Below are 288,358 nucleotides of genomic sequence, written 5' to 3' on the forward strand. Positions count from 1 at the left end.
AAAACAAACGGCTAAAAAGTAAAATGCATTACAGCCCATTCCTCACACCTGGGTGACTTTCAGCACACCAGAATCAGGGATCTGTGAATCTAGGGATGCAAAGTGCTTGTTAAGGCAAATCATTTTCTGCCTGCTACCTGTTTAGAGGGTTTTGTTTATTCTGGCTTGCAGCCCAGAAGTTGGACCTGATGGTCTTTTCGCCGTTTCCATCTCATATGATTCTACAAGGCTGTTCCCAATTTGTTCATCCATGCTTAATAATGGGTTCTGAGCTCCTCTGCCCAAGCCACTTCAAATGGGCCCTTGTTAATTTAGTTATCTGAGAAGGACTTGTGGATCAATTTGCAAAGCTGCTACAGGAGTTTTCTGTCTGGCTAGATGTGCTGCTTTTTGCTAAAATTCTTGCACAATGGATCTTTCCCTTCCTCTGTTCCCTCTGACTGTCAGGGGATGGCAGAGGTGGAAGAGTGGTGCTGACCGCCTCCCCAGCCTGACCCTTCCAGGGAGGAGGAAGAAGAAGAAAACAGTATAGATTTACAACAGTGGTTTGTGGGAAGTCACAGCTCAGAGGCAGATGAGGCGGAAAGCTGGGAAATAATGGGAGAGGAGGAGCAGAGACAGAGCAGAAGCTGGCTGACAAGTTGTCACTAGAAAGCATTCCAGACCCACCATCTCCAAGAACCCGGCAGGCCTTAAAAGTAGGAGAGCAAAGAGCTCAAAGACAGAGGGCACTTACTGGCACCCATAGAGGAGATGATGAGGATGACGAATGAGGAAGTGGGAGAGAAGGGGGAATGGAGATTCACTCAGGACAATGCCATTATCTAAGGGGCTGGGTTCTATAGCCTCTCTCTGTAAAGTCTGAAATAAAAAGGACTGTAAGAAACTTTTCCTTCTCTTTATACATCCCTGGGCAACCAGCCAGGAGCTGCTGACAGCACCCTGACACTGACCCCCTGTACGTTCACACACACACACACACACACACACAGAGGAAAACTTTACCCAGAGGATTGAAAGGAAGCTACCAAATACTATGTCTTATGAGGTTGCATTGGGAGGGAGAAACTAATCAAAATAGGGTAGCAGGAATTCGCTTTTCAATACATTATATGAATAATACTTTAAGAAGGGGGGAGGATTCTTAACCTGGCCACTTTTCTGTTGGAAAGATGCAGCTGGAAGACTCCAATTTGGAATGCATTTCTGATATGGGTTGGGGGCCCAGCTCTTATTTGTTGACAAATGTGCTTTTAACTTCCAAGAAGTTGCAATGAAGAGGGCCTACTCCACTGCTTCTCATGTATCCTTGAAAAATCACCCTGTAGGTCACTGTGTTCTGCAAAGGAGTTTCTTCTGAAAGTCCTCAAAATATGAGAAGCCCACTCCACAATAATTCAGGGCAGGGATTTCAGTATGACTACCCCTTTTGTGTGGAACAGCATCCCTGTCAAGATAAGACAGGTGTCCACTATCTGACTTTGAATTTTTTGTTCATCCATCTTTTCTATCCGATTGAAAAGGTCTCAGTCTTTGGTGTTTGTTTTGTTTTGTTTTGTTTTGTTTTGTTTAAAAAACAACACCGTCTTGGGGGAGGAGGTTGTACTGTTTATAAAACTATTTTTAGCTGGTTTTATTATATGTTAGTAAATCGTCTTGAGACCAATATAAAAGGAGATTCATAAATTAATGTGATGATGACGAATCTCCCCCCTGCAGCCTGCTGTCGCAGATACACTGTCCCTGAACATCTAAGTTTTCAGATGTTACCCTGTGCTGATGAAAGGCATCCCTCAGCCGAAGAAGGATGAAGACTATTTTTCGTGTTCTACCCTGCACCCCAGTCCCCTGAAAATCTACTCCGGAGGATTGGGGATTCCTCCTGGCAGAGTTTCAGGGGTTGCAGAGGGCTGCAGTTGGAGCAGGAATTTCTCAACTATCCCACCCGCTCAGTTCCACTAACATATGCCTTCTGTCAGTGGGGTGGACTGTCATGTGACAAAGGTATATGAGAGCAGAAGCAGTAAAGGAAGCAGTAAAGGAGTCTAGAAATGTTGTGAAATGCTGAAAAGCTGCAGAATCATTTAGCATGCTGAATCACTGACTCATCTTGGGGATGACTCATTCTCTGCATAAGTATTGTATCTGCTTGCAGGTAGACTCAGTGCCTCACTCAGTGTCTGTGTGTGGCTCTGTGGCTCAGTCTCAGTGCATGGTGGAGCCTGGGCTCAGTGGAAACTCTGTGTATGCTCTGAAGCTAGTTTAATCTTCTGTTCACTATGCTGTTGTTTGCAAACAAGTTTATTTTAACTCAGTAAAGCTTTTATTCTTTTACTGAAGAAGACTCTGCATTATGAATTTACGCTGCGCATCAGGGACATCCAATGGATGCCACCTTCTGTTCTTAGATGTCAAGGTTATACCTACATATATTGCTATAGATGTATCTTCTGTGAATTAATCCTAATCCCTTTTAAGATCCATCTAAATTAATGCATGTTATCACATCGGTGATAGTGAATTGCAGAAGTTAATTAACTATACAATCTGTCTTGTCCTTAAACTACTACCTATCAACTTCCTTATGTACCCAAGTTCTCGTATTATGACAGAGGGATTAAAATGTCTCAGCTATTCCCTCTCTTCTCACTCCATAGTTTTATAGATCTCCATAGTATCAGTCATCTTGTTTTCCAAACTAAAAAGCACTTGGACATCTTAACTTTTCATGCAAGGGAAGATGGTCTAGCCTTGTGATCATTTCAGTTGACCTTTTCTGTATCTTCCCCAGCTTTCCAACAGTTTTTGAGATAGGGAAGCCAAAGTGTACTATTAAAAAGTCTAAATGCACCCATTCTATAAAATGTGTATAATTTTATTATGTTGCAAATAGCACAATCTTATTATGCATGTCTACTCAAAGGTTAGTCTCGCTGAGTTCAATGATGCACTACTATATATAATTATAGCCTTACCATTTTATTTTCGTACTATTTACTGATTGCCCAGTGTCTCATATACAATCCAATTTCTACTACGGGTTGTAGTCAGCCTGAACCAAAACACATTGGTCTCTATGTACGCCTCTGATCATGCACATTGGTTACTAAAACAAAAAGAAAATACGGACACAGCCATCTGCAATAGGATATATCCATTACAGAAAATTAAAGGGAAAGAGAGCACTCACTTCCAATGTCTGGCCGCAGCTTTTTATCATATTCTCTCAGCAACTTGTTTAACAACAGTGTCACGTCAGTGTCATGCGTTTTTGGAGACATTACCCATTTTTGGTTTGTCGTGAAATCTTCAAAGTCATCCTCTTCAACCTTTCTTGAGCTGCAATTCAAAACATAAACCATAGGACAGTGTCACATGAGGAAGGGCAGTGCAATGCCTCTATTTCCTTCATAATTCAGTCATTTCATGGGGGAGCATTCAGAGTTATTTGTTTTTCCCATTAAAAGAAGGGGGGGAAATCAAAGAAAGTCTAAGTAGGACACTCTAATGGAAAATAATTGAATAGTCTTCTATCATTACTTCTCAATAGATGGTGAATCTAGGGACAAATGCCACTTTTCTTCTATATCAGTGTGATGAGCTATTTTGTGTAGTTTTTAACTTGCAGTAGCAGCCTGAGGTGGTGGAAGAACACCCTGCAGAACTTCAAATCTAGCTTCTTTAACACATGCTTCTTCATCTCTTGCCCAGGAAGAAAGTGAAGGAGGGAGGATTAGTTATTTTCATATTTCCTGATTATGTCACCCTGTTAAAAAGTCATTATATATCCTCAGCATTTCGGAGTTCAGGTATTTAATGTAGCATGTTTGAAAATAAGATAAAAGTATCCTGGACACATTGGCTTCAATCCAAAGATAAATTAACTGAAGGAGCCTCATGGAAGGAATGTTTCCAGTCACCCAAGTCTTCTTGCAGCCACACAGGCCCTCTCTGGATTCTTGGGTGGGGGTCCTCCTGGGCAACATGGAATGGGGCAGAGGGCATGAACCTCCCCACCATGAACCTCATTCAGTTAACTCATATTAGGATCCATATCTGAACTGGAATGCTTTCCCCTGCTGCTCCAGCAGCTCCTCATCCCACATCCCACATTATTCTGGAGTTTTCCCTCTACCACTGCCCCCCAGTACTCCAAAGAGTGTTTTTTGGGGTCAGAATCAGCACTAGGTGAACAAATACAGTGATACCTCGGGTTACAGACACTTCAGGTTACAGATGCTTCAGGTTACAGACTATGCTAACCCAGAAATAGTTCCTCGGGTTAAGAACTTTGCTTCAGGATGAGAACAGAAATAATGTTCCGGCAGCGCGGCGGCAGCAGGAGGCCCCATTAGCTAAAGTGGTGCTTCAGGTTAAAAACAGTTTCAGGTTAAGAACGGACCTCCAGAATGAATTAAGTTCTGTAGTCTGACTACATATAACACAACTTCTTGTGTTCTTTGCTAAAAGCATGGTGAATCTTGTTTCCATTTGAGGCATATTAAAAGTATACATTTCAAAGTAGAAATAGATGAACGTATTCCCAGGGACCAACTTAAATGCATAGTGTATACCCCTCACAATAGTAGTGCTAGTACTAATAATAATAATAATAATAATAATAATAATAATTGTACCCCACCCATCTGACTGGGTTCCCCCAGCCACTCTTGACGGCTTCAAGAATATACAGAAGCATCATTAAACATTAAAAACTTCCCTATACGGGGTTGCCTTTAGATGTCTTCTAAAGGTTGTATTGTTACTTATCTCACTGGCATCTGATTGGAGGGCCATTCCACAGGGTGGGTGCCACCACTGAGAAGGCCCTCTGCCTGGTTCCCTGTAACCTCACAGTGAGGGGATGGAAAGCCATGCTTTGCGTGTGTGGTTTCTCTCCTCTGTGTTCCATGTCACTTTGCATGATAGGGCAGCCAGTGATGGCTGGTGGCCGTTAGGTCTGGTAGGGTAGATGATGTGGAGGCCCACAGGAAGCAAAGCCAGATCTGGGTGCTAGAAGCTTGCTCTGCTCACAGTGTAAACTGAGATGGATCTTGGTGGATAAACCTGTGGTGGGTCCAGTAAAGTGGATGCCATTTCTGAGTCCCTGTTTAGGTGTTTGCTTGAAAGTCCCAGAACTCCCTCCTGTCTGGGGGCTGGAAGAGTTAAGAGGAGGAGGTTGGTTGCAGCAATTACCAGATAGTTTGGGTCGTGATTGGCCTATTTCTCAAGGCAGTTGTGGGAGAAGCAGGCTTTCCTAGCCCTCCTCTTTCTTTACATGCACAATGTTACAAAATTTTGATCTTGCTCATTTCCTTTCCTTCCAGCTTGTTCACCTCTCCCTCTCTTTGTAACTCTCCTGGGGTGTTGGGTTATGGTAGATTTCCATATTTGTTAACCTGCTCATTATGTCAGGGAGTTTGCTGCAGCATCCTTTCATTTATACGATGCACCAGCAAGCAATTGGACATGAGTACAGCCTAAGTTAAATTACAGTTTAATACGTCTGGGATATATGAACTATTTATATATATATATACAAAAAAACCAAAAATGTGGAAGGAAGCTGTGTTTCATTGCTCATGGCACTTATTTCTAAGCCTTATTGTAGTTTCTCCCTCCCTCCCTCCCTCTCTCTCTCCGGTGATGACACTCATGATTTGTCAAGGTACATTAAATGAATTATTTTCTTTTGGAGGTGAGTTATTAAAGGCTACAAGGCAAATTCCATCTGTATTCAGCTGCAGTCAGTGCAACTCCATTGCATGCAGAGTAGTTCTGGGTTGAGTTGCACCTTGAGTACATATCAACTCCTGGATTCCCGTTTTCTTTTGGGCAGGTTTCCCCACAGTGAAATCACAACCCAACCTGAGTCCCATTCTGCTCCTAGAAGTGGATTTAGGGCAGTGTGACTAGTTCCACCACACTGGGCGCCGAGCCTAGGGGGTGCTGTGGGGTGTCACAGCTATGACATGGTGAATTTAAAGAGCAACGAGAGGGGTTGTTGAAGAGGAATTAACTTGATTTGGAGCAGGAGCTGATGGAAAAAATTAATAGAGGGTAAATGAATGAATGAAGAACTGATCTGGGGTGACTTGTTGTGGGGTGCAAATTAATCAAAGAATTTATTTGCAGTGATTTGGATAAGGAAATGGTTGCCCTGCCTTCTGTGGCATTTAAATTATAAAAATCTGCATCTATACACATACGTCTTCATATGAAAATTGGTTTCTATGGGACCAAGCCTCAAATCTTTTATGTTCCTACTGGTGCCCCTGAGGAACTGATCGCAAACTAACAATGAATATGTTTGCTGCCAAATAATACGTTGAAGGGGGGGGGGAGTGAAGCTTGGCTATATCTACATTCATGTCAAACATTTCAACTTTTTTAAAATGGCTATGTACAGTAACCAGATTACATGTGGGTGGGTGAGACTAGAATATGAATTAACTCGGCATGCATATATGTTATTGGTGAGAGGGGAGATTTCATTTTGTAACTTTTTTTCCTGTAAAAAGGAGAAGCGTCTGATTGTATTGGCATTATTTTCATAGCAAATTGAATGGCTTGAAAGAAATTGCCCAATGGGAAATGTAAGGACAGGTGTTTGATTTGAAATCTCAAAGCATTTGTTATGCAGACTGCACGATGGCCCTGTACTGAGAATGGTGTTCCTTCTATAGCTTCCCCAGAGTCCTTATTTCAAGGAACAAAAACCTTGCACAGCTCATCTGATCCCCAGGTCATCTGCCCACATTGCAGGCTACAGAGAATGTGGGCCACCCTCAATTTATCTTACTAGCAATATGCTCTTTGTAGCAACTAGGGCTGAGCCAAAATGCTGGGTAGGGTGCTATCTTTGTAACTACCCCAACAAAGTTCTTCACCATACACCCTTGAGTAACAGTGTGAGAGAATGGATCATGTTATGGATTGTAAATAGCTAAATAAGGAAGAAGAGGTGAATTGTATGAGTAAATGGATAACTTTGATTGTAAGCAATAGAATCCCCCCCCCATTCTGTATGGAGGAGGAGCCAGTTTTGCTTAATGTACAGTTGTACCTCGGTTTACAAACTTAATCCGTTCCAGAAGTCTGTTCTTAAACCAAAACCATTCTTAAACTGAGGTACGCTTTCCCTAATGAGGCCTCCTGCCGCCAGTGCCCTTCCACCATTTGGTTTCCGTTCTTATACTGAGGTACAGTTCGCAAACCGGGACACTACTTCTGGTTTTGCGGAGTTCGTAAACTGAATAGATTGTAAACAGAGCTGTTCTTAAACTGAGGTACCACTGTATTCATAAATGATCTGGAGTCAGATAAAAGCAGTGAGAGGTGATGAATTTGTGGATTATACCAAATTACTCAATATATTGAACCCCCAGGCAGACTGGGAATAACTCTAAAATACCACCGCAGGCTGGGTGAGTGAAAAAGAAAATGGCAAATGATATTCAATGTGTGGTATGCAACTAAATTTCACTCAGAGTATACCCACTAAAATGAATGAACATGACTAAGCTAAGTCTTTCAATGGGTCATGTCTGGGTAAAACTTCCCAATGTTAAGTGGGAAGTGAGCCTTGCTTAGGCAAGAAAATCAGTCATGCCTATGCATTAAAATGGCAGCAAAAAATAAAATTTTAAAAAATCCAATTAAGAGATATCAGGAATGTGATGAGTACAGAGTTAAATGAAATCATTGACTCAGTATGCCGCAGTGGTGAAAAGGCAATTATTGAGAAAGGAGTATAAAAGAAACAGGCTGGTGCCATAGTGTCTTGGTATACATGAATGGTGTGACCATGCTTGGAATATTGTGTATGGTTCTGCCCATCCCATCTCAAAAGGAGTATCACAGCTGGAAATGGACAGACAAAATGGGATCAAGGAGATGGAGTGTCACCAGGATCCCATGAGCTTCATTCAGGTGTCTACGGATTTGCCGTTGAAGACAGCAGACGGTACATTGCATACTTATTTTGTTGCTTCTTTTATTTCTTGTATGTCTATAGCATTCAAACAGAAATACAGTGGTACCTCAGGTTACATACGCTTCAGGTAACATACACTTCAGGTTACAGACTCCGCTAACCCAGAAATAGTACCTTGGGTTAAGAACTTTGCTTCAGGATGAGAACAGAAATCATGCTCCGGCGGCACGGCGGCAGCAGGAGGCCCCATTAGCTAAAGTGGTGCTTCAGGTTAAGAACAGTTTCAGGTTAAGAATGGACCTCTGGAACGAATTAAGTTCTTAACCCAAGGTACCACTGTACAGTGGAATTCTAAGGAATAAAAGAAGCAATAAAATGCAATTATAATTATTCTGACATCTTGCACAGCACAGTACAATGGCTACACCTGGCAGAAAAAGTCACCGAGCCCCTCAGCAAGTGGTCCATGGGAGGAAAAGTTTAAGAACCACTGACCTATATACTGTTGACTGGCCAAAGTCACTGTTGAGAACAGACCAAAGAGAGTCTTTTCCACGCAATGAACAATGAATTTGTAGAATTCACTTGTACAAAAAAAATTTAAAATGATGATGTCTGCTTACTTAGGAGGTAGACAAATTCATTAGGATGTCAAATTAGCAATGGAACCTCTGTGTTCAAAGGCAATAGAACTCTGAATTTAGTTGCTGGGGAGAGTTGTCTTCATATGGGCTTCCAGGAAGCAGGATGTTTGACTGGTCTCAGCAGGGCACTTAGGTTATGAATGAGTTGGGGCCTGGGGGTGTTATTTATTTTTTAAAAATCCAAGCTGACATCAGTTGTGCAGGGTGTGTGATCTGGTAGAATTTAGACCCAGAAAGATTTTGCAGGATCCAACTAAGGGTGGAGTGAGGAGATGGAACAGAGACTGGAGGGGAAGAATCCTGAATTGTTTGCATGCTTCCACTTCTGAGCTAGAGTACCAAATCAAGTGGGGTGGGGTGTCTTGTAGATCTCTATCATTATTCTTAGCAACAGTCTCAGCCTCTTGTTTACAAAGTAGCAGAAGGTAAGTGCTATACCGCAGCTGACTTGGGATATCCTTAATCAGAATTTTGTGTGTGTGTTTTCTTTAATTAAACCAGTTGCATGGGGTTTCCAATCTGATTAAGAAAGTGGTGCTGTGAGGTGGGGTGTTTAACCCTTTCTCACCTGCTGATCTGAATCACCCTTCTGAAGCTGCTATTTGCCCAGTCAAGTCAAATGTAGCAATATAGTGTCTGTATGATTTCCTCTTGATGGGCAAATGGGATGGGAGTATGACTGAACACCTCTTCCCTCAGGACGAATTTCCCCAGTCACAGTCCCACATGACTGCTGCTTTGAAGGAAAATAAAAGAAAAACAAAAAGCATGTGTCTAATTTAGTTGAGCCTGAAGCAATACACAACTATGATCAAGTTAATTTAGGTGGCAAGTTCCTTATGTCAGGGAGTTTATTGCTTAAAAAAAAAAAATACAGAATGGCAGAGAAGACACACTTTGCATGCAAATGGTTCAATCCCTGGGAGCTTCAGTTTAGTAGGGATGGGGGACCCTGTAGCCCTTCAGAGGCTGCTGGACTTCAAGTCCCATTAGCTGCTGCCAGCATGGCCAAAGGTCAGGGGTGATGGAAATTGGAGTCTAGCAGCATATGAAGGTCATGGGTTCCCCATCCCCAAATTAAACGGATGAGTGAAATGCCCATCTCTACCCAAAGCTCTAGAAGAGCTGCAACCAGTTGAAATAGATAGTCCTGTGATAAGATGGACCAACAGTCTGTATCAAGAGAGCTTCATGTGTTCCTTGAGGATGATATATAGAAGCATTCCCTTTTGGCAATTGTATGGAATGCACAGAACCATTTGTACAGGGCTGATCAGGCAACATCCACCATGCCATCATGGTCACTTGAATGGTACGACCATTGCAGATGGGTTGTTTCCTTTCCGTGCAATAATATTGAATTAAAGTGGAGCAATATTCACTCATCGAACTAGCACATCTGCTGCAGGACACAGTAGGGTTTCCATCTCACCAGTGGCTCTTGGGTCTTGCTAAGAAGGGGAGAGCCCTAGCTCAGTAGGCAATGGTGCGTGTAGAAGGTCCTATTGTCAAGTAGGATAGGGAAAGTCCCCACCTGAAACCCCCCAGAGTCACTGCCTATCAGTGAGGGCAATAGTGAGTCAAGATGGGGCCAATGATCTGACTCAGTATAAGGCAGCTTCAGAGGTTCCTAAATCAAAGCTAGGAAGCTCTGAGAGCCAGTCAACATTGTAAGCATCCCAGGAGACATTGTACACTGTGGAAGGATCTGGGACTAAGTAACTGCTCCAGACACTGATCTTTGGCTGAAGCTTTTTCAGATGCACCACCGTCTAATTTCTCCCCTAAAAGGGAACATCATCAGCATTTCCCCCAACCCCAAAGCAATTCAATAAAGCCAGGGTGATTTTATCACTGCATATTAGAGGATGGGAAGGGTTAGAAAGGGCAAAATGACAGAATAAAATGTGTACAGTTGTCACCTGATTAAAGCAACTTTAGTCAACGATGTGAAATAAATAAATCTGCATTGTGTGTGTGTGTGTGTGTGAGAGAGAGAGAGAGAGAGAGAGAGAGAGAGAGAGAGACTGGATGAGCAACTGGGTCTTGTGGAACCTTCAATACAACAAATTGCACCATAACCTTTCCTTGACTAGAGCCAAGCATAATCACTTCCTCATTAGTCTTCGAGTGGGTAGGGACTCTCTGGCCCCCCAATATCTTTTGGGACTCTTAAGTTTTCTCTGCCCCAGGCACAATGGCCAATGGTCAGGGATGATGGGAACTGCAATGCAACGCTAGCTGAAGGTCCCCAGGTCCCCCTCCAGGTCCCCCTCCTCAAGACACTTGGTCCTTCTTCCTGTAATGGATCAAGAGGCCTCCATCTTTGGACGTTGCTCTCTTGGAGGAGGCATCCCCTCCTGGATGGCAGTGAAGGGGGAAGCTGGGGCTTGCCATTTGCAGTATCTGTAAACACTAGATTAAACTTTTTTAAAAAAAGTGTTGTCCAGTTATTCTGGGATGCCTTTCTAGATGAATGAAAAAGGCTTTCCACCTTATTTTGTATTCAGAGGTTGCAGGCATCCCTGGGGTGTCTTATTTGGGGACAGTTTAGAGGGGGAACAGAACTTCTCTACCATGATAGGTGTGTGGATACCACAGGAATGATGAAACCATAGATTCATACTGTAAAGTTACTAGTAAGGGAAAGCAGAAGGTGTATTGTGGGTTTCCCCAATAACGTGGTGCAACTGCAAAGGAGTTAACTTTGATTGACATCCTGCCCGTTAGCTGAAGTTTAGCAGAATTATTTCTGCGAGGAGAGGGATGGCAAAGACGCGGCAAAAGGGATCCCAATAAAACCACCCCCAGCAGGGCAAGCAGATCGCTCTCTGAATGACCGTGCCGGCATTTTCCAGAAGGGATTGTGACACGATTATTACCGAGGCATTATCGTAACCCGGTATAATATGATTATCAAAGGAAACCATCTCTCTGGATAATCCCGGACAAGATATTTAGGCAATCGCTTTGATCCGTCTAACGAAATGAGCCTCGCAAGACATTCCCCAGATCAGCTGCGGAGAAACAAAAGCGGGCTAATCAGGCTAATTGCCTTGATCAATTTCTCCCTGTCTTGGTCCTCGACTCGCATGTTTAAAGATCAGCCGTCGTTCGCCCCCCAATCTTGACCCGGGTGAGTGAACGTCAAACCTTGGATCTCACCGCGGCGCCACCCAAATCGCTCGCAAGTGGATCTTCTTTTAAAATAAGAGGGTGCCACTTAAGATACAAACCACTTGGGGAATCTCGTCCCCTGCAGACAGAGCCTTCTTTGGGCTGGCTTTGCGAGGAAGGCTCGCTTTAGATTCCCTTACAAAGTGCAAAGCAAACTTCTTCCTTTTTTTTTCAATGGGTGGGGGCGAACGAAGGGGCTTGGGACTGAGAGGGACTCCAGAGGACGACCACCAGCGATTTCTGGAGCCCTGGGAAGGGGAAAGAGGATGCGTGGATGGAAGGAGCAGCATCTGGGCTTACAAAGTGACAGTGTGTGTCTATGAGTTGCTCGCAGCTGATCCATTTCACGGCTCCTCTTCCCAGCTGGGGAGAAAATCACGGCTGTGGAGGAGAGCGACCCACCCCCCTATCCCGCAAAAATTGTTGTCATCATAACGCTATTTTGGGCAGCTGGAGATGGTTGTTTTTTCGGACACGGACATTCCAAGAAAGAGGGAGGGGGAGAGACAGAGAGAGAGAGAGAGAGAGAGAGAGAGAGAGAGAGAGAGAGAGAGAGAGAAGCAGGCTAGGAGAAGCGCGCCAGATGAAACTTACCAGGCTTGGAAAACGGACAGGAGGAAGAAGCCCACCAGAAGCTTAGCGGACATGATCCGAGCAGCGCAGCCAAGCGAGGGGAGAAAGTGCAGCAGACCCAGAGGAGGAGGAGGAGGAGGAAGAAGAAGAGGTTGCAGGAGATGTTCAGGCAAAGGGGAGGAGGAGGAGGTGGTATCTGAGGTGAGGGAGAGCAAACCACGGATATTCTCTTCTTTTCCCCTCTGTTGGCTGTTCCTTATTCCCAGTTCCGCGCGCTGCAAGGCATATTCCGCTTTTCCTCCACGTCTCCCATAAGGCAACCCCCACGACCCCCCAAGTGCAAAGCGAGCTTTCCCTCGATCCCAGAGGGAGTCCGGATCCGAGGAGGGACTGACAGGTGGTCCGAGGTGCTCCACAGCCCTCCTCCTTACCCCCTTCCCCTCCCCCACTTCCCCCCCAATTGTCTAAGCTGGTCAAGCAAGCTGCTGGTCCACGGGAGGGTCGCGTCAGCCAGCCATGCCCCTCGGCTGGTGGAGACACGTCCGAGGAGGAGGAGGAGAAGCGCCTGCAGAAAGCACATCAGGCGTTGGGCAGGAGGAAAGCTCCGATCCCCGACGTGGGACGCTTCCTCCGACCTGGATCACCGAGGCTGCGTGGGGTCCCTCACCACCTGAGAAGCGCCCGGTGGGTCTCCCCACTCCCTCCCTCCCCGGACGGCCAAGAGGTCCCTGGCTTGTTCCGGGGCAGCTGGAGCCACTAGGAGCTTAGACGGTGCCTCTCCATCCTTGAGGGTCAAGGTTCTCCAGAAGAAATGGAAGGGGGCAGTTGGAGGAGCGGGATGGGGGGTCTAGTTTCTCCCCAGCTTGACTAGGCGACGGCAACAGCAGCAGCAGCAACAGCAGCACCTCCCGGCGCCGCCCGCGCCTCGCGAGGAGGCTGCTGTGTTTGGCTGACTCCTTGCCAGGCGACCCACGCTGACAGTTATTGAGGAGCTTGCCGAGCTGAGCCTCGTCAACATTGCCTCGGATGTCCTTGCGAGAGCGGGGAGGTCCCTGCCAGCTGCAGGGATGGCCAGGCGAGCGCGAAAGAGGGCGGTCACATCCCCCCCCCCCCGCAACCCACCGCAGCTTTTGGCAAGACTTGGCAGCCAGGGATGGGCGACGAGGAGGAGGACCCTGAGACGAGTAAACACGAGCGCCGCTGCTGCCATCCGCCCACTGCTTGATCCGAAATAGAACTCGCGAGCGCAGGAATATCCAGGCAGGGAATGAGGTGGGCTAGTAGCTCGCGCTCAGGAAGGTTTGCGCAGGTTTCTAGTCCGCATGAAAACAAGTATTTCGAAAGGGAACGGGCATTTCCCTCTCCCCCGCGCATTTAAAAAACAACAAACCCGCAGCAATAACGATTCTTTACTCCCCGAGGAAGGGAAGACGAAAAGTTGACCCAAATCCCCTTGGCTACAAACAATGGCACCGCGCCCCCCAAGTCACAATACGAAGAGAATGCCAATAGCTGAAACGATTCTCTGGAGCAACTGTGCTGAGCTTGCTGTTGCGGTGGACTTTGAGAGGACTAACCCCGTCCTCGACAGCCTTGGAGAAATCATTTAGGTTCCTTTGGCTGAAAGAGATGGGTAGCCACCAGCTCCAAAGAGATTCTAAAAGCATCACCAACCTGTTTGCCTGTGTTGCTCTTGTAACGTCTGAACCCTGCTATAAGGGTAAGTAAGAAAAGGACCCTGATCTCCTTAAAGCTACTCAGCTATATTATAAGGACTGTACATCAATGGAACCTACAGTTAACTCACATGGAAATCAACGCATATTCCTACCTTTTTTATTGCATCTATATCCCATCCTTTTCTCCATGGAGTTTGAGGCTGCATACATGGCTTTCTCCCTCCTCATATCATCCCCACCACAACCCTGTGAGGAATGTTAGGCTGAGAGGCAGTGACGGGCCCAAGGTCACCCAGGGAGCTTCTTGGCCAAGTGGGGATCTGAACCCTGGTCTCGCAGGTCCTGGTCTGACACTCAAACAACTAGGCCACGATGGCTTTGATTATTTGTCGATAACTTGTCTCAGGGACTTCCATGGCATTTAACCCAGACTCCCAAGGCCTAGTGACCATACAGGGTGACGAGGTTCTACCATGCAGAAGTGATAGAGCAAACAATGTCACTTCAGAGTCTGCAGACTGAATATTGGTTGGAACACTCCCATGTGTTGTAATCCCATGCAAATAGAAATCTACCACACTAGAGAGAAAGATTCAGTTCTTTGCCTGCTGTGCTGGGTTTCTATTTGCAAGGAGGTGGGTTTTTTTTTAATGCAGGGAAAGCTTTCCTAAATGTGAGGACATTTTCAGGGGCTCAGCCTTCCACCTCTTCCTGATTCATTTGTAGATCTGAATAGCTTTAGTTGAGTCAGGACAATCTAAGCACTTTGAAGGTTCACATCACTGAGACGTACTCTGCATCCTCATTTTAAAATGGTTTTGTCTGCCATTGTCATAAACCATCACAAATATATGAAAAGGGGGGAATGCTATTTTTCTAAAAGGGTATTTGCCCCCCCCCCCCCCCGTTGGATTCCTGGGGAAAATAAGGTGTTTATCATTCTATTTCATTCATATTGCAGTTACTAGATCAGAGAGAAATGTGAGTTGCAAGGGGGAGAAAGTACAGTACAGTGTTAAAACTAAGGAGATAAAAAGCCCTATCATTTAAATACTAACAAACAGATAAAAAGTTATGTGCACAAGTAAACTTAAATGGGATATAATGGAATAAAAACACAACACACCATAACTTTATTAGAAGCAACTCACAATCGTAAATCAGAGTTTTAGAGTTCTGCAAAACACTTCATTAGGCTCCATTTTAAAAAAGAAAACAATTCCCCCAACAGGAATATGTGGTGTCAGAGCGCTGGGGGTGGAATGTTCAGGATGCTCATAAGATCACAGATTTCTCCGGGCTGTACAGAGACCAATAAAGCCACACTTGCACGCACTCCTCTCTTAGGGGATATAAAAGCTTTCTCAAAGAAATAGGCATTGCTTCTTTGTTTCATTCTGCTTTTGGTGCCATCTTTTTCACTGGTTATAAAACCAAGCTCATTATTCTGTAATAATGAAGGCATTCTTCCATGCCCTCTAACATCATCTTTTCAGGTGTGGAACATCAGCTCCCCCTCCCCCCCCCCCCGGGTGGGGTAAGGGCAAATTATAGACCTCTGGGCCTCTCTATCTGACCTGCTGAACTCTCTTCTGGGCCACACCCCTCTGACATTTCTTCATCCCCTCCCCCACATTTTTTATTATTGTTGTTATTTTGGCCTAGCTGAAATGTGTACTTGAACTCTACATCTTGCTTGTCTGGATGGAAGGGTGTGTGCACAAACCAGCCTACTGAACAAATGTAAAAGTTACCTTAGTTGCTCCGACTACACGCACTGCTTGCACTGTATGTTGGAAATATTTCCCCATCCCTATAATGTGTAGGATATGATCCATGAGAGGCAGTCAAGTACAACATTCCTTGTAATGCTAGAGCAAACATGCGAGGGAATGTTTAGTTCAGCCAGTGGAAACTTCCTGTTCCTCCTGGCTGGAGCATCCTTCCTTTTGCATGTTATAGAAGGTGGGTGTGTCCTAACCTGTCCAGGTAACAAAAGGATGTAACGCAGCACACTCCCCTCCTTTTTGACTTCTTCGTTTGACCAGCTTTTAGCTAGGACTGTTCTGCTAGCTCTCATTATTATTAACTGGGGAAATTATTAACTGGGGAAACCCCCATACTACTGAATGGGAGATCTGTCATTGATGTCCACAGATCAAACTTTTGTTGCTGTTAATTAATCTCTACTTATTTAGGAGTAAGGGCTCCTCCACACTTCCTCTTGTCTCACCAATTTCCCCTGGAGAAACCAATCTTTCCCACTGAATTGGAGCAACACCAATCAAGTTTTCCTCAGATTGATGCTTGCTTTGATTCAGTGGTAAAGAGTGTGTTTTCCAGGAGAAAGCAATGGAGCAAACAGAAAACCACTCTGACTCATGCCTAGAAAGTATGGGACCAGTGGATAACCACTCGGACAAGTGCCTTCCAAGCACAGGAGAAGCAGAAATGTGGGTGAGCTCTAAGTCCCACTGAGATCAATAGGATTGCACCCTAAACTCTGTTGGTTTTAATAGGGGAAAATTAAGTAGTAATATATGAGCTCAAATTTGATGGCTCATGCCTTCCTCCCTTTTAACTGGATGCCAGTAGGTTGTTCTTCCATACAGAACCACAGAACTAGCCCCAGATCCATTGAGAAGTGAAAGGTAAGGGAACTCAAATGCATGTCTTTGAAAATGAGTTGCTTTTTTTAACAACAGCTTTTCTTAATTAAAGTTGTCTGTTTTTATATTGATTGATTGATTTCATTTGATGCACGACTCTTCATAAGAATCCTGGAGCAGTTTATATAATAAAACCACAAGCAAGCAAGCAAGCAAGTTCACAAATACAGTTAAGCCACAGCCTTCAAAATACAGCAGTGCATCAAAGCCAATTGTACTACCATGTAGCAACAGAAGCAGCTCTGCTTGGTCTACACTATCATAGAGTTCACAGGGAGCAGCCGCCAAGATGTCCTTCACTTGAGTCCCCACCAACTGTGCTGCAGATATTGGTAGGACAGAGAGAAAAGGCCTCATTCAGTAAGTACAACCTGCATTTTTTTAAACATCAGAAGTAGACCGTCATTCTAAAAGTAGAATGAAATGCAAAATAATTTCTGTTTATTCATTTATCATAGGCTGCAATCCTACAGTCGGTGGGAGGACTTATGGGTTTGGGCAGGTTCATAGGATGTTTTGGATCTCCGTTTCTGAGAGAGAGAGAGAGAGAGAGAGAGAGAATGTTCACCCTTGTGAAGTGAGATCCAACTATGTGCAGTCTAGCCTAAAGGTAAAGGTAAAGGACCCCTGACAGCTAAGTCCAGTTGCAGACAACTCTGGGGTTGCTGTGCTCATCTCGCTTTACAGGCCAAGGGAGCCAGCGTTTGTCTGCTCCACAGACAGTTTTCCTGGATCATGTGGTCAGCATGACTAAGCCGCTTCTGGCACAACGGAACACTGAAACCAGAGCAGTGCACGGAAAGGCCGTTTACCTTCCCACTGGAGCGGTACTTGTTTATCTACTTGCACTTTTGGGGGCGTGCTTTTGAACTGCTAGGTTGGCAAGAGCTGGGACCAAGCAACGGGAGCTCACCCCATCATGGGATTCAAACAGCCGACCTTATGATCGTCAAGCCCCAAAGGCTCAGTGGTTTAGACCAGTGTTTCCCAACCTTGGGTCTCCAGCTGTTTGAGGACTACAATTCCCATCATTCCTGACCACTGGTGTTGCTAGCTAGGGATGATGGGAGTTGTAGTTCAAAAACAGCTGGAGGCACAAGGTTGGGAAACACTGGTTTAGACCACAGTGCCACCCACGTCCCTGCAGTCTAGCCTACTGCAGCAGAAATCTGAGTAGCCCTTGCCAACTTCAGTAAAGGCAAAATCTATGCCTTAGGTAAAGGGGGGAAAGGGGAAGGTTTTCTGGGGTTAATCGGGGCATTGGGAGAAAACATGGCTCCGTAGCCTGCCCTCCAATGACATGTCCCCAAAATAGGGGAAGACATATTACTGGAAGGAGCTGGCAGATCTGTTTTCACTGCCTCTAGAAATTAAAAAGCATGGAACAAATGCAAACCCCACCACATTCACCTTTCCCAGCTGTTGTCCTGCATTGAGCCTTGAACAATTCAGATTGTCTGATGACATCATTGATCCCAATGCATTGGCAGTATCTTTCTGTCTGCCCATGAACTGTTCTCCTGGGTGGCATGGATTTTCTAAAGCTTGCTGCCTCTTTGGAAATGGTGTCTTTAAACCTCTACTTCCACGTAGGAGGCTATTCCCATGGTTACATTACCTCATTACAGTTCATGCAAATTAATAATTACCTGCTGTAAAAGCTACATTTGGCTGTTGCCAGAAGGGCAAATCTAGTTCAAACACAGAAGTTCCTACAATTGGAGGGTTCTTATTCCTGCTTGTTTTCAGTGCTGCGACCAATATGCTTCATGCTAATTTGCTACTTGGAATGTTTGTTTAAATGCAGCGTGGGCTTCTGCATTGGCCAGATAAGCTGCTTGGACAGTAAGTGCCTTGTTCTGTATCAATAACTATTTGTGAGGTGCAGGAGTGAGGTAGCAGAGGAGATGGCATGATTCACAGATCTGTTGCAGAAGGAAGGCATTTGGTCGCTTTGCCTGATGTGTTGCTTTTCAGGAGGATGTGTTCAAAGGGGAGCTTCCTCTGTGGTGGGTGGTGGGCTGCTAAATCAGAAATGAGGTGGGAAGCATAAGGAAGAGGAACTGGCTAGATAAGGTGTAGGGGACAAAGGGCTTTCTTCCCTTACATAACCAGTAACCATCCTCTTTCAGCACTTGAACTCCGGACAGCTCCAAAGAGCCATCAATGTGCCTAGTACACCAGTTTAGTTAGAGCTTGCACAATACCCACAACCAGCACAGAATGAACAGCCAGGGAAACTTTGTAGTTGAGGCACTTCTCCCCTTCCTCTATAGACTACCCTGTGAGGTGGGGAAGCTGTCCTCCCTTCAATTGCCAGCTATGCCACAAGTTACTGTGCTGTGCCTCTTTCTTTCTTTCTTTCTTTCTTTTTTTTTTTTTTTTTGGAGCTGCAGGATCCTCTTGCAGCTGATCCAAGAAATGCTGCTCAGAAAGCCTTTTGTTGCTGCTGTGCTGTTTCCAGCTGAGCCCATTCCTCCCCACCCATAGATTAAGCTAGGAGCAAGCCACAGGAAGTTCTATTTATGGGAGAATTGCCATCGATCTTAAGACAGCAGCTATTGCTTTGGGCTGCTGTTTGGACCATTGTGCTTTAATAGAAATTCCGAAATGCCTGTCAGGTAGGTTTAGGAATGATCGGCTTCTTTTAAATATGTTGTTGCAGAGAGAAGTTTGAAACCTATCCCATTAAGTGAGGCAGTCAGAGTACTGCTATCTGCAAGCAGGCACACCGCTCACTGCTCCCGCCAAAAAACCTATGTCCCCACTGTGTAAGGACGTGTGGATCCAGAATTGGCCTCCATAGTCACTTACAGACACACCATTAAGACTGTGTTCATGGAAGACAATCTTGCTCGGCCACAAGTGATCACCAAAGAAGAAGACCTACTTGATTGCTCAGTGCTCCATCACTGTGGCTGAACATGCAACGTCCTTCACTGCAGTATTAAATTATTATGATGATGATAACTCTAATTATTATCAAATTGCCTTTTACGTGTGTCTGAAAGGGATTAACAAACATACCGTGAAAAGTGTTTTAAGCAGCTTTTAAAAAATAGAACAAAAAAGATAGGTTTAAAGACAATGAACACCCAAGGCAGAGACCTTTTCAGCCATCTGGGAAAGGTTGTCAAAACAAAAATGTCTTCAGTTGTTTATGAAAGGAAAAGATAGTGAGTGCCTGTTGTATCTCAGAAGAAAGGCTGTTCCACAGAACAGGGGAAGCCCTACTGAAAGCCCTGCTCTGAGTTACTATGGACTTCTGATATTTGGGGGACTTGAAAGAGAAGCTCTGCTGCATAGAGGTCTTCATATTTTTAGAACCAAAACTTGCCCAGGTAGCAGATTGGCAGCTGGTGCAAATCCCACAACCAAGGTGTTCTCTGCTGGTGGTAGTTTGCCACCACAAGTAACCTAGCCACTGCATTCTTTGCTAGATGGCACCTAATCTCCTAGTGGCTGCTCCCAATAGCCACTCCCAATGGTGTGTCAATCTGGTGCACCTTAGCGACCCATGGGCCCAAGGAGCAGTGGTATAGCATGGGTTGCCAGTGCCCGGGGCCATATGGAGGGGTGGGAGGAAAACAGATGGAGTATACATACACATTCAATATGCCTAATGGTGTCCACATCACCCAGGAGATTGCAGCCACAGAGATAAGAAAAGAATAATAATTCCATCGTCTGGAGAGGTCACTTCCTGGTTTGCATGGGGAAGCCATTTTCAATGGAGCCCAGCGACAGAAGCACACAACTGTCTTGAGGCAGCACCAGGTGTTGAAATTTTGCACCCCTAACAATTTTGTGCCTGAGGCAACTGCCCCTATAGCCCCCAAACACTATGCTCTGCCAGGGAGTAAAACATAACCAAAGATAAGGGCCACAGACACCAGATTGTTACTGAAACAAATTGAAACACAATTCAGTAAATAATGCTGTTTTCATATAGAAAATAACATTGGGTTGCTCAACAGAACTTCCCCTTCCTCTCCTCTTCTCAAATGTCCCCATCTACTTAGCAGGATTGAGGCAACCCAAAAACAGATCTGGAGGAGGGGGACATACAGGGAGGAGAGGGAAGGGAAATTCCACCTCTTGAGTTCAAATGGAAGTACTTTGTTGGATTCAGCCCATTATTTCATTTGAAGAAAGACATAAGAACGTCAAGGAAAATCAGCAGTATAATAGAAAATAATGTGGATTAAGAATGGCATGAGAATATCGTTATAACTGCCTTGATAAAGTGATCAGAGTAATTTGAATAAGAATCGTAGGCTTGCTTTTTCCTAGCCTTACTGAAGGTTTGGCCTCCTCGCAGATTCCTCAGTTCCCCCGCTCTGTCCCCCTAGTTTTCAAAAAGAATATCTGAGTTTCCAAGCATGACCTTTCATCTACCTTTCCTGACATTTTGGAATAAAGTTCGTACTTACCCAGCCAGTGCTGTAGGTTAAGATTGTGTTCTTTTCAGATAGGTGAGAGCATGTGAAAGAGAGTTGCATAGGGAGAATCGGGGGGTGGGGGGTGGGAGAGAGTATTTGAGCATCTTTTATATTGATCAGCAACTTGGTGGTACCACAGCCATCAGTTTTCCATCTTGCACCTACCTGGAAGAGGTCATAGGAAAAAGAGAGAGAGATGTCTTTATGTCAGTGTGCACAACAAACCAAAAGAATACCCATTGAAGGAAGCAGCAGTAATTTATAGTTTACCTCAGAAAGCAATTGAGCTAGTACAGTGGTACCTTGGGTTAAGTACTTAATTCATTCTGGAGGACCGTTCTTAACCTGAAACAGTTCTTAACCTGAAGCACCACTTTAGCTAATGGGGCCACCGGAGCCCGATTTCTGTTCTTATCCTGAAGCAAAGTTCTTAACCTGAAGGACTATTTCTGGGTTAGCGGAGTGTGTAACCTGAAGCGTATGTAACCCGTGGTACCACTGTATTGTGGCTCCTCTCAAACAATGCAGATATTTTTTTCAGATTGCTCAGCAGGAAGTTGTTAAGGGCAACGGAAAGTGAAAGGAGATGTTTGATTTTTCTGGATACAACATTTTGACCTCTGTGATGCCAATAGGCACCCCAACCATGTAGGCATACATTGATGGCATAGTGATCCTATGGGAAATTGCAGTCAAATATAACTAGCAAGCTTAAGGCTAGTTAATGCATGATGGGGTTAAGACCACAGTTCTGTATTCCTAGACTCAGCTAGGTCACATCCCTCTCCTGGAAGGATGAAAGTTAAGATTCCTCCTTTGTTCTTCTTTCACCACATGAACTCACCTAGATAGGACATGCCTCAGCTTGCTTGCTACAAGCTCAAACCGCGTAATTATATTCCACTATTTTGCTATGTTTTATATCCCAGGAATTCTTGTGTTTACTTGCTGTTGCATGGATAAATGCATGAATCTGACCTTTGGAAGTTTTGTAAGTAAAGCCATTTTAAACTTATAAAACTGTATGGACTTTTCACTGTGAGAGGGGTAGAAACGGGGAAGCTCTGGTAGCAACTAGAATGAGATATTTAAAAAGTCTAACAACCTATTATTCTCTTGCTACACTACTTTTGTGACTTTAAAGCTCTGCAGGGGCTTCCCTCTTACTTAGCCCCGTGTTTGAATGTAGGCCTTCAGCAAATTCTGTTTTTATTTAACCAAATATCGACAGATCGTTGATTCTCCATTGTGTAGCCCAAGAGGCAGCCGCCCACTCTAGTTAGATACAGATTTGCCAACAAGTACTTTAGAGGATTAACAATTTTTAATCTATTAGAACAAACAACTAAAAAGACTTTATACAAATTATAGTGGTACGTCTAGTTACGAACTTAATTCATTCTGGAGGTCCGTTCTTAACCTGAAACTGTTCTTAACTAGAGCCGTGCTTTCGCTAATGGGGCCTCTTGCTGCTGCTGCACTGCCAGCACACAATTTCCGTTCTCATCCTGGGGCAAAGTTCTCAGCTCGAGGTAATTCTTCCAGGTTAGTGGAGTTTGTAACCTGAAGAGTTTGTAACCTGAGGCGTTTGTAACTCGAGGTACCACTGTAATGTCAATTTAGTGGAAAACAAAGTTGCAAAAAAGTGTGATTTGAATAGTTCAAAATACTTAGGATTTGAAAAATGGTTCACTAGGGCGAATTTCTGAAACCAATTCCTAATTTTAAGAACAACCACAACAGAGAAGATCTTCAGTTCAAGTCACATTTCATTTCAATACCAAAGCTAATTGCAGGTGAGGAAATGAAAACCCAAGAGTTACAGGCCATTGATGTGGAAAGTCACAGAGAACTCACAAGTCCTTTCTTTCCCTGCTTTCTTTGTTGAAGATGGTGACATCAATGATGATAAAGTGATATGCTGAGGAACTTTCCCCTTCATCTCTGACCTTTTAATATAACTGGAGTAAGAAGACAGCACTAGCCATTCTGGAGAGCAGAACACAAGACAACACATAAGTAGCAGTAACAGATGGAGATCCTTATAAGCAAACCTTTGAAAAGAATAATCATCCTTTGAGCATTTCTGTTTATTCAGTAATCTTCCTTAGGATATGTATGGGAACATATGGATTTTAATTATTTTTGTCAACAGATCACCTGACTCAGTTATCAGATCATTCCTGAGCAGGAACAAGAAAACTCTTTTTTTTTCCCCTTCCTCCTCCTCATCCTTCATAGATTTTATTAGAATAAGAAAAAGGTATACAGAAATTTTTATCAAATATCTTTTTTGTCAAAGTAAAAAGTTACGTAATCTAGATAAAAGCACAAACCACAACAAAAGAAAAAGAAAGAAAGAACTTCCTGTTCCTCATCTATCAGCTATTTGTAAATGTTATTCAATTCATCCATTCCAGTGTTACACCTAATAAAACCACTTTCTATAAACCAACATTACCTTCAGTCTTCAAACCCAAATGTCATTAGTTCATTTTCTTTTTCACACACAGAGTCTATAAGAGATTCCCAATCTTTAGTCAATGTTTCCCTGATTAAACATGTAAATTTCACCATCTCAGCTACGTCTAATAATTTTAACAACCGTTCTTCCATTGTTGGGAAACATGAGTTTTTCCATCTTTTTGTGTATAAAAGTCTCACTGCCAGAATCATGTCTTGGAATAAAGTCCTTTTTCTAATTGTTTGTCCATAAGTTCCAGCAGGAAGAGTTTTGGTTTCAATTGGAAGTTAAACTTCAAGATTCTCCGTATCATTGTTTGAATTTGTATCCATTTTTAATAGCTTTTTTACATCCCCCCCCCAAGCATGATAGAATGTCCCTTCATGTTCTTTAAAGGTAAAGGTAAAAGGTAAAGGGACCCCTGACCGTTAAGTCCAGTTGCAAACAACTCTGAGGTTGCAGTGCTCATCTCGCTTTACAGGCCGAGGGAGCTGGCGTTTGTCTGCTCCACAGACAGTTTTTCTGGGTCATGTGGCCAGCATGACTAAGCCGCTTCTGGCGCAATGGAACACCAACAACAGAGCAGCACACGGAAATGCCGTTTACCTTCCCGATGGAGCAGTACCTATAAATCTACTTGCACTTTTTGGCATGCTTTCAAACTGCTAGGTTGGCAGGAGCTGGGACTGAGCAACAGGAGCTCACCCCATCATGGGGATTCGAACCGCGACCTTTTGATCTGCAAGCCCAAGGCTCAGTGGTTTAGACCACAGTGTCACCCTTTAAACTTCCATCTTTAAACTTCCAGCAAGTATTTGGAATATTTTTATACATTCTAAATAACATCTGAGGAGTTAAATACCAATGGTACACCATTTTATTAAAATTTTCCTTTCAATCATATTTTAACCCTATAATCCCATATGCTCCCATTGTTCCATCTGTATATTATACCCAAAGTTATTTTGCCAATTTAATTAAACATTATTTAACTTGTTCTTTTTTGTATTTCAAATTTAAAGAGTAATTTGTACATTTTCACAATGACATGTTCATCATCTGTACACAACTATATTTCAAAGTCTATCTTTTTTTGTTCTGATACTGAAAGTCTTTTTATCTAACTTAAATCTCTCTGTAAGCTGTAAATAGCAAAAACTTTGGAGAATGCGACCTTCCCTTGCTAAGTAAGTGCACAAGAAAATTCTTCTGTCAGCAGTCAATAATTAGCTAGAAACTAAGTGGGAATTTTGATTATCTGTATTAAACAACTACCGTAGAGCTATAAAAGGTAGTTGTTAAACCATCTAGCTTTTATGGACTCCTCCTGTGGTATTTCAAGCAAATTACTGCATTTAGCAGTAAAATGACACAAAGTGCTATAAAGTTAACTACAATTTCATCAGATTCTATTATGATTTACTGATTTAAAAAATAAAAACCAAAATAAAATAAAATAAAATAAGGAAGACTTGTAGAAAACATCACTGAAATTTATGCACATTCTCCCTGTTGCTTTTCATTGATCTTAGATCAAGCCTGCAAATACAGACACAGAAAGAACTATGAAAATGCCATTACAAACAAAAGCAAACCATCTAGTGGATGACTGTAGCTAAAGCAGGGATTAGTCAATGCCATGGCAAATGCAAACAGTGCACCTTTCTTGAACAAAGTAAGAAATCTGGCAAAGCAACGTGGAGATCACAGACTGTGCACAATCCAATGATAGAAAACAAGGTCTAGATGACCTGGGAAGGATAACATCCTGCAATATCATCACTGGTTTTTATTATTATCATTATTGTGCCGAGAGTAAATCATTATTAGGATAAAAACAAAGTTGGAAGGATTTGCTGGAATATCTAATTGAATTAGAATACAAAAATGGGAGGCGTGAGGAAGTCAAGGAAATAAGTGAATGTAAGTGAGTTAAAGGCTTGACTTGTTTTTTTACTTCTTTTTTCTGTTTTTTGATGATTTTTTTATATGTACTGTTTTTTCTGTTTTTTCTTCAATTGTTTTCTTTTAAATTTTTTTCTGTAACCTTTAAAATCTTAATAAAAATTCATTTAAAAAAGAGAGAGAGAGAGTAAATCATGAGTCACAATCAAAACAAATGCAAGGTACGTCAGGGTTTGCACCAGTGACTAGGCTTGACTGAAAGGATAGGACAAGCTATTTGAAATCCAGGTTCCAGTTGACAGACACAGACTAAGGGCAAAGAGTGGACTTAGGCAGAAACATAAGAGGCTGCAGAAAAAGTGTGGGAATCCATGTGGCATGGATGGAGATGGGACTACAAGTGTTGCTCAGTAGGATGTTGGAGAGATCTCAACAGGGAACAGAGAAAAGGCATTTGTTACAACTCAAGGGCCAAACCATTCAACTTGGTTGGACAGACAGAAAGCCAAAGGTCTTAAAGCAGTCAGTTTTTGGAACATACGCGAAAGGTTGGTTTCTCATGCAATGCATTGGACAGAACTCCAGAAGAACACATGCTGATACCCCTGAAAAGCAACTGTCACTACTGCATAGATCAGATGCCCATTTCACTTCCCAGGAATATGTCTTTCTGAAAGTGCATTTCTGTTTTATAGATAGTATACAGATCATATCACAGCAGTGGGAAACCACAGATCCATGTACCAAATTCGGACCATCAGGCCTCCCCACGTGAGCCATGAAGTCATTTTGATCAAGCCATGGGAATAGAGGTATTCCGTTAAAGGGATCCATGAGGAGTTCTTCTGTCTGGATGCCCATGCTAGGTCCATACCACTCCTTGAGATGGCACTCCACTGAGAGGTGGTGCCTATTTGATGTATACCATAGGTCAACCTACATAGCATCAAAAGGTCGGTCTTTTATATTCTGCTGCCAACGTTAGTGGGCTTTACTGTTTTGTGCGCTTGTTGGCATCGTAGTTAATGGATAGTTCCCCCCCCAAAAAAAAAAGCTCAACAACTTTTGCCTCTCTCCCTTAAAAAAAAGCTCCTCCCCGCTCCAATGACAATGGGTAGATCACTGCAGTCTTTTGGGAGTTGGATCATCCCACAGTCAGGCTGCTTGATATCTGTTGTAACCCAATGCCTTTGCCAAACAACTTGCATTTGTAATCGATTAAGGTGTGGCCTAATTTGAACCATATCATGTTGTCACATGTGGTCTTTGGTCAGCAGTAGCTTGTGAGGTGGAGAGCAACATGGCACCTGGACTTGCAAAAGATTGGCCAAGAGCCCGGGGAAAATTAAAGCAGGCTGGAACTCTATACATATGTACTAGGCAGTTCCCTGGAAATGAGCACATATTGGTCTCTTGAGCCAAGCATCACCTACTACAGCAACTCTCCAGCAAGGTATTTGCTAGCCCTGCTTACCCAAGATCTTTGAATCAGGAGATACTGTGAACTGAAAATGGGGCCTCCTGTATCCAAAGCATGTGCTCAACTACTAGCTATGTTTCCTCAACACCACCCCAAATTCTGGTGCAGAACTCATGTGCAGTGATGAAAAGAATGCTGTGTTGGGATAAGCTGGAGTGAATAAACTTCTCTCTTAGCTCATGACTATCTACAAAATATTCACAGTGTGTTTAGTCAGGTGTTCAGACCCACTATGATCATAGAACTGCTTCCTGGTCAGTGTGCATAGGCTCAGCTTACAAACGATTTCTTTAAGGCTCCGGAGACTGCACAAGTGTGCAGAAGTGCAAAGAAATAACAAACCTTAATTGCAATGGCCTTGATGCTGATTAGCTTTATTCAAATGATGTGCAATGGAAATAAGTGAATGAGATTGAGCCCTGCAGCACATGTTCCGCTGAGCTGAAGAAAGTAAACTTTTTTTTCAAGTTTCAAGCATACCCCTCCCATTCAGTGCTTTCCACCAGGAGCAGTCCTTGTCTTCTAGCTTCTTTGGGTATGTACCAAGACATTATCACCATCTAATTCCCACAGAAGTTCAGAAGCGAAAGCATTTGCACAGTTCACACACCAGCTTAATCATACAGAAAGGATAGCATTTGCCTAGCTCATGCTGGTCCAAAGGACCATGTTACTCTAGGTGATGCTCTAAGCCATTTTAACTCACTGTTGTATACTCAGTAAGGTGAATAGTCCTAGGAATAGTGCTACTTGAGTTTGGGCGTCCTTTAGAGTGGGGGCAGAAGGAGGATTCTTCAGCCCAAGTGCCACATTCCCTCATCATCAGTTTTTCCAGGAGCTACACATGTCTTCATCAGTAGAGCATGAGACTTTTAATCTCAAGATTGTGGGTTTGAGCCCCATGTTGGGCAAAAGATTCCTGCATTGCAGGGGGTTGAACCAGATGACCCTTATGGTCCCTTCCAGCTCCACAATTTTAAGATTCTACGATTCCAGGGTTAAAAGCAGGTGGTGCCAGGAGTAAAAGTTGACAACAGAACAGATGTGACTCCTATCTCTGTATAGTAGGTGACATCACTGCCACCTAAAAGCCAGTTTTCTACTCCCCAGCACTGTTACATATCTTGCCATCCTCCACCCAGGCAAGTGAGAGGCATTATCACAGTTCAAGGTTACCGTATTTTTCACTCTATAAGACGTACCAGACCACAAGACGCACCTAGTTTTTGGAGGAGGAAAACAAGGGAAAAAATATTCTGAATCTCAGAAGCCAGAACAGCAAGAGGGATCGCTGTGCAGTGAAAGCAGCAATCCCTCTTGCTGTTCTGGCTTCTGTGATAGCTGCGCAGCCTGCATTCGCTCCATAAGACGCACACATGTTTCCCCTTACTTTTTAGGAGGGAAAAAGTGAGTCTTATAGAGCAAAAATTACGGTACATTCCATCTGAACAAATGCACTTGAGGAGACTCCTAGTTCTGATGGCTGACACTCAAGAGAGATCTCTACATAACCCCCAGCCATCAGTCAGTCACTGGGTTATTCAGAAGAGATACACCTAACAAAGGAAGGTTGCCTGACCATCTTAAGGTCACTCTTAAGTTTTGGATGGAAGGGCCAAAGCAGAATGAAGCCTGCAGCTACAGGAGTTCCTTGCAACAGTTGCCTTAAATTGTGTTTGAAGGTAAATGGTCCTTCTAAGATACAGTTACACTGCAGAAAGCTTAGGGAGAATTGTTCTGTTCTTGTGTGAATTAATATTCTCTCAGTGTCTGCCTCTGGACACTGTAAATATGAGTGTCCCTGAGAAGGAGCCTAACTGCTTCAGCCCCTAGGTAGTTTCTCTTCACAGAATAAGTACTATGTCCCTGGGGTTTGCCAGCTGAGTCCTTCTGTGTCCTTTGCCAACTCCCATTTTCCCAAGTAGGTTATGATGAATGATGCCCTGAGGTACGCCATACGTTTGAGGGAGCCTTTAGAAGCAGATTTTCTGTTCAAAGATGGAGCAATAAACTGCAATGATCTGGCACCTTGCACTTAGTGCATGCCAATTCAGATGCACAACTGACCCCACTAGAAAATACTCCCAAGTAGCTGTGTATATAGGACCTAGGCTGTGACCCAAAACACATTTATAGGAGAGTGTGTCCTACTGAAGAAAGAGTGATATGCTCTTGAATAAATATGTATAAGAATAAGGTGCTCTAAAGTCTCTCCACATTTACTTAAGAATGAGCCCCAACTGTACATAGTGAGGTCTACTACAGAGTAAATGTGAGCCAGAAAGCAGGCTTCATGTCAGCTTGCAGTGGCCCTGCAGCAACCATCACCTTTCCCCAAGAATGTTGTACAGGAAAATTAGGAAGTTCCATAGCAAAAGTGTGATCAGTGATTCCACCCAATCAATAATACACCACCCATCTGGCTGGGTTGCCCCAGCCGCTCTGGGGAACTTCCAATAGAATGTAAAAAACCAATATAATATCAAACATTTAAAATTTCCTGATAAAGGGCTGGCTTCAGATGTCTTTTAAAAGTTGTGTAGTTCTTATCACCTCAACATCTGACGGGAGGGTGTTCCACAGGTTGGGCACCACTACCGAGAAGGCCCTCTGCCTGGTTCCCTGTAACCTCACTTCTTGCAGTGAGGGAACCACCAGAAGGCCCTTGGTGCTGGACCTCAGTGTCTGGGCTGAACAATGGGGGTGGAGACGCTCCTTCAGGTACAAGGACCGAGGCTGCTTAGAGCTTTAAAGGTCAGCATCAACATTTTGAATTGTGCTCAGAAATGTACTGGGAACCAATGTAGATCCTTTAGGACTGGTGTTATATGGTTCCGGCAGCGGCTCCCAGCCACCAGTCTAGGTGCTGCATTCTTGATTAGTTTTAGTTAGTTACATCCTCACACATCCAAGAAGCATAGCAATTGCAATCCCCCCCCCCCCACACACAAACATACTGTACCAAGATACCCTGCCTCCCCACAATGGTTAATAAGTTTGATGCACAGATCCCTCCCCTCCCCCGCTCCTTCCTTTTCGAATGCTGTTCCCATCATCTGCTCTCCAATAACCATAACAATGCAAGTACTGTTATTGATGGTGCATTGTGCCATGTTTGTGTACGGCAGCATTATGCTCCAGTACAATACATTCTCTTGGCTTTAACCTGAAATAGAAACCATTAATTGTGTCCACAGTATTTTGCTGTGTACAACAACTTTTGTAAGGAAGCAAACGCTTTCATAGAAAACTTAAATTCCTCCTGTAGGGCACAAAATGAGATAGAAGGTAATAGAGAACAGACCATTATGGCAATATTTTAGCAATACCATCAAGGGAGGAAGGAAGGGAAGGAGAAGAGCAGCACTGGAAACTCAGTTTTACAATGTTGCCCTTTTGATGGCAGAAGGGACAGGCTAAACTGAATCAGAACTGCAGAGAGGTGTTTGCAGCAAGGAAGTTTGGGTCTTAAATGTCTTAGGATGCTCTCTGCACAGTTACTCTTCAATGGCACAAACCTTGATAGCAATTTCTCATTTAACCAGATTTTTTTTTTATGGAAGATATTGATGATTAGTAGTTGTGATTTATGGAACAACCCCCAAATGTTGAGTGGAAATCAGAATTCACAGGCACAGGAGGGCAGGGCCTGTTTGGTACTGGCCCCATGCTTGTTGAATTCTCTCCCTAGGGAAATTATAGAGAACTGGCTTTCAAGTAGACCCTGAAAACGTTTTTCACTCACAACTTCTTCTTAATATGTAGCACTCTTGCATTGTTTTACTGCTGCTGTTTTAATGTGGGACTTATTCCCCATAAGAGGGTTTAAAATTGCAGCCACACAAAACCCCAAACTCTCATTAGATATGGTGGAATGGCTATCATGTCTAATAGTTGCCTAATCTGGGAGGTTGGTTACCACAGCATAGACAACAGTTAGACTATCCCTGACCAGATAGGGGCACAGCTGGGCCACCAGCCAAACTGGTAGAAGACACTCTACACCATTGAGGCCACCTGAGCCTCAAGTGAGAGTGAAGGATCCCAAAGTAACCCTAAGCAACATACCTGCTCCTTCAGAGGGAGTGTAACTCCACCAAGATTAAGCCACCTCTCATCCACCCAGTCTAGGTAACCAACCCTCCCTAACTGTCCCTTAGTCTTATTGGGACTGAGTGTCACTTTATTTAGTAACATCTAGTCCATTACCAAGGCAAGACATCAGCCCAATACATCACCACCACACCTGCAGATATAAATGAGAAGAGTCGTAAAATGAGGGCTAGCAGCTGGGACTTCCTAGAGGCTGGGGGACTCTCTTGCTGTTCTTAAGTCTCTCCTGGATGAAAGATGATGGTAGTCTGCTGCGGATCATTTAGCCTGCAGAGAAGACCTCGCCCTCTCTGAACTGTATTTAGGTTATGCTGCAGAGTGTGGGAATGTTCAGGGAGGCAGGAGAGGATATGTTGTTGCGCTAGCAACTTGCACTAGCAAGTTCTTTTACTTAGCAGAGTTTACATTCCTCTTTTGACGCACAGCAGATAGCTGGTTGCAGGCTTGTGTAAGCCTCTCACTGTCATACAATTCAGTATTGAATTGTATGTTCCTGGTAAGTTCTCTTTTATCCCTCTTAAAAGAATAAAGACACGACAAACATATTTAAAGTAAAAAAAAGAAGTTTACTTACATTCAGTTCACAGTTGGATCCCTGAAGGCAGACTTAGTTACAAATGTGTACATTTAGATCTACCCCATATGGGGGAATAATCCCAGTGCTTCTGCTAGCTGGGAAGCTAGCAGAACATTTCTAGCTAAAAAGCTGGTCCAACAAAGAAGGATGTTCCAGCCAAGGAGGAAACAGGAAGTTTCGACTGACTGGACCAAACATCCCCTTGCATGTCCACTCTAGGAAAACAAGGAATGTTGGGTTTGACTACTCTCAGTGGATTACATCCCACACAGAGGCTCCTTGGTGTGCAGTAAGGCCAACAGCAGCAGCTGGGACTTAATTGTCTGTTAACTTTTTCTCCTTTTTGCTCTGTACTTATGTCTAAATCTAGATTATTTCTTTTGCAGTATTGAACTTCTTTCATTTGCTAAGTTGTTGGCCTTTTCCCTTGTCTCACTTCGTTGACATGCTTTGCAAACACTTTTTCTCTCCTCTTCCTCCACACACGCCTCTCAGTGTTTTGTGGATGGGTGTTGTAAGCTGCTTTGGTGTCCAGCTCACAGTGGAAATGCAACATACAAAGAAACTCAACCAATTAATCAACACATTTGGCTGTTCCAGCTGTGTGGGGGCAGTGGGAGTGGAATTTCAATGGCGTCTCTTTCTTGCCAGTGGCGCATCTCATCTCCTGGGCTCCTGCCAAATCCTGTAGCTCCTCAGCAAGTGGCAGTGATAGAGTGGGAAAGTTCTCAGTGCTCTGTTTTTGTGCAGAACATTTTCCATTTCATATGTCCCTTGGTAACAATGAGTGCATGCCAAGTGCAAAATCAATTATTAGGCAACCTTGGCAGTTTTCAAGCTTTGTTTACTAAATACAAGTAAATTAAAGATGATAAATTAGATCACTCTCTGGGACATTAAAAAAAATATCCAGTGCAAATGGAACTTTTACCTTACTTTGCATAAGATTTTTTTTTTGGGGGGGAGGGGGAATCTAACTGACATTTTTGCTCTAGAAAACTCACATCTAAATGTCAACATGAGGGTGAACTGAGACTGTATGCCAAGGACCCTAGAGGAGCTGAAGCAGTATACCAGGAATAGGGAATCTGTGGTCCACTAGATATTGGTGGACTCCAACTTCCACCAGTCATGTTTTAGACATTGCTCTCTGTAGGGGGGAACCTGTGAATATATTGGCATCAAGTCATGAGAACAAAGAACATGTCACAAGGGGAGGGCACACACTTGAAAAGACCTTCCATTAAGTTGCTCACATGCAAGCTTGGTCTGCAACCCACAGATGTGAATGGAATCCCACTGAGCCATGGTGAGTCGCACTTGGTAGACTTCTGACCACTCTAATGGGCAGGTGGAATTAATATGTAAAGGATGGGGAAACTAGCTCTCTACAAGAACACAGGAGTAGCCTGTTGGATCAAGCCAATGACCCATTTAGTCCAACCTCCTGTTCTCACAGTGGCTAACCAGATGCCTGTGGAAAACCAGCAAGCAGGATTTGATCACAAGTGCACTCATCTCTCCTGTGGTTTCCAGCAACTGGTATTCAGAAGCATTGGTGAATCTGTTGTTGGACTACGAATCCCATCATCCCTGACTACTGGCCATGCTGCCAGGGGCTAATGGGAATTGGTCTCCATGAACGCCAGGAGGGCCATACTTTCTCCAGCTTTGAATAAGGTAAACCCCAAGAAATGTAGTGTTTTTGCAATTAGAATGCCTTTCTGAGGATGCTGTGACCCTACAGTCATGGAAGTTTGTACCAAGGGCATGATAAGTCACCCTTTTTATCCTTCCCAACCACTGCTGTGTGCATTGTGTATTTGTGAGTTTCACTGGTAGTAGCAGTCATGGAACACAAAGCTGAGCTCTGAGGAGTCATGAATGTTGAATGGCACAGGTAGGTGGCCAACTGGATCAAGCCTCAAATACACATCGGGAAATGGAGCCTTGTTTCCTTGGCAAATTCCACAAACCTGTATGTTTCTAGCATCTGTTCCTACTGGTGGCAATCACAATTCAAGCTTTTGGCTGGTTTTTTTTAAAAAAAACAAAAACTGGAACATTAATTCTCTCTATTAACCGTAAGTTTGGAAAAGATGACATTTTGCAACTGACTATCAAATGTATTCTTTTATTTAAACATTAAGATAAAATTACAAAAGCTACTGAAGCAATGGGTCTATGCAGGGAAAAGTAAAAATAACTCAAATTACGCATGCAATCCTGAGCCTAGGCATGGTAATGCAGGAGTAGGTCCTGTTTAAATTCCATGGCACCTACTCCCAAGGAAGTGTGCAAAGGACTGCAGCCTGATGGTGTAAATCCTAGACATGTCTACTCAGAAGGAAGCCCCATGGACTTCAGTGGGACTTTCTCCCAGATCAGTGTGTACAGGATTGCAGCCTTGATCATTCACCAATGAAGCAAAACATACTGGAAGCAATAGAAGTTTCTGAAAGGCATGATCCCCAACAAAATACTGATATAGCTATTGGAAACAGCTGGCTTTTTAAAAAAACAAACATAATTTCTCTCTCTCTCCCTCTCTGTCTTTTATTTATCAGAACATGACATCATTATACAATGCATTCTTTTTTCTCTCGAGAAGACATTCTAAATATGTTCGAATCACCCTAATGGAAATGAATACTAAGCGAATGAACAGTACGTTATATCTGGCGTAGTTGGTTCTATTCTACTTTTAAAAATAAAAAAAAGTAATTTCATGCAATCCATGTTTTGATTCTTCAACAATGATAATTAAGTGGTGTGGGGGGGGATGTAGCTTGAATTTGAACAAAAGTATTTATTTCCCTGAAAGGCAAAATTCCTGTCACTTCTAATGAGCACGTAGGTAGTGGCTTTATTGTTCAAGTAATCAGTGAACCAGACTCTCAGCAAGCGCATATTAAAACTGGTCCGTGGGTTTCAAAATTCCTATGAGAATCTGAGTCAGTGGCATCAACTGTGCAGTGAGAGATCTTCCACCAGGATCTTGCTCCTGCATAGGTACCACTGGAATGGGATAATGGGAATGGCTCTTGCACAACTCCTGTTTGTCAAGTTGCAGGTCCATGTGAAAAAGTCCCTGGAGTGACCAGTGTGAGTATATATGGCAAAATCATTGCTCAATGCCCAATTTGTTGTCAGCATGCTACTAGACTGGAAAACGGGTGGAATTTTGGGGGCTCAGCATTTCTGTCTACCTATAGGGAGTATGTTTTTGTGTGTGTGCATGATAAAAGCCAGAGTTCATCTATAATTTTAAATAGCCTTTAGGAAGCTGGAATATTGGTAAACCATACTTTTTTTCTGCCCCAAAGCCTTAAGACTAAGTACAAACAGGGGCTGGATCTACACTGACCAGTATAACGTTATTAGAACGATTAGATATATCGTTCTAAAATGTCACAGGGCATATTTGTAAAATGAAGCACTTCTTACCTTTGTTTTTTGTTTTGCCGAAATGCTGCCCCTCCACTGCTGGTTGTTCTCTTGTCACATTGTAATGACACTTTATGAATGTTAAAAGTTGGACACCATGTGTCCATATGGTTATCGAAACCATTCCTTACCCCTTTCTTAACATTAAAAAATGTGAGTGTAAATCCGCCCAGGGTCTTGAGTTTCATTCAGTTGCTGACTATAGTTACATCTGTTCTTATGTTCTGTGCTACTATAATGGTCTTTAAATATAATACCAGTTTCAAAGTTGTCGAACTGGTTATGGATTGTGGGTTGTTGTGGGGAGGCATATCAGTTTGAGCATTTGCAAGGAAGGGGAGGAGAAAACAAATTTATAAACAGTACAAATAAACAGCACAATAAATAGATTGTGGTCCCCAATAGTGCTGGGATCAAAAGTCGAACGAGATATACATTAAGGTAGCTAGCTAATTGAATTAGATTAGGGTTTACTTCCCTGATAAGGGCACTGCTTAATCTTGTTGCAGAATCTGGAATTTCTTGGAATGGTGGCAGGACAGTTCTGGACACACTGTAGGAGTGAGAAAAGGTGAATCTTACAAGTGGGGGAACCACATTAGAAACTAGACCAGAGATGAGAAACCAATGTTTCTCCAGGGCTTGTTGGATTTCAACTCCCAGCATGGCCTGTGGTCATGGACTAGACATTTGGAAAAGGTAATAAGCACAACTCAAAGTTCCTTCTGCCAGGTAGTGATAGGTGAATCTGTCAGTTCCAGTTTTTCTGTTTCTTGCTTCCCCCCAGCCTTAAGTTCCATTCTCCCCCATTTCCACAACAGTTTGAATCAAAATCACCAGCGTTTCAGTGCTTATTTTTCTTAATATACACGTTTTGGAATGCAATTTTGCCTAACATATACATCCTTTGCAAAGCAATTTTCCTAATACAACAATAATAGTAGTAATACTTTTATTTTTTTATACCCCACCTGGGTATAAACACGATTAATTTAGGTCCCTTAATTTCACTGTGCCCACTCTGAGCAGAACAACCCTCATTTTCACTAATATGTGCATTTATATGCACGTTTTACTATAGTATATGCATTTTGGTACACTTTACTTGACTGGAGAACTGCATTGCAAAATTTAGAGAAGTGTGGATTTGAAAGCTGGCTGTGTTCTTATTGTGTTTCTGAAAGTGTGAATTAGGTAAATTTGCCTTTAAACATGAACTGAATCAAATTCTTCCCCATCCCTCCTGCAGGTGCCTGTTTACCATGAAAGCGGTGGGAAGCCATCTGCTTTAGGTGACACATTCCTGATGGGCACAACTTTCCTGCTTTCAATGAAGAATTAGCTGGTGGCCTTATTTTCACTGAAAAAGTGTATTAAGGCTACCAAGTCTTCTAAGTACCAGCCTTTGAAGCTGCCTAAGTCTTCTGAAGCTAGGAGGCAGCCACTAGATCATGGGTAGGCAAGCTAAGGACCGGGGGCTGGATCTGGCCCAATCGCCTTCTAAATCTGGCCCACGGACAGTCCAGGAATCAGCGTGTTTTTACATGAGTAGAATGTGTCCTTTTATTTAAAATGCATCTCTGGGTTATTTGTGGGACATAGGAATTCGTTCATTCCCCACCCCCTCAAAACATAGTCCAGCCCCCCACAAGGTCTGAGGGACAGTGGGCCAGCCCCCTGCTGAAAAAGTTTGCTGACACCTGTACTAGATATTTAGTGTGGCTTCATTCTTCCAGATAAATAGTTTGAAGTCATGGTCATAGGCTATAATCAAGAGGCTATTACCTATGTATGAAAAGAATCTAGACCTGGGTCTCTAAAACCTGCACAGCTCCACTATGTGAGAAAAATGAAGGCCGATCCAAGATGCATTCACTCTTCTCAATAACTAATCATTTCATACAGTGTTTCTCAAACTTGAGTCTCCAGCTGTTGCTGGACTACAACTCCCATCATCCCTGACCGCTTTTTCTGCTAGCTAGTCATGATGGGAGTTGTAGTCCAATGACAACTAGAGACCCAAGTATGAGAAACACCGATTTAATGACATAATCTAGAAATGGGCTATGGATTGTGCTCACTGCAGGGATCAATATTCCCATGGTTAGTTTTCCAGAGGCACCAATAATATTTGGCACTGCTAACCATGAGGTCCAGGCATGGGGAACCTGTGGTTCCTCAGATGTTATTGGTGGACACCAACTCCCATCATCTTGACCACTGGTCATGCTGGCTGGGGCTGATGGAGGTTGGAGGATGACAACATCTGCTCTGCTGTTGTTCCCCATCCCTGAGGTAGGTAGAGCAATCATGTTGTGAGCTTCACTCAAAAAGTACTGTGCTGTATGTCAGGAGTGTTACCTATTATGGCTGGGGTAAGGAGAAACTTGCCACTGGGATGCCAGTCGCCGCAGCACTCATAATCAAATGCCCGGCCCGTTTCTCAGATTTGCAGCTGAACGTGTTTACTGCTTTTGCTGAAAAGGTCTGCCTTACCATGAAGCGATGTGAGGCAAGATGAAGCCTGTGGTCTCCGATCTGTGATAGGTGTCCTACTCAACCATGCGCACGCAACCCAAGTGTACATATGTGGATCACCACTAATCCAAAAACCTGCCAGGAGGAGCACAACACAAGAGATGGTGAACATCCACTTACATGTGCACAGCCAAGCTATGGGCCTGCAGGGTTCTGGATCCTAGTCAGAATACTCCAGAACTGACAAACTCCGAAATAACTTGTATGAACTTTTCTGCAACGGCAGAATCCACAGTTGCCACCGATATTTACATTCAAAGTATAAAAAACTGCAGATATGCAATATGCCCAAACAGTTTAAAAAATAGACCCTATTTCATTTGTAAACTATCAATGCAAGTTACTCAGCAGCATAGAAGCCATGTCTCATGTCTTCTGTTGTCCTAGAAAGATTTGTGTCTGCTGCCGTTAATGTAATTGCCAGAAATATCTGAGGTTACATGTAGAAACAATCGAGGCAATAGTATTTTTTTTCTTTTTTCTTTTTGTACATATTGTTAAACATGCAAAAACTTCCTGAAGAATATTGCCCAAAGGTAGAAAGTCTTTTGGAACTCGAATTCTCCTTGGTAGAGTTTGTTTTTGCAAGTATGGCTAACACTTGATTCGAAAAGGTCCTTCCATTTATTTTGAAGAAGCATCTTTGATCACAGGCTCCCTGTTCAAATATGTAGCCCAATAGACTAAGTTAAAAGTTCCAAACAGGACCGGAAATACTATCCGGGACATCTTGTCAATCTTACTGATGCTGTTGTAGGTCTTTTTGTTTTCGGCTGGTTTTTCGGCGGGCTTGACTGGAATGGGAGCGGCGTTGGAGATTACTGCAGGGGCAGAGTCCTTTGGTAAGTTTAAGGTGGGGGTCATCCGTCCGGCAGGGTAAGTGTTCATGGCTCTGCTTGCCAACAATTCACGCTCTTTTTTCTGCAAAACAACAGAAAAACAGAACACTGGTGAAAAAAACAGAAATGCACACTTAGGACATGAAGAAAGATGAGGGCTGTATGCAGAGATTATGTATGCCTTAACACTGATAAAAGCAATTGAAGTGATTTAAAGAGGACTAAGCAGGTGTCTGTTTTGCATTCTTCTAGTGGATTCTTATCCTCGCTAAAACTGTAAGGGCACTTCAGATTCATAAACCAAGCAAAATAAACACAGATTCTAAGAATGCTTTCACAAATACATATTTGAAAACATGTAAGTGGGGAGGTAGTGTTTCACCACATCAATCTGATTGTACGGCAAGCAAATATTTTAAAGCACAACTAATTAAGCTTAATTCAGTTTGAGAATGCATCCTCTGGTTGGGTGTGTACAGAATTTATCTTAGCAAGAAGATACAGAGAGAATAAAAAAGGATTTTCTCCTTTACCATGCCTTAGGCTTGGAAATGGTCTCTTTCTTTCTTTTTTCAAAAAAAGGAGAAAGAAACCCCACCCAGATATTTTTGGTCCAGGCCAAAAAAAGTATAGCAAAAAGCAGTCTTGATCTCAGATATTTAGGGCCTGAGGTAGAGCAGCAAATCTGTCCCCCAGCCCCAATCCACTTGGCTATCTCATGCCTGTATAAGCATGCAAGGAAGGTCATGTTATTTTGGTAGAAATTCCCATGAGTTCCTTTCCCTCTCTAGCTATAACATACAATAAGAGTAAATTACACCAGTAACCATTTCCTGCCCTTTACTGATGCTCAGAATCACCTGGTTGAGGCAGTTAGCTTACTCTATCAAATGGTAAAACTGGCCCGATGACATCCATTGTCTCACTGAAGACAAAGGGATAGTTCCTTTGCTTAAGTATCATTGTGAAATGTTAGGAGGGCAATCCAGTGGAATGGCACTGTGGAAGATCACAGCAACAAGGACACTTCCTTTAGATTATGTTCGCACGATTTTTAACCTGAAGCTCCCACCTTCCTATTCAGGGTAACTATTCTATCTCTTCAAAGAAATGCATGTCATAGAATTGATATTGTTGGAAGTCCCTTGAAGATCATATAGTCCAATGCCCTCCAATACAGGAATATGCAACTGTCCCATACGGGGATCAAACCTGCAACCTTGGCGTTATCAGCACCATGCTCTAACCAACCGAGCAATCCAGGTTACCTTCTTTTTTGCAGCCTCTAATGCCTTCTTGCCATCCCAGGCCCAGCTTCTTTTTGTGAAATAGTTGACTGTGGCGAATTCAATCAGTGCAGAAAACACAAAGGCGTAGCACACGGCTATGAACCAGTCCATCGCGGTAGCGTAGGCCACTTTTGGTAGAGAGTTGCGGGCGCTGATGCTTAAAGTTGTCATGGTAAGGACCGTAGTGACCCCTTGAAAAGAAAAGAAGGAGCAACTTTTAGAATTACCTGTAAGCTGTGCATGCCTTAGGTCAGCCTTCTCCAGATGGGTGCCTTCCATATGTTTCAGACTCCCATCAACCCCAGCCAGCATGGTCAACAATCAGGAACGATGGGAGCTGCAATCAGGGGTGGACCTTGGTAATATGGCGCCCTGTGCAAGGCCAAAATTTGATGCCCTCTCCAGCCCTCACAAGGGACGCGGGTGACGCTGTGAGTTAAACCACAGAGCCTTGGGCTTGCCGATCAGAAGGTCAGCGGTTCGAATCCCCGCAATGGGGTGAGCTGTTGCTCAGTCCCTGCTCCTGCCAACCTAGCAGTTCAAAAGTATGTCAAAGTGCAAGTAGATAAATAGATACTGCTCCAGCGGGAAGGTAAACGGTGTTTCTGTGTGCTGCTGTGGTTCGCCAGAAGCGGCTTAGTCATGCTGGCCACATGACCCGGAAGCTGTACGCCGGCTCCCTCGGCCAATAAAGCGAGATGAGTGCCGCAACCCCAGAGTCGTCCACGACTGGACCTAATGGTCAGGGGTCCCTTTACCTTTACCAGCCCTCACCCCACTTTCCCAAAGCTGGGTAAAAGGAACTGAGTTTTGGGAAGGAGGCAGAAGGGCTCTGGCAGGGTCCTAGAGCCCTCCTTCCTCCTCCTCAAAGCCTGGGAAGTTCTTGCCCCACTTTGGGAAGGTGGCAGGAGGACTCTGGGACTTGGCCCCTTGCCCCAGTGCTCCTACTCAAGGGAGTCAGGTTGAGGAAGGTTTGATTAGATGAACAGTGTTGGTTTTGAGCCTGGGACCCTGATACGAAGGAGGAACAGCTTTTCCCAAATATGTCCTCAGATCATCTTGGCAGGTCCTACTCCAAGTGTCCTCTCATCATAAAGTAGGGAGAGTGGCTCCAAGGAAAAGGACCTTCTCATCAGTAGCTTCCCATCTGCAGAATGCTCTCTGTAAAGAGGTTTTCCTGGTACAGTGGTACCTCGGGTTACATACGCTTCAGGTTACACACGCTTCAGGTTACACACTCCGCTAACCTAGAAATAGTGCTTCAGGTTAAGAACTTTGCTTCAGGATAAGAACAGAAATCGTGCTCCGGCAGCGCGGCAGCAGCAGGAGGCCCCATTAGCTAAAGTGGTGCTTCAGGTTAAGAACAGTTTCAGGTTAAGAACGGACCTCCGGAACAAATTAAGTACTTAACCCGAGGTACCACTGTACCTACACTTTAGATTTTCCATCTTCTCCCAAACCTTTCAACATCTTAAATACTGCACATCTTTTAGCATCTACCGACCTCACCAGCATTTCATATAAACACACCACTGGTTTTAGTTACTGTGGGTTGATAGCAACTGATGAGTTTTTGCCTTGGAGGGGTGTTCTGCTGAAAAGCAAATTGTTGAATTGCAGGAATTGCAGTTTGATTTTGTTTTATCTTCCTTTGTATGCCCAATCCAATAAATATTTATTGCTTGTAGCCGCAGGCAATGGCAAATGCAGTAAAATGCCTATTAGCACAGGCCTAAAAACATGGATAAATGTACACCCTGACTTTGTATGTCACCTAGAGCCACATTTGCAATTAGGGGACGAAGAAATAAAATGAATAATTAATACTTCTAAAGATGGTGCTTGCTATTAAGCATTGATCGGCTCCTTGGAAATTGCAAAGCCTGATGCAGTGCGAGCGCCCCAATATATCAAATCTAGAGATGTGCAATTAGAAGTCATAATGTGGAATGAAGACCTAAAACTGGATACTAACAGCATGTGGATCAGCGGCAGACATATGCCTGCAGAGACCTTCCAGGGTATCCCCAGGGTGCCCTCCCCATGCTGAAAGCAGGATTGAAGGACGCATTCAATTGCAGCCTGTAGAACAGGTTGTGATGTGTGCTTGGCAGCAGGGTGTGTGTGTGTGTGTGTGGTGTTAACAAGAGGTTCTCCATTTTGCATATATGCCTACAAGTCCAAAGCGGTTGATGATCATTGGCCTACATGATCTGGGTGGTTCTGGCAGTGAGGTTCCCCTGGCATGGTCAAAATCCATGCAAAGTGAGTGGCCACTACTTCAATCAGGCAGGCTGCTATGATAAATGGGACACATGGTGTTTGGCTTCAGGAATAACTGTGCCCCCTGCCCAAATCAGGCTGCAAGCTGGCTGAGATGTAGGAATGCAGCTTCCTGTCCAATGGCGGACTCTAATGTTACATTTCCTTGCTTCTGTGATTGAAGCTGCATGTAGGGCTGTGGCCCCCACTTCCTTCAGACCCTGATGGTGGGGCTGAGGGGGTGGAGAGAAAAGGCAAGGAACTGCCTGAGACAGAGGCATGCACAGGGGGAAACTGGTTGGCAGGGGAAGAGTTAAGCATTGCCTCCTACCCAATGATGGTTAGGTCACCAGGACACCTGGTTAGGGTTCTCCTTCCCCTGCCTTAGAGTAAAGGTCACTTAAAAAGAAACACCAGAGAGAAGTGAAATACTTGCCAAAGACTGTTCTAGCAGGAACAGATTCTCTGTTTAACCAAAATGATACTTGGGATAAGATCACCGTCATAATACAAGGAAGGTACGTCTGGATGACAAAATAGCCAATCTTCCTTTTCAGGTGAAAGTGTGCTCTCATTATTGTATATTCACCTAAGGTGGCAGAAGAGGAGAAAACGACACACATAAGTTATCAACAAAAGCCAGAGCACCGGTTCGCAAACAGCTGTCTTCTGTCTAGCAGTTCTTCCATATGACAATACTGGATGGTTCAAACAAAAGAAATGAACTGAGGACTTCTTTTTGTACTCATAAGCCACTGGCTGGGAACAAAAGCATACACACATTTAAAATGCTCCACTCCAAAGAATCCTCAGAAATTTTTACCCCTAGGAGAGTTACAATCCCCAGCACCCTTAACTACAGTCCCCAGGTCTTTGTGGTGGTGGGGGGCAGTCTGTGCTATAAAATAAGGTGAGGACAGAGTTAGAGCCAAGGAAGACCCATCTGCTTGAAGCTTATTTCTAAGCTGAGATGCTCCCTGGTACCCAAGCTTCATAGACTTTGTTCATGATGTTTCAACTTGTGCTAGTACCCTGCCTACCTACCCAGTTGTTGGTGAAGAAGAGTGACCTTCCACGGTCCCGCTCAATCCATGTTGTGGCCCCACGTGGATGCTGCTGGAAAATGCTTCCCCATAAGTGTTTATTTATTTATTATGTGGAGCATTTATTCTGGAGCACTGCACAACTTATGGAGGAATCCTCATGCCTCTGCCACACATTTTCAGTGACAATTAGCACTGACAAGGATTCTCTCCCATTGTTGTGGAGGATCAATTAGTCTTTGTCCATCTAGTGCCCTCAAGAAGTTTTGGATTACAATGCCCATTGGAGGTGCCAATCACAGGATGTGCCGCACGCACACAATTTGAATGGCAAATTGTGGGGTGGAGTGGGCTCGACCCCCTCAAATATTTTATTGGGGCTGCTGAAGGGACCTAGGAGTTGGCTCCTATGATTGTGATCCGAAACATCTGGAGGGCACCAGGTTGGCAAAGGCTGCAGCATAGTTATTGTCACATGGAATCATTTCTGTGGCTTCCACTGGAGGACCTGGTCTCAAGGTCTGTATCATTTCCACGGATAGTTCCTACCCCTTACAATTGTATAGCATGATGATCTACAGACTGAAGGCAATTACTGTGTCCCGAATTACTGTCTCCTTGTAGGTTTAGTGATGACATCACCAGGGCTGAACTCTATGCAAATTTACTTTATGCAATCCACTACACACCTTAACACAGAATTTTCCTTTGATTCCAATAATCCATAAATATGTGGATCTATGCGCACCAGTAGAAAGGAGATGCCATAGTTTGCATAAAGGACTAATATGCTACCAATTTTTGCACCTGCTGAATACATGAAATGTTGTTCAGCTCTTAAAGAACATAGTAATTCCTACCAAGCACACTTAAGGATCTCCAGACTGTAGAGAGATTGTATCTTGCAACAGGATTAACTCAAGGTGAGATGTATATTTGCTGTGAGGAAAAACCTAGGTTAAAAGCTGAATATGCTGGCTGTAGTCTGGTTTAAAATAAATAAATCAAGTCACTCCCTAAAACTTAGGGTCTCATTTAGGGGTAAGCAGGCACCAAATGAGAGCAAGAAATATATATATGAAAGTGTCGTCCCTTTTCTCAAAAAATACATCTGGCTTCCCAAAACTGGCAAGGCCTTAAAGTTCTGCATCCTTTGAGTCCAGGTCTTTCCATCCGAGATCCACTGCAGAATCTCTTCTTGAGATTGGTGCTTCCTAGCAAAGACCTGCAGTGGCTGTCCCAAAGGCTGGTTCCATGGAGCTTGGTACCCTATCCCAAGTAAGGTGACCCACATGCAGAAGCAGCCCTCTGCATCCTGCTCAGCCCACTGAAAGCAACACATTATTTCTTTATTGTCTTTCCTCCAAGGAGGCCAAGGTGGCATGCATAGTTCTCCCCACCCCCATATTATCCTCACAACCACCCTGCAATGTAGGTTAAACTGAGAGTGAGCAATCGGCTTAAGATCACCCAACGAACTTCATGGCTATGTGGGGATTCGAATCCCTGTCTCCCGGGTCTTAATCCAACACTCTGACCACCACACCACACTGGCTCCTTTGATTTCCAACAAACATATTGCAGGCAGTATCCATGCATGATGGTGGTTTTGGATTTTGGACCAATCTGATTTCAGTCCCCAGTGAAGAGCAGAAGCAGCCCTCGCTGTGAGCACATCTGCTTCATATCACCCTGAACCTTCCACCTTCTCACCAATTGTTGCAGGTCTAAAATTAAAATGGCATATTATTTATAGGTTGTGTGGTGCTGTGTGTGGGGGGGGGGTGTTGTTTTTTCTTTTAAAGAAGCAATTGCAAAGGGGGGAAATGAGGCAGGAGCAAAATACGCAAACTGTGAAATTCTTTCACGGGTCTATGCTTGTTATTTTCAGATCCCACAGCTCTGTGGAAGGACAGAACATCTTGGAAATCCGTTCACAAGTAACCCCGATTACAGGCCTCCTGCGAGCTTGATGAAGCCCAGAAAATCCATAGCTGACTGATGCTTCCCCTGTGTAAAATCGGATTTTTGTATTTTGCTAATCCCTGGTTACAATCTGTGTCCTGCTCTTTGTGATCCACCCTGCAATCACAACCCAGCCCGCACAGATGTAACCTGGGACGTTAGCAAGGGGGGAAAGAAAGCAGAAGACGGGGAGGGGGAGAAAGAAAGGGAAAAAAGCAAACCTATTGATGTTGAAAACCAACATTTTATTTGCTTAAACCTTTGCAAACCTTAAGGGAGGCGGTGCCCCCGGGGCACTAACATTTTGATTTCTGCTACGAATCTTGCTGCTTCCTTGAGGCTGCAGCTGTTTGCCCCCCTTCGCAAGTGCCCTGCAGAGTAGTGGCCGAGTTGAGTCCCCTGGCACCCTGGAGCGCCCACCGCTCGCTTGGGATTGTGGTTTTGCTCCGAGGAGCCGCGCACGACCCTAGGAGATGCCTCGGCACGCGCTCTGGATCTTCCTCCTGGCGATTCTGAAGGCGAGAGGGGAGCTGCCTTTCATCGCAGAGAACAATGCCGCGATGATGGTGAACTGGTAAGAAACTCGGCCGCCTGCTGCTGCTGCTGCTACCTGCCCGCACCTGGTTTCATCGTACAGGTGCTCCTCTAACTTCCACCATCCCTCCTCCCCTGCCCCAAACAAAACGAAAGCTTTTTGACTTGTGGATCGGTGCGCGCTTGCTTTGTGGAGCTCTGGATGTGAGGTTTGGGGGGAATCGGTGCGAGCTTAGCTTTGATCAGACAATTGCCAGGTTTGTGGCGCTCCGTGCGAAGTTCCGTTCCGCTGCCGCCCCTTCCTCCTCGCCCACCCACCCCTTACTGTCGCCCTTTGGATTTCAAAAGCAGCCCGCTGGGCTCTCGACGGGTCGCCGCTTGGGAAGAGCTGCGGGCGCCTTTGCTGATGCGAACGAGGCAGCTTGGAGCTGCTGTGCCATCGCTTCTCCTTCCCATTAGCCCCGTGTCTGCCTTTGTCTCCATGAAGGGATCCCTTAAAAATAGCCCTTCCCCTGATCGAACAGGCAGCTCCTCCGCCCCACCCCGGATCAGCCCCGGGAGACCCTGCTGGTTTTCCTCCGGAGGTCTGCGCCACCACCCCGGGGACAAAGGAGCCCCGCGTTTCCTTCGGCGGCGTCTCCCCCGAGGGGCGCAGCGTGCGGCCCCCTCGCTCCCCCCGCCCCGGGCGAGGTGCTTAGTTTCTAATTACCGCACAACGCCGTCCCCGCCTCGTTCCCAGCAGCGAAGGCGAGGCCGTTATGTAACCTGTTGCAGCCCCTCTGTCTGCCGCCCCCATGTGACTCCCGGGCCTCGGTCCGGGGCCGCGGCCCTCCCTCCTCCACCCCCTCCGAACGCGCTGCAGCCAATCGCCGGCCAGGATTGCCCTGACATAGAACCCCGAGCCAGGCCGGGAGCGGGGGAGGGGGGTCTCACGTGGGTGGCTGGGCGCGGGATTAAAGCTTCTTTAGTTCCCTAATGCTGCCACATCTGGCGCCTCCACTTCCAGTTAGGGAGGAAATGGGAGAATCCTTCGGGTTAGCGCCTCCTTTGCAGCCACGTGGTCCTTCGGACACGCTGCAAAGCCAGGCAACAGCTGCCACTCCCCCCCCCCTCTCTCTACCCCGCCCGCCTCCAAATGCGTTTCATCAAACAAATCATTTTAAAGCTCGAGAGAGAGAGGGGGGGGGAGAGATCAAAACGCGTAGGCGGTTGTTCGCCTCCTGCAGGAGGGGAATAAGCCGGCACGAGCGAAAGCAGCCTCTGCAAAACGCGGGGGAAGCTGCGGGCGCCTCGTCCCCGGTTCCCCTCAAGGGCCTTCCTTTCCTTAGCGCCCAAGTGTCGGACTATGCTGCTGCTGCTGCTGTTGCCGCAGAAGATTTGGCCTTGGTGGAGCAGCTGCACGAAGGCAGCCATCCAACAGGCGCAGCTTTTCCCGGGTTGTAGAGATGCGCCTCTTGGATTTGTGCTCATGCAGCTGTTAGAGACAGGGTGGAAAATATGGCAAGTTCAAGAGGTATTCGAGAATTGATTTATGCTGCTTGCTAGGTGTGTCCTGTATTCAGGACATGGACAAAGAATAGCATTTCCTTTGGATTGCTAGGTTGCTGTCACTTTTAGAGCAGGAGTGGGGTGGGGTCCTTCGGATGTTGCTGAACCCCAACTATCATCAGCTTCAGCTGATAGGGCCCCTGGGAACTGTAGTTCAACAGTATCTGGCAGGCCACAGGTGTTTCCCCCCACTGTGTTTCCCCCCACTGAACATAGTCCCATAGACTAAGCTCCTTTATCACCACAATACCTATAGCTGCCTTTGCGTACACACCCAAGCTTTTCATACCTTTTCACTCTGTATTAATTAAATGAGAATCACTACGGTCTCATGCACATGTGTAGCCAGGCACGGACTGTAGATTGGAATCCTCCTCCACACACCTAAAAGAGTGTGTGGTGTAGGCTAAGCGGCACATTCATCAGCCTAGATGTGTGATGGCCCAAATCGAACACAAGAAAAAGCATGCAAAATCAGGGAGTCTTTGCATGACACACTTGTGTCACACCTATATGGTAGAGAAAGGCTGAAAATGCATGTGGCATTTTGGATCCTGGACGCTGTCCGAGCATGAATTGGGCATACCACAACCTGACTGCATGCTCACAGTCATTAAAGCCACTGAATTGGTGGTGCACACATGCAGTGTTCTCACTTGAGCACTGCAGTATCCAGTGGTGACTTGCATGGGGGAACGAGGCATCACAGGTCAAGCGTTTCTGTATCAGCTTCTCCTCCTGCAGGGATGGGGAACATGTAGTTCTCTCTAGAGGCTGTTGAACTCTTGACTCTCATCAGCCCCAGACAACATGAGGCTGGGAGTCTGGGATGATGGAAGCTGTTGTCCACCAAAATGGGAAGAGCTGCAGTTCCCTATTCCTGTCACTAGGCTTTTCAGTGGGTTCTGCTCAAGCAAATGGTATATATGCATGCTTGAGCGAGTATTGCCTCCTTTTCCAACCCACACCCAAACAAGGCAGCAGTGTGCAGTGGTTAGAATGCTGGGTTCTAATGCCCAGTTAGCCATGAAGCTTGCTGAGTGACCTTGGGGGCCCGTCACATCCTCTCAGCCTAACCCACCTCACGGGGTTGTTGTGAAAAATTAATGGCGAGGGGGAGAATGCTTGAGCTCCTTGGAGCAACGCTGGAATACAGATGCAATGATACATAAATATCACGGGCAAGGGAGCACCAATTATTTAATCCACACTCACTGTGAGAACAAAAGAGGGACCTTAAAAATGTGCCTGAAATTTCCAGAAGTAAGCTTCTCATTTTCCACATTGACTAAAACATCGGAGGTCCAGGTGGCTTCAGTGCTAGGAGTGCTTTCTACCAGCTTTGGCTGAGGTGCCACCCATAGCCATTCATATAATTTAGGTACAGTGGTTCATGCCTTGGTATCCTCAATACTTGATTATTTCAATGCACTTCAGTCTGCCCTTGAAGTTGATCCTGAAGCTGCAGCTGGTGCTGAATGCAGCTGCTAGATTGCTATGTGGAAAAGACTACTATTATCATGCAACACCTTTGTTCAGGGAATTGCAGTGGCTGCCAATATGCTACCAGGCCAAGCTCAATGTTTTATTTTTGGTATATGCAGTAACATCCTCTGCATCTCAAGACCAGGTAACCTGAGAGACCAGCTCTCACTCCACACCACTGTTAGACCACAACAGTCCACAACTGCTGACAGTATCCCATGGCTAAGTGGGTCAGTTGGCTTTCAGTGTCATTGCACCGTGTGTTTTTTTAATGGTGCAATACCAAGATAGGAAAAAAACCTGATTTTTTTCTAGCTTGGTATTGTTTTTGAATTTGTCCACAACCAGCATTTTGAATCTGCCTGACTCTTGTTTCATTCTGATATTCTAATGCTTCTGTGATGTGTTACTTAGATGTTTTGATGTTCAGGAATCTAAACTGTTTGCAAAAATAAACACATGAGTTGCCAAAAACAGCATCCCTTCTCCCTCCTCACCTGTACTGGTAGTGATGTTCTCAGAATCGACAGTTTGCCCCATCAAGTGATACTGGTTGAGCCTTGAACCATCTTCTGCTACTACCACAGATGCAGCTGGGCTGTGAGTCCACACATAGATCACTTCGGAATTGGGATAAGCATCTGGCAAAAAGAGCATGTGAGAAATTGAATCTGGAGATTAATATTCATAGACTTGAAATCTTACTCGATAAGCAGGGCTTAATTCCAAAGCTCAGCTCCAGAATCTCTTGCTAGTGTCAGGATTCAGTCCTGCACACATTTTATTCTGACATCAATGGAGACTGAGAGCTTGGTATTTCCCCCCTCCCCACCTAGTCCTCACACATTCTAGATCTGTTGCATATTTTTGCTCTGAAAAACACTTTTTGAGCAACTGGTTTCTTTCTGAAAATAAAAGCTTATTATAGGTTTATTCTAGACAGCCCCATAGTGTGTCCATTCGAAAATGGGTGAAAACAGATGTAGGCAGTCCCAGCAATGGGGGCAGTATCCGCACCTGCCCAGTGACACTGTGGGTGGGTATATACCCATATTGCAAGCACCACCATTCACCTGGAACATGTGCAGGGAGGAAAATGTGTGGATATCCTAATTGGGGAGGGTTTCTAAATGCATACCAAGTAACTGCCCCCACCTTTGCGGACAGCAGAATTTAGAATCAATCAAATGAAAGCAGCTTATTAAAGACAAACATGGAAGATTCCAGGCTGAGGAAAACTACATATTTGTGCTACAAATGGGTTAGTGTGATACATCCAAAGACTGAGGATATGCATGGTGACCAAAAGGGGATCTTGTATAGTGGCAGATAGAGAGAGGAGGTTTTTGGGCAGAGTGTTTAGACACAAATCTCTCCCTTTATGGAAATTCAGCACCAGTTTTCAACTGTAATGGAAAATGCTCTTGTAAATGTATACCCTTTCTTATTCCTAGGCCTCGGGAACTATCATAATGTTTCCATATTTCATTACTCATTTAGCCTGCAAGGTAGTGACTACTATATCTTACAGATGGGAAGCGGGAGACTGGGAAACAGTCAATTTCACAGAGCCATTCATCAGCGAATGGCTGTGATGAGCCTCCAAGCATTTCAAAATTCCTGCGCAGAAGGCAATTCCATTAACATTCAAATGGTGAGCAGATCAGCACATGTCTTCTCCAAATTGCACAACAGGCTGCGACTTCTGAGCTTGTGCGCACCCTATTTATATGACAAAACAGCGGCGCGTGCGGTTGTCATGTGAGGTTGCCTATATGAATGAGACTTGCACGCCTGTAACAAAATTGATTGTAATTTTTCTTTTGCTCTGAAACAGTCAATCAGTATAAGGATTCACTAAACAGGAGTGGGGGTTTCTAAAATCCGTGTAGCTTTCAATATAGCATAGGGAAATATATATGTCAAGCCTCCATGGATTGTGACCAGAGCTGGCTCAGTTTTTTGTAGGTCCCAGGCAGTGGCTCAGCCACAGAGTATTTGCTTTGAATGCAGAAGGTCTCAGGCACCTCCAGGTAGGACTAGAAGGGACTCCTGTCTACAATCTTGGGAAGCTGCTGAGAAGGAGTAGGCACTGTTATCCCTGACCATTGACCAGGATGGCTGGTTCTCATGAGGGTTGGAGTCCAACAATATCTGCAGGGCCACAAGTTTGGATTCTACTGTACACAGTACTGACCTTGATGGACCAATGGTTTGACTCAGTATCAGGTAGCTCAAGGAGTTCTATCTCCTGTAGGTTCCTACTCTGCCATATAATGACACAAGCAAATGAGCAGGGTGGCCTCTGAAGAAAGGGACCAGGTTCCCCCTGCCCGCTGTATGCTATTGACATGCCAACTTGAGATCAGCAGCAGATGAGCTGCAACTAGCTTTCTGTGGGGGGAGAGCAGCTGTGGAGGGCAGGACTTCGAGCCTGGTGCTGATGGGTGACTACTGTTGCTTCAGAACCAGCCAGGTTGGTTGGCCTGGGGATTCTTCTTCTTTCTTCTTCTTCTTCGTCTTCTTCTTCATTTTCTCCTCCTCTTCCTTCCATCACTCTGGTCATGGCACCACTGCTGTGCCCACCTGAGAGCGACTGCGTGACTTTCATAGCTTTATTTGAGCCTGTGCACAAGAAAGACCAAAGATGGCAAGTAGTTCCCTACAAGCAATGGTGGCCTTATTGTGCCAACCTCACTGTTGATAAGATGCCAGGCTAGCTGCTGCTACCCACCAGTCATATTCAGTAGTCCACCCACAGCCGGTACGCCTCTTGGGTTTTCTGTCCGCCTGGGGTTGCGAAGGCATAGGCATTGTCAGAATATATGGCTGGGGGCTATATTTGGCTTAGGACAGGGTGGGAGCAAACATTGTACAGGCCTGATTTAAATGCTGGAAGGAGGATATATATCAAGAAGAGCCTTATTGAGCAAATTAGGAGAATTAATTGCTACAAGAGCTGTATAAAACTTCAAGCTGTAGGAAGGTAATTGCATCACTCCTAAATAAGCAGCGCAGAATCTCTAAGGGAAAAAAATGATGCTGCTTTCAGCCTAGGAGTTAGTGTTTCATTATGTGATTTTGAAGTATTTTAACAATGCAGCCTGTGTTATCTTGCACAATGTAAGGAAAAGAGAGAGGATGTTAAAACTTCATCATACTCTCTTAGCTTCCTTATGATTTTACGTCCATATAACTAATAATAGTACAACTGTAATTCAGGAAAACAAGTTTTTGGTACTAATTTGATATTTCTCGAAAGAGTTATTCGTACCAGCTGCAATTTTTATTTTATTTTAAAGGATATTCAAGGGACATAAAGAGGGGGTGCAATGTGTAATAGCCACAATATATAACAGCCAGATCCCTTGGTTTTTGCATTCATGGTATTCTTCCCCTCCCCCCACCCCACAATAATAAATAAGTGAAGTGAGCACCTTAAGGTGAAAGGATTATGGCTATGAGGCAAAACGAGGCTATAACAATGTTCCCAAATGTCTAATTTATTAACAAATTAATGATTCCTGTTTTAAACCATTACAGTATAGGGAAACAAACATTGGGGAAGAAGAATACATAATTCCTACTCTTGTAACATGGAACACTTATTGGATGGATATGAAGTTGCCTGCAGAGAGTGGGGGAATAAGCATTTCAAATGGTAATAACATTGCCAAATTGGAACAGTATTCCAATTTGACATATTTTGGCCTGAGTACCACTACTGGTGCAATTCGCACATCCAATGTGACTTTTACAATGCAGACTTGGCTTGCAAGAGTAGCCCCCTCCTCAGTTTTCCTGGATCTCCAGTACTTTCTGTCCCCCTTCCTTCCTTCCTCTTGCTCATTGATGTTAATATTTATAGTGGAATATTTATTTTTGGATGCAAAATTTGATCTGGAATGAATCTGAAAATTGATTCTGAACTGCGCGTTGACAGTGGCTGCATAATTATCTCTCTAGGGGAAGCAGCCAGAATCAGTTATTTTGGCTGCTATTGTTTTTTTTCCTTTGTGCGCTCTCCTGCTACACTTGCCGACTTATTGTCACTATAAATCTCGCTTTTTAAAAAGGCCCTAATGGCTGAGCATTGAAAGAGGGTGATTTTGAAGCCGTATCTTTAGAAACTGAAACTATACAGGGCAGTTTTAAATAGACTGGAGCTCTTGTAAGCATGACAACAGGGCAGTGACTTCCAAAGAACAATAAAGTATGGGAGCCCAATTGGGTGGAGTCCAGCATCCAAAATCATGCTACTTTGTTGCAGGTTTAACCACAAGTGTTGGTTCTAAATAAGGTTGCTCTTAAGTTGTGGGTGAACATATCAGACGACACAGCGATTCTTCAAACAGCTCTTGTTGATTCACAGGCCAGAACAGAACTGAACTGAAGGGTTCAGCCAGCCTGCTTATATAGAGCTCCACTACAACACAACTGTAACACTTTCTGTAACTATCCAATCACTGAACGTCACTTTCAATTCCTTCTTTGCATATGCGGACCTGAGTGAAAACTATCTACAGTATCCCCCTGCTGGCCCAGGGTGAGAACTTCAGTACATAATAGTTGCCACCTTTGGTCAGGCAAAATATGGGACAGGTCGGGGGTAGGGATTGGGGGGCCCACCAAATCCTGCCCCCTTGTAGAGACGAGTTTCCCAAATTTGGCCTCCCAACTCCCTCACCACCCTGGCCCCACTCTTCCCCTTAACTCACATAGACAGGCAGGGGCCAGCTCCCATGGGAAACTTGAGCTGCAGCTCTAGCCTCTTGCCCATGCTGGTGTCAGAAGAGGCTCGAGCATGGAGGAGGGAGGAGGAGAGGTCAGATCAGCGTAGCACAGGGAGTCAAGTGAGAGAGGACTTGCACAGTGTTAAATCAGCAGCTGGCAGCTGAGGAGGTCTCTCCTTTCCCCTTCTTTCTATTGTCGCTCACGCCAGGCTGGGCTCCTTGTCAGCTGCACCAACAGTGATGCAACCACCATTTTTGGCTGGCTGAACTCAAATACGGGAAGGAAAGGCATCCTGTTTGAAGTCCAAAGGGGACAGGAGACATTTTTGTCTCAAAACAGGGCAATCCCATTTTTTAGGGGCTGGTGGCAACCCTCGTTCTAAAAAAGCTGCAATCAGGGCTGGGGAGAACTAAAGGTTGCATACACTTTCTAACAAATATGTAAATCCAAGTATCAAATTAAAATACAAGAGATTTATAAAAATAAATGTTATCAAGTTATTTTGTATAGTACTATGCATAATGGCTGCCACTGTTTTTGTGGAACAGCATCCATGCTGAAATATGACAGGCACGCACTATGAATCCTATTCAAAGCTGGAGTTTCCAGCGGTGATAGTAAACCCCCATAAACCAGTTTGGCACAGTCAGTCACTGGGGATGAAGAAGAGAAAGCATAGCATAGCAGACAGCTTCTGATAGTTCAGCTGCATGACCAAACTCCAGCTTCTAGAAGAAGGCAAAATAAGCAAATCAGTCTTATGATCTCCAGCCAAATGCGGGCTGAAGGAAAATGGTGTCGTTACCCAATTATTGTATGCAGTTGGAGCCGTGAAATCAAAGCCATCTCCAAACACTGCCAGTAGAGCATTTCATCTGTGTTATGTGGGGGATAGCCACCCCACCAGCCATTCTGATGTAGATCAATGCTTTTCACTTTCCCCCCATTGTGTGCCTTAGGAGGTTTTACATTGAAAGGCACAATATAATTCTCAAATAAATAAATAAGAAATGAAGATTGCTCTCACACGTGCTTACGATGGTGGCATAAGGCCTTGTATGTGCAAGGATCGTACGGTAAAATAATGTCTATAGTTCTTGACTGTTTTCTTTGTTTACAAATTATTGGTTTGCTATTCACGTACGAAGGGGTTCAGTTTCCCTTTCTAGAAGACAATATCTTCTGCTAGGGACAAAGTGGTGTTTGGAAAACAAATGATTGATCAGTGGAGGCTGATTCATTTAGGGTTTAGTGGGGCAGCAACCTACTTGCCCTTTCTGCCCTCAGCTAACTCTCTCTTGGCTGCCTTCTTTCTTACAGCTACAGTGGTACCTCGGGTTACATACGCTTCAGGTTTCAGACTCCACTAACCCAGAAATAGTGCTTCAGGTTAAGAACTTTGCTTCAGGATGAGAACAGAAATCGTGCTCCGGCGGCGCAGCAGCCGCAGGAGGCCCCATTAGCTAAAGTGGTGCTTCAGGTTAAGAACAGTTTCAGGTTAAGAACGGACCTCTGGAACAAATTAAGTACTTAACTGGAGGTACCACTGTACTCGGGAGATGCTTCTGCCTATCAGTGGCTCTGGCTCCACTTACTTGTTTGTTTGTTTGTTTGTCATCCTAGCAGTCCCAATGGGCACATCGCCCCCTGTTTCTTTCAAGGGCAGCACAGTTTATGCTACTGCGGCTTTCACACTGCTAACGCAACAGTGTTCCTCATATCAAATACATCAAGTGTGAACAATGTACCTGCATCTTTGAACACCCATGTATGTGTATCCAGTTCAGGTCACGTTCCCACTACACAGGTGTGTATGCAATGCATACTTTATATTTTTGTTGTTGTGGGAAACACTGGTTTACCTGCAGCGGTTGTACCTAAAAGCTGAGCTGAAACTGGGAGGGGAGAGACACATCATTATTTTTCTCATCCAATGGAAAAAGTGCCTCCCCCTTTACCCAATCATTCAGGTCCCTCAACAGTGACTGAAAACATCTGCATCTCTGTTGTCAAGGCCCATGCTCTCTGTTTTGCCAAGGCAGCATGGTTCCCTTGGCATGTGTGAGTTTCTTCCCCACACTAATTCATACCAGGGGCAAAGCGCCAGCTTCAATTGTCCATAGTGTTGTTAACACGTAGCCAGATCTGATGTTGTCATCACATTCCTTGTGTGATCCCTGATTGTCTAGGATCACTCAGGCACGAAGAGACCCCAGAGGAAGGGGGAAAGCACTAAGTAGAACCAGAAAAGGAAACCAATGAACGCACACCTCTGAAAAGCAGAGGGAAAAGGTACTGTTTGAGGGGAGCATTCTACAAACCCAATTGCCTCACATTCCCCACTGTATGCTTGTGGCAAAAAAATGGCACATCTCTTATCAACCATGCTAAAGATATTCTGGGTAGAGTTGACAGCAGTTCTGTTGTTCTTGCAAGAGTGTTTGACTTCTGCCCCCACTCCTGAAATTCCACAGCAGGATGCTCAACGTTGTGGGCTTTGGAAGTGGCAGATGCTGTGCCATGTCACGCTAACACATCTTGAGAGCTTACTTAATTTGATTTAAAAGCTTTATCTCTGCCCCAAGGCTGAGGGTCAGTAGCTTTCTCCTCTCTGACTATGGTCCTGCACAACACCAAAGAGGCACTAAGGCATTCGAGAAGACAAGGTTTTAAATGGCCTCAATTCTTGACTGGGTGGAAGTAAAAGCTACTCATTATAGAATGTGGATGACTGCTAAGTAACCAGTAATGCAGCAGCAATAGCTTCTTAACGTATACTGCAGTAGTAGAAGGAAATCGTTTTGAGTCTGCAGGCAAAATGCTGGGGTCACTGTTATCTCAGCATGGAGTATTTGGAATGCATGATACTATAAAATGCTTTTCAGACAGAGGGCTAATGTAATGTTTGGAGTTTGTAAATTCCAAACACTTTGTCGTTAATAATGGAAATATTTTCAATGTAACAAAATGATACTTTTTTAAGAGGAGTGAAAGATGAGAAATGGTATAAAACAATACAGTGCACTGTACTTTAAACTGAGAACAATGCACATATGCAAAGTCAAATATTCAAGTTTTGATTTGCAGTTTTTCCCACTGTTAGTTACATTATAATCACCGTCATTTTACTTCCTGCATCCCTCTGACCTCACTGCTAGCTGTCACTCCAAAGCCACACCTATCTCTTTAACTCAGAATTAACACTTCATGCATCTGATGATCACAGACTTTTATGCCTTAATAACACAGATAGTTTTTAAGCTGACACAATACACTTTTTTGTCCTTGCTGCAACAGATCAACTAGGGCTGCCATACATCTGGAATTTTCCAGACATTGCTGGGATTCTTCAAAAATGACATCTGGGTGGAATTTTCAGAATTCGGTTTAAATGTCTGGGAAAAGTCGGGCGTATGGCAGCCCATTTTGATTTTTTTGGCAAATTTCCTATAAAAAGTTCAACAACTTTGGCAAAAAAAACTCCATGACTTTTTGTCCAAATTTTCTCTTGTGAAATATAACAAACCTAGTTCTGATCTTGCAAATGATTAACTCGGTTCAAATAAGCTCTCTGCAGATACATGTAAATAAGATGAACAGGCCTTATTACAGCAACTACTGAACAATACCAACACTATGTATTTTTTAAAAACAGTTTACCGTGGTCCTAAACACATCATTCTGCAAAGGATCCAAATATTTTTTCCGTTAAAACAGCCCTCACCGTTTTCAGTTATTTCTTAGCATGCAAGCGAGACTACATGAGATACAAAACAGAGATATAGAATATAATCAAAGTGACGTAGATGTGCACATTTTAACACCAAAACATGCAAGCTACAGAACCTTGTTTTGATAGGGTAGTTTCCTAGGAGAGTTACATATACGACATTAAAGAAAATAAGGCAAAAGGCTTGCTGAATGTTGTCATTAACTTCTTGGAGCTGCTTCAGAGCCTTCCCATCCCCTGCCAGGCCCTCCTGGGCATGCAGAACTATGGCCAAACCAATGATTTGAATACATGTCCCATTACTATCCTTATGGCAGCATCAATAAAGACTTGCGTTTCAAATTCTAATTTCAGCGCATTTTTTATTTCACCCATGGAGATATTCAAGTGGAATGAAATATCCATGAGGGTTTTGCGAGAAAGATTCATAAGCAGGAGACAAAACTCCTGTGCAAGGACGTTTCCCTCAAGGCCCATCATGTATTCTCATGGAAACAAAGCTTTACAAGAGAGCTTTGTGACAGTTTCTTGCTTCGGTGGGCAAGACTTTTACGTGTTCCACATTTTGGGAGTGGATCATTATAGCATGCTTTGTGTAGGCCTGGCTTCCAGATGGAAGCTTTATACCTGTCTCAGCACTTGTTTTCAGGAGGCTGACAACAGCTTATAGCTTTCTGTGCCCTGTATTGCTTCTTTTCTTCAGTAAGTGTAATTGCAAGTTTATACTAACAGCACGTAAAGCCATGTCTTCTATTGTGTCTCCTACTAAAGCAAAGGCATACAGGTCTGTTTCTTGGAAATTTCTGTCATTCCTGTAACTCTAATAGTCATCTCTCAACTAAGATGATGGGCTTTTGATTAAAGGGGAAGTCTACCATCAATGTGAGCGCATTCAAACTGGAACCCAATACAAACATTTCTGTTGGCTTTTCATTGGCATGAGATTAAAGAAGTATATTTTTTGAATCTGAGGCTATTCAGTGAAGCAAACAAGCAGATGAGAAGAGCCACGGAGACAGGATGGGAGATAATACGATAAAACAGATTCATTGTTTAGAATTTCAGAGGATACAAGTACAAGAACAAGCAGGTACCTGATATCCGTTAACAACACAAACAGAAAGTTCCTCTTCAGGAGTTCAGTCTGAAGATGCAGAGGCAAAAATTGTAGAAGAAGGTCCTTGGACAGAAGCAAGCCTTGCCCCCACAGCTATGCCAGCTTGACATCAGACTATGATGGTTTGAAGGGAACTTCTAAGCACATTTGGCTGGATACACTCAGAAGTTTCCTCATGACTGGGAACCCAGCCACTATCAGGCTTCCTGATTCCAAGAAAGCTTTTACATATGTTCAGCTAAATTTGTTCACAAGCCCTTTTCAGACCTTCCCTCTCCGTGCTGGAAGACTAAAGCAGGAGGGTGTATGCTCAGTACATGTGGGGAGGTGGGGGGGCTGCACAAGTGCCCCTGCCCCAGTTTTTGTCCTCCCCATATTTATGCCAAAAGAGGGCTCTTGTCATTTTGTTCTGAATCTAACTGATGATATCATAGGGGAACCTTGGGCCAGTCACCATTTCTCAGCCTAATTTACCTCACAGAGTTGTTGCAAGGATCCAATAGGGAAGGGGAGAACCATAGAAGCAACCTTGAGCTTTTTGGATAAAAGACAGGAAATAAATATAACAACAAGAAAAACAGTAATTGTTCCTTATGCCCTTTGAAAGTCCTTCCTGCTTCTTCCTTGCTGCATTTTCTTTGTGGCTTTCAGCCCAGAAATATAACATTCCCCCTGACTAGTCTTAGGTCGAATCTACACATATATAAAAAATGTGAAAATACTTAAGAAAAAACTTTTTGAAAAATATATTGAATTTGCAGTTCAGTCTGGAAAAGGGTTTCAAGTAAATTATAATGACCATTATTAGTTCTTCCTGTCAAGGTTCATATTTCCATTTAAAAAATTACTTTCTTTTCTGGTTGTTGTTGTTTTTTTTTTTTAGATTTATATAGTAACTATAGGAAAGAATGGGAGAAATTCAATGTTACACTAAGTTCTTCAGCAGTTTACCAGTTGTGTTGCTGGAGTGACTTGTGCAAGAAGCCAGCATGGTTCTCATAGCTGGTTGCACAACAAATTGCTGTAGCACCGACACTTCCAGTTGCACAAACAGCTTCTCCTAGCACAACTTTTGCACTGGATTTTGTACTGCACAACCTTTATCTCACCCTTATGCCAGCACAACAGCCCCTTGCATTGGCGGTCAGGGAATGCAAAATCCAGGCCAACAATCCTGTTTTCTTCTGGCTAGATAGTTGAACTCTACACACACACACACACACACACACACACACCAATTCTTGAAGCATTTTCAAAAAGTTATCAGGAAAAGTTCAAGCTTCTTCCAAAAGTTCTCTAAGAATAAAGGTAAGGTAAAAAGTTAAAGGACCCCTGGATGGTTAAATCCACTCAAAGGTGACTATGGGGTTGTCTTGCTTTCAGGCCAAGGGAGTCAGCATTTGTCCACAGCTTTCCAGGTCATGTGGTCAGCATGACTAAACTGCTTCTGGTGCAACGGGACACCGTGAGGGAAACCAGAGCGCATGGAAACACCATTTAGCTTCCCACCACAGTGGTACCTATTTATCTACTTGCATGCTTTTGAACTGCTAGGTGGGCAGGAGCTGGGACAGAGCAACAGGAGCTCACCCTGTCATGGGGATTCGAACCACCGACCTTCCGATTGGCAAGCCTAAGAGGCTCAGTGCTTTAGACCACAGCACCACCTGCGCCCCTCTTCTAAGAATAAACATCTGCCTCCTTCCAAACACTTCCCTGCCAACACTTTTGTTCCCACTCCTCTTTACAGCTGGTTTCCCTCCATGTGAGGCTCAAATGATAGTTGGAGAAGGATACAAAATGGCAGCTGTCCCTTCTAAAATAGCAGAAAATGCAGCTTTAAAAGGGAGGAAAGAATGGATGCCATACTCAGGAGGCGTTTGAAGCACAACACATCTCCTTATAAGCCATGATCATGGAAACCTGGAAGGATGGAATGGCAGCCCTGGAAGCAAAGGCAAATGTAATAGCAGAAAAGCTGGATGGAGCCACTGAAACTCCTTCAGTAACCATGGATTTAGGTTTGCAGCCAGAACAAGAAAAATAAAAGGCTGCTTCAGGAAAATAAAGGCATTGTCTAAACCTGAGGAAGTTGAAAACATTTAACAAAATGTTAATTTACAAGAGCCTGGATAGCTCAGTTGGTTAGAGCATGGTGCTGATAACACCAAGGTTGCAGGTTTGATCCCCATATGGGACAGCTGTATATTCCTGCATTGTAGGGGGTTGGACTAGATGATCCTCAGGGTCCCTTCCAAATCTATGTTCCTATGATCCTATGATCTTCCTATGTGTGCAGGTTTAAAGAAGGGGCAGAATGAGATAATATTACAAAATTTCCCTGGAATTATCCCCAGAAGATATGAAGAGAGTACATAGAGTACTGTCAGCATACCTGTGTGATGCAGGCCCCCCACAAACAATATTGTTCTGTGCTTCCACAGTTTTAAAAAGAAAGACAAGATCTGTACAGTTTTGAGAAATGTTGAAGGAATAATACACTGCAACAATCCAGTCATGATCTTGCAGGATTTATTCTCAGATACTTGAAAAAAAGGAAGCACAGAATTGCGCTCCACAAGACTCGATAACTGCAAGATGCAGGGAAAAGATACTATTGGGCTTTTCACTTTTGTTTACTTAGTCCCTAAAGGAAACGCCAAACTCTCAACCACCAACCACAAGGAAGCCACAGAGCTATTAACAACGCTAGAACTGGACTCTCCCACTTGAGCAGCAGGATAGTGAACCCATTGGTAAAAATGACCCTGTTCAAGAGCCCAGGTGGGAGAGCTACAGCAAAGCCAAAAAACCATCAAAGAGAAAACTGGGACAAGGAAGAGGTGGCATTGCACATATTTCAGAAAGGTTACAAATGTCTAGAAAATAAGCTGGAACTAAGGCAGAACTATTGCAAGGCGAGAATGCAGTTTCAAAGGGGGGCGGAAAATGTTTTTTATAGAAGCTGAAGCAATCAGACTGGAATGATCTGAAAACATAAACATCTTAAAAGTACCAGGGTGTTGGGACATGAGATTTAAAAGAAAATGCAGGCTTAAAACATCCTATCATTTACCTGATTAAAATCTTTGTTTTTTATGCTTGTGGTTTATTCTATACCCTTAGTGGTACTTGAGAATGTTGGGAATTTTATGCAGCCGATGCTGCTAGTGTGATTCGTATAAATCACCTGAGATGTCTGAGAAGAGTGTGGGAACGGAAGACTGTCTTATCTCTTCCATCTGAGCGTGTTATTGTACTGTACTTTTACTTTTGCAGGACGCAACAGTTGTTCTGCCAGAGCTTGGAGAACAAAGACGTGATTACGGATTGTCTGTACAGAATGTAAATCAAATGTAGTTTAGATCTACGGATGTTTCTTTCTTCTTGCTGTATGCTGCTAGAAGACTTGTGTGCACTTTTCGTATGAAAAGTGTCGCAGAAAGGCACTCTGGAGATGAAGGAACTTGCCATTCCAGAGACATGCCCACCGGGAGACGCTCAGAGGTCCTGAGGGGTCGCCGTTTCCCCAAGAGTGTTTTTCCAACAGAACCCTTTAATATTGAAAGAGGACCCATACCATGCTCTATGTTTTAAAGGTTTTTAAGGTAGTAATTCAATTTTTTTTTTAATATTTCTCAGGGCAACCATGTTGAACAGTTTAAGGACGAAAAGGAATAAAAACTATGTTAGAAATAAAGAGAGAAAGATATAAGGGTGAATTTCATTCTTGAGCTGAACACCAACCCAAAGTTGGTGCACTAACTTAATTAAGACCTACTTAAACTTTCAAGCTCTGATCTATTAGAGGACTTAGTACACACACCTTTGTCCTAAGCTTCCTGCCTGTACATAGGTCAATATCAACTGAAAAGGTAGGTTAATCACCTAGGATCACTACACTTAAGGCTAATTAGTGTCACTAAGAAAGCAACAGATTTTTTAATTGATTCACAAAATACTGTTGTCAGATTTAGAAGGCCTTTATGAACAATGGCAGATCTAACATTTATTTATTTGAAAGATTTCCATATAGGAAAATGTCCTCTGGATGGCTTACAAACTTTTTTAAACAATTCAAACCCAGATTTCAACTACTTATTCCTTCTGGCTGACGTAGCAACATGCGTTTCTGCTTCAAAAATTTTTCTTTATCCAGAAAATTTGTCCAGATTATATACACTTTTGAATGAGAATTTTATAGCACAATTATTATTATTATTTTAAAAATGCCCTACTAGAGATTTTCGGTACTCAATCAAGAGTATAGAAAACTGGAAAACTTTACAGTAACAACTTTACCACAGCAAGTGTAGAATTATCACACTGTCAAAAGAGCGGCACACATTAGCAAATTCATCTTTGAGTGAGGTGAATGCAATATCATTAACACTATGTGCAAAATGTGATTTAGGAGCTAAGTCAATTGTCTGGGCAGGGGGGCTCCTTTGTCTGGATTAGACATTTGCTCAGTAGACCAAAGAACTGCGGTGAAATTCTCATTCTGACATTGCTTTGCTGGCATGACCTTGAAGGAAAGTCAATTAACCTCTTTCTGCTCCAAATATCTTGTTTGTACAAAATCATAATCATATTTACCTGCTTCTATTGAGCTGCTGGGAAGCCTCATTCAATAACTGCAGAATACCTATTGGGCCAGCGAAGGAGCTGAAGATTGCTACAGCAGACTGAAAGATAATCTTGTTGGAATTTCACCAGACTGGCAAAAAAGTATGGCCAAATATTATACGTAGAGGAGACCAGCCCAACTTCTGTTGGTGTAAGGCAGGGATGGGAAACTAGATCCTTATTAGGGCTGGGGAATATATTGCTAGATCACCCAAAACCGGTTTGAAGTCCATATTGTGAATCAGTTTCATAATTTTTGACTTGGCAATCCATGCAAAAATCACAATTTGGAGGAAAATGTGAAGCCAGCCTCTATGTAGCTCCATAAAATGTTGTATTTTATTTTTGTTTTTAAGTTGTAATCATTCATCTTGTTTTTATTATTGCTTGTAAGCCGCTCTGAGCCCGGCCTTGGCTGGGGAGGGCGGGGTATAAATAAAATATTATTATTATTATTATTATTATTATTATTATTATTATTATCCTTATTTCAGAAATCCTGATACATCGGTATATTGCAATGTTTAGCTGATGATTTATTGCAATGTTGAAAACCAGATATTGCCCAGCCCTAAATCTACCCCAATTCCTGTGGACAAGGTTTGACAGGTGTGCATGGCTGACCACTTGTCAGTCACTTGATATCACAATGACATCAGACCACCAGTTTATGGCCACGCCGCAATGTCTTTACCGTTCCACATTTGATGTCATATGTGACAGGATGTGTAGGGCAGGTGGGCATGGCTGGGCCAAAAGGGTCTTGCAGGCCAAATGGGGATGACTTATGAGCATAATTTGGCCCATGGTGCGGAGGTTCCCCACTTATGCTGTAGTGAGTATACAAACTTGCAAGTTGCATATAATTCCTCATGGGGATGGATAGGAAGACAGCTAAATCTGGAATGAGTCTTCTAAATCTTTGGTAGGCAATATGCAAAGATTATGAAGATGAACCAAGAAAAGATACCATCTTCTTTCTTTTTGCATTGCTTGCTTGCTAACATCAACTTAGTAAAAAAGAAAAGAAAAAGAAAAGTAAAGTTAAAGGACCCCTGGATGGTTAAGTCCAGTCAAAGGCGACTATGGGGTTGCAGCGCTCATTTCACTTCAGGCCTAGGGAGCCGGCCTTTGTCCACAGACAGCTTTCCGGGTCATGTGGCCAGCATGACTAAACCACTTCTGGCACAATGGAACATTGTGACGGAAACCAGAGCATATGGAAATGCTGTTTACCTTCCCGCCACAGCAGTACCTATTTATCTACTTGCACTGGGGTGCTTTCGAACTGCTAGGTTAGCAGAAGCTGGGACAGAGCAACAGGAGCTCACTCCACTGTGGGGATTCAAACTGCCAAACCTCTGATCGGCAAGCCCAAGAGGCTCAGTGGTTTAGACCTGTTCTATCAACTTAGTAGTATCTGCTTGTCCTTGTACTGCTTGTCTGCTATCTAGGACATATGTGTAACTTCAGGGAAAGGTATCCTCAAAAGAGGCGGGTGGTAGTGTTTGTTTCCCTATCCCTGCCCCAGATATTCTAATATGAAAGGCAACATTTGTGGCTATCAAGAGTACACTTTCTAAAGAATACTATGTTCATGGTGACCCACTGGTCTGATGCTGTACACCATGTTTCCATCTAGTCTTCCTTACATACTTTGGGTTATATGCAGTGTTGTTCCTCTTCAGAGCAGACCCATTGAAACTGATGAATATAAATAATTTAGGGTTCTTAATTTCAATAGGTCTACTCTGAGTAAAATTGAGATAGATACAACCCATTACCTTGCATTGTCCTCCTGCTATTTGCCTGCCAATGGACTTTCTAGACTCTATCTCCCCACAAACTACTCTGCTGTTTAACCTGACTTCTGCAACATGTCCCTCTGGCACGCACACACACACACACGGTAAAGAGACTTTCACTAGGAAAGTCATTGTGAAGAAAATGAAGGTGGGGGAGAAAAAGGGGCCAAAGAGCAAAGCCTCTGTTTTAGCAAGCTCCGATAAAATATTTTATATGAGAGCATCATACTCTTGAATTGGCTAATTAAATCCAAGTGTATCATGCTGTGGTTGTTTTTGTTTTCAAGCTGCCTGATTAACAAAGCAAAGGTTAAACATTTGCCGGTCCCTTCACGTCAGCATGCAGAGATCCCACTTCTGCTGTTGCACTTTATATTTGATCAACCCAGAAATCTGCAAGGCAGTGGGAGTTTCTGCCATCTGCATTTTTTAGAGCCAAGGTCGCCCAAAGGAAAACAGTCCTACATACAAAGTTGCTTAGTCAGAGCCTAGACGTGTTGGATTTTTGGAACATTTTTTTTGAAAGATGGCCCGCACTAGTTGAAAAGGAAACAAATTATATGTCTAAGGCTGAATTCATCAGCAGCTTAGAGTTGGAGGATCACTGAGCACATGAGTAATTTTATTGTCACCTTTGATTTTGTTTGACAAACTGAAAGCTCCTTATGAGCTCTAACCCACACCATTTGATGCTTTCAAAACACGATCCTGCATCCGAATAGGTTCTAAGAAACAGCACTTAGAGTTTATATTGGCTTTCTAAAACTCTTTACTGCAGGGTTATCCAAGGGCACCTCCAGAATGTTAGTGTTTTGTGGAAGGGATGCTGGGAAATTTAGGTTTGTGCAATTAAGGTGGATCCAAGTGCTGTGTCTCCCTAATGCAACAAAGCCACTATGTATATAAAAAAAGGACTTGTGGGGGTTAAAGAAAGAGTTGGTGAAACACACTGAAAAGTGTGGCATGAACAAATGACTAACGGAAAGATGTATAAACACTACACAAGCCAATCAGGATAGATGTCTGATGTAGGTTCACTGCTGTATAAGCTCTTTGAACATAAATCAAAACAGATGCTCAATAAATACTGGATATAATCAAACCTTCCTGTATGCTATGCACAAACAAATTAGGACGGAAGTTCAATAAATAGTACAGTGGTGCCCCGCAAGACAAATGCCTCGCAAGACGGAAAACCCGCTAGACGAAAGGGTTTTCCATTTTGGAGGCGCTTCGCAAAACGAATTTCCCTATGGGCTTGCTTCGCAAGACGAAAATGTCTTGCGCGTTCCTGCGGGGTTTCCCCCCCCTTTTTTCTAAGCCGCTAAGCTGCTTATCAGCTGATCCGCTAAGCCGCTAATAGCACTAATCCGCTAAGCCGTCAATGGGCTTGCTTCGCAAGACGAAAAAACCGCTAGACGAAGAGACTCGCGGAACGGATTAATTTCGTCTTGCGAGGCACCACTGTACCATACATCTGGAGGACCCCCAAGTATGAGATAGTCTACCAAAAAGAATAAGGCTGCTGCACTGGAGTTGAGCCTCTGGCTTTCAAAAGCAAAGCCATACCCTGCAAGTGTCCACATATTCCAGAGACATCCCCAGAATTATGAAAGCCATCCCGGCTTTTGTGTTGTATTTGAATGTCCCTATTTCCCCACTAGTGCCACTCCCACCAAGTTCGGGGATGAGGATGAGCTGGCCTGCTTGCTGTGCTGTGTCCCATTGGTGAAGTGGGGGGAGGGGCTGGGGGTTTCAGTTGGTGGGAAGTGATAAATGTTCCTATTTTCCTCTGAGGCATGTTGGAGCATATGCACAGCTCCTCCACTGTTGTAAAAGTACACTTTGAACTGTTCCTCTGATTTCTCTCTGTGGCAGCCAAGCATAGGAGCCAACTCCTAGGAGCCGAGGTCCCTTCAGCCCACCCAATGTGTGTGTGTGTGTGTGTGTGTGTGTGTGTGTGTGTGTGTGTGTGTATTTGAGGGGGCATCCAAGTTGATGGGGATTGTCATTCAAATGATGTGCGTATAACACATCCTGTGATTATGTGGGGAAGGGCTTACCTGCCCCCCACAATATTTTATTCAAGTTTTCACCCCTGCAACCAAGACAGAGGGTTTCTGAAGAAGGGAGGCAATAGATCCCAAGTCTTGCTTTTTGAGCCCCAGTCCCCTGCAGAAGTATTTAGTGGCCTGCTGAAATGTAAACAGGTGATATTTGTGCAGTAGACATTTCCATAGTTAGCTTTTAAAGGAAGGAGCCCTTGCTGCAGTTGCGAGATAAGGCCCTAATTTCTACCTGGATCCACCCCAAACCAAATTTGTCTTGGTTTCTACTGGAATAAGAGGCGAAATTCAGGCCTGCCCCACAATCAAGAGCAGAACAAATGGGTGCGGATCTTCCGCTTCGTTGCACTGACAAAAGGGCTGTGATTATGTTCACACTGCCACCTTTCTGGGTAAAGTATGCCAAGCAGGCAATGGCTGCTGTTGCCTCAAAGTACTTTGCCAAGATGGCTGTCAATCTGAATGGGGGGCTGCCATTTCCAACTGATGAGAAGGACATGCCTTGGTACTGCAATGTGGAAAGCATCATCAAAAGCAGCCCTTTGTGATGGCCAAAAATCAGTATGTGCTTGGGTAGTTTGCCAAATAATAATCAGTTAAAAGCAGCCTTGTATTTTACCTGGTGGCAGTGAAGTTCTAAAGGGGAAGACCTAGGAAGCATCATGGCACAGGACCCAGGGAATATGGGGTGCTATGACATTAGTTTTTCCTGCTCTTATCCTTATCTGGTCATTTTACTCTCTCTCTATTCTTTCTCCCTGCTTTAGCGAGCAAACCTCTTGTTTTGCTGTTCAACTGGCAGGCAGTGAGAGTGGGTGTAAAGTCTAGGGGAGGAGCAGGTCAGGATAATCTTCAAATATGTCACCTTCTATTGCTGCTATGGAATTGTTCAAGGGCTATGCATTTTCTTCCCATTCTCTCTCTCTCTCCCTCTCTCTCTCGTTTTATTTGTCTGTGGCATCATTCTGGATGCTGTCAAATGAGAACGTATAGACCATATGCCCAAAATATAGTGTTCTGGAACATAATGCAGCATAGATTCTCCTTAATCCCAGTCCTCTCTTTCTGGACCTGTGCATACCATATTGGATGGAAAAGGCGCATTATGGTTTTCCGCAGAGATAATTCTTTGAATGTTTTGTGTCTCTGCTGGAAAAACTGTACACAGCATTCCATAATAGTGCACATGTAAATACTAACACAATTTGAGACTTAATGGAATGATCATTTCCACATAAATATAAAATCCCCAGGCACCTGCCGCACAGTGACTAGCTGCTCTGCTTGCAGCTCCTAATGAATAACTGTGCCACATGGCTGTTCTCTCATTTATGAAATAAAATGCAGGTCCCCTTTCTTACACTCATAACATGCAGGGAGTCGCAAGCCAAAGCACAGATATCGTGGCAATGTGTGACACACTTACCAAAGGCAGTCTATTAACCTATTTTTATAGCACCTATAAAAATTTCCAAATGATGGTTGCTATTTTTAAAATAATTATTTTTATTCACTTTTAGTGGCTATGACCCTCAGCCGACTTTGCTTGTGGCTCATAGCACAACTACTGTTGACTGTGATCACTTTCTGTGAGATAAATTCGCCCCCCTGACTGCAAACGCCAAAGTTATCACAGTATATAAAGTGAATGTGGTTTGCCATTGGGATGATTGCCTCTGGGGATTATTGGGAGTTAACTATGGAAGCTGGATTGAGCCAGAAAAAAGTCCTTGCTAGATCCAGTGCTTTTCCCCCCTGGGAGTACTCAAGGGTACCATCACCTTTAAAAAAAATGTTTAAAATGTGGAATAACTTCATGGTGAGTACTAGCACCTTTTAAAAAAAACCCCACACACTCAGTGCTGAGTAGATCAAATGTACAATTATAAAGAACAGATGTAGGAAACCAAAGACAGTGTCAGATCCTTCACATTTAGCTAAGTTACCCTCATGGCACACAGAAACCCCATTAAAATAGGCTCCCTTGATCTCGCTCAAGAGACACTGAGGTCCACCTCCAGGAGTCTTCTGGCGGTTCCCTCACTGCATGAAGTTACATGGAACCAGGCAGAGGGCCTTCTTGGCAGTGGCGTCCTCCCTGTGGAACACCCTCCCAGCAGATGTCAAGGAGATAAATAACTGCCCAACTTTTAGAAGACATCTAAAGACAGCCCTGTATCAGGAAGTTTTCAACGTTTGACATTTTATCCTGTTTATATATTTTTTCTGGAAGCAGCCCCAAGATGGGTGGGGTATAAATTATTATTATTATTATTATTATTATTATTATTATTATTATTAAACACTTACAACTTCCAAATTTTAATGGGCAAGCATGTGCATCCATGGGGAAGTCTTCCAGTTGCATGGGGCATTCAGCAGAGATGGTCAATCTGATAGAGAGAGAGAAAGAGAGACAATTAAGAGTTTGTTGGTTTGATTCACAGAGAAATATAGTTATGCCGGATAAACATGGATCCACATGGACCATTACACATTTAATAGATCATGCAGGAGGATTGCCAGGGCCATGTCACCCAACCTCACTCACTGCCATGCTCCTCCAATGTCCATTCATTCATTTGTATGTGGGGAGACCTCCATCTGGTGACCGTTCCATGTGCAGAAGTCAGGGGAGCATGATGTGCTGGCATGGGGCAGCACTAGACCGCATGGCCCCTTGACTGCCTCCAGTCATTCTTTCGACACATGGTTTGTATGAAGCCCTTACAAATGTTGTGTGTGAGAGGTGGTGAAAGCACAGCCATATTTTCCACACCTTCTCATGGGAATCAAATGATTTCTAAGTCACATACAGAAGCTTTAATAATGTATTGATGATGCAATAATTGTTTCCTTACTACCTTAAATTTTAACCAGTTTCTTAAAAACTTGGGGAAATAAAGTGTCCGCCACCCACCAACGCTTTTGCTAAAGGCTTTTCTTTTGGCAAAGCAGCTGTTCTGCTAATCCGTAAGACTCCCTCCATATTTATAGTGGCTGCACCATTTCCAAGTACAGTAGAGGTAATGTTGATAATGACAATGTCAAATGAACACTTGAAGGTATGGAATTGTGAATGCTGCTAAGAGACTTTCAAAATCATAGCTGGGAAGCTATCAGGTAATGGGACTCTGAGAGACAGCCATGCTTGTGGAAGTCCGTGATAACTAGAGAAATATACCCTAAGGAGGATTTCCTAGTGCCACGTGGGGTGTTGCAATAAAATTTCAAGCTGAATCAGTGTTGGTTGATCGGAAACTCTGTTGGTACTTTAACTAATGGGGAGGGAGAGAAGATATTTTTCATATCATAACAACAGGATGGCTTGTTACTTTTAGACTGATTTATGTGTGTTCAGTTGATATGTGGCCATGTACACATGCATTGTGGTGACCCAGAAGTGGGCAGAAAAGGGGGCGGAATGGGGGAGAACAGGAGGAGGCAGAGGTGGAACAAGCTTATGTGCATGATGACCCAGAATGCAACTCCCATGCAAATCTGGGGTTGCCTGTACATCCAGGTACAAGTGTGAGCAAACCAAAAAAGCCAACAAGTTTAATGTTTCACTGTCACACTAAGACTATTCTCTCTGTTGTTCCCTGTGCTGGTCTAAACCGCACCATAATGACAGCATCTGAACTATAGTCTCGGGTTATTTCCCCCCAAATCTATTATTTGAAGAATTGACTTTCTGATCCAGGCCTGGTTAACAGCTATCCACTACAATCAAAAGAACACATTCTTGTGGGGCCTATATTAATTAGGTCCCATCATCTCATGGTAGTTCCAAAACAATCAATCGGATTTCAAGTTGACTGTGAGTCTGTAAAGCAGCCATAGGCAAACTCTGGCCGTCCAGATGTTTGGGACTACAATTCCCATCATCCCTGGCTAACATGACCAGTGGCCAGGGATGATGGGAAACATCTGGAGGGCCAGAGTTTGCCTATGCCTGCTGTAAAGGGTGGAAATAACATTTCTGAAGCCCACTTGCCATTCTACAACCATTTCCTTGCACCCTCTCCCCTCCCTCTTATTCAGTAGCCCATCCATCTATAGAGTTGTCCTCATCTCTGTTCCCTCCATCCATCTATTCGGAGACAGCCCAAGGCATGTTACTTCCTGAGGCATAGCAGCAAATCGCCCAGCCCTCAAGTCAACCTACATAGCACCCAAGGCCACACCCAAGCCCCTCTCCTCCTCCCTGGCAGTGAACAATATACTGGTAATAGATTAGATAATTAGCCATTTGCTGCTCTTTCATGGAGCCCAAAATCAGCTTCCTAATGCATCCCCCTCACTCTGCATACTGGTACATAATCTATCTATTCTAGGTGAACTGGTAGCTTTATCTCACAACTAGTCAATATACCATTGGCAGAAACGCCTATTTCTGAAAAGTTATAAAAGCATAGCCTTGTAAAACAGCATTAATCTGCAGAAAGGAACAGTCGTCCCCTGAGCTTTCACCCAAAACATTGTATGCGGCATGAAAACTTTAAAAAAAAAAGAATAAAAAAAGAAATCCATGGAAGAATTCTATATTCCCTAATCCAATCACTTTTCTCCAAATGTGTATAGTACTCTTAAAAAGATGTACGGCTGTAAAATATCTCTGTTAAAAAGAAACATAAACTAGAGAGTAACCAAGAATGTGTTAAAAAGGAGTTCAATGATCAGATTCCCAAAGCACTCAACTAATAAACCTGCATTCTTCTTTCCTCATCAACCCTAAATAGGAATTTAAAGAATACACAGGAGAGTAAAGTTTAGAGGACATAGGAGCCAGCTCCTACAGGCCAGGGTCCCTTCGCCCCCCAATCAAATATTTGAGGGGGCCACCAGCCCCAAGCTGATGGACCTTGCCATTCAAATAGTTTGTATGTGCTGTGTCTTGTGATCAATTATGTTAGGTGGGGCTTACCTGCCCCCCAATATTTTATTCAAGTTGGCATCCGTGGTAGAGGAGCTGTATCTGGTGCCTTCACCTCTGACCTTCCTGTGGTGAGCTGTCAGATCTGAAGAAACCTCGATTGTGTGGTGATCTTGTAGAGTATTCCCAGCGTGTTCAGATGACCATGCAAAGAATCCATTGTTGGATCTTTGACCTCATTGCACAAAGCTCAAGTAGGGCATAGGGGCAGCAGAAACAGGGACTTTGGGGACATGGACTAGTGAATGTACTCCCTGCACACTTTATTCCCTCACCTGTTCTGTGAACACCTAAATAGGACTTCTTCCACCTTAACTTCATGTCACTCGGTCATTATCATGACTTAGTATCAAGGTGCAACCACTACTATACAAGGGAGCTTTCATTTGTGTATATGATGATGGATGATACTTGTTTCTGCTTGATGTTTTCTAAATTGCTTGAGATGCATATGAACCAGCCATGGAGAAGTGCCAGTCACATCCTTTTCACAGAGTCTCAGCTGATGTTACACACCCACAGCATGTGAGTGAATGAGGTGTTTCTAGCCTTTGGGAAAATTTCATGACCAAGTTTAGTGGTACCTTTTTTTTGTAAGGGTATGTAGTAGGTTATACACTAAAGCCTCGTTCATTTATTTCCTATTCATTTATGCACAATCTAGAGAAACTGTACAGTGGTACCTCTAGTTGTGGACACGATCTGTTCAGGGTGCCTTTTGCACCCTGAAAAGTCTGCAACTATAGCGGTGCTTCTGCACAAGCATGGAGTGTGATAGAGCACTTCTGCACATATGCAAAGCACGCAGAATGCTTCTGTGCATGCACGAAGTGTGCAGAACTCTTCTGTGTGTGCGCGCACGGCGAAACCCAGAAGTGTAAGTTTGCCGTGTTCGCAAGCTGAAAAGACGTAACATGAACCTAATGCAACATGACGTATGACGCAACATGAACCTAACGCAACACGAGGTATAACACAACACGAGGTATGACATAGAAAAGAAATGCAACAGAATAAACTATGCTCTGTGGCTGTATTATGAGAAACCACGGTTTAGTGAAACATGCATAAGTTACAACAAGCCTCTCATCTCCTCCTTCTGCACAGCATAAAGAAATTGGGAAGCGTTCGTTTCTGTTTTTAGTCTACCATGGCTTCCCATGTCATCAAAACTGAACCATGGTTAACACAAACGACAGTTGATTTCAACCCAGCTTCAGAAACCATGGTTTGGTGTTATCTAAAGTTTGTTGGGCCAGGCAACATGTCTGTTGCTAAAGAGAAAGCAGAAGTTTCTGAACTCCTCTTCCCAACCAGGCAAGAAGTTTAGAGGGAGGAAACAAGCGAGCCCAGGACTTAACACAGCTTGTGAAAGTTATGCAAACCATAGTGCCCCATACTGCAAGCAAGGGATTGTTGCATAATTTTTGCTGCCTTTCTGTAGGTCAGGGATTTTCATCACACCTTATCTATCCACGCAAAGGACAGCAAATGATTTAGTACAACAAAGAAGTCTTAAGATGTGACTAAAGATTTGGCTGCTGTACAACTATGTCAAAGAGAAGAAAACCCAAAAGTTGGCAATTGGCCAACAAAGTTGTAGACAATGAAGTTCAGAAACAAATGAGGCTGGGATATTTTAAAAACAACAGCAACATTTAACTTTTTAAAAAAAATAAAAATAAAGAGAAAACCATGCACTTTTTTTTAAAGGCAAACAAAAGATTGAACCATCAGTATATAGCTAAACTGATTGTCATTTATTTTCTTTTTGTTCACTGTTCAGTTATTTTGGGTGTACCTGAAGTGATTCACTTTCCTCTAATCTTGTTTTTTAAAAAATCCCCCTGGCTTGATCTCTCTCAGTGTTAAGTCCTTCTTAAACCTTAGGGGACTTCAGCTGTGCAAACCTTGCAGAGGCCATCTATAAGGAAATGCCTGCCACCCACTGGACTATATTTATCCACCCACCCTGTCTGTCTTCTAGCTTTCTGTTTCTCATACTCTGCAGCTCCTTTCTATGCCTTCTGTTGGTGGGCAGGCACAATCGCCGCCCACCAGTGAATTTGTGATTCAGAAAATCTGGAGCCCCTGTTCATTTCCTACTCACGGTCACAGTCTGTGCCAATTTCCATGCTTGGGGGGGGGGTACCCGATCGTTACTATTTTGCTGTTGCAGAGCGGTGATGAAGCTTAATTACTATTTGTATGTTTTTTGTGTGAAGTGCTTTCAAAACTTCAAATGGCAAGGGCTGTGGAAGGGCACAAGTCTTGTCCTTATTATTGCTGGCAGGTGCCTTCTTCAGCACAGTGGGTAATTTAAGTCTTGGCGTTACAGAGAAACTTTATCACTGGCTTTACCTAATCAATGCAGAAGGGGAGCAGAGGCCCCTGCAGGCCTTATCTAAACAACAACAACTGAATGAAAGAAAAGAAATGTAGAGATCATACTGGATCGCTCACTGTAGATCATAGAATCATAGAATCATAGAGCTGGAAGAGACCACAAGGGCCATCGAGTCCAACCCCCTGCCAAGCAGGAAACATAAATGTTGACCCAGTGTGTGACAGCTGTGAAAAAGGTGAATCCCATGTTAGGGATCATTAGGAAAGGGGTTACAAATAAAATGGCCAATATCCAAATGCTGTTACAGTGGTACCTCGGGTTACAGATGCTTCAGGTTACAGACGCTTCAGGTTACAGACTCCGCTAACCCAGAAATAGTACCTTGGGCTAAGAACTTTGCTTCAGGATGAGAACAGAAATCGGGTGGCGGTGGCGTAGCGGCAGTGGGAGGCCCCATTAGTTAAAGTGATGCTTCAAGTTAAGAACAGTTTCAGTTTAAGAATGGACCTCCGGAACGAATTAAGTTCTTAACCCGAGGTACCACTGTACCATTCATGGTATTCTTCTGGTCTGTTGAAAACAATTTTGTTGATCTGGAAACGGTTCAGAAAAGGATAACCAAAATTATTGGGCTTTGAGTGACTTCCTTATGAGGAAATATGGAGCTTTTTAGTTTGGGGGAAAGGCAAGTAAGAAGGAACATGATCAAGGTGTTTAAAATTATGCAGAGTTTGGAGAAAATGGATAGGGAGAAACTTTTCTCCATTTCTCATAACAAGGCTAGGAATTGGTGTCGATAAACTGAAGATCAATCCAGATAAGGCTGAGGAACTGTTAGTGGGTGGTTTCCTAGACTGGATGGATGGGAGGGAGGTTGCCTGCTCTTGATGGGGTTACATGCCCTCTGAAGGAGCACGCACGCAGCTTGGAGGTAACTCCTGGATCCATTGCTGTCGCTTGAGGCTTAGGTGGCCCAGGTGGCATGGAGTGCCTTCCATCAGCTTCAGCTGGTGCCCAGCTGCACCCTGGTCTGGACAGGCATAGCCTAACTTCTGGCGTCTATGCTCTGGTAACCTCTAGGGTAGATTACTGCAACACATTATATGTGGGGCTACCTCTGAAGATGGTTCGGAAACTTCAGCTACAGAATTCAGCGGCCAGGTTGCTCACCGGGGCAAGATGGTTTGAGAATATGACACCGATTCTGGTCCAACTGCACTGGCTACCAATTATTTTCTGGGCCCAATTCAAAGTGCTGGTTTTGACCTATAAAGCCTTGAATGGTTCATATATCTTTAGGCGCCAGACAATAACTTTCCTCTATACCCAGGGCTTCGGCCATCAACTGTCTATGGCCTTTTAGAAGTAGGTGGGATGTTTTTAATGTGCATATTTCCTCCTTGGTTTTAATGTATCTATGTGGGGTGTTGTTGTTGTTTGCTTTTTTGTGTTTGGTTGCAAGTTGCTTTGGGTTGCTTGGGCAAGATAAAGGGAATGATTTTTCCCTTTACCACCTAATCAAATGTAATTTAAAATCTGTTTTTCCCACCACATCTTTTAGCTACTGTAAAAACCTTAGAAGCATCTATTATGTTGTGCATTTTGAGGTTTGTTTGTTTTTACTACCTAGAAGTCAATCATACATTTGACATATATTCAATCAAACAATTTAGGACCTTGGAAATTTAATGGAAAAGGCTGAGTGGGAAACATAATGTACCTCAGTCCATACAGAAACAATTGGCACTGGATCATTAGCCTGCATGCAAAATACCCTTCCTTCCTTCCTTCCTTCCTTCCTTCTCTCCCTCCCTCCTTTCTCTCCCCCCCCCCCCCCGCCCTCCACACACACTCATGATCTTCAATTCATGCTACCACTTTTTAAATCCTTATAAGAAATCAAGCTGATACACAAAACAAGTCACATTGGCTTGTTGTTGTTGTTTATGTTTGTGTGTGTGACAGCAGAATAAAAAATACTGGCCGATTTTCACATAATCTCTTAATCCTTTGCTGCCACACAAAATATTAAGCAACATGAGTCAAAAGTCATATTTTGGGGTGAGAGAGATTGGCAGATCCTATCTAGCCCATCTTTTAGTTCCTGATAGGCTCAAGTCCATCTCCCTTTCCTCGCGAGCCCCAAATATTGTCTCAGAGAGTGAGAGTTCAGTACCTAACAGGTTAATGGGACGCCTCTTTACCTCACGCTAGGTTTTTACTGCCTCGCGGGCCTTCTTATGCTTGTGTTTATGCGATTATATCAGGTGCTACCAAAACACTAATAACAAAGATGAGAAAAAGAAAAGGCTAACTCACCCCCCCCCCCCATGCGTTAAAATGAAAAAGCTTCTCTAGAAGCAGCTATTGATGGGAATAATGTCCGTACTTATTGAAGGGCAGCTGGGGTAGCCGCTGTTATACCCTACAAGGGATTACACAGCCGGGCTGGGAAAACATCTGGCATGCTAGTTTGTCTCTGCAGAGAACCAACCGATTTAAAAATTAAGGTAAGTTTGGTTTTTGTTTTTTTAAAGGAAGGGAAAAAATCAGCCGTGCTGCAGCAGCACTAAAAATAGCTCCTTAATTCCACACTAATTCGTTCTAATACCCAGTAAACATTACGGTGTCTATAAAGTTTCTGTTAAATGTATTTATGGGAGCCTAGAACCTAAGTGCACCTGATTCTGAACATCATACGCACATACATGAATGATGCACATGACGCAGGCCTTGAAAATGTTCTTCTCCATTAATAAGCACAGCTACTGGGCCAGGACTTTGTGAGCAAAGATATGCCTGTGGTGCCATCAAGTGGCCATTATACATATTGCACTCAGTTTCAGCCGGTTCACATTTTACTTTATTTTATTTTGAAATGTACAATTAAGGCAGGTCGAATATTTCCATGTGCAAATGGCAGCGACTGCTTGGTTATGGTTAATAAATTCAGCTTCCCTACAACCAAATTTAATGGCAAATAAATAACCAAGTAGTTTTGCAAAATGAACATTTAAAGCTAATCAGAGCATAGGTTTGCATCTTTGTTCTGCAATTCAACAAGCATAGTGGTTTTCTCTGAAAGAAAAGAATCCTGCTTATTTGCTCCCCACTTACATATCAGTAGAAATTTGTGTTTGTATCAATATTCCCATGCCCCCCTCACTTTCCTGTTTCATTTCTGATATGCTATGCAAATTAGCAATATCAGACAGAAATATTAATAAAAGCTCATTGCTGGTACTCTTCCTTTCTCTGTGTGAAACCTTTAGGATGCCACAAAAATCAGAGCTGTTAGCATTTTGTATAGATTTTCCTCTTTGTGAAAGCTGCTTTTTCCAAATTTAGAAACGGACAATGCTCCCCTCTAGGGGCTGAAAAGAAAGATGCAATCTTAAATTCATGTTGCCAGTTTCCAAACACTTATTAGAAATCAAATTACTCCGCAAGTAAGCATGCTGGTCACATTGTTTTACAAAACAAAATAAAAAAATTCCTTCCAGTAGCACCTTAAAGACCAACTGAGTTAGTTCTAGGTATGAGCTTTCGTGTGCATGCACACGAAAGCTCATACCTAGAACTAACTCAGTTGGTCTTTAAGGTGCTACTGGAAGGAATTTTTTTATTTTGTTTTGACCATGGCAGACCAACACGGCTACCTATCTGTAACTGGAACATTGTTTTACAATCAGCTTAGTATTTTTACTCTCCATTTGTCCAGCTAAATCAGATGTGTGGCTCAATTCTAAATATATTTACTTATTTCCCAGTAGTTAAACTAATACTTAGATTGCATTTTTATAATTAATTTTACTATCTCTTGGTTCATAAATGCTGAAGTAATCAAATAATGGGCATCTTAAGCCCATTAAAAACATATCTTAAGCAGTTGCTTGGGTGGATGAACCAGGCATCATAGCTCAAACACAAGCAGGAAGAAAACCTCCAATATACTAAAAGATGCTTGGGTTAATAATATCTGGAGCACTGCTCTATCAGAATGCCCCACATACCACCAGCAAATAATCAAAGGTATGTAAAAAAATACATTTAACACAATTTGGTCTCCTTTTTTTCTCTTTTATGGAAGAACAGGATATTTTAATACTATAATAATCACAGAGGTATCTGTGGAGGGCATATAGTGATTGAAAATGTCTAGTAAACCAGATCGGTAGTTGGGTTCCTATTGAGAGTATTTGGCGAACCAACATGACAGGGATGAGGGATTGAGGATAGGAGTGATCATTCTGTGGTATTATGGCAGTGGGCAAAGCTGAAGTGTAACTTTTTAATAAGTATTTTTAATAATAATAATAATAACACATAGGCAGAACTGTCATAACCTCTCACCCAACACTTTCCCACGGAGCCAGCTCTCATGGGCAACTGTGTGTCTCTAAAGGCAGTGCAGCCCAGTCTGATGCTGAACTCGGGACGGGAAGGATTAGGGAACTTGATATCGATTCGGAGTTGGCACATGTCTTTTCCTGCCCTTTTGTCTGCTCAACACAGCAGATCATTCCAAAGCAGCCAAAGGGGCCAACCAAGATGTGTGCCTTTAGCTCTTGTGTGCATGCGTTTTGTTTTGTTTTAAAAAGTGGGGGCAGCAGATTGGCAGATGAACAGGGAGGTGTCCTGTCCTGTCTCAGCTCAATGGAAGCCTGCTGTATAGGGGCACTCACTCTTTGGGTAGAGTCATGTTACATAAAGCAGAGTGGGGTCACAACAGGGGAGGCTGCTGTTGTCAGCACCTTGGACAGTGCCCTACTAGTCTGAGCCTTATTATGCAGCCACTAGCTCTCACTACCATACTATGAACTGCAAGAAGATCAAACGCATCCATTCTGAAGGAAATCAGCCCTGAGTGCTCACTGGAAGGACAGATCCTGAAGCTGAGGCTCCAGTACTTTGGCCACCTCATGAGAAGAGAAGACTCCCTGGAAAAGACCCTGATGTTGGGAAAGATGGAGGGCACAAGGAGAAGGGGACAACAGAGGATGAGATGGTTGGATAGTGTTCTCAAAGCTACCAGCATGAGTTTGACCAAACTGCAGGAGGCAGTGGAAGATAGGAGTGCCTGGCGTGCTCTGGTCCATGGGACCATGAGGAGTCGGACACAACTAAATGACTAAACAACAACAAAAAGCAACTATGCTGTGGTGTTTGTATAGAAACATATGAAGCTGCTTTGTATTCAATCAGGCAGACCATTGGTCCATGTTCCTTAGTGCTGTCTTCACTGTCTGGTAGTGGATCGTTTTAAGACTAGGAACATTCCCAGTGCTACCTGAAGATGCCAGGACTGAACCTGGAACCTTCTGCATGGAAAGCAGATGTTCTATCACTGAGCTACAACCATTCTTTTATTAATTATTATTATTATTATTCATTCGATTTATATACAGTCCTTCATTGAAAGATCTCAGGGCAGTTCACAGGATAAAAATACAAAAGCACAAATATATAGTTAAACCAGGAGCAACAAAACGATAACCTGTATACCACAAGATACATCTAAAAGGTTGTATAATCAGCTCAAGGCCTGGTTGAAGAGGAACATATTGGGAGTAATGTAGTACCTTGGTTCTTGAACTTAATCTGTTCCAAGAGTCCGTTTGACTCCTAAAAGTGTTCGAAAACCAAGGCACGGCTTCCGATTGGCTGCAGGAGCTTCCTGCACTCAAGCAGAAGCCGCGTTGAATGTTCGGCTTCTGAAAAACGTTCAAAAGCCGGAACACTTACTTCTGGGTTTACAGCATTTGGGAGCCGATTTGTTTGTCAACTAAACCGTTCGAGAACGAAGGTACCACTGTAGGTCTTCTGAGTCCAAGGACTACAGCAGGCAATGTATTCTGACCTGGAAGATCCCAGAGCAGTGGACAGTGACTCCTTGAGCAGCAATTCCACCTCACCTGAATCGTCTTCTGAGCTTGGGGAGGGGGTGATGGTTGAAGCCCAGGAGGGAGACTGTGGGCAGATCCGCCACACACATTTAAAGCACATGACTTCAAAGGAACCTAGGAAGTTTAGTTTCCTCCTATGATTCCCAGTACACTTAGCAAACCACAGTTCCCAGGATTCTTTTGGGAAAACCATTGTTCTAGATGTGCACTGGATGTGCTTAAAATGTATTCTGTAGCGATACCCCTTAAGCCTTTACCTCCACTATGGTCCTAATCCAGATACCCATACAGTGGTACCTTGGTTGTCGAACTTAATCCATTCTGGGAATCCATTTGAAAACCAAGTTGCGGCTTCCGATTGGCTGCAGGAGCTTCCTGCCCTCAAGTGGCAGCTGTGGAAACCGCATCAGATGCTCGGCTTCCAAAAAATGTTTGCAAACCGGAACACTCACTTCCGGGTTTGCAGCGTTCAGAAGCCAATTTGTTCAGGGACCAAGCCATTCGACAACCAAGGTACCACTGTACTGATCTAGTCCCCCCTGCATTAATTTTTAAAGAGATCAGACACAGAAGGGTTAAATATGTGAATAATGTTGTATCTAATTTAGTGCTCACATCCCCAGTGGAGGGGTATTTCCAGCTCAAATTCAATCAAGAAAGGTACTACACAAAACTGACAGTCTATGAAAACTCCAACTTTGTGGCTGTGGCTTTCTTTTCTTCTCTCTCTCTCTCTCTCAAAGTGACCATAATGGTTATGCAGAAAATTACAGCAATTGTGCATTATGGAATGGAAAATTTAAGTGCTGACCTTGTTACAAGTCTGCAATACTTGTATATGCTACTGAAATAGATGTTAGAAGAGGAGTGCTGAATTTAATTGAATGAACTCAGTTCATTTCACTTACATTAAATCTAAATTTTCAGTATCCTTACTGACTGGTGTCCAACATTATCTAGGCTTTACAATTTATTGAATGATTTTAATACCCCCACTCATATATTTTTATACGCATTTTAATTTTTATGTACATTTTAAAATGAAATGTGCACGTACTTGCATCCACAGAAGCTGGAATTTCAATTCTGAATTGTAATGATCTCATAGAAATAACCTCCAGGGCTGCTAAACCATGTGGTTGGTCAAGCCCAAAACAGGTTTTGGGGGGTCACACTGAGCTTTATTATTGAACAAAGTCAGCCTGAATTTAAAAACAATGGAACAATTCTCAAGCATAACAAGGGCTTTCTCAATTTGCACCATGGTTACTAAATGTGAGGGAAAGCAACTTGCTAATATACACACAGAGAGAGACATCACACTTTGAAACCTGACATTTTACAGCTAGCAGCTATTTCTCTGAGGACAAACCGGTGCATGTTATCATTACTTTTTCTGCCAGTGAAAAATATCACAGGAACACTCATGATGAAAGGAGTGATGTTTTAAATGCAGCACAGCTCTGCAGAGGCATTTTGATATGATTATGTATTACTCAGGGATTTCCCAACCAAAAATGGAAGCAATAACACAAACGGCAGCCTGATACAACTCTTTAATTCTCATCTAGCACATAGTGTGTACACACATTGGGTTGTCCTCAAAACCCAAATCTGCCACATTCATTTCAGCACCCAAGATACCTACTCCCAACATTTCTGCTTTCTCAGGCTATCCTACCTCACAGGGTTGTTGTGAAAATAAGTTAGAAGCTGGGGGGATCTCTTTGGATCCCCATCGTCTGGGGATACAGATAAGATAAAGTAAGACTGAAATGAATAGGCTAGACTCTCTGTGATGGCCTGGGATTCGGACTCGGATGCTGAACCTGAGGAATCCCAGCCTGCACAGGATTCCCCGCCTCCATATCCAGCTGAGCCAGGGCTGGGGCCTGAGCCTGAAGGGTCCTCACTTGTGCTGGATCTTCAGGTGCAGACACCAGCTGAGTCTGCTCTGGCTCTTGAGGTGCTGCAGGACCCATTGCCTGCAGGTGCTCCACTCTCAGCCCTTTCAGGGGAGGCTGAGGTTGCCTCTGGGTCCAGTAACCCTCCAGCCTCTCCTGAGCTGCAGAGGCTCAGGGCAGAGAGGCGGAGGGAACTAAGTTCCTGCAGGAGGAGTGCTCGCCTCCAGGCCAGGAGAGGCGAGTCACCTGTGGACCAGGGCCGCCCTATGCCCCGGGGCATATAAAAGCCAGTCAGCACCAGTCCCAGGTTGCGGGAGCAACATTGTTGGTAGCCTGTTCCTGCCTGCAGCCTGTCCTGCTCTTCTGCCAGAGTTCCTGACCTCACCCGACTCCCTGCCTTGGACCCAGCTTCAGCTTTGACGGACAACCTCCATACTGCACCCTCGACCTTGGACTGGACTCGGACCTTGCCACATGGTTAACCCTCAGGACCAGTACACTCTCACTCTCACAGAAGTTCTGTGAATGGCAGAGCCCTTTGTATTAGGGCAATTTTCTGCACTACAAAACTGAATATTTACAACAAATCTATCATTACATTGAAGGATTTTCAGAAGTTTTCGACAAGCTTTGGGCAATGGTTTAGGTAATGAATGGGAAACCATGGCTTCCCAGTTCCCTTGCTGCATCTTCCCTCTGTGGTCTGCTACCACCACTGATTCCTCTTCCTCTATAAAATTTCAATCACCGTGTCCCACAAAGCTACTCAGGAGGTCTCACAACAAACCCAGCAACTACAGGTGCCACAGCAGCAGGATGCTGCAAAGGAGCCTCTTCCTACAGCCACTGTCGAAGAGTATCTATAGGACTGGCCAGCAGCATGGACCAGATACAGAGTGCAATGGCTAGAACTCCGCTCTGGGCCTGCACTCTATGGCTTAGCGGCACACGCACAAAAATGACTGCCTTCTAATCAGATGCATGTTTCTTCTTCCCATGGCATTGTGTCTTGCTGCTAAGTGGCGGCCCTTTTTCATCTGACTGCTGCTGTTGCTGCTTACTCTGTGCCCGGTACTGAGTCCTCGCAACTATGACACTTTGTCACAGAGCCAGAGTTTAATGAAGCACTTGAAGTTTCATGGCTGCAGAGCTTCAGCTTTGAGGAGGGATGCCTTTCAAGGCTACATTATGGCAGAAGACAATATTAAAAGAATTCAGAGACGCCAAGTTCTGCCTGACATGGGGGGTGGGGAAAAGGCTCATCGCTTGCGCATGACATCATACATGCGACACACACATGTGAAGTCATGTGTGTTGGGAGGAAGCCATGGGGCCCAGCGAGGCCCTCCACTACTGTGGTGAGGCCCTGCGAGGACTGCCACCACTGCAAGCAGGGCTGGCAGACCCGACACCCACCTGTCAAAGTTGGCCCGTGAGGTGAGGGGAGTTAAAGATTTGGCTTGCCAGGTCAAAAAGGTGCCCCACTCCTCGGCCACTGCTTGATCTGGCAAGAGGCTGTATTTGAGAAAAGACTTTGTCTTCAGCTGCATGCCAAGGAAGAACTCCAGAGTGGAATTTTAATGGCAGAGAGTGGACGTGTAATCTGTGAGATATTTATAGCCTCAACCTGCATGCAAATGGTGAACAGCGGGAGTTGGAATGTGACTTTGTAAACACTGCGAAGACTGAACAAAGGAAGATAAGAACTAACTCTCCCAGCACACCGGGTCTGAGACAATAACGATTATGAAGGACTACACATTATGTATCTATCCGATTATGCTGGATTTACGTATAAGCTAAACAAGCTATAGCTTAGGGCTCCACTCTTGGGGGGGGGCAAAAAAAACAAAGAAAAAAAAACACTGGATGCACATTTCCAAAATATAAGATAAAAAACAAATAAAATAAAACCTACATACAGCAACAGCAAAATCATTTTAAGTTAAAGCTTAATAATTATTTCACTATTAATATACTTCTGCTCGATTGTATTTCACTATTAACATACTTCTTCTTAATTGTATTTCAGTTCAACAATTACTTTGATAAAATACATATTTTGTTATGTGCAAATGGCTTTAGATACCTATTAGGTCCATAAATTACCATATAGCATGTATTCAACACAAAAAGCAGCAACAATTTGTTGTTGACAAAGGACAGCTGGACATATAAAGGCCCCTATTACCTTCAGTAGCTTAGGGCCTCATCAAACCTAAATCCAGCCCTGACTACACACATGAAACACATTTTATATTTTAAAGAAATAACCGAGGTGCTGTCTGTAAGGAGGCAATGATGGTCGGCTATAAGAATGGACAACAACAAGTGAAGGATAAAATGGATATTAATGAAGAGATGATGTGGCTACAGGAGGAAAAGATGGACATATGTTTACAACAGGAGCAGGAAACTGTATTAAAAAAATTGTATTAAAGTAATTTGGTTGGATTTGTAAGAATCTGGAAAAATAATAAAAATAATTTGAAAGAAAAGGTGCCCCACCACTGGCCTAGAGGCTATGGAACAGATTCAAACACAGGGAAAAGAACCTGGCAGGAATGCTTCTGATTATCTGTGAATATATTCCCTCCGCTTCTGGAGCCAAGTGGAGTCAACCCTCTACTACAGCCTTTCTCAACCTGTGGGTACCCAGATGTTGTTGGACAACTCCCATCACCCATAGCTAGCAAGGCCAGAGCTCAGGGATGATGGGAGTTGTAGTCCAACAACATCCGGGGATCCACAGGTTGAGAACCGCTGCTCTACTAGGAAGCAACACCTTTTGGCTTCCTCACTAGGAACCAGGGTTCTGGCGAAGCAGCGATCAAGCTCATAGAGGGTGGGGAAAGTCCTTCCCTGCTGCAAACCATGATAGGAATTGAGGAGGTGCTCTTAAAATATAATGGACTGAAAGGGTTCTAGGGCTCTGCTCTCTGAGGCAAACATTCTCAGGTCACTGCACGACAATACTCTCTAGGATGTAGTGCCACAGCTAGAATTGCATCAGGTGATCTAAGTGCTCTTACAGATCTATACAGACAGAGATAGACTTTCAGGTAACTTGGTCCAGAGTTGTGAGTTGTCAGAGTAGGGAACTGAGAGAGCGGCTTGCTTAAGGCCACCTTGGAGGTTCACTGCAGGAGCTAGTTGTGAACTGGAGACTTCCTTAATCATAGCTCAGTCTCTTAGCCATGCTGTTATTAGCAATGAGAAAACTCTGATAGGTACAGAAACCTCACAGGAAGGTTTTTGTTGTTGCTGCAGCCACTTCCAGATAAGTTTTGCAAAAGGATGTCTGCATCAGTAGAAATGTGATGGTGCTAGCAAAGTCACAATGAGCCAGGATGAAACTTTACTTGAGTTCCTAATGAGTTCAGGAGATGGGAGAAGAACTCATAATAAGTTCACTATTACAAGCCCAGCCAATTCCAGAGTTTGCCACTATCATTTGTCATTAATCATATTTTACAGGCAGCTGTACATGATATGTAATGCATTAATTTTCCTATAGATTTTTGTCTGTGTGACCACACTTCTGATGCAATTGTTGCTCCTAAGTAACTATTACAGAACACTTATTTGCAATTAGAACAACAATAACAACAACAGTCAGGCAATAGTCAGGCTTAAATTCCATCCTATTTATTAGCAAGGAGAACAAAAAATAATAATAATCAGGCCACAGAGAGGCTTATAATCCATTCCACCACCTATACAAATTGCAGTGCAAAAGTATGTCTTTCCAATATCACTAGATCAGAAAGAACCAAAGCTATGAAAGATATGGATATTGATCTAACTCACAAAGACTTTTAAAAAGCACTCGCTTGATCTGAAAAAGGGCACCTGCTAAAATGAAGCCTCTCTCATGCGCTCACCAAAGCTTTAACATCATGGTCTGTTAATTAGTAAAAGTCAAGGAAGAAAAGAAAAACCTAGTCTTTGATTGTTCAATAAGTACCAAACCAGTGACAGATTCAACTTTCTGGCTTAGATCAAAATCACAGCTACAAATACAATGGGAAAGTACCAGTCTTTTGGAAAGAAAGAAAGAAAGAAAGAAAGAAAGAAAGAAAGAAAGAGAAAGAAAAGTCTATTTTTCAGATAATTTTTTTTAAAAAAGATGGGCATTGTTCAGAAGCTGTATGTTAATTGCTAGTTATAAGGCATGATTATGCCTTCTGCTTTCTTTTGATATTCTCATCAATGTATGCAAGAGACTTTTTTCCCCTTGACTCTCCTGTGAAGAACACAGGGCAGCACAATTGGGGACCTATCACAGAACAAGCGTCAAAAGAAACCCACAATCTTCCTCCTCACCTCATTGTGTAGAGGAGAGTCCCGTCATCCTCAAGGCGCAAAAGCTTGTTAGGAGTGGTCATGTTGTGGGCGATAGATTTTTTACCATTGTGGAAAAAGGTGTCCGGAGTCCAGATCTTACTGGCAAGGAGGTTGTTCAGAGGCAGGCGTTGCATGGGACCTTTAAACTGAAGCCTTTCGTCTTTCCAACTTTGCCGGAAGAAAACATCAATAGTATATTCCTGGCGTAAAACAGAGACCATTGTATAACTGCCGTAGCTCGTAAGAATGAACCAATCCTCCAGATTATTCTAGCAAATAGCAGCGGGGGACATTCAGAATCACAGCATTGCAACCTACCATTTCGGTGTCTGACACAGGGCCAAAACTGGTGACAAAGATGTCTGTTTTCACCTCTGTTATTCTCTCTACAACAAAGAAATGTAAACAAGTAAGACTGCTCCATCAGCTGGCAATTTGCATCGAGGAACACCTAATCTTATAGTGATAGCAATGCAAAGAAGGGTTTTGCCCTTCAGTGGCATCCTGACTCTTCCACTTAATGCTATGCGGCTTCTGGGCAATTACCATATTGTTTCTGTGTTGAGGACAGCACTTAGCACTTTGTTGATGCTAAAGATACATTGCAGAAGTAAGTACAGTGGTACCTCGGGTTAAGAACTTAATTTGTTCTGGAGGTCTGTTCTTAACCTGAAGCACCACTTTAGCTAATGGGGCCTCCTGCTGCTGCTGCACCACTGGTGTGCGATTTCTGTTCTCATCCTGAAGCAAAGTTCTTAACCCGAGGTACTATTTCTGGGTTAGCGGAGTCTGTAACCTGAAGCGTCTGTAACCTGAAGCGTGTGTAACCCGAGGTACTACTGTAGCAGCAGTAGATCACCTTCGCCTACAAGCGAGGAATTCAGCAATTCAGCAGACCTAAGTACATGTAACTAGGCACACGATGTGGCACTCCTGAATGTGTGGGCTGCTTCAATAGATGTGCAAAGAGGGGTGCGGACACAGAGGTGCCCTTCCATTGAAAGAATGGGTCACTGTACACGCCATGTTTCTGCATGCCTGCATTAGCAGCCCAGTCCCCACAACCATCAGAAGAGTGAATGAAATGAGTGGTGTTTAGCTCTGGTACAAAGAGGACATTAATTATGTCTGCCCAGCTTTAAAAACAGCTGGACTGGTAAAATTAAATGATAACATTTAACAATGTCAAATTTCACAAGTGGCTGCATTTGTTAGTATTCACATGGTTGTACTAAAAACGGATGCTCTGATCTTTTTCAACACTGCTTAAAGCTCATTTGGGGTTTTTTTCTCTCTCCCCTTAAGGATTCTATTCTATTCTTGCTTGCTTCGTGGAATGATAATGTCATAACAAAGCCTAGGTCATTAAGGCAAACGTGAGTTTTGCCAACTATTCAGCTTAGCAATTTAGATATGGTATATTGATTTTACATGACAAATCTTTTCAGATATCAGAAAATCCTAGAAATCTTGGTGATGTTTTCTTGGTAATGTGATATACATCACAACCTGGGGCTATAGTAACACTATCAGATATTTAGGTTATTGATTTACAAGATAGAGCATTCTGAGATTTGAGAGGCAACTGATTAGCAATTAACCAAAAACAGATACAGTGGTACCTCGGGTTACAGACGCTTCAGGTTACAGATGCTTCAGGTTACAGACTCCGCTAACCCAGAAATAGTACCTCAGAATAAGAACTTTGCTTCAGGATGAGAACAGATATTGCGTGGTGGCAGCGGGAGGCCCCATTAGCTAAAGTGATGCTTCAGGTTAAGAACAGTTTCGGGTTAAGAACGGACCTCCAGAACAAATTAAGTTCTTAACCCGAGGTACCACTGTATAGGGAATATTCTATATGACTTCTATCCAGATATTGAAAGGAAGAACCTGTGATGACCCTGGGGTCAAACTCCACTTTTTCAGTGGATGAGGATCCTCTTCAAATGAAAAGGTATCTCTCACCGACGGCAGAGCTAGATATTGGGATAGATCAGTGCTTCCTATTTAAGGTTTATTCTGATTATGGTTGCTGCTAAAGAAGCATATGAGCTTTTATGGAGTCTCCAGCCTGAGCCTATATATGGAGCTGTCCAGAGTATCTGAGTACTCAAACTATTGATGGGGTTGTGGGTGGTTGTGAGGGGCACGGCCTTGACAGTGGTGGCACCTTGACAGCTGAACTCACTTCCTGTTCCTGTTCCAATAATGCCTAATGGCCTTTAGAAAGTGACGGAAAGCATTCATTTACTGGGTCATTTTGCAACCCTTGTCAAGTCATTCTATTACTTGGTCTCCACTACATTGTGGCTGGTGTTGTTTAATTGTTCAGTTTTTATATTTTGTTGTTGCATTGCTTTAAATCTATATTGAAGCATCTCTGAAAATGTGGGATTTAAATAATAAACAGTATAGCAAGTGGCATTCATACAGTCTTGCAGCATAGCCACTATAACTTAAAATCAGTGTTCTCCTCCCACCCTCCCCAACTTCCTTGTCTGGTTGCAAGGCCGACGTATACACTGAGGAGGTGATCTGATTTCTCTGGGTCTGCCCTGAGAAGGATGAAACAGATTACAAACTCTGCGGGCCAGGGATGCTTTTTCTAACTTGAAAATGGGGAAATCTTTAACATACAACCAGTGAGAAAACAAAAGCACCAGGGGATTTTTGTGGCACTCTTCTGCTGCTTTCAGCACACCTTCTGGAAATCTCTTAACCATCTCCCACTGCTCCCTAAACACATCCTTGGTCATCTCTTACTGGGACATGGCAGCATGCTGTTTTAAGCATTTGTCCCTACAATGGCATGCTTATAGGAACATCTGTTGTACCTCCCAGGCCTGGACGAAGCCTGTTATCATATCCATCCAGCAAGCCATCCAGAATCCTAGTGAAGATGGTGATGTTATCATTGGTATCATATTTTCCTGAGGCTGTTGGCATCTGTGAGAAGCTGCAAAAAGGGGGGGAGGGATGGAGAAGACACATCAATAAAAACTGGGAGAGACAGCTAAAGAGTTAAAGGTTGTGTCATCGATCTCATAAGCATCTGAGAATGGATAGCTTAAACAAGGACTGCAGGAAAATCCAATGGCTTGGTTGCTCTTGGACTTTGCTTGTCATGCACACAGGTGCCCCATAACATGCATAACACATGTGCATGCTGCATGGCAAAAAGCGTGATTCACCCTATTGTCAGGGCTTCTAGGTACAATTTGTTTCCTCTTTTCCAGGAGTAAATCAGAATCTACTGGCAGGTCTGGTGGTGCCTGGTGTCCATTGGAACTGATAGGGTGGAAGGCAGGGAGGCCAACAGTAGGTGGAGCCAGAGCCAATTACAGACAGAGCCATGCCCTGATTGGTTGTAAGTTCTCTGCTGGATAGATCAAGAAGTACCGTATTTTTTGCTCTATAAGACTCACTTTTCCCCTCCTAAAAAGTAAGGGGAAATGTGTGTGCGTCTTATGGAGCGAATGCAGGCTGTGCAGCTATCCCAGAAGCCAGAATAGCAAGAGGGATCGCTGCTTTCACTGCGCGGCGATCCCTCTTGCTGTTCTGGCTTCTGGGATTCAGAATATTTTTTTTCTTGTTTCCCTCCTCCAAAAACTAGGTGCGTCTTGTGGTCTGGTGCATCTTATAGAGCGAAAAATACAGTAATTTGCAGCAGACTCCCAATTGTTTAACAACAGTGACAACAAAGCGTCTTCCCCTCCCCCCTTTTCTAAATTAAGCTGGTGATATCAGAGGTGGAAGTATAGGGGAAAACTGGAGAGGGGTTTTGTGTGAAAGGGCTGTGCATTCAGTTTTGGTATTGTAAACAAATTCAGTTTGCTCAGAAGCAACCTGCTCCTTAATTCTAAAAGTGTGTTGCACCACTCAGCCATTCTTTTCCACCTGGTTAGTAGATCTTGGGGTTCTAGCAAAAAAACAACTAAACACCACGAACCTGAGATTTGTTCACCCTTCTTCATCCATTCCCTTTTTGTCACCTTTCTTTGTTTCTCTAATAGTTCCATAAAGGCAGTGCTTTTTTTCTTAAAATATGTTTAGGGGTACTCTTGTTTTGACTCAGGAAAATCACCATTTTATAGTTCAAATTGGGGAAAATAAATACAGCAAATGGACAAAAGTACAAAGATTCACAAAATGTTTAGGGGTATGTGTAACCCCTGTGTCCCTCCAGAAAAAAGCACTGCATAAATGCATATGGTGTGGGAAACTGGCTTGTGGACTGTACCATTTCTGACTGTTGGTGGGCTCACAGGATTGAATGTTCCATTCACACATAGAGAGAGAACATAGGAAGCTGTGTCAGACCATTAACCTATCTAGCTCAATACTCTGCACTGACTGGTAGTGACTTCCAGGATATAAGGGAAGGAGTCTTTTCCAGCCCTTTCTGGGGATCCTAGGGATTGAACCTGGGACCTTCAGCATTCAGAGGCTGGGTTATCAAATTGTTCCTCAACCTGATGAGGCTCATTTGACAAAAATAAGAAATGGAGCCTTTGGGGTCATCAGCCCAGTCCTGTGGGATTGTTATGCCAAAGCAATTCAGCAGGTTCCTTCTGATTAGACCAGGCATGGCCAAACTTGGCCCTCCAGGTGTTTTGGGACTACAATTCCCATCATCACTGACCACTGGTCCTGTTAGCTAGGGATGATGGGAGTTGTAGTCCCAAAACAGCTGGAAGGCCAAGTTTGGACCATTAAATGCCAGCTGAAAGTATTTCTATTCCTCCAGGCTTCTGTGGGCAATTAAGAATACATATTTCCATTAAGGCTGGTTTCTAATTTTATTATATATACAGTCATACCTCTGGCTGCAAATGTGATCGTGTGGGAGGCACGTTCGCAACCCCCAGCACTCGCAGCCTGAAGCACCGCATCTGCACATGTGCATGACGCAATTTGGCGCTTCTGCGCATGCACATTACATCATTTTGTGCTTCTGCACATGTGTGAGTTCCAAAACCCGGAAGTAACCCATTCCAGTACTTCTGGGTTCAGTGCAGTCCGAAACCCCAAAAAGCGCAACCCGCAGCATTTGTAACCCGAGGTATTTTATTGTATGGTTTTATGTGTGACTGTTGGAAACTGCTCTGAGATTTTTTTAATGAATAGTGGTATGTAATTTTTTTTTTATATAAATAAATAAAATAAACCGCTGGTCTTCAGCTGGTGGGTTGGAACCCACTAGTGGGACACGGCTTGATCTGAGGTGGATCTCAACAAGAGCACTACCACCATGCAAATGTATGGTAAAAGATTAAAAAATGGGTCCCCAAATGCTGGTTAGGATTAGAAGTACGGTATGTCCTGGGCCTGAAAATGTTGAGGACTACTGGAATAAGCCAACCCTTCTCCCTGATAAGAGGGTTTTCTATGTGCAGGGAATATTAGAGATACATTCAATCATATGAGTCCACACACATATTTTGAAATAGTACAGTCTACAGACAGGTTTATCTCCCACAAGTGATATTTGTAAGCACCAGGCCTCAAATTCTAAGCCAGAGGGCAGGAACAGTCTTTCTATAATCTCTGTAAGGTGATGACAAGTCTCTTTCTCACCCCTACTCAGAACAACTTTAAAAACCGTCATTTTTTTCTGCTTTAGCATTACATTTCCCACCAAATTCCTAGACATTCTGCTGCACCCATTGCCTTCCTTTTCTGCTACTGCTGGACAGACTCCAGTATCTGAGATGAGTAAATGGAAAACATTTGCAGATATTTGCAGATAAGTAGCCGATGGGTCAAAGGCCTTCTTCCCTAAGTTGATCATGGTCACCGTCAACGCGCCGCTTTAATTAAGTTGCAGCCAGAGGATCAAATTCTGCCATCTGCTACACAGAGTCTTTAGCAACATTTTAATCCTATGAAATTGTTATTGCGAGCAGTGATGGCCACAATGTTGTGTAATGCCGAGCAAAACCATAATGGAAGCTAGATCTTCAGGGATTCAGTCCCATGGCCATTCTCACTTAACATGGACAATAAATGCCACTAGGATCGAGAACAGAACAGGGACTGCCCATAGCTCCTGTAGGCATGGAACTGCCACCCTGTCATAATTAGTGTTCTTAACAGAGGACGAGATGGTTGGACAGTGTTCTCAAAGCTACAAACATGAGTCTGACCAAACTGCGGGAGCCAGTGGAAGACAGGAATGCCTGGCGTGCTCTGGTCCATGGGGTCATGAAGAGTTGGACATGACTAAACGACTAAACAACAACAACAAAATTACAAATGATTTGGAATAACAATCACACTCTAGTGTTACACATAATATAGTAAAGGTAAAGGGACCCCTGACCATTAGGTCCAGTCATTGCTGACTCTGGGGTTGTGGCGCGCATCTCGCTTTATTGGCCGTGGGAGCCGGCGTACAGCTTCCGGGTCATGTGGCCAGCATGACTAAGCCGCATCTGGCAAATCAGAGCAGCACACGGAAATGCCGTTTACCTTCCCGCCGGAGCGGTACCTATTTATCTACTTGCACTGGTGTGCTTTCAAACTGCTAGGTTGGCAGGAGCAGGGACCGAGCAACGGGAGCTCACCCTGTCGTGGGGATTCAAACCGCCGACCTTGTGATCGGCAAGTCCTAGGCTCTGTGGTTTAACCCACAGTGCCACCCGCGTCCCTACACATAATATAATACTGCAGCAATTCTTAGAGGAGCCTTAGAGGTGAGCAACCTTAGGCCCAGGGCCAAATACCACCCTCCAGGCCTGTCTGACCCTTGGGACTCTCCCAAGGCCACATGCCCCCTCCAGCCACACCTCCTACTCTCCCCCAGGCCACACTCCTCACACTTCACACCCTCCTGGAGTATTTTTGCCAGGCTGGAATGTGTCCTTGAACTCTGATCATTACTCTTGCTTGTCTATCTGGAGGAGAGAGAGGTTATGTGTGTTTTGAGAAACTGGCCTCTCGGCCCCTGCCAGAGCCTTGCACCTCCTTCCCTAAGCTGAACAGAACCTTCCCAGGCTTTGGGATGGAGTTGTGAGGGGAATCATCATCATCATCATCATCATCATCATCATCATCATCACCATCATTTATTATTTGTACCCCACCCATCTGGCTGGGTTTCCCCAGCCACTCTGGGCGGCTTCCAACAAAGATTAAAAATACATTAAAATGTCACACATTAAAAACTTCCCTGAACAGGGCTGCCTTCAGATGTCTTCTAAATGTCAGGTAGTTGTTTATCTCTTTGACATCTGGTGGGAGGGCGTTCCACAGGGCGGGCGCCACTACCAAGAAGGCCCTCTGCCTGGTTCCCTGTAGCCTTGCTTCTCGCAATGAGGGAACCACCAGAAGGCCATCAGAGCTGGACCTCAGCATCCGGGCAGAACAATGGGAGTGGAAATGCTCCTTCAGGTATACTGGGCCGAAGCCGTTTAGGGCTTTAAAGGTGAAAACCAACACTTTGAATTGTGCTCGGAAATGTACTGGGAGCCAATGTAGGTCTTTCAAGACTGGTGTTATGTGGTCTCAGCAGCCGCCCCCTGTCACCAGTGTAGCTGCCGCATTCTGGATTAAGAGATCCTGCAGCCCTCCTCCCACATTCCCAAAGCTAGGTAGAAGCGCAAGAAAGAAAGCTACCCGCTGGCACTGCAAGTAGACATCACAAATCCTGCTTGCACTCAGATTCTGCTTGCGGGTTTCACAAAGCCATATGCATGGCCACTGTGAGAATTGGATGCTGGACCAGATGGGTATTTGGTTTGATCCAGCAGAGCTTTTCTTATGTTCTCTCTGGCTCTGGCAATCTTACACCTGTGTATAAGCATTTTTCTCCATTTGATTGGGTTTCCTCTGCTCCGTTAAGGAACTTTATACATGCCTGGAAGTTAACATTCACCGTCTCATTGAATACCAAGAACGATGGATCATATGGTCATCTTAAATTCTAACTGTTGTCAAAAGCGTCTGCAAGATTTCTTTTGGCCATCATGGTAAAAGCTAGGGGTTTGCTTAGAAATTCAGAAACAGTGAATGCAGACCAGTGACAAAATCAGCTAATGTACTTACTGTTCCACTGGCCAGGCTGAAACATGGGGAAAGCTGAAACCCTTTGTGCAATTTCTCTTCTCTAAGGGCAGTAAAAGCATTTCCCCAATGGATTTTTTAAAAACTGAAATTGTGTTTGTCTTCAAGGAGACATTAAGACTAGCAAAAGCCTATGATTCTTGTCTAATCCAACACTCTCCTGCTCCCGGTATTTCCTGGAAGCAATTACATCCTATGTTATGTAATATAATATAGCACTACATTGAAAAACTATCTAAAAAGAAGGAATCCAATGAGCTTTTTAGAAAGGGAAGTCTGCATTGTTTGGTACCTGGATGGCTGACACTTCTTGGGAAGTGTGCCGGTGAATTCTCTTTCATTATACAAACTATTTGTGGTTTGAAAAGCTTTGGTGCAATTTTAATTCTGCCTAAAGCTGCTTATAAGGAAACAACTTTGAGAGAGAAACAGAATACAGAGAAGAACTGGAAGCCTAAAATGGTTTCTAGTGATTTCCAGTGCCCAACTGGACATCATATGCAAGCCTTGACAACAAGTAACCGCAGTCTGTCATTGTCTTCTCTCCCCCTCCCTGTCTCCCTCTCTCTCACACACCTGTTTGTGTAATCTCATAGTAATAGGGATGGTGATGCTGAAAAATTGTGAATGATTTAGCCTTCCATGTGAGTGATGTGAGCCTCCCTCCCACCCTGACATCAGATTTTATTTTGCTGGGCATTTCACCTGCCATTTTTGATGGTCTCAGTGAAGCTGAACTGATTGGACTATTAAATTGTTTTGGCAAGAGATGCAATTTGCTTGATTCAGCATATGTTTACCTGCATGAAATATGTGCTGTTTGCATTCTTTTTATTTATTTAAAATTCCAAGCTCAGAAGAAGAAAAGAGCTTGGCTCTGTCTAGAATCTGATTCCAATGTTCCATAACTATTATGGGTTTTCTCTGGGGGAAAGCATAGCTCCATTTGTGAGTGAGTCCCTGGAATGTGTTGATTGGTAGCCTGAAATCTCATCTCTTTGTTATGCTGGTTGGCAATAAAATGAAAGAGTACATTTTTTCTTATTGTGCCACTTGAAAAATCCACTCTGGGCCACTTTAACTGTCATCTAATTCTTTTACAGAAAGCCTTATTGTGTAAGACACAAGATGCAACTCACATGTAGAGCATTACATAAAATGGTGTCTTTTTCACAGATGCCTTCCTCCAAGTGGCTATGCTTCCCCAAGGATGACACCCCCTTTTGCACAGGGAGTGAAATGCATGCATGCATGTTATTGAAAAGCGACAACATGAATTTGGGAAACCACTTGCGATGGTGACTGTTGTAGTGAAGCCATCACAGGCTGTGTTTTGACATGTTATTAATCAGGAGGTTACTCTGGTGTCACAAGCAAGTGGCATGTTATGATCTGTGGTGTGTCAAAAGCTGGCAACTATCTTCAAAGGTCACACTATGGTAGCTTCACCACATTGGTCACCATCCCAATTGGGTGTCTATATCCACACTAAAACATCAACCAAGGTAGAGGCGAATCATTTTATCCAGAGTAGATTACTCATGGAATAGTGGTGGATGTTTGATCTTTAGCAAAATGGGCTTACAACTGTTCCCCAAAAAAGTATTAGGCACATATGGTAAAGCAGATTCCAAAACTGTCAAAGCAATCAGATGTCTCCATAATTTGGGAGCACTATGACAACACTGTATGCCAGAGCTCTCTCCCTGAGCAGGGAAGGCTCATCCAGAGTTGAGAACTCAAGGATCTGTTTAAGGACTTTCTAAGAACCTTCAGGATTCAGTGCTTAGCACTTCCTCAATACTTCACCATCCTTCATCCCACTGCCAATAGTTCCAAACAAGAAGAGTGAACCTACCATGTCTCCCAGTCTTGATGGCTATATAGTGCCTCTGTGATCAAAGGCACTATGAGTCTGAACATGGTGAGCAACAACTGCAGGAGAGGGCTATTGGGCTTGCATTCTGCTTTTGAGCACCCCATCTGACTGACCAATATGGGAGAGTATTCAGTCAAGCAAGAATTTGTGTTTGTCTGACTCAGGCTGGCAGCATATTGGTATGTTGGATTTGTGAAACTACAGAAAGGGATATGTATTATATCTGTATCCTCCAAGAAGCTCAGAGGGGCATTCTGCTGCACTATGACCCTAAAAGGTAGGTTGGGTTGAGCCCTCCAGGGCTGATTGGGTATTAAAACCTAGCTTCCCCACTTCCAAATCAAACACTCCAGGTACTGCACCAGACTAGTATGTGCCCTAGTTCCTTCTTTCCTTTAATACTTCTCTGTTCCACAACTTCAGAAGTACTGAAATAGAAAGCGATCACCAAAGTTATTGGCCGGCGTGATTTATGTGGCTTGATCAGAAACAAAATATTGGGAGTTATTAGCTACTGGGAGAGTGTAGAGCTTTTCATCTGAAATATTAAAAAACAACAACACACTGGTGAATGTTCTATGGGAAAGAATCTTACGTCAACGAGGTTTGCCCTTAATGAGCTCCTTCCATTTCTGTAATTAAAACCGATGGATTAGTTTTGACATCAAGTGAAATGTAGCTCCTGATACAAATTCTGCTTATCATTGATGGCTCTGGGGTGCATGGATCTCACCCGTGGGAATGGAGATCTCTGAGAGTGTCTCTTCACAACAGGGAGACTGAGTTTTTATGATTCAGTCCCTTTGTAAATTTATTTCCCAGGAAAAGAAGCAAATCTAATGAACAAGGAGGCAGAGAGAATACTTTACAATATCTTCATAAAGAAAGGGTACGGCATGAGGCAGAGAACCATTTTAAAGAAAGCTGAAAGTGCTTTCAGAGAGAACCATTAGCTGTCATGGTGTACAGACATCTCTTCCATTTGCCCCCGTTGCCTCAGGTCAAATAGTGTTTGCAGGTTTTTAAACAATACAAAACCCTTAATCAGGGGCCAAAGAGGAATGTGCAGTACACACCAAGCACAGCATCACTTTTCTAAAAACTCTGAAGAAAATGACTGTGGGAAGTCAGTGATGAGTAGTGGTGCAAGGAGACTCACGATAAAATCCTTCCCTGACCCATGAAGCCTGTCACTGCCTCTCAGCTTAAGCTACCTCACAGGGTTGTTGTAAATATAAAATGGCAGGGGAGAACTGTGTATATTTCCTCCAACCCCTTGAAGGAAGAACACAATGACATATAATATATATCCCTGTTAACATCAGCACCTGTTCTCTGTCTTCAGCTTGCAAAAGTGACAAAAAAAGTGCGAGTACAGTAAGGAGGGAGGGAGGGACACTTATATATGTGAAGTACTTTGAATGACTCACTCAGCTAGTGCCTTCTAGTTGGTTTGGATTACAGCTCCCATAACGCTTGAGCACTGGTCATACTGCCTGGGGCTCATGGGAGTTGTAGTCCAAAACAGCTGGAAGGCACCAGATTAGGGAAGGCTGTTCACCTCATCCACTGATGGAGGGAAATGGCAGAGTATTGTCTTATTGCAGCATATTGTCTTTGCTAAAGACTGGCAGATGCCTCTCCCATGTTGAAGACTTTGAGCTATCCATCACAATCAATCTCTTCAGAATGCCAGAATAATATTTGTTGCGTATCAGGGCAGAACACACACTTAAGAGCGTCCCCATCTATACAATGTCCAGCTCATGTCGGGGTGGAAAGTCCGTGATCTGAGTTGACATATTATAATACATTCACAAAACTGTCTTATATTTGAAGTGAGTGAGGGAATATGCAAAGTATCTTATCGGAGCATATCTGGAGCTCTCTGACTTTGGAAAACAGATATTAGGTTTCCTCAAACTTTTCTAGCAGAGATGAATGGTGGGGGGGAGTTCCCCCCTCTCCCCAATTCTCAAACAATGTAGGTGCAGTTGCCACCACAATTTCATGTGTGTATGGATATTCACCACTTAAAACATTTATTGAAATGTATCAGTATAGCTTAGGGACCCTGGTGAGGCTGTGGGTTAAACCACAGAGCCTAGGACTTGCTGATCAGAAGGTCGGCGGTTCGTATCCCCACGACGGGGTGAGCTACCGTTGCTTGGTCCCTGTTCCTGCCAACCTAGCAGTTCGAAAGCACACAGTGCAAGTAGATAAATAGGTATTGCTCCGGCGGGAAGGTAAACGGCGTTTCCGTGTGCTGCTCTGGTTCGCCAGAAGCAGCTTAGTCATGCTGGCCACATGACCCGGAAGCTGTACGCCGGCTCCCTCGGCCAATAAAGTGAGATGGGCACTGCAACCCCAGAGTCGGCCATGACTGGACCTAATGGTCAGGGATCCCTTTACCTTTACCTTTATCAGTATAGGTTCATGAGTTTGAGGGGAGAGCAGCTTTGGGTGTACAGAAAAGGGGAGGGGGAAATAACCACCACACCTACTTAAATTTGGATAGTTAGGTGTGGGTTTCAAGCATAGCCAGTGCATCACGCAGTAAATTTCTCTTCTTCAAAATTAAGAATTTTCAAGATATATATTTAGCAGCATTTTGAAGCTTCTGTCCTGATAACAAGATACATTGTGTATGTTTTGCTACAGTATTAAAACCAAAGCTGAAACTAATTTGGGAGGAACTTTCTCCATTGTTACAGCTTTGGATGGATGTTGCATTAAAAAAAAAAAAAAGCCTTTTGAAGCATCACTATGCTGCAAATTTTCAACAAACTTTGTTGTGGCTCTACTTCCTAAACATTTATTTACCCCCAGGATTCATATTGTACGGTACTTCTTGGCCAAAAAATGCTATCCAAGTGGCTGGCAAATACTTTAGCTGCATAGTAGCCTATGAATAAAAGAGGCCTCTCTGAATTCTACAGTGACTAGGAAGGCCATATATTGAATCTCTTATAGTACATTGGATTTTAGTTTACTGCTTTTACAAAATGCACCGTAAAACAAAAAGTAATTACAGAAGTGCCTGGTTGTGACAAACAACAACTCTAGGTGTCAAATGGCTTTGCTGAAAATGCTGCTTTAAATTATGGGACCCAGCCTTATGAAGATCTATAGGGCCTTTCTGAGGAATCCCCAAACATTTCACAAGCTAGTTACAAAACCGCAGCTAAACGAGGACAGAATTTCTGTGCTTTATTATGCACGTTTTCCACACATCCCTGCATTGCTGAGAGAATTGAGCATCAGGACAGTCTATAGCCAACATTGCAGTGAATTAGGAACTTTACCCCTGCAGTTGGTTACAGGGATTTGTTCGGTGAGTTTTACCAATTTTAAGAACTGCTTTACTGCAAGGATAAATGGCAGAATGCAGAAAGGCTGCCTATTCCTGCCGGGTTGGTCTTGTACTAAAACACCTGATTTTGTTACTGTTCATTGGGAAAGCTTTATCCTGAATCATACAAGAGGGCTAATTTTCCTGGTTCAGGCGTCTGCATCTGATTGTGTGTGGGGTTTTGTTTTTTTAATAGAATCAGAGAATGAAAGAAGATACAAGGCCAAATTTCATCCAGAAAATGTTGGCTTGCATTTAAGACTCATAATAGCTGAAAGGATGCAGATAGATAATTTAGTCCACTCTCCTGCTTTAAATAGGATGAGCTATTCTGAAGGAGGAGGCTCCAAGTGGGAGCTTTGCAGATGAGCCACCAAGAGCTTTGTAAATGGGACAGCCTCTCTGGGATCACCTGAGGATTCTGGGTAGTGGTGCTCTAGCTGTTAGCCAGAATCAGGAACCACAGGCAATTCAAGGCGGATAGTCTAGCACCCTTACTGAGCATGCTCCTGGTCTCAGGTGACCCCAGAAAGCCAATCATTTGCCACTGCGTGTTCTAAAGCTCCAGATCTGCTGCATTCCTTCTCTTTGGGAAACTTGCTGCTGAGGGCAGCACACCAATCCACCCCAGTTCCTTGCCAGATCTTAAGAACTTGAGTGCCTAATGATGCTCACTCTTCAAAAGCACATGGAGAGGTGCAAGCTCCCTGTCTTGAGAAAGCTGATTCTATTCCTGAAGTGCCTTTAAAGGGGATTTGGATCAGTGGAGCTTGGTCCATTGGGGCAAATGGGGCACTGCACTTCCAGCCTCTGTCTTCCCTCAGCTAGTCTCCACCTTCATGGCTTTGCCTGTCATTGACTTAGCTCTACCTGCTGTTGGTCTCTCTGCCTTCTGCCCTGCCAGTCCAAATGGGCACCAGTGACCACTGATTTGCACATGGCCATGATATAAGCAGAGCAGGGTGTGGGAGAGTATTTCACATTTCCCTTTTCTGCACTTTCCCTGCCTTGCAGCAGCAACCTTTTCTCATGTTCTCCAGTGCAGAGATGCACAGCAGCCTGCATTTCTCTTATATGGGAAAGACGTGGACCTTCTATTCTAAGTGGGCTGGAGAAACAAATAAGCAGAGATGTTAACTTTTTCTCATCCCTCTTATTCATCCTTTCCTCCTCCTCCTCCTCCTCCTCCTCCTCCTCCTCCTCCTCCTCCTCTTCTTCTTCTTCTTCTTCTTCTTCTTCTTCTTCTTCTTCTTCTTCTTCTTCGTCACCCTCCCCAAAGCTGCTATTTGGCTTAGTGAGATCCCATTTACTTCTCTTTTAAAATATATATATATATTTATCATGAACCTTCCTTTCATCAACATACTAGGTTTGGAAACAGGGCACCCATTAAAACCACCTCCTAAATCATAAAATAGCAGTTAACAGATACCAAAATGCAACATCCAACAAAGGAAGAATCATATATATATATATATATATATATATATATATATATAAACAGAGAGAGAGAAAACAGATTAAATACTCATCAATTTACAAAACTTCAAATACCTGGGCAAATAAATCTTAACTTGGCCCAGAAATGCTAACAGCATCAGTGCCTGTCATACTTGTAAGGGCACGTCCACAGACAGGGCACTACCAACTTTATTTCTTAATATCTAATTATATTAGTAGTCCAGCACTTTAACACTAAATGTGCCTGGTCCAAAGTCCCATGGCCAAGGTAAACAACTATTATTCCCTCTAGTTTCTGCTGTTCTTTTTTAAGAATTGGAAACTTCAGGCAAACCTCCCTTCCTCCCCCCCCCCCCAGCCCTCTTGGCTAAATAAGCCCCTAGCAATCATTTGCTCAGTACTCTGTTCAATATAATAATGAAGTTAAACAACACAAATACTGACAGACGCATGAACTGCAAAGCAGCAAAACCTGTGTCCTCACGTCTCTGGAACCTTATATAAAAGCAAAGACAGAGGGCCGATTTACAACTCATGTGACACACACAAATCAGTTTTAGGCTTGTTTTGTTTGGCCTGACTTCCTACCAAGAGTCCTGGGGATTGCACTGCTATGTTCTACCTCCCCAGCTGGAGGCAGTATGACTGACCACCAATTGCTGGGCATCACCATGCTCTTAGGTCCTGCTTGCAAGACTGTAATGGAGGTGCTAAGATGGAAGCCCCTGCTAGATATCCCTAACCTTCCACACAGAACTACAACTACATGAATGTCCTGGGCAGATAAGCTTAATTGGTCTAGCCTTAGGGTGTTCATGCACTAGACTTTACAGAGGACAGTCTCTTTTTAAAGAGCTGTCAGAGGACAAACCTCTATTTGAAGGCATCGTGTTTTTGAAAGCCCTGCCTGGGTCCAAGAACCATAAGCTGGGAGAAGAAGGACCTTGAAATTGCCCATCCACAATCAGCACCTGGACAGCACCCAGGTCACCTTGTCAGTCATCCTCACAATGGCAATGTACATTTCTCTTTAAACTATAGGAATCACATGCTTTTAAACTTTATGCACAAATTTCTGTCCTTTTTATTAATGTTGTATCAATACAAACAGCCCCAAGCAAGAGTGCTAGAGGTTGGCTTCACCCTCACTCATTTTCCCTTTCACTCTTGTCTGCTGTGATCTTGGGAGCTATTGGAGAGGGCTTCCTTGGACAGCTCCTATCTTCCTTTCACATTTCTGCTCCGACAACCCTTATTCTTCACCACCCTGCTTCTTAAACTACCAAGTAAGCAGAGATCAGTGTCCCAACTGCCCAGGCAACCAGAACAATATGTCACTTTCCTGTGAAGCCAGTGATCCATCGTAGCTCATCCCAATCCCTCCCAACTGGGATATACCCCACTATGAGTTTCTACTGTATTCTGGGCAATTGGCTTGTTTTGTCTACTTTGGTTTTCCATTTCTTTTGTGACGTCATCAAACAAAAATCTGAGGAGACAATCAAATACAAGGAAAACTTTTTGTTGTTCTTGTTCAAGACAAGGTCCTGAGGTCCAAGTATTCGCAACATCTGGCTTGGTTTGTTATCTAAAACATGAAACTTAACTAACCTATATTACATTGTTTTTGTAAAATAAGATTTCTACAAAGCTCTGAGGAAAGGACAAGGGTGCATTAAAAAAAAACAAAAAAAAACCTCCCCCACCCCACAAAAAAAAAATCTCAGTACATTTCTGGTTAAAATTGATGTTCCACTGAAATCCACCAGGGTTGCATTGTTAATTGCAAGAACACAAGAGTTTTCTCCTTTCCCTACAATAATCAAGTAAGAATGTAGCAACTCTGGATTTAACCTCAATGCTCGCCTGTATAGAACATTACTAAAGCATTCCCCCAAGGGGTTCACCAAAAGTGTTGATTTGATTTCCCCCCCTCCACCCACCCAATTTCTCAAATGAAACTTTCAGATTCATTCAGTAGTAATTGTTCAGCATTTATATTGCACTTTTGAGTGGTTTTTCTTTCTTTCTGATCTTTGCAACCATTTTATAGGGTGGGCCAGTATATTTCAATATTTCAAACAGAGAAGTGGGGGGTCAAAATAGACGTGCATCCAATATGTAGCAGGCAGCTGTGTACCTTGCTTTTCCTTAACTAATCATCGAGGGAGAGGAGTCTGATTCCAGTGATGAAGACAGCTTTCACTCTCCCACCAAGAACTCAACGGAGATCAGGTCTCTTCGCTGCCCAAGAAAACAACCCCCCCCCATTGCTTTGCACACCTAGTTTGGCCCTGAGTCTGGAAGAGTGGCTTGCCTAAGGCCACCCTAGTGAATTCATATTTCCAGAAGTACACAGGAAAGAGTTAAGCAAATATAGATAGAAAGCAAGCCATTGCCCTAACAGTATTCCCACTTCCTTCAGCTAACCAGGAGCTTGCAACCTATGGGCACGCTTCCTTTCTGTTGATTTACAGCGATGCTGACTTTTGTGATCCCAGAGTGCTGAAGTGCTGGAACACAAGCCTGGCTCTTCTTATGGAGGAGAGGGCAAGACCCCGGCTGCTCAGCTCATGAATCAGATCGGCTGCTTGGCTATATGAATCAAACAATCCTGAAGCTTGGGTTTCTCTCTTTTTTGCCCTGAACAGGGCCAGCCCTCAGCATTAGGCAGAGGAAAGTGTCCACTGCAGGCAGCAATTGCTGGGGGGGAGGAGGAGGGGGGCTGTAGCAGCAGTCCCCCCCCCCACCTACACAAATAATTAATCTTCATTCTCTCTCCCCCCCACCAAAAATAATAAAAGCATGAAGAGGATAAGGCTACACTAGTAATCCTCTATGGATAAAGACTACAAAATTATGGGGGAGGGGTGGAATTGTTCATAAACATAGGATATATTGCAACTTATGAAAAAATACTTATCCCTGCCCCCAGAGGAGGCAGACTTCTGTACCTGCGGGAAGGGCAGGCAGCAGAGTTGCACTAGCTATTTGCTGCATTTACTGATCTGAAATAAAACATTCCTTTAAAGCTAATTCTGCATATGTCCAGGAGCAGTGCTATTTTTCTAGGAAAAGAGGTGCTGGAGCTCACCATGAACCTTGTTCTCTTATAATGGCAATGGCACCCATCTGAGAGGTGCTGGAATTGAGTTTGGCTGGAAAAAGCCCTGTCCAGGAGTACTGTGGACCTTGACTTGGAAAAGTGCCATTTGCTGCTGCGGGGGGGGGGGGATGTCTGGGACTGCCCTTGATGGTTGTTTAACCTTCTTTCCCCAAGCATCTTACTCTTTCCATCAGCCACCAACCACAAAGGGAAGTGGAGAAGGTGCCTTCAGGCAGAGGTCAGGAAACCAGGGATCTATGGGACTTGCAGACAAGCCCCATAACCCATTGGGAAATGATGCACTGAGAGTGTCATTTGCCAGTGACGAGGGGACTTGCTCTCTGATTCACCATCTTTTGTAGGAAGGGAAGGGAACAGAGGAAGAAGGAGGGCCCAGGGCATTTGAGTCTCGCCCTGTGTGTAGGAGGACTAGACCAAAGTCCAGAAGGGGTGATCCATTCGAGTAGAAGGAAGGCTGACATTTCTGAGCTTCCGCCTCCCATATTGTCTACTTGCCACATCCCTGTTCCTAATGCAATCACTGTAGCAGTAAACTCAGGCCACGAAACATGCTCAGAAGAGTTAAAACAATGTGCTTAGGCATGATATAATGGGTCAATAGCCTGGGGAACTGAAGGTTGCTTTGCCCATTTCCAGAAGGGACAGAAAGCAGGTGTGTAAGTGACGCCCCCTTCAAGCCGATGCACGAAGAAGGGACTTGTGCATCTGCCTTGCTGCCTTTCGGTGTGATGCACAAGTTTTGAATACACATGGAGCATGTGCACTTCACTAATGCTTTAATTCCCCTTTCTGGAGGGTTCAAGCAGTAACAGGGAAAGCTAATGAGCAAGTTACTCATGCAATTATTTTGCTTGCTTTATCGTGTTTTCAGGCACACAGTGAACTGACTGGCTCACATCCCTGTCCCTTACAACTACATATACTGAAGAAGAAATAACGATGATGGCGACAGTAAAACACTCTGCATGTTGTGTGTCTGGTATTTTACATGAGCTCAGAAATATCCTTATATATTAGGTCCATATTGTTGCTATTTTACATATGGGGGAATTGAGGCTGGCAAAACCACAATCCTGATCACTCCAAATCCAGCATTCTCTCATTGTACCACATCCATTTCTTGGTATCAAGTATGCATTAGGATGCTTCTCTTAACTCCTTAGAACCAGTGGTTTCCATTCATTTAAATAATAATAATAATAATAAGCATGTTACATATGGTAACTTACCCAAAATGACTGGCTAAACTCATAGAAATGCTGAGCAGAAAGCAGTTTTTGATCATGATAAAACCAGAGAACATCCCATTGTCCATTCCCAGTGAAATTATTAATAGAAGCAGCTGATTTTGCAGGGGTATACCTTTCGCCACCTTTGTTCTGAAACTGCAGAGGACAAGAGAGGCAGAAATGCACATAAGTGTTAACTTAAAGACAGTAACTAGGTCAGATATCAAGCAATACACCACACATCATTTGTCTAACCCATTGGGGAGATATTCGAAACATTCCTCAAAGACCCCAAATTCGTTGAGAAGTGGAATTTACATAAGGTTGTGCGAGCATCTCTCTCTACATGAAGGATGTCCAAGTGTATTCAGTTACCCTGAGCTGGTTGGATAATGAGGACCCCAGCGTATTCGGGATCTTTTGAGGTTGCAACCAGTTCCTATAATTAAGTGCCTTTCCATAGATGTATTGATATAGCGATAGATCTGATCCGTGAGTCGCAAATCAGGCAAGGAAGTACTTGCCCTGCTCACAATGGCAAAACAAATGTGTGAAAACTACAAAATAGGCACTTAACCTTTCCTCTTTTTAATTATTATGATATGCTAGTGTGTGTGTGTGCATGTCTACACACAGACACACTTCCCTCAGATGCCCTTTGTCTCACCTGGCTATGTTCTTAACCGCAAGAAGCTAGCTGATACACCCTGGAAGCCAGAGTACACACATAAAGAATGGTACATAGAAAGCAAAGGCCTCATTTGCTTTGAAAGCCCCTTAACGACACACTCAGGAGTTGGGGAAATGGGGAGGGGGGCTGGCATGGCAACAAAATACCTGCTTGCAGGATTGACTGGTGTTCCTTTATTTGCCTGCCTGCATACCTGCCTGTCTCCCCGTCCCCCCAAATATTAAAAAATCTCCTTATGACTGTATGCGAGGGAAGCATCTCTCCCTTCTCTTCCTGATCTGTCTGATCGGGATGCAGAGGTGACAAAACAAAGCAGCCTTTCAACTCTGGGCTCCTTTCCTCCCCCCCAACCCACCCCCCGCACCTGAGACTAAAATAACCCTGCACTCCACCGAGCCATGCAATGGAAGCAACGAAGGGAGGTTCTCCTCCGTTTTTCAAAGTGCTGTGGCGACCACCGAGCCCTAAGCAGAATTCAGGTGACCAGCGAAAGACACCAGGAGTGGAGATACGACCTGGCCCTAAGTATAGATGATTTTTAAAAAATTTTATTTTTTTGAATCCTTCTGGTGGAAAAGAGGGTTCCTTGCCTCCTCCTTCGAACTGGTCCAGATCTGGACCAGCGGATGTCTCTCCCGCCTCACCTCCCTCGCTTGGCCAGAGAAAGAGGGCACTGCAGAGCCGCAGCAGTCCCCCTTACCTCTCAGCAAAGCCTCTCTGCCACTGATCTCTTGCCCGGGGATTCACACGCAGACCTGCGCAAACAGCCTCACCCCACTTTCCCACCACCACCATCACGGCCACCACCATCCCCACCCCAGATCCTATTACTCTCTGGATCCCTCTCTGCCTAGATCTCCCTGCCAAGTGTGCATGCACCCCCCTCCATCTTCTGACCCAAGGAAATGGCTGTGTACCCGTGGCCGGATCCACGCAGGACCGGGTGCCTTGCAGCCCTTGTTGCTGCTCCCGCTCCCGCTGCTGCTGCTGCTACTGCCTCTGCCGCCGCTGCTGCAATGAAGCCGATGGAGCGCCCGGTTCTCCTCTCGCGCCTCGCCGCGCTCTCCAACTCCCGCAAACTCCGGCGAAAGAGCACAAGTGCGGCTCTCCCTCCGGCTCCATCGCTCTGGCCAGCCGGGACAGAGGCGGGGGAAACCCTCCCCGTCCCGACCCCCCACCTTCAACCGGCGTCCGCTGAGCGATCCAAGCGGACGGATGGAGCGCAGCTGCGCCAGAGCAGCCAGGCCAGCCAGCAAAGTTTGCCTCCCTTCCCGACCTGCTGGCGGGCTTGAGGACCTGGGGGGTCGCCTCCCCCGAGGAGATCCACCCTCCCTTGCTCCCTTCCCTTGGTTCTACTCGCCCACCATCCCTGCTCTCCTGCGGATCTCGCCTGCTCCGTGGAGAAGCGCTCACCCAACCGCGAGTTCGCCGTGCAGCCAAGAAAAGCTTACCAGCGCTGGTCCACCGCGTGGATTTCGCCTCCCTTGCTGCTCTGCTTTTGAGCTGGGGTTGCCGCGGTGATCCAGGCTTCTCTCTTAACAGAGCATCTTCCACCTCGGCGCCCAAAAAGCGTGGTGGTGGTGGTGGTGGTAGCGGCGGGAGGAGTCTAGAGGGGAGTCAAAGGTAAAGATCCAAGTAACAACCCCCGTTTCCAAGATTGCTTGGCCGGCTGGGGGGGGGTGTCTCTTTGCTCCCCCTCGATCTCCCCTGGTCCCCTCCGTCACCCCTAGTCTTCCCCTCGTAAAATCCACATGGCTTCTCGCTCGGCTTGTAGTCGAACGGCTGCCAAGCAGACGCGCGCCAGCAGAGGCCGCTGCACGCATGGCAGAAATAGCCCAGATTAATCATCGAGTCCCTTTCCTTACACAGGAGAACTCGAGACTGCTAAGGCAAGCGCTTCCTAAATTGTGCTGTTTCGAAGGAAGGGGATTCCGAAGGCAAGGGATGGCTTCTTGCGTGCTGAACTGGGGCTTTTCGGTTTGGGGAAACTTGAATGCAGCGCAGAGAGGGAGAGATCTTTCATTTTGTCCATGCCCGCACACACAGGAGAGAGGGCATTTTCAGTATGCAAAATTATTTCCAGCCCTTTTTTGTTCTAAAAAGTGTTTGCTTGAAAATGATGACATATTTGTTGCATTTTGTAGTGGTAGATATGTGTTACCGCTGCTAGGATGGCAACCCTGCTCAATTTACTTCTGAGTAAACATGATTAGGATGAGGCTTCAGATGCACATGCAACTTCACCGTAGTTAATCAAGGTTTCTTGGCAACGGGGTCTATATAATACATATGTTTACATGTGAGCATAAATGTTGTACACATGCGAGCAATGCAATGGGTGGAACAACCTTGAGATGCAAACACAAGATGATAAAGGTGATTTAAACAGATACTGGTTTAGATCCATACTTAGTCATGCTTAGAGTGGGCCCACTGAAATCAATGGGTTTTGTGTTAGTCATGGCTAATGTAAGAACCATTTATTTCAATGAGCCTACTCTAAGCAAGATTAAGTTGGGAGCCAACCTAATATTTACTAATAGCAAAAGGATGGTGTTTTCTGAACCCCTGTAAGAGGTGAGAATGTCCTTCGCTTCAGTGGATTGAGCTGTAGGTCAGACAGCTGATTCCCACCACCTCACCCCACCCAATAATAATAATAATAATAATAATAATAATAATAATTTTTTACCCCGCCCATCTGACTGGGTTTCCCCAGCCACTCTGGGTGGCTTCCAACAAAGATTGAAAATACATTAAAGTTGTTGCTACCATCAAGTTGCCTTGGGTGAGTTCCATTCTTCTTACAACTTTTTTACACAATTCCTCCCGTGCAAGCATTTTACAGAAGCAGATATCTGGACACCATCATGAGAAAAGGACATGATGAAGGCCGAGAGAAGAAGAAAATGGCACACAATGCAGGAAGTAATTTCAGCAAGGGAACTCAAACTTTGTATGTCCAATAACACAAGTAGAAACCACATCAGTGGCAGATGCTTCATTACAAGGGGTCTTAATCCTAAAGATGTAAGCCCAACCACACTTAACCAAGTCTCATTCAACCTAGTGAGCATGTTCATGGGTAAACATTGATAGGCTTAGGCTATAAATTACACCTGCACTTTATGAAAAAGAAATCAGAATTATCTCTCACAAACGTCTGGATTTGTGCACATCTGTTGTTGTTTAGTCATTTAGTTGTGTCTGATTCTTCATGACCCCATGGACCAGAGCACGCCAGTGCACATCTAGATCCAAGCAAATTTGCGCTTGTTTTTTCCTTAGGTTGCAATGTTTTCACTGTTCCTGCCAACTGTGAGAAGGAGCAGAGAGATATGGCAAAGACTGAGCTCTGTTCCCTGAATGCATGCACACGAGTAAACACACACACAAATTGTGTTTCTGAGATTCCACCTTACATTAGGTTCATGTTTCCCAGTTTGGAATGTTGTTGTTGTTGTTGTTGTTGTTGTTGTTTTGCAGTTAATTGAGCCAGATGGTTGCTTTTGACAAGAATACAGTTGAGATTCTCAGAATGCAAAAGTCTGTGTCCGGTATTGAGCATCACATTTTGCAGTTCAGCTGCATGATACACAAAGCAGTAGCTTTATCGTGGTTGCCCTTGCCCTCCTCTGGGCTTCATTCTTGCAGCTGTATGGCTTGGTTTCAGCACAGTGGAAAGAAATGCCCGGCCCTGTTGCTGAGGCCTTTGGACTTTGTAAAACAACAACAACAACAGCAGCAGCAGCAGCAGCAGCAGCAGCAGCAGCAGCAAAAGGAGTTCCTCTGTACATGTACAGAGCATATTCCCTTGCTTCAACCACAATCTGCCTTCAGCCATCACACATGTGGAATTAGAATACAAGCTAGCCTGGTTTTGCATTTCCCGGTGTCCCCACAGTCCTGGCCTCTGTTTCCTCTCTCAGCAGTCCTAACACAACACCTTCTAGCTGCTTCTCCTCCCCATCACTGCCGCTTTTGGCTCTTGTCAACTCTTCCATCCCTTGTTGCTTCCTCCCTTCTGGTCTTCTGCTGGTACCTGGTTCCTTCACTGCATCCCTAGACCTGACCTACAGTATCCAGAGGTCCTTCAAATGGAGCTCCTGCTACAGTGAATGCTGAATGCTCCCCAGATTTGGCTACCTTGTTGGCATCTCTAGGGCTTCTTCATATGTTCTTCAGCTCTTTCCATGTTGCACTCTCTCTCCAGATAGGTAAGCTATGAACTGATCTCATTGTGTAGAAGGCCTCTGTGCTAGTGGCCAGGACCATAGCGCCATGTCACAGCATCTGCTTTGCATGGAGAAGGTCCCAGGTTCAAGCCCTGACATCTCCAGGTTGGACTTAGACTGTTTGCCCTAATGGTATAATTTGGTATGAGGCAGCCTCCATTGTTCCTAGTGCTAGAAGAAGGCAGGAAAAGCTCATTCATGCTGGGGAAGTGCTGTAGCTCAGTGGTTGAGTAGATGCTTAAAGAATAATAATAATCAGGGCTTTTGTTTAGCTGGAACTCACCAGAACTCAGTTCCAGCATCTCTCAGGTGGGCACCATTGCCATTCTAAGAGAACAAGGGAGGCATTCATGGTGAGTTCTGGCACCTCTTCTTCTAGGAAAATAGCACTGGTGATGATGATAATGATCTATCCCATCTTTCTTCTAAGGAGCTCAAGGTGGCATATATGGTTCCCCCTTCCCATTTTAACTCAGAACAAACCTGTGAGGTAGATTGGACAGAGAGATGGTGACTGGCCCAATGTCACCCAGTGAGCTTCATGGCCGAATGGGGACTTGAACCCTAGTATTCCAGATCCAACCACACTGACTCTACTGGTAGAAGTTCTCCACTTCAATTACTGGCCTCGACTCCTAGTGATAGGAAATTGCCCTGTCGGAAACTCTGAAGAGCCACTGCCAATCCATGTGGACAATAGTCAGCTTGATGAACCAATGGTCTGGCTCGATATAAGGTTGCTTCTTGAGAAGACCTTCCACGTGAAGAGCTGTTAATGGAACATAGGAAGTGGACCAAATATTCTGAGGCTGAGATAGTAAAGGCCTTTCAGAAATCTGTTCTTGTTTTTGTGGAGGGAACTGCTTGTTCGACAAAAGTCTCCATGCACTGGGAATCATGCCCTATGTCAAAAGTAGTGTCTTGACCAATGGTGTACATTTCAAACTCTTAGCAACCTCACAGCACCAGGAGAAAATGTGTCTTCCTGAAATCCTGGAAACCCCAACTTAGGTTGACAGTGTGGATGGCATGCAAAGCTTTCTGATAGTCTCATTTTTATATCTATTATGCATTTTGTGTTTTTATATTGTGATTTTATGTTGTGAACTGCCCTGAGACCTGCAGGTATAGGGCAGTATACAAATTTAATTAATTAATTAATTAATTGATGATGATGACGATGATGCAAGCCTCATAGAGGTGTTAATGTTTCACTCCCAAGAACTCTTACTAAGGAGCAAGCCCCACTGAGCACGGGGGGGGGGGGAGGAATTACCTTTAAGTAAACATGCATAGGATTACGCTGTACAGTGGTACCTCGGGTTGCAGACACTTCAGTTTAAAGACGCTTCAGGTTACAGACTCCGCTAACCCATAAATAGTACTTCGGGTTAAGAACTTTGCTTCAGGATGAGAACAGAAATCGTGGCGCAGCAGCAGCAGCTGGAGGCCCCATTAGCTAAAGTGGTGCTTCAGGTTAAGAACAGTTTCAGGTTAAGAACGGACCTCCAGAACAAATTAAGTTCTTAACCCGAGGTACCACTGTATTGTGGAAGGATGCCTGGAAGCGCACACAGACAAAATGCCAGATCTCCTATTTGGCAGCCTTATGCACAGTTACTTGAAAGCAAGTTCTGTCAAACTCAATGGGGCATCTGCAGAAACATGTAGCGTTTCACTGCAGGAATGGGGAAGGGGAATTTCTGCAGCTGATTTCTTTGTCAGCTCCTACACAACAAATTCCACCTCCTAAAAGAAAACCCCAATTCTATACAATTGTTAAAAGTACAGGAGGCCTCGACTGTACATTTGCTAATAATGGCTCTGTAATCAATGTATATGAAAACAGAAACAACAATAATATGAATTATTACTACTAGCAGGAGTATTAAAAACACCCTGTAATTTGTTGCTCTTTAAAGTGTCACAGGGCTAACATGGCTAGTCCTCTGGAAATTGTTACTTTTTCCACAGTAGACACACTACGGCCACTTCTTCATAATGATAAGACAGCCAAGGTCATCTCTTTCTGACAGCCTGTCCGTTCGCTCCAAGGAGAGTTGACTGATGAATATTATCCTTTCTGCACTAGCCACAGGATTCAGGCCATACCAATTTTTCTCTTGGGAGTAAATGGGCTTTGCTTTGGTGCCTTCTGCTGCTCACAGATTCAGAAGGAAAACCAATGAATTTTGCCAGGTTAATGCCATGAGAGAGCATGCCTACCAATAACCTGCTAAATTCTCTATTGAGCTCCTAAAAAAAATAAAAATAAAACTTTGCATAGTCTTCTATATGGATGAGGATATTATGCAGCAGCCCATATAAGAAAGCGAACCACTTTCTAAACAGCAAGTTTGTGTTACACATACAAAAGACATTGGCAGGGAAGATATTACAAAGCACCTCACTAATATACACAGTTCACATTCTTAATATAAATTGGAACTATGCAATGTTTAAAAAGAGGGAAAGAGGCAGATTTATATACTGACATTTCTTTTAAGGTGCTGAGTTGATTTCAGATGCCAAACTGTAAAGACAACTGTAAGACACCTTACCCGGAGAATAGGACAATGAAGAAATAATGCATTTATAAAGAAAATGATGCGTTAAAGGTAACGTCAGAAACTTTATAGGATCCAGGAACTAGGTCAGGTATAACTGTGAATGAAAAACCACAAAGCGAGCACAGTTTGTGGCCCAGTTCCATAGCATTCAGGTAAAGCTCACCTAGGTAGGATGACAGCTAGAGTTAAAATGATGAGTAACAGTCAGTTTAAGTATCCCAGCTATCCTTCCTTCTCCATTCCATTGTGACACAAACTCTTGATGTGGCCCAAAGTGATAGGGCAGTTTCACTTGCATGTGGATGCAAGCAAGTGATAGCTCCAATATCATAGAATAATATAATTATAAAGTTGGAAGGGGACACAGGGGGTCATGTAGTCTAACCCCCTGCAATGCAGGAATCTTTCACCCAATGTGGGGCTCGAACCTGCAACCCTGAAATTAAGAGTCCCATGCTCTAATGACTGAGCTATCCAGCTAATCATTATAGTCTAGCCTAGAGGTGGGCAGGCTTGAACCCTTTAATATCCATTGATTGTTGTTGCTGTTTAGTCGTTTAGTCGTGTCCGACTCTTCGTGACCCCATGGACCAGAGCACACCGGGCACTCCTGTCTTCCACTGCCTCCTGCAGTTTGGTCAAACTCATGCTGGTAGCTTTGACAACACTATCCAGCCATCTCGTCCTCTGTCGTCCCCTTCTCCTTGTGCCCTCCATCTTTCCCAACATCAGGGTCTTTTCCAGAGAGTCTTCTCTTCTCATGAGGTGGCCAAAGTATTGGAGCCGCAGCTTCACGATCTGTCCTTCCAGTGAGCACTCAGGGCTGATTTCCTTCAGAGTGGAGAGGTTTGATCTTCTTGCAGTCCATGGGACTCTCAAGAGTCTCCTCCAGCACCATAATTCAACAGCATCAATTCTTTGGTGATCAGCCTTCTTTATGGTCCACCTCTCACTTCCATACATCACTACTGGGAAAACCATAGCTTTTACTATACGGACCTTTGTTGGCAAGGTGATGTCTCTGCTTTTTAGGATGCTGTCTAGGTTTGTCATCCATTGATTAAGCTCATCTAACTGAGCTAGATTCTAGCTGATATGTGAATGTATGATGCCTGTATCAGATTTCAGGCTATGCAAGCATAGGCTATGTGTGCATGTTTTAGAATAATAGAATTGTAGAGTTGGAAGCGACTGGGAGGGTCATCTAGTCCAACCCCCTGCAATGCAGGAATCTTTTGCCCAACATGGGGCTCAAACCAACAACCCTGAACTATAATCTTGACAGGATTATGGCTTTGGCATCCATACTTTTATTGGGCAAGCTATGTCGATAAAGTGGCAGATATCTGGAGTTACTGGGAACAACTCTTCAGGCATGGCACAGGAAGAAAAGGAAGGCATCACCATCACAGCTGTCAACGTTTCCCATTTTTAAAGGGAAATTCCCTTATTCCAAATAGGATTCCTTGCAAGAAAAGGGAAAAGTTGACAGCTATGATCACCATGGAGTCAATCCTCTTTGGAAAACACTTGTTTTATGTTCTACAGCACCTGCCCAAAACAAACTGAGATAAGAATCTAGTTCTGGCCTTTGAAATTTCTTTCCTTTCAGAGATTTAAATCAGAGAGTTTATTTTACCCTAGATTTTTAATGTAGGTTAACTAAGCATAGAGATGAGATAGCAAAAAAAAGGGGGGGAGGAAAGAAAACCCTCATCATTAAATAAAAATTGCAAATAAGGACGCTGGCCTAGAATTTTTGTTTTTCAACTGTAATGGAGGGCCATTGTATAGTTCCCTGCTCCACTTTCAACTTTGATCTAATCTCACATTCACTTCTTTGAATGTGTCAGATCTTTCCCTCAGAGCGGCGTGGCTTAGAGATGAATATTCATTCAACAAAATCAAGAGAGAAGTCCTAATGAGAAAGGTTCTGGAAATTGGATAGCAGTCTAACGGCAAGGCGGCTGTCGATTTTTATTCTTTCTTTCTTTTTTTGTAAACTTCTCAGAAGAAAATGGAAAAGTGCATCCCGCTGCAGAAGGGAACATTTGATAAATATCAATTTAATTTTAGGAGATTGTGCTTGCCACGAGAAATACCAGCTTACAGGCACACGTTGCTAAACCCCATCTGTTCAGTCAGCATTTTCCTCCTGTTCTTTAAGAGGAAGCATGATGCATAAATAGGTGCAGTTGGCTACTGGGCCATTAGAGGGTACCATCATTCCATAGAAACCTGTGCTAAGCAGTTCTGATCAGCAGGCCTGAGGCTTGCTACCAGTAAGGCCATTTGAACTGATGGTGGAGCACTTGCTCTGCCTGTAGCGATGGCAGACTTTCTATGCAGAGGCTGGCAATTTGAGCCTTTGCATGCATCTCTCTCCCCCCCCCCTCTCTCTAATTGTGACAATAAACCAGCAAAAGACAAAAAGCAATTTATCAATGACAAAAACATGACATACATTTCATTGGATTTCATCCAATTATTGTTCCCAACACTGGAGATAAAATAAATATTCTGGTGTGTGGTTTTTTTTATTTGGGCATTTATGCCTTGTTAGTTATTGCTCAGGAGTATATATGCACACACACACACACACACACCCCAAAACAAACAAGAAAACACACACATACATATATGGTTTAAATCAGAAACACTCCTGCATTGAAATGAGAGTTTACCATACCTTAATGGCTTTGGCCATGGCTTTTTTTCAACAGAAACTCACTGGAACTCAGGTCCAGCACCTCTCAAGGAGGCACCATTGCCATTCTAAGAGAACAATGGAGGTGTTCAATTGTGAGTTCCGGCACCTCTTTTTCTAGAAAAATAGCGCTGATTAGTAGCACCTTAAATCCTCATCAACTATTTTATAACCTGGAATTGGTAGTTAGCATCTGTCTGTCTCGAGAGACAATGGAGTGCAGCTCAGGTGGAGGAGTTAAACCCTTAACCAGCTACAATTCCCAGTATTTTTGGAAAGTGGGAATGTGCTTTAAACACATAGTTCGTATGCAGCCTAATAACACGTTAACTCAAAGACTGGTCCACCACCATCTTTCCCTAACCTGGTGCAACTCTGCCCGTTGCTGGAAACCACAGAAAAGCTCTGATGCTCGAATCCTGCTTGCTGGTTTCCCACAGACACCTGATCAGCCACTGTGAGAACAGAATGCTAGATGAGATGGGTCATTGGTCTGATCCAGAAGGCCCTTCCCATGTTATTATATTCTCTACCTAAGAAGAGCTGATGCAGGTGGCGCTGTGGGTTAAACCACAGAGCCTAGGACTTGCCGATCAGAAGGTCGGCGGTTTGAATCCCTGTGACGGGGTGAGTTCCCAATCCTCGGTCCCTGCTTCTGCCAACCTAGCAGTTCGAAAGCACATCAAAGTGCAAGTAGATAAATAGGTACCGCTCTGGTGGGAAGGTAAACGGCGTTTCCATGTGCTGCTCTGGTTTGCCAGAAGTGGCTTAGTCATGTTGGCCACATGACCTATACGCCGGCTCCCTCGGCCAGTAAAGCGAGATGAGCACCGCAACCCCAGAGTCGGTCACGACTGGACCTAATGGTCAGGGGTCCCTTTACCTTCACCTTTACCTAAGAAGAGCTAGTAAATGAGCTGAATAGACCCCACCACTTGGGAATGGAGACAAACCGCTGGCTGGCTGGAGCCAATTAATTTTTAAGCAACCAGGTTCAGTACCTAACATGTCAAAAGCTCCAACCTGGAGATGCTGACATCTTCTGATTGCTTTACTTGTGCTCTTTTCTAATTGAGACACAAATAGCGACACATTTTCTGCCTTGCAAGGCAGGCACACCGTACTAGGTTGGTACGAATGCCTACTTTTATCTGTCTTCTCAGCCCCCGTAATTTCAATGGTGGAGAAGATCAAGCAGCTTCCCCAAGCCAAATCGTTAAGGGAGATTAGATTTTGCTTTCAAAGAAAATAGTAGAAGAACTCAGTGGTTGCACCCAGAAATTCTGTTGCCTAAACTTGTCAGCTAGAGGGGACGTTTCTGCCTCGCCTTTCTCCCTGCTAAATACAGGCTGTCAGTTTTCACAAAGGTATTCGGGGGGGGGGGGCTAGGATGGCAGGGAGCAAGGTTCACACCTCCAAATCCTAGTCCACCTCAGCAACCACTTGCTTGTGGGGGAAATGTGTTCCTTGTGCTTTGGGAGGTGCGATGCTGCCAGCTTAACTAGAAAAAAACACACCTGGCCTCCTCATGTATCTTTAAATGCTAGCTTGATCTGTAGAAATCAGTAGGGGAACCTTTTATACAATAGACAGAAGCTAACTGAGGAAGCTGGTTTTATAGCTTCAGGAGCAATGCTGGTAATGGGGGGGGGGGAGACAGAGGGAGAGAGCGAGCTATACAATATACAGAAAACCAGATCAGAATAATGATCATGATGGATGGGGGAGAAATGCAGCTGAGTTCACATTTAAATGTCGAGCTCACTTAATTTGCATTTTCCAACACGAAAACGCAGCTGTCCTTCAAAGTTTGCGCCTCTACAAATTTCGCGATGCGGTTCTCCAGCCATGTGAAAAACACATATACTTAAGTAACAGTTGCATAAAAATGCATATATTCGTGTAAATAACACACAAAACTGCATTGGATTAGGGGAAATTGCTGTGCAAAAATGTGCATATTAGGGTAAATTCATCCTAAAGTGCTGGTGAATTTTCTGAATGACTTGTTTTAATGCAAACTGATGTGGACTGAATTTAAGACTGGACAAATCTGAAAGTGAGAAAAATGAAAATTGGCAATTGGGATGCCAGAAATGTTTCCTTAAAGGGGGGGGGGGCAGGTCCTGCTATATCAAAAATGTATTCAGCATGTGGGAGTTCAGGCATTTCCTTTTGCTTCATCACAAGAAATAATTGTTGCTATTGAATTTTACCTATCACAAAATTTGTGTTGGGTTTGGAGAGTCCTGCTTCACTCAAACCATGGATTATGAGGGAAGTAAACAGACTTCTTGATAATATTAGCCCACTTCTCATTGCATTTCTGTTTCTGCACATCTGTAATAGGAAAGTCCACTAAACATACTTTTTGATTCCTGGAGCCTTCAGTTTGATAAGTTCTGTTGCCTCAATGTTTCGACAGCCAAGGGGCCTACATTAATCTTGGTTGTGTTGTTTTTGATGCTATACTTTTGTTTATTACATTGCTCTGTGCCGCTCGCTAAAACTTCACGCAGGCTACAATGTAAGGGTTTCTTATTTTCTGCTTCTGATCAGCGCTGCAAGCTAATAATGATTGGTGACCAAAATTATTTGTACAGATGAGATGTTCGGCATAAGCTTTAGTGCTGACCTGCCATGCTGTCTTTGGCTTCAACTGGGAAAAATAAGCCTTCAGAAAACTGCAGAGATGTTTATTCTAAAGTCTCTGAGACAGAGCTTCCCTTCTGCATTTATTGGCACGTGTTATGTGTTAAGATGAAATAAAGGCACTCTGCAATTCCAAATTCCACCAAGGCTTCGCAAATCGGACTGCTACAATTAATGTGGTTTTAAGGGGGAAAGAGTTTTCCGACAGATCAATCTATAATTACTTGTATTGAAACTGGCTATCTTCCCACTCACCAGCCCTCCAGAAAAGAAAAGAAAAAATTTGACTAGGTAGGTTGTAGCTTAAGGCAGTGTGACATTTTGGACTAGTTATTTCTTCAGCAGAAGAAACTGCTGTGGAGTAAATATCAACAGAATGGAAATATGTGTGTTAATCCATACACAAACACACACACACACACACACACACACACACACACACACACACACACAATGATTAATAATGGAACATTGCTCTGATACCTCTGTAGATGAAGGAAATCAGACTCTGCTAGCCTAGCCAGCATCAGATGTGGTCTACTTTTATTTTTAATAAAGTGGTTTTGGATTTTAAATTCTGTGAAAGCCTCAAACCCTGGTCAGTTGTTCTACTCGCCAGAGGACCAGCTCATTCTTGAAGTCAGGATTGGGAAGCTAAAGTAGAGTATCCCATCTCTAGCAGGGGTCCTTCTTTTTCATGCTTGGCAACTGGGAGGTCAACAGGAGGTCATAGTGAGTCAGATTTTGACTGTCCAATATTGCCAGATGTGTAAAATGCACACTCCTCAAAATATAGGCTGAAATATGAGTACAGGCATGCTTGTTCTGCATGACAATGCTATTGTTAACAATACAAAATGCATTTGATATGTGGATGCAAAAATATTACTGGGGGTAGTACTGATGGACTATACACTGTTAAGACTCCTCTAAAGTAATTAGAGTCTGCAGTCTGCAGTCAAAGACTTCCCTACTTATTTTTAAGGCATCCCTTCCTTATTTTCAACCCACTGCCTCTCATCTCTGTGGATCTTGGTTCTCCCTATGACCACAACAATGTCTATAAATCTTGCATGCAATTTCCCCAGATATCCTGACCCCTTAGACCCTTCACTTCTGTTTGTTTCTCACAATCAAGTCCTTCTGTCTGTAAGCCCCATGTGAAATCTTGCCTCCAATCTAACTTCCTGCCTCCCTCAGAGCACCTGTGTCAATTCTATGTTCCATTTCCCCACCATCAAATGGAGCATGTAACATTCCATGACATCACAGCGGCCCAGCCAATAGCTTTGGATGGGGTGAGCTTGCAGGTGATAGGCAGGCAGGCTGCTTTAACTTACTTAACTATTAATAAAATGTATTGTCTTGAAATTGACCGGTAATAAACAGGGATGGACTCTTGCCAAGGTCAAAGGATTCTGCACTGCTACTTATTCTTGTGTGATATAAGGAGGCCTTCAGGCCCTTGCTCTTTTCTACAGAACAAAGTCTCTGTAATTTCATCCTTGCCACAAATCCTCGGATTGTCCAGAATGGCACTTCTGAGCATGTGTATGTGTCATATTTTATCTGTCTCAAACTGAGAAAAGAAATAAAAAAAACCCTGCTATTTTTGTTTGTGTTGGCAACGCCATCATTCCCTGTCCTCATTTCGCACTCCTGCTTGTACCCAGGGCAGCTGACTTGTATGCTCTCATCACCACATAGCAGCCTTATCTGGGTGCACAAATATGCTTATCTTCCTCTCCCCGTTCCCCATAACATCTTTTTGGAACACAGTGGCTTTAACATTAATGCTTGCTTCAAAGCTACACTTCATTTGGAAGCTATATTAATAGATCAGTTTAGCTGTCAAAGAGACATAAGCAACCTGAGGCACTCAGAACAACAAAAGTGGAGAAGACCACAGCACTGCCCTGACACTCCAATCAGACATTATCAGTAATAGATGAGCATATTGTTGCATTCTGGAGTTATTTTGCCTCCTTAGGAATAATTTTATTTCAGGAAGCTCACACCACCAAGACTGAAACCCTTACAATATTCTCATCCTAAATTTTCTTGCAAATTCAAAATGACAGAATAGAACCTATCATTATTATTATTTGACTGTTGTTGTTGTTGTCATCATAGATTATTTTAACAGCAATGGCTTCCCCCTCAAAAAATTCTGGGAGTTGTAGTTTGTTAAGGGTGTTGAGATCCACAAGGAGACTCCTATTCCTGTCACAGAGCTGCAATTCCCCGAGAGAAATCAGTCAGATGTGTGGAAAAGCAGAAGTAATTCAGAACGTAAGATCGGATTTTTGCAAGGCCCAGACACAGAACAAGGAGAAAACCTCTCAGACCTGAGAGAATTAATTGGTGCACAATACAATCAAGATATGGGTCAAGCAAAAATGTGGGTGAGCCCCTAGTCTGAAGTCACACAGGCTGTTGGTGAAAAGCAACAGACAAAATTTTGCTCATCAGCTTCACTGCATTTGGGTTACTGAGTTAAAGTTAACCTCTTGTTACTCTTACACCACATTGTAAGTCTGATGTGGATGAGTGCTTTGGAGGAAAACAGAACTGGTGGCCTTTTTTCTCATTCAAAATTGCATGGGTAAGAATGCTTTATAAGAAAGTGATATTTCCAAGGCCACCAGCATGCCAAGAACCAAAAGAGTGATAACAAACAGTGGCTGCATCATTGCTGCTGTTTCTGTTTAATTTTACATGACTTTAACAGGACTTAAATGCTTTCTACTGGCCTGTAGCTTCTGAACTATCCCCATTGTGTTGGCTTCCTTCCTTTCACGTGCTCCTCCATTCCAGGAAATCATGTTGTGATCATGGCAGCGGTGGTTTTATGGACAGGAGAGTTAGAGCTGTAAAAGAGGGCTGTTGCTGTGTTTGTGTTAGGGAGTCAGGTACTGCTGTGATGAGTGACCTTATAAAATTCTATACAAGCGAAAATATCAACTCTCATATTGCTGAGGGCACCTTCATGAGTGAAGCACTTTGTCCTTTGCTTTAACACACACCAGTCCACCCTTTTCCTGCTTCTGTCCTGTTTCTTAACGTACAAAAAGGTCACAGGCTCACTGAAGAGAAAGAAAGGGCATTTATATAAAAACGTAAGAGGAGGCCTGCTGGATCAGACCAAAGGCATATCTGGTCCAGCATTCGGTTCCCATACTGGTCAGCCTGATGTCTCTGGGAAGCTCCAAGTAGGATATGAAGGCAATAGTGTTGTTGTGCTTGTTGCCTCCAGCAAACAACAACAACAACAACAAATTTTATTTATACCCCGCCCTTCCCAGCCAAGACCGGGCTCAGGGCGGCTAACAACCGATATAAGAACAAATTGATTGAAATACAACTTAAAAACAAGATTAAAACACAACATTAAAACATTAAAATGCAGCCTCATTTCAATGGAAACTCAAATCAAAAATGTTTTTGGGTATGAAAACATCAAGTCTTCACCAAGGTTAACTATCCAGACTGGTCTGGATAGTGCCATTCATTAGAAGACTGTTTCTAATGGAAGCGAAAGAGAGCCATTATGATCACCAGCCATTGAGAGACTTGTCCCCCATGAATTTGTCTCATTCCACCTTGAAGATGCCTGCTTCGTAGTGGCCCAAGCAGGAGAGGCTGCATATCTCTCCCCAATGTGGTGGTAAAAAATGGGCAGGGGGGCATCCACAGGTACGGAGCATTCATAGAACATCATCAGTCAAACCTTTTACCTGTATTTAGTTTTGGGTTTTTTTATCATATTCATAACCTGATCGTCAACCCCAAAATTCCAAGGGGAGAAATACATAAAATTAAAACTAAAGTCAAACAATAATATCAAACCAGGCCAACATAAATCCCATACAAATGAAACGGCAACAGTGATAAAAAAAAAATCAAAACAAAACATTTTATAGCCACGTTTAGAGTGCTGGGATAGCATTATGGGCGTGAGTCACTGTCCTTGGTGCTGAAATAGTACAGCAAGGCATGACAGCGTCACCCTTCTGAATGCACACTAGTCAACTGAATCCAGCAGCCCATTGTGCACACAGGAGTTCTGGTATGCACATGCATCTCAGGCATGCAAGGCTTTCCCCATTCATTTCAATGGAGGGAAAGAGTTTCCTCTGAAGGTCGTAAGGAGATGTTTTCTATGTGCCCCAAGACAAAGCCAGTAGGTGCATGATTCACTAAAGGTTCATATCAGGCTCTTTTGGTTTTGAGTTGGTATTCCATGTGCAGTTTGTTGGTTTGTTTGATTGCATTTACAGTGGTACCTCAGGTTAAGAACTTAATTCATTCTGGAGGTCTGTTCTTAACCTGAAACTGTTCTTAACCTGAAGCACCACTTTAGCTAATGGGGCCTCCTGCTGCCGCTGCGCCGCTGCTGCACGATTTCTGTTCTCATCCTGAAGCAAAGTTCTTAACCTGCGGTAATATTTCTGGGTTAGTGGAGTCTGTAACCTGAAGCATATGTAACCTGAAGCATATGTAACCCGAGGTACCACTGTATATGCAATCCTTTTCTGTAAGGAACTCAAGGCAGCATACATTTAATCCCCTCTTCCCTATCTTATCTCCACAGTAAGCCTTTGAGGTAAGCTAGGCTGAGAGAGAGGGAAGTGGGTGGCGCTGTGGGTAAAACCTCAGTGCCTAGGACTTGCCGATCGCATGGTCGGCGGTTCAAATCCCCGCGGTGGGGTGAGCTCCCATCATTCAGTCCCAGCTCCTGCCCACCTAGCAGTTCGAAAGCACAATTAAGTGCAAGTAGATAAATAGGTACCGCTTTCTAGCGGGAAGGTAAACGGCATTCCGTGTGCTGCTCTGGTGCTGGCTCGCCAGATGCAGCTTCATCACGCTGGCCACGTGACCCGGAAGTGTCTGCGGACAGCGCTGGCACCCGGCCTTTAGAGTGAGATGAGCGCACAACCCTAGAGTCTGTCAAGACTGGCCCGTATGGGCAGGGGTACCTTTACCTTTTACCTTTAGGCTGAGAGAGTGTCCCAAGATCACCCAGTGAACTTCATGGCTGAGTGGGAATTTGAACCCTGGTCTCATAGGTCCCTGTGTGACACTCTAACTATCTAGCCTGCCCTCTTCTGAGGTGGCTGCAAAGTCCATCTGGAGTGCCAGTCCATTTACTGTAAAGTGGATTAAAGCATTCTGCCATCGCCGCACAAAGAAAGGAGGGGAGAAGCACTTGAAACAGACTTTTTGCAGATTGTAAAGTGATGGAGAAATGTATTGGAAAGTGTGCAATGCATGAAAGACATGGGAAGACTTGTAAACACCCCATAAACAAATTGGGATGTATTCCTGATGGATGCCCATTGTCATATAACCTGTAAACAAAGCAGAATGAATGCTCGGTGGAGACTGGATATAGTCTAAAGGTTTGTGAAAGTAAATCAGAATGAATGCTGAAAAAGCATCTCATATGGCGGAACGTTGGAGCGACTCCATTGAATGGTGAAAGCACACAGGAGAGGGAGGCAAAACCTACCTAATTTGGGTTTTCCCCCCAACTACTTTTGCTGATCAATATACTGGTGTTACCAGCTGTGAAAACTCTCACATATTCAGGATGTCTCTTCCTGATTCCTTTGGGAGGGAATAAAATAATAATAAATAATATTTAGTAATAAATATGACTGCCCTTAAACCCCATTTGAAAATTTCCCAGAAGCCTCTGTTTAGAGGAAACAAAATGGAGGATGACATAAATCTTTGGTTCAATCAGGAAGAACAGTCAGCACAATTTGCATCCAGCTCCAAGCCCATTAGACACCTTGGGAATCCCTTGTGGTGTGGATAGGATACTTCCTGGGGCTGATTTTTGTTTACCTAAAGCATCAGACCCTCTGTTCATTGTTCAGCATCTTTCATCCATCCTTCTGAAGCAGCAAGGATATGTGCATCAGTGCAGTGACTAGAAGTTTGCCCAGGAAACAGGAAATAGCATCCAGGAAAGAAGATTTTATTTATGAGCCCGCTTCTCGGCAGTAGCCAAGCTGAACACATCACAACTACGAATGAGTTCACCTCACGCCATGGGCTACAAAGCACCACAAGCTCATTTCACAGCTAGAGAAAGTGAGTCATAGTCTGAAGCTTCGATGAGAAGGTTGAAGGAAGTGAACCAAACTTTCCTAAGCGCTGAGCTGATGATACGTTAGCCAACAGACAATGTCTCTTTGGGGGCTTGTACATGATAGGATGAAATAAAAGAAGTAGGTTAAGCCATAGCTGAGGTCAGCAGTACCACAAAAAGGCCTTGTGTATTCCAGTCTTCTTAGCAGAATATGGAAATTGCACCAGGTTTCTGGGAGTGGGGTGGGATGGCTGCAGCATCAGAATGTCACACTTTTCCCTAGAAAGAGACAAAAAGTTGCTAGCCAGTCTAGCAAACCACAGGTTTTCTCTCAGCGTTGGGAGAACAGTAACAGCAGCAGCCTGGTTGTGACTTAGTGGAGTACTATGGTTGCTGAATCTGAGTTTTCATCTAGGAGAATTATGAATGCAAGAGGTGGTGATGGATGTAGAACTGTGCTGGACTTAATACTGAAATATGACCTGCTTTTCACTTACCCTTGAATCTGAGTTTCTAGTATACTGGCTGGGGTCCCAAACGGATTTCCACACAGCGGTAATTTAGTGAAGTCTCAAATTAATTTAGATGTCCCAAATTAAAAGTTTTCACATTGAAAGGTACACTCCTAGTTTGCACTTGTTATAACACAACTGGTACAGGGAACCTGTGGCATTCTAGATGTTGCTGGGCTAAAACTCACATCTTCCCTGACCACTGGCCATGCTGAGTCCAACAACACTGGGGCACCAAATCCCTGATCCATACCCAGTATATTGTGGTTTCCCAAGCCATATAGTGAACACGATCACTGCCACCAGAGTTACACAGGAACACATTGCAATATTATTTTTTGAAGTAGAAAAATGCATCTCCCTTTTTTCGATACAGGCAAAAAAGCTCTGCTCCAGGTAGAAAATCTTTTTGCCCTGTTTTCCATCTTTGAAGGTAAAGCAGATTTTCATTTGGTTCATTCCTCCAAAGGACTCGGGTACTATTTGAAAAGGTGCTAAATGCATCTCTGTGCAACTAAGAAGTTGTTTTGGGTCTAGGAGAAATAAATTGAACCTCTTTTTTTGTTTTGCCAAAAAGTTATATCTAAAAGCAACATAATGGTATGGTGAAGAAGAAGAAGAAGAAGAAGAGGAGGAGGAGGAGGAGGAGGAAAGGGGAATGGCCTAACATGCCCCCAATTAAAATAGTACACTGTCAGATTTTCAGAGTCTCAAGGGCTCTGACTAAGTAATCTATCTTAAGAACACTTTTCACTTTTAGCTGGGATGTTTCATGACTGTCAACATACTAACGTATTAAAACATATTAAATCACTATCACTAACAAAAAAAAAATTCCAGCTCCATAGGTAATGTGGATGTCATTGTTAATCACTATTGCATGTTTTGCAAATTTCCAAGTTTAAAGGCAATCTCAGTGACTTTTCTTGCTCTTCTTACAGTAACAGCTTTTTTAAATTTCTGCCTTCTGTTGAAAAATGCAATATGGTTTGCTTGCTCAAAGTCATCTAAATGTTAATGATGTTACTGTTCCACAACCACCTCTTCAGCCAGACTTCCCCAACCAGGTATCCTCAAGATGAGGGAAAGTCCTCTGAGTCTCTTGTGGCAGGTAGTTCCACAAGCTGGGAGCTGCAACTGAGAAGGCCCTGTCCACATTTTTTAAAAAAATCCTATTTATAGACAGCATAAATACGTTAAAAATTCCTTTCATGGGTCAGGGAAAGTCCTGGCAAAAAGATAAGTCTTTATAAAACTTCTGAAGCAACTGATGGTTGCCACTTCACATTTTGGAGAGGAAAGGGGAGTTCCACAGAACAGGGATGACAGCAGAAAATGCCTGTTCAGTTTCCTTGCTCTGTTACTATACATTTGCAGGCTGGACTAGGAGATAGCTGCTTGTGCAGCAGGAGGGAATCTGAGGACAAACCTTACTGTAGGTAAGGTAAAGGTAAAGGACCCCTGGATGGTTAAGTCCAGTCAAAGGTGACTATGGGGTTGTGACGCTCATCTCGCTTTCAGGCCGTGGGAGCCAGTGTTTGTCCACAGACAGCTTTCTGGGTCATGTGGCCAGCATGACTAAACTGCTTCTGGTGCAACGGGACACCGTTTTGGAAACCAGAGTGCACGGAAACGCCATTTACCTTCCCACTGCAGTGGTACCTATTTATCTACTTGCACTGGTGTATTTTCAAACTGCTAGGTTGGCAGGAGCTGGCACAGAGCAAAGGGAGCTCACCCCTTCACGGGGATTCGAACCACCAACCTTCTGATCGGCAAGCCCAAGATGCTCAGTGGTTTGGACCACGGCGCCACCTGCACTGCATAGAGTGCCAAATGAACAACATTGTGGTTTGGTTGTATTCATGGCAAGAGCAGTGTGCATGGAAACTATGCAGAACCAGGGATTTGACCTATGTGCTAAAACAGGAAGAAACTATAGTTTGCCAAATTAGATATGCAGTGTGATTTTATGACAGATCACTATTTCTGCTGTCAGTCAAAGGATCTCTCTAAGACTAAATGGAAGTGGGTTTCCTCATCAATTTATATTCATGACCCACCAGCATCTCTTTGTGCATCTGTCATTCAAAATCATGATCCCCCCCCGCCCAAGTGTTAGAAGTGCTATATAAATGTTTCATGTTAATAAATGGATTATACACACAGGGCTTCTTGGAAGCTGAGGAAGAGAAGCAGAACATGTAGTTGGAAGTTGTATTTATTATTTACAAGATTGATTAGACAGCTTTCCCAAAAGATCAAGGCAATATATGACAATTCAATAAAACAATCAGATTAGAAACAACCTGTAAAAATTAAAACATGAAAGGTTATGTGCAGCAAATGTCAAAAACATAAGCTTTCAAAGGAAGGACTTGAAAGACTCGAGTATCGTTCGCAGCAAAACAGACACACTGTCAAGTCTTGTTTATTCCTTGCATGCAGGATTAATTATACTGGACGGATAGCAAGTCATTTATGAAAGACGGCCTCTTATCCCAAAATGGTGTGTTAGATTTCTATTTTTTTTCCTCTACAAAACTGTTTGTACATAAAGAGATACTTACACTGGAAGACGTACTGCAACATTAAGTTCAGCAATTAGATGTGGAACAGACTCCCATGAGAGGTTGGGGACTCTCCTTCCTTGGAGGTTTTTAAGCAGAGGTTGGATGGCCATCTGTCATGGATGCTTTAGTTGAGATTCCTGCATTGCAGGGGGTTGGACTAGATGACCCTTGGGGTCCCTCCCAACTATCCAATTCTATGATTCTATGAGAGGAAATGACATGTTCAAAGTATGATAGGGAAGGTTTTTAGTGTTATATTGTGTTTTTATATATGTTGGAAGCTGCCCAGAGTGGTGGGGAAAACCCAGTCAGATGGATGTGGCACAAATAATAAATTATGGTGATGATAAAATCTCCCACATTAGCATGACTAAAAGAGGCTCTATCACAACAGAGCTCTACTGTGTGGTTATTCCGAAGGGCCATAGCTCATTGGTAGAACTCATACTTTGCATGCAGAAGGTCCCTCTATGCGGGACCGATAGAAAATCCAAATAGTGTAAGCAATACTACGCCAGATAGCGCAACGGTTTCACTTGACATAAGGCAAGTTCTTGAGAATGTGTAGATCAGATCTAAGATGCCACAAGCATGAGATTGCCCAGAAGCAGTTGCTGTGCATTGCTCACAGCTTGCAAGACTTGGAGGTCCTGGAAACCAGCAGGAAAGTCCATTTTGTGACCAACACTGTGCAATGTTGGTTGCTGTTTTAATGACATGTAAATAATCAGGCGATAGATTTCCACAAAGACACTCTAAGGACTCGGCTACATTAGTAAAAATAAAATGGTATAAATATGTTATAACACTGTGACACCAGATGGTGCTGTAGAGCTGAAATTGGAACTTGATGAAATTTTTCCATTGTGAGCTTTAAAACGGTTTTTTCCCCCAGAGCATTTTTTATAGCTGTGTAGATGCAGCCTAAATCCTCAGTCGGTGTTCTCTTCTCCTAAGCAAGCAGACCCCACAAAGGCTGATAGAAATCCATTCTACTTGAGAAAGGAGAGAAGTGATATTGGGCTGGATTACAACTCTGTTAGTTGGAATTAGTTCCTGTTGAAATCAATCAGAAGAACATGTGATCCAACAACTAACTTACACTGGATCCAGCCCATCGGGGTGCCAACTTGAATAAAATATGGGGGGGGGGGCAGGTAAGCACCAACTCACATAATTAATCACATGACACAACACACACTATTTGAATGGCAATGTCCAATGTCAACTTGGGGGAGCCCTCAATATATATATATATATATATATATATATATATATATATATATATATATATATATATATTGGGGGGGGTGAAGACACCTTGGCCTCTAGGAGTTGGCTCTTATGCAGACCATTGTTTCCTTACGTATATCTTTATAACGATTCAGACCAAAAAAAGTCATCATTCATCTACCTGAACACATTTTTCAGCATTTTTAAAAAAGATAAAAGTGGAACATCTCCACTCTGCCCATGGAGTTAAATATATTCCATTATATTCAGGCTCATTTAAATGCTCCTCACTCAATTATATATGCATGTGTATTTATATATATGTAAAATATAAATGGTGTCAGTTCTTCTGCATCACTTCTCCAACGAAGTGTTTCCTCACTTGTCCACACATTGCCAAAGGTTCACTCTGCAATTTCTCTGTACTCCAACACTTGATGTTAAGTAGAGGGGAGGAGGAGATAAATAATGCTGTTATTGACACAGTGCTGAGCTAGAGGATCTTTAGATCTGAACTTTTCTGATGTTTAAATAAGTGTTACAGACACAGAAGCACACCCCCTGTGGCTAAGATCTGAAGCTTTTAAGAGTTCCCAGAGGAAACAAATTCTAAATAGCTGAACTGCACTTAACTATGAACAGGAGCATGTCGCTATGGTCATGTAAATGATGCTCTTTGAGTGCAGTGCAGAGCTAATACGGATGCAAACTAATTGTGAGAGGGGACCAATCCACATGCCAGGTTCCCTTGCTCCATTGGACACATGAATACTGAACCCAAGCTATGGTGAAACATGTTGAGAAAAGGCACATCTAACTACACGTCTGTTATTCTTGTACAACCCAGTAATGATCTTTAAAGGCAACTGATGCCACAGGTGCATGATGTCCATGGCTGCTGCAGGGAGGACCGACAGAATGGACACAGGAGACTGGTATTGGGTTGAATTAGACCACAACTTTATCGATTATAGGATAGAGTAGGTTTGGCTAAGACATTGGGCATGTATTCTGCATCAAGTTGCCTAATAGCAGGCATAGGCAAACTCCAGCCCTCCAGATGTTTGGGACTATAATTCCCATCATCCCTGACCACTGGTCCTGTTAGCTAGGGATGGTGGGAATTGTAGTCCCAAACATCTGGAGAGCCGGAGTTTGCCTATGCCTGCTAATAGGAACCAAGTGAGGTAGACCCTGTAATGGGGAGTCATCCCTGACATGGATTGGGTGCCATTGGGAGAGGTGTATTGGCCCATCAGTCCCCATGGGGACTCCCAGACAGCGTCGCCCCTCCTGGCCCCTCTAACAGGGTACCCCCGCGACTATGGATCCAGCTGAATGCCTGCCAAAGTTGTGGCAGTTGCTACGAGGTAGGTGAAAACCTGCAAGATGGCCAATTTGCTTTCTCCCTGGCCGCACACCCCTCCCCCCCCCCCAGTATTGCAGGAAGATGGAATGCCTCCTAACATTGTGATGGAATTCTCTGATCAAAGACATGGACAGAAATATGTGCATTAAGCATGCATATATATTTGTGGAAACAACATACAAAAGTATTACGGAGAATTGTGGCTGAACTGTTAGGAGAAACTGTGTACAAAAGAATGTGTATATTAGGAGAAATGTGCAGTGAAATGCTGACAAATTTTTCACAAGGACTGTTTTGGTTTTTCTAAACTACAAACTGGAAATGTGCTGAACTGAATATTGTGTTTCATTTATCCCTTGTTGGGAGTCAACTGGCTGTTGAGTTAGCAGATGAACTGAATTTAAAAGTGAAGTGTTTACTAGTTATAATCACATACAAGTTGGAATGGATGCATATAAATCTGTTATATATATATATATATATATATATGTATATGTGTATATACATATACACATGTATATATATATATACATATATACATATATATGTATATATGTATATGTGTGTGTGTGTGTGTATATATATATATATATATATATATATATATATATATAAACCCACAGCTGCATAAACCAAAAGCAAAAGGCCAACCTTTAGAGGCAGTAAAGAAAGACACGACTATTTGCCTTTTTTTTTTTTTTTTTTTGCTGCAGAACAGGCTTTAAATAATATACCAAGCTGTTGGTAACTGCTGTGGAAGTTAACAAGCCCTATTCCGTCTCCAAATACATTGGAGGGCTTTTCTAAATTCATGCAAATGTGAGTGTATATGCTTGAGAGAATATGCACAAATAAATCCACATGCTTAAGTTGAATATGGTGGATGAACTTTTATCCTATCTGGTTGAACCCTGAGGAACCAGATGGCTGGTCGGAATCTTCCAACAGGGCCAGCTGCTTTTAGATGCAGCTGGGCTTCAGCTAATGCCCTGCTGTCCCTGGACGAGGTTTTCCAGGGAGAGTAAAATAATGGTCTCTCAGGAGGGCATCAGCTGAAAAAAGAACAGTTGGCATGAGAGAGGAGGATGAGAGTAGAAGCAGCAGAGGGAGCGACTCATTCACATTATGCCAGTCAGCCAGAACTATCCTTACAAGGCATTTTCAATGTCAACGCAGCAGTGGGAAGTGTCACAAATTGAGAATAGACTTCAGACAGGATGGGGAATAAAGAACTAGCTTTATTTTCATGGCTGTGACTGTGAGCAATGCTAGATTCCCCCAGAAAGGAATTATATTGAAAAACAGAATGAATTGGAGCCTCCATAGACATATTTTTGGCTGTTTCTGCATTGCACATTGACCAGATATATTAAAAAGTGACATTATGGTCTATATTTCTGTGATGGTTGCAGTTGCACGCCCTGCGAAGGCTGAAATAACCAACCAACTGATCTTAAAAGGACTTTTTGTAAAGAATTTCTCTGTCTTCTATTTCCAAAGGACAGGGATCAGCAGGCTGAAGAGGGTCTTCCCTATCCGGCAGCTGGATTGGAATAGAATCGTCAAACTGAATCGTATAATTGTAGAGTTGGAAGGGACCCCTGAGGGACATCTAGTCCAACCCCCTGCAATGCGTAGCTATCATCACATTAGAACTAGCTGGCAGCAAAAACACATACACACAAACTAGAATCTCTGTTTCTCGTGACATAAATTATCAATTGTCTAATTGGAAATGTCCAGTTGTTCTGACACAAACCTTCACAGCTTCTTCCCTGAAGCAACTGCTTGGCAGGGGGTTGGACTCGATGGCCCTTGTGGTCTCTTCCAACTCTATGATTCTATGATTCTATGATTCTAAGAGGTGTTGAGTGCCTTTATTCAGTAGGAACTGGTAACCTTTTTAAAAGAAAAAGAAAAATTGTAATGTTTCTCCCAAATATGTCATACTGATGGTTTTGTGATAGAATGTCAGATTATGTTTACCACTGTATTTATGGGGCTAGAGAATGTGGGTGGGAGAGGCTCTTTAGAAGTGCAATAAAGGACCCATGAACATTATTATATTATAATCCCATATAAGTTAAACATCAAAATTACTTAAAAGCATACTGAATGCTTTTTGTGTACCCAATAGGGTTTTGTTTTTGTTTTTGTTTTAAAAAATGTTTAGTCAGAACCATAAGCTCCTCATACATAAACATTTCAGGAAACCTGATACACACATATATCCTTTATGCCTTAGAGAAAGAGAACTGTAAATTTGTATTAAAATTAAAACCTCTTCAATGTGATTTCAGCAACTTCCAGTGATAATTTAATCAGTGCCAGAGTGTTTTTAATATCCCGAAAGTCTTAAATGTAACTTGAATATTTTGCTTTGGGTATTGCAAGAGCTGATTCTCTGTAATGGGTCTTTGGGCTTCAAGGCTAATCTGCTTCTATCTGTTTGTAGAAGAAAGGAAACGTTTGCCTGAAATGCTGTAATCATATAGCTGGCATTGAACCTGTAGACACGAACAGCATTTAGTACATACTTGACTCTCAGTCCAAAGAATTACCAGTCTCTTCCATTTTGAAAGCAAAATGAGATGCATTTAAGCCTCGACTGGATTTCAGCCATACTCTACAGACTTTAGGATACTGTGCAGCAATATCGAACCATTGAAAGTGCCAAGATGGTTTCAGCTTAATTTATTGACTGTGTTCATTTCATGGATTGGAATATTAGGGCCACATTTATTTATCTATTTATTTCATAAAACGTATACAGCACTTGATTAAAAAGAAACCTCAAAGCAGTTTATAAAAAAGAAAAGAAATTTAAAAATCAAGAAAAAAGTACAACAGTACTTTAAAACATACAGAAGCTGAAATACTAAAACAGATTAAAATGACCTCAACTTGCTAAGCACCTGGGTAAAAGGTAAAGGTAACTAACAATTTTAGGTCTTACAAATGCAGATTAATTGGGGTGAATGCTATACTGGGCTTGGTTATGGAAAAGACAAGGGCAGGCAGCTTTCCTGTGTTCTGATGAAATACCTCTTAGAAATGTCTAATGAAATAAATGACAAATGGGTTAATCTACAATTTTATTTATTAATTTGGGAAATAAATGTTTAAGTTGTTCTGTGGTACAAGGCTGCTAGGGCAGAGCACACTTAAAAACTGTTAATTTACAGGCCATAACCCAATGAGAAAATCAGAAGACAGCAGGCTGGCATGCTGGAATGTATGGGCAAGTAAAGCATTGCTCAGTTGGCACCAATATGACATCAGGGTTGGAGCCAAGTGAGCTTCTCTGGGTAGGGCATTCCAGATACAAGTTACCACAAGTGAGAAATCCCTGCCAGCTGACTTCTTGTGCCAGGAGAACTCAGTAAAACATCTGCTGATGACCATGAGGTTTGGGCAGGAATGTGTGGTAGGAGACAGCGCTTCTGTGCCCCAGACATGAGCAGTGGCGGCCGACCCCCCAAAATGACATAGCTCTGTGTGCTTGTAAAGCTGACTGCAGAGCAGAGTTGGAAGGGGAATGGGAAAGAGTGACTGTAGAAAAGAAAATAAAAGAACCCATTTAGTGTTGGCCCCCTCCTCTACAAGGATACCATGAAAATTGATTGGCAGATAAAGAGGTACCTTGGAAAGCTACCCCTCCAGAGTGATTATCAATGCCCTTTCTAACAAGACCGAATTGCGGATATTTCTCTCTTCATAATGGAGAGATACTACACTAACATGAGGCCACTGATATCCTTTAATTCAGCTCTGAATTAAAGCTGACTTTTCTGCAGCTGAAAAAGCTGCACTGTAATTAATGGTTTGCCTGAGGATCAGCCCTGATATAGCCAAAAATAATAATAATCACATCTTGTATTTTCTGGAAGGCAACCTGAAAGCATGTTTTGATACCGGTCCCAGCCTCCCGGGTGCTCAGTACAGGTTAAACACAGCAGAGTTCCCTGTATCACATTAGTAGTGTTTCATTTTATTCTCTAAAGTTGAATCTGCATCCTGAGTCATAAGCACAAATATAACCCATTAGCTTTCTCAGCAACACTGATGGCAGCAACAGCAAAACCATATGTTCTCCATTTGATTTACCATCAGCAGCAACTGCCTGGCTGCCCACAGTTATTCTCTGCTTAATAATATTGGCTCATAATAAGTGAATATCTGCTATTAACTAGCATGTGAAGAATTTTTAATAGGAATCATGATGCCTCTGTTTTTGCGCTTCTGTAAATCTTTTCCTCCAGTGCTGCACTGTTGGAAAACTAAAAGAATTTCCCCCAGTGTGTCAAAACAGAATAGCTTTGACTTCAAGTGATGTCAATTACTGAGCAAGCTTGAGGGTGGGGGGGGGGATGAAACAGAGCACCTAACTGCATGCACACACTCTTTGATTTTTGTGCAGTGATCAGTGATAGCCTTTGCTAAGCTGCTTCTCTGGATTATTATTTTTTTGATGCTGCTACATCAATAAAAACTTCAGCTGTAATTTATCCACTTCATCTGTGTTGCACTGTGGTCAAAATGAATGAGTCATCTATGCCTTAGATTTTACCATCAGTTACTTTATGCTTGTATTACTACTATTACAGGCCAGTCTTCTGACTACTTCCCCATCTTTTTGCGTACTCTTCTCCAGTGTGGTGTAGTGGTTAAGAGCAGTAGTCTCGTAATCTGGGGGACCGGGTTCACGTCTCCGCTCCTCCACATGCAGCTGCTGGGTGACCTTGGGCCAGTCACACTTGTTTGAAGTCTCTCAGCCCCACTCACCTCACAGAGTGTTTGTTGTGGGGGAGGAAGGGAAAGGAGAATGTTAGCCTCTTTGAGACTGCTGAAGGGGAGTGAAAGGCGGGATATCAAATCCAAACTCTTCTTCTTCTAGTTCATCTTGTCTCAATACAAGCCTGCATTACCTAAATGTATTGAGTGTCCTGGCAAGCAGGGAACTGTGTACTTCAACAGCATGCCTATGTACCCACAGGCAAGCTAGGCCATATTTTAACTATATATGCCTGCGCTTTCTCGTGTACTCCCCTCTCCCCTCTTTTGGCACAGCTGTGAGATAAAAGGCATTTGCTTCCCGTTTCAACTAACCAAGGTTTGTTGTTGCATCCAAACCTAGACAAACTGTGGTTAGTGTTAAAAATGGTTTCTTGAACAAAGCCAATTTTGAATCATGGCCAGTGAAATACTACTGAATAAACTGACTTGTTCATGAATGTTTCTGTTTTGTGGTTCTAGAAAAGGCTTTGGCGAATGAAAGGCAGAAACATTTGCTCAGTGAGTGACTCCAGGTCTTGAAATGAGTTCTGTGTGGGATGTTAGTAGGAAAATGGGGCAAAGAAAAGGCAACAGGAAAAAAAATGGAAACATAGACTTAATGAATCATTTCTTTCTTATTTTTTAGGAATGCTGTGGAAGAAAACAAAAAACTCTATGCAATTTATGACACAAGGTAAGTCATAAAACTGTGCAAAAACAAAAAAGTGCAAAAAACAAAATTGAGATATTAAAGTTTGAGATTCTTTAGTCACTTGAGAAAAATCAATTCAATCATTTAATAATGCCAATGGTTCCAACTATTTTCAAATTTTGGGGCTCCATTTAATGCTTCTCTTTTTTCAAAATATAATAAACAGATATTCTGAGGTCTAGAAGAACTGTGTGCATCTTTTCATCAAATATATATAGATATAAAACTAAATATTGCCTTGGAAATCTGCATGTCTGACTAAATAAAGCTTGGAAGAAGGAGCTGATTTACCCTACCAAGGAACTTAAATATTTTATTCTGAGCTACTCTCCCCCACCCCCCACACAGGTGAAATTATAGGTGGAAAAGTTGATGGAGGAAAAAATTTTGAGCAGAAAACTCAGAGAATAGGATTAAATAAATCCTGTCCACTTTGATTTTATTTGATTTACTGTATTTCTCAGTTACTTTTCATTCAAATGAATCTCAAAGTGGCTTACAAACACTGAATAACAATAACAGAATGAACATAATAGAACAAATACAGATAAATCATATGAAATAACTAACAAATCATCAATAAAACAATCACAATCTATTAAACACTATTAACAACACCACAATTAAAAATAATCTGAACATCACAATCATAGCAACTCTGATTAAAAAATCAATTCAGCATTTATAAACTATCAAACAATATTAATATTAACAAAATAGCAGCTAAAAAAAACAATCTAAGCACTGTTCAGTTCATACACAGACTGTATTTTGAATTACTCAAGTTATTCCCTCTTCCTCTTCCTCAGCTCACAAACTCTGAAACTTCTTTCTAAGTTTAACTGGTTTATTGTTTTGTAGTGCCAAATAACAATAAAACCCACCCACTTTCTCCCGCCGCTTTTCATCTGCCCAAACTTTCAGACTCCCGAGGCAGCTTTTGATTAAAAACAAAACTGGGGAAAAGAAACACACTACTGTATATCATGTCTAGTTTGGCCCCAGAGAGAGAGGGGGGAAAATATTGAAAATGATGTATGGTTTTTGTTTTTTAATCAGAGCACATGGCTATTCATAGAAGCTGACATTTGCTTTCCTGAGAACTTGTATCTGTGACTGATAGGTTTTGGGCAACTTACCAAAATGGGGTTTATAACATACTGGCTTATCAGACATAGCAATGGGTATTGTTGCAGGAGTACCACATGTGTTCTGATGAAATACGTTCTTTATTTGACCATAAAGTGCACACCTAGGCATAGTTCAGTTCTACAGGCACAGTAATATTCTACGTAATAAAGTTATGACACTGACACCTGTCATACCATATGCTCTAGAGAATATTAAGACTGCAGTGGAAAATTCCATTTATGATCTCAGTGTACAACTGCACTGATTAATTTCCCAGGCCTGAAAAGCAAATGCAGTCTTCAGCAACAGCCATGAAATTACCATAATGTAACAGAGTGCAGGGTTGGTGGGTGGGGGGAATCAAACCTAGCAAACTTAATACAAACAAAAAAACCCTGGTCAGCAACTGGTTTCCTTGGGGGGCGAGTTTGAGGTAGGAGTAATTGGTGAGGCAACATCTCTGCTAGCATCTTTTAAAGCAGAGGTGGAAAGCCGCGGGCCTATTGTCAAAATGTGGCCCTCCAAGTCTTTCCATCTGGCCCTCAGAACTCTCACGAGGCCAGGCATAGGCAAACTCTGGCCCTCCAGATGTTTGGGACTACAATTCCCATCATACCTGACCACTGGCCCTGTTAGCTGGGGATGATGATAATTGTAGTCCCAAACATTTGGAGGGCCAGAGTTTGCCTATGCCTGTACTAGGCCATTTCCTCTTCCTAAGCCACACCCTTCACTGGCCCCATTCTGCACTATCCTTGGTCCATGCATTAGCACAACTCAGTTCATTAGAGCATGGTGCTGATAATGCCAAGGTTGCAGGTTCAATCCTTGTATGGGATACCTGCATATTCCTGCATTGCATGGGGTTGGACTAGATGATCCTAAGGATCCCTTCCAACTCTATGAATGTTTCTAGCTGGTTGGACTATGTCCTTGAATTGTGATACCTTAAGGAACAGATGCCAAAGAAGTCACAATTCCTTTTTTCAATACTTTCTTCACAGCAGTTGCATTTATTCACTACAGTAATATTGTAATGCAGCATTTTAATTTAATTTTATTTATTTTTAATCCCAATGCAGCTAAAGTAGTACCAGATTTTGCAATTATGCACATAACTGGAAGAAGCCCTAGAGCAGATTAAACAAGTGTTGTCCACTCTTTTCACTATATTAGTCCAGCTTTGATGAGCACAGGTGGTCTTAAAACGATTAACAGAATTCCCTTATTAATAACCTGTATGTATCTTACAAGATAGTATTGCTATTAAGTCTGGAGCACATCAGAGGAACAATCCAGCCAAAGTTAAGCTCTTTAACTCACCCTTTGAAACACGTGCTTAGCTCCCACACATTGAAATCATATTTAACTATGATTGCTTTTGTTGAATTATGCCCTATATAAAGAAAGTGTGAACACAGATATTACATTTTAAGCAATGAGGCTAGTCCATTTGGGGAAATTGGCCAAGGTCCCATCAATGTTATTCAGTTTCCACCTGCCTGCCTTTTTACTGACAAGCAGCCCGGGGGGTGGGGTGGGGGGTGGGCACAGCCTGTCAGCTTGCTCCTCCTTAGATTCAGTGTTTCCCTTATAAAACTCACCTAGGAGCAGAATGGGAACAAAACTATAATTAGTTGATTGTGCCTGTTATTGGCTGTGGCTCTACCTACTGTTCAGCTCCCTCCTTTCCTCCTTTCCATCCCACCAATACCAATAGCCACCAGTCTCCACTGATTTTAAGTGGAGCAGAAGCAGTCTGGTCGTGACATTGCTCACCTTGAAACTCTTGCCTTGAGATCATGCTCTGGGGGATGGAAAGATTTTGCATGCTTCAGGCCACACTGGAGGAAGACATGCAATTATGGTTATCTAGTATGGCTAGTGCCATGCGGGAGGCAGTGGAAGACAGCAGTGCCTGGCTTGTTCTGGTCCATGGGGTCATGAAGAGTCGGACACGACTAAACGACTAAACAACAACCAAGTGCCATGCTAGGACTATACTGACCATTTCTTCTGAATAGAACCAAGGTACGATTGCACTCTTACTGATCCAGTGTGTTTGATTTGCCAATGTCTTTGTAAGTCTGATTGCAAAGCCAAAAGTTCATTCCTTGCCCAAGAGTATTCACCTATCATGAATGCTCTTATTAAGAGTAACATATGCCTCTTTCAAATCCTGATGAACCAGCATACATTGGTTTACAGTATGGCAAGCTCACCATTTTTGCCCAAGAACACCCCCTCCCCACAACAGATGTGTACCAGCAGTGCCATTTAGGAAGGGCACACACCCCTGTACATTTTGAATGAAATGTGAATATTCCACAGAAGCATCTCTTTTTTTCCTGGAAAACTCACTGTTTTCGTGCACTCAGTTACTATTGTTATGATGCATGAAAACCGTGCAGTCCTAGGCACATTTACTCAGGAGCAAATTTCACCGATGTCAGCGGGACTTACTCTCAAATCCTTATAGGACCGCAACCTACAGTTGTACCTTGGTTGCCAAATGCCTTGGGACTTGTACATTTCAGCTCTGGAACAATTGAAAACTGGAAATGAGTGTTCTGGTTCTTGAACGATTTTTGGAAGCCAAACATCTGGTGTGGCTTCCATGGCTTCCAATCAGCTGCAAAAGCTTCCTGCAGCCAATCAGAAGCCGCGCTTTGGTTTCAAAACATTTTGGAAGTCAAACGGACTTCCAGAACGGATTCCATTTGACTTCCAAGGTACAGCTGTATGTGTTTATAAAGCACATTGCCTTCTCCCCTGCAATTTAATGCTTAGTAAGCTTTTTGTTGTTTCTGATAACCCAGTCTTCTCCCACCAACCAATCAGAACCTGATACCTCTTTTCTCTTCACTAGTGAAATCTGTAATGGCACACACAATATGTACCTCCTCTTTCTCAAATTGTTTTACATTGTTTCCTTGAAGAGAAAAGCACACACACATGCCAGTTTGCCAAAAGAGGATAGGCAAAGACCTGGAAATGAGAATTAGCCAGCTGAATTGATAAGAGTAACAAGATTCAGCTTCTACCAGAGGAAAACTCCCAAGTCACTGGGTGGCTTCTGGTATTATTCCACCTCTTTTAAAAATGCCATCTAAAAAACACATGCCATCTTATGTTTAAATAATATCAAATAACACATTATGATGTGTTATTTGATATTATATGATATTATATTATTATATTATATTATGATATTATAATTATGATTATAATATCAAATAACACATTATGATGGTTTCAAATTTGTAAAGGATCACATGGAAGTAAGAACCCAGAGAAGCAAATAAATGCTCTATATCCATAATAAAATAAACCTCTCCCCCCTAACAGATTATCAGCAAGCAAACAGAAATTTCACAGCAAAGCTAAATGGGAGAAATAACCTTATAATTATAACAGATTTTACACATCTTACACAAGTGTTGATTTGTTCACACCTCACATTTCCTTCCAATTTGCCTATATAGGGCATTACTCAGAAACGCAATGTCCGATGATGATGTATATTCCCTTAATAAGAAACCTCGTTCTTTTTTTAAACAAGAAAAAATATATCTTCCAATGTGTTATAGATTTCAAAGACAAAGCTGAATATGTATGAGTTGGAAACTATGTAGAAGGCTGGGTAAGTGGAGCCAAGATAGTCATGTCTCAGTTTAGCCTTATTCTAGGTCAGCAAGATAGGGCAGAACAGCTGCATCAGTAGGCATAATATCCCTGAAGTGAGGCAAATGCGTGATTATTTAATGTTATTGTTATATCTCAGAGAGCTGAGGCCCCAGGTCCCTTATGGGTTGCCAGAGGAGCTATGGCACAAAACTTGACAGTATCACAGATTATAGCGACCACAAGGAGAACTATCCAGCCTGTTAAGTATTCTTCCACTCTTTGTGGCCAAAGCTCAGTGGTGCCAATGGAAGCTTCCCTGCCTTGCCCAAATAGCAACTTGGAGGGAGGGCTACGAGGGGACTATGGTGCAGGAGAAAAGAATTAAACCCACCTCCCCATGTGGTACAATCCTAATCCTGCCTGAGGCCACAAGAGTTGCTATTGACACTTCTGCAAAAAGAAAGAAAAAAAGAAAGGCAATTTCAAAGCTGTCTTTACATGTTAAACATGTGAAGGGGTTCCATGTAAGTCAGAGCAGAGCAGAGCAGAGATTCAGGCTTGTAGCAGGACCTTGGAGAGCTCCAAATAGAACCAAAGCCAAGTCTAGGCTTGGAGAGGATCATAAAAGCAGGAACCATTGGTTGCTAGAGATGTCTTGTAAAGACAGGTCTTTGGCCCAGCCTTTCCCTGACTGTACCCTGTTTTATATGTTTGAATCCCCTGAATCCCTGTTTTATTTGGTTTTATATAATTTTATATGTTTTCATGCTATCGTTTCATCGGCTTTATGTTGCAGTTTTAATGATATTGTTTGCTTTGTATTGTATACGAATAGAGATTTCAAAATATATTAAGCAGCTTATAAATGCTTTAAAATAAATTAAACTGGCTACAGTAAAAAAAAACCACACACACCCAAAGAGGGCTACAGTGACAAATTGCTTTGCTCTCAAGGCTGGAAACTTGGGAGTTGTGCCAAGGGCTACTTGCGGCGGAGAGGGTTTTGAGAGGTGGCACCATCCATAGAAGGAAGTGCCAAGCCTATGGGGCAAGAATGCAGAAAGGACAGAGCAGACAACCTTTGGAATGCCCAGGATGGTGGAGCTAGAGAAGCAAAAATACCATAAAAAAGGGATGTAACAGGCTACAAGATCAGAAAGCCCTGCAGGGCAAAGTCATGGGAGGGGGTTGAAGGTAAAGTGAAGGCAGAAGTGCCAACTTGGCCCTGTGACTGTGGGTGCATGGTCCTGGCACCGAAATCTGTGGGTGCCCAGGCCCTTCATGGGGAATTTTGTAAGAGCTCAGGCATCCAGGGAGTTGGCACCTATGAGTGAAGAAGCTTGCACTGCGTACAGGAAGAGGGCTGCTGCAAGAAGGGTTGCTGCTGGACTCACCTTTGGGCTGCCCTCCCACGGCTGCCATCACCTAGCGGTCTGTGGAGCACCTTTCATGTGGGGAAACCTGTGCCAAGAAAGGACACCTTCTTCCTGGCCCCAGGAAGGAAGGAAATGAAGGGCACCAGGACTGATGGATGGCGCATGAAGTCCTTGCTCTTTCACCTTGCGGGTTTATTTATTGTGAGCATGTGGGGAAAGCAGGGTATAAAAGAATAGAGCAGAAAGAAATCTCAGCACATAATTACAGAATGGCAAAGTCGGTCATCTAGTCAAACCCCCTGATGGCAGATGCAAGTAATAGACTATATGGAGATGGCAGAAATGACTGGCAGAATCCGAGACCTGGGAGAAGAGTCGGTAGAAGAGGACTGGAAGAAGTTCAAAGACTATTTACAGAAGCATTGTAAATTGTTTGAATGTTAAAATGATGTTGGATATAAAGATAATTTGGCATAAGTGACATGGTTAAAAGGAGTATGCAAAGATGATCAAAAGGGAAAGGGGGAAAGACCAGAGTAATATTATGTCAGATGTATATAAAGTGGTACAAGGGATTAAGTTATAAAGAATAGGCAAAAACTGATGTGAAAAGAAAAGAAAAACTGGAGACATAATAGGTTGAAACATATAATTATAAATGAGATTTGAAAGAGGGTAAGGATTTGCTGAACTTGATTGTGTAAAGGGGAACACAAAAAAGGGAGATGTGAGGAAGTCAAGAAAGAGGGTTATAGAATTATGAAGTGAAAAATTGGATTTTTCTTTCTTTCTAATGTTTCTATTGTTTTTTCTTTCTTCTTCTTTTTTGGATGTATTTCTTTTTGCTGTATGTCTCTATTATTTTTCTATTACCTATGTTCTTTTTTGGTAAAATCTTAATAAATATCTTTTTTTAAAAAAAAACATCTAGTCAAACCCCCTGCAATGCAGGACCCTTTACTATAGCATCCATTCCCTGGTGGTCTAGTGGTTAGGATTCGGCGCTCTCACCCTTGCGGCCCGAGTTTGATTCCCGGTCTGGGGAAAGAAAGAAAAACTGTAGCATCCATGACAGACAAACAGACAGACAGCCATCCAAGCTCCAAGCAAGAAAAGTCCCCAACCTGCCAGCAGATGCATAGGAGGAGCTGTTTATGAGGGGAAACTTCCTAGCCCAGCCCCTGAGGAAGCGGCCCAAACTTGGGCTGCTTTCCTAGGCGCTTCGAGGCCCACTAGCCGCTGGCAGCCAGCAAGGCCCAGAGGGGGCGCGTCTTCCGCGCCGAGGGCGGCTCTCCTCGGAGGGCCTGGCCCCTCGGCTTCCCGCCATGCCCTCGCTCCGTCCCCTCTAGGGGGCCCCGTGCTGCGCCTCGCGCCTCTGAGGAGAAGCTGCACCTGTGGCTGCCGCCGCCTGTCCCACGCCTGCTTTGGCGCGCGAGGCTCCACCCGGCTCGCGCCTGAAGGCGCGCCCGGCATTGGCGCTGTGGCCAGTCGCCGCCGCCTGAGTGGAGGCAGCACTAAGCGGAGGAGGGCGGGAAGGCGGCGGCTGCTTCTGCTGCTGGTTCCTACCGAGGTGGCCTCAGCTTGGCCCCAGGCGCGCGGCCACAAGGGCTCTCTGAGGGTGCCTGCGTGGCATGGACGGCGCCCAGAGGAGCCGAGCAGAGTCTCCTCGCGGGAGAAGGCGGCGGCGGCGGCGCCCGTCCGAGCTCGGCGCCCTCAGCTCGCCGGTGCCCTGAGCGCCAAGTCCCAGCCGCGGCGCTCCCTTCCCTGGGCGAGGCGTGTGGGGAGCGGGGGGGGGGGGAGGACCGGGCGGCGCGGGGTGGGAGTGTTGGGGGGGGCAGCAGTTCTCCTCAGCTGCCTCTCTCTGGCTCTCCTCAAGAGCTTCGCCTCAGCCTCCTGCGCTGGGCGGGGGGAGCGTCGGAGGAGCGCGAGAGAGAGGCAGGCAGGCGAGGGGACTGTCGCCTCCGCCTCTTCCTCGGCGGCTCTCGGGCGGGCAGCCGGAACCGCACGCGGCCGCGGCGGCAGCTGCTGCTGCTGCTGCTGCAGCGGGAAGGGAGCCCGGAGCGGAGGGATGTGGGGCTTGGGACGAGGCAGGATCTTCGGCGTCTTCTCCGCTCCGGTGCTGGTGGCCGTGGTCTGCTGCGCCCAGAGGTAGGAGCGGCGCCTGGCGGGGAGGGGAGGGAGGGAGGGAGGGGACGCCGCGGGGGGGGGGGAGGGCTGCGGCTCCACCAGCCACCCGAACTGACCAGAGCTTCTTTTTCTGCCCCCCTTGCCGACCTCTCTCTCCGCCTCGCTCCTTCGCCTTTCTTTCCCTCACCCCTCCTTGTCGCGGATTTCCATCTCCTCCCCTTTATCGCTTCACTTTTCCTCACCCCCCCTTTTTATTTATTTATATATATATTTTTTTTCTTTAAAAAAAAAAACCCTTCGCATCTTTTCGGACTTTTCTTATCCCTCTCACCCTTTTCAATCTCTCAACCCCCCCCCCTTTTTCAAATTTCTCCTCAAACTCCTCCTTTTCCCCACAGTGTGAGCGATCATGGAAACATGTCCTTCGTGAAAGAAACGGTGGATAAATTGCTGAAAGGCTACGACATTCGCCTCAGACCGGATTTTGGAGGTGAGTCTCTGGTTGGGTGTCTCTTGTTCTTGTCTGTCTCGGATCCTGTGCGGATTTTTTGTTTTTTCCTTGGGGAGGGGGAGGAGGAATATTCTTGAGAGGGGGGGGGGAACCATGTTTCTACCAAGTGTGGGGCCAAGTGACACTGTCTCCTGTTCTCCATTAGGCCCCCCAGTGAACGTGGGGATGAACATAGACATTGCCAGCATCGACATGGTGTCAGAAGTCAACATGGTGAGTAGAGGTCTCTGGTGACTTCGGCATGGACATGGCTGGGAACTTACTGTGTTGGATGTAAAGCTTTTTCAATGGTCCTGAATCTCAGTTTTGGTGATCACGCTCAGAGGCAGAGGAATCATGGAACTGTAGAGTTGGATGGGACCCCAGGACCACCTTATCTAGTCTGCATCCCCCTCCAGGAAGCTGGAGTGTGCTTAGGAGGGGCAGTAGGTGGAAGGGTGTTGAATAAGAGGCCCTTTCAGCCAGAGAGCACCTGCGCTGAAAGTTTTGACAAGTGCCGGAAACAAGCAGTTGCTAATCTTCGGCATTTTCTGTCGGAGGTGACCCTGGCCCCTGTTATATATACATTGAGGTTTGTGATGCTACTCTTTGCTGCTTGGCGAGGGCCGCTTGTTGATTTGAGAAGTTGTAATGCAGCAAAAGCCGGTCTAATGGCTGGCTTGGGTGTGTCATACGCAGTTAGTACTTGCATGTGGGGGTGTTCAGTTGATGGCAGCAGAGTAGACTGCATGCTGAAGGGGATAAAGCAGGATTTCAGAGTGCTGTCTCAGGTGCTGAAAGGGAACTTCTGTTGCACAGATGCATCTGTTGTTCCTGCTGCTTGCTGGGATTGCAGATGTCACCCTAATCAGAGTTTTAAAACTGCACTGCTTGTATTGTGTGTGAAGGAGGCATTGCACTGTCTAAATCATGACCTGGTTCCACTTAAAAAACCCATGCTGCTTGTCACCTCTGTAGAGCATGGAACATTTCAAATAATAAGTGCAAATAACTTCGAACCAAGTAACAAATGTGTGGCTTTGCCATGCGGCAAATTTTTTTGGCACATGAGAACTTACGCTGCATCCTATTCCCACTTTCCTGGGAGTAAACCCCAATGACGTTAATGAGGCTTACTTCTATGTGTACGTTTGCACTGTTAAAAGTAAAAGATATATCACAATAGAGCTGGGATCTCACTAATGAGCTGGTTAGGGAAACTTTCCCCCCAATATTAAATGGGATATATGTGCAAGCACTTTATCGTATTTTGCAGTCCTAAATATACCTTGTTGAAATGCTTCATTTGCAAAAAGAGATCTCTAGAAGACTTCTTGTAAAAACTATGGCATAAATATCAAACATATCTAAAAGTCTCAAGTTAGTATAAGTATATTATACTAATTGGGGTTTTTACTTTTATTTATATGTTCTGTAATAATAAACATGTTGGGTGCTATGCTGTTTGAAAATAAATAAAAGAGAATGTATCAACAGTGTTTTAAAGAATAAACAGAATAGAGGAAATATTAGAGAGAAATTGTTTTAAGATGCTTTCTAATCCTCTACTAAACTGGATAAAGTAGTTTTTTAAAATCCCTTTTGTTGTGTTTCTTTGTATGTTTAGAATGTGTTGTTTAGATTGAATTTATTTGACCCAATAGATTACTGTATTCTTAATACAATTATGAGCAGAATAAATCACTTTTTTTGTGTTTGGTTGTTTGGAAAATCTTAAAAGGTGTGGCTTCTGCAGAAGAAACAACTTGATTAAAATATGTTGATTAAAATATGTTGACATATTACTTGTTACTTATAAGTTAAAAACATCACAGTTATTTACTATTGAACCCAATACCTTTACAGTCACTAAATGATTTTGACTGTCAGATTTATTAAGTTTAGAAGTTATTTGTGTTTCCATAGTTCTTTGGTGATTCATGATGGTCTCAGGTAATACAAGAGGCAGGTTTGCTGTTCTTAGATGGGACACTGGTTCTTAACACAATATTGAACACATTACTTATCTGCCCTGGAAAATATCAATTGTGGTTTCTCCTTTTTTTCTCTTATGCTGTTTAATATTTAGTACTCCAATCCTAACCAAATTTTCTGGGGAATAAGGTTACTTTTGGATGTGACAGAGAAGTGCAGTGAACAGGAAACACAAATTAAGTGTACTTCCTGTCTTTCTGTATATCATCAAATTAGAAACAGCTTCCCATTCCAATGGGTGCTTTCCAGTATTAATCATGCTTAGATAAGACCTAGTGAAATCTCTATCTACTGTGAGTATGACTTATTTGGCTATCACCCATTGATTTTAATGGGCTTTGTTTCTAAGTACTTCTGTGTGGGACTGTATCCTAATGCTTTGACAGCTTAACCTATTATCTACACTTCTTTTTGAGTAGGTGTTTACTGTTTTTCAACTTCAGGAAATGCTGGTGGATATTTTCAGAGTATTTTCTTCAAAGGGTGTTGGCCAAAAATAGCTGAGGAAGCCTCAATTGAAATTAGAAGGAACAGAACACACAAGAGTAATTGTTTTGTGATACAATGCAAACTTAACACACGTGTTCTGTACCCTCAGTTACTGTAAACTCAGGGCAGAGATGTGGTCCCAACTCTGTGTTTTGAGGTAATGAGGATTCTGGAGGAAGACCATCCAGAAGGTTAGCCAGGTTTGTCTTACAGCACCTTGAAGACTAACAATTTGATGATGGCATAAGCATTTGTGGACTACAGTACATTATCCAGAGTTACAGATACAGGTATACATAGTGGCAAGGAAGAGGATTGTAAACAGTGAGGTCAGAAGGAAATTAAATTCAGGGAAGTTCTGCAGTTCATTTCCTTAATTCTTAAGGTTTTTTGGTGCTGCAAGTCTCTTTGTTGTTTCTGGAACAAGAAGCCACTTGGAGCAACACCCTCCTAAGTACACCAATTCATAGCTGCAGGTGCCTTGTCCATTGTCCTCCCCTCACCCTCACAACTGGGGAAATAATGGAAAGCTGTTAGGGCCAGGGTGGGATTTTCAGACACTAGCTGCTCCTGCTAAATTTGTAAGCAGGATGTGATGAAAACATATATTGTATATCCTCAGCTCAATTAGATCTCCAATAAAAATAGTCGGGACTGGAGATTTTTTTCAGGTTGGCAAATTGGTATAGCCATAATTTGAATTGGCTTTAAGTTGCCTGAACTTTGCTGCTGCAACTAGTTATAATAAAATGTCTATACTGCATTCCCTGCCTCCAGTATTTGCAGAGAGTGCATGGAAGAAAAGACCTCATTGCTCAATTATGGCCCTTCCCCATAGTAATTGGTAAACAACTCTGGAATCTATTGCTGTTTTATATAGTCTGCCACAAAGTGCTTATAATTGGAAGAATATATTTAGTTTTAAATCTGTACCTCCGTATGCCCAGTACTTAATCACATTTATTCATCAGTGGGTCCTGAAACATTGCAGGGTTCTGATTTATTAGGCCACGTCACATGATGAATGGGATGTTTAAAATAAACAGCTTAAGTAATGAATACAAGCATGACAGGGACAGAACATATATTCCATCTAGTCTGGTACCCAGTTAATTGATTATCCTAAGAATCCCTTGACAGCTACAGATGTAGGTTGAAACGTCTCACGCAAATGGCTATCTACTTCATGTTATATGTCCTGATTCTTGAGACACAGATTTGAGCTCAGGGACTCACTTCAGAGCAGGGCTTATGTCCCCAAAGAAGCAATTGGTGACATTTAATTTCTGCAGTTGTGCACTCTGTTCTACATACAAGTGAGGTTAGTAATTTGTTTAGAAAATGGGAAAATGCCAGTCATGGTTGGGAGGTGGTTTATTGTGTAGTCTAAGCTGCTGTTGCTGGGTGAGAAGTGAATCTGAGCAATGCAATACAGGGTGTTGGGGTCTTCAAACCCATTCTGCTGTGAAAACCACCATATGAGGTTGTGGAAAGGGGGTACAGTGAGCGTTCCCCAGTCTATCTCCTGTTAAACGTGTTTGGGGCCATGGCTTCATAGAGAGAACTAAACCATGTGGAAATCTTAACTTACAGCTAGAGGGTGCAAAGAAGGGAGCCAGAAACTGACTTTTGTGATAGATGGGATGAATGTGAAAAAGGGGGGGGGGCATAACATAAGGACCCCAGCAATGAGATGTACAGTACTGTACATCCTTGTGTGATTCCTGTTACCATTTTCGTTCCAACCACAATTGTGCTCCCTTCGCAAGTGTAGCACTTCTCTACACTGGAGTAAATGGTAACTAGGGGTGAAATCCAATAGTGCAATAAGTTTCAGCTGTGCAATGGAACTTCCTCGCACTCTCCTCTCCCTGTGTGCCCCCTATAAATATGTTCCAGTGGGTTGGGGAAACTTCCAGAATAGATTCAGGGGAAGCACAGGGAGGGGAAGTTCCACTGCACAGCTGAAACTCTGTGTGCTAGCAGAACTACTTCCCCATTTGCTTATATGGGAGAAAAGAAACAGTACAGATGGTAGCCCATTTCCTTTGCGGCATGGAACTTGATGGAAACTACTGGGAAACAGATCTGCTCCTTTCTGCATGCCCTCTGCCTCTTTGTACAATGCATAAACCACTTGCATTTACTTAAGTGTGATGGAACTCTGGGAGCTGCCCTTTTCTATGGCAGGGGTTCCCAAACTTTGGTTTCTGGACCACCAATGGTCTGCAAGCTTCATTCCTCTGGTCTGCAGCATATCTGTGTATTCGTGGTTGAAGATGGGAGACAGCACAGCCATTGCATTAAATATTCATAGAGATTTTTTTTTCTAATTTGATTGCTTTTTTCATTACTTATATTGTATTTTATTGTATTGCAATTCAAATTCCATGGAATTCAAATTGCCCTGCAATAAAATACACTGTATAAGAAATAAAATAAGCAATTAAAATCATACAGCATCTAGCACAACACATTACAAATTCTACCACAGGCAGAAAAGCCATTAAGAGGTCCAACGAGATGATCAGCAATTTTCAGGTGATCTGTGGCAGGAAAAGTTTTTGAACCACCGTTCTGTGGTATCTCTCGTAAATAAAATTTATTAATTACAGGCAATTTGATTTTACCAGAAACCTCGTTAAAATGTGCACCACTAATATTTACTGTGGCTTGTATTTGATGAAATCGTGCTCATGTTGGACCCTTTGAAATCATTCATCTTAAACATGACTGACTTAAATTCGTTGGTTTTAATGTGTCTAGATGAAGCTGTTTTCATAACTAAAGTGTGTTTCATCATCCTGTTGGGACTCTCTGCTTGTCAGACTATATTTTCATATAATTAAGCTTCAGGATACTCCAGAATGTAAAGATTAGTGCTTGATTTAAAACAACATCTTTTTTTTTTTACATAACACAATTCTGAAATGAATATATAAGTGGTAGATCAACCATCATATTGGTTGTCCACGTTAGAATTATTAATCAGATGCATGTAATACCAAGATGATACTGTGGTTTTTAAATTTTTAACCTCAGTAATTATTAAAGCATTTCAGGCACACTCTTTAAACCTGGTAGTGGTAATGATACTAATTTATTTGATTTAAACCTAGACATTGGAATCAGCTTTTTGCATAATTGGTCTATTAAAACCTGAACTCTACCTTAAAGATAGAGGATTAATGTATTCAAATAAATCAAATTACTAGAACTGTTTTTACCATAGTACCTTAAAGGCAGCACACAATTTGACTGTCAATTATATTATAGGCTTTGTTACAAGTATTGTAGCACAGCATATATAATCAAATCCAATTCTTAGCATATATATATATATATATATCACAGCCTATTATAAAGCTGCAAATGTAAACTTCAGTTAAGTAAAATGCTAGCTTATGGAGTTCTAGATGCTCAACAGGAGTTTATTTACATTTTAGAATTTTGCCTCCTTATGTTGAAATGGATAAAAATAGGACATTTTCTCTAAGGAATTGTCTGCTGCTAGATAGGATTTATGGAGTAAGAGAAGAGTGTTTTTGAGTGTCTTCACTTGAGGTTTCTTTTCCCCAAAAAGATGTCCAGAGTTATGTTGAACATCTGCTAGGGATCAAAAGGTAGCTTTAAATAGCCTTCCAAGATCCTCTACAACGTATCTCAAGTTTCTATACATCTTAGTAATGCTCTAACTACTGTATTTACTCAAGTCTAATGTGCCATCGAATCTAATGCGCACCTCAGTTTTCAGAACCTTGGAACCCCCAAAAGTATTTGCTGGTGAATGTAAATGCACCATCAAGTCTAATGTGCACTTTAATTTTTGCAATGTAATTTGGCCCAGAAAAGGTGAGCATTAGATTCGAGTAAATATGGTATATGTCAATCAGCTGATGGTTAGGGGGTCCAGCAGACTTGGCAGAGATTTTGTTACATATCTAGCCCCATCATCAAAAAAGAACAGAATAGCACCTTATTACTTGCAGTTCTGTGCCCTGTTTTAACCTCCCCACTGAACCAAAATGATGTTCAGAGATTAGACTGTGTTTTTTAGATGTCTCCTTCCTTTTTTTCAGATTTGAGGCATTAAAGGATGGCGTTGAGCATGCTAATAATGTATCTATTTCTGAGTAAATGCAGTCTGATTCGTACATTCAATAACCAATGTAAAATTGAAAGTAATTAGGGTTTGCAAAAGTAAGGTTGATTTGCAGTTGAGAATCAATTCTTAGTAGCTGGCTTAATTTGTCTTAGAATGTCTGTTCAACTTGCTTAGAATCCTTTGGAGACTGCACTTAGTCTAGAAGATGAATGTGTTTCCTGATCTATACCAGAGCGAGCATATAGGACACACATTTTATACAAGCATCTCTCAGCACACTAAAATGCAATAATAAGGTGGTGCTACTAATCTAGGCAATGGTGAAAATTTAAGATAATTTATATGGAAGTTTATCTTCAGCAAAAGAGTCTTAATTTGGTGAGTGGGGGAGGCACTATGGGTTTTCCAAGATTTGCTAGCTTCTCCCAGGTCAGGTCATCTTGTTACAAAAGCCTGACAGTGAAGACTCAGGGGAGCTGTTCACAGCTATCCGAGTACATTTTTGCTATATAAAGTTATTGAAGATGGTGAGGTTAAGTGTGCTTTGCTGCGGAAACAAAAACTGGCAAATCTAGATCAACCAGACTGTTTCGAAACTGGTGTAGCTATGTGTTTGTGAGAAACATATACTGTATGAGCAGCTTGCTTAAAGCTCCCCCATACTGTGCTTGTATTAAAACCAGAAAGAGTGAAGTAGCATAAGCTGTGACCCATGTTATTTATATATTTGTTTCAAGAATTTATATACTGCCCTTCACCTAGGAGTCACAGAGCAGGCCACAACATAATAAAATCCACGTCTTTAAAATGAAACATGCAGGTCCCACTATACAAACCTAATTCGTTCCTGGAAAAATAGTTCATAAGGCAACTGTTTGTAGAATGACCTGAACATTTCCATCATTTAAGGGGGAAATTCCATTGAGTTTCTGACCCAGAACAGTTTTGCCTCCAAATTAAAAACAAACAAACTAAAAAGCATAGATTGGTGAAGGATGGCAGATTAGATTACAAGCAAACTTCTATTTCTTTCCATGTTGATTCAACTTGTTTCCAAGTTCAGCCATGTAATATGAATGTTCTCCTTACAAAGGATCAGCCAGGCTGACTTCCTCTTTATTAGAATCATAGAATTTTAGAGTTGGAAGGGACCCAGAAGGCCATCTAGTCCAACCTCCTGCAATGCAGGAATCTCAACTAGATTACACATATACAGATGGCCATCCAGCCTCTGCTTAAAAACCTCCAAGGAAGGAGAGTCTATAGCCTCTCATGGGAGTCTGTTCCACTGTCAAACATCTCTTACTGTCAGAAAGTTCTTCCCAGTGTTTAGCTGGAATCTCCTTTCTTGAATCTGTTGCTTTGGGTCCTAGCCTCTGGAGAAAACAAGCATTTGGCAGGCCACAGATTGCCCATGTCTGAGTTAAGAAATGCCTTCATTTGGTTACATGGATCCTGGTGTGAATTCACCTCTCTGGCATTTGGCTAGAACCTTAAGAAAAAAGTTATCGACCTTCATTTCCCCCCAAAAAACTTCAGGGTTCCCAGGAATTATTGCCCCAGCCTAAATGCAGCTCATTTCCTAATTACAGAGAGGGCGAGGAAGAGAATATCCCAGGATTAAAGTAAGAGAAGAAAATGTAGAATTAATTCTCACTCTCACATCCTTTCCAAATGTTTCAGCTTTAAGGCATCTCCAAAACATGTGAACTAAATTGGCAGAAAGTTCCTAGGCACACACAGGCATCATTATCACTAAGTCCAAGATGGTACAATTTGACAGAGCACCAGTGTATTCTTAACAGAGTGTTTGTGTTCCAGAGCTACACATGTAAGGTAGTTAAATTAATAGGGGGAAAATAGGGTTGGTTTTTTGGAATCTGAATACTTTAAATCCAGATTCTTGGATTTTATTTATTGGATTCTTGCAGTTTATTTATTTACTTTATATATAAGAGTAGTTATAAACTGTAAATTCAAGAAAAAATATCAAGATGGTATACAGTAAAAATAAAGTTCCAAGTTTACCAAGCCCTGGGTGTGTAATTCCAATTCCAAATGCTGTAACACTCATGATGGGATCACTTTGGTTCTGATACTGTATATTTCTCCATACATCTGTATGTTTCCTACCCAGTTTTATTTGGAATGTTAGAAACAGATTTAACCAAAGAAGTTAAACATGGTCTTAATAGAGAAAAGTTCATGTTTGTGAAGTGTGTGGTTGGCTTCAAAAGGGATGGATGAAAAGATTGCCAGATCCACAACTAATAGAATCATAGAATTGTGGAGTTGGAAGGGACCCTGAGGATCATCTAGTCCAACCTCCTGCAGTGCAGGAATAGGCAGCTGTCCCATACGACAATCGAACTTGCAGTCTTGACGTTATCAGCACCACGCTCTAACCAGCTGATCTATCATTTCTCTGAAGCATGGGAAGGGGAACGCAAGCACGGTCCCATTACATACCATACTTTTCTGTGTATAAGACGATGTTGGGTTTTTTTACCTTAAAACAATTCTTAAAAATTGGGGTCATCTTATACATGGGTATTGCAGACGGGGGATGGTGGAAATGATTTCTGTCTTGAGTAGTAGATTGTCACTGGTGTTATTGCGGGTGATAGGCTGCTGTGGCAATGTCTGCTTGCATTTGGGCATTGCTGCAGCAATGCCCACTTGAGATTGGTCGCTGCTGTGAGAATGTCCTCTGGCGACTGGTTGCTGCAGCAGCAATGGCTGCTGGTGATTGGGCTCTGCTGCGGCAGATGGGTGCGTGATTGGCGGCTGCTGGTGTCGATAGGAAATAGGATAGGAGGTTTCTGTGTTGCGTTCAATCGGAAGCATTTGGAATTTCGGCAAGCTTTTTTGACATTCCTCCCATTCTGGACAATCTCCCCCCATTTTCTTAATATTGAGTCCCCCAAATTAGGGGGCGTCTTATCCACAGGGGTGTCTTATAGACAGAAGAGTATGGTAAATGTAAAGCAAATTTGAGGATTCCTCCTCAAGGAAAATATCTGAGGAACTTTGAGGGAAGGCAAAAGGAGTTTGTATAAATCCAGCAACGTTTCCCAGTCCTGTTCCTAACCCTGGCCCCAATGTAGGAGTGTGTGAACTGAAACTTGTTTGCCATGAGTGCAGCCCATTTGTGGTTATGTTAGTTACATCATGTCCATAAAGCATCTTCAACAGCATTTATTGTCACCCTAAGCTAGTATATTCATAAATCAATAGATCACCAGCTATTATTGTTTTAATATTTTAGTGCCAACAGTCTGCTAGATTTGGTACTGTATGTACATCATCATCTAATTGATATGTTAACACTCAACCTTGACAGCAACCTTAGCAATATTTTAGGAGTCTGTCTCCCTGTTGGTACAGCTGCTGAGATCTCTGTTCAAGCTTGGTGCCAGCTTAAATGTGTGATGGTGAGAAAATGTTTTGCATTTCCCTTTTTAATTTTGTTGTTCCTGCAAAGGTTGGTGCTGGATACTGATTCCAGAGGATAGTCTGCTAACAGTTTATGTTTACTGATAATTATGGATTCATTTAATTAAACGCCTACATTCCTGCATTTTCAGAAATAATAAAGTCATTAAGGTTGAGCCAAATATAGAAGATCTAATAACATAGCTTAATAATTAGTATATTAGATATAGCGTGGTGATACAACTTTAAGAAAGTTGAGAGTTAATCACATCACACTGATAGATTACCCTGAATATTGGAGGGAATTGGGAGTTACATATGGGAATTAATAGGAGGCTGGTTAGTTTTTCACACTGGAGCAAGCTTACATGTCACTTCTCCTTCTGTTATGGTTTGTTTTGGGGTGTTGTTTTTTTTTGGCTTTAACTGTATTTTGTATCACTTATTACACAACACCACAGTAGACCTACATGAGAGGAGGAAAAACAGAGTGCTTGATCTGAGTGTTTGAGTCTTGTGGCATTTCTCCTTCAGTAGCCGAACAGAACATCTATGTATTTCTGTACATGAACAATTTTTCCAGTGCTCTCATAAGAGTGCGCCACTTTGGGCCTTGGGGTTGTTGGGAATCCCACCAATGGTAGTTCAGCCTGCTTGAATATTTGGCGAATGGATTGGAGTGGTCTGTGCCAACCATTGCCCCTTTCCATCTCTGCCAAATCCATCTCTCTTTTCCAGTCCAGTGCAAGGGGATTTCATATTGCACTTCAAATCTTTTAAATGCTGGTGCCCCAGGGTTACATTTTAAACAACATTTTAAAATGTTGGCCCAGGGAACATGATAACAGCCACCAGAAGCAGCAATTTAAAACATTCTCCATGGATAAGGTTCCTTGTTTGTTGACCATCAGCACCAAATTCCTTAGTACTAATTCTCACCTGCATGACTTAGCCATGCTGATTTGAGCATGACTTAGCCATGCTGATTTGAGAGTTGTAACAGGAGTTTCCAACCACCTCATGAGAAGAGAAGACTCGCTGGAAAAGATTGAGGACACAAGGACAAGGGGACGACAGAGGACAAGATGGTTGGACAGTGTTCTCGAAGCTACCAGCATGAGTTTGACCAAACTGCAGGAGACAGTGGAAGACAGGAGTGCTTGGTGTTCTCTGGTCCATGGGATCATGAAGAGTCAGACACAACTAAATGACTAAACAACAACAACAGGAGTTTCAGTCAGGTGGCAACAAAAGAATGGACTCTTGAAAGTGCATTCTTGCTCTTGAGATATTTGAGCATTATCTGAGCAGTTTTCTTTCTACAATTGAATGAGAGAGCAACAGAGAACTCTGAATAACTTTGGATAACTCTGGATATGATCTCAGACACAATCCTCTGTGTAGAATGTACATTAAGTGAATTTGGGCATATATTTCTTACTCTTTCAAGAATACCTAAGCTATATAGCTATTGCACATACAGATATAGCTTGTGATAATTTGAAGGGCACTACATTTTTGAAGGGCTCTTTATTGACGTTTATGTCTGATTGCTGATTTTGGTGTTTCACTGTAGAGTTTTTTTTGGTGTGTTTTTTTGAAGGAATCTTTTATCCATTGAAAACGTAATGATATTAGGAACCACTTAATGCTGCAAATTCTGATTTAGTAAAGAAGATTTCTTTTGCTGCAGCTTCTGTATAGGGTATATTTTATGTAGAATCATAGAATTGTAGAGTTAGAAGGGACTCTGTGGGTCATCTGGTCCACCCTCTGCAGTACAGGAACCTCAACTAGATCATTACAGTACAGGAACCTCAACTAGGTCATCCAAGCTATGCTTAAAAATCTCCAAGGATCTCCAAGGAAGGAGAGTCCACTGCCTCTCATGGGAGTCTATTCCACTGTTGAACAGCTCTTACTGCCAGAAAGTTCTTCCAGATGTATTTCACATTCACTATTCAGTGAATACAGCAGCCAATCTTTGTTTCAAATGAGGGTTGTGTATAGAGAATGGCATATTATTAATTTGCCGCTCTGTGATCTGAACTATTACAGAAAATGATCAGATCTTGTAAGGGTGAAGGAACACTAACAAAGTATGCCATCTCTGTTTCACTGCCATGTAGTCTGGCTGTCAGCCTGCCTGTCATTTGCCAGAATTATGCAGAAAGGAGAGAGAGAGAGAGAGAGAGAGAGAGAGAGAGAGAGAGAGATGAGTTAGGTATCCATATAAGAAGAGACTGTACAGATTATTGCAAGTTGCTGGTTGCTTTTTTGCCTTTAGGTATCAGATGTGGCGGTGATTGCGGAAGACACTAGAATCAAACAGGATTTTCTGAAACTCATAGAATTTGCAACACCAGTTCCAATGTAATATTTAGAACAGAACCAAGAGGGGTGGGGGTCCCTAAAATGGTTGTTATCACTCAAAGAGTTGTCACCTCAGAAAGGTTTTGCTAGCACTCTTGGTATTTGAATACCTCAAATAAACCCAAACTGTCTGTTCATCTGTATAAAAGGTAGCACCACACAGTGTTTAAGCATGGGTAGGCATAAAGAGTTTTAAATCCCTAGCCACATTATGCAATAGATAAAAATAGACTTATCCATTAGGATATTAGAATCACTAGGCATCCAGACGTAAAAGATAATAATGTATTTCTAAAACTGTCTCAGCTGTCTTTCTTTATCCTAAGAAGGTATGAAAAGACAAGGCATATACAGGGTGAGTCCTTTAAAAGAGGCCCTGTGGATAGAGTACACATGTTCTACAGGGCCTCTTTTAAAAGACTCACCCTGTACTTGCATAGTTACCAATTCTTAGAAGTCCATTTCTTCCAAAGAGGCCTGGGAAGCAAGGGATCTGCATGGGGCCTGTGACTGTGGCAGCCAAAGAGAGCAAAAAATTACTTCACGGCAGGAAACTCCATCTCAGTCTGGATTCTGAATCTTCCAGGAAATAGTGATCCCAACACTTGGCCAAAGGGGGTCCATTGGAACATGAACCAATCAGCGCTGTAGTACAAGGCAGCAAGATTCCAGACCTTGTGAAAAGGAAATAGGAGCAGATTAAGGCATGAATGACACTGTGCAGCCCAACCTGTACAACTTCACTTCTATCCAGTAATGAGGCAGCTTTGTATTTAATTAAGGGGTGGGTGGGATGGAACAAACTGAGAGATAATATATGGCCGCAACTTGGAAAGACTTGGTTAGGGTCAAAGATTCAAACGGTCCTTTCCTGTGTGTGACAAAACACACCCATACTACTTCTCTGTTGTAAATGTTGTACTTGACTTTTTAAAACGGAAGACAGAATATTAAACAGGGCAGTAAATGTTGGTTACATGGGGGAACAGGGTCTAACTGCTATAGCCAGCATGTTCTTTCTTCTGTTTGAAATGCCGTTATTCAGGCAGGACAATTTTGTGTGTGCGTAGTTGTTTATTAATTTTAAATGAGTTCTGTTTGTAGCTACAAGTCATAGGAGCTGGAAATAATTTTTGTTTTTTAAATACTCCCTTCAGTTTTGTTTTGTGAGCAACAGAGTTCTGTGATTACCGTATTTTTCCATGTATAAGACTAGGCTGCTTTTCTTTTCTTTTCTTTTTTTTTGGCTAAAAATAGGTTTAAAATTGGGCCTCGTCTTATACACGGATAGTGCTGAGGGGTGTTTTCTTAATTTGGAGTCCCCAAAAATTGGGGGTGTCTTATACATGGGGATGTCTTATACACGGAAAAATATTGTAATTTAAGAACCCAAGTCCTGCTTCGGTTTCCTGTGAAAACAGTTTTACAGAATTTCCAACACTGACAGATTTTTGTTGCTGGCTTCATGCACCCAGTAATGTGGAACTTTTACTTGTCTGGTGCTATGAGAGGTTTTATATTAGGGTTACTTGTATCTGACTGCAAGGGGAAGAATCAAACAGCACCCTCCCTCCTTTGAATATCTGACAGTCTCAGTTCTTCTCCTTTCTTGCCCAGGAGTCACTTAAGCTCATCATGCAACATGGGCATCATGTAAGCCAAATACCAGGCCCCATTGGCCCAGCAACAGGATTTTTAAATTATTCCTCCTTTCCAAACCTGGCTGTGGATACTAAGCCACTAGCAATGGAGGGAACCGGTGACACTTTGAGGAGCGCGCTGGATGCTGATTTTGGGGGCTTAAGGGGCGTGCATGTGAGTAATGTGCTCCCCAAAGATTCCAGGGTGAACCTGGAGATCCAGAAGGTCTGTGGTGCCTGAAAAGAGCCCTCCCTCCCGGTGATACAGTCTTGAAAGAGACAGTGTTGTCTTGGTGGGTAGAGCCTCAGCACAGGGAACAATCATCCCAATGACAAGTTGCTCCAGAATCCCTCATTGGCTAAGCGGCAGGCTGCCCCCCCCCCAAAAAAAGCCAAAATCTGAAAGAACCAATTCGAGAATATTGCAGAAAGAAAAAAACCCCCAACTTTGGAGTTAAAAAAGGGAGTCCACTCCAGAATTGGTCTATATATTCAAGCTGCATGGGTGGGGTGGGAATCTGACTGAGAAAGACAAGGTAAAAAAATAAAGAGCCTGCTATGAAACCAAGTAATAGGGGGAGCTCTGAAAATGGAGACCAAACAGTATAAAGTGAAATCAGGATTTAAAGGCCCCTGACCCATGTAAAAGACTGAAAATTCCAGAGATAAGAAAAATAAACAGTAAGAATTTACTGGGGGGGGGGGGAACTGGCAGTGTGTAACTATCTCTCCTGCTTCTCATTCCTTTCCCTCTGTCCATACTTCTCATTTAGCAGTGGATTAGAATCAGCACACCATGCATAACCACGCACTGGAGAAATAACTTGTCCATTGTAATCTGCATCTCGTGTGCCTCATCACATGCTGAACAAATTTTCCTTTGAAGAGATGATGGCCAGAAGAGAACCATGATTGGGGAAGTGTCTGTGTTGCCTGTAATAGAAATAGAAATTAGGGGACCGAACTTTGAGATGGAGGGTCATCAGCAACTGAGGAACGAGGAGGAGCAGGGGAACAGGATGAAGAATTAAAAGTATTTAGCATCATGTAGTTGCTGGCTTCGATAGCATTCCTCCATCCTCGCTTTCTAGCTCCCTGCCTAGCTGCCCGTCTGCAACAGAAACTTTGCCTACTGATGGGGCTTGCTCACAGCATCCTTTCCCCAGAACCATGTGGAGACATTACATGGAGAAGCCAAGAGTCGGGTTAACAGCATTCCCTGCAATGAGGCCAGTTAGCAACACTGCTGTTGAAGGTGTTTAAAAACATTTAAAAACAAAAAATGAAGAGGGCAACAAACAGCAGCACTAGCACTCATGCAGATCATCTTAAAGTTAAGATGGTGAGGTGACCCATTATGCTTAAATCTCCAGCAGTGATGATAGTTTGTTTGGGTGAAGTGAGTCCTGCATAGTGAAGGACGATGATTTAATATTCTTGTGTCCCAACTATGGAAAACAATGAATAGCAATGAATACTCCAGCTGTGTATAGGATTGTCCCAGTCAGTTTCCAACAACATCGTTTGCAGAGGTCATAGGCCAAAAGTCAAAAATAACTTCTTTTGTATAAAAAGCAAAATAATGCTCAGTAATTAGAAAGCACGTTGAAGTTTGATCAGCTGATTTTTACTGGGGGGGGGGCAAGCTCTGAGTTTTGGAATGGGATTTCTAGAAAACAGACACCAGGTCCTTTGATGTTATTGTAAAGTGGCTCCTTCAAAATCCATTTTTTCCCCCTGGCATGTCTGCCCATGTAGCATTGTAAATTGCTTTTAAAATTACATAAAGGAGCTTATGCTTCAAAATAGAAATCAAGAGCTTGCATAAATAATGTTCTTATCCATTAACAAGAGATGTGTTCTTTATCTTTGCATTTAGAAAAGCTATAGTGCTTCATCTTGAAACTAGAAGACCCATTTGCAGACACTCAATGATCTTGCCCTCCTATCCATCACAGGAGGAGAGAGGGTTTTTCTGTAGGGTGGATAGGTGCTGTCCTTTCCTCCCACATTTTAGAATAAAAAAAGGGAGATAAAATGCATTAATTCATGGGAAAGTGAGAATCACGCAGGAACAAGCTAGTTTTCGTTAGAAAGGAGAGAGAAAAATAATGTACCTTGTGGAAGAATGGTGGACCCTTTCCAATGCTGTCTCCCCTCTTCTCTCCTTGAGCCTACGCAAGGGCTTCCATGCCTTTGCTGTGGGATATCGAACTGTTTAGGGCATAAAGCATTAATGGACAATTACTGCTTTAGCAACTCAAAAAATGATGTGGGTTGGACTGAAATGATGATGAGCAAAATGCTGCCCATGGAATGGGATTTACCTGCCTCTCTCTTTCCTGCTGCACCACCCACCCCCACTTTCAAATATACCAAGGGTTTAGGTACCTTGGGATATAATGTGGGGTATGGTTTGGGGGCGGGGACGGCAGGCAGATGGGAAGTTGGTGGAAATCACAGACTCCTCGTTGCCTAAGTACAATGGAGCTCTAGGCACTGCTGGATTCACACTCCCTATGTTAGAGGGAAGCAGTTGGTATTGCTCATCACCAATGCAACAGCATTTCATTAGCAGGGACTTGTCCGAGGACAGATGATGCTATTATATTTCTAAAGCTAAGTAAGCCTCGGTTTGGTCAGTGCCTGAATGTGAAAGTTCCTAGGCGCATAAGGCGATGGAGATACACAGTGATGAATAAAACACAGGAAAGATTTTAATGGGGTGAAATAGGCCAGAACTTTTTTGATTACTGATGTAAAGTGGTTTGGCAAAGGCATTGGGTAAGTATATGCCCTCAGCCAACCCACTTGCTGGTTGAACCTGGTGATGGGTCAGCACTGGTACCCCTTGGCATGGATCAAGTGTGACGTTCCTGTCAGTGCCACCTCTTGGAAGGGGTGTCATGGCCCATCAGCTCCACGTAGATTGCTCAACATCAGTGCCCCTCCCCGAACCCTTTTAATGGGGTACCTTAATGATAAAGGGATACCACCCAATGTGCTATCTGCCGAAGTCATGACATTTGCTATGAGGCAGGCGAAAATCTGCAGACAGGCCAATTAGCATCCCGGGGGGGAGGGGAATCCTCCCCTGGAAAGCAGTGACTGAGTTTTCCATAGCATTGTCCTCGAGCTGCTCAGCTGAGTCACAACTGGGCTGAACCACACATACAGAAATGGGCAGAAGGGTGGGTGATCCAACGACAACTGGCTCCACGTGGGCAAGAGGCCAGACACCAGGCACCACTCCCCTTTAATGGGGGAATATGGTCCCGTCTGCTGCCTGGCCTCCATCTTCACCTGGACCACCAGTGCTCACCTGATTGGCTGGCCTGGGGAGCCTGTTTCCCTCCAGGAAGTGTACTTAAAGCCTGTATTGTCTTGAAGGGAGGTCTTGTGCTTCCCACTCCCTGCCCTCTCCTATACCACCACATCGCACTAAATTCCCACAATAACTGGTCCTTATCTTGCAATTACTGGTAAATACCATAATGGAAATCCTTCCAGATGTCATGAGCTTCCAGAAGATGAAATGAAACAGGCTTCCTATGCATCCATATTATGCTGAAAACTTTAGCAGTATGGCTGGGACAGCAGTGGGGAGAAGGGAACAAAATGGGATGGAGTAGAGGCAAGATGGAGACTTAAGGAGGAAGACCTGGAGCCCAAGAGGTGCGCAGAGGAAAGGTATGGAGCAAACTATAGACTAGAACCCACCCATCTCGCAACACCAGTGCTTTTCTTTCTGGGGTTACTCAAGGATATTCAGTACCATCAGCACTGCCCAACACCACCTTGGGAGATGTGAGGGGAATGAAGTGGGACAGCTGGGCAAAAGTAGACTGGAAAAGAGTGATGGTGAGTGGATCAGGAGGAGAAATGAGTATGAGGATTATGAGTGGGGAGAGGCTGGGTATACCACATGGGAGAAACAGCAAGAGTTGGAGTTTTCCATCTCTTCCCTCTCTCCCAAAATTATGCCAAGTGCGAAATTTCTCTGGTCGATGACTAGCAATACACAAAACATTGCTTAGTAATATATCTAATACGATTGCCCAGTAATGCATATTCATTGTCAGTTATATAGTGCTAGATAGTAATATGTAGTAAAATGGAATTGCTTGCTGGAGGGAGGAAATCACATTTTTCCACTGACAAAATAATGCATTTTGATTTCTGAGATAATGTGATATTGTCGCATTAAAACCATATTCTCAGGGAAAGATACCAGGATTCCCCGCTGCAACTAACAGTTGTTCATTTATCATCTAGCTACTACAATACACTCCCATTTTCTGAAAAGGGACACAATTGATTTTGAAGCTAGCAATAGACTCGGATCATATTGTCCTTTTTGTCAGTTAAAATATTTTGTCTTATCTCACCTCAGTTTACTTACTCTTAAAGTTTGAAGTCGCTTTAGTAATAGGCTTATATATAAATGCCTGGTTTTGTTTTTTTGTTAACTGCAAAGGAAAAAGTGCAGTTCGGGATGGCTGCTATTAATCTTAATTTGACCCTTGTTAGCTGAGCACATCTAGTAATAATTCAGATGCATAACTGCTTACTAGTGCCTTCTTCACAATGCTGAAATGGACTTTTTAAGAGCTTAAGGAAGCACTTGGATATTTTATTTCAACTGAATTTGACAAATGCAATTAATTTTTTCTGTTGACAATCTATTCCTAATTTTTTTTTCCTTTACAGCATGATGCTGGAGAAACAATTTAGAGCCCTGTGTGCATTCCGATGCATGCAGACCTTTTGTCTGACTAGGATTTCTCATTTTATTTAGCAGACTGGGCAGTTCCAGATGGAGAAATCGCTGAAGTGAACAGAGAGGTCACTGTAGCTGGGAGAGCTTGGGTCACTCAGTGGAGCTCCTGCGCTCATAAGAGATTACTGGTGTCTGGTGTGTGAGAGGGTATATGCTGAGTGTTGTGCGCGGCCTCCCATTACACATATGCCATGAATTGTAAAATGGGCTTATGCATATACATCGGCTACACACCTTCTACTTAAGAAAAGGTGTGTCCATATCGTGCATATTGATTGGACCAGTGTGTAAAGGAATGTGTGTGCATAGCCCAAATTAACATGTTATGCATATATGCAGTGGGGACACATGATTTCACTGCCCATTTACACATTCAGTACACATTGTTCAGCAAAAAAATGTAAATAGGCCTTTGGCTTGTCAATATATTTATTTTAGTCATTGTCTGCAGAACAATGTGGTTAAAGAAACCTATTTCTCCTTGCCAGATTTAAAAGTAGAAAATGGTTGATTTTTGCCACAGGCACAGTTCTGTCTGATACATCCACTTTGAACTATTCTGATCTTTGATAGAAATTGCATTTTAATGTCAAGCACTGAAAAGAGTGTGTTTAAAACCCTTCCACTTTTGCTGCGTAACCTGTATTTAGTCATTCATCATCTTGGACGCTATACAGAACCCAGAGAAGTGGAACTTTCTGCCAATGAGAGCTTCTTATATATAGATATCATACTGTGTCACCTGAGAAGGTTGTAAGTGTGTGCGTATGTTTAGATTGCTGCATTTCCCTTTAGAATACACAGAGGTGCATTTAAAAGGAATGTGGCAGATCACACATGTGTGCACTTCATAGTAGTACAGTATGCATGCAGTTTGTTCTTAGGTATCTGCAATGAAATACAAAGTACAGTGGTACCTCGGGTTACAGACGCTTCAGGTTACAGACTCCGTTAACCCAGAAATAGTACCTTGGGTTAAGAACTTTGCTTCAGGATGAGAACAGAAAGTGTGCGGTGGTGGCACGGCGGCAGCAGGAGGCCTCATTAGCTAAAGTGGTACCTCAGGTTAAGAACAGTTTCAGTTTAAGAACGGACCTCCAGAACGAATTAAGTTCTTAACCTGAGGTACCACTGTATAGCATAAGAAGCCACACTTGAAGATTTGTTGTAGGGTACTTTGTCCACTGTTGCCATTGAATTGTGGGCACCCTCAGCACACACATAGCAATGAGTTATCTCCTCCAGCGTAAGATAAATAGCGGAACCAAAAATAGAATATTATGATGAAGTATGTAGCTTGTGACAGACCACTTCTGAGGACTACAGTTAATGCTCAGAGACATTATGGTTCCTGTACTGAGAATTTGCAAGATGGATGTTATCAATTAATATTACTGGTACATGCCAACTGAAAAATGGTTTATCTTTCACAAAAGACAAATCGTTGGGATGATAAATAATTGGATGTGATGTTGATGAAGGCAATCAAAGTATAGAAGAGCTGGCCCAGCAAATAATGATAAAAATGTATAAAAACATTTTTTATCATGTATAATTACATTTTTGACCATGTTTTCACAAGGATTACATCTTTTATGTTCTTCTTCTTTATTTAGTAATCCTTTATGTTAAAAATAAAATAAAATAAAAATGATACTGCTGCTTAAAGTGTGAACTTATTTTTTTAGTTTTGTTTTTATCTTCAACATGCCATTTCAGTTCACACCAGTGGCGTAGCGTGGGGGGTGCAGGGGGGGCCGGCCGCACCGGGCGCAACATCTGGGGGGGCGTGCTCGCACTAACTAATCTAGTGGAAGAGACTCGAGTGCTAAAATCCACAGGTTAGGGGGCGCAAATTACTTACCTTGCCCCGGGTGCTGACAACCCACCCTACACCACTGGTTCACGCCTCCTTAATTCAGTCAATGTAGCCTTCAGTATATTTGGAATTCATCTGTGAGCATGTGTGCGCACAGCAGCCAGATGTGTAGATTGTACAAGCATCTGGAATTGCTGTGAACAAAACTGAGGCAGTGAAGTACATTATTCAGATGTAAGATGCTACTGCTAATGGAAACAAGGGTCGATTCCTACAGAAAATGCTACGTTTCTTGTGGCTTTAAGGACGCGTGTCAATCATCATATTACAGTTCTGTGGCTACCATGGTTTTGTTTATGTGCATGTTATGTATCGCCTTGCATTTCCTAGCTCCTCTCTTTGGCAACAGTCCTAGAACCTCCTATACCAGAACAACTGAATATATCCAACTCTATATGAAATATAAATAAATCTATAGGGAGGCTTAGAGCCTAACAGGGCTGCTTACCCGCATTAACACCTTCCTGCCCAAGCCAAGCCTTATTTCGAACCCGTAAGGTTTAAATAGAACTTTGATTCATTGCTTCCCATCCTCTCCTTTTATATCACTATTAGATCTTTCCCTTAATTTGATACTCTCCAGATGCTGATAGAATCCCATTAGCTATCTGCCCCGGACAGGATGGTCAGTGGCCAGGGATGATGAGAGTTATAGCCCCAAACACCTGAAGGGCACCAGGATGGGGAAGGCTGCTCAATTATGTATACTTTCCCCTTGTTGTATATGAATGCTTGTGATTTATCCCTGTGCAGATGTTTAATCTATGTACAGATGTGCACACAGAGGGGGTGAGATTGGGATTGTGCCTGCTGTGGCCCCACCTCTAACCTCCATATGTCTGAGGTCCTGTTTGCAGAAGACCTTACATGTGGATATCCAGACCTGTGTAAGTTTTGTGCCTGTGGCCTGAACACACTTTATGCAATCAGAGAGCTGATGTCAGGATCATCCCATCATGGCTTGGGTGGATGGGAGTTGGCGTCAACAACATCTGGAAGGCAACACATTGGCTGCCTCTGACTTATACATACCGGGATGGATATGTGTTGGGTATATTTGAGTAACAGCTTGTACTCAAGCAGGTTGGTGCAGTAGAACTAGCAAGTGCTGTCCTCATCCCTCTCCCCATGATCATTTGTCCACTGAGTAATAATAAACTTGTGAACAGGATTTATTGAATTAAGTTACAAACTCCTTAAGGGGTGTTGTGTGGGCAAAATTATGTCAAAGATAATGCTGATTTCTGGGTTGTTTTTTTCCAGCATTAGCTTTTGGCAAATGACACTAAAATAACTCTCACTGATACACTACTTATTCTTGAAAAATGTGTTAAACATTTGGTTTGAGCAAATGAGGATTTTCAGAACTTGCTATGTTTATAGAAACAACAGCAAGAACCAGCCACTTGCTCCACAGCCTATGAACTTTGCAATGTTGAGTGGTAAAAAAAAAATAATCTGCATTTCTCAGTCGTGAGGAGAAGACACTGTACAAATGACTTTAGATTATACTTTCCCTTGTTCACTGAGGCAACATTTTATATATAATGGGTCTCCCTTGTACCTTACCTTCATTTAAATTTTATCACTACTGTGTTCTTGAGACCTACCAAAAGCAAGTCAGTGCTCAGGTCTACTACCATCCCCTTTTATTTTTACTTCCACTAATTCTTCTTCTTCTCAGCCTTTGGCTTCCATTCATTCCCCCCCCCCCCCGATTACTATATTAGCTTCAATTCCCCCTCCCCAATTAAAAAATTATTCTGCCAAAAGGAGTGTCTAGTCACTTGTTTTGACCACTGGTGCTTATATAAAGATTTCAAATGAAGGGTAAGATTACATATTCTTCACCAAGTAGATGTTACTGCTCAGAGTCATTTCCTATCACTCTCTCTTAATAGTTGCATGTGCTGAAGCTTGAGGATTAAATACTTTCTGATACAGATGGATTTGTAGCTTTTTGTTTGCAACTTCAAAACCAGCAGATCAGTTTGACTTTATGGAAAGCAGATCTCCCAAGGTTCTTCTGTTCCTTTCCCCAAACTTTCTTGTCATTAAAATTTAAACAATTCTTAAAATGCCTAGAGAAAAATGAAAATTTTTGACTTGGCACTAGGAGGCACAAAGCAAAGTTGTCAGCCACGAAAGTGAAGCCTGTTCCAGTTTTATTACCACAATAGAATCATTTGATGTGCAGGGAAGCTCTTGTAGGAGGAAAATGCTTCTTGAAGTATTATTTATTCATTAACAGATGTATAACCCTCTTTTCAAGAAAAATTCTTTCCAAAGTGGTTTACAAAATATATCTCAAAGCACTGTGAATCAAATGTAAATTAAAACTGTATTTAAAACAACTACTTTAAAATATCCCCCAAAGCCAAGGTGATACAAATATAATAATCCAATATAACATAAATAAAAATCACCACAGCACCATTATTGTGGAAAAGTGAACCACCAATCATTGCAGGCTATAGCTGAAAAAAACAAACCAGCCTGTGAGGCTCATTGGATTGAATTTTACAATTGAATGCTGACCCTGAGGTATTTAGCATGTTAAAAATGTTCCCCACTGAAAAGCAGCACACTGAAAACCATATAAATTTCTATTTGTTAAATTTATATACCAACCTTCATCCAAAGAGCTCAAGGTGATTCACAAGATAAAAATACAAAAGCACAAATAAACAGTTAAAACAAAAACGTAACGAAATAACTCCCCACCCCACAAACACATTTATAAGGCTGTAGAATCTAAATCAGCCAAAGGCTTGGTAGAAGAAGAACGTTTTTGCCTGGCACCTTAAGATGTATAATAAAGATACCAGACGAACCTCCTTGCAGCATTCCACAAATGGGGAGCTGCTACGGTAAAGGCCTGTTCTCGTGTTGCTACCCTGCAGACCTCTCATGTAGTAGGCACATGAAGAAGGACCTCAGATGAGGATCACAAAGTCTGGGTCAGTTTATATGGGGAGAGATTTTATATTGTCAAATTTTCAGTTTTAATGCAATACAGTCATACCTCGGGTTGGATGTGCTTTGGGTTGAGTGCGTTCGAATTGTGCTCTGCAGCAACCTGGAAGTAACGGAGCCTGTTACTTCCAGGTTTCGCCACTCACGCATGCGCAGACGCTCAAAATGATGTCACGCGCATGCGTGGAAGTGGCAAAATGCGACCCGCGTACGTGCAGACTCACCGTCGCAGCTTACGTTGCGTTCAGGATGTGAACAGGGCTCCAGACGGATCCCGTTCGCATCCCAAGGTACCACTGTAATAGGTGTTACGAGTCATAATTATATCTACAGGTGAGCTGCCATGTGTTTCATGAGCGACAGTTTTCTAACTACTGTCAGTACAGGTGCACATTTTGTATGTTACACAGAAATTCAACCTTGGCTGTACCAAAGCATGCATTATTTTTGTCAAGGTTGTTTTAGTTCTCCTGGTAAGAGCACAGTCAGCATATAGGGCAGAACTAAACATCTGGCCGCAGCTGCTAACTGGGTCTCTAGAAATAAAACCAGGGGCAGGTCCCAGGCTGTGAGCAACTTCAAAAGATAGAATCATTTCACTGTTGCTTTTTATTTTAGTGTGTGTGTGCACGTGCTCGCGCGAGCACACACACACAATCACTTGGGCACTGTTTAACCCTGGGATGGGGAGCCTGTGGACTCTCTCTCCCCCCACCCATGTTGCTAGACTGCTACTTCCATAATCCATGATTGGAGTTGAAGTCTAACAATGTTTGAAGGGCCACAGATTCTCCATCACTGGTTTAGAAAAATGTCTGTCCCCCAAAAGCTGTTCTTTCACCCACTATCCTTGGCCCACCTCCATTGACTTTACACAGTGAAGGTTAGTTACCTCATACTTCTTGTCACTTGAGTCCAGCCACAGGAAAAAGAATGGTGTCTACTGGAAAGTACGTCCTATGTTTTCCTCAACACAGAGCTTCATCAGCTGGCTAAGGCTTGTCTCTTGAGGCGGGAGGTACCTTATTGTCGATAACAGAGCTCTTAACTGCCTCTGGTCTCCTCATTGAACTTAGTTTAGACTTGGAGACTTATGGTAGGGGTATGGTGTTCAGTGGGTGGATTGGACTGTGTGGCATTAGATGTGAAGCTGAGAAATGTTGAGATGTAAGCAACATGAGCCATGTGAGAGAAATGGGAGGTGGTCACTGTGCTTTACATAGAGGCTTTCTGTTTCTGGCTTCTGTTTAGAGGTTCAAGAAGGCATAGTTTTCCATTCCACCCTGTTTTAACTGCGTGTTTCTGTTCCACTATAGTTTGTCTTCCATCAAAAACTATGTTATTCATCTTGCTGTCCGCTGTGGCAAACTTATGCAATTAAGTTGTGATTATGTTATTCCACCCCGTTCATTATTATTTTTTTGTTAAAAGACCAGAAGCTTTTTTATTAGGTATTTTAGGTCAAGATCTACCAAAACACAAGAAGAATTTATTTATGTATTTGACAACAGTGGCCAGAATCTTATTAGCTCAAAGGTGGAAAAGTGAAGACATACCAATGAAAGAACAATGGCAAGAAAAGTTGATGGAATATGCTGAAATGGCGAAGTTAACTGGGAGACTCAAAGATAAGGACAATAATGACTTTAAGAAAGATTGGGAACCTTTCATGATGTATATACAGAAACAATCTACTGAAATGAACTCGCTTGCAGAATTTGACTAAGGCACTTACAATTGACAAATATAAATAGAAAAAAAACAAATATGAGGGCTCACTTTGAGTTTTCTGACCCATTCTTTCTTATTAACGTATGAAATTATAGATATATTTAATAATAAAGGAGCTGAAAATAAGGAAGAACCAACCCTGTCCTTAGTTGTCAAAATGAGGGTCTGTTTTAGAGCCTGCTTGCTTGCTTCTTATCCCTGGAAAATTCAGCTCTCTTCATTTTAATGCACAGGAAGCACTATGCAAATAGGAGGAAATTCAATCAATTATGTATTGCTTGTGCGTGGAAAACAACAAGAACAGCAAATACCAATCCTGTCCACTAAACTGATTTCCATTCTGGACATGTGATGAAGAGCCAAACATTGGCAGTTTTCCCACCTGTTTCCATTTTCATCAGGATTCTCTAATATCCTACTTGTGCATCTGTGTCTGCCAGTGGACCCACTGTGTTAGCATCAAAAAGTACATTCTAACATTGGCTAGAAGATGTTAAGGTAAGGCTGCATTGTCCAATGTTCTCAGTTGTCGTGGATGAAATGTGCAGAGCTCTTTTGAAAAGATAAGCAAGTGAAATCACCTTTAAAGCAACTGTCAAGGATCCCATGCCATGCTGTACTCAAGCTCTTTGAAAATCAAGCCACATAAAATTATGATGCATTTTCTTGATGCAACTTTATTTTCCAGCAGGGAGACAGATTTACATTTCTTTAGACTTCTTCTCTGAAACTTGTGGTAGGACTACAATGCAGCCAGGTGCAAACAGCTGCAGCATGCAATTCCTACAGTTGACTTTGGTGCTTGTCCCACTAAGTAACTTTTACTATGCCTGCGGGAGAAGAGCTGGAAAATGCTCCAATAAACACTAACTGTGACAAAATATGGGCTTGTAAAATATGCAGCAACACAGATTTATCAGAAGAGGTGATTTAATACCACATTTAATCTGCAGTGCAGTGCTGTATTTTAACAAAAGAGGAATAGTAGACATTAGGATACCTTGGGTTATAGATAGGTAAGGCTCCCCCCCCCCCCGTTCTTTCTTCTGCTGGCACTCCTTTATAAATTGATGAAACATACATGGCTTCATAACCATTATAAATCTGGAATATGTGCACCTGGAGTTGAAAGAGGAATTGAAGAGGGCATGATTCTTAAACGGGGATTGGAAGCCAATTATTGAACATTTTCAAAATTAGGTTACAAAATAGTAGGGGTTTTAAGAGGATTTGTGTGGTTGCTTTTTATTGCCTCACGGACACACATAAATAGTGCTTCTGCTTAAACTTTTTTTTGTGTGGAAGAGAATTTAGACATACAACCTTCAGCTGGAGTGCCATTCAAATGTCAGGAAAAAGCCGTACCACTTGAATCTCCTGAAATTATGAAGGACATCCTAATTACTACAAACTGAAATGATTGGTTTGTAGTCCTTGATAGCTTTGAATCCAGCTGTGCATATGAGCATTTTGGGGACAAGAAAGGAGATTTGGTGCCATACAATGTCTCCTGACAGCCCTGCTCCCCCCCCCCCATTCATTTTTCTATGGTTGTTTGTAGTTAATATGTGTTCATTCTCCCTGCTGCTCCCCTTAAAGCCTTTTTCTTTTACTGCATGATCACCACCAATCAGGAACCATGTACAGAGGGGCATGGCAACATAATGCTATATAGCCACTCAGATCTGGCTACCTAGCACAGTCCCTGATAGCAAATGAAACAGTTTCCCTTCTTATTCAGGAATGCAGAAACACATCTCTGCATTGCAAAGGTGGTGATAATGTTCCTTGTGTTTTTTTGTGTGCTGTGCTCTGGTGCTTTCATTGCCTTCCTCAAAGAAGAATGTGGCAAGGCAGGAGCATCAATAAGTTGGCTTGGAAACGAGGACACATTTCCGAGCTTTACTCGCACTACACTTCAAATCTGGGCAATTAAACTACTGTAGTGCATCATGGGAAGAAACAGAACATTTTCTAGGTGCTTTAGCAATGCAGGGGCATATTCCCTTCCTACACACCCCTGCAAAATGGGTAAATCCATGGGCCTCTGTTTGAACTCCTGTCCCATCACCTTCTGAAAAATGACTTCCCATTCTGTGCCTGAAATTTAAGCTCAAGACATTTTTTCAAATGTAATTAAAGTTCCAAACATTCCACCACATCCCCCCCCCCAGCCTAAATCTAGCAAATCTTTGCACGTATGCTTGCAAAATACATGATTTAACTGAATGGCTGTAAAAAATAAAATTTAAAAGTGTCTTCACTTTCCCCTAAGCTAAGATTTTGCTACCTTCCAATATCTCTCTGATAAAGTAGAGGGCCGAGTCTGTTTTGGCAATGGCAGTCGTAATCCACCACAGTGGAAATAATCTGCAAAATGGGAAAGGATTGCCATGCACTTCTGGAGAAACAGATTGAAAGCCACTTGGGCCTCAGAATGGGAGTCACCTGAGCCCAATGACTCTCATGAAAAATATGTAGTGCTTTCCCCTTATTGTCAAGAAACCCTACTTTCATGGTTATATCCTGTGTGAAATACAGAAGGGTTCTAGGCACAAGTAATACTTTACATTGAAGCTTACAAATAGAATAATATCTCATTAGAATGGCATATGTGTCTATTTCCTAGTTTGCTCCCTTCTTTTCATCCAGCTGGAAGAAGTCTGTGCCAGCTTAACCTGAAAGCATATCCTAATCCTTTTATTGTTGGCTCTCTGTCTCCTTTTTCTTCATTTTGAAAATAAAATAAAATAAATGGTCATGCTTGATCACCAGGTGATTATATTTTTGTGGTTCGTGATCTGAGTTTCAGAGAAGACATTTTTGGCTTTTGTTTTCAAGACTTCTCAGATGTATGTTTGGGATATCCTCTTGTTGTTGCTGTAATGTTTTTCTATTGCTAAGTGTTGCTCTGGTGCAGCTACAGTGCAGTTCTGCTTCAGGATATATATGGCGAACGACAATATTATGGCATCACTTAAGGACAGAAAACAACATTAGCCCCTGTAGAATAAAGAAAGCCATTGAGCAAGCAATGCAAAGGTCCCAGCAGATACTTTTTCATTATCTATGAAGCAGTGGGGCAAATCCCTACAGTTCCATGGAACTAGACTACACTAAATATAAATAAACAAATCATGAGGGAGGGTGAGGAAATAAACCACAAGATTAACCAGTAGAAAAGAATTACCTGAAAATGTGTGTTTTAATATGCTTGTGGAATACATTAGGAAAAATGTAAATACATTTCTCATCTGCTGAAAATATTACTGTGTCTGAATCTTTTAATATGACAACTCATTCTTTTTTTTAAAGATTGCATCTACTTGATGTGTGACTTTTTTTTTTCACCTCCAGAGTAACTGCTCTCATGGAGATCCAATTAACAGTTTGAAAGAGCAAGGCTGCCATTAAGTTTCTAACTTTACATGAACACAGTAATGATACCTAAGGTAGCGCTACAGCACTATTTATATACTTGGCTGAATAATTTGTATGTTTGTGCTGACACACAATTAAATTTTAATAGGCTGAAGTGAAAGTTCATATTGAAAAGTCTCTAGTGTAAGTGAAGCAGCCTGTCGTTTACTTCTCTGCTTCCTCCCACCACCAGCAGTTTACACTTTGGAGATTTTAATCTGGTCAAACTATATTTTTGCAAAGAATTTAACTTCTTCTTTCACCTCAACCCTTACTTCAGGTCTCAAGCTTGACATTATTTCACCATTATAATAGATCATACTCAAAAGGAACAGAATTAGCTGAAGCACAGGGATTTTTGTAAGTGCTTTGCATCTATTAGCAACACAAAGTTGAAAAACAAGTGTGTGGATTTTTTGTTGTTGAAATGCATCAATGTAATAGGTTTTGCTCTGAAGACCTCCCCACAAATTTTAAAACTGCCTTCTGCTCATGAAAGGACTCACCTCACTCTAGAGCACTGCCTGAGAATTGCTGCCTTACACAGTTATCTGCAGGACCTTATAAGTGTTATCTGTGTGATAGCACAGCATATGTCTGGCAGCAGCTATATTTGCATGCAAGCACGGTCTGTGTTTTTGGGCCAATGCATACTGTAAGATCCTTTCAAATGCTGTGTCCACAATGTGCTGTGAAATCTGCCAGCCCATGACATACTTTTCAGGGCAATTATGTTTTGGCTGCCTCAAATTGAAACTCATCGGCCTGAGAATAGTGAAAATACAGCAGTGTTCTAGCGAATCCTGCCTTGACTTCTTTACTGCTGGCAGGCTCTCTGTTAAAGAAGAATGCTAAGAGACTACATCTGCCTAATATGTAGTCACGATGCCTTCAGAGCAGAGTAAAGCATACAGGATAAGACTCCAAATTATGCCAAAGAAGCAATTATACTGTTGGCCTGCATCAGTAATGCAATATATATTTGTGCTCAAGTCTCATTAAAGTCAAAGTCAGTGATATCTAAGTGCATACCTAAAGTCGGAAATAAGATTTCGATCTGCTCCTCTCAGGCTGGATTTGTGGGTCTGGCTGCAGACTTGATGGTGTTTGTGCCAAGAGAGCCGATGCCTATGTTTAAAATTCTACCACTCCAGATAAAATGTGTTTAGACCTTGGTTAGCGACTGATTGCTGAATTGAACAAGTGCTGAACGACTAGCAGTGTTTACCCTGTCCACTGATTCACTCCTATGCAAACAGAAAGTCCCTAAATTAAATCCACAACACGGCTACCGCCTCAAAATTTTAATCAAATTGTGCCCCTCTGTATTTGGAATGTAACCTCCACGTAAGTTGCAGGCTTACTGCATAGTAAGCACGTTTATTGTACATATGGTTGCAATCAGATGTTAAATCGTACACATTCTGGAAGGTATGCCCAAGTCTCCTTGTCTTACCTACATGTACAGTAGTTTTAGATTGGCCACAATCTGAATTGGTTCCAGGGGTTTACCTAGGGGTGAAGGATATTAGGATGTAAAAGGGACCTTGTGAGGACTACGCCCCTGGCAGTTATGGGGAAAGAACAGGAAGGGGTTGAGAGTGAAAGAGGAAACAAGTTATGCAAGTATGTTGCATGAGCCATGCTTAAGGGAGCATGCGTGGGAGAGGGAGAAGCAGGAACCAATGAGGAAATGCCAACAGAGCATTGAGCGAGCCATATAAGGGAATAAATGAAAAGGTTTATGTGACTGGACAAAGGAGGTGGGATGACAAGGGATGGGGTGATGTGAAGGGTATAAAAGTGCTTGCCTGTTTTCTGTAAGGCCAGCCAGCCTTTGGAAGCGATTCCGCTGGCCGCCTCTGCGCAGAACTGAATAAACTCTTTCTCCGTGAACCACACCCTGGTGTTCTTTGACTCCTCTGTCTCCCCTCCCCCGTGGGGGTACGTGCTCCATTGGACAGGGTAAAAGGCTTCAGGGGGTTAGTGAAACAGGCCACCACCGGGGGTGCAGACACAGGATGGGTGCAAAAATCACCCCAGATTGCTCCAACCAAGGAGAAAGAGTTAGTTGTGTAGGGTGAGATGCAGATTGCCTGGATGGCAACTGAGATTGTGGAGTGGTTGGGTTGAATGGACAGCTGGGATAACAACCGCCATCTTCTTCACACTCACTGCCAGCAGGGGATGTTAACTTCTTCCAACTCCTCTCTCTCTCTCTGTGTGTGTGTGTTAAACCCCTGCTTCCCTGGGGATCCAACTAGGCCCTGCCTGCCTGCCTCTTTCCCTGCTTGCCACTCTTGTGCAGGACTCACTCGTCTGGTGACTATTGTGGAAAAGTGATTTTTTTGGGAGGGGAAGGGGGTTGCTGATACAGCTCCCTGCCAAGGGTGCAAGGGACCCTAGGTACGCCTCCAACTGGTTCTTAAATTTGGCTCACAAATTTGAATACAGGAGGACTGTATGTGCTGTAACATCGAGCCTACGTACTCACCCATGAGAAGTCAATGTTTCTTTGCCACATGATCAGGGTTCCCATAACAAACCCTTTTTGAGATATAGTTGGTTGCACATGACATCACAGATAAGGTGGGATAACATGTAAGCCTGGACCCACTGCTTCTCTCGGTACATGTTCAGTATGTTTATATGACTGATGTAGTAATTGGCCCCCTTTCTGCATGGAAGCTTGCCCAGTGGAACAATCTCCCTCTCCTCCTCCTTCTGCACACAGTTCTGGGGGGTTCTCAGGATTCCCTGCAAGCCAATGCAGGGGGTATGCAGTGGAAAAAGGGGACATTCTCATTGTGCAAGTGGAAGTCCTTCCGCAGGGCTTCCGCTAATAGGTTGCATTAGGTGAAGCCCACTCATTGTAACTCAATCCATATGAAATATAGCCAAAATGGAAAGAAGCAAATATTTAAAATAATACCACCTCTCTTTTTGCTGATGTTTGTAAAGTGAAAAGGGAGAAATCAGGGTGTGTGTTTTTTAATGGAGTCAGTATTTGCGTTTCAAATTCAAATATTAGGAAAGATTTCTTACACAAGAAGTTGATAAAATCATATTGTTGTTGGTTAGATAATTTTATTTATTTCAAAAGGATGGCGCACAGTAGGAATATAGTACAGTCTAGGGGTGGTTGGAAGATAGATTAGTTGCAGGGTTTCTGACTCTTAGTTGTCTTAAAAAAAGAACAAAAGCAAGGCTTTGCCCCCACATCTCAAAGTAGGTCGCTGAAATGTGTGGGGAAGCCAGGAGTGGATTTTTGTGTGAAAATACTCATGAGCTCAGAGCCTACACCATATATTTAAAACACATGGTTCCCACCCCCTACCAAATCCTGGGAACTGCAGCTTGCCCTTTACATAGCAACAATTCCCAGCACCCTAACAGTTTTGCATCTGCTGGCAGCTGGCGGACCTCAGTGGTCCTAGTGGAAAAGCAAACCAGATTCCAGAAGCATAAAGCCTGCCCAACCCTGGGATGGTCAAGATATGTTTAGAGCAAAGTATCTAAAGATTTATTAACAAATGCTGCAGTAGCCTTCCAGATGATAGATCTACGTAGGATTAGAGTAGCAAAGCACACTAAAATAGAGGGGGGGGGGAAACATTATTGGATTATAACAGCTCAGTGCCAGGTATTTTATGTGGAGCACTACATGGAAAAAAACACGAGATAGTTCACTCAAATAGAGTTATTCCTGACCGTAATTTGTGAGGCAATAATACTTTTGATACCTCATAGATTCCAAAGTGACTCTGTTAGTACAATTCTGGAATTTGTGGCTTGCTGTTTGCAGCTCTCTAAATCATATTCACCTAATGTAAATATTCACTGTCCTCAGAATACTCTATTAATTTTCTGCTTAAACTGTTGCTCTCCCTTAACATTAATCACTTTAGTGGAATATTTACTCACACGTTATTCACTGCAAGAGAACAATCAGAGCACAAAAAATAGCATGTGGCATATATGATCATCCATGACCTATCAAACTGGTGAGGTTAAAAACGTAGTTAACAACCAGAAAAGTAGATAATAGATATAATAGATATAAATACAAATTTCCATATCAATTGGGAAAGTGAAAAATTATTATTATTTGTGCATAAAAATGACAAATATAGTAGTGGGACAGTGAAATATTAATGCCCGTTGTTTCCACCTCTAATTTCAATTTTTGAAATACTGGTATTTGAGGTAATATTGCAATTCGCTCAGGACAAGTATTGAATTGTCATTGTGGTATAGTGGATAGACTAGCGCTGACCTTGGCCCAGCGAGACCATGGTTCAAATCCTTGGGTGATCGTGAAACTCACTGATAGCGTTGTGGACCAGTCGCAGTCTTTCAGTCTAATCTGCCCCACATAGGTTGTTGTGATGATGAAATATTGGTGAACCCAGGGGTGCCAACTTGAACAAAATGTTGGGGGGCAAATAAGCCCCACCCACATAACTGAGCACATGACACGGTGCACGTGCACCATTTGAATGGCAATGCCCATGAACTTTGGGGGTCCCAGCCCCCTCAAATATTTTATTGGGGGAGCCGAAGGGACCTCAGTCGCTAGGCATCTGCTCCTGTGAATGAACCACCAACACCCCCCCTCAGCTCTTTGTGGAGCTGCTGCTACAACTGCTAAAAGGAATAATTGTCATAAACATTTTTCCTTGATATTACCATCCCTAGAGATGTTTTAGTGATGCACAAGTATATTTTTTTACTCACCCCACTTCCTCTCATACACATTTAGTTTTTTCTGTAGGTTTCATTTTTTGGAAAATAAAGTTTCCTAGAATATTACAGTTTTAAGTACCCAAATTAAGCTGTCAAACCCCTTTCCTGCATGTCCTTGTCTTGGATATGCTGAAATCTTCCTGAACTCTGTGTTTTGCATTTTCCTGCTTAAAAGTATTGCTCATACCTTAGTTCCTTATCTGATGTACCTTCTGCTCAGCTGAACAGTTCACTGCAAAAGGGCCAGAAACCATGTCTCTTGTATTTTTTATTTAAACAATGTGTGCTGCCTTCAGTTCTGGTAATCCTGCCTGCATATTACTATGAATTCAATAATATTGTTTAAAAGTGTCACTGAGGTAAGCATTCTAGAAACTACAGTTTTCAAAGAGGAAGTGATTAGAGAGAATGGGTGGAAGAAAGCAGCAGAACCTAAATATCATGGCTGGGTAACTATCTGACCACTGAACCAGGCTACCGACAGACTTCAGTGGAATCAGGACTATACAGGTGAACTCATCAAAACTTAGTGGCGAAAACCATTTAATTTAAAAACATGGTGGCTGCTGAATCAAGCCAGTAGTCAGTTTAGTACAACATCCTGTTCTCACAAAGGCCAACCACATGCTTATGGGAAACCTGCAGGGTGGACCTGATTAAAAAGGTTTTTTTAAAAAAGGTAAAGGACCCCTGGACAGTTAAGTCCAGTCTAAGGTGACTATCTCACTTTCAGGCCAAGGGAGCCGGCATTCGTCCACAGACAGCTTTCCGGGTCATGTTGCCAGTATGACTGAACTGCGGCTGGCACAACAGAACACCGTGATGGAAACCAGAGCACATGGAAACACCGTTTACCTTGCCGCCACAGCGGTACCTACCATATTTTTTGCCCTATAGGACGCACCGTCCCATAAGGCGCACCTAGTTTTTTGGGGGGGAAATAAAGGGGAAAAAATTATTTTCCCCCCCAGGCATGGGGCTGGGGCGGGGGAGGCCTGAGCTTCCCTCAACCCCAGTCCCCAAACAGGCAGCTCTCTGCAAGCCGTGGGAGCCCAGGGCTGGCTCCCGCTGCTTGCGGAGAGGTCCGCGAAGCCTGGACGCGCTGAACTCAGCGCGCACAGGCTTCGGCATGCAGGCACCTCTCCGCAAGCAGCGGGAGCGCTCCCGCCGCTTGCGGAGAGGTCTGCGAAGCCTGGAGAGCGAGAGGGGTCTGTGTGCACCGACCCCTCTCACTCTCCAGGCTTCAGCGAAAGCCTGCATTCGCCCCATAGGACGCACACACATTTCCCCTTCATTTTTTGAGGGGGAAAAGTGCGTCCTATAGGGCGAAAAATACGGTATTTATCTACTTGCACTGGGGTGCTTTCGAATTGCTAGGTTGGCAGGAGCTAGAAAGCCACTTCCGGCCTGCCCAGGAGGTGGGGTTGCAGGCTTCACGCCCACCCCCACGTGAGCGGGGGCTGGTTTCAGCCCCTGCGAGAACAGGGGAATCCCGGCTGGGTCTGCCCTATTTAGGGCCGGCACAGAGGGGGCTCGCCCTCTTTTCGCCGGCTAGCCCTCACGTTTTCCCACCCTCCCTCCCTTTAGGTATGCTTTAGGTAGGTCTTTGACTTTGCTATGGACTTCGGTCTGTCGCCGCAAGGGGCATGGTAGGAATTTTTCCCAATTGGCAATTTGTAGCCTTTTGGTTTTTTGCCTACCTCGTAGCAACTCGTCACAACTTTTCGGCATTGGCGGTAGGCATTGGTAAGAAGGGATTAAGAGGATGTGGGGGGGGGAGGAATGCCATCACCTCCCCCCAGTGAGCGAAAGGTGGTCCGTTAAAGGACTCCGGGGGGCGTGGCCCTGTCCGAAGCCTATGGAGGTGTGGGCCAAAGGCACGCCCCAGAGCAGTGACCCGGGGGAGCTCCTAGTCGACGTGCCTCGGCAGGAGACTCCCCCGATAAAGTGTTAACCCTTCCCCGTGTCTCCAGCAAATGGGCTGGAGCCGGATAGTCGATAGGACCAATGCCTAAGCCAATGCCTCTCATTCCTGAATTCAATAAAGTTGTGGCCTAATTCGCTCAATTAACCTTAATTATGGTGTCTCATGTCTTTATTTATCCTGGTGGGGGGGCGGGAACTCGCCACGCAACAGCACAACCGGAGCTCACCCTGTCACAGGGATTTGAACCGCCGACCTTCTGATCAACAAGCCCAAGTGGCTAAGTGGTTTAGACCACATCGCCACCCTGAGTACAACAGCACTCTCACCTCCGGCCATTTCCAGAAACGTATTCCCAAGCATACTGCCTGTAGGCAGAGTATAACCATGATAGCTAGTAGCCAATGGATAGTCTTATTCTCCATTTACTTGTCTAACTGTCTTTTAAACCAAGTTCCATAGTTCATGCACTGTATGAACTTGGCTTTGTCTGTTCCTTTCTAACAATCACTATATGTTCTGTTTCTCCATGCCATTCTTAATTATAATACACTTTATATTTTTTTTATATAAATATTTATTAAAGTTTTTGAATATAAATACACAAATTATAATACACTTTATAATATACTATAATTATAATGTTTGTTTGTTTGTTTGTTTATTAGCTTTATATACCGCCCTTCATCATAAGATTTCAGGGTAGTTCGCAGAATAAAATGCAGGATAAAAACAGGTATAAAATTAAGGAGGGGCAGCAATACAATAACCCCCTCCCTTCACAGACACATTTAAAAGGCTTTGGAATATTAATTGCCCAAAGGCCTGGTTGAAGAGGAGTGTTTTTGCCTTAAAATATATAATGAAGGTGTCAGGCGAATCTCTCTGGGGAGAGCATTACACAAATGGGGAGCCACTACAGAGAAGGCCCGTTTTCATGTTGCTACCCTCTGAACCTCTTGCAGAGGAGGCACATGAAGAAGGGTCTCAGATGATGAATGCAGAGTCCGGGATGATTTATATGGGGAGAGGCGGTCCTTCAGATATTGCAGTCCTGAGCCATTTAAGGCTTTATAGGTCAAAAACAGCACTTTGAATTAGGCCCGAAAGCTAATTGGCAGCCAATGCAGTCGAGCCAGGATCGGAGTAATATGCTGCTGAAACTGTATTGTCCCAATGAGCAACCTGGCCGCTGAATTCTGCACCAGCTGAATTCTTCCAAATCGTCTTCAGAGGCAGCCTTACATATAAAGCATTGCAGCAATCCCACCTAGAGAGGTTAGGCTGTCTCTTTGCACTAGACTAAAATGCTCCAAATGCTATAACCTTTCTTTGTAGGTCTTCTCCAGACCGTTGATCATTTTGGTTGCCCTTGCCTGAACCTATTTCAACTCTACAATCCCTTCTATGAGGTGAGGTGACTAGAACTGTATGTGGTACTCCAAACACGGTCACAACGTAGATATGTATAATGGCATTATTTATATTGGCAGCTTTATTTTCAGTTCCTCTCTTAGCTTGGAATACGCCTTTTTCACAGCTGCTGCAAATTGGGCTGATGCTTTCACTATGACCCTACTAAGGTCTTACTCTTGGTCATTCACTGCCATTTCAGACCCCATGAGCAATCAGGAAATTAAGGTATCGTGCCCTTACATGAATCACTTGTTTACACTGAATTGCTTTTGTCATTTTAACGCCCATTTACTGTGTTTGGGGGACGTGGGTGGCGTTGTGGGTTAAACCACAGAGCCTAGGACTTGCCGATCAGAAGGTCGGCGGTTCGAATCCCCGCGACGGGCTGAGCTCCAGTTGCTCAGTCACTGCTCCTGCCAACCTAGCAGTTCAAAAGCACATCAAAGTGCAAGTAGATAAATATGTACTGCTCTGGTGGGAAGGTAAACAGCGTTTCCGTCTGCTGCTCTGGTTCGCCAGAAGTGGCTTAGTCATGCTGGCCACATGACCCGGAAGCTGTACACTGGCTCCCTCAGCCAATAAAGCGAGATGAGCACCGCAACCGCAGAGTCGGTCACGACTGGACCTAACAGTCAGTGGACCCTTTACCTTTACTCTGATTGAGAGGTCCTTTTGCAGCTCTTTGAAGTGTGTCATCCTTGAGAACAATCACAATTTAACTCATGCTTCTTCATACAAAACTAAGTTGTTGTTTTTTAAAAGTGCATGTAGTGGATCACATGATTAAAATGCACTTGGTAAAATAGGCATGATCACTTATCAGAAACAACAAACTAGACATAGGATTCACCCAATTTCCTACATGGAAGTGTGAAATTCATCTTGTGTGAAACAGTCCTAAATGACTGTTTAGGTTACAGGGTGAATCTTAAAGTCTTTAGCTCTTTTTTAGCTATTCAGAAGTTCAGGGATAATGAATGTACATGGGGAGGAAGTTGATGTCTGTGACTTTCCAAGGCAATTAGGGACCAATGGAATGTAAGTAAATCTCCAAAGGTTATGCTCATAAGAAAACACACACTTCATCTAAATTTTCTGAACTTCCTGCTGTATGGGGAATAGGGCAAAACAGTGTTGTGTGGTTATCTGTAGTAGTAAAATCCTACATATTGCTGGCTATCAGAGCACAAACTCAGTGTAAATCAGTAGGTTCATATTTGGTGGGACCATCCTCTGTACACTGACATCGCCACAGCATACTTGGTCAAGAATGAGAAAGTGGCAAGGTTGGGGCTGCATGGCTGTGATGGCAAAGCCAATCTGGTGCTTCGGCTGGTTTGTTCTCATAGTACCACCCTCACTGCTGTTCTCCCCAACCCCACCCCAACCCCATCCAGATAAACTGCTCCAATGCTAATGTCAGGAGAATGGTTCTGTGGCTCTGACCTATCATTCTGGCCACTATTTGTATGAATCGTGTTAAGAGCTGTCACCACATTCTACCTAGGACTCAGCTATACAGCTGCAAATCAAACGTTTTAAGTGCAATATACAATGTGACACTAGATGGTATGGGAAATTCAATGTATTTTTTTAAAATGCTTTTTTTAAAAAAAAACATTTTCAGAGCTTTTTTAAATGTGTGTGTAGATTCCATCCTACAGTGAATTGCTAGACCTACCTTTTTCCTAGTGGGTTTTGTTTTGTTTTGTTTTTTTTAAGGAACATTATGGAAGAGAAGAGACCTTAATTTAGTAAACCCACAAAAAGTAAATCCACCTTCTAAAACCCATATTAGGGCAAAACCTGTCAAGGACTGGCTGGATGAAGAGGAGTGGCGGGAGGCAGCTGCCGAGGAACCCTCAAGGGAAAACCCAGAGTAGGAAGGCTCAGAGCCAGGGGATTGGTGGTGGGACACAGAGGAGCTGCCATAGGGAAAAGATTGGTGGGAAGAGGTGTCAGAAACTGAAGGGTTTAGTGAGCAGGAAGAACCTGTGACAGGAAGCAGTTCAGACTCCAAGGCTAAAGCAGAGGATGTTGGTCAAGAGGCTGCTGAAGAAGCCAGAGAGTCTCCCCCTCCTGCTGTGACAAGCTCCCCTTCCCCCCAGTCTCCAAGAATGAGCAGAGTAATGCAAACAGCAAAACAGAGATCAGAGGTGCACTGACACAGTTTGAGACTGCTTGGGAAACATCTGTGAGAGGGGGAGCCTTAAGACCTCCAGCCCTGACAACTGTTCCAGAGGGGCAAGACCTCCCGGGAAGTGTTGCTGAGACCACTGGGCTGATTTTATGTCAGTTTCCTTGAATACTTTACTGAAAATGGACGTCTGGTTCTTTTAGTGCTGAACTGCGTCTGACTCCAGACCTGACGATACCTTTCTTTGGCAAGTCAAAATACAGTACAAATTTTTGAGTTTTCATTATGCTAGATAGCAAACAAAACAGGGGGGAAGGGAACAGCTGGCTTATATGTTCCCAAGAATTTGAGGGTGGCGCTGTGGGTTAAACCACAGAGCCTAGGGCTTGCTGATCAGAAGGTCGTGGTTCGAATCCCCGCAACAGGGTGAGCTCCCGTTGCTCGGTCCCTGCTCCTGCCAACCTAGCAGTTCGAAAGCACATCAAAGTTCAAGTAGATAAATAGGTACCACTCCGGCGGGAAGGTAAATGGCATTTCCGTGCACTGCTCTGGGTTGCCAGAAGCGGCTTAGTCATGCTGGCCACATGACCCGGAAGCTGTACGCCAGCTCCCTCAGCCAATAAAGCGAGATGAGTGCCGCAACCCCAGAGTCGGTCATGACTGGACCTAATGGTCAGGGGTCCCTTTACCTTTTTATTCTTTGCTGATTCTGCCCAGCAGCCTCTGGTGGTAGCTGTGAAACTTGCAGGGCACCTAACAAAGCCTCATTTGAATATCTGCTACATACCCCACCCCGCTAATTCCATACTGTTCCCCTCCCTTTCTCTGTTTACCATCTAGCCTGATGGAGCGTTCTGGAGAACTCAAAAAGCATACTACTATTTTCTGACGTTTTCGTTGGCCTAATATGGTTTGGTGTAGTATTTCCTGGTGCATTTTTTATAGCAAGATTGGCATGCATGAGGTGGAAGAGGGAGTGTGTTAATTTATAGCAAAGTCCTACCTCTCCTCAGGGAAGTATGGAGAAAATTGTCTGTTAACAAGCCTTGCCTGCTAGGACTATTGTTATAGGTGATTCAGTTTAATCATTGTTTCTGGCCCCGGGCATTGCCTAAATGCTCATGCCAGTCCTAGAACAGCTCTGCTAAGAATAACTTGCTTTCAGTCAGAAGTGGGAAATTAAACACAGCGAGGGAAGAAGCATCATGGTAAACAGAGCAGCAGAATGCTAATAGGATAGGTCATGTGATAATTCTTCCTAAAAACAAAAACACAGCACAGTGCCTTCAGCTTAATCAGAGATTAAAATACCAGAAACCTTGAGGGTTCTCTGTGGTAATCTCTGCAGCGCAACTAAAGAAAATGGTTATGTAGCTTCAACAAGCGTTGCATGTAATTGCTGTTTTACTATGCAAGAAATTTTTGCTTATTTTGTGCTGCCTCAACACTTCTCAGAGTAAAGCTTCTATTTAAAATATGAATTGACGTTTTAGAGGATAAACAACATACTAGATACTGTTTAATTAAATGCATTGGCCCAAAGTCATCCTTCATATAGCTTTGCTGACTGGCTTCATAGCAATTTTAGCATGAATTAATTGGGGGCCTTGTTTCTATATCATGATATTGTTATGCATGTTGCCGTTTTACTCTGACTGGCAAAAGCTATTAATGGAAAGGAAAACAGCTTGCCCAGCCCCATACTATAAATGTGTTAGTGGAATAATATTTTTAGCCATTCTGTTGGCACAGCAACTTTCCTAGAATATGCAGCCTGAAGAGGATATAATATACAGTAACACTATTGCCATTTATTTTAGCTCATTTCCATAACCTATTGACCATGCTAATTCTCCCTGTTGTCCCAGAGTCAATTGCTAAGTTTGAAAAATTCTATATTTCTGGGAAATTTGGCTTCCTTCCCTTCAATCTTTTTTTCTTTCTTGTTTGCAAACTTTTACACTTCACTGGTGCAGAAATGTACCAAAGAATTGCAGGATTCTTACAGTTGTTCACCAAATGTTTTAAGCCAGAATTCATTTCCACTTCAATCTTAAAATAATCATAATCAGGAATGGAATTTGAAGGCAAACATTTACAAGTTGCAAAACCTCAGATTGTGTGGGGTACAGGGAAGAAAGAGGTAACAAATTGTTGGCACTCCTTGTTGTGACTTGATGGTGAGTGGGATTCCCTGTTCATAATGGAACTAACACTCTTCCTAAATTAGCAGGTTTTCAGTCTAAGGTTGCTCTGTACTGCTTTTGTTTCTGTCCTGTGCCAAGTCCATCTACCTCAGTACTGTCTGCACCAGGGTTTGCCAATGTTTTTGGACTCATGGGCACATTTTGCTGACATCTATGACTTTCCGATTTGAATTTCGAGAGAGTACTTGTGGGTGCCAGTCACCAAATAGCAGCCGGGTACATGTGGCATAAGCTCTAATGGCTGCTGTGGAAGCATTACATGACACCAAATTAGACAATACAGCTATGGTTAAGCTGTCCCCATAATATTGGGTGGTATTCAGTGAAGCTTTACACAGAGTAGACCTATTGAAATTAATAGACCTAACTTAGGTGGAATCTACACACATATTAAAAAAATGCTGTGAAAATGCTTTTAAAAAAAGTTTCGAAAAATACACTGAATATCACATAGATCAGTTTTGCCATCTAGTGTCACATTTGTATATTGCACTTTACAACACATTTAAAACGTTTTATTTGCAGCTGTATAGCTGAGTCCTTAGTCATTAATTTAAACTGGTTTACTCTGAGCAAAAATTAGTTGAACGCCACTTTGTATTTCTATGCTAGAGAAGGCTTGTGCTGTTGAATTCCTGCCTGTCATATAGCTGTTGAAGGCACAAGAACTTTGTTTTTCCACAGTGCCAACTCAAAACCAAAGCCTAGACTGCCCCATAAAACAGGAAGATATTTACTTCTGAGTGGAAATATATGCCATTGTATAAGTTATCTATGCAATGAATTCTTAATGAGTACTTGGTCTTCAGCTCCTGGACAGCATGAGACATATGGAAGCCTCTTTGCAAAGTTTTCTCATTTGTCTTTGGGAGAGAGAGGTGATTCTTTAACATCCACCCACACTTAACTGTGTAACAGTCTTTACAGAAAATAATTTCTGATGATTACCTGATCTCAGGCGAACCCAGCACAGGAAAGCTGCATCCTGGTTGCTAGGGAGAAGGGAAGGGAGATTCCATGGTCTATTAGAAAATAAGACAGAAGCTGGTAAAGTACACCAAATAGAGAGCAGCTCTTTAAGACTCCAGGCATTCCTATTGCCTGGTGTCCAGACAACTCATTTATCAATCCCAGCTTTGACTGCACTCATTGGCTAAAAGCACGGACAGGTGGAAGCAGCCAGGCTGGCTCATTTCATAGAAACTGTTTAGAAGGGCGTTTATACATTTTGTTTCACAGCTTTCTTTCTAGGAGGGCTAGAGACTAACAAAATAAAAGCTCAGTCTGGAGCTGCTGTCTGTAGGTACCAGTGAAGGCCAGCAGGCACCAGGTTGGTGACCCCCAGTGCTTTGTGCTCAGCAGTCTTTCCCAGGAGTCTTTTACAGGCTCTGTGGAAATAGCAGGGATTGAACCTGGTACCTTCTTCCAAATATTAATTGCAGGCACTATCCCTAGTTCCAGTGCTGTTTTTCTAGAAAAAGAGGTGATAGAACTCACAATGAACATTTCCCATGTTTTCTTAGAATGCCAGTGACACCCACCTGAGAGGTGCCAAAACTGAGTTCTGGCGAGTTCCAGCTCAAGAATTTTTTACCCAAATCTAGCTCCCTACACCGATTGATTTTGTTTCTGTGTTGTATTCTGCAACAGACTGACGTGACTATCAGATGAGTTACCCACTGGTCTAAAAGCAGAGTGGTAGACTAGCCTCGGGAGAACTAGACTATGCTCTACTGACTTCATTGAAGGTACTCTGGCAACATGGTGTAGTAACAGATTCAAGAACATGGCCTGGAGGCTGGGGAAGGAAGTTTTAGATCAAAGGAAAGCTTAAGAAGAAATAGTGATATTTTCAGCTAAAGTGAAAGGCTGGTGATGGCGTTTTTTTAAAAGTAAAAAGCGTTTTGGGGTGGGGGAGTTGGAATTAGGTGCATCTGCACAACAGCTGAAATACATTTTGTATTTTTCTCAGTCAAACCTACGTACCCATTTGTAATTTTCATGCAATTATTTTATGAGGGTTTATGAGACTTCTTTTTTTTAAAAAAAAAAAACCAACACTCTGCCTTTACTAATCTAAAATTCTGTAGCTCTGAAGGAAAATTATGTTCCTTTTAGTACAAGCTGCTGTTCTTATGACAGCAGGGGCCAACGAGTTAAAGCCCTTGCTCTCCAAGCCAGGGTATCAGTCACTGTCAGGCGTGGAGAGTCCTTCCCTTCCTTGGGTAACTTCACAGACAAGAATTAACGAGCAGTCAGTTATTCAGTCATCAGGTTGCATGCAAAAATTCACATCTCTCCACAAGGAGAGCAGTTGGCTACTCTAAATCCTCCCCCTTCTGTCTCCAGCAACGTCCTGAGTGCCAACAGGAAGTTACTCCTTCCCTCTGCATTCTTTGTTTTCTAATACAGATGGACCTCCTAGTTCTTGGGGAGGGAGGGTCCCCTAAACTAATGACGTCTCTGCTGGCTGTTCCTTCCCTTCTGTTTCTCTTTCCATTATCTCGTAACTAGGTAACTCCTGTCTAAGCTGTTCAGTGTCTGTGTCTCTCTCTGCTCCTGAAACTGCTGGAAACCGGGGGGGGGGGGGAATATTCCCCCTCCTCTTCCTCTTCAAAGAGGAGCTGATCTGCCTGAGAATGCATTCCCCAATCAGATTCAGACCATTCCCTGACAGGCCCCCTGCACTGGTAATTTGTGAAACGGAAATCTTGTACTCAAGAGCAAACCACAGAATTGAAGCGATTAACATAGTGTATCATTTGGCTGTAAGAGAAGATAGCATGGCCTTAGCTTCCAGCTTGGAAAGCACTACCCCAGGAACTCTTAATACTGGCTGCGACTGTTTTCAACTGTGAGCTGGTTCAGATGTTTAACTCTCTTGCATTGGTCTGCTTGCATGATCAGTGTTATTGCAATGGAGAGGTCAGTGGGCAGGGATTTGTGGCTTTGAAGAAATCCACAGAGTCTGAATTCTAGATGATATAAGTCCCTTTCTCTAGGGCTATTGTGCATGCATGCTTGTTGGTAAGATTTAATGTATTAACTATCTAACAAGCCAGGGTGGGGGGCGGAATTACTGTGTTTGGCATTAAAAAGGTTTCACAGAATGTGCTAGGCAAACTTTCTTGGGGCAAGGGTGAGGATATATTATTAGGTGTGCTTTCTTGTTGCCCTCCTCTGTGCTTGTGATGGAGGGGTATCCTGAAGAAGTTATCCACAATTTATCTTAAGGTCCAGGTCAACTCACATGGTAGAGGCATTCCTTCAGGCGTTGGGGCCCCAAAGCCATTTTATAGGTTAATACCAGAACCTGAGGGACGCGGGTGGCGCTGTGGGTTAAACCACAGAGCCTAGGACTTGCCGTTTAGAAGGTTGGCAGTTCGAATCCCCGTGACAGGGTGAGCTCCCGTTGCTCGGTCCCTGCTCCTGCCAACCTAGCAGTTCGAAAGCAAAGTACAAGTAGATAAATAGGTACTGCTCCGGCGGGAAGGTAAACGGCGTTTCCGTGCATTGCTCTGGTTCACCAGAAGCAGCTTAGTCATGCTGGCCATATGACCCGGAAGCTGTATGCCGGCTCCCTCGGCCAATAAAGCGAGATGAGCGCCACAACCCCAGAGTCGGCCATGACTGGACCTAATGGTCAGGGGTCCCTTTACCTTTACCTTTTTACCAGAACCTGGAAATGGGGGTTAGAATTGCAGGCAAGCAAGGGCCAGCATAATATGTTAAGAATGCCTGACCCCCTATTAGTAACCTTGCTGATTTTGCACCATCTTCAAGGGCAGCCCAGTGTGTAATGGAGTGCAGTAGCCTAGATGGGATGTTAACAGAGCGTAGATCACTGATGCGAGGGCAGCAGATGAGACAGCAGTGTGAGATGCTGAAGCACTCTTTATACCACGGAGGCCACCTTTGCTTCCAGTTACAACAGTGGCTCTAGAAGTAATTCCTGTTAGGATATTTCCGTTCCACCTTAAAAGGGAGCAGGATGTTTGTGTCACAGCCTGCGTATTTCCTGTTCACAGGATGTTTCTGTTGTGTCTATGCTTTCGTTTCTCTCTCTGTGCCTGAGACACCGAAGCAGGCAGTCATGTTTTCTTTGTTCTGACCAATGCTGAATAAAATTGTAAATAATGCTCTCCTGCGTGCATCTTTCGCTGTGCGAATTCTGCTGATAGAGCGTGCATCAGCTCTGGAATGTGGCAAGCTATTTCTGGAGCTCATGTCGCTAATTGATTGATACTGCGTTTCTACGGGAGGTCGATGGACGTCCGGAGACAGCGTGGGGTCATGATGGCCTTTGTCTCCCTGGCAGTATCCCAAGCTCTGGACCTTTCCCTTCCAGTGAAGTGCAACCGCTTCAGAATGGGATGAACACCAATCATCCAGACTGAGCAAACAGCACCCACAAACAGCACCTCTGCCTTGTCTGGATTTAGACTCAGTTTATTGTTACCACGGTCAGGCACTTACTTAACATCTTGTTCACTAACGCGTTTCATGATGCAAGGAAGCCGAGATAAAAACAATGTACGGATAATAAATCAAGCAAGCACGAGGCTAGGAAAACCTGCTGAAGTCCACACAAACAACTGCCAAAAGGTACACTACTTCTGGATGAATTTGCTTGCCAAAGACAGCTACCGTTGTGTGAGTCACAAGCAAGCAGGGATAACCTTGTTCTCCCTGTTTGTTCCAATAGGGTAAAAAGTAAGAGTAAATAAACCCTGCAGTAATAAAGCAATCTCACACATGCAAAAGAAGCCTGTCAGCCTTTGACTTTTGTTGTGAAATGTTTTCTGGAGAGGAAGAGTAACCAGCTCAGGGGAGCATTGCATGTGCTTTTAATGAAAGGGCTGGTGCCATGCTGTTTTTATTGTAATTATTTGTATGGGTTTTAATAGATTTTTATATATGTATATAGTTTTACTTCTAACAATGTTCAAATTTTTATTGATTTTTTTCTATTAAAACCATACAAATAGTTACAATAAAAACAGCATGGCACCAGCTCTTAAGCAGCCAGTTTCCAAAAGCCTATTGGAACAGAAAAGCCTTCACTTGTTGGCGGAAAGGTGGCAAGGAGGGAGCCAGTTTAGCTTCTTTAGGGAGGGAGTTCCAGAATCTGGGAGCAGCCACCAAGAAGGCCCTCTCCCACGTCTTTTATATTATTATTTTATGTCAACCAGTTAGAAAGCATTTTTAAAAGAAAAAAGCTTGTCTGTAAAGCTTGTTAAATAAATAAATAAAATCATGCACCTCAGCTTCATAAAGTGGAATTTTCTGGCTCTTCTGACCCAGATTCAGATTCTTTCCATCCCATTTCCATTACATCTCTTTCAAGTGTTGTTCTAGAAAACTGCCTAGGTGTGTACTAAGTACTAAGCCAGCTAGGCTTTCAGGCTAAGCCAATTATGTGACCCTGCCATCACCTTAATTTAATCTTTGACTACTGTGGTTTGTTTTTAACGTGAGACGTTGCTGGATCCAATCAAAACTTCACATTCTCTCAGTCAAATACTGAAATGTATAGTCTGGATGATATTAAGTGCTTAATAAAATAGCCTAACGTGCTTAATAAAATAGCCCAAAATGACTTTAATTACATGAATTCTGCTGTGATAATTGCACGGGGAGCAAACTCAAACATTAAAACTACCTCTTCAGGCTATGCGAACAGCATTTCCTGAATTCTATTAGAACACTATACAGTTTCTTCCACTCTCAGAAGAAATTGCTGTAATTTCACTTTGAACATCAGTTTAATATGATGCTTCTTTTAATCGCTTATTTGCATTCACGCTCCATATCAACCTAAAGGTTTTCAGTAATAAGACAATTTCTTTTAAATTACAGTAAAGTGATACAGAAATAAAATATAACAAGCTCTGGAGCTGGGACATATATTTTACTAGGAATAGAAATTTTAATTTCTTTTTTTAAAAAAGTCAGGTAAATATCGAAATATATGCACCTCCTGTAAGTAAGCCGTTCATGTTGTATTAAGTTGTTCAACCATCTGTAATGCCTGAGTATAGTGAAAACTGATGCTTTCTTTGAAACAATTCACTTTTCCTTTTAGAACCTCCCCCTAAAAATAACTTTCCTATTCAGCTCGATTATTGAGGACCATGTCAAGGAAACATTTTGGCTCACCTATTGTACTTCTGTAACTTTCTAAACCCTACTTTCAGGCTAAAGAAGGCAAGGATGCCCCAGCTCTGGTTCACTGTTTAGACAGGTCAATTTAACGTCCATGTTTGCACAATTAGATAGCCTAGTAAACTGGCATATCCACAAGGTTCAGGCACCTGGACACAATTCCTTTACCCCCACTTTGCTTCTCCCTTTGCAAAAACTGCAGTTGTCCATTACGATAGGCTGTTGTCCATTACGATTAATGGTATACCTCTGTACTTTAAAATTTTTGCTATATATATGGTATCATATATATACATCATATACATTGATGGAGCTACTTCAGAGTCTGTGCATTGTTTATCAGCCTTTTAACACATCAAACTTACAGTGCTGATGAAACTCCCAAATTGCGCCTCCTGCAATATCATAAACAGGCACAGCGTAATTTTGAGCATCAGTACTGTTGATAAAGGCAAGCAGGTTTTGATGAGCCACATTCCCTTGGAAGTATCATGCGTGCTTCTTTAGTAAATCAAACTCAGGCAGCATAGGAACAAAGGACAGCAGAACTTGCCTCTCATCCCATCCTCATTTGCTAATGAGGTGTGTTTCCCTGCCTACAACTCCTGAACTCCTGAACAAAGGTCTTATTTTTCTAGGCATTTTGTGCTGAAACAAGCAATTTGAGTCAATATCATTTCGCCAAACCAGCAAGCTGTCTACCCACAGTGCCTCCATCTTATCAGGATTCATCTTTAGTTTACTGGCTCTTTCCCAGTCCGCTACCATTAAATGTAGCCAATAAATATTGATAAGCATTCTAGCCTCCAAATCTTATTTTGCATGGTTCCCAGACTGAACTAGGTTCAACGTTCTCTCTCTCTCTCTCTCTCTCTCTCTCTCTCTCTCACACACACACACACACACACACACACATATATATATATATGAATGAAAACAACCTGGGTTTTTGGCATCCTTTGGGCAAGCTGAATCTTGAAAACGTGAATCTGAGCTACATTTGAGTCTGCATTTAGCCAAGAGTTACAATTTTATTATTTTACTGTAATAATAAGGCCCATGTGGATCAGGCTTGTCTTCAGTTCTTTATCTATCATTGATCGATCGATCGATCGATCGATCGATCTATATTGTATGCATGTATGTATGTACCGGTATGTATATATGTGTGTATGTAAGTATCTGTGTGAACTAAGATTGGGGTTTTATCAACTGCTCTTGTTCATTTACTAAGCATACTAGCTGTACAGATGTGCTGTATGTAAGTGGAAAGATGGGGATATTTCTTTCCTCCAGTTGCCTGGGTTAGGATATAGCCTTCATTATAAATGAGCAATCCTCTCCAAACAACAGGTGAGCACTTCCTGGTTCTTCTCACTGCCCATTTGTTTTTCCACAGTATACAGCAATTTGTGATATACAGAGCAACCTTTATTGATACACATGAAGTATTTGCACTATCTTCAGGTGCCACTGTAATCCTAGTAGCATTATGAAATATCTAATGAAGTGCAAGACATCAAACTCGAATAGGGACCCTGAAAACAACTCATCTTTCCTCTATTCTGTATGGTAGGGAGGGAAAAATAATTCGATTTCCATAGAAGGACGTTGGGTAACTGTCAGTCATCAGAATTGACTAAGGAAGACAATGAGGTTGGGTTGCACCAGACTCATTATGCTGCTGCAGGTGAATGCAGAGTTCTTTCTCTTCATTTTGCTCAAATATAACTTTTGCCGAGGCTCCAATACTCTCCTCCCCAACTTTCAGAGAATCTGTTAGTTGCTCAAGCAGCCTTCTTGCACTTGTTTTGACCACACAGGCTGTCAGCACATGATCAAAGAGACATTACTCCTGAAACACTGATGATATTAGGCATTTCAGGCTTTGAAGCGAGTCTTCAGCCAGTTTTGTTTTGTGGTGTTATTATTATTACCATTATTTTATTAAATTAAATTTGTATACCACTCTTCATCTGAAGATCACAGAGCAGTTCACAACATTATTATTATTTTAAATAATTTTTATTAAAGATTTTCTTGGTTTACAAAAGTACCTTCATCGTCTCTTTTTTCAGGTTGTAGAGTGTTTTCTACAGATCGGTTACATTTGATGTGAGACGTTAGTGTTGTATACAGAATAAGGTTGGGGAAGAAGAAAAAAGGGGAGAGACCTCTCTCACTATCAAGGAAATATAATAGACAAACAGAAAGAGAACCTACCCAAGTGACGCTGACATAAAACCCCCACATATACACTGAGTAAAAGAATATAACTTCACAACATTATTGAAATTTTAAGTTGTATGTTGACAAGAGACACTTAGACTTATATGAAGGGCATGGTGATTTTAAACTACCTGTTTTATAAAGTATATTGCTGATGATGATGTGCTGGTAAGACTGATAGGACAACTGACATTTTAAAAAATGCAGCAATATTGGTTTCAGTGTCAGGGACAAGTGTCTGCATCATCAGGGCAAAAGATCATGTGAAATGTTTACTACAGATACATTTCGAGAATAGGATTCATGGTCATGAATCGTATAAAAAAATTGGTACAGCCTGTGCCTTTGCACATAATAGTTGCTTGAAAACACTAAATCTAATTTATTTATGGACTGATCTAGATTCCACCCCCACCCCCAAAAACCCCCGTGAGTAGTGTCTGTGATGATACAAATAAAGGTTATGATCTGTTTCAAATGGGTATGTGCTGAAGAATAAGTGAGAAATGCAAGTGGAATTCTAGGCCTGTGCTCCTGGCATATATATAGTTTCATTTTTCTGTTCCTTTGCTTCTTGAGCAAACATGTGGCTGAAGCCTTCAAGGACCCATTGTATTATTTGGCCACGTGCAAAAACGGGCTTCTCATTTAATCAAAATATTGCACTCTATAGTGCTAGATCCACTTTACATTAAATGGATACAGTACTTACATAATGTTCACAAAAATAGAATACACATTTTAGGGTCATTAAGCCTTAGAATTCAACTATGTTTGACATACTGTACAGCCTTAAGGCTTTGGTAATTTAGATAGGCAGTATCTGTATAACATAGTTGTCAAAAACTGATGGTACTCTTTTTCTGTAAATATACATAGCATGGACTGCAGAAGCCCTGCATTTCCATACACACAAAAATATTAACACAAAAGGTTAAATAACCCAGTTTCTTTTTGGCTCACACTAATACTTCCTTATTAATAGCTCAATCTGGTTCTTAGGTTCTCTGTTGTAGAATGGAAGGAAGTCTATCCTACAATTGGCCTCCAACTCCAAATTGGCCTCCAACTCCTTAGTTTTTAATCAAGCTTGTGTTTGCACCAGAGCAGCTAAAGCAGCTTTTTAGGATTATTGCTGGACTATCAACATGTGAATGAGGGCTTTTTGAAGTATCATGGTTTCTGTCTACAGTAATCCTCAGTCTAGTGCTTTATTTTGAATTTGTGGCATGCATGCTCACACACATACAGTGATTTGCTGCCAAGGAAGAGAGAGATGACAGTAAATTATCTATTAATGCTTCCATCAATATATTAGGTAATATCTGCTTTCATGATATGGACTGTTACATACTTATATGTTAAAAAAAAGAAGAAGTGTTCCCAAACATGTTTATTAGCCTCTCATCCTAACTAAGCATTGTTCACATTCAATTTTTTCTTGGCATTTCTTGCAAAAGTAATTGATCACAAAGCCATCAGTAATAATAGAGTGTTTGCTTCATACATATAAAGCGAGGGCGTCTTCCTCTTGGTACAGGGTATTGCCATTATTTATCAGTGGGCTAGAACCAGTGACATGTGAACTGCTTTCTTGCTTGCAGCTTTGAAATGTGGGCTTTCACATTTGTAAGCTTTAAGAAAATGATTCTAATAAAAGTTGTTCGATATCGGTCATGGTGATGGATGTTCATCTGCCACCATAGTAATGGAGGGTGACAAGTTGGTTTATTTGTTTCATCATGAATAGGACAGAGGACTTATCCCCACCTCTGTTTGCCCTACCGCTTTCCCCGATCTTTAGTGCTGAATCAGAACAAAGGCAATTGGTTTTCCTGTGGATTGCCGTTTGTTCCGATTCAGCACTAGAGAGCAGGTTTTCCAAGGGAAAGTGGCAGGGCAAAGGCAAAACCACTTGAACCCATGCCCATAAAGCACAAAAGCGGAAGTGTGGACGAGCCCTGAGACAAAACATAAGGCTTAACTTTCACAGGTTGCAAGGTTGAATCTCTGCTTTTGATGATCCTGGGGGTGGGAGGGGCATGAAGATGGGTGATATTTACCCACCTTGTTTACCCAAAAGGCCATACATTAAGGAGTGAATTGTTTACATTTGTACTTGAATAAAATACACATAATGTTTTTCCCTGAATAAAATACACACGTTTGCCTCTTTGGACGAAACATATTTGGCATCTTTATGTAATAAATTACTAATTTAACTTCGCTTGCTTGCTTGCTTGTTTTACTGGCCTTTTGGTGTCTCTGATCTTGTAGAATGATGGAAAAACTTCAGGTTAATTAAAGAAAGCCATCCAGTTGCCAAAGCCAGCCTCCTCCAACCTGGTGCCCTCCAGGTGTTTTGGACTACAGCTCCCATCAATCCCAGCTAGTCTGGCCTTAGTATAAAACATCTGGAGGGCAGCTTCCCATGCAACTTGCAACACAACGGTTTTTTTTTTTTATAAATATTTATTAAAGTTTTTAAATATAAATGCACAAATAATAAACAATCTTACTTCTGTCACAAACATAGTTTCATCACTTCTTTGGACTCCCTCGCGTCTCCCGCTCCCATTTACATCGTTAAAAGTTTTTTTTCCAAACAAATTATCAACTTGTTTACAATCTCATATCCACTCATTCAAATATAATCTAGCAATTCTTCCAAAAAATTTTATATTTTCTTTAGTCTCACTTATCATCAAATTTAAATCTAATTTAGTGGTGGCCAATTTTTTATAATCTAGCATCCTTCTTAACATTGAACCAAATTACAATGTTTTTGTAGATACATCTTAAATTTCTTCCAGTCTTCCTCCATCTTCTCTTCTCCCAGGTCTCGGATTCTGCCAGTCATCTCGGCCAGTTGCATATAGTCCATCAGCTGCATCTGCCACTCTTCCAGTGTGGGTAGATCTTGAGTTTTCCGGTTTTTTGCGATGAGTATCCTTGCTGCCGTTGTTGCATACATAAAGAATGTTCGGTCCTTCTTTAACACCTTCTGGCCGACAATACCCAGAAGGAAGGCCTCTGGTTTCTTAGTGAAGGTATACTTAAATACCTTTTTCAGCTCATTATATATCATTTCCCAGAAGGCCTTCACCCTAGGGCATGTCCACCAGAGGTGAAAGAATGTTCCTTCATTTTCTTTACATTTCCAACATTTATTATCAGACGAATGGTATATTTTGGCAAGTTTAACTGGGGTTATGTACCATCTATATATCATTTTCATTACATTTTCCTTCAGAGCATTACATGCGGTGAAGTTCAGCCCAGTGGTCCACAACCTTTCCCAATCCTCAAACATAATGTTATGCCCAATGTCCTGCGCCCACTTTATCATAGCCGATTTAACCATTTCGTCTTGTGTATTCCATTTTAACAGCAAGTTATACATTCTAGATAGTACCTTAGTCTTTGGTTCTAACAATTCTGTTTCTAACTTCGATTTCTCCACCTGGAACCCTAACTTTTTGTCATTTTTAAAAACTTCTTTAATCTGAGCGTAATGTAACCAGTCTCGCACCTTATCCTTCATTTTCTCCAAACTCTGCAATTTCCAAATGTCTCCATCTTTTTCTAATATTTCCCAATATTTTGGCCATTTGGCCTCCATATTGGGTCTTTTTCGGGCCTTAGCTTCCAGAGGTGAAAGCCACCTTGGAGTTTTATTTTCCAATAAGTCTTTATATTTTGTCCAGACATTGAACACTGCTTTCCTGACAATATGGTTCTTAAAGGCCTTATTGATCTTAACTTTGTCATACCATAAGTATGCATGCCAACCAAAAGCATTGTTAAAACCTTCCAAGTCCAATACATCAGTGTCTTTGAGAAGTAGCCAGTCTTTTAGCCAGCAGAAAGCTGCGGCTTCATAGTACAACTTTAAGTCTGGCAGGGCAAAGCCCCCTCTTTCTTTCGCATCTGTTAATATCTTAAACTTAATTCTGGGCTTTTTGCCCTGCCAGACAAATTTAGATATATCTTTCTGCCACTTCCGGAAGCACTCCGTCTTGTCCACAATCTGTAGTGTTTGAAACAAAAACAACATTTTTGGCAATACATTCATCTTAATAGCAGCAATTCGGCCTAACAAAGAAAGCTTCAGTTTTGTCCAACTGTCCAAGTCTCTCTGCAACACAACAGTTTTGCACCCTCTGTTTTGGTAATACAGGCCAGTAGAAATGGGGAATGGGAAACGCCAACCACTGAAGGATACTGTAAACCTAGTAACTAAGTTGCATATATAAATTGTCCGAGGGATGCGTCTAAAGATGGTGTAGTGAGAGTGCTCCCCCCCCCCCAACATGGCATTTAATATCCAGATAAGGGAAGGCATGCAAAATCTTTCCTAACCTATTCCTTCTGAAAATGTCCAACATTTTGTGCCCTTAACAAGTGAAGTAAAAACCATGTTTTACCTTTCTTTGGGAAATTTACCTTGGTTTTGTTTGGTCCTCACCACTATCTTTTGTGCGTCTTCATACAATGAGATTAATTGGAGTCTACAGAGACTTCCCTCTTGTGTACCGTGGGAGGGTGATAGAATTTGCCATCCATAGTGATTGATTGATTGATTGATTGATTGATTGAAGGAATGAATGGTATACTCTGTCCACATACCGCAGAAACAGAATATGGCACGTGTTTCTGTTTAGGAGATCCGTATTTTGCTGTGAAAGGTTGGTCTGTGCTGTATTAATGCTGCTATCATTTTATTAGCACCAGGCAAAGCCTGTATTTAAATGTATAACATTTATTTAAAGTGACCTAAGTAATGTTTTCTTTTAGAGCTTGTAGTTTTATGCCCATTGTATGGGTGTTTCAATCTTATAAACATAAAACCTGATTTTCCTTGATACCATACACATCATCCTACATGTGTAGGACTTAGGGGCCAATGTACACTTTACAGCTGCTCTGTGTTCTGGCCAGTAAAATTATGGAACAGTAGATTGCCCCCATTGCATGAAGAGCTTCCATTCCATTTGCAGTCACCACCAGAATAGCCATAACGTGTAAATCTGCCAAACAGGTAAAAGAAGAAGAATAAACCTAAAATGTGTGAAATGATGTGAAATGAATAACTATGAGGTATGCAAGGAGGATATGCTGTTCTCCACCACTCCTAGCTAAGGATAATTTAATTTAGGTTTGGGTGTGGAAAGAAATAAAAGACTGAAACAGCAACTTGAGCCTGTGAGTGAGATAGGCTTTGAGGTACAGATTTTGGCTCTGTAAGCTTTCAAAAAGTGTCTTTTTGGTGTGAGGGGAAGAGACTTCCTTTCTCTGGCAATCTGATATGCATCAGTGGCAGGAGAACACTGCCATGACTTGGGAAATGATCCCACTACAATACAACAGCACCCAGCAGGAATTCTGCAACAAACTCGCGCTGATATCAGTAATGGAAAATACTCAACTCAAAATAAAATATTTGCCACATGATGAGCTATTTTACTGTGACAATAGTGTCATGACCTTGCAGTTGTTGGCAAGACTGTTTTGAGTACAAAAGTACAGGAGCAAGAAGTCTTAGGACCTCTTTCTTGTGTGAAATAGGTTTCGGGGGGGATTTTTGGGGGGGAATGAATGAATTCCTATGCCCCACAAATAACCCAGAGGTGCATTTTAAACAAAAGCACATATTCTACTCATGTAAAAACACGCTGATTCCTGGACCATCTGCAGGCTGGATTTAGAAGGTGATTGGGCTGGATCCGGCCCCTGGACCTTAGTTTGCCTACCCATGCCATAGCAGAACATGGAAGCACAAGATCTAGTTATCCCCCGCTTTAAGAAACAGGTATAACATTTTAGCACATAAAGGAGGTAGCTAACACCCAACCTGTTATACTAGCATGGATTATTCATCAGTATTAATTAGCAGCGGCAATGCAGAAATGCAGAAGAGAAGACTGCAAGTTCTTGAAGATGTACAATATATATTAAAAACTAATTTTAATATATAAACGAAATAAATACATGAACAACAGTATTACAAAACTAATGTCTTTGGTTGTTTCACATACACCTTCCCTGCTCTAACCAAGTTGTATCATTGCAGCTAGACAGGAGTGAATTGTGTCATGTGACATTGATTGCTTTCTTCAGCTTGAGATGGTTGTTTCTGATGCCTTAAGAAATAGGTGTTGTCATCTACAACCTACAGCAAATACTATCAGGGCTGGGGAATGTTCTCGTTTCTGTTCAAACAACTGCTGAAGCATTTCATGTTAGCATTTAGAAAGAAGTCATCATTATCCTTGGGAGACTAATCAGTTTCATGTATATTTCACAGCATGAAGTCCTATTTGCACTATCATTATCCTGAGATAGTAACTCCTGAGCTCAGGACATTCTAAGATTTGTTCACATGCTCATATGAAGGGAAAAGAAAGCTGAATGTTTATTTCTATTAGGTGATGGTTTACTATTTCAGTGAGAGAAACAAAATGACCCAATTAAAATGACCCAAGATTTAAATCAGGCATAGGCAAACTCGGCCCTCCAGATGTTTTGGGACTACAACCCCCATCATCCCTGACCACTGGTCCTGTTAGCTAGGGATGATGGGAGTTGTAATTCCAAAACATCTGGAGGGCCGAGTTTGCCCATGCCTGATTTAAAAGGCCTTGAATCAAGCTTGTGTTGTTTGGGTCATCAGTGGACTGCTAGTAAGCTGGTACACAGCTGCTGGGTATTAGAGGTCTAGATTGGCTGCAAAATGAATGGATGAGTACAATACCACAAATATGTGTTGGATTTTAATTGGGTGGCACTGCTAACTTCATAAACTATCCCCATAACTTTAAGATGGTGATGATTTAAGCCAGTGTAAAGCAACCTGCTAACTCCTTTTGTCGTGTGAGTCAAAACCAAGAGGTAAGCTGACAGAGTCCACTCCAATAAAAACACTGGGATGGGACTCCATCAGCAGTAGGCAGTGAGACTGGAAACCAAGATGGCAGTAGATGTATTCATCCTCTGGATTTAGCCCATTAAGTCAACAGAGGAACCCTGATGTTTTTCCTTGAATGGTGGACCTCCTGCAAAAAGTTAGTCATCTCTGCAGATAAGATTGGGAACAACTTTTTAAAAATCCAGCTCACATCTATCTTCAGAAGTTTGGAACATGCTCCTATCTTCTTCATAATGACCATATCTCTCCCAACCACTTTCCTTGACTTCTTAGTGCATATTTTCTAATCTTATGTAGGGACTACAAGATTGGAAAGCATGCCAAGTTCAGTAATTAAGGCATTTAACAGTCACTAGGTACCATCCCATTTATGGCTCTCATTCTGGGACATACTGAATATTTTAGTGACCTTGAAAAATCAAGCCCAGAGTCCTTAGTCTTAAAAAAGAAATAATCACATTAGGCAACCAGTTAATTAGATCTCACTTAATTAGCAGGCATAACCCTAATAATTTTTTGTACTTCTAATTAGCTTCTACTGGCTAAGTCTCATTTAATATCTTACTCCAGTTTAATTAGAATTTTTCCATAAATGGGATTGATTTGGTGCTTACTAGAAAAGTTAAGATAATACCTTGCCATAATACTGTCAGTTACGTAACTTTATTCTGCTAGTTTAATATTTTTTTCAGTGTTAGCTGCTCTGAATCTTAAAGTTGGAGTGGGTTCAGAATCAGAATATTTTGGATTGTGTTCAGCTAACTTTAACTCAGAACAGATCCATTGAAATTAATGGACTTAACTTAGTCATATTCATTAATTTTAATTGGCATACTCCATGTAAAACTTTGCTGAATACCTCCAATTCAAAAGAGATTATTATTGTTGATGCTTAAGTAACAGTAATTTAAACAAGACTTCAGCAAAGAAGAAATGAATGTTTTGTGTATGGTATACAAGATGTGAATCAGAAAGTCTAAAACATGATATTAATATAAGTGAATGCCAGCTGCTGGAGAATGTAACAAGTGCAACAAAACAGCAGCATAAACATGCTGTTTGCAAGCCCTCTTGATTTTAATTGTATTCTCCAGCAAGAACACACTTGCTTCTTAGCAGATTTTGTCTTACTATAAAAAATAATAATGTGGGAACAAGCTAACTAAAATTGGTCATTTCTTAAATTCTATTTAAAAGGCTTAAGCAGAAGCCTATGGAATAAACAAAAGTTTCAGAAACTTGGCCAGCTCATTTTCTGTGTTATTAAATGTCCTTTTAAAATGAATGGAATAAAAACTGTGCAGACATGCATAATACATAGTAAACCCCGCAGTTAACTGGAGCTGACACTGAAAAGGCTTTGGCTATAAGAGTCTGTCTATGTTATTGTTTTTATTGTGCAGTAATTGTGTCATTCCTACTCAATTACTGTGGGCGTTCTAACCATCTCTCTGCCTGCTAGTACATCAGCTTCAGGGCAATGACATTTTTCCAGCACTCAGGCAGCAGCCTATCCCACACCCACCCAGGTACTCTTGCCTACTACCATAGCAAGTAATAAGTGACATTACTCCAGCTTCCACCATCACCACATGCAGCGTCGTATTGCCAATTCATGAACCTTTTTGATTTTTAATTTAATTTTTCCTGTTCAGTTAGTTGGCGGCTGCCTGCTTCCCCATATCCCAAGCACACATCTCAACTTTAGATAAGCACCCTAAACAATTATCCTACTGCTTCAATGCTATACAGTTATACAAGTACCAAAAAATGCAAGGACCATTGGAGGAGAGAGACTGTAGGCAAGCGTTTATATGCTAATGCTAGAAACCTCTGAGCCTGATGGGTGAATTGGAGCACTTGGGTCTTCGAGGATGGCATTGTCCTATAGCAGGCACAAAGAAAATCTGGTGGGATGGAGATACCCAATGGGACACAATTTTCCCTGGATAAAAACTCTATAGGAAGGGCAGAAGTGGTGTCTGTCAAGAGTTGTTCAGCGGAATCCCTGATCTGGACCTTGTGTAGAAATAAATAAGCTTTCCATCCCCAAGAAGGAGTTTCAAAGCTTTACTGCCGAACAGTCTTATATACTAACTCAAAGGATAAGTGTTACAAAGAAACAAAGTTAACATATTGCTCTCAAGTCGCAGGCAGTGTGGTTCAGTCCTTTATGCAGTGCAGTAAATTTTCCTCTCTCTGGTCCCAGAGAGAGATCCTAAGCTTGTTCATCATTGCAGAGCTTAGCTTCATCTGCCACTGCTTCTGCTGGCCATCACTGACTTTTCAAGTTTCCTCTTCTGCTTTGAAAGATGTGCAGCTGGGTTTCTGGAGATGAGTCATCAGGTAGCCTAAGCCTGTGAAATGGAAAAACGCCAGCTTTTTGCTTTCACCTAAAGTAGAACCTCTCACTTAATGTAAACCTCTGTTTTCCAAATGCTAACCTCTACAGATGTTTTAACCTCAGCATGTACAAACATTTTATGCACATTAAACTTTTAGCTTTAACAGTGTCACTCTGCAGGTCAAAGCGAGCATTGAGTCCAACAAGCTAGAAATCCCAAAAGGGCAGACTCCCCCACAGAATCATTGTGGGTGATAATATTGCCCCCCAAGTGTTATTTAGTCCTAGGGATGTCCTATTGTCCCCCTGATCAAAATGTTCAGGGAGATCATGAGATGATGAATGAAACCAAGGAAACATTCAAAAGAAGAGATGTTGTCGTGGTAGCCAAATTTTTTTTGAAGAAGTCTCTTAAGATTAATAAGGAACCAATTCAATTCAAACAACAACTAGTTCTCCTTTACTGATTTTTTAAAATTATTGGCCGCATGCCTCTCAGTTGTACAAAAATAGAAAACTTTTTCTGACCTCCATGTTTCTTCTTGGTTGTATAATGTTTGGAATATTGCTCTTCTAGAAAAAATAACATGACATGTGGGAGCCTCATGCAAATCCAGATTCTTATTCTTCTTTCTTTCTAAATATATTAAAAATAGATTTTAATATTATACAATACAGTCTCAACAAATAAAAGAACATAGCATTAAGATTATGGTGTCATTCTGCATGGTCTTAAAACATTGGCAGTCTGTATAGGTCCTCCACAAACAGGTTTGTGAGGTTGTTGGAAGAGCTTTATTTCCCCTCCCCCCTTTACATATGAAAAGAAGGGACACCAGGTTCACAAATGTATTTTCCTTTATAACCCCATTTGAAACTCTCCTAAGGCCAGTTAGTCATTCTGAACTAGCTATATCCCAAATATTATTGAACCATGTCTCAAGAGTTAACTCCACCTGGGATTTCCAGTGATACACTATCATCACTAGACGTGTGGCTACCAGTAGGAAAACAAGTAAATCTTTACGCTGGGTAGTAGGGCTGGAATCTGGGTTTAGTTAAAGCAGGGCTAAGGCTGGGTTTGGCAGGAGAGTTTATTTAACCATCTTTGCGATAATATCAAAGACCCTGGTCCAAAATATATACCGTAAATAATTTTGCATTCCCACTAACCATGAAAATACGTTCCAAGGTTCCCATAGCCTCTCCAACAAAAGGTGTGTATGTGTAGGGATTTATTGATTTGGGCTAGATGCACCAGAGTTCAATACCACCTAAGAATGACCTTCAGATAAGCTTCTTGAAGGTGAGATGAGATAGTTCTTAAGGGTGGTGTCCATTCCCCATATAGTGTTCTACAAGCATACTATAAATCAATGAAACCATGCCTTTCATATCACAATGGGGTTCAACACACCTTGATTCAAATATTGCAAGGAAACAAAATCCTTCCCCTCTTTCTCTTACATGTTTTGCAAAGGAGCAGCACTGGAAAAGTTGAAGCCAGTTAGGGTGCAGATCTTTTTGCCTTCCCTTTAGCCTTTCTTTTGTTATTGCTTTGCCTTTGTATATTAAGTCTCAAATTCTACACACTCCCCATTTTCCTATTCTTTATATTGCCAATATTGTATCTGCCACAAACAAGGATAAAACTTGAAAGTCTTAATACCACTTCATTCACTTGCCCAAGCAAGGAAAAACCCGTCATCCCTGACTGTTAGCTATGCAGCCTAAGGTCCACAAGTTCCCATCCCTTATTTAGAATAAGAATAAGTAATGAGGGGGGTAGCATTTGTTTATAAGATTAATATGCTATGCTATATTATAGTTCATGTTTCAATATTTTCCGAAATTTAAATTTGGCAGCCACTTAGTCATACTGGTATACCATACACCTGTATATAAGCACGCCTATAAACTTGCTGAACCTCTTAATGAGGGTGAAAGAGGAGAGTGCAAAATATGGTCTGAAGCTCAACATAAAAAAAACCTAAGATCATGGCCACTGGTCCCATCACCTCCTGGCAAATAGAAGGGGAAGAAATGGAGGCAGTGAGAGATTTTACTTTCTTGGGCTCCATGATCACTGCATATGGTGACCGCAGTCACGAAATTAAAAGACGCCTGCTTCTTGGGAGAAAAGCGATGACAAACCTAGACTGCATCTTAAAAAGCAGAGACATCACCTTGCTGACAAAGGTCCATATAGTTAAAGCTATGGTTTTCCCAGTAGTGATGTATGGAAGTGAGAGCTGATCACCAAAGAATTGATGCTTTTGAATTATGGTGCTGGAGGAGACTCTTGAGAGTCCCATGGACTGCAAGAAGATCAAACCTATCCATTCTTAAGGAAATCAGCCCTGAGTGCTCACTGGAAGGACAGATCGTGAAGCTGAGGCTCCAATACTTTGGCCGCCTCATGAGAAGAGAAGACTCCCTGGAAAAGACCCTGATGTTGGGAAAGATTGAGGGCACAAGGAGAAGGGGACAACAGAGGATGAGATGGTTGGACAGTGTTCTCGAAGCCACCAACATGAGTGTGACCAAGCTGTGGGAGGCAGTGGAAGACAGGAGTGCCTGGCGTGCTCTGGTCCATGAGGTAACAAAGAGTCAGACATGACTAAACGACTAAACAACAACAAATAACAAATAAACTTGCTGTCATTTAGACAAATACACAGCTATTTGGTCAGTATTTTTCTACTCTGTGTCTTTATCCATGGATAGAGAAATCAAAAGGAAGAAATCCAAGAGGATGGGCTGGATGTTTAGAACATAGCAGATGCTTAAATGAGATTCATGCCAGTTGCTTGGATGAGTCCAAAGTAAGCAGCTTGTGCTGTGGAGCCAGATTGCATGACATTGTTTATGTTGAAGCTGTAGCAACTAAGGCCAGAGCGGTTCTGGAGCACTGCTGTCAGTTTCAGTGCTTCACTGACAGGAGACCAAAGGAAGTAGCTTGACAACTGGAGTCTTAGTCATAAAAAGATACGGTGCTCGGGCTACATTTTTAAATGTGAACAGCATAGCAAACGGAACTCGAAATGCGATAGAAACCTTCCTCCCCACACCAGAATCTTAAACGAGATGTCTCACCATTTTTTCTTTCAAAGGGGGAGGAAAAAAACCTTAAAAGTTGCTTGGCACACAGTGTGAACTATTAGAGTCTAAAAATCTCACAGCATAGGAATAAAGTGCTTATGAGAGTAAAGCCTTCAAATAATGTAAAGGCTTGACTGATTCACACAAAACTTCAGCATTTAAGCCTTGATCCTAAATGTATTTATGTGGATCAAAACAGCTTCTCTTTCCCCATTCCTTGTGGCCCGGGATTAGGGGGGTGGGGAATGCTTCATGAAATGTAAATTAAAACCTAATACTGGCGTAGTCAATTTGACTCCAGGCACAGCTGCCCAGAACAATAATAACTAAAAGGACAAACTATAGGGAGTAGATAAATGGGAAGATACCAGCACAAGAGGAATTCCCCAGCCTTCCATTCTGCATACTGTCTGTTGTGCTGGGATTTAGGCATGGCTAAAGAGGAAGAAAGGGAGAATTGTGGTGGTACAAATAGAAGGAACTGAAATTGAGCTCAATCTCAATCCCTTTTCATGTGTACCCACCTATCAACACCTGTAATGTAGGTGTAGCACACACTACATCTATAGTGACTACATGTAATTTGCCATCTAACATTCTTTTGAATGAAAAGCCACCAAGTCACAAAAGCCACCATCGAAGAGGATTGACAACAACACTACATTGCGATGGATGGAGAAGAGGGCAAGGTTTTAAAATACAACAAATATACCAAATTGTGCTTTGGGTGGTCTAATTCCCCAGCAAATGAAAGCATCTGCCTCGTTTGTATGATTAAAATAGCAGCATTTGTTATGGTTTGTTAATCTAGCTTTCAAATGTAAGCATGGGCATTTTAATTAGCTGTATACTGTTTGTGTGTTAACTCATTTCGCATTCGTTTCATGCAAGTCTAATTTATCATATGTGTGTTCATATTCTGCATACATAGGCACCGAAAGATAATAATTAGGAACATCTGTTAACATTTACCACAAGCAGATGTTAAACAAATTACATTGTTTATATACTCAGCATCAATTCGGAATAAGGCCTATAAGTATTCCTCAGTGTTCAATGAATTACATGTTATTCTCTAGTACAGTTGTACTCTTTCTTTTTTTAAAGATATATATAATTACTTACAAAACACTTAATATGCTGTTATGATAAAAATGAAAACAGCAAGAGTTTCAGCTGAAATTTCCACATTCTTGAGCCTTCACATTCTTGAAGCTTCTATGGGGGGCACTCTGCAACCTGAAACTCTTCACATAGGATTGCAGCAGGATTATTATTATTAATACTTATTAACCCCTCTTTGCCATGACATCCCAAGGCACTCTCTTCAACTGCCAATGCCCAAACTTCTGAGGGCAGTGGAACAGCCGAGATGACCTTCTTTGCTAATCTAAACACCCATCAGGGTCTTGTAGGGAAGGAGACAGTCTCTTTGGGGCCTAAGTCATTTAGGACTTCAAATACTAATGTGAGCACCTTGAAAGGCCCTGGAGATGAACTGGCAACCAATGCAACTGTTTTAAAACAGGTTATATGAATCTAAATGGACTGCTAGCTAGCGTTCTGGCCACTGCAGTTTGAAGTTTCCAAGTCGACTGTGAGGGCAGCCCCATTTGACCATTTTGATACAGGATTTTTTTCCCTGAAACTGCAGCATTCAAAGATTGGCTGAGAAATGTCTGTCTTCTTTTGAAGTTTATTTGGATGGCATTGGAAAGCTTGAAAAAAATATGGTTTGAGTTTACTTCAAAGATAAGATGACAGCTTCAAGGAATCCTTTCCCCCTGCCTCCTCTTGCTAAAGCAAAGCAAGGCCCTCATCTGGCCACTGCTACTTCAGATTCAGTCACAACTGTCTTTGAACATTTTGTTCCTTTCTTTAAAGTGGTTACAATGATTCTAAATAATCTATCCCCTCGAGAGTGTTAGCTTAAAAAGGAAATAAACTTTGTGCTGCGTAAAGCAATTTCAGTGCTTTGCTGAGCCTAAGGTTATTTGTCTTTTGAATGGTAGTTTTCTTGGGTATTTAGCTTTCTGGTCCTTTTTTAAAAAGAGCTGTCGTCAACAGTCTCAATCTACTAGTTGTGTCTTTCTCCTGATGTTTCCAACCTGGAATGGCTGGATCCTGAAAAATGCCACCTACACATCTCAACTCCTTTAGGTTGCATTGCGATACAGAGTCTTTAAATGCAATATTCGAGTACCTTTGCTATATCTTTGTGTATCTGTTTTATGTGGGAATCTTGCTTGCGCAAAGCTTCCTGCAGCAAACATGTAAAGGATAAATGACAGTGGTGCATCTTTAAATGCTCTGTGATTAGTTGAGAACAGACCATTCTACTCTTCATTAGCTAGGCTTTGCTTGCCACTTCCCGTACAGTATCATTCCCCCTTTCACGGCACACTTTGGTGTGTAGGAGAAAGAAAGAGGAAAGGAAATCACTTCAGTCACTCAGTTTGTGGTCATGTGCACAATTATCTGGAGGTAAGCTCTATCAACCGTAGTAGATCTTTCATCTGAGTAAACATGTATACAAATGCACTATGAATCTTTTGAGATTCATTTGGACCATTTTAATCAGGAAGGGAATTTTGGTGTCCTATCGCTATATTCATAGAGGTAGTGGCTAGGGTGCTGGACTCAGACTAGGACTGCAATCTTGCATCAATTACCAGGGAGTAAGCCCCATTGAACTCATTGGGACTGACTTCTGAGTAGACATGTAAAGCATTGTGCTGTGATAATGAAGAGACTTCTTTTTTCATTTCTTGTTTATTTTAAAATATTTATACTGCTTCCCCAGGCAAAGGCCATCCAAAACAACTTACAACAATAAAAGCTGCAATGATTTGGTGGGGGGAGAGAATCTGAACTGCGTAAGACCTAAGAAATTTCCCCATAGGAATCAATGGAAATCATTTACTTGTTATGTGACTGCTTGCCTAACAGATGATTTCATGAGTAAACAATGTGTTCAGATCATGAGATCTGTGTGTATTGTCTTCTGTGTGATATCTTCTGAGCTCCAGGTGTATGACCTTAATTTCCTAAGTTGAAGGCCACTGACGTTGCCTGGCATCAACTAAGGAAGGGCAATCTATGTATTTATTCTATAAATAAATCCATTGCTCAGGAATTTTCACATCAAATTACAATTTTGTAAATTATATAAAGAAACTACTTTTAAAATAATAAAACCGTATTATAAGTAAATAAATTTCTAAAATTCCTTACTTATAAGCCTACCTTAAGAACATTCCTTTGAACATGGATTGTTTTTATGTATTTGTTTCCAGTACCATTTCACAAAACATTTTACACAGCAATCAATAAACATAAAGAACAACTTCTTTAGAATGCCTGCTGAAATTGAAAGGATTATTTTTAGATTATTCAGTCATTAGAAATGCGCTGGAAGCCCCAATAAGCCAAACTATTGATTAGAAATAGTAGGCATTTTTTTTAAAAAAATGACCAATTTACATTTTCTCACTAAAGCAATATTCCAGAATGCAACTTATAACTGCAGGAATAGCTCCTTCAATGGACAAGCTTTTATATCATTTGGGCAACAGGAGACTGTGGCACAACAAAAAGAATCTCATGTTATTGCTCTGTCTCTTCTATTTCCATGCCTGAAAGCCTAGTACTTTGTGGTTAGTTTTTCTTCCCATGCCAAAATGAAGATATTGTGCCTTTTGTTGCTATGCCAACCAACCTTCTATTGCGTGCAGTATCTCTTAACACTGGTTGATATGGCAACCCTTCTCATTACACTTATACCCACCAAAGAGGTTGTTGGCATACTTATTCACACCAAAAGGCATGCACTTTGGGAGGCAGCTTTCATTGTGCTAGAGACCTGCAAAAATGTTGGTGTGCCACTTGGCCTTCATTTGGAGCCACAATTTTCCAACACTAGCTAAAAATATGCTCTGAGGTAGGTAAAACAAGTCAAAATTAACTGTCCTGCTCCTTTACTTAAAGAAGCACAACAGAGATAAGTAATTGATTTGGCACTGACCTGTTACTATTCATAAAGGTAAAGGTAAAGGTAAAGGGACCCCTGACCATTAGGTCCAGTCGTGACCGACTCTGGGGATGTGGCGCCCATCTCACTTTACTGGCCAAGGGAGCTGGCGTACTAAGCATGACTAAGCCACTTCTGGCGAACCAGAGCAGTGCACGGAAATGTCGTTTACCTTCCCGCCGGAGCGGTACCTATTTATCTATTTGCACTTTGACGTGCTTTTGAACTGCTAGGTTGACAGGAGCAGGGACTGAGCAATGGGAGCTCACCCCGTCGCAGGGATTTGAACCACTGACCTTCTGATTGGCAAGTCCTAGGCTCTGTGGTTTAATCCACAGTGCCACCCGTGTCCCGTACTACATAGGTAGCAAGGCAATAATCTGGGAAACTTTGATGGTCATGTCTTGCAACATAGAGACTTGGGATAAAAAAGCTGATGGGAACATTTCCTCTTTTAAAAGGTGTATTCAGTTCAAGAAAGTTGAAAGGAAATATCCTTGTTCCAAAGAGAACAAACCTTGTTTCCACTCGTGTTTATGTATAAGATATCCTGTTACATATGAATAAATGCACAGGCACCTTCAGAATAGAAACACGAACCAAACTTTATTTAATAGACTTAACACTGTAACTCCCTGTTCTCTCCCCCCCCCAACTTCTTGTAAGAACTTTTCTTTTTGAAGTCAGCTGCAAAATAAAAAAAAACAGAATATTGGGACCATCTTCCTCATCTAAATAAATGTAATTTTATTCCAAATTGGAAATTGCTTTAATAAGTTGATAGGAGTTCCTTTCCAGTTTTTACAATGCTGATTGTAAAATTATTGAGATTGTAGAATTTTTTATTCTTCTATAATGGGAGAGCCATGTTTTCTCCACCAGCTTTGTTATATAAGTTTATTACACTGCGATAAATGATAAAACAAATATTTTATGGGTGGCATTGTATGTGAAAAATACAGTGTGGCAAAGTTTGGAGAGGTAAGCACAAGTGTTTCAGCATTTTATGTATTTAACTATTTGTTCATAGAGTTGTATGGTTTTGAAGGCTACTAGTTTATGAAGTCAGCATGAAAGCAGCTTCATCTTCAGTTACTGAGCAGGAAGCTCTTCTCTCCTCTTTCTCAAAAATGGGAATATGATGGAACTTTTGGGAGAGTACAAGATAGCTGTGGCGTGCCTTTCCTGCTATTTATTCTTTTTCCCAGCGACACAGAGTTCTTTTAGACTGCTTCTAGTTTAATCAAATTACTAATATTGCACTATAATGTGGTTTTGGTGCTACACATATACCTGTGGGTTTTAGTAATCTAGTTTTTTGTTCCAAATTACTTATTAGAGGCCAATAAAAATACTTTGCAATTTTATTACTACTAAAACCAAGCTTTAATTAAGCTATAACTGGTAGAGAATGCATTTATTCCTATCCTCCACATCAGAAATTGCAGAAAACACCAGGGGGTATATTGTCCTTCTGACGATGCACTAATAGAAATTGTTCATGAGCACTGAGAGCGGAATATAACTGCTATTTCTCTGAACAGTAGTGACAATCATTCTCCACCAAAGATAGTTTTTCATCTTGCAGTATTGTATCGTGTCCCCTGAGAAATTCATGTCTGATTTGGGATTCTGAAAAATTCAGATGGATGCCCAATTCTAGTGTAGCTTCATTCCCATGCTTCTTTCCATGCAAGTAATTCCAAAAGTGTTCCCATAGAGGCAAATGTTACACCACACAAGGCAGTAGCCCTCACAAAAAAATATTAATACGGTAATTTATCGGTGCACATTTGAGGAAGAAAATAAAAAGTTGAATCTTTCCCTACACGTTTTCTTTTTAAAAAAGCAACAACCCAGTGACATTTTAATTACACAGAATCGCACGGTGATATGCAACAGAACTCAAATGTTGAACACAAGCTAGGCTTAGAATGAAGTGTATCAGACAAAGAAAATGTACAAAATTGATTTCAGAAGTGTGATATAAATGACTTAAATTTCTTCTCTTCTCTCCACCAGGACTACACACTAACTATGTATTTTCAACAATACTGGAGAGATAAAAGACTAGCCTATGCTGGGATTCCTCTCAACCTTACGCTTGATAACCGAGTAGCGGATCAACTATGGGTGCCTGATACTTACTTCCTAAACGACAAGAAATCATTCGTGCACGGTGTTACTGTTAAGAATCGAATGATTCGCCTTCATCCAGATGGTACGGTGTTGTATGGCCTCAGGTATGTAGCAGCGTGATCGAGATTTTTCCAGTATTGGTTTTGTGCTGTTGACCTTTGTTCCCTTGGTGTTAAGTTATCATAGACCCTCTACCACCTATCGTGCGTCCTCTAGCGTTTCTCTAAAAGATCCCCAGAGAATAAATGACGTTGCTAATACAGTGGTACCTTGTCACTCGAACGGCTTGGCTCCTGAACAAATCGACTCCCGACGTGGCTTCCAGTTGGGTGCAGGAAGCTCCTGCAGCCAATCAGAAGCTGCGCCTTGGTTTTCAAACAGTTTCAGGAGTCAAACGGACTCCCGGAACAGATTAAGTTCGAGAACCAAGGTACTTGGTGCCAGGTACTTTTGCCAGGTTTTCTTTGCTTCAAAATTTAATCTACCAACTCATATCCAAGTATCTATCAAACATTCATTTAAAAGCATGTGGTCTGTTGAGACTTGCACTCCAAGGTCTAGTCACGTGTGAAACTTAACTCCTCATCCTTCCTGCTCTTTTACCTCCCACCCCAACAGAGCATACATTCCCTCCTATCTCTGGGGTTCTACATGGCAGTTCCCTCAGACAAACATGCCTTTCTGGTCCCTTAATGCCATTGTGTTAGTGGGACAAGTTAAAGTGTGTAATATATTTGATGTGGAATATCCAAAGCACTGATAATGAATCACAAGGTAAAGCGAAACTCCTATTGAAGTCACCATGTGGGAGGCTGCTAGTTAGGGCTGCTATCTCATGAATCAGTTCAGTCATATAGAGAGTCTCCATATCAGTGCCAGCAGGGGAGCTTTCAGTTGATCACACTGATTCATATGATAAGCAGCAGTGCCCAGGAAAGCACATGCCTGTAGCTTGTGAGTATGGTGGAAATAACTCAAACTGGGCACCAGTGTTGGGTGAAATCAGGGCACAACTTTATTGACTAAGCAGCATGTCAGAATCTGCCCTTATTCACCTCCCAAGTCAGATCAGAGTTGTTTGCACTAAATGTTCATTGATTCAGTTCACATCAAATGCTTCATTTTCAAAACATTTTTACACTCCACACTCTCCCAGAAACCTCTGGACTTGACAGATTGAATCCATGCTGGAGGGTCTCCTCTGTAAACTTCGCTCACTTTGGCCAGAGAGGATGGATGTTTCCCTGTGTAAACACAGAGCTTCATTGTGCACAGAGTGGCTCAGAATTCAAAACACAGATCCAAGTGGGCAGAGCACAGAGCGACTCAGAAACAGTTTGGAATTTGTTTTTAAATTCACGGATACTGATACCGGGGGGGGGGGCATGCACACCTTTATTTGAGATTATGAAGCCTAACAGCTCCCCAGCATTGAAGCCATAAAATCTACCACTTCCGTAATATTGAAAGAGGAAGCTGTACAATTCCTGAGCTTTCCTCCCAAAAGATAGAACTATGCAAACCCTGAATTAGTCCAAAAGCATCAAGCCTGAGAAACTACCCAGTCTCAGAAATAAGAAGCTGTGTTGCTTGCTATGGTCTTGTTTGTGAAAGGATCAAGATATATGAAAAACACATTCCGTTTTAGTGAAAGCAGGATTCGTTATGTTTTCATTCCTGCTCATTTCGCAGAAAATATGAGCGACCCAGAGCCTCTCTACTACTGCCTCAGTAGCCAGTACTATAATACCACGGTGTTGCATGCCACCCCAATATCCAAGCGTTGCAAGATTCCAGGGGTTCCAGGTTCTTACCCAGGATTTGTGTTTCCTTTTGGCAATGAGGCACAGCAGAAACTGTGGTGTCTTTAAGAGCTTATGCTGGAGGGGTTCACAGCATGAACACACCAGAATGGGTCTTGTTTCTCCCATAGCTACAGCCTTAAATTCAAACAGAAAGCAAATGTTGCTCTCAAATGTTGCTCTGGTTCTCTCTTCAGCTTGCTGCTTTACTTCTAGGTCACATCACTGCTCCCCAAACTCTCTACTTTCAATTGTGACTTTATCCATTGAGCATAGCTGTCAACGTTTCCCCCGTTTTAAGGGAAATTCCCTTATTCCGAATAGGATTCCTCACAAGAAAAGGGAAACGTTGACAGCTATGCCATTGAGAGAAGGGGCCCCACCAATCTGCCATCTTGTGCCAAGCCCCTTAATCTCCCTTAACACTCTAAATTCTCATCACCCAGGTTTATCACCTCACCAGAAGGGTAGCCTGGCTATTCCAAGAATCTGAAGCCTGGATTAAATTCTAACATTTGTTAGATCCAAGGAGAAGAGGGGTCTGGCACCCAGTTTAACAATGCCATACAATAGCAACATTTTGTATATAGACCAAAGCCCAACAGCAGCAGTAAATAATGACTCAATGTTAAGTTGCTCATGTCATGCCAACCTTTAATTCAGTTCAACAAATAAACACAAGCTCTGAAGATAAATTGCTGAAAGCACCAAATCTCTTAAAGAAAACAAATGCTTACATTATCTCTTCAGAATGTAAGAGCTAATTCCATTCTATCCACAATTTAGTCTTGGAATTTTATTAAACATGTCGAGTAGATGTAAATTACAAAGACTTCTGTGGAAATTAAATCAGCTCAAGGGTATTTACTTCAAACTATTTTCAAGCACTAGTTTGTTGTATATGTCTAATTATATAACTAATAATATTAATCTAAATGATATGAAACTGTGACGTGTTGTACAGAGTTTAAAATAATAATAAAAACCTTACCAACAGCAGCTTTGAGTGTTGCTGCTATCTGCAAATTCAGCCAGTACACTACTTGTATGCATATTGTTCTTCAAACATGGCAAGTCTTGCTACTTGAGTGTGGAAATTCCACTCATTGTGCTGGTGTAAGAGAGTTGTGGCACTTCACAGCTTGCTGCTGGTGGCAGACTGATTCAGAGCCTCCCAATGGCTGATGGGAGACATTCCCCTCAGCCATGGGGAAATCAAATTTTACCCGCTCACGATGTCAGCCCAATTGTGGGCAGGCTTTAGGAGGTACCAGCAGGGGGAGTGGGCAGAGCCAGGTGGAAACTTGGTGTTGTATCTGCTTGGGTCCACTTCTTTGGCAGTCTGCATTGTGAAATAAGAATGCATTCAGATGCCTGCACTTCTTTAGCAATTTCTGAAGACAGTCACAACAATTGCAATTAATGGAGATTACCTACTTCTAGGTGCATGCAGGGCAAGAGATTTGTTGTTGTTTAGTCATTTAGCCGTGTCCGACTCTTCGTGACCCCATGGACCAGAGCACGCCAGGGACTCCTGTCTTCCACTGCCTCCCGCAGTTTGGTCAGACTCATGCTGGTAGCTTCAAGAACACTATCCAACCATCTCGTCCTCTGTCGTCCCCTTCTCTTTGTGCCCTCAATCTTTCCCAACATCAGGGTCTTTTCCAGGGAGTCTTCTCTTCTCATGAGGTGGCCAAAGTATTGGAGCCTCAGCTTCAGGATCTGTCTTTCCAGAGAGCACTCAGGGCTGATTTCCTTAAGAATGGAAAGGTTTGATCCATGGGACTCTCAAGAGTCTTCTCCAGCACCATAATTCAAAAGCATTAATTCTTTGGTGATCAGCCTTCTTTATGGTCCAGCTCTCACTTCCATACATCACTACTGGGAAAACCATAGCTTTAACTATACAGACCTTTGTTGGCAAGGTGATGTCTCTGCTTTTTTGGCAAACAGCATTATTGTAAAAAACTGACACAAAAATTCTAAGCAGCAAGAGGTCAAAAGAAACACAACTATTTCTGTGCAGTCTGGTGTGCCTTAATTGATTACAGAATAACAGAACAGTGTCCATAGTTTATGGCACAGTCTGGTGTGCATGAAGTATGTATTTTAATTTTCCCCTTCCCCTCTTCCTATAAATTCCAATTGTTACTGATACGAATTACCTTTTACTTATGGTCGCCAATCTAAACAATACATGTTACCATGCATCGTTTTGTCGCTGTAATAACTGTAATTATTTTGGTATATACACTTCAACACAACTTTGTTAATATACTCATAAATGTTTACATAAGTTTTTGTCATTATTTTATTTTTATGTAATTGTTGCATGCCATACACTCTGATGTAAACAAAGATATATCTCAATACAGCCATGTTAAGCAGTTTCAAGATGAAATAAGTCAAGCTCTGCTGATTTCAACTGTAACACTCCCACTGATGGGATGGTTTGGTCAGAATTCACCCAGGTTAAATGATTTGCATATTGACAGCATGGTTAGCCTTATCCTGGGCTATAGAGGGTTTGGCTCAAGTGTTCTGCCGCTCAGTTCTGCTACATGAGCTGCCCACATGAGCTGTGACATCCTTTTATATATGATAGCCATGTTCAAATATATAAAAGGATGTCACATAGAGGAGGGAGAAAGGTTGTTTTCTGCTGCTCCAGAGAAGTGGACACGGAGCAATGGTTCCAAACTACAAGAAAAAAGATTCCACCTAAACATTAGGAGGAACTTCCTGACAGTGAGAGCTGTTTGACAGTGGAATTTGCTGCCAAGGTGTGTGGTGGAGTCTCCTTCTTTGGAGGTCTTTAAGCAGAGGCTTGACAACCATATGTCAGGAGTGCTCTGATGGTGTTTCCTGCTTGGCAGGGGGTTGGACTCGATGGCCCTTGTGGTCTCTTCCAACTCTATGATTCTATGATTCTATGATTCTATGATTCTATGATTCACCCACTGCCAAGACACAAATGTCTCCCCCTTCCACTCACCTGATGTGCAGGTGAAGGCCATTGGCAAGGCCCCCACCAATGGAGTCGAGTGGAAAGCCCCAAAGCAGAGAGGCTGAATTGACTCGGGATCTGCTGGATCCTGAGTGGGTTCCACAGTCATGTTTGGCTGGTATTGAGCCCAGGCCAGGCCTGATCACTGCACCAGCCTCAAGCTGGCCCAAGGATTATCTTCCCCTGCAGCTTCTGCCACTTCTATGAATAGCAGGACTGCAGATATAGCAGTGTCTCTGTGGCGTCACAGATGCAGAGGGGGGTTGAATTGTGGCCTTAGATTTTTAAACTTTTAGGTAAGGTTTTTAAAAAATTGTATGGCAATGTATAATCCATATCCTGTTCACTCTCCAGAACCCATTATTTTCAATATTTACAGGTGGAGACTAGGCACTTAGCTATGATTACTTGCATTAGATTATTCACCCTGTGAAGGAGAGAAGGGTCAGATTCTGGTTGAAGCTCTGTACTTTAGCTGTGGGTCTGCTTTTCTTTCCAGATGATGAATTTCTGAAGCCGACTCTTTAGATATACAGTAGTACCTTGGTTTAAGAACAGTCTGCTTAAGAAGGATTTGGTTTACAAACTTCGCAAAACCGGAAACTTTACCTTGGTCTAAGAACAGAGTCCAAATGGTGGAAGGCCACCAGCAGCGGGAGGCCTCATTAGGGAAAGTGCGCCTTGGTTTAAGAATGGCTTTAGTTTAAGAACTGACTTCCGGAACAGATTAAGTTTGTAAACAGAGGTACCACTGTACTGCAGATTTTATGTTCATACAGAAAAAACTCAGAAAGACAAATTCAGACATAATTGTAGGCACCACACACATATTTAAAAATGTGGGGTGTAGATAACAAAAATAACTTTCTGTGGATAAAAAAATTGACTTTCTGAAAACTATAATTGTCTGTACAATCCTATTCTTTCCCACCTTTCCCTTCACCCCATTTTAAGGTAGTTACCATGGTCATGAGCATTGTGAATAATATGTCAAGCCACAGAACACTTAGATTTCCCGAAGTATAGTCAGCTTGCACATTTTCAAAGAGAAAGGTCACAGTGGCTTAAGAAATGGACAAAATGTGAGATAAACACAAACTGACTGCTCAATGTATTTACTTGTTTATTTATAACATTTATGAAGAGATAAGTATCAAAACCAACCCAATATTTCCAAATGCATTTAGGCAGGCAATGTCTACAACATTTGAAAACAATTAGCCACTGTTTGATAAGGTTTCTACTTTAGTTATATTGCAATAAAGAATCGGTCTTGTATTGTAGTCAGGTATTGCTACATAGTTATGCATTGAAAGAAAGAAGAATAACTGTTCCTTCCTTTCTTTGATACATAACTTCCATAAACACTGGCCTAGGTTTTAAGCTGCTTGGTTTGGCTTATTGCAAAGATGCTTGAGGTAGCCCTTATCAGCACAAGCTTCCTGTAAACAAGGGGAAAGGAACGTTTAAAGGTCCCTGAATGTGCCATCAACAAGTGGTAGAACATTCCTTTGTGAAGATTTATTTGTAAAGATGAAATCCCTAAACTCACTTAGCAGGGAGTACTGTAAATCCCATTGAATTTTCTTAGAATTAGTTCTGAATACCTTGGTTTAAGAACAGCTTAGTTTATGAACAACTTGGATTAAGAACGCTGCAAACCCGGAAGTAGGTGTTTTGGTTTGTGAACTTTGCCTTGGAAGCAGAACATGTTCTGCTTCCTGTTGAGTGTGTTTCATTTGTAAATTGAGTCCTGCGCTGCTATGGGATAGCACACCTTGGTTTAAGAATGCTTTGGTTTAAGAACCGACTTCTGAAACAGACTAAGTTCATAAACCAAGGTATCACTGTACACAGAAACAGGAATGCATTACAGAGTTTACAGTGGTCATATAAGTGTAACTTGGGGCTAAATTTTGTTATACTTATCTATTTTTTTAAAAAAATAAATCCTTGACTATGCTGCTCCTTCCAAGTGTGCAAGCTGTGCAACATTTTATACAAACAATATAGGAGTATAAGGAATACAGGCATATAACTCAAAACCACAGAGAAAATCATTGTACCATAAGTACTTAAAGTGTGTTTGCCCACATATATTCATTTTAAAATGCATGGAAATGCACGATAAAGGCTAGGAGCTCCCTTGATTTATTGAAGCAAATCATTTTATGTTTGTTTGCTTAAATAACTTGATGCAAGCAGAAAAGATCAGGTCTTTTATTTGTCCGGTGCACTAAACTGGAACTGCTTGCAAAACGATTCCACTTCTTTAACAAATTAATAGGATTATATAATTACCAGAATGGTTCATTTTAAAACAAGCTTGATTGGCCCTTAGCTTAAGGTAGCATGCTTTTCAAAAGGGGAATCATTTGGTGTTACTTGTACATGTTAAGTCACAGCTGCTGCTGTCATACTGGAGAAATACAGTCTCCCTGTAGTAAATAGTCTTGAGCACCTTGCCTGGGGAATTAGCTGGGTGCTAGCAGATGTTTGGTAAAAAGGAATCCATCCCTGAAGCCACAGACCAGCTGCAAAGGCACTCTTCAGAAGCTGTTCCAGTCCTTAAGAGTTTTGTTAATATATATTTTTTTATCCTGCATACTGTAATGTGAACCCTTGAGAAATCTTTTGCAGCTTTTTCTCCATCATCCCAATTCATCCTCCATTTGGCTGATCAGTCTGTTTTCCCTCATTCAATGAAATGGTTTACTTTGAACTTCATTGGACAAGTTTGCTGACAAACTCCATAGCAAGCTCCCATGATCAAGCCACAGAGTAGCAAAATTTCTAAGTCAATGCATAAAGCATTATGTTTAAGCACTTGTTTAAAAACCACACATTAAGGTTGCACCTGTGCACCCACTTACCTGGGAGGATGCCCCATTGAATTCAGTGGGATTTGCCTCTGAGTAGGCATGCTAGCTGAACTTCCACATGATTGTTGGTTATAGTCTTCTGTGTCAAATCAGTTTGATCCTCAACCTGCATGTGTTATATTAACAAATAATGCCTTTGGTTCTAAGTAGCACTGTGTTGTGATGGAGATAGTATGGAATGTAGCAGTTTTCTAATCCAACCAAGCTTTGCCCACATTGGACCACCTTTTGCAGCAAGTGTCAGCCAGTGTGGTGTAGTGGTTAAGAGCAATAGACTCGTAATCTGGGGAACTGGGTTCGTGTCTCCACTCCTCCACATGCAGCTGCTGGGTGACCTTGGGCTAGTCACACTTCTTTGAAGTCTCTCAGCCCCACTCACCTCACAGAGTGTTTGTTGTGGGGGAGGAAGGGAAAGGAGAATGTTAGCTGCTTTGAGACTCCTTCAGGTAGTGATACAGTGGGATATCAAATCCAAATTCTTCTTCTTCTTCTATATCTCAGCCATCTGCGTATTATTTTAAAAGCTCAATTATATGCAAAATTATACACAACCCCACCATATATAGTAGGTATAAGCGTCGTGCCCCATATGGTACTCTATTCCTTCATCATCATTTTATAAATAACAACACAGAAGTAATTTGTGTAGAGTTATATACATCGTTGCATGCATCTGTTTATGTATCTGTTTATTTACTTTAGGAAACCTGGAGCGAATATGTGTGTGATATACATGTGATATGCAAAGGGGGGGGGATCATGTTTTTAGTGGAACTGGTAAAAAAATAATTTGCTTCTCATTGAGATTAAGGAGTAAGGGATTAGAAAAGGAAAACAGTTGTAAAATAAGCTTGACATCAAGGTTTGCAGAAAATTCCAGGCCTAGTACTTTGTTCAAATTTGTGTTCCAATTTTTCAAAACTGTTCTTCCCCTGAAAAAAAAGTTTCCATTTTTTCTGCCCCACATTTTAGAATTTCAGTGGGTGCATCATTTTGAGTTTACCTCGTCGTTTTGAGGGGCGAGGTTCCTAAACTAACAAGGATAGTCTTTTATTAGCATTGTACCTTTTCATTTGAAAATTACCATTAACATTTTGGATATGGCAGAATAAATAAATACTTAATGAATAAGTAAAAACAGAGTTGCCATGTATCTTTCTGTGCTGCGTTTGGCTGTGCAGAAATAGAGACATTAAACTGGGGTACAGTACTGGATCCGACCAGTGAGCCGGATCCTTATCTTCTCCACCCCTCATGGTCCAACTGTGATGGGTGGGTGCAACCACCCCTTTTCTAACTCCTGAAGTCACAGTGATGTCAGAAGATTGACACTTGTTAAAAATTAAAGGGGGTGGGGTGCTCCTCTGCAGAGAAAGTAGCTTGTGTTCAAAGTGCATCCTCCAGTTCTTTGAATATGGGTGGCTTTCTGTGAAAAGAAACAAGAAACACTTTTCAATAGAAGGAAATTGGGTTCAAAGTCCTGGAGGAAGCGCTTTGAATCCTAGCTGCTGCTTCCGGTCCCCTCAACTGCACCAAGGAGTTTCTGAAGGGGAGCTCTCTTGTGTAACTGATAACTTGCTGATTATCGGGGCTTCAGCTGTGCAGGGTCCTCTTCGAGCAAAGATAAGCAATTCGCTGTTGGTACTTTCAAGGAGCCCTGCTCTGTGCTTGGAAGTCCCAAGAACTGGCTGATAGGTGCCCACAAACTCCTTTTTGTCCCAGCCACATCTACCCGCCCCACATAGGATGAAAGGTGCAGGACAGGTGAGCATGGCCTTGCCCAAATGGCCTGATGAGACAAATGGGGAGCCCAGTGGGCCACAGGCTGCCCGCCCATGAGCTTAGTCCTAGTGAAGGAATAGCAAACGATTCAGTACCTCTCTCACATTACTTATCAGTTCCTGTTTTGCTTTTCTTTTTAATGTTATATTTATTTAAGGGACTGTTGATTTATTGCTCTTATAAAGTTCCTATTGTTGCATTTTGTTTCAGAATTACAACCACTGCAGCTTGCATGATGGACTTGCGAAGATACCCATTAGATGAGCAGAATTGTACACTGGAAATAGAAAGCTGTACGTACACATAAAAGTACTTGCTTTACTAGATTCAGTTGTGTTGAGTATTTTAGCACAAATTATAATAATTTTCATTTTGCTGCTCAATTATTTGTTTGGTTTCCCATTCACATTCATGCCACATACTGAAGTCTCAGGATGGTACTAGGGCTAGCATAAAGGGCTGACATTGTTAGGCATTTATTGAAGACTGCACCTTAGCAGGGGTCCGCTGGCAAAATTCAGATCCCTATGCCCTTTTCTATGTCACTGCCTCATCAGCTCCCCTCTCCAAGCAAGTGAACAGTGACGGGGCAGTCACCTGACCTCTCTCTCTCTGGTTGGTGATATGGATTGCGCCCAGAAGGGCAAGGCAAATGAAAGTGCAACAGCGTCAGAGATGAAGAGGAACAGTTCCTGTGAAAGGGAGGCCCCCTGAACACACACACACACACACACACACACGGAAGCTGACACTGGATAGGACAACCTAGGACAAAATATGAGTTTCTTAATGTTAAATCTGTTGCATATGATGCAGGCAAAACTATGGACTTTCAGCTTCTATTTATGCAAATCAGAAGGTTAAGCAAGTGTTTAAGTTCGCCCCATTGAAATCACTGCAACTTAAAAGTGTTTGGTTTTTGTTTGGATCATGGCCACTGTATTCCCTTGATTTTTGCTTTTTTATTTTTTTATTTTTGCAGGGATCTTTTTCATTTTCGTATGTAGAAAAATATATAAGTACATATATGTAGTAGCTAAGTTGCTATTATTTGTGGGCATAAAAAAAAAAAACCCAACCCCAAAGGCATGGAAAATATAATGCCATTCTGATTAGGCAAGAGCAATGACTGGATGCTTATCTACAACACAAGAGAACTAGTGTTCATGTTTTAATCAGATTCAGTTTGAGGAAAGCAAGCACAGAGATTCAATTTGCTTTCAGTGTGCTTTATTATGGATGAGTGATCTTGCTATGCCCCCCTCCCCCCTCTTGGGCTGTCAGATAGACCTACTTATGATTAGAAGTTCAGCTTCATGTAAGAAGTAAAACCTCTCTCTCCCCCATCCAGTTGTTTTCCGTAATTGGAGTGCTCATATCATTTAAATTTGTATTTCAAGAGCCATCACTTTCTTCTACAATGCAAAGGGTATAGGGAATTTCTACACGCCTAAAATATCAATACACGCTAATGAACACTTTTGTGTAAATTACGCTTGGCCTGCTACCACTTTCCTGTTGAAGTTACGGGAGTTTTGCCATGGATTTCAAAGGAAGAATTAGGCCATCTGCCTCGAATTTGTCTCACAGCACTTCTAAACTCTTTCTCAACATTTTTCAGTACAGTACAACTCTAGCATTTTTAAAAAAAAAAAACAAAAAAAAATAGTTCTTCAAATGGTGTTTCAGGATACATCTATGTCATTGTTATTTAAAGGATTGAATATTAATTTTTAGTGCATCCAATCACTTCAGTACATGCATGCAAGGGTGCTTCTACCTTCCCTGGCCCTGGCAGTGGTTACATTGCTGGCATTGTAAGGCTGGCATGAAGATTGGGTTATTTTCATCTTGCTTTCAGTGCAGATTGTGCTAATGAAGGGGGAAAACCCTGCTTTTTAATGGTCCATTTCCAGTGCTCCTGATTGTGCCTCAACACAGAACCACAAGTATAAAAATCTGAAGCACAGACCCTCTGGGCTCACCGTTCGAAGGAGATTGGTCTTGATAGAAAGAACATCTCTATATCTAGGGTTGTGTTCAATACTTACGGGGGGAGGAGAGCTGCAAATGTAGTCCCTCAAATCATAAATGTTTGTTGTCGTCCACTCTTGTTCATGGCTTCTTCATTGTTCGGTCTTTAGTCCTGTGGGTCCCATTTTTATAGCTTCTTCTTCACATAGGCAGCATATATGCCATTTATTTAAATCTCATTTGCCTGCCCTCCAAAAAGAATCCTGGGAATATTAATTTTCTGCAAATTGTAGTTCAGTGACAGGTGAGGAACAGCTCCCATGATTATTGGGGGGGGGGGGTGTGATTTAAATGTGCTTTAAATGTATGGTGTATATGTGGTCACAGACCACATGATCCCAGCCAGTCAAGGATTGCATGATGACGTAATGACCCTATTTAACCAATAAGATTGACCATATATATGACCACATCACATGGCTAATTCAGAGTTAGGACAATGGTTTCTGTTCTTACTCTGAAGTGTTCCTAAAAAGAACCTCCAGTTTTAAGTCTTCTTTTTTTTTTTTTTTTTTTTTTTTTTTACTATCTGTAACAAACTTATTACATAAGACATATTATTTCTGGAGGTAAGTTCTTCAGGTTGTGCAGGAGCTACCGTATAATAAACATGTATTACTATGGCATCAGTTCTTAGCATGAAGCCAAGAATGGGATTTATTTATTTTTGTCCCTTTAAATATAAACAAGAAAATAAGGATAGATGACACATCTGATGGGCAGTTGTTCTCATCCTGGCAGCTGACAGATGTTTCAATTGGATCTAACGAAAAGAGACAGAAGTAGTGTCTAATAGGCCCATGGCCAGCTTATTGGTTTCTGAGGGATTGACGTCTGTAGTAGCCAGATAGTTGCATCACATTTATTAGTCAACAAAACTTGGTAAGAAATACACACTTGGCTGCCCCTGCTCTACTTCTTGAGAGGGAGTGAATTTGTTGCTCTTCTGGGGCAAAGAAGACTCAAACAAAATTGTGCCTTGGAGGAATGCTGTTTTATTTTTTGAAATTGTTGTTTATGGTTGTTATCTTGTGATTCTGTATTGCTTGTCCTCTAACAATGGTCAGTTTTACATTTAAGCACCCATGATTCTAAAGCATTTGTGCTTTGTTGACAGATGGATACACAACAGATGACATAGAATTTTACTGGCGAGGTGGGAATAATGCAGTCTCTGGAGTGGAAAGAATTGAACTTCCTCAGTTCTCTATTGTGGAACACAAACTTGTGTCCAGGAATGTTGTCTTTGCCACAGGCAAGTATTTCTCATGCTTTGAATGCTCAGCATCATTAGCTCTCTTGCACATGCCCATGTCTCTATATGGCCATAGAGGTGACAAAATCTGGGTGGCCAGATCATAGTTTCAAAAATAAAGGACTGGAATAAAAGACAACCGCGACATTCCATGTTTTTGTGATGGTCTAGAATAAAGGATATAAGTATGAACATCCCAAACCACTGTAGGGCTTGCGGAGGTGGGGGTGGGATGCTTTGGCAAAGCAAGACTACCAACCAAGCACTTTAGAGGCAAAGTCCTTTTACTTGGTGATTTTAGGGATTAGATATGAAAACATTTTGCAACATCCTACCTACCATTAATGCTGCAAAATATGAACCATACAGAACAGACAGTTGGGCATAGTAGTATTAAAAGTGAGAATAATAAGGGGCTGTAAACAAGAGCAGGGGCAACACTTAAAGGTCAGAAACTGACTGAAATGGTACAGCAAAAATAATTCACTCAGAAACAGCTTCATGAACCAAGCCACCAGTCTGAATTTCCCTGATTAAATTGTTTTAGGAGAATTGCCTGTATAGGCAATTGTATAGCCAAGCTAATGGATAAACATGGTAATGGAGAAAAAAGTATAGGCAATTGTATAGCCAAGCTAATGGATAAACATAGTAATGGAGAAATAAGTATTGATCCCACCCCCCATAAAAAATATTTCTTTCTTTTTTAAAAAAATATTAGGTTTTTATGTCAGGTTTTTGTTCTAATTATGAGCACTGTAACAAGTCCTGACAGAATTCACTATTTTGATAATTATTTTTAAGATTTAAGGTTATCTAATTTAAACATCCATGAGCTGGGATCAAGGGGAAGAAGGCTATTCCACCATCTTGTGGAGATGACATCACACACACATTTACAGTAATATGTGAAAATTATTTTGTAAATCTTAATTAACTATATCTCTGTTCTTCACAAAATTTCAAAAGGTAACCAGATCGGTGTTCAAGAATCATGACATACTTTATCTAATATGCATTAGCTTCAATGTGAACTCACAAAGTGATTTCTATTTGAGGTTTTATAGGTAACAAAACAGCCCATCAAATGTGTTTTTGCTTCTGTAGAGGAGGAGCATAATCTAACGTCATCAATAGTTACATTGGAGAATATATATAACTAACTGTTATTTCCCTTGTTTTCTAATAGGTGCCTATCCAAGACTGTCACTGAGCTTTAAGTTGAAGAGGAATATTGGATACTTTATTCTTCAGACCTACATGCCCTCGATACTGATTACCATTTTATCGTGGGTGTCCTTCTGGATCAATTATGATGCATCTGCAGCAAGAGTTGCTCTCGGTATGGAATGAGGATGAATGGGGCATTACCCTGTCATATCCTTGTAGGAGGTTGTTACAACAGCCACATATTTAAGCACAGGTGACAAAGGATTGCATGCAGATGGGTGAGTGGACTGGCACAGGAGGGATGGAGCACTTCCCAGAAAATAAACAGGCTGTCAGATGAGGGAAGTCCCCATTTCCACAAACAGCGAAGAAATGCAGTAAGTTGCTACAGCTACAGTCCCCAGCAGGCGAATAAAGACTTTTTACACACTGGGCTTTTTTTGCAATCCTGTGTTAGAGCTTGCCTCAGATCAGAAGTGGTTTGCCCAGTGGGGTTGGAGCCACAGCAGTAGCCTCCCAGCAGCAAAGCAATGCTGATTACTGGTAGCAGGAGGTAAAAGACAGTGACAAAGTTGGGGATGCATAACCAACAGAGCCAATCCATTGCTCACACCACTGTATATACGCAGCCTCAATCTTGCCACTGCTTCACTCGTCCTGGTAAGCAGTGGCTCCATTCCCTTTGCTGTTGAAGCAGTTGGGTGTTGCAAGGGGGACCGAGCCGAGAGAAGGTTTCTGAAGTCCAAGCCCTTCTCTGATTATCAAGCTGGCTTTGTGGGGGAGGATGAGGAGGGCAAAGGAATATATTGGCCACTTTGCTTCCTCTTCTTCCTCCCAGTTCCTCATGGATTCTCCCTTGTTACATACGTTTACAGACATGGGGTAACCCAGAATAAGATCAGCACTGAATTGCATGCAGTCCCATTGTCCACTCTCAAGTGTAAAACACCTGCTGTTGGAACATCAATAGTTTTCCAGCTATTATCTGTTCAAGGAACTGTTTCCATACACATTTCAGATAGAATTGGTGGGCCAGCCAACTTTCACCATTACCACCCCTTGGTACAGAGAAACCCATGATCCACTCTTTGAAAAGCACTGGGTTACATCAGTTCTCTAAGCTCAATTGATTTCAGTGAAAATCCCCTTTCTAGCTCTCCTTTATATCTCCTTTCATCCTTTTAAAGGACTTTCTCATATCACAATTTTCTTTTAGGTCCGGAGAAAGTAGTTATATAACAAATCATTTATAGGTATTTCAGAAGCAAACTCTTCAGTAAAGAAACTGTCTTACTTCAAACCACTTTGGTTGTAATAGGTCAGGCATCCAATAAATGTTGGATAAGATCTCTTTGTGGAATTCACAGACCTATGAAACAGAATACGAGGTCCTTGAAGGGAAAGGCAGAATATAAATGTAATAAACAAACAAATAAAACAACAGCGTTCCCTCTCTTTATTTTGCTGACTCTTCCACAACATCAACAAGCTCCTGGAAATGGCTTTTAGGGGGAAATGCATGAAAGATCTTAATATACTTGCCTTTCTTCCTGTTTTTAGGTATTACAACTGTGCTTACTATGACAACGATCAACACTCATCTCAGAGAGACTTTGCCTAAGATTCCCTATGTCAAAGCCATTGACATGTATCTCATGGGCTGCTTTGTATTTGTCTTCTTGGCCTTACTTGAATATGCTTTCGTCAACTACATCTTCTTTGGAAAAGGCCCTCAAAGGCAGAAGAAACTTGCAGAAAAGACTGCCAAAGCAAACAACGATCGCTCTAAGTTTGAAAGCAACCGGGTAGGATTATTCACATCATCTACTAGCCTGTGTTGTTTTCAGTTCCAAAACACCACTATGGATCAGTAGGATTAAGTGTACTTACCCTCCACGCTAAGCTGTATCATTGGCATCTGTAGAAACCGCAGCCACCTCCCTCCCTCAGTATGAATAGATCCTTAGTCACATAAAACACTCCCAGTACACAGAGAGTTCAGAAAGGGAAAGAGTGAGCAAAACATGGTTCTGGTAGGCTACAGGTTCACATACTTTATTACCATAAGCAAAATTGCTAGTTCAGGATTCACAGGCCTGGGAACTTCTCTTCCCAACACTAACACTTAATGCAATGTATTTTGCCCCAATTACCCTTGCCGTGCCTCCAGGATAAGGGAAATGGCCAACTGAATGTGTTTTGTTACATACAAAAACTACTACTTCCACCACTGCTTATTATTTCCTTTTAGTTCTTATACAGAATGAGAAATAAGTCATGGAGTCCAGACTTAAAATGCTGTCAGCTATTCTTTTTTTTCAGACTAGGGAAGATGCAGAGTTTTTTTGTATGTTTGGCAGTTGTTTTTAAGTGTATCAAAAACAAAATGCACATTTATTCAGTAGCAAAACCTCCGCTCATTTCCTGCTGTATGCATTTGTACAGGAAATGGTTAAAGGAGTGCAAGAAGACAGCTTTTCTTCACGAGGTTTGCCTCTAAATTCAAAGGGCCCTTTACAATGTGATATTAATGGAGTTATATTTGGTTGATGCAGATCATGGCAACTGGCGCAGTAAGAGATCAAGAACCACATATTTCGATGTGCAACTGCAAGCGCATAGCTAGAGCAATGCCTCCTTTTGTGTTGTGCAGGAGAGAAAGCTAAATATGAGATCAATGTTTAGACATTTAAGAAAGGCTTTAAGTGTGGTGTTTGTATTCCTCAGTGTACTGATTTGTTTTTTTACTAGTTCTATTGTTACAAGTCACCACATTGAGAATTTTTAATTGATGTTTATCTAAGGGCAGTGTGTGTGTGTGAGAGAGAGAGAGAGAGAGAGAGAGAGGAGAGACATGTGCCTCAAGGCACATGCAACATTATACAGTTGTATAGGTCCTCTCAAGCCAATATTATAAATGGTGTCCCAGCATATTTTGTTGCTATGTCCAGGGAGGAAAGTGGTATTCTTGTCACCCACTTTTCTTAAATGGCTAAATGTGTTATCTATCATGCGATCAGGGGAGCACATCCAGGCTTACATAATTTCTTCTCCCTACGTAATTTTTTTTGACCCAATCTGAAACTAGTTTAACTGTCCCAATGACTTCTGGGAATTGTTTTGTTTTTGTAAGTTGTGTGTGGGGTTAAATACCAATGTGCTCTAATACAACAAATACTAGTATGGGTTAAATCCAGCAAAATAAAAGGAGAGATACCATATTTTTCGGTAAATGGTCTATGTAAACCCAGCAGGTAAGAACAACTGACTTATTTTGTAGGCTGTCACACAAATAATTTTGTGACTAATTCTGCAATCTCTGGTTTTCCGTCTTCTAGAAGTGAACTGGGCCAATCCAAACTAGGACTTCTGGGCATTCTTCTAAGCAATGGGGCAACAATATTTGTATGAGCATCTAGATAATAGGGCAATGTAAAAGCACATGGTCTATGGACTCTCTCTCCACCATTACAAGGGCAGAGCCTTTTGACAAAGGGGATTTTTCTGTAGCCCCCCATTTAAAACCACAAATGGAAAGACAGCACACCTTGCAAGTGTAAAGGCCCTCATAGGACTGTACTTCTATTGTGAGGTTCATTATCTCCTCCGCCCCCCCCCCCCGCCCCATTATATCTGTATCGCCCTTTACAACTCACAAGGTTCCTTGGCTGAGAAGCACAACACTTAAATTGTGATATAACCAGGGATATTTATAGATTGTTTTTTCATATGAAGCCCCTGAAATTCTGCTGGAACCTATAATAATTCACCAAAAAACTTCTCCGAAACTGTGTGCTGCCGTACCCCACCCCACTCCTGTGCACTTCCACACAAATGTGTGCATGCTTTGTTGCTAGAGTTGTGTTTAGAAATGTATGCAAAACTTTACAGCAGTAATTCAGGGAAGTGTTTTATTGAAGCTTTGCACCTGTTCTTTATCAACATGAAGGCTGGTTTGCACATTCCACTATTTTGGTGATGCAATAACTCTCCACTCAGTAACTATCAGGGTGCAAATCTATACCCCCATTGCTGGTCTGCTTATGTTATTCCCATGCAAGCATCACTATAGAATGAGGTGTTGGATGAGCAATGCTTAGAAAATACCTGTCTCCCAGTTATTAAAGAATTGAAAGAGAAATGTGGTTTCCAGTCTTTCTCTGTTAAGTACGTCCTGCATGGTTAGCTGAAAATCCTGTCCCTGGAAACAGAGTGTTCCAACCAGGAACATTCATTGTACCAATTATTATTAAAAAGCATTGCTCACTTTCTCCAGCCTCGGATCTTGGGAATTAGGGAGATACGATGGTGCAGGCTGTGTGATACTAGGTCCTCAAGTTAGTTTGAATTTGGCCTGTTGAATGACCATCTGCCATTCTTGTACTTGGGAAAATATTAAATATATTTAAATAATTACAGGCTTTCTTCTGGACTGAGAATATATACTACAGAACAATGTTAGTGAGCTCTAAAATTGAGTGGTAAAGGAAAACCTGCACATGTTTCGTACCGGCCCCTTAATAAGAGCCATTTACTGAAAACATGTCACCAGTTTTAATAATTCAGCATGCACCTTTTTAAATTGGCAATGAGCCCATCTAAATTTTTACAAGTAGAATTCTTAATATTCACAGTGGCAAGGACGAACTTAATAGTGCAATTTCTGTAGTATGTGGAAATGAAATACAAAACTTTCCCCTTTTAATTTTCTGATACACTTCACTAAGATCTTTAGCAGTATTTGTTACACTGTTTCCAGGATGTTTATTTGGACTTTAGTGTTTTTAAAAATATGTGCTAGAGCTAAAGATGTCCATTAAAGTTAGGTTAAGTTAGATTTGGGACGCGGGTGGAGCTGTGGTCTAAACCACAGAGCCTAGGGCTTGCTGATCAGAAGGTCGGCGGTTTGAATCCCCGTGATGGGGTGAGCTCCCTTTGCTCAGTCCCTGCTCCTGCCCACCTAGCAGTTTGAAAGCACATCAAAGTGCAAGTAGATAAATAGATACTGATCTGGCGGGAAGGTAAACGGCGTTTCCGTGCGCTGCTCTGGTTTCTCCAGAAGCAGCTAAGTCATGCTGGCCACATGACCCGGAAGCTGTCTGTGGACAAACGCCGGCTCCCTTGACCTATAGAGCAAGATGAGCGCCGTAACCCCAGAGTTGTCCACGACTGAACCTAATGGTCTGGGGTGCCTTTACCTTTAAGTTAGGTTTATTGAATTTATGAATTGCTTCCAACAACGAAAGTCACAAAGCAATTTACAATAAAAGAAACAATTATTTGAAAGGCAAGAATGGCTAATCAAGAAAATTAAGTAACTAGACATTTAAAAACGGCTTCCGTGTAAATTCTAGTTTCCCTCTTTTTAGCATTCAGGAGGTCTGGTTATCCTTCACTGAAAATAAAACGTAGACAGTGTATGTGGATTGCAAAGTAGTTTTCAAATGTTCTCACTAATAGAACCAAAAAAGGAGGGGAATCCATTTGAGACAATATTAAAAGTGGCCGAGTGACAGTGAGTCCACAATATTAGCACACACTGGAACTGGCATAGGTTGACTTTTGGAGCACAATCCTGTTTCAAGGGGTGATACAACTGAATGTCTAAGGCCAATCTATATGGAGTTCAAAACACACAGAGCCCAGACCATAACAACATAGCACAAGGTTAAAATAGTCTGGTTGAAAAATCCCAGCTGCCATGGGCTAACATTGTCTTAATATACAATGTTTTGATCTGATTCTAAAACCGCCTGCTTCCATAAGCAAGCATTTAGAGAAGGTATATTGACGGTTGCATAAGTACAGTGTCAAAACTCATATTATCCCAAGCCTTGTGGGGATGTTATATCTGCATGAAAAAGCTAACGTGCAAAGACAAGAGAACCTGCAAATGGAATATTATGTCTGCTAGTGACTTGCCTGTTTGTCTTATTCCCTGGCCAGGAAATCAGTCAGTTTCTTCTATATTGCTCTCAATCCAAGCAGAAGGATCCCACAGCTAATTTCTGGGATCTGACCTTTTTGTGGATCACTATATTATAACATCTTCTGATGATAAAGCCAGATCAGATAAAGGGTGCTACACATTCTCATTTTACTACCACAGAGCCCTTGTTTTAAGTTCCTGTGCCACTTCAAGAGGGAAAAAAGGGGAGAATGGTAAAATGTAAAGTAAATAACACTGTGCAATTGTGAACGGTATCAAATACACTTCAATTCCGGGACCCTTAAAATTAATATAATATTAAACAATTAAATTGGATTGAAATGATTCAGGGACCATGAATTGTCTGCCATTAAATTCACTTTCAAAAATTCCGCACAATAAAAAATATGTTGAAATTGGCATTAAGAATGAAATGAGAAGCCTGCTTATTTTGATACAAGTTTGCTAAATCATTTTTTTTTTAATTAATCTAGACCCATAAAACAAATGGGAGTTTTGCCATGAAATGACACTTCCCAGACAGTACAGTGACATACTTGCTTTCCAAAGCAGGACAAGATAAATTTCTAGTAAATATGTTGCACCAGAGTGAATAGTATCTTCAGGAACCTCTGGTTATCATTACGTTTTAGGAATAAAAAAGAGCAAATAGATTGTTCTCCCTAGTTGAACTTGCACACTCAGTAATCCTAAAGCCAGGCAAATGTGATCTGAGGGGCTCTTAGGCGTGGCATGCTCTGTCACCAAAGAGGCCTGCTACTAGGACTCTTATACACACTCACACAAACACATACAACCATGTTCTTCTGGCAATGGGTATGGGAAATGGGGTTTTCCAGGGGAATGTTGGGGGCAGCCAAGCACTAGCAGGATCCTAAGTCGTCTCGTTCCCCTCACATGCCTTCAGCTATGCTGCAAATGAAATAGCCGATTTCTTTCCATTTACCACAGCTGGGGGGGGGGTATAATAATAGAATAAAAACCGCCAAAGAAGAAGACCTCCCTACCCTGGGGACTTAGGAAGCCCTTGGGAAGTAGTGGTACGTCTGCTATGTAATCTCACCACCATCGCAGGATTGTGAACTATACATTTGATCCTCTTTAAGTAGGCCAAATGTTTCATATTTACATGTCCGGTGCTTGAGTAACTTCTACCCAAGGCAGAGCTGCATTGGGAGATAAAAGGTGGAATGAACCTCCTGTTTCTAGCAATGGGTCAGTGTATTGTGGTTCACTGCAATTGCACCCATATGTGTGCCAGGGAGAGGAGAAAGTGATACTTTGAGTGTTGTACCAGTCATTCCTTGCATGAGCAGCAATACTCACTTGGGACCGGAATTTGCCCATAGTGTTAATGGCTTTTCTGAAGGATCATTATGTAGGTAAAAGCGACTTTGTGAGTTCTACAGCAGATGAGTAGCCTGCATCTGTATCAAATGCAATTTTGAATATTGATCAGAACTTACAATACAATTCAGTAGTGAAAGTGGATTTGCTCTTTAGCCTTTTTATATACTGTTGTGCTCACAGGAGCGTGCAAAGGTCTAGGGGGATTCCTCATCCCACCAGCAGAGACCCATCTGTGTTAAACGCCCTCAGGAGAGAACCCTCTTGAGAGAACCCTCTCTGATCTGCATCATCTGAGGTCCTGAGGTGTGACTACCTGGCTGACTGGCTAAAGCTCTGAAAACAGCACTCCAGTTACAGAATGAGTCTGCATTGCAACATTTTGTTTCAGGCCCTGCTTGTTTTATATTGATGTTATTGGCACGATTCCTAATCCTTACCACTTAATATGGTAATTATGTCCATTTTCATGGGGAATAGTTAAGCCTTCCATAATAATTATTTTATTTATTTGTTTGTGTGTTTGTTTTAAAAGCAGTTGTAAACCAAAGTGGTTTATAACAATAGAGCAAAAAAACCCATACAATAAAAAAATTAAAAAGTTAAAATCAGACATCAGTTAACTATTATGGAAAGATGTTTTGTTAATTTCCTGCATAGGCCTGATGGAACAGAAGAGTTTTCAGCAGGCATTTAAAACTTGGAACAGAAGGTGCCCTCTGTTCTGAAATAGAATTAAATATTTTTATTTACTGGAAACAATTATGAACCTCCATCATTATGAATTTGTTTCCAACTAGGTGGACATGCATGGGAATATTCTGCTAACATCCCTCGAAATTCACAATGAAGTTGCAAGCAATGAGGTCACCACAAGCGTCACCGATCCTCAGAATTCAACAATATCCTTTGACAGCTCAGGTATCCAGTACAGAAAACAGAGTTCGCATCGAGAAAACCTTGGAAGGCGTACATTGGACAGAACTGGCGCCCACACAAAGAAGAGTCATTTACGGAGAAGGTCTTCACAGCTAAAGATAAAAATTCCTGATCTAACGGATGTGAACGCCATAGACAGATGGTCAAGAATGGTGTTTCCGTTCACATTTTCTCTTTTCAACTTAATCTACTGGCTATACTATGTCAACTAAATTGACTTTACTTCTTCTTTTTTTAAAAAAAAGACTTCAACAAGTTAACTATTAATTTGCCTGTTATTTTGTATGTGTACATAAGAACTTTTACACTATATATATATATAAATATAAAATATATATAAATATATTTAAAATCCTGTTTATGTGTGTACATATATTGTGAAAGAATGTGTATTATACCCATTGTGCATACACATATGTACTATATATATACACACACACTCTGTACTTTCGGAAGATAACGGACAGTTTAGCAGAATGCGCATTAAGTGATTTTTTAAAAATAAAATAAAAAGTATGGAGAGGCAAGTGCTCTGAAAACTGTAGGTTTTGATAAATCTAAAAGTCATTTAAGACCACCCAAATATTTTTCAGACCTCTGCAATTCCATATTTATCAGAATTATGTGATATTGTTTGTGGAAACTTGACTGCTCATTAACTGGTAGAATTAACACTGGTACGTACGCTTTCTCTAAGTTATATTTCCTAATCATTTAACCAATGAACCTAATCAATATTTTTTAATTTTTGTTTTTGCTAATGGTTTGTGTTTTATATTCTAGCAAAGATCAGTTTCCCTATCAAAAATGGGCATCATCCTTTTAGCGATCACTTGTTTATTCTCATGTAGCAAGTTAAATCTTGATCAAGAGATCAGTTTGCTTTGCGTTCATAGGATTTATGGTCCTTAAGAAGCTATTGAACGAAGCAAAGCAGCCTCTTCTTATGTGATACAGTGCATTATATAATGTTTTAATTTAATATTCCAATTACAGTATAGGATTATTTTGAGGAGAGAATCCCTACAGCATATTGTTACTGGAATGTTGTTTGAAATGCAACTGCTGCTAACATATTTAGGATCTATTCTGATCTATACAGGGTTATCAAATCTTCTCCTTTGCAGGGGTACTATAATCTGCGGAGATTCTTTCTGAGGAAAATTTTAGTTATACATTGCTCCATGTTCTGCTGTACCTGCTTCCACTTTGCAAATCTTTTCCATGTTACAGTAGAGCAGCCAGGCAGAACAAATCAGTTCCACAAAAGAATAGATAAGGTTTATATATATATATATATACAAGCTTCTCTGAGCCACAGAGCTTTTCAAATTTCCAAAATGCCAGGCAATGGAGGATATGATAATCTTAGCCCATTGTTTCTTTAATTATTAGTATTCCAGTGATAAACTAGAAGACACCTCAGGTTAAAACCGAAAAGGGAAAACCATGCATTTACGTTACCAAACATTCTTAGAACATGATTAATGTAAGATATATTTGCATAATATGCATATATATGAATAATTTACCCAATTTTCTTTCTAGTGCTTGCTACTGTGACTGCATGCTATATCATACTTTTGTTTCTGTGATGTTACAGCTTTCTCTTCTCTAGAATTAAACCAATATAGCACTTCTAATGTATAAATTCAATAACAGAACATTTTCACATCTATTTTGTACATATATATGTATATACACACTAAAACTGCTAGTATAGCTGATATGCTACATTCACAAACCATAAATAATGGAGAACAAATGTCTTGCTTCAGCATTAAATGCATTCAGTCATTTTCCTTATGCAAAATGTTCCACTTTTGTTTTCCTGTAGTTAGAATGCATTCATATCAGTGCTGTTAACTTAGCATACATGAGATGAATGAATATCAAAAGGAGCTTAGAGAAAACTGGATGAGCAGGAATTTGGATGTAAAGTTGTAGGTGCAATTTGCCAGTTGTATTCCCCATTCATTTCATTATGGCAACTTCCACTAGTTGGGTTGCACTGGAAACATTTTGTAGCTTTCATTATATGGAAGCAATCTCTGATTCACCTGCCATATCGTTAAAGGGCCACTTTCCATGTTACAGGAATGCTTTTTGCATGTCACTCCCACAAAAAATAATATACTATAGAAAAGGGTTTTATGTTGAGACTGAGCTAAAGCCAGTCATACCTGGTTTCATTTTCACATGTTGGAGAACACCGTATATGAGGGGGAGAAATGGTATTTCACATAACTGGCCTAGTGATTTGGGGGGGAAAGTTTTACCTTGATATGAAAACAGAAACCTGCAGAATTATGTTTAGTCTCGGCTGATACCACACCTGCTATTGAGACAACATGCAGTGCTATTTTTCTAGAAAAAGAGGTGCCGGAACTCACCGTGAATGTCTCCCTTGTTCTCTTAGAATGGCAATGGCGCCCACCTGAGAGGTGCCGGAATTGACTTCCGGTGAGTTCTGGCTCGAAAAAAAGCACTAGATATATGCCAGGAATCCAGGGCAGCTTGCTAGAGACCATGGCTTTCTTGGAAGAACGTATTAACTAGAATCATGCCAAAATTATTCTTAGTGGACTGGTTCATTTTATTGCCTAACGGAAGCTGCCATTGAAATTATAATATGAGCCTTTAAATCAAAATAGGAATCAAAATTTCAGCACGGCCGTAGTGTTAAAATAATTATAATAATAATAATAGAATGTGGAGGCTTATACTGAAGTTCATAAACTTATGAAAGATGGGAAGGGTTGTCTTTTTCGTTTTTCCGTTTTTTGCTATGAATGTAAATAAAGATAATTTTGTGTGAGGGTATCTCGATTGGTCTATAACGCTGAGATCAAAAGTAACGAGCGAGGAATGACAGCAACCCGTAATGACTTCAGGCTTCAACAACAATTTAGACAATGTTATTCACAAACTAATTGAGATGAACTATATATCTGTAACATTTAATCTGAATCCTAAACATATTAAGCCGAAACACATCTATAAAACCTACTGTATTTTTCCATGTATAAGATGATTTTTGTAGTATTTAAAAATGTTAAAAATTTGGGGTCCTCTTATACAAGGATAGTGCTGAGGGGGTACGGGCAATTGTTGGCAACCACGAGCAGGAGATTGTCAGCGGCAATTGGGTGGGTGATTGGTGGCTGCGGCAAGGCCTGCTGGCGATTGGCTGCTGCTGTGTCAATTGGGCGGGTGATTGGTGGCTGCGGCAAGGCTGGGCAACCTCCCCCTATTTCCTTAATTTGGGGTCCCAAAAAGTAGGGGTCGTCTTATACACAGGGGCATGTTATACATGGAAAAATACAGTACTTTGTGTGTGCTTAGAATTACAGTGGTACCTCAGGTTAAGAACTTAATTCGTTCTGGAGGCCCGTTCTTAACCTGAAACTGTTCTTAACCTGAGGTACCACTTTAGCTAATGGGGCCTCCTGCTGCCGCCACGCTGCCGGCATGCGATTTCCGTTCTCATCCTGAGGTAAAGTTCTTAACCCAAGGTACAGCTTCCAGGTTAGCGGAGTCTGTAACCTGAAGCGTTTGTAACCCAAAGCGTTTGTAACCCGAGGTACCACTGGACAGCCTTACTAAGCAATCCAACCCTGCCTTTGCACCATGCAGGGGCAGGGGCACTTATATTAGATGGAGTTACCCCACTGCTCAACCCTGGTGGCCTCTGCCTGCAGAGTGACAACCGGCTTCCTCCACTGGTGTGGAGCTCTACTTCCACCAGCTAGACAGTAAGTAGGAACCCTCAAAATGGGGCGTTCCAGAGACAGGGAAGACAGAACCAGCCTGGGATCTGCTGGATCCTAAGCCAATCCTACTGCTATCACATGGGCCCAAATTGGACCTGATTGTTATGCCAGCTCCAGGCTGGTGCAGCTGCATGCCTCTCCTGCTCTTCTACCCAACCATTATGGGCTGTACATGCTGCGGTGTCTCCACCTAGCTATGGCTGGAATTAGCAGCTTTAGTGACTCTGGTGAGATCAAGAAAATTGAAATGCAGCTGCAACAGCTTTGGTGGGTGAGGAACTGCTACCAGAATAAGCCTGCCAAGGAAGCAAGAGTGCAGTCCCAAGGCTCATACAATGCTACAGAACTTCGCATGTAGCAAAACATTTGAGGGTTTTCTAGGGAAGCCCAGCAGAGAATTTGGATGGGACTAGTGAAATTTCTTGAAAGGTTTTCCCGTTCCTGAACTCAGGCTGCTACTCGAGCAAATTTAGCCATGTCTTTTATAGCTTTTTACATAAAATTCTTATAAATTATTTGCAGGCCAACCAAACATGTTTGTTATGAAAGGCACTGGAAAGAACATAATAAACATCATGCCGGATCCGGCCAAACGCCCATCTAGTCCATCATTTTGCTCTCATGTTGGCCAGCCACATGCCTCTGAAAAGCTCTAAAGTAGGACCTGAATGCAACAGGGCTCTTCCCATTCATGATTCCCAGCAGGTGGTATTTAAAAGCATTACTTCCTCCAATAGTGGAGAGGGAATGTAGCCGTGATGACTGGTATCCATTGATAGCCTTATTCTCCATGAATTTCTCTAATCCTCTTTCAGAGCCGTTCAAGTTGGTCCTTATCATTGCCATTGAAACAGGGTGCATAGAAAAACAAAAAAATCCAAAATCAAACACAGGAACACTAGCTCTAGGAACAATAGCATCAAATCAACAAACCCTAAAACAACAAAACAGTGCAAACTCTTCAAAACAACGGAACGGTCTCATCAGAAAATTGATGGGTATCATCAGCATTTAGCGCTTTCTCTAAATTCTCAAAGCTATGCATCACCCCACTAATTTTTCTAATGTCACTTTGTAATAAAGGCCAGGATTACAGATTACATTTTTAGTGCTGTGCTGAATGATCACCTAGTTCAATTTTCAATGTCATAAGTGGTCTTTCAAGGGATATAAGCAGTCTTTAAAAATAAAAATCCATGCAGTACTGATCTATCACATATTTGGTATAAGAGCAATGTTGGATCACCCAAAAGTCTATCTAGTACAGTGGTACCTCTGGTTACATACTTAATTCGTTCTGGAGGTCTGTTCTTAACCTGAAACTGTCCTTAACCTGAAGCACCACTTTAGCTAATGGGGCCTCCTGCTGCCGCCACGCCGCCGCAGCATGATTTCTGTTCTCATCCTGAAGCAAAGTTCTTAACCTATTTCTGGGCTAGCGGAGTCTGTAACCTGAAGCATCTGTAACCTGAAGCGTATGTAACCCGAGGTACCACTGTATAGCATGGTGTTTCCACAGTGACCAACCATATGCCTATGGGAAGCCTAGCTCAATGGTACTCTCCTGCTTGTGAATCCCAATTGATATTGGAAATTAGTCACTGATAGCAGTATCCTCCATAAGTCCCCTTTAAAGCTATCTAAATAGGTCCTTCACCAACCAGAAGATTTGGGTCAGACCCTGGTTCAGTACTTTTGAGTAACAGCTCACCTCTGTCCAATATACTTTCACATTGGATTTTTGTTTTGTTTTGTTTTGTTTGTTTTGTTTAAAAAAGGAAGAGGAACTTTTTTATTAGGGGACAGAATTGGATGAAATTTGCAGGCAGAATAAACCATTCTGAAGGCCTGATTCCTGACACATTTCGGAATGATAGCTGCAGTAGTCTTTTTGTAAAGGCAACTGCTACTTAATAACTTAATCTCCCCTGCTGATTTGTAGTCAACTGATCTGAAAATTGGAGAAATGAAAGTGGCACCCCAGGTTAAGAAAGAGTTCAAGGGATTCTTGTGCTAAGCACAACTGAAATTGTTTTGGAGTGCAAAGAGCTAAATGGCATTCACTTTCTATGTAAAATAATTCCCTCTGATTACAACCTTGACCAGCCAGTTACAGTGGAGCTCTCTGTCCCCTCTCCTTCCTATCCTGATTTATTCCTTAAGCTTCAAGACATAAGTTGCTCTTGCAAAGCTGATCCTTTCCCCAAAAAAACCTGGCTGGGCCAGCCCACCCAAGAGGCAAGATGAGGCAACCACCTCAGGCAGCAGATCCACAGGGTCAACAGACCCTGATGTAGATCTTTATTCCCCTCTTGTTCCTGGTCTAGCTCTTCTCTCTCCCCTTCTTTCCTGGTGGGGAGTGAGGTGCCATTTTATGGTTCGCCTCAGGTGCCAAAATGTCTTGGGCTGGCCCTGAAAACTGGGATTGGGGATCACTGATAAAACCATTTCTCTGATTACAAGCTAAAAGTGTCAGTAAAAAGCTTTCCTGCCCTCTCCTGATCCTGGTGTTTGCTTTCAGCTAGTCATAAGTTTTGATCTGGCAAAGCTGCTCCCTCTTCCCCCTTGCATTTTCCTTCTTCAGGAAGCTTAGAGACATAACTTCGCATTTTGTGGAAGCTGGCCTGCACCATTTCTTTCATGTCTGGATCATTGCAGCACCACAAAATTCTTCTGTCCAGTCTTGGACAGATCCTACTTTGCCTCAGATTGGTTGAGACCGAATCCATTCAAAGCATCGCACCTCCGTTTGGGGTTCATCCAGATCAGGCACACACCAGATCTGGCAGGGAATTCTCTCTAGTGACTCTTCTAGCATACAGCTTCATTGGACAGCCTAACTATTATGAGATGAGAAGAAAATCTTATTTCTATGCACTTCTTACACACCATGCATAATTTTATATACTCTATCATGTTCCCACTTACTTGCCTTTAAAAAAAAATAATACTAAAATATTGCAACCTTTCCTCCTAGGGGAATTCCTCCAGCTGCTTCATTATTCTATACCTATTTGCAGCCACTGAGCTCTGCAGCTTCAGGGTCGTTTTTTTCTTTCCCCCTTTACACCGTGATCTCAAGCAATTGGGGATTACACAGTGAATCTGTTAACATGACACATAACTAATCAGATTAAATTAATGCCATTGAGGGCATCAAACGAAGCCCTTCTGTTGCCTGTGCTCTGAACAGGAGAAGCAGGGAATGGAATGTGTCTCCATTGCCCGGGATAATGGGGACACACTTCCTGTCTTGCTACATCACATTCCCACTTCACTTCCTGCCACTATTGCATGGTAAATCCCTCTTCAGTTTGAGTTGTGTGTGGCTGTCTGGGCCAGGATGTAGGTGGGGCAGCAGCTTAGGATGTACTAGCAAAGTAAGGCAGTGTGGGTGGGGAATTTTCTTACTCAGCTGTGCATACAGATAAATAGGTCCTCCATATGTCCTCCATATGTACTCCACTACTTTTAATGTATCAGGATGCACATGTATTTTAATTCATATGCTGCTCCAGCTAGTCAGCTGTGCATGACTGAACTGAAGGTACGTAAAACTTTGTTGCCTTGTCCCCAATTTTCCTTGACACCCCTTTTGGTCCTTCCCTGCTTTTTTCCAAGGGGAGTGAAAACTCAGCAAATAGGTCGTGCTTTGCAGGAGGAGTGGAAACGTTATGAATATTTTCCAACCCCTCCCCAGATTAAGCAGAAGATTAAATGGAGGCTGGAGCAACAGATTTGAATCAACAGTTTTTTCTTTACTAAGAAAGATACTGTAATGGAGGAGTTGCTCTTATGGGCAATTTGGGAATTGGTTAAATGAAGCCAATAGAAACAGAGGTACTTCTTCAGCTTGGACAGGTGGGGCTGCAGCACCCTGTCCCCCCAAACTGCAGAACTAGAGTCTCCCCCCCAAAAAACCCCCACTAGTCATAACAATCAGATCACTCTCTCACCTTTTCCGCGGTTCATCTTCGATCTTTGTCTAGCTTGGCCAATCAAGTGTAAACTTAAATGCATTTAAATCAGCAATCAGTGTGTGTTGCTCACTACGGTCGGAGCCATCTCCTAGGGGCTGAGATCCCTCTAGCCCTCCCAATAAAATATTTGAGAGGGGCCAGACATTGATGGGCATTGCCATTCAAATTGTGTGCATGCACTGCCTTGTGATTGATTATGTGGGGCAGAGCTTACTTGCCCACCCCCTGCAATATTTTATTCAAGTTGGCAGCCCTGCTTGGTATCATCCCTGTCTGTAGAGGGAAAACCCACCCCCGCATTTTTCATTCATGTTAAGTTGTGGGTGAACATATCAGATGACACAGCGATTCTTCAAACAGCTCTTGTTTATTCACAGGCCATAACAGAACTGAACTGAAGGGTTCAGCCAGCCTGCTTATATAGAGCTCCACTAGAACGCAACAGTAACCATTTTCTGTAACTATCCAATCACTGAACGTCAATTTCAATCCCTTATTTGCATATGTGGACGTGAGTGAAAACTATCTACAGTATCCCCCTGCTGGCCCAGGGTGAGAACTTCAGTATATAACAATTCAGTTCCTTTCCTCGTAGAGAAATCTTTTACCAATTCCCACTGAAAATTGCATGGCAGGACTGTGAGTCCCAACAATACTCCAGTCCCCCACTTCTCCTTGCAATGGCTTTGGTAATAGCACAGCAGATGCCGGGAAGTACTTTAGCCCTTGTGAACTTTGGCATGTCTTCTTAGGAAAAGATCTATATTAAGGTAAATGCCTTGCAGTATTACGTTACTTGTCTTTGACAAATCCTCAACACGGCAAGGCTGGCTGAGCAAACAATACGGACTGGGACTGTTTTTGTTATGAATAATTAATAAACTTTTTTTTAAAAAAAAATGACATTGAAGAACTGAATAAATATAAAGATGCTGCTTTTCGGAAACTTATTAGATAACACCTGCATGTAAGCAATTATAGAGGGTTTCCCATACTTGGGCCTCCAGCAGTTCCCATCATGCCTGATCACTGGTCCTACTAGCTAGGGATGATGGGAGCTGTAGTCCAAAAACAGCTGGAGACCTGAGTTTGGTAAACACAGATTTATAGGATTGCAGTCTTAGGAAGGGAGTTGTGATGGATCAAAGCAGGAATTGGTATGTTAATGAGAGTGGGAAGGAGGCCCATCAGGTGAAAATAAGGACAGGAGTCCTACCAGCTGTGTCTACTGAAATGTCCTCTTCTACATTACTAAGGTACAGGATCTCTGCCATCTTTTGCCTGTGGCCACCAGAGAAAGCAATGTGATCTGTAGAGCAATCCTGTGTAGACCAGTTCAGTGGGGCTTATTCCCATGCATGGACTTGCAGCCTTGTACTTATTTTCTTCCTCTGCTGATAGGCTCTGGGCACCCCTGGCTCCACCTACCATTAACTGCCTGCTTTTTGCCCAAGGTTGGTGCAATGCATGATGGGCAACCCACAGGCAAAGTGCACCCAGTGGGCTCCACCACACTAGCATGTCCATGACCCAGCTGTCAGACCACCTATCCTTTTGACATTCCCACAATGTTCCTTGTAAAAGAAGCTGACGCCACTCTGCAGCCATTGTGTGGACAGCACTATGCCTCTTGTGATACTTAGGATTTCATAACTGTGTGGTGGCTGAGGCTGAAAGATAACAGCTTGCTTCAAGCCAGGAAGAACGATTATGGCCTAATGCAGGGATGGGGAGCCTGGGGTCCTTCAGATATTCTTGGACTCCAACTCCCATCAGCCCCCACCAGCATGGACACTTGTTAAGCATGATGGGAGTTGTGGTCCAGCATTATATGAAGTGCTGGAGGTTCCCCATCCCTGATCCAATTGGAGTTTTGAATCTGGATTCCCTGGCCCACCGCTTTCCCTCTTAGCAGTTGTCCTACACCAGCTCTCTGTGGCCCCCTATTTACAGTGTACGCAGACAGGTCAGGAAACGAGTGTGTGCTCAGTTTAAGACACATGTGATTTGCAAAGATTAGATGCTCTGAATAAGTACCCTACTGATCCTCTCCGCTTCACACAGAACCTGCTTCATAGGGATTGCTAGCATTACCCATAGTTGTAACTACCGTATGATAGAGAGAAATGTGGTAAGGTCCTGATGCCATTTCTTCCATTATTACATCAGTATCAGGAGAAGGCACATTTACTGAATTTCTTCCTTCCTATAGCAGTTAAAGGAGCACCTGTAGATAGGCAACTGTGATTCATGTAATTGGAATTGTCATGTCATATATATATTGTCATATAGAGAGAGAGAGAGAGCGTGCTATCATTTGACATTTTCAGGAGTGCAGTGGAATATTACCCAACCAACACATGAACAAATTGGGACCCTTCACAAATAACGAAAAGACAAATATTTAACAACATGCATGAAACAAAGTGGTGGAAAAACATCACTGTGAATTTTCATTCTTTTTTTCTAGAAATATTTGTAAAGGGGCAGAGAGGAGGAGGAGGAAATGATGGTATGGAATGAGCTTATTGTTTTGAAAAAAATTACAATAAAATATATTTTAAGAAGGAAAGAGAGTATTATGGATTTACATAGCATTGGATATATTGTTTCTTTTTCAAAGGGAAAAAAAGGTATTAGCATCATGCAAGTAAAACCTTGTTTTAAATTATTGACTAATCTGCTTTCACCAGTCTCTTAATCAACAGCTTTTTTCTCCAAGTCATTCCTAATGTTAAGCAGAAGTAGAGGATATGAATTTCAACCTACAGATGCAATATTCTTTTTGTTAGGTATTCAAAACAAATTCCATATTGCCTGAAGAAGAATAACCAATGCCATCAAGAGAATTAAAGGAAAACAACAGTAGACTCAAAAAGACTGTTGCCTTTGGGCATCAAGTAAAACTCAGTAAATAAAATGTTGTTTGCTTTAACATGATTTCCCCCCCCCCAGGCCTTTCATATATATATATAAAATAATGTAACTTTATTTCACATAGCAAAATAAAGAGGGTTGTGTGTTACTTGTTTTTCTTCTCAATTTGATGCTGCTTCTTTCTGCCCTCTAACCCTGCACAGCACTTAAGTAAGAGAGTAGCTTGACTAAAATCCAAGGGGACCACTATGAACATAAGGACCTAAAAAGATCCCAGCTTGATCAGACCCAAGGCCCATGTAGCTCAACATCCTGTTTTCCAAGAGGCCAGTCGGATGCTCATTGGAAGTCTGCTGGCAGAGGCTGAGCCCAGCACCATTCTCCCCACATGCAGTTCACAGAAACTGTCAGTCAGGACCTGTCAACAATCCCACTTGTCCAGCGCCCAGAAAGCACAGCTCTGAGTGGTTTTCCCATGCTTTTTAGACATTGGTCCAAGCACGGATGGATCTACTATGAAACTAATGCAGCTTAAGCCTTAAGCCCCTCATCCTGCAGGGGCCCCGGAAGTGAATTTTGGGTTTAGAAGACCGAATTTGAGTTGCACGACTCCAATTGAATAGTTTTTGTTGTTGTCTACAGGTCAAGGGGCGCAGTTTAACCCACAGCGGGTGGAGCTGTGGGTTAAACCACAGAGTCTAGGACTTGCCGATCAGAAGGTCGGTGGTTCGAATCCACACGACGGGGTGAGCTCCTGTTGCTCGGTCCCTGCTCCTGCCAACCTAGCAGTTTGAAAGCACGTCAAAGTGCAAGTAGATAAATAGGTACCGCTCCGACTGGAAGGAAAAGGGGGTTTCCGTGCGCTGCTCTGGTTCGCCAGAAGCGGCTTAGTTATGCTGGCCACATGACCTGGAAGCTGTACGCCGGCTCCCTCGGCCAATAAAGCAAGATGAGCGCCACAACCCCAGAGTCGGCCACGACTGGACCTAATGGTCAGGGGTCCCTTTACCTTTACCTTACAGTTCAACAGACCCCAATGTTTGAGAGTCAGTAGCACAGATCTGTCAGTATTTTCATTCTTTCCCATTGCTGGATGTGTGATTGTTACATCACATGTCTATGTTTACATTCCATGCTTGGAAAGTGTGGGAAACGGAAGCTAGTCCTATCTCTTCCATTGTAAAGGTTTGGTGATCTGTCATGGAACAACCTCACTGAGTTGACAACAGTGGTTACCCAGATGTCGTTGCTGGCCGAGAAGGAGGCCCCATAACAGTTCGAGCTTCAAAAATGTAGGTTTTCCACTGGGTCCATGTGGTTTCCTCCTCGCCCCACCCCCCATTCCCAAACCAGGCTCTTTAGGAGCAAATGCCGATCCAGAGAAAACCAGAATTGCTGTTTGATCTGATTGAACGCTAAAGAGCGGTTTTCCGCTGGCGAAAGCAGCAGGGTGAGAAAAAGTGTGGATGAGCCCTCAGAGACACACTGTTTCTGATAGTGGAGGCAAATGACTACTATCCATTAAAAGTCTTATCTTCCATGAATTTCTCTAATCCTGTTTCAAAGGCATCGAGGTTAGTGGCCATTGCCACACCTTATGCATGTGTGGGTATGTGTGCTTGTCATCTGAGGCCCTTCTCTACATCCCAGAGAGGTTCAGATGGTGGTAACAAGACAACAGGCCTTTTTTGTGATGGCTCCCCAATTGTGGAATGTTCTCCCCAGAGAGGCCCGCTTGGTGCCATCACTACAAGTCTTTAGGCACCAGGCAAAAACATTCCTCTTTACCCAGGCCTATGACTATTAAATAATCAACAGCCTGTGAAAGGAAAGTGTGGGGGGAGTGGACTGTTACCATTATGATTATTTCACTATTAGGCTGTCTGTCATTATGTTTTTTTAATTCTGTTTTTACCAGTGATGTTCTGTGTTGTGTTTTTAGTGTTGTACACCACCCTGGGATATTCTGTTAAAGGGTTGTATATAAATTGAATTAATAATAATATCAATAGATATAGATAAATAGTAGTGGGCCAAAGAGGAAACTTTGTTCATTTGCAGCACCATCCTAGACATGTCTACTCATAAGTAAGTCCCATCTGCATGCATGTCCACATATTTAATGTTGGTTAGTATAATACAGCAGCAGATTATTCGGTCAGGATGATCATCACCCAACCATCTGCTTTTACATGTGCAAAGCTGGCCGTCAAAGTCTGATAGAGGCTAATGTACATGACATTGTGGGGGGAGGGGGGAAACGGCTTGGATGAAGTAGAATCTGAATGCAGGCCCAGCTGTTACAATGTCTGAACAATGGCAGCTTGGTGACTTAAACAGCCAAATATTTGACTTTTATATGCAGATTTGGAAATTGCTTAATGAAAAATCAACTTAAAGAAGGAGTAACTTTATTGAACAATCGGAAAGTCTTGATACTTTATGCTGTTTCTCTTTCGGCCAGAATTGATAAATTATTAGATGGCTTAACGTGCCAATTCTTCCAGCCCATTATACTGAATTTAATTCTTCATTACTGTCATCTTTCAAATTGTTTTCTGAGAGAATTGCCCAGTAGAAATGTATTGCACTGAATCCTCATGCCCGATGGCAGATTTTCTTACCCACAGAAGTCACAGAGTATTCAACAGGAGGATTAAGCAGGAGCAAACTGCACACACACGGGAGGAAGCTGCCACTCATTCGTACAGGTAATGAAGTAAACACAATTCGTATTATGCAATTAGGGCAACATCTATTGCCAGAAGCACTTTAAAGTATATTTGCAAGCAGTGCAAACTAAGGCTGTGCGAGGACAATGGGCTTTGGGTTTGCAAATAGGACAGGAATCAATGATGGGATCACCCTGCCCAAAATGTTGCCGTCTCTGTAAGATGAACGGCTACCCTCCTGCCACCATGTCCCCCCCCCCCCGTCCATCATATGTTTATGCATGCACAAGGCAGGATGCAGAAGCAGCCATAGCACCAAATTCAGATCGGCCCCATTTGAAAACTCTTGTTTCTCCGCATCTGTGGGTCAGCCGGAGACTGCATTGCCACTGTTTCTGACAACATACCTTTCTAGGATCTGATCATCTTCAATGAAGGTGGGAGATATTTCAGCACCTACTCTATCATTTTAAAGTCCTCTTAACAATAAAGACAATCTATGGCCTTTTGGGATGCGGGTGGAGCTGTGGGTTAAACCACAGAGCCCAGGACTTGCCGATCAGAAGGTCGGTGGTTCGAATCCCCGCGACAGGGTGAGCTCCCGTTGCTCGGTCCCTGCTCCTGCCAACCTAGCAGTTCGAAAGCACGTCAAAGTGCAAGTAGATAAATAGGTACCGCTCCGACGGGAAGGTAAATGGGGTTTCCGTGCACTGCTCTGGTTCGCCAGAAGCGGCTTAGTCATGCTGGCCACATGACCCGGAAGCTGTATGCTGGCTCCCTCGGCCAATAAAGCGAGATGAGTGCCACAACCCCAGAGTCGTCCGCGACTGGACCTAATGGTCAGGGGTCCCTTTACCTTTACCTTTATGGCCTTTTAAACTTTGCAGGGGTATTGATTTTGTTTGTTATTATGTTGTATGTTTTTTGTGTTTTTATGTTGTAAACGGCCCTGTGATCTAGGGATGAAGGGCACTCTAGAAATTTAATAAAGGAGAAGGAGAAGGAGAGGGAGAAGGAGAAGCCCTGGGTGAGGAGGTACTGGTGTGAGACCTCCTTCCAGGTTGCTTTTTGGCCCTCCAAGAGAATAATGGCTAGGATACAGTAAACGCAACAGTTGGTGGATAAAAGTTGTATGACTTCTGAAAGCTGTCAGATTATAAACTCTTATTTTCCTTTTTGTCTACACCTAGTGCTCAACAAGCACAAGCGTTTGTGGTAATCTGCCTTGTGGCTGCCTTTAGCACTTTGTGTTTTACCAGCTCAGCTAAACAGAAGAAAATTGCTCATAAAATGTTATGTTTATTGTTACCAGAGGGAGGTGAGAAGAGAAAGGGAGCAATGCGCTCTACCACGTTTATGACAAAGCCTTGTTGTTATACTACATGCCCTCTGAGAAAAATTGGCAGAACAAACATCTTAACATGGTTGGCGCAAGGGAACGTGGCTTGTCCAAGCATACTTTGAGTAAGAACAAATCCGTCTTTTCCTTGCTCTGAGAGTTCTCTGATCTATTGGTTTGAAGACAAGAGAATGTCAGCATGATCTCCCCAGATCCCACTCACATCCCAAGCAAGAACTAATTTGCATGTGTGCCTGTAGAGGCGGCTCACACCTTCTGAAGTCAAGTAGTTGTGGTGGGAACAGCAGTAGCAGCATGTAGGAGGAATTAGAAGGATATGAGAAGAGTCCTGCTAGAAAGATCTAGTCCAGCATTCTGTTCTCACAGTGGCCAGCCACTTATGCTTATGGCTAGCCTACAAGCAGGATTTGAGTGCAACAGCCTTCAGCCCAATTGTGATACCCAGAAACTGGCATTCAGAAACGTACAGCAACCAAGAGTGGAAATAGTATGCAGTCATCGTGACTAGTAGCGCAGAGGCCCAGTTCTGCTGTCCACCTAACTGGAAGAGTGTATGCAGTCTGACAATAAAAACGAGGCATATCAAAGCCAGTTATTCATTTCTGTGCCCATGCTAAAGTAGATCCACTGACCGTAGGCACACATTTTCTTCGATATGGCATTTTTAGAAATTTGATTTTTCCACAGGCAGGAACTTCTACAGAGTAGCACTCTTCATGGCATCATATCAGGAACACACCAGATTACAAAAGAGAAGAAATATTAACAGCATGTCAGAGTGAGTGATCAGCCTATTGGTCCAAGCCTGTAAGATCGCTAATGGTGCAAGCATTCTCCCGCCTGCCCCTTTCTTCCAGCTTATACCTTTACAGGAAAACTTAAGGGCAGCTCTCAGAAAAGTGGCCATTGCCCAGTTTGCTTTTTCTGGACCTGCTGTGCTGTTTTATTAATGAAGGAATGACTCAGTCCGTTTCTGCATAAGCCAGAGGTGTAAATAACAATCAGTTAGGAGAACTTCTTAATCTATCCTGAGAATGTTTGCTTGGAACAACTCGTGTTATTTTTAATGAGCGACATGTGGTAACTGGAGAAATCTCCAGGGGGATGTTAAATGCTTGAAGTGTTGTAATGATGAGGACAAGACTTGCTCATTAAGTTGCGATGATAGCGCTGTGATTCATTATACATGAGCCTCCACACAACATTTCTAGCAGGGAGTCCCAAAAGGAAGTAGAAGGAAAGAGGAGAACTAGAAAATGGAAGCTGGAAGAGTTCGCCAGCCTCCTTGAAGTCTCCCAGCAAAGAGCCAGGAGATCCTGCTGCAGGTTCAAGGCTGTTGAACATTTGTTGTTAGTGGCACAGATCATATCAAATCATATCATAGAATCATGGCTGGAAGGGACCCTGAGGGACATCTAGTCCAACCCCCTGGAATGCAGGAATCCTGCCCACAGCCATACTTGGGTAGGCTCAAACCACAAACCTTCTGGTTAACAGCCAGACACACTGACCCATTGATGCCTCAGCAGAAGGAGCAATAGGGTCCCAAGTGCAACACAGCTGTCTTACACATTTTGAAGTAAGCAAAGTAATGTGCATTACAATTTAAAGAGGGGTCCCTCCATTCAAAATAAGTAATGTAGCGTACTGTTAAACACCACCCCAATCTCCAAATGGGGAGAGACTCCACAGGTTCCAAGTGCTTCCGTTTCCTTAGAATGAAGGTCATGGGAGATTGTGGACTCCTTTAGAATATATGGTTTTATATACATATATACAACCTGAGTATAGGATAGAGGTGCTCACAGCACCAACACTCCAAAAGGTTTTGCTTCTTCATCACCAGTATGGATCCAGCACAGAGTTAAGTATGTCTCTGTGTCCAGCTTCCAGCTTGCTTTCTGCTCAGCTCTCTCACACTGCCCAATGTTCTACTTACCAGTTAGGTGAAGGCGGGAGAAGGCCCACCCATTTCCTCAGATGATGGCATCACTTGGTGGTAGCTCTTGCAAACCGACTCGTTCTTTTGGGATGCTGATGAGGACAAGTAAGTGGCCAGCTATTGTTTTACATAGAAACCTGTCTGACTAGTTCAGCAACCTCCTCTTGCCAGATTCCAACCTCACTGGGTATAGGGCTCCAATAATTGGGAGGGACTCGGGTCATTATCCAGACAGACACCCCCTCACACCCCCTGTAACCTACAACAATACATTAACATCAAAAGAAGGTAGGTGCAGTGTGTTTGTGTAAGATCATGAAGTCCAGAGTCGGAAACGAACTAGCTGTACCCCTATTTACTGTGATCTAGGACAAGTCACAAATTCTCATCTTCACTTCCCTTTATGTAAAACAATAACACTGGTGACCTAATTGTAGTGTGCAACATATAATGGCCACAACTCAGCAAAGCACCAGGCACCCCTGATCTCACTGCTTATTTCATCTGTCTCAAGGATGACTAACCACTGTGGTGCCATGAAACAAAAGGTTCCCAGACTGAAATGTCATCTCTGACATACTCCATGGTAGGTTGTCATAGGTACATCACAGTGCTCCCCAACCCCTTCCCCCCCCCCCATCTGCAGGATGAGGATGATAGGACAGGGTTCATGTAAAGATTACTTCAATCATGTGTGTGATGTGCTTTGGAAGACCTGGGAAAAACTATGTAAACGATGATGATTCTTATTAACTTTGTGTGACACTGTTATCAATATTGTTCCCATGTAGATAGACTCCAGAAATACCCTGGAATTGAAATAATTCCTCATTGCATTAAAAACCTCTTTATAATACTGTATCTATTTGTGTGCAAATGTGAGTGTGTGTGTCTTGCTGTTTATTTAATGGAGGGAAAAGCGAAACATTTTAGAATCACGTACACAGCACTATTCCTTGAGGGTTGGGCTAAATTATAGGTAACTGAGTTTAAGTGCTTCCTTTTCCTTAGAGACACTATCTTTTATGTACTCCGACAGAGGCCAGTCAGGGCTAAGCAAAACATTCAGAGAAGTTTATGGTCAGGGCAATAGGATGCTCAAGTCGTTTCTCAGCAAATTTTAGCGTGCAGTGAGCTGTCTGTGAGCAGGGATAGAGCAAAAGATTGCTGTGATGTATTTATTTTTAAAGTCAAATGCGTCTTCACCCATGCCTTTGAGGTTTCTTTTCATTAATGATATATTGCTGAGTTCTCATTCATAGATAAAAGTGGGATTTTTTTTTTCTTCTAAAAGACAAACCTGTTTGAGAATGAAACATTTGAACCATTGGTGGCACAGGAGAACTGCTAACACCGCTATCTTATACGAGCAGAAAGGCCATAGCTCAGTGGTACAGCCCTTGATTGGCATGCAGAAGGTCCCAGGTTCCTCTGCATCTCCAGGTAGGGCTGGCAGAGACCCCACTCTGAAATCCTGAACAGCCACTGAGCTTGATCGACCAATGGACTGACTCTATAAATAGTAGCTTCCGATGTTCTTATGTCTATATTCCTATGTTGACACTGTCCCAGGCTGTTTTGGGAGGGAGGGCTGGATATAAATGGAATAAATGATCATCAGAAGTAAGCCCCACTGCTTAGAGTGGAACTTACTCCCAGGAATGTATATGGAGGAGAGTGATTAAGATAACAATGGACCTGGAAACCAAGCTTTATTGAGGAATGGTTGACAGCACTAGGTATATTTAGCCTGGAGAGCAGAAGACTGAGATATGATAGCCATCTTCAAAAATCTAAAGGGCTGTCACGTTGAAGATGGAGCAAGCTCCAGAGGATAGGACCTGATCCAATGGGTTCGGGTTACAAGAAAGGAGATTCTAACTCAAGGCTAGGATTAATAGTAAGAGTTGTTTGCTGGACTCTCCTTCCTTGGAGGGTTTTTTTTTATTAAAAAAAAAGGTTGGATAGTAATCTGTCAGGGATTCTTTAGTTATGATTCCTGCACTGGAGGAAGTTGGACTAGATGACCCTTGGTGTACCTTCCAACATGATTATTCTATGATAGGTTGGTGTGTTCACTATAGCTTCCTATTTGGATAAACATGTTGGAAAATAGTTCTGTTGTTGTTGTTTATTCATTTAGTTGTGTCCGACTCTTCATGACCCCACGGACCAGAGCATGCCAGGCACTCCTGTCTTCCACTGCCTCCTGCAGTTTGGTCAAACTCATGCTGGTAGCTTCGAGAACACTGTCCAACCATCTTGTCCTCTGTCGTCCCCTTCTCCTTATGCCCTCAATCTTTCCCAACATCAGGGTCTTTTCCAGGGAGTCTTCTCTTCTCATGAGGTGGCCAAAGTATTGGAGCCTCAGCTTCAGGATCTGTCCTATAGTTCTACTCAGTAGCAAAACTCCGACAAAAGTCCTGTTGACATGACCACCATTCAATTACTACCATTCATGGGGAAGGATAAGTTTCTGGTGGGTCAGTGTATCCGATCTGCTATTCTAAAGTGGAGACAGGCCAAAAGTTATCTAAGATTTCATGGAGGCAGCACAGCTTGCAAGCAGCAGGTGTATAAGAAACAACAGCACAAAGTCAGGAGTTAATTGATTTTTTTTTTCCAGTGCTGAGCCCCTGCAGAGTGCAGCCTGCCACCATGTTTCACCTCCAGAAAAAAAACCCCAAACCCATATGCTTAATAAAAAGCTGGCTACGTTCTGGCTCGAGGAAGCAGTTCTGAACCCCAAAGAAGCAAATCATGGTTTGGGTCATAATGCACATACTTTTGTCTTTTCCTTAGTCAACTTGTTTTCTATGCATTGCCCCAACAGCTCCTGTTGGCTGAGGGACAAACCAGAGGACAGGAATCAGGCAGATAATTGATTCAGTTCACATTTTAAGACAGACCTACCTCATTTGTACTTTCTGAAACAACACATGAACTGGAACACAACCATCATTTGAAATGCACACTTCTCTGAATTTTGCAATGGAGTTCTCTACCCACCCAGACTTTCAGGATTGTGCTATAAATGCATCTAGATATGTGCCAATAACTTAATTGGATTAGAAATGTCCCATGCAAAGAGCACGCAGTCAAGTGAAGCCAAATATGAGTCTGATGATATTATCTTTGACTGGAGGCCATACTTGAGTGGTAGTGTTCATGCTGTGTACCCAAAAACTTCCAGGCAACCAGTTTATTGATCATTCATTCTGATTTATTTGCAGGGAGATTAGATGATGTTGCATCATCATCATCTAGTTATATGCCACCCATCTGACTGGGTTGCCCCAGCCGCTGGGCAGCATCAAAACAAGCAGTATTCCTCACTTTCCAGTGCATCTTCTCATCATTTTCCTTATTGCATAAAGGCATGGGGGTTGTTGCACAAGACCTCCCAATCCACTATAATTGGATTTGCCAGCATGAGATGGAATCCTTGCCAGCCAAAAATAGTGACAACCTGGAAGCAGTCCAGCATCCATCCCTCGCATCTTCAGGTAAGGCTGGGAATGATCCCTGCCACCAACCCTGAGCAATCACTGCCAGTCCCTGAGCTAGATGGAACCACAGTCTGACTTGGGCTAAGGCAACTTCCTCCCTTCCTATGTCTTGACTTTGTGTCCATTGAGTACACACCATAGAGTCAAGGGGACACCTATCCAATCCACAAGGAAAGCAGAAAGAAACAGGGGGAGTTAAAGCTCGAGGGGATTCCATAAGACACGTCACCTCTTTAAAACGTTGTTTTGCTTGCCAAACAGTGATAGATAAAACAGCTGTGCGGCCACCAAAAAGTCAGATTTCTCCAGCTGCGGCCTCCTCAGCTGCATATAATCAGCTGCTAAGAATGTCTTGCGCCGCCAGAGGCAAGAAGGAGCTTTTAAATTGCAGGAGGGGAAAGTTCAATATTAGAATAAATCCTCCTAATGCTAAGGGTAGTTGGGCAATGAAATAAGTTGCCTACAGGAAATCTGCAGGATCCATTCTGATCATGCCTTTAAGCAGCTAGTAAGCAGCAGAAGCGTATGCAGGGAAAAGCTTCAGGTACGACAAACTGGGCTTTGTTGCCGAGATTGAGCAGAGGTCCCAGGAACCCTGAGGTGCTTCCTAGTCCCTTACAGTGAAATGTCTTCCTTTCATTTCTTTCTTTCTTTCTTTTTTTTAAAATAATTTTTATTAGTTTTCATAAAACCAAAAAACACACAAATAAACAACACATGACTTCCCCACGCCTCCCCTTCACTGCACCCCTGTTTCAGAAATTTTTAGCAATCCTTCATTCCTTTTCAATATTTCGTTTCCCTCAAAATTTTCTTAACTTAACTATTTACAGCTATAGTTCTTTATTTCTTGACCCTTAACATTTTATCAGTCCGAAATTTTGCAACAGTTCTTAAGATATAGTTTAAATTTTTTCCAGTCTTCTTCCACCGTCTCTCTCCTTTGATCACGGATTCTGCCGGTCATCTCTGCCAGTCCCATAAATTCAGTCACCTTCGTCTGCCATTCTTCCAGAGTAGGTAATTCTTGCATCTTCCAATACTTTGCCAGAAGAATTCTTGCTGCTGTGGTTGCATACATAAAAAAGGTTTTATCTTCCTTTGGTACCAATTGGCCGACCATGCCCAAGAGAAAAGCCTCCGGTTTCTTTGCAAATGTCCACTTAAGGACTTTCTTAATTTCATTATAGATCATTTCCCAGTAGGCTTTAACCTTTGGGCAGGTCCACCAAAGATGATAGAAAGTTCCTTCGCATTCATTACATTTCCAGCATTTATTATTGGGCAAATGATATATCTTTGCAAGCTTGACTGGAGTCATGTACCACCTATAGATCATTTTCATTATGTTTTCTTTCAAGGCACTACATGCCGTAAATTTAAGGCCTGTGGTCCATAACTGCTCCCAGTCAGCAAACATAATATCATGACCAACATCTTGTACCCACTTAATCATAGCTGATTTAACTGTTTCATCCTGTGTATTCCATTTCAGCAACAAGTTATACATTTTAGACAGATTCTTAGTATTGGTCTCTAACAGTTCTGTTTCCAATTTTGACCTCTCTTTCTGAAATCCTAATTTCTTGTCCTGCTTAAAAGTCTCATTTATCTGATAATAATGTAACCAGTCTCGAACTTTGGATTTTAATTTCTCAAAGCTCTGTAATTTGACATTTTCACATTTTCACATTTGACATTTTCACATTTTGTTGTAAAGTCAAAACTAGATCATCTGCAAATGCTCCTTTCATTTCTTTCTTGCCAGCTGCTGTTACCGATGGTTGCCTGCCCAAGAATGACCCAGCCACTAAAGGAGAAGGCGCTTCAGGGAAATAATAGTGATGTCAAGGTCCAGGCCATTAGGGATAATTTGGGTGTTTCCGTGAGCAGGGTTCTGAGCATCAGGACAGCTGGGAGAAGCAGAGGCGCTGACCCTATGGGGCACCTTTTAAGTACATTGTTTTGCTTTCATGAACATCAGAATGGCAGGAAGAAATATTTTAATTAACCTATCCCTCAGCTTGCTGGCTCAATGCGTGGTCTTTCTCCCCCCTTTGAAGCAAGGAGCTTTATCCCCAGGCAAGACCTCACCATCCTGCGCCCCCCTTCCCTGCCACTTCCCCTGCCTCCACGCCAGCTCTCCCAGCTGTGGTTGAGTCGGAAAAATCCACCTTGACAGACAACCATTCTCTCTCAAGAGAATCTCTCCCCCTCTCCCTAGCCAGCCTGCCAAACCAGGGCTTTGCAGAATGTGTATGTATCGATTCCATCATTCACACTCTAGAAGTAATTGCTCCCTCTGAGCATGTTTATAGATCCATACAAGCTTCTGGTTCCTTGCAGGATGTCACAACAGCTCAAGATCAAGAGTAGAAGGTTTTCTAGAACACAGAGGCGCTGGTACAGAGAGAGTTCTCTTTCAGGAAATAGAGCAATCTCCTGGAATCACACAAACCAGAGACTTCTTTGAGATGCAGACAGTTCATAAAGGCTTACCAGTAAGTGAATTGCTTGCTGTAGGGTGATGCAGAGTATACAATGTAGACTCATCAGATTGCCTGGCCACAAGCCAAGCGTACTTGCACACAGCAGTGGGTTGTGCCTGCACCGACAGCCTTGGGCATCAAATGGTTTGCTCAGTACTATGGTAGTCAGCCATTGGAGGGGATGGAGTTCTTGCCGTTGTGTTCTCCTGCCATGCCCCGCAACAGTTTCTGGGATTTCTGAATGACTCTCAGGTCCAAAATTCTTGCAGATCCCTGGCTATGCATCATTTGCCCAGACTAAAGGCTAGCAACCCTAATCAGGAACCATTGAAGCATAATAATAATAATAATAATAATAATTTATTATTTGTACCCCGCCCATCTGGTTTCCCCAGCCACTCTGGGCGGCTTCCATAAAAACCAGAAATACACTAAAATATCACAGATTAAAAACTTCCCTGAACAGGGCTGCCTTAAGATGTCTTCTGAACATCAGTGGCAAACTGTCATGTATGGATGAAATGGCATGGAAATGGCTGGTGCAGTCATCATTTAGCAGCTAGACACCAAAGGCTGTGAAACAAACAGTGATGCAGCTGATCAAAGCACTGGGGCAAGAGTATACTTTTCAAAATGCATTAAAAAACCCCACTAAAAAACATTTTAACACTTGTTAAAGTGTAGTTGTCGTTTTTACCTTAGTGATCCATCATAGGCTAGGAAAACATTGCACATCTGTGTCAGTTAGAATAGCATCATCCCTGAGATATTCAAAACCACCACGCAACCTCACTATGGTTTGGCAGGGCAAATTTCCTCTTTGCTTGACTTCCTCAGCCATAAATTAAGGTTGGACCTCTAATGAAAATAAATGGATCCCGGGTTTCCTAACAAGTCACAGAGACAGTAGGAGACCTAATAGCAAATAAAGCATCACATTTATGGCTTCATAAAGCGGAAAAACAGTCACTATGTTATTGGCTCGGTGGATGTTCGCATTATCTCTCCATATCTAATCAATGGCTAATTGGTGAGACTTTGATGCTCAGGTAACAAAGCAGAGCAACAGGTGTGCCTCATATTTGTCTGGTAGGCCAGGAGTGGGGAAAGAGCCATATTCCCTTTTTGAGCGCAGCCTTTTGAGGTCCACATGCTGGTGGTGATCAGGAGCAGCGGGCCAAAGTGAGTATGGCAATGGAGGCAACTCTTAATTTTGTATAGTTGGCCAGGCAAAAGTCAGAGGTTTCTACCAACACATCTTTCCATCCTTCCAACGAGACATTCTAGTTAAGTAGAAGCACTCAAAGTGGGTATGGCTTGAGGAAGCCTGTTTAGCCTGAGAGTGTCTCAAGGGCCAAAGAAAGAAGTCTTGGGGGCCACATTTGATCCCTGGATATGACCGACCTCTGCAGTATGTGTTTGCAAAAATTACAAAAATATCATATGTGGGTGCCAATGAGTGGGGGTGACCACCACTGAAGTCCTGCTTATGTCTGGGGAAAATCTAGATGTATGGCAACCCCACCTGAAGAGGTCCTTTTCAGCCATGGCACCTTTCTGTGGAATAGGGAGATAAGTCTGGCATCAAACCTGATAACTTTTCAGTCTCAGGGAAGACCCTTTTTTGTTGCCCAAGCTTCCCAACAAGTCATCTAAACAGGTTTTAATTGATCTGCTATTTTTATCCCTTGGTTTTCCTTTTGTTTCTTTACTACTGATATTAATTCCCCCCCCCCCCAATATTTTGCAGTGGATATTGTCTTTATGGTCCTTGAGTGGTTTTATAAACTAGTGGACATTGTATAAATGTTTCCAATGAACAAATAAAGATAAGTTCCAAGAATAACATTTGGCAATAATTTTGCTTGACATTATTCTGAACCTGCAAAATGGGTGAGATAAGCCATACGATAAAACTTTGGCATTCCTTTTTTTAATCAGTCCTGGCCATCATCTTAAAAACAGATAGAATCATAGAGTTGGAAGGGATCTCGAGGGTCATCTAGTCCAACCCCCTGCAATGCAGGAATCTCAGCTAAAGCATCCATGTTTCTAGTGCACATGTTTGAGGAGGAAAACCACAGCAGGTTCTGCTAAAACAAAGAAGGTGAACCAATGGCCTGCCAGATGTTGCTGGACTCAACTCCCATCAGTCCCAGCAAGCAAGGTTTGCAATTAGGGATGACAGAAGTTGTAGTTCAACAATGTCCAACAGCCACAAGTTCCCCATTTTTGTACTTAAAATCCAAAAGCAAAAGAGCAGGAAAGGGTAACTCAGCTGCTTACGGCTTTTCATCAAGCAATTTATGCCCCATTGATGCTCTGGAGCAATAGTCATGCAATAAGCTACAGTCTGCATCCCGTCTATTCTCCATATGGGAGAGGGAATGGATCTGCTGCAAACAGAGTATTTTCTTTATGGGATCAGGGAGAGAGGGATCAGATCAGATTAGACAGACTTGCCACATGATCCACAGTCATCCGAAAAATAATTTAGTTTTTAAAAGAACACAGAAAGAGAAAAGGGTTCTGCTGTTCGCTCCCTTGGTGAGGTTGAGGCTGCTCTATAAATATGTTCCCCATTGAGGAAAGAATTCTCATCTCCACAGCGAGGAGAGTGTTTTGACAAAAGTGCAGAAAAGACATTTGGACCTTTTTAGTTTAGAAAAAAAAAATGACAGATGGAAAGAAAATGACACAGCAACACAGTTTGGAAGCTTGTGAAATTATGAATAATGTGAAGCGAATGGAATTTCTCTCTCTGTCTCAAAATGCTCATTAAAAATCAGGGTCATGCCAGGCAACTAGAGGGCACTGGCAATAGGCTCTGGACCATGCATAGGCAAACTCGGCCCTCCAGATGTTTTGGGACTACAACTCCCATCATCCCTAGCTAACAGGACCAGTGGTCAGGGATTATGGGAGTTGTAGTCCCAAAATATCTGGAGGGCCGAGTTTGCCTATGCCTGCTCTGGACTGAGTAAAGAGAACTTTCCTTTCTACAGCATTGAATTCACAATGACAGCAATCCTGGGCTGTAAGTCCTGCTGAACTCATGGGGTCTTCTGGGTAGACATTCTGTGTATAGGGCTGTGCCGCTAGGGTATTTGCTGCCACATAAAGTGGTGGTAGCAATCCATGGCATTGTCCAGTCTTTCCCTTTTTTAAGTTGTTGTTGTTGTTTAGTCGTTTAGTCGTGTCTGACTCTTCGTGACCCCATGGAGCACAGCACGCCAGGCCCTCCTGTCTTCCATGGCCTCCTGCAGTTTGGTCAAACTCATGCTGGTAGCTTCGAGAACACTGTCCAACCATCTCATCCTCTGCTGTCCCCTTCTGCTTGTGCCCTTAATCTTTCCCAACATCAGGGTCTTTTCCAGGGAGTCTTCTCTTCTCATGAGGTAGCCAAAGTCTTGGAGCCTCAGCTTCAGGATCTGTCCTTCCAGTGAGCACTCAGGGCTGATCTCCTTAAGAATGGATAGGTTTGATCTTCTTGCAGTCCATGGGACTCTCAAGAGTCTCCTCCAGACCATAATTCAAAAGCATCAATTCTTCGGCGATCAGCCTTTTTTAAGCCATCAGCCAAAATAGCATTAGTAAAGTGAAACCTCCATACTGCAAGACAGTATACCTTTGGATTCTGGTGGCAAGCAACAGATCCAGCATGTGAATTTGTTTGGTTCAAAAAGGTTCAAAATCTGGAGGAGAAGTCAACTAACCCGGCATTCTAAAGGAAGCTAGTGCAAAGGCTCCAACTAGTGCAATAGAAGCACAGAACTCTACAATTCCAACTCTACAATTCTATGATTTTATGACTCCTCCCTTGGGTGGGTAGTAGGTTGTGCTATGAAACGAGCTGCAAAATGTAATAGTGATCTTTGCAGATAACTACACCAGTTGACAGATGCCTCTGTCTACTTTTTCCTGTGTGATCTGCACTAATCTACAAAGTCAAGACCCGGAAGAATCTATTTAATTAGCACTTTTGCAGTTTCCCCTTTGCTATAGATACAAATTTCTTTTTTAAAAAATAATATTTATTGAGGTTTTAAAGGTTACAGATAAAACAGAAAAACACCAAATTAAACAAAAAACAAAACAAAACAATGTATCATATTTAAAAAAAATACCATACAAATAAAAAAGAAAAAAAAGATTAAGAAAAAAGGAAAAACAAAAGCAAGAAACACATCAAACCTTCACATAATATATCTTTCATTTGCTTGTTTCCTTGACCTCCTCCCACCTCCCTTTTTTGTATTCTAATTCAGTTAAATATTTCAGCAAATCCTTTCCCTTTTTTTCTCCTTAAAATTAATATATCTATTTAAACTTAAACTCTTAAAACATTTCCACTAGGGTCATAAAAATTTCATTCCACGATTTTTCTCTCCCTCATTAAATTTTTACAAAATTTCCAAATATAAACTTAAAATTCCCAATCTTCTTCCACCGTCTCCTCTCCCTGGTCTCGGCCTCTGCCGTCCCTTCTGTCAACTCCAAACAGTCCATCAACCTGGAGATCTTATATCCGAGGCTCTTAACTCTTCTTCACGTCCCTTCTGCCGATCTTCTTCATAAACTTTAGTGCTAAAAAGCAGATCTCGGGGGAGCTCCATCCCAACAATACCTTTATTCCTTCTTAACAGGACTGCCAGATTTCCATAGTTAAAGCTAGGATCCATAAAGCATTCCAAATCTTGTTTCAAAATTCCTCCAAATCCAAATGCCCCAAAAGCTCCAATCTCCTCCTGACCCAAATCCATATCCCAAAAGTCAATTGATCCCTGCAATGGGGAATCTCTCCAACTTTCCTTTTCCAGACCAGGCCAGGCTCCAATCTTCAAGATCTGGCTTTTTCTAGTTTCAATCATAAAGGGCCTCAATTTGTAATCCTCAATTTGCATCTGTAAGGTTAAGGCTCCCCCTTGTATTACTTTAGGTTTGACTACAGCAACTTTCTCCTCCTTTTCAATGATTTGTTCAGTCATGATAGATTCCTGTGCTGGATCCTTGACAACTTCTGTGTTAATACCCACTTTTGATCCCAAGATGTCAATTTTAGTAGCCATAGCATCTATCTGTTTTTGAAGCTTTTCCAACAAATAGTTTGTCTTATAAAATGCAGACACTAAATCTTCCCTAACCGACATTCTTGGGATGTTCAAGGTCAAATTCTGGTTTCTCACAGTCCTTATCTTACAGCTGGATGCCTCCGCTCCACTCTTGTAACAGTTTCAAAAACTCAGTCCTTTCCAACACAGTTCCAAAGGTGAAAAATAGTATCAATTTTCAGTTACTTTTTCTTCTTTTAAAACGCAGAAGCGGACAATGGAAACAGTATCTTTCTCTTGTAGCTAGCTGTCAAATATGTACTGTTCACCATCAATTGACTTTTTCCTTTTTTTTTCTTTTTGCAGCCCGTTCCCAGGTTCAGAGACGTGGTAATTTAGTTTTCCACTCTCTCCTGCAGGCACGCTTAGTCAAAATTTTCCCCCTCTTCCCCTGCTTCCAAGGGGGGTTTAATAGTTTCAATCAATGGAAGTTTGATCCTTTACATGAAGCTTTCCAAAACCTTAGCTTACGAATACTTTGCTTCAGTCTATTTACAAAAAGGGGAGGTGGACTTCCTGTTTTGAGCCTTCCCCGTTTGATGCCGAATTAAGGTATTTAGAAATCCAATTTTCCGTTCTACTCACAGGTTGTTGTTTAAAATCCAATTGTCCACAGGAAAAAGTCAGTGCTCTCCGACAGCAGCAATGCGGCTTCACTCCGTGAAAGAAGCGGTCGATTCAAAGCACCGCGCCGCTCACCCCACGTCGCTCCGGATTCCCGATACAGGGTCTCCCCGCAAGTAGGGGGTGCAAAAGGTGCCAGCCGAATCCCAAGTTCACAGGCTCTTCCGCCTGTGATTTCCAAGGGTCTCCGCCCCTGCTTTCCACAGAGCAAGTTCCTCCCGATCGGAGGAGCTCCACCATTGCTGGAGGCGCTAACCCGGAAGTTTCAGTGCATTAGCTGCACGAGGCATAGTTCAATCTACAGCAATGTATGCTGTTTTGTTTTGGGGGGCAAGGAAGAAATTCTCAATATGGCCTCAATAATTGTGCTCGTTTCCAATGGCATTTGCTGAACTAAAGAGCACAAGGCAAGTGGCATTTATCACACTCTGCTGTAATGAAAACAAAACAAATGAGGTACCGCTGCGATGCTCTATCTGGCAAGGATTTTGAGTGCTTTCACAGCATCTACCACCGGCACTAACACTTCTATAATATTGCTATTTGGGAAGAAAAATTGGGACCAAAATGAATAGCAGCTGAATAAGATTTCGCAGATTTGCATGGAAGGAATCCCATCACGATTACAGGAAATACATTGGGGCAGGATCTATAAACCCATGGGAGTACCACATAACTGCATGCATGCATGGCTAGTGTCCATGCTTGTTCATAACTCCTCCACATGAAGTTGCGCATGACAGACAGCATGTACGATCAGATTTCTGGTGGAAGTCTTCCTTACCCAGCTCTGCCTCCCATTGATGTAACAGATTTGCACAGGGTTTTAAACGCAAGAGGCCACTATTCTGTTTGTGAGGTTTTCACAGGGTTAGACATGCATTTCCAGATTTTGAATTTGGCCTCCTCCCCCTTACCACCATCACCAGACTGCCTTGTAATTCTGTCTCTAATTCCATAATCTACTTCTCCTAGGGCAAATCTACACTTGTGGTTTTTAACGTTAAGGAATGGTTAAGAAATGGTTTTCATAGTGTATTTGGACACATGACACCCTACTTTTAACATTTACAATGTGTTATTAAAATATGACACCAGGAGATGCTGCAGAGCAACAAGCAACAGCGATTTGATGGGGGGGACAAAGGTAAGATACGGTTTAATTTATAAATATGCCCTGTGATGTTTTAGAACAGCGGTTCTCAACCTGTGGGTCACCAGATGTTGTTGTACTACAACTCCCATCATTCCTGAGCTCTGGCCTTGCTAGCTAGGGATGATGGGAGTTGTAGTTCAACAACATCTGGGGACCCATAGGTTGAGAAAGCTGTCTTAGAATGATAGATCTAATATCATTCTAATAACGTTAAACATGTCAGTGTAGATCCAGCCCTAATTATTGGATTTTCTGTTCCTCTTGAATCACAGCAATATGATCTAAAGAGTCCATTGGTCACAGCTTCATGACACAAAAAGATATAGTGGCCGACTTGAAACAAAGTTCAGTCTTGTAGGAAGGTAAGCTTCTGCCTTAGCCAGCTCATGGGTCTACCTAGCTCAGTATTGTCTATGCTAGCAGGCAGTGACTCTCAGTTCTACCTGGACATATCAGGGATTGAACCTGAGACCTTCTGCATGAAGCCAAGGGGCATGGAGGACCAAGCAGGTAACCAAACAATCAGTACATTCATCATCCCATGGTGCCATCACACACTGAGAGCAGAAATGAGCAAATCAGTCTTTTCTGCTCCATGTCACCTCTTGGATGCGTCCACCCACAGTTTGGGTTGCCAGTTTCTGTATTATTCCACTCCTGTTGGTATTGAATACATATCTATTAATGTATTTCCATTCAACGTGTGCTTAAAGAACTTATATTGATATATTTTCTTTTGAATCAAGTACATCTTCAAGTATGAAAGACGGTAGATAGTGAAGTTCCAATCTGCACATTTGGAAGGTGCAGATAAATATATTTTATGGAGTTCAGAAAGATCAGATTCCTCAGGCATTTCTAGTTGAGAAGGCTTGTTCACGGAACTGACTGTTCAATTGCAATTGAATCCTCTGCAATGGATAGTGGTAAAAACCATTCGCTTTGAGCTCACAGCACATACCTGCATCACTCTTCCTTTAATGTTTGGTGTGTGTTTAAAATGTGTCCTCTCTTCAGACTCTGTTATTCTTTTCTTGGAAATTGTTGGAAATATTTTCTTGGCTATGTTCATGTTCAGTCTAAAAGGCTCATAAATGCCTGAACATGTGTTGACGGCAGCAGACAAGGGCATGTGAAAAAGCCTATCAGAGAAGAGAAGGCAGTGGCTCATGACATCATAATACACATCATAATGTCATAATGCCACATAATGCACAACACATTCCCCAGCTACACCTGCTGTTCGTGCACAAAAATTGTATATACCAGATCTAGAAATGATGGAGAACTGATGGAGATATGTTCAGCTATAACTACTACTCTTAAGAGACCTGGCATGTTTGACTCAACTTTCCCTGCTAACCAAATCTTCTCACTCTCCCTGGCTGGGTTTTTCCATCAATCCTGAGTGTAAGACTGATGTCTGCCATCACAGCAGCTCTGTGGGAGCCCCTCCCCAGTCAACCATAGGTGCTATTAGAAGTGTGAGCTTAGTGACCAGTGGGGCTGGGGGAAAGAAAGATTGAGAGAGTGGGCAGGGATGGAGGGACGGAGGGAGGCAAATGAACCAACAAAGGAGGAGGGGGAAGGAAGAGAGGCTGAGCAGAGCTGACCTGCCCCCAATTGCTGTGGAGGAAGTCACTGAGGAGCATGAAAGGTGATGAAAAGCAAACATTTTGAGTTTCTGGTCCATGTTCTCTCCTGGCTTCAGAGGCGCTGACACAGGTCCTTCCCAAGGGCACAAGGAATTGGGGATGGGGTGGGCAATACAGCGTCTTGCCAAGGGTGCAAGGGAGCCTCTGTACCATGGGTAGGCAAACTAAGGCCCGAGGGCTGGATCCGGCCCAATTGCCTTCTAAATCTGGCCCGCAGATGGTCCGGGAATCGGTGTGTTTTTACATGAGTAGAATGTGTCCTTTTATTTAAAATGCATCTCTGGGTTATTTGTGGGGCCTGCCTGGTGTTTTTACATGAATAGAATGTGTGCTTTTATTTAAAATGCATCTCTGGGTTATTTGTGGGGCATAGGAATTCATTCTCTCCCTCCCCCCCAAAAAAACTGTCTGAGGGACAGTGGACCAGCCCCCTTCTGAAAAAGTTTGCTGACCCCTGCTCTGTACACCTCTGTATGCTTCAGTTTGCAGAAGAGGTCAATGCAATGTGGTTGTCCCTGCCCACACCTTCCCAGTCCAAATCCAGCAAGAAGAGCAGGGAAGACATTCAAATGCTGGTGGTGGTGGTGACATTTAGATTCCTTACTCATTCACTTTTCACCTTAAGGTCAAAGGGCAGGTTACAATTATGTACCTATAGAAGAACCCATTAGGCTTAAATTAAGTGCTGGAGTTCCTCAGCACTGCTCCCCACACACTCAACAGACCGGAGTTTAGCACCTTCTAATGTTGTTTTGAGGGCCCATCCCTCCAAAAGGAGGCTTTGAGGATTAACGTATGAAGGCATCTTGGATAAAGGCAATGCCATGCACATTTCAATGAAACCACTAGTTGTCAAGTGCAGCATTGTCTGTCTATAACAAGATGATAGATGTCGAGTTAAATCTTCCACAGATGCTAAAAAGCAATGATGAGGAACCGGAAAATCATACATCTTCTCAAAGCTCAATTTACTGAGTGACAGCTTTTTAAATGCTTGTGTTTTCCCCCGACACACACACACACACACACACACACACCATGTGCACTTGGAGCCGACACCTAAGAGTCTATTAAAGGGCATCTTTCCTTACACAACTGGGGAAGTTTACAAACAGGCTTAAAGAGATTCAAAATGAGCTGGCCCAGCAAATTCAATTGTCGTGTTTGAGAAAAGAAAAATGCTTTTCCTATTGATTGAAAGGAGTGTGAGCAGGAGAAACAAAATGGAGATGTAATAGGATACTGATGCTGCAACAACTCCTCCCTCACTTTTGCAAGCCTGTTTTCAGGCTGAATATCGGGGGCGGGGGCATTTTTCATGATTTCTCAGAGAGTGGGGGGGAAACAAAGTATATAGGAAGATGCCTCAAACCATCATTGATCCATCTAGTTCAGCACTGTCTAACAGTGTTTCCCAAACTTGGGTCTCCAGCTGTTTTTGGACTACAATTCCCATCATCCTTGACCACTGATCCTGCTAGCTAAGGATGATGGGTCTGTAGACCCTAGTTTAAGAAACCCTGGGTGCTTTAATCTGTCTATGTGACCTCCTCCTTACTGCCCAGCTTTCGGTGAGCAGCTCAAACAAAATTGGTGATCAGGGATATCCTTGATTCTGTTGAAATGTTGGTTGTTGCTGCCGTTTCTCAAAATTAACACAATTGATTCTGGTGCAATAAGAATTCAACAAACCAGTAACGGCTCCGTTTATGTCTCTCTCTCTATATATAAACACAATTTCCAAGCTCATTTATTCTCCTGAGTTGCACTTGTAAATGAATTTGGAATGAGCGAAGAGTGAAAAGCAGAGTGAGAAAGTCTCAGAGTCCCCTCGCTCGCTGTTTTTCACAGGGAGGCTAACAATGCAATCCTATATATATTGAATAAGAAATATCTTGAGTTCGACAGGACTTCGCCCCAGGGAAATGAATATAGGATTGCAGCCGAGGACTTGTTTATTTTAAGAAAACCTTTTCCGTTTCATTGGCATATCTTAATTACTAGTTTGGCCTTTTCACAATGATCCCTTTTACGCTGACTTTCCTCTGTGCTAGTTCTTATCTAACGTTTCAAGGAATGTGATTATGTCAGCTTTTGTTTATTTATAAATCTGGTTGGATGTGAAAGATAGAGTTGCCAACTGACCAGCTCCTCCAAAAGAAAAGATAGACTGACCTGCTCCTATCCTTCTTACAGTGATTCCTTATGCAGAAATGGGAGGGCAAAGCTATTCATCTGCCCATTGGTGCAAATCTCCCTTTAAAGTGGCAGCCGCAAGAATCTCCTAGTGGTGCAGCGATAAAACTACCAGCACATTTGCAAAGCTAAGCAGGGCCCAGCCTGGTTTCAAATTGGATGGGGAACTTCATGTTGAGATTCCTGTGTTGCAGGGGGTTAGTTAGACTACATGACTTGTGGGATCCTTTCCAACTCTACCATTCTACGATTCTAGTTGTACTGAGCAGCAGGCAGAGAGCTGTTTGATAGTGAATCAATAGGTTCATCCATCCATTCATTATGCATTTGATCCCAAAACTCCCTTATGAGGCTACTTGTTATGTGGCTGAGCAGCATTAGGAAGAACGTTCTGGGGATTTGAGCAAGGGCAGATTGAGTAACAATTTTTTTTGTCTCCCTCATATTTCTTATTTTCACAATTATTATTATTATTATTATTATTATTATTATTATTATTATTATTATTATTATTTTGCTCCTGCTCAGCTGGGGAACTGCCTAAATCCAGCACTGACTATGAGCTGCTTACAGTGGTACAAACTGCCTCAGATTATGAGGGACTTGTTTTTCAGTCGCCTCTCAGGGATACTGGCCACATCTACAACATGCATTTAAAGCACTCATACTACTTCAGCAGTGTTACGGAAAAATCTAGGTGCGAGGCTGCTCAGTCACCCAGCTCGTCGGGCGGAGCCCACGGGTCCCTGAGGAATAAAGGAAGGATTCCAGCCACCAATCGGAGCAAATAGCTGTAGACCAAAGTTTATTGCGCAATAGGTTCAAAGAGGAAATTTGAACCCCGAGGATGGGGTGACAAAGACTTTTAAAACTTTCCCACCATATCCCAGAATACAGTTCGTACAGCATAATTGCTATATCACTGACATGTCACAAAAGGGGAGGGGTTAACCTTGGCAAACATGTCCAGACAAGTCCTTGGTACAAGATTAGCATAAGCAGACATGGCAGGGCAAGATTCAGGTATAAGATTAGCATAGACAAATATGTCTTAAGTACCCACCACCCAAAAGTACAATAGAACTTTATTGGCATGTCTGGAGCCTGAGGCGAGTCAGGTGATGAGATTTGGCTTCCTTTGGGTAACAATGAGCCCAGCAATTGTCACCTCTGGAAACTTCCTGGAGTCCCTTTTCAAGGGGAAAATAGCTTTGGAATGGAGGAAACTGGCAAAGGAGATGATTTTATATTATTTTTAAAGCTAGGTAACTTCCATGAGCTGTCAAGTTGAAAGGATACATTCAGGCATAATATTTGTGACATTTAACTTTAAAGATGTGCCCACAGCCCGTAATTTCCGTAACAGCAGCCATGGCATTCCAACTCACAAAGAACCCTGAGAACTAGAGACTGTTAAGGGTTATGGGAACAGCAGCTCTCAGCATAATTTGGGGGGAAAGCGTGGCTGTTAAAGTGACACAAATGTCCTTTAAATGTAATTGTGAGGAAGTGACAGCTCTCACTCCAGATTTCCTGCCCTAGATGGTCACAGAGGTCCTTTTCAACTCTGATATCTATGATTTCTCAACCTGGAACAAAACAAAGAACTCAAACCTTGCTGTTGGTATCTGTCTGGTGTCTCAAGAGACAATGGAGTATGCCTCTGGGGGTGAAGTCAAATCACTGTGTTTACAGCACGGAAGTGACTTCCCTGGGGAGCAAACAGGAGCGAAGGAAGGAGAACCAGCACCTGATGTGAGGGGGCGGGGCAAACCGCCGGTGGCGCATGTGGATGCACCATACATACGGCGCATGCATGTCACCGCTATGTAGAGCGCATGCATGCGTGCCACTACGTACGGTGCATGTGTGTGCAATGTATGTAGGGCGCATGTGCAGTGCCGTACAGAGTGCTGCTGCACATGCACCACCTGGCGGTTTGCTGATGGCGCCACACAAGTGCCGTACGGATGATGGCAGAGGGTGCAACCACAAGCAGAGGATCCTCCACAAGTGGCTGTGGCGGGCCAATGGCAGCGGCAGTGTGCCTTCTTGTCACCCCCCATCAGAGATGGCACCAGGGTTGGACCGCCCCACTGTCCCCCCTTCCTCCACCACTGGGTGCAAGCCTGGGCTGTGTGCATGGAGGTCTTGGGTTGCTCGGGCCATTATCCTTAAAAAAAAACCCTTTTCTTCACCTTGCTGAGAGCCAGTGTGGTGTAGTGGTTAAGAGCAGTGGACTCGTAATCTGGTGAACCAGGTTTGATTCCCCGCTCCTCCACATGCAGCTGCTGGGTGACCTTGGGCTAGTCACACTTCTCTGAAGTCTCTCAGCCCCACTCACCTCACAGAGTGTTTGTTGTGGGGGAGGAAGGGAAAGGAGAATGTTAGCCACTTTGAGACTCCTCACGGTAGTGATAAAGCGGGATATCAAATCCAAATCCAAACTCTTTGCTGGTGTGGTCCAAAGGAAAGCAGAGCAATATATTGGGCACCAGCTTCGCACCCAAACCCTATTGTTGTGAATATGTAACCATTTGGCCAGGACAGCAGGATTCTCTCTTCCTCCTTCTCCTTCTTTTGGTATTTGTACCCCTCCCCACTCCTAAAACCTTGCTCAGAGGCCCAGTCCGCATTTATTTCCAAACCCCCAAAGATGGGGGGAGAGCACTTAAACTGAAAGTATGCTTTACTTTGTGGCCTAATTCACTCCTTTCCTGTTACTTCTCCTCCCCCCCCCCCCCGCCCCCGGTCTCTTGAGTGCATTTGAAAAGCTTGGGGAAAAAATTAAACTCAAAAGAAGTTTCCCTTTGCTTTAATTCATGCTTTAGAATTCTGTTTAGTTACCTTGCTTTTTTAACTTCATTTCTCTTCCTCATTTGTACATTTTAGGAGGGCTGGTAGAGGAAAACACTTTTAACAAGTGATGCTTTGGGGCAAAATTTGTATTCATTTGCTTCCCGTCTTTAGGCACTGTGTTTCCATCACTTGTAAATCATAGAAAGTGACTTCTGGTAAATAAAAACCACGAGACATGCACATTAGTGCCTTCATTTAAGAAAGAGCAGCTCATCAGAAAAAAAAAACCCTTACTGGATGATCTGCAGGTATTTGAAATGGAAAAGAGGGGAATGTCACATTTAGGGAACCCATAGGGAGAATTTGCCTGAATAGTCTTATGTTAGCATTCATTGTCAAAAGCACAGAAGGGACCTTGAACCAATAAGCACTCTGCTTATTGGTTTATTGTCAGCTGCAGTGCTTATGTTGCATTTCAGTGGAAGCTATTTCCAAACAGCTGGGGGATGTGGGAGAAATTTGGCTCCCTTCTAATTTAAAGGCAATCCTACTTTCTCAAACAATACGAGAACTAAAGCAACGTTATCCTTCTCAGAGCCTTCCACCATGAGGCGCAGCTGCCAGCCTGACCCACACGGTGGCTTTGTCCCATGAGTTAAGGGATAAGGGGTGATAGGATGCCATGGAATTCTACTCAACATTGATCCGGAGCAGAACTCCTATATATAGTTAGCAGAGTAAAATCACATTGCAGGATTCCCAATGAACAGACCAGAGGCAATTAATATTTCATCCAGCAGAGCTTTACTGCTACTGAAGGCAAATGAGCATAATGGTCACAAATCCAATACATTCAGGATTGGCACTGTCCATAAGAAATCCAGTTGCAGCAGACATAACTTTAACTTACAATAACTTATAATAAGTCTAAACTTAAACACTAAGCATGCTATGTACAGAACACCACACCAGAAGGAAAAGAGATAGAAAGAGAAAATGAAACCCAGGCCCCATCTGGCCTATATTTATAATCAGCTTGACCTTGACAGAAAGAGATAAGAGAACCAGTTTAAGCCAGCTGTATTCAGCTTCTCGGAAGGAATAATCCAAACATCATAAACCTTCTGTTTGTTTGTTTCACACACAGAAGCTTCCAGAACCCTCTTGAATTAAGTAGAATGGGAAAGATCTCTACACATCAAAACAATACTTTCGGCACAAAAAAATGCAAACTGACAGTTAAGGGGTGAAGGAATCAGACCTGTGGGTGGAATTTGGCCTACTTGAATAGGCAGAAACTGACCATCAGTGTTCAGGAACGTCAGTGTTCAGATGGGTTGCTGAAGGGCCCCTGATTCCATTCGGGTCTTCTGCCTCCCTATCCCTCCTCACAAATCTGATTGAGGAGAGTGTTTGACAAATGGGGCACTGAATTGAAAAGCCCCCTCCCCCAGTTGCTCGCAGGTGGTGGGTAAACCTGGAGGGTGGCAGTGGTTGACCTTGGGGGTCTCAGATTTCAGCTGTGCCCCATGCAATGGTAAAATTTGGTGCCCCTCCACCACTCACACTCCATTGTAAATCATACTTGCAGCACCCCTGGCGGCACCCCAGAGGCTCCATGCCCAGTGCGACTGAACTGGTCATGCTCCCCTAAATCAGCCTCTGAGGAGGGACTTTTCTGTGGTGGCCAGCCATTTGCCCAACACTCTCCCCAGCCACATTTGTAAGGATTGACGTCCTTAATTTACCCATCCAATGCAGTTCTCCTAGCTTTTGAGAGACCAACACTGGCAATGTGCATTCAGAACCATGTTCGGTTTGCATTGTATTAGACACATTCAGCCGTCCGTGGACCTCAGCAGTCATGGTGAAGGCATGGCCAGGGGGAAGGCCTCTTATATACCTGCTGGGATTGACAAGGCATATGACCCTCACCTGAATTTCATAGCTCTCCTGACGAGTGCTTTGGTCTGCAGCCACAGTGTGGAATTAAAGGATGAGATTGCCCAGGCACTCCAGTTTTCAAATTAGGCCCCAGTGTTTTTGTTACAATCCCCTTCTCAATTAAGTAATCAATTTTAATCTAGAATTTAAATTCTCAAAACTTTCTTATTTGTTAATTCGAGCAAGTAAACTACTGCTCTCACTTCATTACAAACAGTACTTCTACCTACAACACCCTTGAGCAAACCTGCTCCTCTCCCTTTCACATATATTTTGTTGCCATTTGCAACTGTAGCTGCCTCTTATTAGTTATCATTTAACTCTTTGGGGAAATAATTAGCATCACACGTCATGTGCATGGAAGTTGCCGAACCAATTAACCAACTAGAAGGATTACTGTTAATAGCACCAGTTTTCCTATAACTTGATATTGCTGGATAGTTCTGATGAACTGCCAAAGCATTTTTAGTTTGCTTTCTGTTGTCACCATGGAACTTTTCTTTATTAGTGCCACTTTGTTTTGTACAATTCCTTGCAAATAAAGGAAAACAACTTTTCTGCCTGTACATGTTGATAATATAATTTTGGTTACTGAGAACAAACAAGATTGGGTGCAGCCCTGGCCAGGACATGGGCATCCTGACTGTGACAAAGGTGACCTGTGTGCTTGCTTGCTTGATTTACAGCTGTTGGGAACTTCAAGGTCTCTGCTCTCCCTTCTTATGGTGTTTTTACTGGACCTGGAGACTCCAATAGAGAGCATTCCATGTCAAGAAGGAGGGCAAGTTGGCATCCTATCAAATGACAGGGCAGGAGCCACACAGAGCAAGGCCTTTTCACTGGTGGTGACCATTGTATGCATCGCTCTTCCCAGACCTGCTCTCTTTTGGTCTGTATTTTGGAGCTTTATAATTTAGGAAGACTTTGGAAGAACTGGTTGACAAGTCTTGTCAGTCGCTGACATATGAGCGGATTTTATTTGCTGCTATTCTGGGCTTCTGGTGCACCAGGGTTTACACCAGCATAATAGAATTGGCCAGGATGCCAGAAGGGATACAATTTAAGAACTTTCTCCATTATCTGCACAGCAGGGGGTGTTCAGTCAACAGTGCAAAGGCTGAGCTGATGCTGGTTACCAGCTTTCAGCAATAGGGGTCGCTGTTTGGTAGTCCCCAATTGATTAGCTGTCAGATTCTAGAGCTCTTAGGTAATTCACAAAATACATAGTCCATTCATAAAACACAGTGTTCATTCATAAAGCAGTAACATAAATCTCCATTGCTACATATTGGGTGTATATTTCAGCAGTTGAACGTACAGATTTATGGCCATGCTGTAGTGTAGTGCTTATGCGACTGTGAATAAAAGGTGGCTGGGCTCATTGTCTCAGGGTTGAGGGTGGAGAGGTGACAAAACTGATTTCCAGTAAGCCCCCTCCCTTTATTTCCATAACAAGTCCTTGAGTCTGTACTTTGAATAGTGACACTAGGGACCTAGAAGGTGCAGGGCTTGTCAGTCCAACCCCTGCACAGTCTCATCAGGGCTGACCTTAAGGCAATTGGAGCAATTTAGCCAAATTGGGCCCCACGTGCTGTTCCTAAGCCCCCCCCCCTGCACCAGGGCAATCTAGATAGATTTTATTTATATCTCTAAGATTTTGCAGACTTTGGCTGTGAACTGGGGCCCTACAAAAAAAAATCAAGTTGCGCCCCACTGCTTCAAATTGGGCCCCACTGGCTAGCCCTGAGTCTCATAGTTGCTGGGCCTGAGTTGCGCTGTCCTTGCATGAAGTCTTGGGTTTGCAGTTTTGGGAGAGGGGAGACTGCTGCACTGGGGAGCAGGCAGGCTGGTGAGGCCCTCTAGATTTAGAGGCCCAAGTTGCCCTGCCCTCGCATGAAGTCTTGTGTTTGCAATTTTGGGAGAGGGGACACTTCCCACTGGGGAACGGACTGGCTGGCAAGGCCGCCTAGATTTAGAGGCTCTAGGCTTCAGCCTACTTAGCCTATACAGCACTGGCTTCAGTTGACTATGGAAGCCTGAAAAGACTTGGGAAACCCAGCTTTAAATACCACTGCCCCTTGCATGGCCACTGTTACCTCTGAAGGTTGCATTAACAGTGCAGCCACACTCTTTCTGCCCCAAACAGCCAGCCAACTCATCACAAAATGGCAAAGCCAATATTTCCCTTTACAACACATGGGACCTTTAAGGCCATTTCCCTGCCAACTTCCAGAGGTGCTGCCTATGTTGCTTGGTACTCGCAGCCTTGCAGTGAGTGAGTGTGAAAATATGACACCTTGAAGAAAATGAAGAATAGCTCTGTAAAGATTTGCAATGTTTTTTTCCCTAGAAAAACATGCTTCGGAATACCTCTGCTGTGGTATGGAAAAAGTTCAACTCCTTCATTTTTATGGGTACCCAATAATTGGAAGAAAAATGACCCCCGGTGAAGACCAAACGGCCCAACATTTACATTCATAAACCTGAGTGAATATCAATTACATTATCAAATATTACACAAAACATTCTTCTGACTCTCCCAGTGTCATTTGCTGTATAAATTGGCCTATTACAGAGCTGCAGACTCTGAGATACTATCAGGGCCCTTCATTAAGGTGCCATGACTGAAATGTGGAAGCTGTCACTGGGCAGAAAATGATGGTGCATGGGCACCATAAATCACAATTTAACCCATAATAGCCTTCAGCTGGGGCCCTCGCCGTGTCATTCGTTTCATTTCTGAAGACATTTAGTGCCATTTATGCTAAGAAGTTTGCACACTCAGGTTTATTAGGATGGACCTAGCAAACAAGGTGGTGAGGATTCCCTGTTCCCTGTTGACCTCGCCATCCCGATAAGGAACAACCATTTCCATAAAATGCTATCTCCTTTCCCCTTGAAAGTCAACAAAACGGATTCCCACAATGCAAACCAGTTTTTCCTAATGGATATTGCAGCAAGATGTTGGCTGAGGAGAAAATCGATTCTCTCCATTTGCCAGACTGCTTCTGACTATTACCTGCGCACCACAACCTGCCATTTTATTTATTTTTTAACCCACAACATTTCTCTCAAATGGGGATTCAAGTGGCCCCACAGGTGTCCTGGAAAAAACAGGACATCCCGTTTTACCTCATGAGAGAATGGCAGCCATTTTGTGTGACATGATCTCACGTGATTCCGTGCCACAATTCCTCCCCCCCCCAAAAAAAGCACTTTTTGTAGGGCCGCAGTCTCCTGCAGTGCTCCAAAACACACATTTTGGGGCACCATGACCCCCCAAAAGCACTTGGGGGAGGGAATAGCTGCACAAAATTGTGGGACATCACAGTGTCCAAAATGGCCACCATTCTCTCACAAGAGAAAATGGAAATATGGCATCCAGGAAGCTAGCACCCCAGTTTTTGCCTTCAAGGTGTTGGAGGGTATGTATATCTAGGTGCACCATTACAGCGGTACCTCGGGTTAAGAATTTAATTTGTTCTGGAGGTCCATTCTTAACCTGAAACTGTTCTTAACCTAAGGTACCACTTTAGCTAATGGGGCCTCCCGCTGCCACCATGCAATTTCTGTTCTCATCCTGAAGCAAAGTTCTTAACCCAAGGTACTATTTTTGGGTTAGCAGAGTCTGTAACCAGAAGCATCTGTAACCTGAGGCATCTGTACCACTGTATTACACAATACTCAAATGAGTGAACTCTAAGCATCTAACAAATAATACTGTCATATGTGCCTACTATTGTTTGTTGGCTTTAGGTGGCTCCCACTTTAGTGGTTTCATTGTCTTGACATATCTCACTCTTCCCCCCTCTTCTTCTTTGCCAGATATCTTTCCTGTTTACTAAGCTGTACAGTAGCACCTACCATTGCTCCAAATGGCAGCTTTTGCAGCATGACAAATACCTGGTGTGATGGATGCTATTGTACAAACTGAGCAGTTTTCATCTGGTCACCTCCAAGGGACACCAAGAAAAGTTTGTGGTGGGGTCATGAAAGGCATGGCAAGCTGCCAGCGGTCTGAAGCATCACAGCCATATTTCAGCATCTCTGTGAAGTCTCTATTCCCTTATAAGCAACAAGCCACATGCTGCATTTGACCTTCAAATACCCCTGAGGAATCTTGCAAGGAATTCTTGAGGCCCCAAACTGTTATCGGGTTTCTTTCTCCAGAGATTGTTAAAATGTTGCAATAAAATGTGTGTGTGTGTGTGTAGATAGATGATAGATAGATGATAGATAGATAGGTGATAGATAGATCTATCATCTATCATCTATCTATCATCTATCTGTCTATCATCTATCTATCTATCTATCTATCTATCTATCTATCTATCTATCTATCTATCATCTATCATCTATCTATCTAGGGTTACTTCTACCTTAAATCAAGCATATCTTTCCCAACACCACCATTTTCCAAGGCACATCATAGCACTGTTATTAAAAGTCCACTTCCAGGTCTGGTTAAGAGCCCCTCATCCTCCATTCTTAAAAAACTAGCTTTCATTCACAAGAAAGTAGGTAGCCAGCATTGAGTATCCCAGTCCTATACCAGGTCAACCAAAAGCCTTCCCAGCAGATAATTTCAGTTCTGTCTTAAATAAGAAAAAGTGCGTGGATTGGGGAAATGATCATCACCTCTAGTGGTCAGGGTTAATAGAAGCCTTGTAAGTCATGATGACTGCAGATTCTGGGTGTCTTTCACACAATCACTCCTAGAAATAGATGCTCAGCAGGTGCCCATATTCATATCTTACTAGCTCATGAGATACCCATAGCAAAGACCTGGGATCAGACAACACCACCCTTAGCCGAAACTGATTCCTCTCAATAATTCCAGTCAGACTTCTCACTTCAAACTGACGTAGCTTTTCTTAGATTTCTCAGTTAAGCAATCAGCACAGCAGTGATCAATAATTATGTGCATTTGCTGCCTGTCTGGCAAAACCAGAATGCATCCCTGAGGGACTCTGGGGGAAGTATTCTAAAGTAAATGATGGTGCTACAAGACCATTAACTGACAGAATGCATGCGGTTAATTGATGACAAGGAGCCGTTTAGTTACTGGAAGCATCCCTCCCAAGCTCAGCTTGGTGCAATGTGCAAAGGAGACTTCATAACTAACGGCACTGGCAATTTAAGAAACACCAACTGCAAGAATACATAAGAGAGAGAGAGAGAGTGTGTTGCTTTGAGACTGGCAACATTTTTTCCCCCTGTCAGAGTGGGAGACCTGCAGTTACTCACGAAGGTTTGATTGCAAGCATTTCAGCATGAAAATGTTTGGTGAAATTTAGTTAGAGTTAGCGAAGCACATTTGTTTTCAAGTGTGTGTGCATGCAAACACAACATTTAACACCTTCACAAGAACTAAAGGTGTTCTCTGTGTGAGTTTCTTCACAGGAACAAAATGTGTTCTTCTTTTTTTTACTGTACTGTTGCTAGTTCTGCCCAGAGCAGAGTTTTAAATACCACAGTGGAAGCAACTCCTCTGTTTGGGTTTGGGTTTGGGTTTTTTGTTTGGTCATTTTCTTTTAAACTTTTAATAAATCTGTAATTTTTCCCCTGCTGAAGTGCAACACACTGGAGATCAAAACATCTTCAAAGCCCCTTTCTTAAATAATTGATGCTATATTGCAAATACTGCTCAAATTATCTCCAGAATTAAAACAAACATTGAGATTTTTCAAAGCCGCATTGAAGCTTTCGTCCAAATTCTCTTAACTAGTAGTTATGTAAAGAAAGAAAAGAGATTGAAAGTTGGGTGAGGAAATGAAATTCAGCATATACAAAAGGAAACAGGGGGAACAGATCTTGTGAATGAGTCTTCTCAAAGCCAGAAGCCTCCAGATGACTGTGGCAGCTCTCTGTTCTGACAGCTACTACGGTCACCAAAGTATAGCTCCCTTCACTGGCACACTCTCAATCAGTGTTCTGTTTTTCTCTGTTGCAAGAAGCCCAATGCTGCTGGAAATTGTCAATTAAGTCAATTGTGTTGTTTTTACAACTCTCAGAAATACAAGAATGAAAATTCTAAAATCTGGATTACTTATGCTTGACCAAACTCAAAAGCTTGCATGCTATTGTGTGTTATTTTAGTTGGCCTAATAAAAGTGTTGCCCTAATTTGGATTTGGGATTTTTTTCTTTGGGGACATGATGGCTACCTTAAGCTTTTAATAATGCTAACATAGCCATTTGATTCGGACGTCACCTTCAGTCACCTTGTAGACCTGAGCGTATGTGGCGGTAAGTGAATTTAAGCAGTAAAGTCTTGGGTTCTATATACATTTTTTAAAAAGTAAGTCCCATTGAATTCAGAGGTGTAAAAGCTTAGACTCTAAATATTTCACATTAGTAAAGAAGAAACACCCTCTGTAGCTACCAGTTTCTTTCCTAGAACCAGTATATTGCATTGTTTATTTCTAAGTTGAGGCTGTTAGGACCTGTGTTTATACTATTTCATTCAAAGTGGAGCAGAATTTATTAGATTCACTAGTTTCTTTGGACTGCTCTATAGAAAAAAAACTGCTTTAAAAGCACAGATACATGCAGTATGTGCATGTATATGCACACAGAGAGAGTGACAGTCTTGAGGAAAAGTCATGGCATTCCAATAACTGGATTAACATTTATCTCTGGGCATTTCCGAAAACCTAGTTAATGGGATAAACTATACCTTTCATCATCACAGACGAACTAAATTGTGTACCATTAGGCTTAATGTCTGATTAAGAAGCATGTGCCTATTTATCTATCATTGGCTCACAACGCTGCAAAATTCTCAGCACTGCAAATATGATTTTGGTGGCGAGCAATCATAATCTGTATATATATATATATATAAAAACAATTTCACTAAAACAGTTTCATTACCTATCTTTATCCCTTTCTGCTTCCCTGATACAACCCTTATAAATCACGAGGCAACCCAAGTAAATTATTGGCCTGTTTAATCAAAGATTAGAAGGGAAATTAATTCCATCTACCTCCCCTTGAAGATATCTCCAGGTCAACAATTTATGAAACTAAAGCGATTAACTAGATGATGAGGGAACTCTGCCAGAAACTGTGCATGACTGCTCCAGTGGGATCTCTAAATACCATTAATACTTTTTTCAATAAAAGTAAATCTCTTTTCATTATTGCCAACATGGTGGGGTGGGTGGGGTGGGATCTTGTAAGCCTGGTAGCAGAAGGGCTGTAACTTAGAGAGCTATGGAGCTCAGATGTAGGCATTGAATGGACACAGAAGTTGAAGCTTCAGGCTTCTACGGCACATTAGAGTCCTCCGGTGTGATGCTTGTTACCCTTTCCAGAATGCCAGCAGAAGCTAAACTTTAATTCTATCAACAAGGAATGAAGAGTTAAGTGTCAAATCGCACTAATCACCCCGACTTATGAGCTGATATATATACCGTATTTTTTGCACCATAACACTCACTTTTTCCCTCCTAGAAAGTAAGGGGAAATGTCTGTGCGTGTTATGGAGCAAATGCCTGCGGGTGGCGGGGGGGATCTGCTGCAGTCGTGAGAGAGGATCCATGGTTCCCCTTCCTTTCCTCCTCCGTGATTACAAAGCATGGATCCACAGGATTTTTGCATTGGGCTACTCCAAACTCACTGTCAGATCACATGTCTGTGGCCACAGCATGAACCACAAAAATCATATATCCACTATTTCGTTTAGAATATTTTTTTCTTGTTTTCCTCCTCTAAAAACTATGTGCATGTTATGGTCTGGTGCATGTTATAGAGCGAAAAATACGGTATATACCTTGGGTTAAGAACTTAATTCATTCTGGAGGTCCGTTCTTAACCTGAAACTGTTCTTAACTTGAAGCACCACTTTAACTAATGGGGCCTCCTGCTGCTGCTGTGCTGCCGCTGCACGATTTCTGTTCTCATCCTGAAGTAAAGTTCTTAACCCGAGGTAATATTTCTGGGTTAGCGGAGTCTGTAACCTGAAGTGTATGTAACCCGAGGTACCACTGTAGTCATTTCTAAGACTTGTGCCAAGGGTCCCTTGCAAATATTCAGTAACTCTTGCTGCTGCCTTGATTCTGGCGATCACAGGTTTATTGAGGGGTGGGCAATACAGGGGGAGAGGTAGGTAAAAAGGTGAAGGCCCCTTGAATGGTTAAGTCCAGTCAAAGGGGTTGCGGTGCTCATCTCACTTCAGGCCGAGGGAGCGGATTTTGCCCCCCAAATGTGTCTGCCTCCAGGTTTCTTGCCCTTTATGCTCTTATTACACGAGTAACATAGGTGCCAACTCCCTGGGGCCCTGGGTGCCCGAGCACCCACAAAATTCCAGCCAGGCACCCACAAATTTGAGTACCTGCATGGCACCCACAGCCCCTTCCTGCTAACATCTCTCCATGATCCCCGTGATCTGAAATCATGAAGGGTAGGTGGCTAAGAATTACAAAGCTAATGTTAGAAAAGAGCTTAATTTGATGTTTTCCACAGTATTCTATGAATCCGAGAAGCTCTTGAGAAGGACATTTATTTGAAGTGGCACATTGCATGTCAAGAGTGACACAGCATCAGCATCTGCGCTGAATCAAAAGGAGGCTCTCTGGAGTGAGGCAAAATGCCATGTTTCCCATTGGTGGACCACTGGGGATATAATTGCCCTCCTTGCTCCTAAAATTATACCCACAGGAGTGCAAGAGTAGGCCATCTGTCAGGGTTAACTCTATTATCTAACAGCTTCACTCCAAGTGGTTTTCATCACATGAGCTAATGGCTTTCAACTAGACACTTGAACATAACACTATTTATTTATTTTCAGCTGCAGATGACAAAGTGGCCCCTTTGGGTCATGTGAGCTGGCGAGGCTCCGAGTAAGCTGTAGCCAGTGAGGCAGTTTGCTAGGTGAAATTGCTGGCTACTGCAGCATTACTATAGAGGTTGGAGGGGCCTTCCTGTAATTACCTTTAGATGCTAGTAGGCAGAGGTGTAGGATATTGCAGCCAGCATGTTGCCAGATTGTATGGTTGTCCCAATGACATCAGTAGCCTGTGTCCACAACAGGATGACTTGCAGTGTGCCAGCTCTAACTCCCTATGCCTCCATCATCACCCACAATGCATAGCCCCATCTCTAATCACCAACCTTTAGCACCCTGTGGTTTAGTGAATTATCTCGGCAGCCACCTGTGTTTCGAATTCCACATTAGCAATATATGGATTATAAAATCACACAGGTATTAAATGGAAAACGAGCGAGATCCCAACTAAAGAAGAATGGCAACTGAAACCGATGGAATATCTGCAGCTTGCATACCTAACATATAGAATAAGAGAACAAGAAGAGCAAACGTTTAAAGACGATTGGAAAATGTTTATTGAATATATGGGGAGAAGCTGTACACTTGAAAACATTGGCAGTATTAAGATAAATTTAACAGTGTAAACAAGTTTTGATGGATGTATTAATGGAATACTCCATGGTTTAGTTTATGTAAAATGTGCAGGGATTTATGATATGCAAATTGAACCATGGAAAGAGAAGAAGGGAAGTCGTTGACATTTTAAGGTTGTTTAATGAATATTTTAAATCGTAAAATAGAAAACTTAATAAAAATTAAAGACAAAATAAAACCCCACAGGTGTTTGACTTGCGATATGAAATGCACTCTCTCTGCAAAACTGTGTGCCACTACAAACCTGGTACTTTTGACTTAACCCCTTGAGTCATTGAGGCCAGGGCGGTAAAACTAATTTCATTCATACCTTATTCAAAGCAAAGCCCAAATCACAGGATTTGGGTAAGGTGGATTTACTAGGAGAGACAATGTACAGTGCAGGAAAAATCCAAAGTTTCCGATCACAATTCCTTATTCCCGGTACAAGAGGCAGGAATGAACTGAACCTGATGCTCTACTACATGAGGTCCTTTAGATTTTAGAACATGAGGTCCTTTAGATTTTGTTGCACTCCTGCCAGCCCCAGCCATCATGGTCAAAGGTCAAGGATTATGGGAATTGTAGTCCAGCAACATCCCAGGGCCACAGGTCCCCCATGCCTGGGGTGCACTGACCAATGGAATCAGGTTTTCATACAATGGTGTCATCGGAGAACTAGCAAAACATCATGAGCAAAGGTGGAGGGGGACAGAAATGGCAAAAGAGGGACTCACAGGAGTCTTTGCACTTGGGGTGTGGGTGCCACAACATGCTTGCATCCAGCTGTTGTGGAAATTAAGCACCCACAGGGAACAAGGTTGGGTACAAGAGTACCGTTAAGAGGGGCAGGGGGTCACTCCTCCCTACCCTTCCCCTATGTTTGAGACCACGTGATTATTCCAAACCTCAAGAAACACCCCTCCCAAATGAACACAAGCTGTACACTTTGCTCTTAACATTCATTGTTGTTGTTTTTAATTTTGCCATTTTATTTTGAATATCTCCAAGAGTTGACCTTTGAACTCACCAATGACTCTCGCCTCCCATGGAGGCGTCGTCTTCCCTCAAAATGGTGCGCGTGAGTGAGTAGGTGGGAGATGGGGACTGAATTGCTGGAGCAGTGGCTGGAGCTGTGGCAGGAATGCTTCTTCTGTGCTAGCTAGTGCGGCTCAAGGCTCATTTGGGTCCAAGTTACCCATGTAACATAAAAGCTTCTCTCCCTCTCTCCCTCTCTCTGTTTCTGCTTGCCTGGGAGCAACGGCAGCTCTTTAGAAATGAGAGCGCCACAGCATCTACTTCCCATCCCGGCTAATTATTCTGATTTTTTTGGATACAAGTGACTAACAGCTGATTTTTGACATCGTCTACACTTCCTGTCACTCCACTGACAAATTCCTTTAATAAGAAGAGCTGGTTTTCCCCGTGCAGCACATCGCTCCATTGTGAGGAGGTTTCGCAGCAGCTGTGAGGATTATGAAAGGGCTGAGACCTCTCTGCTGTTTGCTGGTGCTTTCTTGCAACGGATCCAACAGCAGCTCAGAGTTAAATCCTTCCATTTGAGCTCCTTTTGCCTGCTCCTGTAAATAGAGGCTCTCGCTTTTCAGGCAGCCTTTAGCTGAACTAGGAAAAGCCAAGCCAGTTCATGTCAGGGCTATAGTCACAGTGAGTGAGTGAGTGTGCTGCTGCTGCTGCTGCTACTTCAGCCGGGCCCCTTCAGCAAACATCCCAGGCCCTTCTTTTCCCTTTTGAGAAGTTTCACCCACATTTCATTTTTAAAAGTAGGTCTCTAGAACGGAAGGATGAATCTGTCCATTTTGATCCTTCTCAGCGTCTCCTTTTTTTTCTTTTCTTTTTTTTTGCAATTGTAAGTTCCGTTTTTCACATTTCCACAGCAATATGCATTTAAAAAAAGGGTGTGTGTGGACTCCTAACAAAAATGTGTCGGCATTTTAGTGTGCCTTTTTCTTAATGACCACATTTTTTATATGCAGTTTCGATAAATATATCTGCAAGCACTTTCCCCTAACATATTTGGGTACCTTTCACTAATATGTGCATTTTAATGCAAACTGCAACCTAATTTGTGTAAACATTGTTACATTGGCAAAATCTATTGCAAAATTCGAGGTCTGAAGGACCACTGCGTTTTGGCCATTTACTGGTTGGAGAAGTGTGAATTATGCAGTTTCTCATTACAATGCAAACAAAACCAGATTTCTCTCCCATCCGTAATTTCTATTCCCCTTTTTTATATGTAGTAATATAAGGACAAGCAGGCAGGCAGCATTCTGCATCTCAAGCGCATGGATTTTTCTGAGGGCCACGCTCAGATTCATAGCAGGCAGCTCAGTAACTTGTGTTTCCTTAACTGACTACAGCTGAAGGAGGTGGATTCTCATTGTGAGGTAAAGGTAAAGGGACCCCTGACCATTAGCTCCACTCGTGGCCGACTCTAAGGTTGCGGCGCTTATCTCGCTTTATTGGCCAAGGGAGCCGGTGTACATCTTCCGGGTCATGTGGCCAGTATGACTAAGCCGCTTCTGGCGAACCAGAGCAGCGCATGTAAACGCCGTTTACCTTCCCGCCGGAGCAGTACCTATTTATCTACTTGCACTTTGAGGTGCTTTCGAACTGCTAGGTTGGCAGGAGCAGGGACCGAGCAACAGGAGCTCACCCTGTTGCGGGGATTCGAATCGCCGACCTTCTGATCGGCAAGCCCTAGGCTCTGTGGTTTAACCAACAGTGCCACATGCGCCCCTCCATTGTGAAGGCAGCCCCCCAAAAGCGGAGGCTGTTCTCGTCACTCCCCTGCTGAGGTTGGAATGGAACATGTGCCACCACTACCTCCCCTACATTGCTAGGAGCTTTGGCGGGGATGGAGGAGTCCCCATTAAACTGCCCCACCCACTTCAGTTTCAGTGGGTTGGTGAAGAGATAAGGCTCTCCGCCCCACTTCTGGCCTCCACAATGAGAACAAAGACTCTCCACCCCAGTAATGAATGAAGGAGAAACAAGACCTGTAGTTGCCTGCTATGTTTTCAATGCACATTTAGTTGGGCTCTCCATCAGTCCAAATATACTCTTCGTACTTGACGTTTTGTACTTGAGTAGGTGCACCTGTGTAATAAATAAGTTCACTGTGCCAGCTTTGAAGGCCATATCCATGCATTGTTAGGTGCATGCCCCTGTAAAATGCTTCTAGATAAAGTTCTTCCAACCCATTTTGTAGGAAGGTCAGAGACAGACAGACAGACAGAGCCTAAACCACAGAGCCTAGGGCTTGCCGATCAGAAGGTCGTGATTCGAATCCCCGCAACAGGGTGAGCTCCTGTTGCTCGGTCCCTGCTCCTGCCAACCTAGCAGTTCGAAAGCACCTCAAACAGAGTCTGGCTACAAGTCACTAACAAGTCTCATAGCTGAGTAGGCATTTGAACCTGTAGCTTCCTAGTCGGAATCTGGGATTCTCTGCCATTCTGTCACACAGGCTCTCCTAAGAAGGGAAGTCGAGTGAAGCAATGCAAAGCATGGAATTGTTAGACACTGTGTTTGAGAAACAGCATGGAGCTGTAGATACTCCTCTACAGGAGCTGTAGTAACCTCCTCTAAGAGTCAACCTGCATGCTCTGTTGTTGTAGTGTTGGTTACTCAGATTGCCAGTGCAGGGGACCTGGTTCAGAACTTGGCATGGGAGATAGGAGGCTTGGGTCCTTTTGCCCCACTGCAGCCTTAGTTCAGATCAGGCAACTTTGCACCTGCTATTTGCATGGAGAAGGAAGGTCCTATATCACCCAAGGGGAGTTTCCTCCCCCCAAGTCCAATTGCTAGCACGAGGGTGGGGGATGAGGCTGGTCTGGATCTGGACCACAGCAGGGTCTGGTCCCCTGTGCTGTCAAGGTATAAAAGAGAAACCTAGCAGTGATCATAGTTCAGCTGATAGAGTGTGAGGCTCTTAATCTCAGAGTTGTGGGTTTGAGCCTCACTTTGGGTGAAAGAATCCTGCATTGCAGGGGGTTGGACTAGATGGTCCTTGTGTTCCCTTCCAACTCTACAGTTCTATGATTCTATGATGGATCATCATCATCATCGCCATCATTTTTTATTTGTATGCCGCCTTTCCACAGTTAAAAAAACAATGCTCAAAGCGGCTTACAGCATAACAAGATTTTTGTTGTTGTTGTTTAGTCATTTAGTCGTGTCTGACTCTTCGTGACCCCATGGACCAGAGCCCGCCAGGCACTCCTGTCTTCCACTGCCTCCCGCAGTTTGGTCAAACTCATGCTGGTAGCTTCGAGAACACCGTCCAAACATCTCATCCTCTGTCGTCCCCTTCTCCTTGTGCCCTCCATCTTTCCCAACATCAGGGTCTTTTCCAGGGAGTCTTCTCTTCTCATGAGGAGGCCAAAGTATTGGAGCTTCAGGATTTGTCCTTCCAGTAAGCACTCAGGGCTGATTTCCTTAAGAATGGATACATTTGATCTTCTTGCAGTCCATGGGACTTTCAAGAGTCTCCTCCAGCACCATAATTCAAAAGCATCAATTCTTCGGCGATCAGCCTTCTTTATGGTCCAGCTCTCACTTCCATACATCACTACTGGGAAAACCATAGCTTTTACTATACGGACCTTTGCTGACAAGTTTTACATAACAAGATTTACATAATTACAAAAGTCATAAACAATAAATAAACCACATCAAAAAAATACACAACCAAATGGGAAACAATTTCCACATAAATCAAAATCTAAAACTAAGAATACAGCATTCCTATCAGAGTTTAAGATGACATAGATTAAAAAACAAAAACAAAACAAAACAGAGCCCTCTCTGCCCAGCAGCAGCAGTGGCAGCAGTCCTTTATACAGCCCATCAGGCCCCACCCTGGGCCAGGTGGTGAGTGGCAGGACTGGGGCCCTCAGGCGCTGAGCAGTGGAACCCTCCTGGATGGTAGCCACAGCAGCAGTTCTTATAGGCCTGTGAGGCCCTGCCCTGGGCCAGTCACATCAACAATGCCCTGTTAAAAAGGGGCAGCAGACAGCTGCAATTCTCTCACTCTCAATGAAGTTTTTCAGTGGTTTAGCAGAAACTGGCCAGTTTCTGGCCAGCTCTGTGATCAATGTCCAAGGTAGTTTGGCCCTAATTGTAAAAAAAAAAAACACCTCCTGAATACTTTCAAGTGAATATATGTCCTCCCCTTCCTCATTTTTGGTAGACCATGCATCATTTCCACTGGACCAAGCTACTTCCAGAATGTGCCAGAACGCTCCTGGTATGCAGCGCTGCAACATGACTTGCAAACGTGAACATAATTACGGTGCTGCATTTCAAGCCTTGTTCCTATGAGTGAGAGATTTTCGCAGCCGAGATTTAAAAGGTATAATGACACCAACATTAACTCATAAAGACTTATACAATTCCCTGCTCTTTGTGTATAAATTTGTCAAACCCGAACTGACAGCAATACAAATGGAGGTTATTGAAATCCATTTCCCCCCAAGCAGACCACTAAATCATTTAATTTTTCTCTCGCTAGACAAAATCTAATACCAGAGGTGTCTAATTGCTGGGGTTATATATTTTTCTTTCAACTTTTGACGTTCTAATCTCTGCTAATAAGCTTCCCATCCTTCTTAAAGGTGCAAAGTTTGCATGATGAAAAGGAACTTCTTGCCGTCCAAGGCATCGCAGATGGGCAAGATGTTATCAAATCGCTGCTGAGACACAGTCAGCCTTATCCGGCAAGGCAGTTGCAGGGCCTGAGTTGATGCTGACACAAAGTGTGGATGTTCCTTTCAGTCTTCTTAATATATATTCCCCCCCCAAAAAAAACCTTTAAATGCTGTACAACCTGGGGGTTTTTTCAGCCAGAACTCAGTTCCAACACCTCTCAGGTGGGTACCATTGCTATTATAAGAAAACAAGGGAGACATTCACGGTGAGTTCCGGCACCTCTTTTTCAACAAAAATAGCACTGTGTACAACATACAAACAATAAACAGTATCCCTGAAACAGAAATATGGCATGCAACAAGTAAAACAGTATCCCTGAAACAGAAATATGGCATGCAACAAGTAAAACAGTATCCCTGAAACAGAATTATGGCATGCAACAAGTAAAACAGTAGTATAAAAGCATATAAAAACAGGGAAATCATGGCATTCAAACACATAAAACAGGACTTGGTCTTATGCAGGGGTCAGCAAACTTTTTCAGCAGGGGGCCGGTCCACTGTCCCTCATACCTTGTGGGGGGCCGGACTATATTTTGAAGGAAAAAAATGAACGAATTCCTATACCTCACAAATAACCCAGAGATGCATTTTAAATAAAAGCACACATTCTACTCATGTAAAAACACCAGGCAGGCCCCACAAATAACCCA

At 42.6% G+C, this 288,358-nt stretch overlaps 3 protein-coding genes and 1 long non-coding RNA gene across 8 annotated transcripts in view; 2 read left to right on the forward strand and 2 right to left on the reverse strand.

The window, feature by feature from the left end:
- The window catches only part of GABRG3 (gamma-aminobutyric acid type A receptor subunit gamma3), a 288,481-nt gene extending 274,984 nt beyond the window's left edge, over window positions 1-13,497 (reverse strand). For both annotated transcript variants that reach the window (XM_081858991.1, XM_081858990.1), the window contains exons 1-2: window positions 12,352-13,497; window positions 3,191-3,339 (exon numbers count right to left, since the gene is read on the reverse strand). In XM_081858991.1, coding sequence (XP_081715117.1) covers window positions 3,191-3,339; window positions 12,352-12,404 — 202 coding nt within the window. In that variant the 5' untranslated portion in view covers window positions 12,405-13,497. The remainder of the gene's footprint in view (window positions 1-3,190; window positions 3,340-12,351) is intronic.
- Window positions 13,498-33,692: 20,195 nt separating this feature from the next.
- GABRA5 (gamma-aminobutyric acid type A receptor subunit alpha5) lies at window positions 33,693-107,849 on the reverse strand. 2 transcript variants are annotated; one of them, XM_081858988.1, is made up of 10 exons: window positions 107,388-107,849; window positions 105,246-105,401; window positions 88,968-89,089; window positions 86,449-86,516; window positions 86,110-86,330; window positions 69,001-69,083; window positions 49,107-49,250; window positions 42,471-42,623; window positions 39,752-39,963; window positions 33,693-38,565 (listed from the first exon to the last, which is right to left on the reverse strand). In XM_081858988.1, exons 2-10 carry the CDS (start codon window positions 105,329-105,331, stop codon window positions 38,269-38,271), a joined length of 1,386 nt encoding a protein of 461 aa, XP_081715114.1. In that variant the 5' UTR covers window positions 105,332-105,401; window positions 107,388-107,849; the 3' UTR covers window positions 33,693-38,268. The 2 variants fall into 2 exon arrangements, with proteins under 2 accessions (XP_081715114.1, XP_081715115.1); XM_081858989.1 differs by lacking the exon at window positions 107,388-107,849 and adding an exon at window positions 106,854-107,262.
- Window positions 45,283-236,748, forward strand: GABRB3 (gamma-aminobutyric acid type A receptor subunit beta3). 3 transcript variants are annotated; one of them, XM_081858985.1, is made up of 10 exons: window positions 45,283-45,616; window positions 135,310-135,357; window positions 144,035-144,126; window positions 144,293-144,360; window positions 212,200-212,420; window positions 222,000-222,082; window positions 224,941-225,078; window positions 226,268-226,420; window positions 227,809-228,053; window positions 234,346-236,748. In XM_081858985.1, exons 1-10 carry the CDS (start codon window positions 45,516-45,518, stop codon window positions 234,694-234,696), a joined length of 1,500 nt encoding a protein of 499 aa, XP_081715111.1. In that variant the 5' UTR covers window positions 45,283-45,515; the 3' UTR covers window positions 234,697-236,748. The 3 variants fall into 3 exon arrangements, with proteins under 3 accessions (XP_081715111.1, XP_081715112.1, XP_081715113.1); XM_081858986.1 differs by lacking the exons at window positions 45,283-45,616; window positions 135,310-135,357 and adding an exon at window positions 143,426-143,657; XM_081858987.1 differs by lacking the exons at window positions 45,283-45,616; window positions 135,310-135,357; window positions 144,035-144,126; window positions 144,293-144,360 and adding an exon at window positions 209,919-210,087.
- A 38,171-nt stretch (window positions 236,749-274,919) lies between these two features.
- LOC309340213 lies at window positions 274,920-276,783 on the forward strand. Its single transcript, XR_014155862.1, has 2 exons — window positions 274,920-274,951; window positions 276,397-276,783. It is a non-coding gene; the product is annotated as an uncharacterized lncRNA (long non-coding RNA).
- Window positions 276,784-288,358: the final 11,575 nt, after the last annotated feature.

This window comes from Podarcis erhardii, assembly GCF_964252035.2.
Source record: "Podarcis erhardii genome assembly, chromosome: 4".
Classification (NCBI taxonomy): domain Eukaryota; kingdom Metazoa; phylum Chordata; class Lepidosauria; order Squamata; family Lacertidae; genus Podarcis; species Podarcis erhardii.

What these genes read in the sequence shown, in the direction of transcription:
- GABRB3 (XM_081858985.1), top strand. Translation starts at nt 45,516, where the DNA reads ATGCCTCGGCACGCGCTCTGGATCTTCCTCCTGGCGATTCTGAAGGCG. An exon ending in GAATGTTGTCTTTGCCACAG is followed by an intron (nt 225,079 to 226,267) that starts GCAAGTATTTCT and finishes GTTTTCTAATAG; the next exon opens with GTGCCTATCCAAGACTGTCA. An exon ending in TGCAGCAAGAGTTGCTCTCG is followed by an intron (nt 226,421 to 227,808) that starts GTATGGAATGAG and finishes TCCTGTTTTTAG; the next exon opens with GTATTACAACTGTGCTTACT.
- GABRA5 (XM_081858988.1), bottom strand. Translation starts at nt 105,331, where the DNA reads ATGGACAATGGGATGTTCTCTGGTTTTATCATGATCAAAAACTGCTTT. An exon ending in CCCATTAAAATTTGGAAGTT is followed by an intron (nt 49,251 to 69,000) that starts GTAAGTGTTTAA and finishes TCTTTTTGCCAG; the next exon opens with ATGCTTATCCCAATTCCGAA. An exon ending in TCCTGCTAGAACAGTCTTTG is followed by an intron (nt 39,964 to 42,470) that starts GCAAGTATTTCA and finishes TTTCTTTTCAAG; the next exon opens with GGGTCACTACGGTCCTTACC.